A 288,358-nucleotide genomic window follows, 5' to 3' on the forward strand; every position below is an offset into this window, starting at 1 on the left:
TGTGGGTGCTGCCAGGGGGAAAGCAGGTCTGCCAAAGGATGTGCCCAAAGGCATCCCAAGGGATGGGCACTGTGTCGCAGGATCCACCTCCAGGGGCTGGCTGGGAGGGAAAAGGGACAAGAGTTCAACATTGTTTATTTCTAGAGTTCAACCTTGTTTATTTCCACATGGTTTGTTTCAGGAATTTCTGCCGTGTAATCCCTAATGCATCTCTCAGATACCTTTTGCTATTAAATGATGTCAGTCACACATGATCCAAGATCATCTAATTTCTTGTCAATATCAAGCTGCTACAGCTCAAATTACATAAAGGAGTTGACACTTCAGGAATCAGATGATGAAATCAGTGTAATAGGTGAACACTGTTTGCATTCAGGCTGCGTCTCTGAAGGTGTAATTTAAAATCTCATTGATTTTAAATTCTGCAGCCCGTGCCTCCTGCTTTTTGTAGAGCATGCTTTCTTGAATCACAGAAACCCCTCTAAACACAAATTTTACTCAGGAAAGTTTTCCATAACACCTTTGATAATGGGAAGATAGTGCTTACCTGAATGCTGTCAAGCATCCATTCTCTCCAGAACTTTGCAAATCGTTATAAGGTGGAGTTTGGGGAGAGGATGTGGGGGATTTTTTTCCCTTCTTTTCATTTTTTCCCTCAAGGAGAAACTGCTTATGCAGCAACCTAGGTAGTCACCAGTGTTCAGTCTGCTACACTTCCTGAGGCCAGCCATTAATAGGACATTTCACTGCACAACAGATGATTTGAATGCTCTTATTTGAAGGGCAAATAGTCATGATTATCTTTTTGTAAACACAGAGAATATTTTAAAGGAGAATTTTAGTCTGTCTTCTGTGTAGTGCAGAATAAAGGATATACAAAATGTAGGTACAAAATTGTTCTTTTATGTTTTAACACTATTATACTTAGAATTCACGTTGTTTTTCCTTTTCTAATTTTTTCACTGTTTTTGTTCTCTCAGCTAGTATCAGGAGAGGATATATTGCTGCAAGTAAAATAAAAGCTTTTATTTAGGACTTCTCCATGCTCTAAAATTACAGTTCTGTAAGCCCAAGTGACAGTTAGGTAAGGGACTCAAACAACCAGTTAATGAGCAGTTCTTCATTATTCTCACTGCAGGAAGAGTATAAAGTTCATTTGGTTTTCCTTCACAGATGAGGACTTGAAATTCTCTTTTGAATAAGTTTTCATTTTCTGTTAGTCTAAGTTTCTGTAGTTGTGTTTTTAAATTCTTGGTATCACAGTTGACATAGAGGAATGAACATGATTTCATGGTGGCATTTTATAATTCACACAATTTGTATGTGACAAAAAGAAGTGGACAATTGAACAAAATCAAACATCAATCCTGTTTCACATCTTCATTCATGGTCTGGATGATGGGGCAGTTTGTCCTCAGCAAAGAGGCCAGTGACAGCAGACTGGGAGGAGAGGCTGATATTCCAGAGCCATGTTGCCAGGGCTAACATGAGCCAGCAAAGTGTCCTTGTGTCAAAGAAGGACTGACAGCCCTGACAGGACTTGTGAGGGTCCCAGTCGTTGGTTTCTCTGGGTCTGGATTGAAGGCACTTGAGACCGTAGTTCATGTTCACACTCAGATGTTTATTATTTCTTATCAGTAAAACAGTCTCACTACTGTGAGTTCTGCAGCTTTTCATTAGAAGGCACAAAATGGCCAACAATCTCTTGGTACAAGGTCTTTTAAGCCTAAACTATCCAATGAGAACTGACACCTGGATTATTTTCCCTTTTAACCCAATAACTGATCCCACAGAGCTGCAATGGGGACTTTCTGCCCAATTACAAAATGCCACCCAAACCCATGGAGAAGAAGGAAGAAGAAGCATGAAGAAGAAACCCAGGACAACACCCTGTGCCCTCCATCTTGCTTCCATCCACAACACACTAAAAACCCAAAACCTCAATTTCTCACCAAGTGATACACCTACACTACTCTCTATAATCTATTTCACACTTTTGTGGATTCCAGTCTATCTTGAAGTCTGGGAAACTTTCTCCATGAATGAGGGTCAAAGTCAGTGCTCCCCTGGGGGTCAGGGCACCCCAGAGCAGACAGAGAAATATTCCCTGTGCCCTGGGTTTCCACAAGGACTCAGGGCTGCACCCAGAGGGTGATGCCAGCGGGTCAAGGGAGGAGATCCCTCTCCCTTGCTCAAGCACTGGTGAGTCCACATTGAGAAGCACTGGGTCCAGTTCTCCCAAGTGCTAAAGAGGCACAGACATACTGGAAGGAGCCCAAATGACATCCAGAGGTCTCTTCCAACCTCAGCCACCCTGGTCTTCCATGATTAGGCTGCATGTTGTGAACAGTAATGGAGATTTTTGAGATACACACTGCCACTACTCCAATATGCTTCCAAAGTATATAAAAACGAAATCATCTTGCTGTAATCATCTACTGTTCTGGCACTATGGTATAAAAGTTTTTAAGAAATAATAGCAGAGAGGTCTCTTGAAGTCTTCATAGTTATAGAATCATAGCAACATAGAATGTCCTGAGTTGGAAGGGACCCACCAGGATCTCTTCAATAAGTCCAACTCCTGGGCCTGCAAAGACAGCCCTGAGAGTCACACCATGTGCCCTGAGAGCATTGTCCAGATGCTTCTTGGACTCTGGCAGGCTTGGGGCTGTGACCACATCCCTGGGAGCCTGTCCTTTTACTGCTGAAGCCACCTGCCACAGGGAAGGCCCTGGTTCAAAGTCACCTTGTGATCAGCTCTGCAAAGAGCAGAATTCTCACTAATGGATTTGTGCCTTTAAACTCCAGCCCAGCTGCATCCCCTGTGACCATTGCAGTGGAGTGAGAAGCTGTGGATTCTCTTTGCATGCCTTGTCCTCCTGACAGCAGTGATCCTGTGCTGCTCTTTGGCATCTGGAGGCAAAACTGAGCACAGCTCATCCTTGGAGGCTGTAGCACCATTGTTACACTGCGTGTGTTACTGCTGTGATGCTCCTTTCCAGGAAAGTGGAAAGCACAGAGGGAGTGGATCCGCTCCATGAGTCACTTGGCAGGTTCCTGCTGGCCAAGCGAAGCGTGGGGCTTTAGCTAAGAGCTGCCTTTATGGGAAATATGGAATGTGACAGTTGTTTGGGCTGGAAGCTTCTCCAGTGACTCGGGGCCTTGCTCCCCCAGGAGTGTGTGTGAGCTGCTAAACACTCCTGAGGAAGCGAGGCTGGAATGTTTCATGCCTTTTTGGTCAGGTGTTTGTCTGCCGCAGAGCTTGCTAAATCTGCCTTTGGTGCCGTGGGCATCCAGTTGTTCCTCTCTCTTCCTCCTGTCCCTTCTTATTAACATTTTCATAAGGTTTCATTTTTTTTCCCCCTAAGAGAGTTTGCAAGAAATGAGTAAACGCTTATGTTGCCGTTTTTCATCTATTTATTTTGGCTGTTTGTTTTTTGCTCTGCTTTGGAGAGACTGTGGTGCATAAATAGGCTATGACCTGTCATCCCAGAGGGAGGGAATGGTAGACTGTGCATGGAAAGTCTTCTCTAGTTTTCCACTTATAATTTCAGTAATGACATCATAGTAAATGATCAGACTTTTTCCTGGAAGAAAGGTTGGTGTGCTTCCTTTTAATCATGCAAGGTGTGCATGCTCAGGCTTTCACAGTAAACCTGAAACCAATTTGGAACATGTATCTTTAAGTCCTTCAAAGTCTATATCATATCCCATTGAAGCAACTAATTAAGGTTTAATTTCAGTGTAGTTTTCAGATACGAGGCAATCACTGTCTCCTGCCCTGCTGATAAGGGCTGCAGCAACAAAGACTAACACTCCAAGAGCTAATTTAAAGACAGAAAAAGGAGTTGAAAATAAAAGATCTCCTCATTTGAAACTAAACAATTATAAAGCTACAGTGTCTTTCCTGCTGTGACAGCCAATGGTAAAAATAATAAATGAGAGATATTCTTAATCTATAGGCTTCACTGTCATTTAGGGGTGAAATATTTTTTGTGGATTTTATGTGGGGTTTTTGTTACAGGAGTTTTATTTTTCCTGGTTTTGTGTGTGTGTTTTGAGGTGTTATTTTTTTTTTCTTTCCTTAGACTGAGGGAGGGAAGCTAGTAGTAGAGGCAACAGATACAAAAGCAGAAATTTCCCCCACGCTGCACAGCTGGTTATTTTAGCACTCACCTGTGAGCACCCTTCACTGCAGAAGGGATGCCTCTGAGAACCCACACATAAATGTTTCCTCAAGCAGCTCTGCAGCAGAGGCTCAGCTATCAGGTTTCCAGAACCTGCAGTTAAGCAGGATGTCTGGTGTGAGATGATTCCATAACACAGATCACTATCAGTGAGAAGCTCAGCTGAAAATCACTTATTTCACACAAGGCAGGGAATGGAGGCAGGGCTAGAAATGAAGCAAAGCACTGTAGCTAAATTCAGCAAATTCAAATGGGAGCAACTTGCTGACTTGATATGAGATAAATCCAACCCATGGTGTCCATCAAATGCTCGCTGAACCAAAGAAATGTGCTTTCCATCCTCTTATTCCATTAATTTCTAGCAGATTGTAGGTGTTGTTTGTGACAGTAGAGTATAAAACATCTTTAGGCACATATGCGACTTAAATTGTCAATGTGCTTTTAATGTTTGTTTTGGAAGAGGCTTATTCACAGTCTGCTGTGCTCCACACAGTGGATGAAAGGTAGGAGATGAAAACCCTACTATTATTTACAGTATGGCAAAATATTCTCACTCTGCTCTAAGTTAAAAACATTATGGAAAGAAAAAGGATCATGGTGGGGGGGATGAAAGGATGGGGTGGGAGAGTGGATGGAGAATAACAAGAAGAATGAAATAATCCCAAGACAAATTGTATTTATGGAAACTGAACTCTGCCATTTCACTTCTTGCTGGCCCCAACACTCCCAGCAATGCAGTTCGAGGTCCTGTACCTCACTGACACCTTCTTGCTGGTTTTGGAGATCTCGTTCCTAGGAGGGGTGGCTGTGACCAAGCACTGCTGGGGACCTGCCAGGATCTCCAGCCTTGTGCAGAAGCAGATGTCTGGCTATTCCCAGTGGCCACCCTGCTGGGCAGGCTGGGAAGGCCAGTGGATATCAGGCACCAGGTCTCAATATGTTAAATCTGTGCTCTGACTTTTCCCCTTCACTGTGAGGTCTGTGCAGGCTCAGAGACACCCTTGGCTTCATGCAACACACGAGGTTTTAAACCAGAGCCTGGCCTCAGCTGAGGTTGTTTGTGAACCCTTGAAGAAACAGTCCTGGCAAGGTTATCCTGTGGCAGAAGAGATCCCTGCTTGTCTTGTCCTTGGGATGCATCATGTTGTGCATTCTTCAGGAAGACATGATGGCTTCTTCTCTTGGAAGTTAATGTATTATTTCCATCCTCCAAATTCACACATGTTTTTTGATTTTACTGGGTAGGAGGAAGGACTGCAGCTCCAACTGTGGCCAGATAGAATCACAGAATCACAAAATCACAGAATCATAGGTTGGCTTGGGTTGGAAGAGACCTTAAAGATCACCTAGTTTTGACACCTCTGCCATGGACAAGGGACACCTTTCACTAGACCAGATTACTCAGAACTGCATCAATCAGGTCTTGAACACTTCCAGAGATGGGGCATCCACAGATTCTCTGGCCAACCTCTTCCAGTACCTCACACTCTCACAGTAACAAATTTCTTCCTAATATCTAATCCAAACCTACCCTCCTTCAGTTCAAAGCCATTCCGCCTTGTCCTGTCACTGCACACCCTTGTGAAAAGTCCCTCTGCACTTTTCTTGCAATTTTCTTGCGGAAAAGAAAACCACTGTTTCAAACTAAAGCAGGAATGAAATGTAGACAGGATGCTCAGCAACCTTAGTCATATCTTAGCCAGGAATTTTCACCTGTAAGTTTTACATAAAATGTTTATGGGAACTTGCACCTGGGAGCTGGGAAGGAGAGGAGCTTGGGGAATTTTGTCTAAGATTGGAGCAGAATCTTTTCAGGAGGATCCCCAGATTTGGGCTGCCAGGAGAGAATGGGTTTTGTCAGTCTGGCTGCCTCCTGTTCTCCCACAAAAAGGGCACTGGGACCCCCCAGAGCCCACCCAGCTGCCAGCACAGCCCTGCCAGTGCCACACATGGCACACCAAGGGACACACTGCACACATGGCATATGCTGCAAACGTTGTGGTGGGAAACCAAAGGGATCCCTGCTGAAAGCTTTCCACATCTGGAGGTTGGTGGTGGTCACTAAAATGAGGTGGTTTCAAGGAAAAATGGTATCTTATCAACAGCTTGCTTGTCACACTCATGGTCATACAAAAGGCATCAGTCTCAGCCAAAAATATACTCTTCTGAACAGGGAAAAGGCTTATATTTCCTAAGAAAAAAAAGTGAGGTGTCAGGGCAATCAATTCGCACAAATCAGAGCTTTTAATTTCAATTCCAACCAGGGCAATCAATTCACACAAATCAGAGCTTTCAGTTTCCATTCCAACCATACCTTTGTACATGTGTGTGCATTCTAGTTAGCCTGAACTGCAATACAAAGACACTTTAAACCTCAGAAAATAGAGTTCTGGTTACATAATTACAAGAAAACTACATTTTCACAGTTTCAAAAATTCTCTATTGCCATTATGAGCAAATATTTGTATTGAAACCCATAATTTTGGATTGAAGTGAATAGGAATTTGCTGACAGGAAATATTAAATTTGCAGTCAGACATAATGCAAAGCTTAGCTGTAACTCATTGTTCTGGTATTCATATATTAGAGACCAGTATTTGACCTTCCTTTGAATCTTGGCAAATCACACCTTGAGTCAGGTGTTAAAGGAGGGGAGTAAGATAGGCAAAGCACACTCCATGCCTTCCTCTCCAGTTTAAAAGTAAGCTTGCATTTTAGAATAATAAATTTAAACTAGAAGCTAAAGTGTGTATCAAGCCCCATCTGCCCATTAAGATTAATTTAAACCAAACAGATAATTTTTAAAAGTCTAATTTCTCCATTACAAAAAAATCCATGCAACCACTCCATAAATAAATACAAATTTGCCCTGGCTCTGAAAGAGCCCCTCCCTCAGGCTGGCTTCTTGTCACAGCCAAATGCTTAATAGGTTGTGGCTGGAAAATCCCAGGGAAAGCTGGAGATTTTTATGAGATGAGCACTGATTGTGCAGGAGCCTGCAGCTATTGCTGACCTGCCTCTTTCACAGAAAGAGGATTATTACACAAAAGAGTGCTAGAGATACTGCATGAAAAATACATTTTAATTTCCTTCTCAGCAAGAGAAGATGGAGAGAAGGGAAATGGGAACAGGCAGAGGAACTACTTCTGCAAGTGTTCTAGTGGGGGATTCCTCTAATATAATAATATTATGGGTTTTGCTTGGAAAGTTCTTTAGAGGGTCTTTTATGGATGCACACAAACAGGTCCCTGATCCCACAGTCTTTTTTTACTTTCTCCAAACATATAGAGCTGGTCTTTTGCATACATAAACCCACACATACTCCATAAGTATATATTTTTTTTCAGGCTTTTCCCCATTGTTTCCCTTCTGCTACTCCCTCTTCACTTATTAGAGAGATTGAACTAAGGAAATACACTACTTGTCTTGCTAATTACAGTGCACATGGAGGGGTGTCCACCTGGGCTTTGCTCTTAATTGCTGGCTGTCATGGGGGGACTGTTCTGGTGTTTGATGTCGGGGAGCTGCCTGCCCACCTCTCACTGTGGTGGGAGTGCAGTGCCCTGGCCTCAGCACCTTCGGGAAGGGCTCTCTCCTTTGGCTCTGCTGCCCGTCTGCCAGCCCCATTCACCTGCCCTGCAGCTGCTCCTGCTCCCGCTGCCGGGCTCAGGTTCCTCCCAGGTCCCCCTGCATCCTCCCATCCCCTGATGCTTCTTCACCTGTATCCATGACAACCGGGGTGACATCAGCGCCCGGGCTCACCATCCCCGCCAGGACTCCAGAGCAATTAAATGCTGACAGCGCCTTTTTAATTGCAGTTGAAATGTTTCTGGTAACCAAAAAAAAAAAAAAAAAAAAAAAGAGAAAGGGGGTGGGGGTGGATGGGCGAGGAGGTGCAGAAGGAGGTGGAGGAAGATCCTTGTTTCTTGCCAGCTCTCTTTGCAGTGACAACACCGCACTGTCCCCAGCACCGCAGCAGCCTCGGCTGCTGTCAGAAATGTCCTTTCGTCTCCCTGGAGCAGTTGTTGGCATCCTCAGCACCACTGCAGGCAGCTGCAGGTGTTTGGGTGGCCTCTGGTGTCTGAGAGGAGCATAGGGTAACACCCCTGCTGTCCCCATTCGCATTCAATGAGGCAGGGTATTGGAATCATTACCAATATTGCCGGACGGGACGTGCCTGAGCTTGTCTGGCCCTTGCTGCTGAACCAAATAGCAGCAGCTGTGGTGATTTCACCCCACAGACACCTTTTGGTTGGCTGGATGTTGTATCTGGGCGCTTGGGGACAAGTCCAGACATGCAGGAGCTCAGGTTTCCCTCTGGTGGAGAAGCTTTAAGGCGATGGTGAAGGAAAGGAGTCGGTTCTGAAGGAGGGTTTTGATCCAGAGCTTTATTCTGGCCCGCAGGCCTCTGAATGCAGCAACAGCTCCAACAGAACTCCCAACCCATGTGGTTGCTGGCTTTTAACCCCAGGGAGAGGGGAGGAAGGGGTAGGAAGCCACCAACCAGGTACAGGAGGGGAGGTCTCAAGGGACAAAGGACACCTGGATGGCCCAATGACCCTGGGGGGTGGAAGGCATCTTTTGAATCTGCCAATCTCTTGAGCCCTTCTGGAATGCCAGGATTGACAGACTCTGCTGGGCAGGGCTCAGGGAGGGAAAGGAGAGGTGATTGACACACCTGGGGAAGGAATCTTCAGGGAGAAACCAGGGATGTCTGAGCAAACCATGACATCACACCGCTACAGCAGGGAAGGACACAGCTCTCCTCAGGCCAAACTCCACCCTCACCCCTCACAAAGGGGCTGAGCAGGACCCTGGGCATGGAGCACACCCTGCCCCTGCCAGAGTGATGCTGTAGCAGGTAAAAAAGCAGGTAGGTGGGTGTGCTGCTGGAATGTCACCTCTGTCCTCTCGCAGGAGGCTCCATAGACACACAGGACAACCTGAGTTATGCTTATGTGGATGGTGGATCTTCCCCCTTCAGCTCAGGGAGAGCTGCCCAGAGCAGGACAGCCCCCACAGGGACCCTGCAGTGTGGGGCTGGTGACCTGTGTCAGATTTTTGGGGCTGCAGTGCTGATAGAGCTGAGCTGTGCTGCCATTTGAGCACACAAGAGCAGCCCCAACACCTCATCCTCCCCTACATGGGCAGCTTCTCCAAACAGACACATTTCCTAGGCACAGAGCGAGGAGGAAAAATAGCTTCCAGCTAATCAGATTTGTGTAGGAGCAGCCCTCCTGACTGGCCTGCTGGCAATTGGTATTAACAATGTAGGTCAGGTCAGCCTGACAGCCAGAGGCAGCAGCCTCCCAGCAGTGGGGGAGCAATCTCATCCCTCAGCCCTCATCCCCCCCGTCAGAGCCTTCTCCTCAAGCTTCCCCTCTCACACCAAGCCAGAGAGCTTGAGGGTCTCTCTGCATCTTTGGGGCTGCCCTTCGCCCACTGCCTGGGGCCTGGGGAGCAGCTACATCCCTTATCCATTGCTCACTTCTCCACAGCCCTTGGGGAGTGACTCTTTTGCACCAAGTAGGCATTTTTTGCAAAGGGAAGAGGACATAATCTCATCACCTGGCAGCTCTGAGAGCTTTGGACTACACAGAACCCATTTTTGACTCTTTCATCACACCAGACATGTTTTAGCTTTAGTTCTTTGTCAGCGATTCAGGCAACAAACTCATTCCTCATAAAAAACAGGTGCTCATGCTCTGTGATGTTACTCTATATCAAGTAAACTCCAGATTATCCTGGTTCCTACTTTCTCAAGGAGCAGGTCTTCAATATCCTACAGAACCTTCTTCTCCTGGGAAGAGGGCCTGTAGAGCTGCTGGATCCAAGGATGAGGTGAGACTGAATGCAGGGATCAAACCTGTCTTGGTAGCTGGAGAGGAAGGTCTGGACTCATTATCAGGCCTCAGAAGACATAAATCTTACAATTCTCATCTGGGAGGTGAAACCTGCTTGTTGGACAGGGCTGCCCTTGTGCTGTAACAACAAACATCCCATGGGAAAGAAAAGGCAGAGAACCAAACAATAAAAAAGGAAGGAGAAAAGGCAGAAGTTTGAGTGAGAAATAGGAAGACAGACCAAAGAAGAGAAGAAAAAATTATAATGGATAAAATGTGTCCAGTTACACTTGGGAAGAAAGCAAGCATGGGGAACAGTAAACTTTGAAGCTGGTCTTCAGGGCTTCCCTCCTGCAGTGGGAAGTTCTGTGTGAGGACCTGATATCTCTGGTATCACACCTCAGATTATATGGGAGGACCAGACAATTAAATCAGTTGAGTAAGATCAACTGCCCTACTCATCTTTTGAGAAATGTAATGGTTACAGCCACTGCTGCAATGTAATTTCATGGTTTGATATAGTTACTGCCATTTATCTCTATAAAGAGCCTGGTCATCTGTCACTGGTATGTGGCACCGTGGCTTGGAGTTAGATTACTGACAAAGATGTTGAATCATTTATTTTTATAATAATGGACAAATTTTAGCATAAAGAAAAGGAGCTAATTCATATTAGGATCTTGGATGTTAATCCACGTGGATATTTATATTATCACCTTATTTGTGTGAACTCCTTTCCCCTACTAGGAGTGTGGCTGCACTGCCTGGATGACAGTGGCCTTTTAGCTGAGCCATGAACTGATTTAAATTGAGTATTGGACTAGCTCTCCTTTTTGCTCCATAGTCCTATTAATTGGGAAAGGTGTTAGGGGAAGACTACAATCGACAAAATAAATGTTTAAATTCTTAGCTGGTTTGACACTTTCTCTGTAAATGTTATTCCAACACCTTATTTGTGAATTTACAGAAGTAAAATGCAGTAGAACCACCCACGGCTACAGATGTTGTTGGCAGTTTTTGAAGTGTACTGAGGGTGGATCATCAGCTAGACTGGGCAAAAATATACACACCCAGTGAAAAGTCAGAAGAAAACAGAAAAAAGGAGATTTTCTTTTTTAATGGTTTCATATTCTGGGAAAACCCAGCATAGCATCCCCAACCCATGATCCAACACGGCTGCTAGGTGAATGATTAAGGATGGAATGACTGGTTGGAATCTTATTTGGAAAATACCTGTACTTGCTTAGTTTTAGCTGGAGGGAGGAAAGGATGCTACTCTCTTAGTCCTGGAGGGAGGAGAAAAGGGCCAGTGTGGGTTCAGGCTTCTCTGAGATAAGTGGAGACTTATTTTGAAGGGCAGCTGCTTTATCCGTGAGCAAGGAGGTGACTTGAGGAGAGCTGAGGCCTCCATGCTTTTCCTTAGGCTGAGGTGGAAGGGAGGACAGCCAGCTCCCCTGCAGAAAAGCTCCTCTCTGTGAGCTGCTTGCTCAGTATTTTCCCTTCTGTCACCTGAGGAAACTTTCACCTCAGATCCACCCAGGAGAGGCCCTGAGCAGGGCTTCAGCTGCTCAAGGTTGAACCTGCCATGCAGCTTCCAGCTCAGATCCTGACCCCAAATTTTGTGATTTTTTTTTTTTTCTCCAGCTGACTGGGCCTTCAGCACAATCTGAAGGAGCAGCTCTGTCCCTGGGCAACTCACTGCCTGAACCACAGCACCCTTCTTGCAGTGCCAGCTTCCCTAATGCCCCTATTTTCCATCTAGTGCTGAGTTCAGGGTAAAACTGGGTAAAACTGAACTAGGAGAGTGAATGACTCCCACAGGGAACAGGAGCAGCCCCTACTGACAGTGCTGGGTGTCACCTTACCTCCTCCCTGTGGGCATCCACTGTGCCATCCTGCAGGATACATCCACTGCATTCTGAGCAGCTGGATGCTGTGTGCTCAGGCTGCTCTCTGGCACGCTGTCTCATGGCATCCCTTCTGCATTTCAGCCTTTGAAACCCTGCAAATTTTCATCAGCAGAAGGGCTGGCTGAAACTTATGATTTGTTCCAGGCAGGAAACGGCTGGAAGTGTGAGCTCAGAAATCCACCAGAGCCTTCATGTGAATCCTGCAGAGCTATGCCAGGAGTTGATGAAAAATGAATGTCTAAAATTAATTCCCAAATGCAAAAGTGAGCATCTAAATTAACAGACTGACTTTGGGAATCGTTGCCTTCTCAGACCATATGGAGCCAAGACAATTTGTTTATGTGGTTCAAGATGGGTCCAGAAATCCAATTTTTGGTAGCCAAATCCAAAGATCTTATTTTAAAACCTATGTAGGTGTCTTTGTACACTTAGCAATCTATTCAAGAGGATGCTACCTTGAGCTGTTGCAGAGCAGTACTGGGAGTGCTATCAAAGCAGCAGATGTCTTTGCTGTATTTCCACCACAGCACACCAGTCCTTCCTGGCCCAGCAGCAGAAGAAAGCTGGGAGATATTTATATTTCCATATAAAGACAATGGCAGCTGGGCATGTTGAGTTCCCATATGTGTCACCTGCCCCCCATGCCATACTCCAGGCCCAACCTCACCCCTGGAAATCCCAGATGGCCTCAAGCAGCTGATTTAAATCCCACCTTGGATGCTGTGTACTGCTGGCCTGGCTGTTTGACTGACCATAGAGATGGGAGAGGACTTTGTGTTTTCAAAATTTGATTTAGGACCATTTCTGCAGAGGACTCACAGGATGGATGGATGCCCCAGGTGTCTCCTCACAGCACATTTCAGCCCCATCCCCACTCAGCCCCAAGCTGGGGCACCCTGTGGGGCCACAGAGACTCCCTGGACCCTCTGACAAAGTACCAGTCACAGAGGTTGGGTGAGCAGGCAACAAAAATGCTCTGCTTTTTGTTTTTGCATTGTTTCCTTCAGATGGAGGCAGGGATTGAGAGATTAACTAGCCCTAGTAATGGCCATGCCTGTCACATTGGACTGCTGGGAATTAGCTTGTCATTCTGTGCCTGGTTTACAAATGGAGGGAAAATGGTCTGGCCTCCATTCAGCTGTGCCACTTCTCACCCCAGAATTGCCTTTGCAGCTCATGTTTGAGTTGCAAGCATATATTTTCCTCTTTCCTCATTACACTTCCAGCTCTCTCAAATATTAAATAGCAGGTGCTTAGAATAAAACATATTATTCTGACAAACATTTTCATCATGAGCTAAATTGGCACATACTAACTGCTTTAAAATACTTACTGAGTAATTGAATACAGCAGTACAGGTTACTATGCAGATGTCTGTCTCTAATAGTTTACGATTACACACATTTCCCTCCTAAAGGGAGAGACAGTTCCACAAGTAGCAAAAAAAAAAAAAAAAAAAAAAGAGGAAAAAGAACACAGGGCCCTCATGCAACCCCCATAGGATATTCTTGAAAAAACAGATGGTTGTATTTTGCAGAAGCTTTTGAAGAAAACTTTAAAGAACTATGCAAATTTTTGCCATTGCTTTTTTTGGTTTGCATATTTCTCCTCAGTTTCCTTCTCTATCACAAATGATTGCAAATCTGTTTCAACCTATAAATAGCTTTCTTCTTGCAAGCAAAGAGCTTTGTAACAGCAAGATACATGTTCCAGAGATGGGGGGAAGGAGGAAATTATTATCATTACTCTTTATCTTTTAGGAAATTCTAGATTGTCATGCTCAGTTCTTTACATTTGGTTAACACGTCAGATCAAAACCATAATCCCTGCCCCAAGGAATTTACAGGCTCAAAGGGACACCTTCAAGCTGTAAATTACATTCCTGTCTGAAATGGCTTTACCCACTGTTTTGACAGGTAGCACTTTTTACCAGGGGGGAAAAAAGCAGAGGGAAAGCAAAAGTTTCTCCATTTTTGTCCCCTGGATTGCAGCTCCCTGTGCACAGTCTCTGCTGCTGGCCCCTTGCCCTCCCTCTGTTTTGTGCTAAGCACGAAGGTGTCACACCTCCATCCTCCTCAGCTGTGCCCATGGGCTTGTCCTGCCTTGTCAGGGCACCTGAGGCTCTGCCCCAGAGTGCACCCCTGGCAGAGGTGTCCCTGGCTCAGGTTCAGCAGTCCTTGGGGACAAGGAAGAGAGACACTCCGGGGATGCCATTCCTGCAAGGCCCTGCACAGCACAAAACCTGCTTCCAAGCAGCTTTCCTAAAGGCAACACTTCCCATCCCCTTCTCTCCCAGTTAAACTTAGTGGTGATTTATAGAAATAGGTTGAACTCGTGGTTCCAGATCCCTTCCCTAGGTGTGCTGAGTGGAATGTGCTCTGAGTTTCAGCAGCCCCTGGGTGCCCAGTGCTGCCACGTTGAAGGGCTGGTCTGTGCTGGCTGTGTCTGCTCCAGCAGTGTCACAGGGTGGCCTGGGTCTCTCATCATCCTTAATGATTACCTCCAAGTGTATGCTGCTTGTCCTCTAGTCCATCTACTTTCCCAAATTCTTGGGAAAAGGTGACCAAAAGGTGCACATGCCCAAGCCTTTCCTTCTGGGGGGGTGGAAAACACCCCAGGCCCATACACAGAGACAAGAACTTGGAGACCCTGCTGGGGTCTGTGCACTGAGTGTACCAGAACCATCACCCTCTCACAGAGGTGAGATGGACACTTCTAGATGAGCTTCTGAGCTGGACCCAGTGATCCTTGTGGATTCTTCCACAGAATCACAGAACATTCTGTGATTCTGTCATTCTGATCTGTATCCTGGGGACCAGCCATCTCTGCTTGCAGCAAGCCTGGCCACCTAGCACTGGGGTTGGAAGAGCAGCCCCAAACCCTTTGCTCCTCTCCCTTCTGGGTACCAGAACTGCTCTGCTTCATCTTTGGGATAGCTGCCCTTGACCATGAATCCACCTCTTCCAGGACCACTGCAGTTTGTGATCATGTTTTCCTGAAACAAAAACAACCAGCACCATTTTTATGGAATCATGCTGGCAATAAATATCTCTGCTTTTCCTAGGCTTTTGTTTTGTTTTATCTGTTGAATACCTGTTAGATAAAGCAAATCAGACCTATTAAAGCTCTGCTTTATCTTTGTTTATTGGCAAATGCTTTTGAATCCCACATTAGTTTCTAACTGTGTAAACAATTTTGGTTTTGGTTTTCTGTTTAACAAAATAATCAGCCAGTAACAGCACGTACTGGAGTGGTGCTGTTCTGTAATTTAGCAGGGCTAAATAGGATTCAGAAGCTGATGGTGCAGCCTTTTGCAATAGGTGATTTAGTATTTTAATGCTTTTTCTGCTACTTTTTTCTTGTAAGGAATAACAGGAAATGGCAGTGACATATCAGAAACTGCATTTCACTGCAAACTGCTAAAGGGCCACTGGAGTGTGACTAATTGCCAGATATTACTATGCCAGGTCTGTCATGTCAAGATAGAATAAATTAGATGTCCATCATCACAGGATTAGCTCTAGACTCATTAGAAAGTACTGTCTCAGTGCAGTGACACAACAGTGTAGGACACATTTAGCTTGGCTTGTTTGCTCCTCCCATGGGTAAACAACCTGTGCCTGTTTTCCTCCAGAAAGAATAATTATTCTTAGATGAGAAACACGGGCTTTTTGCTAGCCTGGGACAGTATTTGTGGCACAAGTAATTGACATTAACAAATCCTTTCTTTGTCAATACTTTAACCTTATTAAGGTGCCTTCAATATTGATGATGGGCCAGGCTGCTCTATCCCATGCCTTCAAGTATCTTTCAATCTGTATAAATCCTGATGCTGTATATTGAGGATGATCCAGTCAGACCCAAAATGCTGGCAGTATTTGAGATCTCACCTAGCAGCAGCCTCTAAGCTGAGCCTCTGCACTGTGCTGTTAAAACTTGTTCAATCTGCTTCCTACAAGGCTCCTGAAAAGGACCCATCTCCTTCTCACTTCAGAGCTCTCTAATGTGTCAAAAAGCAACAAGTGAGAGCAGTGTTTGCAGTCCACAAAAGAGCCTGTTTGGAAGACCTTTTGCTTATTGGTTGTTTGACAGTCCTTAGGATCAAGTGGCCACTTGTGATGACTTCTCACAGCCATGTGGTCCACACTTTTCTGTAGGTATTTACCAGACTACTAAGTCTAACTCTAGATATGGAATTGGCCTGATATTTGCAGAGCACCCATGAAGATAAGAGAAAAAGAGAAATAAAAAGAGATTGGCAGTCATGAAAACTGGGTACCGTGCTCAGGTGTCTATAGCTGGAGAATAGTATTTGGCAAAACAGAGAGACTATTCTGGCAACAAACACTCATGTGAGATTGCATGCAAAATTCACATCCAGGAGAGGAAAATTCAGGCTGTGGCTTGGACTGAATTTTGGCAAGGCATGTAATTTTCAGAGAGAAACTTCTCCTTACATGAGGATTAAAGAAATCATCATCATCAGAGTACAACTCTTTATGTGTCCTGACCTGGCACATGCTGAGAAAAATGTACAGGGGGAACTAATTGCCATTCCCTGGGGTGTAAATTGGCACAGCTCCAGTGAAGTCCATGATTTTTCACTTGTTGAAGAAAACCCTGTGACAGCTCTCAGTGATGGTGAGCACCCATCCAACTCAGCATAACCAGTAATGCCCATAGGAATGACTATTACCCATGAAAATCTGTGATTTGCCAGTAGATGCTCCCAAAAACCCAGGGCACAAAAAGATAGCCTTCCTTTTTTTTTTTTTAATGTATGAAGGTGGGAATAAAACAGTCAGCCTCATGGCTAAGTTGTTCCAAAATAGCCTGTTACAACTCACTTGAGATTAAACAGTGAAGTATGAAGCTGGTCCTGCCTTGGCAGAACAGGCCTGTAGGACAGTAGGGTTTCCTGACATCTTTCAGAATAGGCCATAAGGAATAACTGCATCTTCATGTACAGGCTTTTATACTTTTTCTAATGTCCACAGAGGCCATCAGTTGGTTTCTGCCCATTGACACCAAGCTAGTTCTAGGAGTGATGTGTAAATCTGTCTAAGAAAAGGACAATAGAAATGGCAGTTAACATTACTGAGGGGAAATTCAAATTGGCTTGGAGCAGAGGTGTCGTAGACATCTTTTTGTGAAAATCCTTTCTTAGGATTTTTTCCCTTCTGAGAAGCTGAGAGGCCTCAGAAACAAAATGTAAACAATGGTTATCTGCTGCTGTGGAATGCAACAGGTGCATCTGGGATTGGTCTCATGTGGATGTTTGGAATTAGTGACTACTCACGGCAGAGCTGTCTCTCTCTCTCTCTGTCCCAGCCACAGACCTTTGTTTTCATTCCTTTCAATTCTTAGCTTAGCTGGCCTTCTGAGATGAGACTTTTCCTTCTATTCTTTTTAGTACAGTTATAATGTAATATATATATAATAAAATAATAAATCAAGCCTTCTGAACATAGAGTCAACATTCTCATCTCTTCCCTCATCCTGAAAACCCCTATGAACACTGTCACACAGAAGAAGCATCCTGACCAGCCAGATGAACTATTATAAGTGCATTTAAAGATATATTGCTGGAGCTACAGCTGTATCAGAAAAGGAAGGAATTTTCTTGTGTCAGAAATTAGAAGGTCTTTCAGAGGGCAAACAGCTTGCCTTAAGCCACTCAAGAAGAAATGCTGGATTCAGAACTGAACTCGCAAATATTTCCTCCAAGTTGATCATTAAGATCTTACAGTCTGTCTTACCAATGGATAAGTCAATAATTAATATTTCTGTTACTGAATATTTAAAGACTAATATATCAGAGGATTAACTAGCATTGTGAAGGAAACATGAACAAGCTAATTCTTACCTTCATAGCCTAATACAAACTTTAAATGAGTCTATACTTTGATTTACATTTCTACCAGTTCCCTCCAGAGCTGATTTACCCCCCTGTCCTCTGCTGACTCTCTGAGTTGTCCCAGCCACCTTCTGAATAAAATTGCAAAAGCTTGACTGGGAAACACCAGGATCTAGTGCTACATCAAGTGTCTGAAATCATCCATTTGGCTTTCACTACTGCTGTGGAAGTCACACATCTGGATGCTCTATGTCATAACTGCTGCACCTTCACAGATGTTTTGGACACAGCTGTTTGGGATACAGCTGTTTTGGTGGCAGAACTGCATCCCCATGGTGGTGGAATTGCCAAATCCTCTCCTCTGCTCCAGCTCACAAATTCTTGTGTCTGTCTCAGCCACTTTTCTGTGCCTGGAAGTCTTCTGGGTCCAGTGCCTTATCAACCTGTGCAACTTCTTGCTGCCTAATTATCTGTTTCAGTATAATCATGAAACCTTTTAACATTTTTTATTCTCTCCAGGGGAAATAGATCTCAATCACTAGAAAATGACCTTCAGCTTCTACTGCAAACAATGAAACAAAAATTTTTCTGAGTAATATCAGTTTCATCTGTACTTTTCCATTGTCATGCCTTGAAGTCTCATTAGTTGCTGGAAATTTCTTGGGGTTTTAAAGAATTTATTTGTGTTTATCCTGATTTCCTTGGCAATGCCTGTACTGTTTATAAATTTAATTTAATTGCCTTTATCAACTCCATCCTTGCCTCCCCCCTCTGCTGCATTCAGAATAATCCCAGCAATTCTTGTCGTAAATAATTTGAAGATCCTTTATTCATTTACTTCGGTCTCTTGAGGTCTCCAGTGGTACAGGCAAACTCAGTGTATTTCATTCTTTGGAAGGATTGTTTCATTTTCCTTCCCATGAGGAGGAATGAAGGGGCTCCTTCCATGCTGGTACAGGAAAGCCTTACAAGGTGAAACTGGGAGCAGTGTTCCCTGCCTGCCACATGGAGAGCAGGGAGAGAGGTTGTCAGAGTGCAGGGGAAGCCACACAGCAAGAAATGCCAGCAGGGAGGGATGGCCTTACCGTGTCCTTGCCTGACTGCTCCCAGATGCAGCTTTCTGAGCAGCTCATCACTTGGGTTTTTCTCTTTTAGTACTAAATGGAGGAGAAATGTGCTCAAAATGATGTAAGACAGGAGCACAGTGCTGCAGTTGGGGGCATTATTTTATATTCCTCTGCTGTAGCTTCTTTGCTATCAGTTTCAACATTTTTCTTTCAGTGCCTCACCCCAGTGATTTTCAGGGAAATTTGCTGTTTCTTTAACTAGTCTGAGTAAAACTGCAGGCTCCCCTGGATTTAAAGACCTGTGTGTCCTGCTTGCATGAGGACAAAGAGCCCTGAGGTTGTTTGCAAGATTGGATGTTCCTTGGGATTGCAGACCATATTATCACTTGAGCCAAATCCATCTCAGTTATTCTCATAGAAGTGACCCTTAAAATTCAATTGTTTTGACTTTCCTCTTAGGTTTTCACTTTTATTTAACTCCCAGGCCTAATAAAATTATAATCATGACTTCCTAGCATTATTCCCCTTTATTCCGTATATCCCCTCCTTTAATAATTTCCTAATTCTCTGCAGTTAAAAAGTCTTCCACATTTATGTTCTTGCTCTTTATGTCTAATTTCTAGCTTTTACCACCACTATATTACACAGAATTGTTGGGTTAATGGCTGTTTCCCTTGGTAAGTAGGAAAATAAATAATTAAAGGTTTAGGTCATGTATTGGAAAAGGGTTATGATTCTAGACAGATCCTGAACTGAAACAAAAAACCTTAAATGTAATTTACTTTTTGATTTGTTAAGGCTTTAGTCTATCCTCCCTTTGAAACACTCAAATAGTGTTTTTAAGATAAGTCCTGGTAAACTCCTCTGTCCTAGACAGGAACATTTCCAAGAAAGCAGCTGAGGAAATTCCTGTGCATTTTTTGAGTTGGACTTGCAAAGAGGGAGATGTGCTGCAAGGACACCTGATTTAACTTCTCTGGCCAACCCTGTGCTACCAGTGCCAGGTAATCTCAAAGCGGCTTAATTGTAGAACTGTCTGAAGGAAAGAAGAAAAGCATCTTCTCCATGATGATGTTATGGCACTGTAGTCTCTCATATCTGAAGAGATTTTAGAATGCTGTTTCTCACAATAGTCAGGTGTGAGTCTGTGTTTGTGGATTTTCCTCTGGAATCCAATTCCACTAACACAGATCCACCTCCCAAATGCACCCACCTTGCTAAGCAAGGTTTACTGGTTCCTTCTGTAGACATTGAAAATACAACCACAGAGTTTCCCACTGACTGACTGATGGACCCAGTGCTGCAGCTCTTTATTCCTACTTTGAAAAATTAGATGGTAGGAAAGACTTCATCAGACATCTTGGATGTGAATAAATTCACTCATTACCCCAGACACTCTGATCTTGAGGTTCTATACACATGAAATTCTAAACTTGCTGCTTCATCTGATTAATTTCTTCTTCTGAATTTCTTCACAGGTAATTCCCAGTAAATACCATACTATATACATATTAGGATTTAAATCACAGCCTGGAAAGCCTGGGGAACTCCACTTTCTCCTGTGGAGGCAGGAGTCTGTGACCAAAGGAAAGAAACACTTGAGATTAAAAATAAAGATTCCAGTTTCACAAAATAATCTGACTGCAGAACATCCACATTTCTGTCAAGTCTTCAGTGCTACTTGTGCTTCTTCCTCCTTGCTTTTTAAATCAAGCTTGTTGAAAGGAGCAAAGGGAGGATATAGTATCTCAAAAATCCTATTTTCTTGAAACAGTTTAAAGTAATTGTGCATTGATTCCTTGGGGAAAAAAGAAATGCTATTTATCAATTGATTTTAAAAGCTAGAAAGCAGTGGTTTCAAATTACTTGCTGGCTAAAGAAGATGGGGATTTAAAATACCAGAATAATAAACAGCCATGGGTTGATCACACAGATGGGAGGTAGGCAGTCAATGTCCCCCAGCAGTGCAGATTATCTGCTGATGCAGCTCCAACTGGGAATAAAACTGCCTCAGCATTAAACCAGGTCTGTGCCTTTGGAGGGATGCTACAAACCCTCTAAAAGAGGTTAGGACAGAAAAACAAGCCATTTCAGGGCATTTGCAAAGAGCAGCTTAGAATTCACATTGCTTTTGATGTTTCTTGTACCTCAGACTTTATCTGGGAAACTTCTTGGATGCCCACACCAGCTGCAATACTGCACACAAGCTCACTGGGTTCGTGCCTGCTAAATTACCTATACCATGGAACTTGGGGAAAACACCAAGCAGAAAACTCACCTCGAGCTAAAATCAACCTGAAAAAGGACTTTTTTAGATTAATTTAGTCCATGTGTCATGGTCCATTGTGTTTTTCATCAGTAGACCCCATGGAGAACGTGTGGGATGTTACCATTATCTGCATGATCCCAACATTTGTTTCCACAACAGGAAAGCCTTCTGAGCACCCTGCTGCTCCTGGATGGTGAAAGGAAACCCCAGAATGCAAAAGCTGCCTCTTTTTCTCTTTGCCCTGGATTGTGACCCCTGGTCATGGTGGAGGAGCATATCCTGGAATGTGCACATCCAGGGGATCAGCCCCTGCCCCAGACAGGGGACACCAAGGGAGAGAGAAGCTTCTCCTGGAATATTTAGCCAAGGGCCTATGTGATTTTTTTTTTTTTCTTTGCTTCAGTTGGTTGAGTATGAGCAGAGGTATCCTCTGATCCCAAAAGCAGTCCCCAAGGACCTGAGAAGAGCTCGTCTGGCACTGTGAGTCCCACAGAGCTCACCAGTCCCGCCAAGCTGGGCAAGCTGGTGTTTCTGTAGTGGGTAATTGCTACACCCAGTGCTGCAATCAAGAAGACAACAGCTTGTTCACCCTCACCTTTTCCCCTAAGAGCAATATTGGTGCTGCTGTTCTTGCTCTGAGCAAACATTTATGAAAACCTTGTTTTGTGACTGATTTGCAGGAGTAGCTCAGTGTGAGGTGATGCTGAGCTCCTGTTTCATCTCCCTGCATCAGTCAATCCTCTCTAAGGTGGTCACAGACAGGTCTGTCAAATGCTTAGCATCACATAAAGATTGTTAAGCAGCACCATTTTCATAGGGCCACTGTGAGATTTTCATATGAAAAGGAAAATAACTCCCTTGTGGCTACAATATTTTGTTACAAATTCTTGGGGGATTGGATGAAAGAGCTATAAAGTTGATAGGAAATAACATCCAAGGGACCTGTGAAGCTGCACGGTAAGAATAATCAGACAACACTGTTTTCCCATGCATTCAAATTGTCCACTCTTGCTTTGGTATGTTTATTTTATGTGTGCCTTTTCTCTTGCTTCAGTTTAGAAGTGACTGAAAGAAACAGCACTGTGCATGAGATTATTGTTTTGTACTCAGAGTGACACTTTATAATTCAAGAGAAATAATTCCTACTTACCAAATAATTGCTGGGTACTAAACATTTTATCATGTAAAATTTGTAATACCATCTCATGTAAAAACTCAGAATGTATTTTCCCTGTATCGATGATGAATTTCAATAAACTATTCTGACTATCATCTTTTAAATGCTGCAGAATTGCTCAGTTCATTATGTGGAAATATCTCTTCTTGGAACAGCACACACAAGAACTAGTTTAAATGTAATTTTACTAAACATTATTGCAACTCTGAAAAGCACACAGACTCTTTGTCTTGCGGAATATCTCAAATTTTGGTCACTGCTATATTAGGAAGATACTGAACTGTTAGAGAGTGGCCAAAGGAAGATAACAAAGATGGAGAAGGGCCTTGAGGGGAAGCTGTGTGAGGAGCAGCTGAGGTCCCTTGGTCTGTTCAGCCTGGAGGAGACTGCGGGGAGACCTCACTGCAGTCACAGCTTCCTTGTGAGTGGAGCAGGAGGGGCAGGCACTGATCTCTGCTCTGTGGGGACAGTGACAGGAGCCAAGGGAATGGCCTGAAGTTGTGTCAGGGGAGGTTTAGGTTGGATGTTAGGAAAAGGTTCTTCCCCAGAGGGTGGCTGGGCATGGAACAGGCTCCCCAGGGCAGGGGTCGCAGCACCAGCCTGGCAGAGCTCAAGAAACATTTGGTGAATATTCTTGGGCACATGGTGTGACTCCTGGGGATGGTTCTGTGCAGGGCCAGGAGTTGGACTGGATGATCCTTGTGGGGCCCTTCCAACTCAGAATGTTCTGTGATCCCGTGGTTCTATGAGCTTCTCACCAAAAATCTGAAAAAGTGAACACTGCTGATACATGAAAAAATTTCTGGTCGTTGCTAAAAACTGTTGAGTTTACAATTAAAGTTGTACATTTCAAGGTAAGAAAAAAAAAATTAAAGATTGAATAATGTAATTACCCAATGCATCCACAGTCAGGAGATGACTTCCCAACAACATCAACATCTCTGGTGCAGAGTGTCTGAAAAAAAACCAGACACTTGGCATGGGATGTATCAGGTGCTTTCCATCCCTTAAAAGCTGCTGCAACTGCAAGTCCTGTCCTCAGCTGGAAACCATTCTTGGCAGAAAAGTCTTCCTTTCAGCTGTGTCTTAATAAATTTAACTAAAAATGACCTTCAACATATTTTTGGCAGAACAGCCAAAAGCTCAGTGTTAGCCTTGAATTGCTTGTTACTGCCTTGATGAAGAATGAGAGCAGAGGATTGCACACAATCCTCATTTTATACTTCCATGTAATCCTTGGATTCTAGGAAAAAAATCACACATAAAACATTATACACAGACCCTACGACAGAGCAGTGGCCTTGGATATATCCTTGTGGGTAGATTCCTCACAGGCATGTGTGTCTGTAAGCTGAGCACTAATCCCACACTTTCCCTACTAGATCAGCTGGGTGGCTGGGAGAAGCACAGATGTGGAATGGGAGCAGGGAAAATCAATAGTGTGATTTGGGCAGGAGAAATCAATGCACCAATGCAGCAAAAAGAGCTGAATATAGTAGTGTGGATGGAGGTAATCAATAAAAATACATGTGCTTTTGTGATGCATGGTGAGCCAACAGGTCCAAATAGGGCATAAGACCAACCTGAACTTTTATTTGAATCCAATACAAATTGGTTATTTGGGAAGATCCAACTGAGCTAGTTTTAGATACACTGGCACAATTTTTCCACCTTCTCTTTTTGCTTTATCCACACGATTCTGATCCCAGGTCCCACCTAGGTCTGTATGCACAAATGACAAAGTGTTCAACAGTCTGAAAGACAAAATGGATTTCTACCATAACCTGATAGATTCAGCTGATAGATTGAATATTGATAGATTGATTGTAGATAGATTGAATGTTGTCTATTCTGATAGATGCTGCTATTTGCTGCCTATGAATCTTCAGATGTGTTTTCTTTCTGTTCTCATACTGAAGTAAAAGTCTTCCCCAGCCCATTTTTCATTTTTCTGACCAGAATTGGATTTCCATCTCTGGGGGTTTTTTGCTTGTTGGGGTTTTTTTGTTCGTTTCTTTGTTTGGGGTTTTGTGGTTTTTTTTGTTTGTTTGTTTGTTTTTGTTGTTGTTGTTGTTTTGTGTGTGTGTGTGATTTTTTTTATTTTGGTTTTTTTTTAATATATTTTTATTTTGTTTTGGTTACAAGTTTGCCTACAACTTGGTAAAAAGGCAACCCCTGTATTACCTGTGAAGGAGAACTGTGTCTTAACCAGGCCATGAGTCAAATCCTATTTTCCTGCCTGCTTTTGATGTTCTATATTTATTTTCTGGGAACATTCTTCCCAGCCTCACCTTCTGGTTTGGGCTCTCTGTAATGCCACAGTTTCTTTGTTTATTTTTCCCTTGGGCACTGCTAAAGGAGGCATAACCTCAAAATTGATTTCTCCATGAAGGAACACTCTCTACTCTTTTATTTTTTTAGCCATATTGCAACATAATTTTTATCCCTTGCACAAAAGTCCTAACTTTTTTCCCACTTCAGTGGAAAATATTTTTTTTCTATTTTGGTAGTGGGTGCAGGATATTTATATTTCAGCCCTGGTGTTTTGGGTTTCTGAAATTATAAGATACCATCCCAATAAACTACATATCTGATCCCAATTCTGCTGCATCCTTGTGTATATTTAGCCCACTGCTGCTACATGGACTGCTGCAGTTTCCACTGCTGAACACTTTGTAGTGCCCAAGCAGTGTTAAAGTTTTACACAACTTTATTTACCCAACTATTACAATGCTAACACTCAAAAGTACAGGATCTGAACTTCCTGTTTTGAAAAGCCACTGGTACCACCCAGCAGCAGGCAGAGCTCCTCCCAAAGTGGTCCTTACAAAAGCAATCAGCATCCTCTGCTGTTGGGAAGGATGAAAGTTTGGCAAGAAAGTCTCACAGATATGTATGTTTAGCAGAAAGATTTTTAAATGTAGAGTCTCATGAAGGAGTAGAGATGGAAGCAGGTTTTGATATAGAAGAAAAGAATTGCTGAGCCAGTCTGACTGGCTAACTAAGGAGGCAAAGGCTGTGTTAGTTAGAAGGGGTTTTTAGAGCAAAGCATAAACCCACCTCAGACAAGAAGATGTTTTTACCAAGCAGAAAGATAGCACAGGCAAACAAGGCAGCAAAGTTGCAACTAGAAAAAAGGTGTCAGAATTTTCCACTGAAAGAAAACTGAAAAACAGCTTCTAGGTTAAACTGTAATGAACTAACTTTTAGTGATTGGAGAACAGTAACATGAATATGGTAATTACAGTAGTTATGATAGGCTATAGATAGAAGTTAAGGTATAGATTGGTTGTACTGCATGAAGATGCTCAGCAAAGAACAGTCTATAATGCATTGGAACCTAAACCAAAGGGTCTCCAGGCCTGCCTGCAGCTGGAGCTGGCAGCTGTAGGCACAGCTCTGTCACCCACCACCCTGGGCTGCTGCAACCTCTTGGATGGAATAAACTGCATTTTGGAGAGCTGCCTGGAGTCCTGCATCTCTCACTTAGGCTCTTACACTCTGCAGCTGCTGGGGAGTTCTCACCAGGCCTGATGTCACTGAGACTCCCTGCTGGACTTTGGCTTTGTCCTGGTTGAGTTTTCCCAGCCCTCATCATCCTCAGGCTCTTCTCCAGGAGCCCAGAAGAGATTGCAGAATTGTCTCCACCAGGCCATGAGAGCTGAGGTTCCCAGAGATGTCTGTAGCTCACAGGAGTCCCCTCAACAGGAGAAAGCTGAGAGCCAGGGTGTCTCAGTCCAGGTGCCTACAGGGGATGTTACACACCTGCTACAGATAGTTATTAAAATCTGACAGATCTGATGTCCAAGGGCATTTTTTCCCCCTGTGGGCATGCTAGAAATGCCAGAAGGGCTTAAATGATTATTTGCAGAGAAAAACAGAAATGTGGTATTGTTTCTGCTATAGCTGGCACTAATAATCACCTCTGGACAGGCTGGTTCAGGAGACCCTCCAAAAACTGGGAACAGACTTGTGCCTGTACTCAGGGACAATCCCAGGACAGAAGGCTTCACAAGAGTTTTTGTTTTTTGCAATGCTGCATATTCTCCCCATCCTCAAATTTATTTTCAAAGCCCTTAAAAATATTAATAGCTTGTCTGATTCAGAAAGTGCTTTGCTGTGCTGATATTTGCATCCCCAGGAAAAGAGTTGCACTCTGCTGCCACTTCCTAATTTAAACATGTGTTTTCTGCACTTTACTGCATTTTCTGACCATGTTCATATATCCCTGAACCACATTTGATGACTTAGCAGGGGCTGGTGCAGGGTGAAGGGCAAGGAAGGGCAAAGGGGACAAGCAGAGAGAGCCATGTGTAGAACATGGCCATAGCAGACAGACCTGCCAAGGGAAATCTTGGCCCAGTTTCAGGAGTGTGAACTCAGGTTTGAACCCATATTTTCTTTCCAGGGCAAAGTGGGGCTGAGAGAGCAAGGTACAACATTTCAGCATGCCTTGCCATGGGGCTGCAATATGTTCAAGCTTGAAGGTTTGGGGGATTGAGAGTGGAGCCCCATCCCTGGCATGGAGGTGCCCACCTAAAGCAGAGCTGCCATAAACTCAGCCCCATGGGCTGCAGCCCAGGCAGAGGAGAAGGACCTTCTTCTTTCCCTCTTTTTCAGAGACCCTCAGAAGGACTGGGAAAATCAAATTGCCTGGCTTTAAACTTTGCAGTCTAACAGATGCTTTTTGAAGCTCCCTAAAGGCCTGTTCACAGCTTCCTCCACCGAGCTCCCATTGTGGCAACATTATAAGTGGCACCACTTTTCTAGCAAGATAAATGCCTTCACTGGGAGAACCAGGGGGGAAAAAAATGTCAATTATAATTAAAAATAACCTCTTCATTTTCAAATGCATGTCACAGGTTAGGGAAGAAAACTCAGCAGTGTTTCTTGCTGATTTGCACTTCTAGATTTCCACACAGAGTCAAAAGCATTTGTGGGTGTTCACAGATTTTGTTACTGTGTGAAGATGTGGATAATAGGGGCAGAAGTATAAATGTGAAAATGCAATGTTGGGATCTTAATACCTTAAAGGACTGTGGGATAAGATCCAGCTCTCATCTTGTCCACACCAGTCCAGCAATTCCCTCCCAAAGTCACTCTGACGACTTCATTGAAATTAAAGATTTGCATTGCTGTAACTGAGGAGAGAATCTTGCCACAACTTTAAATCACAGCTTTGGCATTAGTGCTGGAGGTCCAATTCCAGGGCTGTCAGAAGAGGATTTTAAGGCTCTATTTATTGACTAGGAAAAAAGGTTGCCCTTTCAGGGAACATCAGCCTGACTTTCAATTTTTTCATCTTCCTTGGACGAAGTAAAGGCAACCTAGCAACAGGGAATCTTTAACTTATGGGGAGCTGCTCCAAAGTAATGATAAGATGCAACTACTGGAAATGAGAGTGAGTGGGGAATGGAATGAAGGTTTCTGTTCCTATATTTTCATAAATTAGAGGATTTACTATTAAAATTTTTACTTCTTTCACATGTTTTACACCAAGGACCATTGTTGAGCAAATAATTGCAGCTAAATCAAGAAAGTTCCCAAAGTCCTTCAAATATGCACTTCCTACTGTGTATATTTTGTGAGTCACATTCAAGTAAAGTAAATGGAGCTGAGTAATACTGACTTTGACCCCACATATGAATGTACATTGTCGTGGTTTAATCTTCCCACTGGGTGTTTGTGAAAGTTGCCTGGGGGTTGCTTTATTTTAGCTGGGGTGCTGACAAGGAAGGGAAGTGTAATGAAAGCAAAGCAGCCAACGTTCACAAATGTGATATATGTGCTGAAGTCAGGAGATCTTTTCTCACTCTGGGTTTTAAAGCACTGTATATAATGTACATGTCACCCAGCCTAGATTAAATAATTATCTCAAGGGGTCATGATTTTAAACTCATTTTAAATGGTTTTAAATTTGGACTGTCTGAGGGGCTTTTCTGCTGTTTCTCCTTTTACTTAATGATATTTGCATGGAAGTCTTTCTATTAAGCTTTGCTCAAGCAAAAAAAAAAAAATCAGACTCTGTTCAGAGGATATTTATGTTGAAGTAAATTGTGACCTTGATCGGGGTTTATTGCAGCTTTTGACCTTTGGCTGGTTTTGAAATATTTATTGTTTAGAACACTGCTCTGAATTAATGAATGTTTTCTGGACATTCTCCTTTTCCTTCTTTCTTCTCAGGTAAATTTTGACCTCAAGGCCTTTCTGGGAAGATTTGTATCAAGGAAGAACTGCTCTGTGCAACAGAGATGAATTCTGCAGCATTTAACTTGTTACTGCGGGCAATGGGATGTCCCTGGTTTTGCATTTTAATCACATTTCTGTAAAGATGCATAGATGTGCCAGGGGACTCGTGGAAAAGGCTGAGATCATGTGTTAGAATTCAGTGCCATGAAACACTCCTTAGTCAATACTATTTAGGAAATCAAAACAGAAATCATAGGGCAAACTCTTCCTCCCTCTTTTAACTTCTCTGCCCCACATTCCACCACCATGATTTCTGATCTTGCTCAGTTATTTCTGAGAGGAGGTGTGGAAAACACACAGCCTGGGTTCAGGGGAGTTGTCACCTCCCTTGTCCTTGGGATATGCAGGGCCAGGACTGACCACAGGCACACAGCTCTGCCACCCAGGAGAAAGAGAAGAGGAGGATGGAGAGAGAGTTCATGCATGTGGCTCTCGTTTCTGGAGGCCTGGCTTGCTTCAAACTTGAAGTAGACATTGCAAGTGAAACAAGTCTGAGTCACATCACACCAGCTTCAGTTGACACATCTCCATCAAAAGATGACACATAATTTATTCCCCCTGTCCAAGGAAAACTGTCAGTGATGGGTGAAAAGAAAAAAAAAAAAAAGAGAAGATAAAAAAGTAGAAAGCTTTTGATACACAGGTCAAAGGGAATTAAGATGGAGGCTTTCTCTGTCCATATGGAAGACAAGAAGGTGATCAGGAGGGGTCAGCATGGATTCACTAAAGGTAAATCATGTCTGACCAGCCTGATTGCTCTCTATGATGAAACAACAATCTGGATGGATGAGGGGAGAGCAGGGGATGCTGTCTGCCTCGACTTCACACGGTCTCTCAGAGCCTCTGCATTCACAAACTCAAGAAGCAAGGACAGGGTGAGTGGACACTGAGGTGGACTGAGAAGAGCCTGAATGGCAGATCCCAGAGGTGGCTACTCAGTGGCACAGGGTCCTGTTGGAGGCCTGGCACCAGTGGTGGCCCCCAAGGCTCAATACTTGGGCCAGGACTGTTTTACTTATTCATCAATGACCTGGCTGAGGGCAGAAGCCTCCTCAGTGAGTTCTCTGGTGACACAAGGCTGGGAGGAGGGGCCAGTACCCCAGAGAGCCCTGCAGCCCTTGGGAAGGACCTCAAAAGGATGGAGAGATGGGCAGAGAACCTCCTGAAATCCAGCAAGGGCAAATGCAGGGTCCTGCCCTGGGGAAGAACAACCCCAGGCACCAGGACAGGCTGGGACTGACCTGCTGGGAAGCTGCTCTGGGGGGAAGGACCTGGGGCTCCTGGTGGACAATGAGCTGTCCTCGAGCCAGCACCGTGTCCCTGTGGCCAAGAGGGCCAATGGGATCCTGGGGTGCATTAGGAAGAGCAGTGCCAGCAGGTCAGGGAGGTGATGCTGCCACTCTGCTCAGCCCTGTGAGGATCACCTGGAGTGCTGTGTCCAATGTGGGGCTCGTAGGTACAGGAGAGAGGTGGAGCTCCTGGAGCGGGTCCAGCAGAGAACGGCAAAGATGATGAAGGAACTGGAGCATCTCACTGAGGAAAGGCTGAGGGAGCTGGAGATGTTCAGCCTTGAGAAGAGACCTCATCCTGTCTGTCAGTGTCTGCAGGGAGGGATCAGAGGATGGACCAGGCTCTACTCAGTGGTCCCAGCAATGGGATGAGAGGCAATGGGATGAGAGGCAATGGGATGAGAGGCAATGGGATGAGAGGCTACAGAAGGCCATACACCCTGAGATGTTGCACCAAACCACAATAAACCAACAGATGACAACCAAAAGGAGTCCCTTGCTGGTATTTAACTGTATAATTTCCTAGAAGCACTCTGCAACACAGATGGGCTGGAGGGTGGGCTGACAGTCTCCAGGCTCCTGGGGTGCCCCAGCAGTGCTACTCAACCACCTCTGTGGGCAACAAGACCTGCCAGCAGCACCCACTGGCCCTGGGGCCACCAGAGCCTTGCTGGCTGTGTGTGGGGCATGATGGAGGTGTGGGTTGACAGCCCTGAGCAGCACGTGATGTAGTGCTGCCATCAGGGAGAAGGGACACTGGGTCTTTGAGAAATCTTCATGGTCAGCTGATTTCTGAGGAGGAGAGTGGAAAATGTACCTGGGAAAAGTCCCTCTCATGTTTGAACACTCTCTGGGGAGTGCAGGGGTTGCTGAAGGGGCACTCTGTGTTCTGCTTCACCCATGGAGCACCACCTCGATCCACATCTGAGTACATGAGAAAATGAGGTTTAACTAATCTACCACTTAAAGACATAACTGCTAAAATAATAGCATTTGGATGGAGCAAGGGTTATCTGTTCTGGAATGGCAGATATCCCTCAGTGACTCTGCTGATGAAAGGCACAGCCAGCCAGAGCTTTGAGAGGCTCAGGAGTGCTCACTTGCTCCCTCTCTCAAGCTGTCTGTCAGCTATTTATGGCATTTCCCTTATCTCCCAGCAAAATTAATCCTACCACATACATTACATAACATGCTTTTGCCTCAGACCAGTGAGCTTCCCACCCTCCCCAAAGGACACCTGGTATCTGAGGTGCTTGTCTGAACTGGAGGAAAATATTCTGGAGGTTCTCTGCAGAGAAGCACTGGGGAGAATATCAGTGTGTGGCCCCATCACAGCTCTCTGAGATTTGCATGACTTATTTGTGCTGATTATAAATGAGGAGAGAATATTTTTTGTCAACCCTGTAAACTCAGCCTTTGATCTCAAAATCAAGAGGTGTTCTTTTGCTTCCTACACCACCAAAGGTGTTTTAAAATCTCCTGCCAGAATTGCGCTGACAATTTAGCTTCAGACCATGGGAAGCTCAGCCCTATTCATACTTCATGAATTGAAAAGCAGGTGGTAGCACAATACATGTGCTGGATTTTTTTTCCTTTTCCTGTAATATAGACAGTGGTTTCTTAAGGATGTTGTTTGGGAAGATGCAGAAATAAACCTTCATTCTTTGTGGTGCATCTCCTTTGTGCTGATGTATCAAAGTACAGCTGCTGCAAAACCAGACTCCCAGATGATCCAGAGCTTCCCTTGCACAGGAAGAAGCTGCACATGGGCAGTGAGGATTTCTCAGTGCCACTTATTCCCTACCCAGTGCATCCGGAGTATGATGGGAACAAACTGCTTGATAGAGGATCTTGACAATCAAGAGGGCAGGAGGAGAGCAGAAAGCAAATCAGATTAGCCTAACTTTACATAGTTATGAGGTTCAATTAGATATTAGCATTTTGGGGCATGGGAGGGAGGGTTGGGTCCCTCAGACACTCCTCTCCTTTCTTTCCTCTACATTGGACTGTGGATGATGACCTTGTTTCATTGAGACAGCTGCAGTGTAACCAAACTGCTTGTACCTAAACCCAGCACCCCTCAGAGCATCCAGCTTGTGCAGCTTTCACTATGGGAGAGAGCATAGAAAACTCTTCCTTTGCATTTCCCTCCTGTGCTGTAGGGCTAACACACTCATATAAGTTATAGGTTACTATTTTTTATTGTTTGAGTACCTCTGATGCCTTGTGAAGGCTGAGCTAGAGCAGAGGCTGGACAAAGCTAAAGCAGGGATTTATTAGAGGGCCTCAGTGGATGTACCTTGGGCAACACAAGACCCCAGCCAGGGCTACACCCCCGGTGAACCAAAATGGTCACAAAATGGGCAACTGGTCACAAAGTCTCACACTTTTGTAAGTTCTGGTCTATTTGCATATTGGAGTTAATTGTCCAGTTAAGCTATAGCTTTAGGTTATGAAGTCCCATCCTTCTCGTTTTTTCTCTCTTTAGTCTACTATTGTTTGTGCTCTTGGGCCTGAAATTTGGATCATTTGTCCTTGGTCCCTAGCTAGAGAAGGAATTGTTTTGTCTCCCTACTCTGTGCAGAGAGCTCACCATCCCCCTTTTTAGTGCGTGTAGAACTACACACTAAAGCAGTACAAAATCCAAAAAATATAAAAGCTAAAACCCGAGGCATGACCTTCACACACAGCACCAGCACAGTGAGACTTAACCAGAATAAGAACACCCCACAGTGAGTTAGGGGAGTTGCTGATGTTGCACTTCATACATGTTAAAATTCTAATGATGGCAGGATTTAAATTAATTTCAGACTGTGTTACTATCTTTAATTTTTTCACTGGTCTATGATTTACCTGATGGAAGAGGATACCAGTGCTGCTAAATGCTACCATGTCATGGAAAGGTTTCCTCAAAGAAAACCTGTGCAGCACTTCTAGATCCATCCTTTCTCCTGAGGAAGCTTGTTCTAAGAATAGTTCCCAGAGTTGTCTCCTGCATTATTCCAGAGGAAAGAAAATGCCTGTTTCAGTCAAGAGCCAGTAATGACTTACCTGTTTTGGTCACACTTAGCATGTTTGTTAATGTACAGATGAACAGAAATCTAAATTAGGTGGGCAGATGTGGGTAGTGTTGAAAGGTGCACGTTGAGTCATCAAAGGCTGTGAAGGGATGAATTTTACAAAGAATTGTTAAACTGGCACATGAGTCCTCTTATTACAAGGTGGCATGTGTGAGTTAAAAATAAATGAGCTGATTCTTAATTCAGTTACAGGAGTGCCAGAACTACCCCCTGCTTGAGTCAGAGGTAAATACATTTCAGGGGGGAAGGCATACATTTGGAGAGGACGTGGCAGGCCAACTCAGTCCAGAGCAACCTTCAGTGGTGTCCAGACTGCTGGAGACATTTCTTGTTTCTCTCTGCAGCAGCTAAAAAGCTTTTCAAGCCATTAGAAATTTTCCTATTGAAATATTTCCTCCAGAAAATACCCTTTTCACAAAACCCAGAATTTACACACGAAAATTTCTAATTTCACCACAAAATTCAGATCCTTCACCAAGAATATCAGAAATAGGTACCCTTCTCAGGGACTCCTTATTTCACTATTTTGTTGGAAAACAAAAAGGAATATTAATGAGGATACTCTAGGCATATGACGGAGATCTTGGAAATAAAATTAGCAATAACAAAAGTTGTGTTGTAGCTCTCAGACTGGAATCTTCTTGGAGTCCCTTCTTATTAAATACTTTTTAGTTATTACTTTATGTCCAAAAACACATCCAAAGCATATATTTATTGTAAGCAAATGTTTTGTTTGTTTTTGCAAGACTGGATTCGTTTTTTTCCAAACCTTTCCACTGGCTGCTGCCTTCATCCACTTCTCTGGCTATTGCTAATGGCTTTCTCTCTTTGTCCTCAGTGCCTAATGCCTGGACCTGCTTTCATAATTCTGTCATTAGTCCTCTGCTCCTTCTCTCTTAAAACATCCTTTGCAAAAACCTGGTCTTCCCTCACAAAGGACTGAAACTAAAAATAGGAAGACCAGAGCTGCTCGCTGTGATAATACACTGAGTGTGACTTTCTGACTATATTACTGCAATCACTATCTTTCATTCTCATTAACCCTGCAACATGTGTTCTCTTGTCTTATTTTGTCTAGTTTTAGTCCAGCTCAAGTCTACAAATCTCCACTCAATTTTGTAGCTCTGATGCGAGTAATGCACTGAAGCCAAACAATACTAATTAAAAATATATGTTTTATACCACCAGACTGTTGTCTCCCTGGAGAGAGCATCAGGACTGTTCTCCAGGAAAGCTCTCCACTGATGGCATTGTATAAATACTGATTTTAAGAACTGATTTGAAGGTAACTATCACTTTATTTACTCTTACAGAGAAGAAGTACCTTTAACTATTTTGGCTGGCTCTAGACAAAAAGAGGTCTGAGCAACCAAGCTTGTTATGCATGCTCAGGATCCAGAGCTGCATTTTACAGGTGGCACCTACATTGGCAAGAAGCAAACTTCAAACCCTCAATAGTCACATCCATGATGCTCAGGGTTTCTCAATCCAAATACTTCTCTTCCAGCTAACACCCATTTGTTAGCACTGCTGCCTGGACAGCCACTCTGCTGTCCCTTTGTCTTAGAGACCAGCAAGCAAATAAATCCTCTGTATAGTTTTATTTCTGGAAAAAACAGATTAAGATTACTGCTGTGTTAATCTTAAATACTCCTGTCCCCCAGGGGGCTGACAGCATGGGGACAGGCACAGAAAGCTCTGCTGCAGCACTGCCAAATGGGACAGACTGTGGCTCTGTCCTTGCTCACCCTGTCCCACAGATGTCCCTGAGTTACAAGATCACCCACAATGAGTAGAACAGCCTCTCAGAGGGCTTGGGTGTAGGAATGTGCCCCCCTGATGACAGAGTGACAAAACTATCCTATTCCCTTTAGAAGGAAATAAGCCCCGAAGTTTCTCTCCTCGGTTAGGTGGAAAAGGCATCTCATGGGACCTGGGGGACTTCACCTCAAACTTAAGGATAGCCAATTGGACAAGAGCCAAAAATCCTGCCTGAGCAATTTATCAGAAAAAGAAGAGAACAAAGAAATTAATTGCTTTTGTCAGGTGTTTTTCCAGGAGCAGGAGGGCCTCTTGCACCTGGCTCGGTTTTTCTCTGTAAAGAGTTTTGTTATTTTGCCTTTTATTAAAACCTTTTTGTTTCCAATACTACCACAGAAGCCATCCTGCTGATTTTATGCCTTCTAAGGTAGCTGAGCTACCTTGGGTGTGAAATATATCTCCAAGAGCTTATGAGACCTGGCTCAAGGAGACTCCTATTTCACTTGGGCACCACAAAGTACAACCAGAGGCACTAAGGAGGAAGGCTGGTAGCACACTCAGCAGCCCAAGAAGAGCCAAGGAGGGACACAAGCACAACCACAGTGTCAAAACAAAGCCAAAGCCTCCAGCCAAACCCAGCTCTCTGCACCCAGGCTTCCCCAGCAGTGTTTGAAGGCAGAAGCTTCCTGGGAGAGGGAGAAGAGCAGACAAGGGAAGCTGGTGGGACATGGAATGGAGTGGGACCAGAGGGACAGAACCAAGCCCCAGCTCCCAGTGATGGCTTGAATCAGTCCAGGGAAAATTTCTGGACATGACCATCTCACAACCCTCTGGAGAAAGGGAGGAAAAATGCTGGAGTCTGCACAGCAGCTCCTCTCCTGGCACAGAGAGCTGAGAATAAAACTGGGCTGTCAGGGGAGTCACATGAGGATAGAGACAGCACAGGAAGGGGCAGCAGCCAGCTCCAGGATGTGAATTTACTTCGTGCTCTGGCTGAGCAGCCCCAGTGATGCAAATTGCTGCAGCTCTGATTAATTAGGCTGCTAAACCAGATTTATAGATCCCATATATTGCTATAGGAGCACAAAGCAGCCAGAGACTTTCGACAACATTTCATCCTTATGGCCTGATGCACAGACAATGTTTGCTTGGTTTTAACCACTGTAGCTGTGCCAGGGAGGAAATGTTTCCTACCAACTGGCTCACACAAATAAATCCTGAGTGTGGTGTGGGCATGGCCATCTCAGCATAACAGTTTGTCACAGCTATCTCCCTTATTCATTTCCCAGACTAGTATAAAGCATTTACTGGTGCAGCTGCATTGAAATTAAAAAGGTCAAAGCACTTGAACTGTACTGATGTAATACAGCTTTTGTATACAATCATTGTGTTAAACCAATATAACTTCTTATCCTTAGAAAAAGTTTGAGCCATGGCAATGCACCAGGGTTTTGTGCAGTTTAGCAAGACAAATAAAAAAATAAGGAGCGAGAAGAAAAAGCAGAAAGAGGAAAAAATTAACTCTGCATGAATCTGTTTTCACTAGGTTAGAAAAATCTGTATTTTCCATTTGTGTGATCAAAGCACTTTCTCTTTGGCTGCAGTTTTGAAAACACTTTTACCATCTTTATTCCCTACAAAAAAAGATTGTCTTCAAACAAATATCTCAGAGGGTTTATAGAACTGATTACAGTCTGATTCTGTAAGGAAAGAAAGATAATTGTGTGTGAGCTGATAAATGTTGCAGGGACAACTCTAAACAATCGTGCATGAATTATATCTCCAACAAATGTAATTACCAAACAATTCAGAAAATGTGAAAAAGCTGCTATATTTTTGTAGTTATATCCTTTCCTGGCCTGTGTTTTGGACAGCTCTCAAGCCTCCCTGATTAAATCTGGCCGGAAATCTTCTGGTGGAGCCAAGTCCCAGTGAGAAACGCCGATTCATCAAAATGAAACACTGCAGAGTGTGGGAACCTGTTCTCTTGGGTTCAGCACACAGGGGCTCCAAACCTGCCCTGCTGGGAGAAAACTGCCAGATTTTCTCCTGTCCCACCTGCACCTCCCATGGTACCACACTGGGCAGACTCCTCAGAGGGGCCCACAGACTTCAGACAAGGCTCTCTGCAGGTCCTCCAAGCATAAAAACAATCAGGAAGTATTGTATTTGTGGGGTTCCCAAACGAAGGAAGGAATGATGAATCTGACTCCATGTTCTTAGAAGGCTAACTTTTTATTTTGTGATACTATATTATTGTTGGGAAGAATGAAAGTTGGCCAAGAAAGTCTCACAGATATATATGTTTAGCAGAAAGGTTTTTAAATGTAGAGTCTGATAAAGGAATAGAGATGGAAGCAGGTTTTGATAGAGAAGAAAAGAATTGCTGAGCCAGTCTTACTGGATAACCAAGAAGGCAAAGGGTGTGTTGGTTAGAAGGGGTTTTTATGGCCTAGAACAAAGGATAAACTCACCTCAGACAAGAAGATGTTTTTACCAAGCAAAAAGACAGCACAGGCAAACAAGGCAGCAAAGCTGCAAGTAGGAAAAAGGTCTCAGAATTTTCTATTGCAAGAAAACTGAAAAACAACTTCTAACTTAAACCGTAATGTACTGACTTTTAGTGATTGGAGAATAGTAACATGAATATGGTAATTATAGTAGTTATAGATTGGTTCTACTGCATTAAGATGCTCAGCAAAGAACAGTCTATAATGCATTGGAACCTAAACCAAAGGGTCTCCAGGCCTGCCTGCAGCTGGAGCTGACAGCTGTAGGCACAGGCTCTGTCACCCACCACCCTGGGCTGCTGCAACCTCTTGGATGGAATAAACTGCATTTTGGAGAGTGCCTGGAGTCCTGCATCCCTCATTTAGGCTCTTACATATTAAATTAAAGAATACTATACTAAACTATACTAAAGAATACAGAAAGGATACTTACAGAAGGCTAAAAGGATAATGATAAAAACTTGTCACTCTTCCAGAGCCTTGACACAGCTTGGCCCTGATTGGTCATTAAGTCAAAACAATTCACATGAAACCAATGAAAAAATCACCTGTGGATAAACAATCGCCAAACACATTCCAGAGCAGCAAAACACAGGAGAAGCAATGAGATAATATTGTTTTCCTTTTTCTCTGAGGCTTCTCAGCTTCCCAGGAGAAGAATCCTGGGCAAAGGGATTTTTCCAGAAAATATGATGGTGACGAGGAAGTAAAAGATAAGAGGCAAAAGTCTTTATTCCTGAGGTAGCTGGAAGCAAAGTGGTCAGCTGACTTTCAAGTTTCCCAATATAAGCCCTGTATTCTTAAAGCAGACTGCAAAATCAGCATAGTATGACTCTGAAAGTGCTTGCAAGTGACCCCAGGAAAGATTAACCTTTGCTTACATCAATATGTCAGGAAATGTGTTATAAGCTCTTTAATGCAGGATATTTGATAGTGTTTTGGCCTACATTTCTGTTTGAGCATCCTGCCCTAGTGCTGTGTTAATCCCCAGTCTGTACTGCCACTCCTCCGCTCCGAATGGAGGGACAGCAGAGCGCTGTGTGCAGCCACAGCCATTCTCTGACACTTTTTCCATGTGCACAGTGGCTGTCCTGGAGTGCTGCACATCCCAGACCTCACCAAGAGCAATGTTCTGCCAACCTGCTGGGCCCTGACTCTGGGCTGTGCCTGTCCCATGCCATGCTGCCCTCAGTGGAGGCTACCTGGAGCTCCCAGCTCACCTTCCCAGGGTCAGTTCAGGACACTGCACCGCTGTCATCAGTGACAGAGAAGTGTCCCTTGGCACAGTACCTTGGATCCCTGCAGGAGGAGACAGGCCTTAGGGTCCTGCCAACACGAGCATCAGCCAGGAGGTATTTCCTACCCACTGGCATGCAACAGGCACAGGGAGGAAGGGAAAATCAGGTGAAGGGTTCCACTTAGCACTTTGCAGGGCAGCTGGTACTGCCAGGAATGCTCCTTTCTGCAGCAAGATATTATTTCACTGTCTAAAGTGCCTTGTGTCCTGCTGAGGGTCTCCCACGTGCATCCCTGCAGGCTGCCCTTCCCTCACAGCTGCTGGGGCAGCCTTGGCCTCTTCCCATGCTGCTGTTCTTGGGTGGCTTCTCTCTTGCACCTAAAAACTCCAATAGCAAGAGAACTGCCCCTTCCCTTTTCCTGCCTCACATTTTGTAGCCTTTGACTTTTAAAAGAGAATAAAATGAATTTTAGCTGATTGCATGGAGCTGATAAGTATTACCCAGTAATACTACCTGCACAAGGCTTGGCTGCCCATCAGCCCACAACACTTGTACCTGATTAAAGCACTCTGCAATCAACAGTGAGAACACCAAAAGGGGAGAAAACAATAGAAACTCTGAGCTGTGAAAAACACAAAGTATTACTACATTTTTTCTGGCTGACTAGGAGGAAGACACAGTGGGGACAAAATCATCCTCATTGTTATGTTAATTGGCTGTACTGGAGGGACCAATCTCAGGAAATGCTTGTCTGGACAGCCAGAAATAATTTCCTTTCCAATTTTATACTTTTTCTTTCTATATCTTGTCTTTACCAAAAGAAAACTGAGCCACCACCTGTGGACACCATGGGCAGAGCTCTGTGAACATAGTTCTGTCCCAGATTATCCATGTGGCAACGTTTGTAAGGACTCATTTAGGTTTGTGTGGGTCCAGCAATGAACATGCCAAATCTGCTGTCTGCTCTGAACCTTTGGCTATGTTGGGAAACACAATCTATTTTAATTTTTTTTCAAGACAGTGTGCTGTTTTCTTGAGTCACAGGATGCATACCCAAGTGATCTATCTTTGAGATAAGCAGGTTTAGACAGAAGCATTTTCAGTTCAGTCTCAGCAAAGATGGGATCTACAGGATGAGCTCAGAAAACTCCAAAGGAGAATTGTGCATCAAAACCCAACTTAGCTTCTTAACCATGTAGGCTTGTACTTGTCCCCAGTGTGAGTCTGCAGCTCACTGCTCTATCTTTGAAATCTGTAAACACTTCCACTTGTGGTCTTAAACCTTTGTATAGACTGAAGCTCATTTGGGTGCTGGTCATGTACAACTTCATCAAAAAGAGTTAATGGTTAATTTAATTGAAAGCAGGATACATGACTTCTTTAGGATAGCAGAAACAGGGAAGGGATAATTTTTACTAATTTAGTTCATTTGTTAGGAAGCCGAAACACTGGAACTCACAAGATACCATTAACCTCACAGTAACTAAAATGTCTAACACTAGCTGGCAATCAAAATTTATATGGCTTTAAAGAGATTCACTTTCTTCATGGAGTTGATTTCAGCTGCTGGTTTCAGATTCAGAGCCACTGGAGTTAAGTGAAATTTTACTTTATTAGATCTACAGGCTGGTTCTGAATTTTGTTAGTTTCTGGACTGAAAAAACCTTCCATGTCATGAGTCCTGCCATTAATGAAGACAGAAGCACCAGTTAGGAGGTTGATGATGTTTTGCGCTCCTGCACAGACCATTTAGATTGGGAAAAGCTGGATTTGGAGCTATGGATAGAAGACAAGTGAAACTAAGGGTTCCCCAAAAGAAGAAGGGAGAGAAAAGTGGGACCTGGAATGAAAAAGATCTTTGCTAAATATCCTGGGAGCAGGAGAAGTTCTTGGAGACCAGAGCAGAGTGAAGACAAAAGCAGTGGGATACTCAGGGACCTTGTCTGGTCATTCACTGTGAGCAGGAGCAAAGCATGAATGGACAAGGTTTTGTCCAACCTTTCCAGACTGGGAGAGCCCAGCTGGTGAGGGAAATTGAGATATCATGAAGCTATAGCAGGGAGGGGAGTGACTGAGTGTGTTAAATAATAAGATAAGCTCTTATCTTTCTGATTCTTCAGCAAATCCCAGTACTCAAATCCACTAGGAGTCACTTCTTGCTTTGTCTTGCTCATGAACAAGCAGAAGAGATAGGATTGACCCAATAAGATGCTCATTATAAATGATCCCTTAAGGCTGAAATTCACCCAAATTTGGAGTTTATTGAGGCTGAAATTTGCTCAAATACAGGGAAGAGTACAAACTGTGTATTGCTTCAAAACCACTGAAGTCACAGAGCTGGGGGCAGAACAAGCTCTGCTTCTATCTGGTGTAATGGCCTTGTGTTGATCTGCTGTTTGTTTGTTTTATTTTGGGGTTTTTTTGGTTTGTTTTGAGTCTGGTTTTTTGTTTGCTTGTTTTTGCTTTGTTTTGTTTAGTTTTGGTTTGCTTTTTTTTGTTTTCCTCCAGTTATTTTGCTAAGCACCCTGAATATCCAAGTAGAAACGCATTCAGGAGGCAGAAATGTTTTGGTTTTGTTTGTTTTCCTCTCACTTGCTTGTCACATGGTTCTCCATACCACCATACATCTGCTTGCTAAAAGAGCGAGCTGTGCTCAGATCTTACCAGCAAAACAGCTTTAAACCAGCTCCTTGACCCTGTTGCTGACAACGCTTTCCCAGTATTGCTCTGAGATAACAGCTGCAATTCCAAAGATGCTGCAGTACAATCCCAGTCACACGAGCTGGGGCTTTTTCTTAAGAAGATTGTTTTAAATTGCCTACAATACAATCAGCTCCTTTTCATAAAAAATGACATGCTGGGAATTTGGACTCTGTAGTCCATTGCTTAAACTGTGGCTCTTCCATTTGCCAGAATTTTATGTGGTAATAAAGCCATCTCTGGACCCAGCAGGAATGGAATTTTAAAGTTTAGTGATTTCAGCTGTGAGTTATGGGCAGGAAAAATAAATTACTTACACTTTTACCTACCACAGTGTTTGGAGAAACATTTCTCCACCTGCTTCTGTGCCACTTCCTCTCTTTCTGCAAGCATCATCTGGAGTGGTACCATGACATCTGATGGGAACTCAGGACAAAAAAGGTTAGTAATGCAAAGTTTGCTGCAATCCTGGACATGCTTAGGCCAGTGTTTGTCACCAATTTGTTTTATTGAAGGTGATATTTCAACCTCCTGCTTGGCTGGGCAGGCTGCAGTTCTGGAGAGTTTGGTCTAAGACCCCTTGCCCTATTTCCAGCCCAGGCTGAGGTGGCCTCTGGAGCCACTGGTATTGTGGCTGTTGAGAGTGTGAGTGGTGTTTGTTAGGTGTTATCCAGTGTGGAAAAGGGAAGTTTCACAGGTGTTTACAAAGCCAGAAAGGGGAATGTCAGTGGATGTGCTCCAAGCTATGGCTCTGAAGGAAAGTCATCTTTAGATGATGCGTCACTAGATTGTCCTGACTAGAGAAAGGAGTAACCTATGCTTAGCAAAATTGCCAATAACTCACCTGTAGATAGGCTAACAGCATCTGCTTTCAGCTCTTGTGCACTTCAGCTGAGATATTCACCCAATGGTCTCAGGAGCAACAGGGCTCATCCTGTGGGTATTTAATAACAATTTGAAATACTGAGATATTCAAGATTGATTCAAGCTGACAAACTATTCATAGACTTGAAGGAAAAGAGGACCCTTTACTTTAAATACCCCTAAAAATCTCTTGCTTTAAAATAATTCTGGTTTTGTGAAAATGAAGCAAAATCCCATCAAGAATATGTAGACAGGATTTTAAAATTATTTTGGCTATTGAACCACTGTAGCTCAAGAATGTTTAGCCTGCAGGACTTTGTACACCACAAGTAGTATATAACATTACCCTGTTAACACTAATAAACTCCAAATTGCAGAATATAAACCACTTGACAGCAGTCCTGGAATTATTTTGGCCTCTGTGAAGCAAAGTAACTCTCATAGGTATGAAGCTAAGAAATCCTGTGATGTAGAATTTATGACCTATTTACCTCCAATGCTACTTATAAACAAATAGATCTTTGAAAAACCAGGTTGTAGGATTACAATGTAATTTTAAAAGGATCTTGTATTTTTCTTTATGCTACTGAAGAAGGGAGATGAGGAGGGAAGAATGATGTGGGGCAATCTACCACTTGGTGCTGAGGGAATCAGTTTTTCAGTAAAACCAGCAGGTGAGACAGACACACTTAATTCATGATTTCTTTGCCATTACACCCAACCTGTAAAGGTTCTGGCACCAACAAACCCTCTGTGTCCCTTGGCCAAAAAAGAGCAGCCATAAGGAGCAAATTCTCACTCCTGCTTAATAAAAGGAAAATAACAGCTGAGAGATTTGTAAATGTTTGCTGTAATTCTGCAACAGAATAAAATGTTAAATTCCACACACTACTCGGGCACTCCCATCCCGATCATCATCAGTGAAAATATACCTTCAGTGCAGCAGCTGTAGCTGCTCTAATAAGATATCTACATGGAGAAAATAGGCAATCAAATTTCTGCAAAGTATGAAATTTTCCATTAAATTGTCTCTTCCTTTTATATAACACAGCTGCAACAGTTCTCACTAGTTTTTCTATCTATGCCTCAGCAAACACAACTCTCACTTGCAGGACATTTTCCAAATGAGTCATTTGAGATTCAGAAGATTTCCTCTAAAGGTGTCTAGACCATGACCCCCAAAATTTTATCTTGGAAAAAAAAAATTGATCCTATCCTTAAAATTGATCCATCCATCTACAGACTGAAGTTAGGAAATAGAGAACATTGTAAATGAAGAACACATTCTGATAAATCTAATATTAAAGAGATGCAAAGAACATCTGTGTCATTTGCTTCTAAATGAATCTCTGGTAGTTTAGTCAATGTGTTAATCTTCAAAAGGCCTTTGATGTTGTGGTCTGTTTGGCTTTGTCTGCTGAACTTTATAGTTTTGCTTTAATAAGGCACGGGTTCTGTGTTTTTAATTTGAGTAACAAGTCATTACTGGTAAACTGAATTGCTTGGAATTACTGTAAATTGCAATGTTTGCCTGCTAATTGCTGCAGTGTCTGAAGTCCTGGATGGAAGGTGTTATTCTTCCCCAGTGTTAATGATCTATTGAGTCATGTCCTGTTGCTGGTTCAGGTGGTGAGGATGCTGATGCAAACTATGCCTGCAAGGCCATTTTGGCTTTTATTCAGAATTAGTCTTTGGTGGTTTAAACAACAAACATACATGTCTTAGAGAGATACAGTTGTTGAAGTAATCAAAATGCCAACCCAAGCTTCCCATGGGGCAGTGACCATCATAGAAAATCTCTGCTGTGGAGTCCTTTTTTACCCCTCTTTGCACTGTCAGCCTGAGGAAGTAAATCTTGAGTTAGCTGGGGCACATTAGTGCTATGGTTTAGTTGATAAGGGGTAGTCAGTCAAAGGCTGGACTGGATGATCTTGGAGGTCTTTTCCAACCCTAATGATTCTGTGATTCTGTGAAATCTGAGCAGATCTCTAGATCTCTGTGAAGGCCAGTAAAATACTCCAATACCTTTGAGGTCTACCTAACCCATGCCACAGTGATTTGAAGGATGCACTGGCTGAGTAGGGATCACTCAAAATTAATATACATTCTTGAAGAGTTTTATTTCTTGGAAATTATTTAATTTTTAAGGGTCTTGGAATTTTTTGTCCAACCTGAAATGAAGTGTTTTGCTTTCTCCAGGAGTGGTGAAAACCCTTATGTCATTAGGTTAAGACAAGGAGAATGTACACCAAAAAGAAAAAAAGGAGAAAATTGCATAAAATGATACAAATACTCCTCTGCCAAACTTTGTCTGCCAAGACTGCTCCTCAGCCAAACCTTGTCTCTGATGTCCTCAGGGCAGCTCCTCTTTTCAGAGAAAGCACAGGGAGATTAAGGAAGCTGGCCAAAACCCCCACAGTTTTGGAGATCTGGCAGTGAAACATCCTGGGCCCATCTCAGCATTCCCACTTCCCTCCTTATTATTGCCCCCTTATTCCAACACTTCCTTGTGCCCATACCTGCTTATCCCGTGCTATTGTACAGAGATGTGCTTCACTCTGCACAGATTTTTCCAGAAGAAGGAGCAGCAGCTGCTCTTGGCAGGTGTGAATACTGTTTATCACATCCCCTTCTCTCCCCCCTTGAAGCACACACACAAGCACAGAGTGATACTCTTGCACATTAAATTACTGCTATTGAAATCAGATTCTGTCTTACACGACGCTGACAGTGCTGTGTTTTATTGCTAAATGCTACAAGTAATTCCTCACACTCTCAATGATTTATCCTGTAGCTCATCTACTCTGGGATTTCCTCCATCATGTAATATCACTAGAATTTTGCCTGAGGAACAACTGCCAGGGAGGACCTGCTGTTATACCTTGCTTCCTTCTTCTGGAACATATTAGCATAACATAAGTAAACGCCATGGAGCAGTTTGACATATTGTGTAAGTACTGATTTTATGTTAAACTGATAATAGATGCTTGTTGGGAAGCTGTAAATTTTCAGAAACTGTCTTAGTCTGCTGATACATTTTAAAACAGAAAAATGTAAAAGCAGCTGGTGTGTCTGTATCCACTATAATCCATCCACATTTCTGTATCCTTGCCTCTCATTTAGCATACACAGAAGTTCTGACTGCAGGGAGCAAGTTTTCCATTTATACTGTTGTACTTTAAACATCTTTCCTTTGACAGTGAGTCTGTAGTGGCATAAATGACATCAAACACACATAGAACACCCTTGCCTCCACAGGGTCCTTGTGTTAGAAGTGCCCAGGAACAGCACACATGGCTTGCTGAATCAAGGACATATTCGTGCTCACTGGGACAGAAGCTGCTCCCAAAGGAGTGCACTAATTGCTTGGTTTGTTAACATAAGAATATAATAATGACCAGCCTGGTCAGCCCAGGCCCAACCAGCCCCAAGGCCTGTTTACCAAAGTATCCAGCCAGAGACACACAGGGGAAGGTCATAATAAGCACAGGCTGATATTTAACCCAGCACCTCTCTGGCAGTCAGTGCCTTGGAGAGTACCTGAGCTGCAGGACATGCAGAGACTGACCTGTCTAATGAGCACCCATGGACCTGCCCTAATTTAGCTAATTCCTTCCAGAATCCATTTGCATTTTTGCCTCTGCAGCTTCTCTCAGCAACAAATGCCTTCTTCAGTTATGGACTCTGTGAAAAAATACCTTCTCCATTTTGTTTTAAAATTGCTGCCTGATGCCTCAGCATTGAAGTCCCATTCATTTCTGTGTGATCAGCACCAGAGAATAGTCCTTCCTCATGCCCTTTCTCTAACCCTGTAATAACTTCTTTCTTCAATAAAGCATCCTTCATGCTTTAACATATGCCTTTCCCTTTTCCTCTTTCTGAGGCCAGTCATGTTCTGTTTGGTCTTTCCTCCTGTGCAGGCTGTTCTCTGATCAAACTTTCTCATCCCTCTTTCAACTCTGCTTTTTAAGAGATGAGGAAAGGAGTAGCCCTGTGTGCAGTCTCCAGAATATGTCTGCACCAGACACTTGTACAGATGGTTAAAAGTGTTTTCAGTCTGACTCTCAATTCTTCTCCCTAATAATTCCTAGTAGCCTGCTCGCCCTTTCAACCTCTGCTGAGCACTGAGCTTACAGAAGCAACTCCAAGATTTATTTCTTGACTGGTAACAGCTAATTCAGAGCCAAGAACAGTATATGCATGGCTGAATTTCTTTTTTCCCCTCAGATTCACTATACTGCACATATCAGTGCTGAATTCTGCTCAGTGTATACCAAGACTTTCTGTGGTCATTTACAATCAGATCTACATTTGGTTATATTAAGGTTTTTTTTTGCATTACCAACAAACTTTGCCATCTAGCCCCCTTTTCAAACTTCCTTCTGAGAAAATGGTGACATCCCAGCATAGTTAGTATTTCCCTGCTATGAAAAACTCAATCATTAGTCCTTCCTTATTTCCAATCCTCTAACCAGTTATTAATCCATATGAGGCCAAATACAACTTCAAAATGACAACAGTTCCAAATGACAACTTCATTTCTCTAAGAGCCTTTGCAGATGAAACTTGCTGAAAGATTCCTGGAAGCCCTCATCCACTCTATCAACTGAATCACCTTTATTCATATACTTCCTTGTACCTTCACAGAGTACTCATAGATCTGTAAGTCGTGACTGGCCTGACTCAATCTGTGTTGACTATTCCTCAGCAAAACACATTTTTCCCTATGTCTGGTAAATCTACACTTTATATAAGTTTTTGTGACTTTGCTTGGTAAGAGAAGTCTGAGTTTCCTCAATGCAAAAGCCAGGCATAATGTCCTTTATTTCCAACATGTCTCTTGTAGTCCTGGTTTAAAAAAAAAAAAAAAAAGAGATAATTTTTCTGATATCTATAGCCTAAACTATGTTAATTCTCAGAATAAACTAAAACTCTTAACCTCTTTACATTTCTTTGAAATTATTTAATTTTTTAGTTGATTTGTTCCACATGCTAGTCCACTGTTCTTTCCAGCTAAGACAGGTGTTTTTTGGATGGGTACCCCCTAAAGAACAACAGTCTCAGGTTTCTCCTTTACCTCTTTGTGGAGAACACGGGGACAAAGCAATCAAAGCTCTACCTGTTGCAGGAGAAGCAAAGGATTTGCTTCCCTCCAGAAGCAGCTGCTGCTACTTTGTGCCCTCCTGTAGCAGAAGATGTGGCACCAACTCTGCTGTACCTGTTTGCATTGGGATTCACCTTCCCCAGCACTCATTCAGCTTTCCTGCAATGACTTTATCTTCCCTGTGTGATGCTTTTATAACTTGTTCACCCCTGGATCTCCCCAAGTGTGGTAAATGTCTTACTTCTGATGCCTTTGAAGTTTTTGTTGCTGTGAAGTTTCACACATTTATCAAATTACTTCTCACAACCTTCTCTATTATTTTTTTCTTGGTCTGCCCGAACAGGGCAGTCATTTCACTTGCTAAAGTTTTTCACTTCACTTGCTGAAGTTTTTGCTGTTGGTTATGGAATCATTGCTCTTTTCTCTTTCTGGCTCTGGTCTTGTTTAATTATTTATTATCTCACAGCACCACTACACCCCAAGGCTCAGGGACAGATTCTCCCCCTCACTCTGTGAGGATCCTGGCATCTGACCTGGCAGTGGATTCCTGCTCCTGGGAGCTCATCACCCAGAGTTCAACTTCTTCCATACTTCTCTAGCTCCAGCCTTCAGGCTGTGTGTTTACATTATCCTTCTCACCAAGTGCTGACACATTACAATTAAAGCACATCAGCACTAGTTAAACCAAATACACAATCTTATGGTCATGACAAAGTCAAGATTTGACTTTTAATCTTCCTTTGTAGTAATTTGTAAGGAAATGTCCCTTTGGTGCTGACTCCAGCATTAGAATTGCAGACTGAATGTAGTCAGACAAGTCAGGCTGTTGTTTGTCCCTTTCTCTAAAACAAATAGTTTCTAAAGGATACTTGCTATGTCTATGTATCTTTTAGTGAAAATCCCCAACCGTCTGACAAATATTCAAAATTTGCTGTTATCCTATTGCAGTGACTCTTACTGTTTTGGAACAGTGTGATTCAATATGTGAAACCCAGAGGAAATTGCTTTTTCATGGGGTTTTGATGCTCTGAAATGCAGCTTCACTGAAATTAAGCTAACAGATTAACTAAGTTAACTCAATCAACTGAATGAGCCTCACTCTCCCACAGGACTCAGAAGGAACTCAAACTTTTCTCCAATAAATCTGGCATAGCCCAAGGGAACTTTTACAAGAGGTTTGATTGAATCTTAAAGCAAATGTATTGTTATCTTCAGTTTACCATCAAAGTTGCTTAAAGATACCATCATTGTGGTCTTCTCAGCAACAGCAGCACAACAGGTCTCTGAATTTGCCAGTGAATGGTAATGTTGTAAAAAAATAATTGAATTTTAATTGACTGCAACCCAAAACTGATTTTTATAATATCTGGATTTATAGTGCATATTTGGGTCATCCTGCAGTGAAAGGAACAGATCAGAGTTTCTTCTGATGGAGTGCTAAGGTGCCATCAAAGCCTGGCACTTGGAGGACTGGTAACAGTAACTGATCCAGAGAGTCAGAATATCATCACTCTGAATATTTATTGTGCTTTAAGTGGAAGGAAAATTGAATGAAATTCCATGAAAACAAATCAAATGAAGAAATGCTCAGCAAGGAGTTCCTGTGACATTTTCAGTTATGATTTCTCTTAAGAGAGATTTCCTGGCTGCTTTTCTCCTAGGGTGACCTGGAGTGACAATGAGATTCCACACAGGCTCTACAGCCACACAGAAAAGCAAATTCTTCCAAAGCAGAGTCCAGACCTGCTCCCTTTGGATCTCCTCCGAAGAATGAGGAGCTCTTGGACCAAAGCAGATCCTACAGGGACCTATCCCTCACTCCTGCCTTTTCCAGGGGCTCAGCCTTCCTGGATGGACTCCACATTTAGGACAGTGGGTATTTGGCAAGTCCTTTGCAATCGCTGGGTTCCTGGGTGAGTGGGGAGCAGATCTTTTCTTTAAGCATTTTTGTTGGGCAGGATGTTTTACTCTTTCATCTGTGAATCTGATCTCTGTGGAGAAAGAGGCAAATCTCCATTTTCTCTTTAATTCCATATCTTCCCCAGGAGGTTCTAAGTCGTGGGGATGCATCTCCCTTCCCTCAAACCAGGTTTTCTCATCTGAGCCCTCAAAAAAGAGGAACCATGAGCAGTAACAGGCTGTGATTGTGCCTGTGATTCCTGTCCCTCACAGTCACCAAATATTAACTAACCTCTCCTGCTGAAGTTATGGCATGGTATAATAGAGAAAAAAAAAGTATTTTGGAGATCAGAAAGTAAGTAAGGAACCAAAAACCTAAGACTGTAGCCTCTGTATAAGACCATGAGGCCATGCAAGTGGGCTTTGGGGTTGTATTTTAGGATGTTTTCTAGGTTTGATCACAGTAATGGGAACAGAAACCAGCTCATGGGCTTATTCTCTTCACTAACCAGGGCTCAAAATCAGTCTGGAAGGGGAGAGGGAGCAGGGGTCAGGACCTCCCCCTGGAGTGGTACTCTTTATTTCTTGTAAAAATGGAAGTTGATTGTAGCCAGCAGGGAACAGGAAAACAGCTTCTAAGAAATTGTTCAGTGTAAATACCAGCAAATTCATTATTCATAGTTGTTTAATGAAAGTTTTATGTTAACAAATCTTTTTTTCCCTGGATGGCTCATAAGCTATTTGCAGCCTTTTTCTCTTTTTTTGTTTCTTCAATACATGAGGTCACATTCATTGCAGGTGAAGCTTTCAATAAACAAAAAACAAAGATCAGGAGTGAGACAGTAAATATGACTCCTCTCTGTCTACAAGATGTCTTGTACTCCATCTGATTCAGCTCCATTATTCATTGCCTGAAATTTTTCAGGAGAAGTATGCTTAAAATGTCACTTACAATATGAAGATTTGTTTTAATACAATTTAGTCAGAACATTTATGGTGCTCACAGTGTTCCCATCTGTGCTTATGAAAGTTTTCCTTCCATAAATAGGTGCATTCTGTTCTTTGTCTCCAGTGAGAGTCTCACGACTTTTATTACGTCTGTGTTCTCAGAGGTCATTATGAATAACATCTTGTTGGAGCTGCTGGCAGAGATAAGAGGTTTATGCACAGCATCCTGAGCTAAGGACCAGCCATGGTGATTTTTAACACTTTCAGGATTTTATTCTGTGTTTTAAGTGAGCTGACTCTTTGTCAGAATGACTTCTCCAGGCCTGACATTTCCTCTGCTTAGTGTTGCTATTAGAGCAGAGCACACATCAACCAGGCTCAACAACCCAGGCTTCATCTACTTCCAGATCCTTCTTTTTCCTCACAACATTATTAACAGCCTCTTCATTTAAAAATTGATTTTCAAGACTTTGTGGACATTGAGGGATCCACCTGCAGGCTTGGAATTAACCCAGGCAGAAGTGCTGGGGTCATTAGCACTGCCCTGGGCTGATTGGAGCTGTACACCCATGTGCCAATTAGGGGCTTCTTGCTTTTGAACTCAGTAATAAAATCATTCAGAAGTCATGACATGAGTGAAGAAAATGAGCTGTTTTCTTCAAAAAAAATGTACTCCAACTGCTTTTCCCCTTTCCATCTAAAAAACCCCATATTCCTGTCCATGGCCTGCGTTGTATTTAATATACCTGTGAAGTCCAGCGTAACAAACCACTGAGATTAATAACCTTCAGCTGATAAAGGAACCCTGCTGCTGAAAGGAGGTGCTGTAATCACAGCTGGCCATGGCTCTGCAGCACTCTGCAGGCAGCCAGGAGGTCTGGAGGAACAGATCCAGGCTGAATCCCAGCTGGCAGCTCTGCCACACCAAAGAGAAGACAAGGAGGGATGAGGGACCCAGCAGGGTCTCTCCCGCCCTTCATCTGCTTCAATTTTCCCAATGCCCCACTGGTTATGTCAGATTTACATACTTTTTTATCTAGCTACCTAATTATTTTCATCATCAAAATTATATTCATAAACCCAGCACACAGAGTGGGAAAAAAGGACAGTGACAGTGGGAGCACAAGGGGAGGAAGGGCTGAACCACCACAGAGCTTCTGCCAAAGCCTCAAGTGCCTTCAGCTGCCTGCACAAAGAGACAGGTTCAACCTCCACATACCTGCACTGACACCTCAGACAGAGCAGGATGGCCAAATGAGAGAGGGTCACCCCTTTGGGTCACCCCTTTCTAGAGGGATTCCCCTGCTCTGTTGGGTGCAGGGATGGTCAGGGTTGGGCTGCTGCCACTTTCCTGCTTCTGCCACTTTCCTGTTACTGCCAAGCTTGACAGCTCCATCACTTGCCCCATTTCAGGCTGCTGGACTGCTTTGGCCTCTCTGCAGCCTAAGTCTGATCTATAGATTTTAAATACAAGAAATAACTATTGCAGCAAACAGGGCAGACGTGCTGCTGTTCCCATTCAGAAAATGTCTAAACAGTCAGGAATATCTTTTTGTTCAAGCTTTCTGCAGCTCATGTATTGGATTCCTGCTCCCCTGTGGAACTTCCAGGCTCAGTGAGGTCCCCTAAATAATGTGAAAGTCATAGTAGCTGTTGTGACTGTCTCCAAGAAATAGCTGATTTGATAATGGCCCTCCTGCAGAACAGTTAGATAAAAATTACCTTAGTAAAAGAGAAACTTAAGGCTTGAGCTGAGCCTGTCTGGTCACTCCCTGACCCTGTTGTCTCCTGTCTCTATTGCAACAATCTCCCTGCTTGGGGATGCTGAGACTGGACATGCAAAGCCTGGAGGCAACCTCACAGATGCATTTTGGGGTACTGAAGAAGAGCTTGTCACCACTGAATGGTGACCTCAAAATGAGCACTGTGTCTGTGCCCCTGCCATGGTGCTCAGGCTCCACAAGTTCACTGAGGTGCCAGTACAAACCAGATTTTCAGCAGCTGCATGCAGATATTTTTCTCACTCCACTGATGAGGGCTGCAGTGTAACAGACTCCTTGAAGCTGGGTGATGAACTTCAGCCAGTGAGGCAAAATGCTGGTATTATTCAGGAATTGATTGGTGTCTGCCAATATCCACCACCACTGGCTGGGGTTTGATGGAATAACTGAGAAAACCTGTTGAAAATGTGACAGCCAGTGAGTGTGTTCTTCTTGAGCGCTCAAATTGAGCAGAGCCTGCACAGATGGGGCACGAACCCTGACAGGCACTGGCTGTGTTGCTTTGCTAGGAAGGGTTTTGTTATCCAAAATATGATTTTATAGTCATCAGGAGGCTCTTTGTGCTAAAGACCTGGATTTCTCCAGAGCTCTAAACCTGATTGTCTGCCTCATCAGCACAATGCTTGTGCATGCACTAAATCAACATCTCTTACCAATGGGAACGGGAGGAAATCAATGCTAACTCCCTGCAACCTTAGTTAGTTGGTGCAGGAAAAGGCTCTTCAAAACTTTTGAAAATTAAAGAAACAAATGGGGTTTGGAAGGCAAGAGTGAATTCATGAATCACAGCAAGCTGCCTGAAGCCCAGGACTGAACTGGCTTCCTTCACAGACATTACATTTTGTCTCTACCACATCAGTCTGTCTACAGGGGAAGGACTGCCTTTCTGTGATGATGTTTAATGGTCTTTTGCTTGTGATAAAAGCAATACAAACTTTTTTTACTCTTAATAAGTGGAACCACTCTCTTTTAAAGCAGCTAGGAATTAATAATGGGGTAATAAGTTAGTGGATCTATACTGCAATGTCATCAATTCTGGGTTTATATGAGTGAATTTTTGAAGAAATTATGGTAGAAAAGACTGCTATGGCCATTTAGTAATCCTCTTGCTGAATTTATAACTGGAAATGTTTAAATTCAAAAGTACAGTTGGGCTTGTGGAGGAACTGCAGTTCATCCCTTCATCAGAAGGGCCAGTGCTGTCCTGAGCCAGGGCCAGGTGTAGGTGCAACCCTGGCCTGGCTGCAGCTGTATTCTCAGAATAAATGTAATGTGGGAGAGGTCTCCCTGCCCTGACATGAGCTAAAAAAGGAGCATTCTACCCTCATTCTGATGAAGTCATCTCTGCTGGAGTGCATAATTACCACTGAATTTTTAAACAGCTGTAACACATAATATTAATGCCTGAAGAGGACAGCAAAAGAGCATTTCCAGGGAAACAAACCACCACATTTTCCTGCTCCCTGCCACAATGGGCTGAGATAAAACTAAAGCTGCTCGAGAGCTAACAGGGTTTAGAAACCAGTCAAAACTGAGAAAAACAACATTTATGAATGGAGGGGATCATAGGATGAAGTAAACCAGTAAAGAAAGTTTTAGCCTCTGCTCTTATCTCACATTCCCAGCACATCCCCACCACTTCATCACTCTAAATCTGGTATGTTGAAGGAAGAAGTCAGAGCATAGTAGGTATGCAAGAATTGCCAGGGCTTGGGTAAAAAAACCAAAATATGTGGTAGGAACAATCCTGGGAGTCCAGTTTTGCATACAAACATCAGGGATGTTCAGGTTTAAACACTGAGCCATGTGGTGCTCCAGCAGGGGCACCTCTACTTAGAATAGGAAGAATAGGAAGAACAGGGCACCAGAAAGCAGAGGCAGACCCAGTTCTGCCTCAGAGCTTTATTTATGAAGGCATTTGGGGCCCTCATGCAAAACAGATCCCCTCCTGGCACCTCTGGAACAGTACAGGGTGATCCTGGGCAGAGGAAAAGGTTTGTGTCAAATGCTGGAGCGAGGGACTGGACCAGCTGAGGTGTTGCACTGCCCTGCAGATCCCAGCACCCAAAGTCTCCAAGCCAAGGAGATCCTGCTAGAAATGTTAGTTTTTATCCAGTCCATCCTGCTGAGCCAGAAACCACAAATTCATTCTTTCCTTTGTTCAAGTCTGGCTCAGGATCAATGAAGACCTCAAAACCCCACAGTTCAAGTTCAGTTCACCTCAGTTGACGGAGGAATGCATCAGAGAGGAAGAATTTCAGACTGCTGTTTGGTTCAGGTTTGGTATAAATTTTTGAACAATTTTCTCTGAAATTCATATTGTAATAGCCCTGATGAGAAAAAAAAAAAAAAAAGGGGAGGGGGGGGAAACCCAAACAGAATCTGGACAGTGCAACATAATGGCACACATTGCAGCTGGATGCATCCTGATCCAAGTGTGAGTGATTATACCTGCAGTGGAGAACTTGGAGCAGAGTAGTTTGATAAACTGCACAATAGGACAGTGGATAAGGTGATGGAGATGTTAGCAGCAAGAGATCATAAATCCTCTTTTTGAAATGGGAACTGACTGGCAACTCTCTCTAGTGTATTACAGGTTATTTCAGCTGATTCTCCCTGCAGACATGACAGAACAAAGATCAACTCATATAAATGATTAAAAGTTAGCTGCTGCAAAGTGTGGCACTTCACTACCTGAGACAGGGCTGAATCTCACCCAGGCCATGGTGAAGGTGCTCCCTGCAGCACATGGGGACAGTCACACAAGGATGGCATTTCATGGGGCTACAGATCTTTGTGGAGCTCATTGTTCTGTTTCCAGCAGTGGCTGTGAAAGGCTGGCTAAGGAAAAACACAGGCCAGGCACACAGAGCCCTTTGTCCTGGCGGTCTCCAGCATCAGAACAGAAATATCCATTCTTCAGGAGCTCCAAACCCACAGCCTTGGCACTGCTGGTGTGTGGTTCCAGCCTTCTGAGGGAAGTGTCTGGGATCTGCATGGGAAATCAGAGTCATTGCAAGGCAGGTCATAAGGGCTCAAGCACAGCTGTGTCCAAGTGACATATTCACAAAAATCAGCTCAATCAGCAGAGGTTGCATGCACAGCTTGCTGCATCTCAAATGTGCCCCCAGAACTGTAATTTCAGTAATTTGATGTGGTCTTGGGAGCAGAGATAAAGCTTTCTCCTCTACAGGTACATGCCCAAGTTATGGTATAGATCCAGACTCCTGAATGACATTTCATCTCCTGCACCCTCAGAGGTCTGTCAACATTTCAGGAAGGGAGAATAAACACATCTCAGTTTACTCCACACCTGAGAGATGTGCAGCATCGATCTGGGGACAGCTAATGTGCAAGGAGAACCTGAAACACCTTCTTCCATTTCCTGTATTGATCAGTCTAACCTGTAAAATATTGTATAATGCAAAGCCTGGGAAGTAACAACACTTTCCCCACTTTCCATTTTGAAAAGAAACAGCCATAGTGACCATCTTTTTGAAGAACCATGGAATGGTTTGAGTTGGAAATGACCTTAAAAATCATCTTGTTCCAGTCCCCTGCCTTGGGCAGGGACACATTTCACTAGAGCAGATTGCTCAGGCTTTGTAGGAAGTCTGACAAGGACAGAAGGTGCTGCAAGTGCCCCCACAGGGCATCATTGCCAGCAGGGCTTGGACACTGCAGTGGCTGTTATTAGGCTTGGGCACAAGGAGGGTGTTAAAAGATTTGGTGCTGTCTGGGTCTGTCCTGGTCACACAGAGCACCAAGTCCCTGGAACCTGAAGGTCCATGTGCAAACTGTTCCAAGCATTTTAACCCCCATTTAGGTAAGGGTTTTGGCATCTCAGTTCTGGACTCAGGCAGCTCTGACTCACCTCAGCCTCACTTCAGACACCCTTAAGAGCCCTACCCTGCACTGAACTTGTTCCGTAAAAATTGCAAATGAAGAGAGAAATTGTTCACATTATGCATTTATATAGCAGTTGTAAACAGGCTTCCATTTTGACCACAAAATACGTCCTTAATTAGACAGAAGACAGTTACTTTCCTTTTTTTTTTTCTTTTTTTGGTGTGAAAACAAATTCACTACCTGCAGCAAATTCAAAGCCAGCCACAGAAGGGTAGCCTTTGTTTGAACTGCTCCATGACTGACTTGCCAATTATCTTTTTTCTGTGCTTTCTTGGAAAACATACATTTATTTTCCATACCCCCCCTTTGCACAAAGCAGCTGTGTACTCGAGGTTATGAGTTCTTAGTAATGGCTTTATGAATCATAACTCACATTTTAAGGCTGTGCCCAGCCTGGAAGGCAGGAGATGGGGGGAATCAGCATGGCCTTGTTAACCTGTTGTGACTGAAAGAGATGGGAAGAGTTACTGAGCTCTTACCTTTGACCCAGGGCTGTGCAGGCAGAGGAGCCCTGCCTGCTCCCAGGCTGGGGAGACACACTACAAAGCTGAGCTTTGAGAAGGACTTAACAAAAATAGGAACTCGATGTAGTTGAATGAAATGGAACCTGAGTTTAATTGATGTCCAGAAAGGTCATTTCTGAAAGAGTCTCCTGGGGCTTCCAAGTGTGTCAGATGATTGTAGTCCCAAGTCTCTTCCAAAACTTTGAGAAACTTGGATTATCTGAAGCTGGGAGAGGGAGATTTGCTCAAGTGCCAAGATTCACAGGTTAACAACTCTGGCCTTTTGGGGAGGATGGCATTTCAAAAAAAAAAATTAAGACAGTGATAGTCCTTTTTTTCCCTGCTATACATGGGATGGAGAAGCAAGGAATCCTCGTGCTTTTCAAAGACCCCAGACAGAAGCTTCACCTTTCCCTATAGGCAGTTTTAAATACTGGAGAAGAATCAAACTTGTTGCAAAGGTTTAGAGGAAGAGGAGAAACATGGAAACCCATTCCTAAACATTTGCAGTGCTGGAGACATTAACAACTGAAACATGGTAGATAAATGTGAGCAAAATGCACCAAGCAACATGTGGAGTAGAAAGCATTTACTATTAGCTTTAAGTGCTTGCAGAATGTCTCTTTGTTGTTCTATTTACAAGGAGCACTTTGCATACAGAACATCAATCTCTCGCAGAGCCAGCACATTACTGTGATAGAAATAGTGAATTAACAACAGTACAGATCTGGCAGGGGGGCTGCCAGCAGAGGGACTTTACCTTTGTCACATAAAATGGAAGAGGAAAACCTATTTTATGCTATTATGTCTTTGTCAGCCCACATGACAAGCAGGCAGTCACCCCTGCTGCTCGATGCCTTTGCCAGAGCTGTACAAAGGCAGAGCAGAGGCAGCTACCAGGGGGATTTAATAGCCTGAATGCCTCATTTCAAAGGGGAGCTGCATTCATCTCCCCTGGCTGGCATCCCCACCCCAAACCCTCAGCAAGTGGAAGGGCTGGAGGGCAGGAAAGCTCCAGAGGTCACATTGACACTATTGTGGATCCAGGCAACAGAATCTCTTTGGAAACTTTCAAAGCACTGGGGCATGCTGTACCTTGGGTTACTCTGAAGGAGGATGTTGGAGCAGGTAGAAAATAAAGAAAGGTCATGGATCATGGAATCATAATGCCCTGGGTTTGGAAAGGACCTTAAAGCCCATCCAGTTCCAACCCCCCAGTCACAGGCAGGGACATCTTCCACCAGACCAGGTTGCTCAGAGCCACATCCAACCTGGCCTTGGTAGACAGGCAAGTCAGACTGTTTTTCAATATTTCAAGGGACAAAAAGAAACTGTTCCCACTTTCATTGGAAATGTGGCAGGAGGTGAGGGTAACTCAGCTAAAGCTCAAGTCAGAGAGGCCAGGACACCTCTAGGCTTGCCAGTCTGTGCCTCCAGAACATCTCCATGCTTGCACTGCCATGGAAACTTGCCTCATCTCCAGGCTGCACACAAATATTGACATGTCAGCTTTGGGTGGGCTCCTGGGCTTCCAGATCTGACCCCACACTGCTGTCTCACATGGGCTCATGACACATTGGCACCAGCCAACCTGGATGCCAGATTTGCTTTATTTTTATATCACTTAGGTTATGTATGTAGGTATTTCTGGGGTAATAGTAGGAGAGCAAAGTGTGTGATCTAAATTAATCTCATATTTGGTCTTTCTGAAATTCCCCCTAAGAGATAATTTTGGCCAATAATGAAATTTTCCTTGTGATGCAGCCTTCTTGTTTCACATAGCACAGGGGTTTTTTTCCTAATTATGTTTGAGTATTTTAGATACTTAACTAAGATGTGGGAGGTCTTTTGCAGTTTCAATGTACTTCTGACAGGAGAAATTGTTACACAGCCCGTTAAATGTGATAGATTGTTAAAGTTTGTAGAAAACTGCAGACACAGTACATTGTATCCAAGTTAACAAGATGTTACTAATTTTTCCATTTCTAAGGGTTGCATTACTCCAGTTTATTTTACCAGACGGTGGACAGTTAAAGGAGTCCCACACACAGGTTTGAAATCCTACAACAATACAAGAACAGAACTAAATTTCTACTGTCTCACCAAGATTACAGTTCACAGGTCACAAAGGGTTGCTAAGGAAGCAGAGTTCAAGCTTTGTGAATAAGACAAAATGAGAATTTTCAGCTCTCACTCCTCAGTTGTCTTGCTTGCCTGAAAAGAATTGGAGTTGCTGCTGTAATGAGCCTTAAAAAATAATGAACTGTGCTTGGTTACTTTGAGTACAGAGGCAGCAATTAACTGTGCTTGTTCTTGGTTACTTGGAGTACAAAAAAAAATGAGATGTGCTAATCCAGTACCAGTGCTTCACAAACAGAGCTGGGATGTATTCCATCTGTGATCATAGCCAGGATTCAGTGCTCCAGTGAGCAGCTTTGGCACTTACAGAGAGGATGTAGGTGGGTGTAAGTGGTGGTCTTGTGCATCTGCTGAAAGATGATGGCAAATTCCCCCCTCAGCATGGAGTCCTCAGGCCATGAATATTCCCTTGAGATGGCACCAAAACCAGGGACTGTGTGTGAACAGTACCCTAAACTTGGGATAAAATAATCAGATATTGGAAATTCCAGGGTGGGTTTTATGCAGCTCAGTAATATTAAGACCCTACCTGCCCCACCAGCTCTACATTTGCTTTCTAAACCTCATTAGTACCATTAAATGGTAAGGAATAAACATATACTTTGTCCACTTTGACTATTGAGGCTGGTACACTTTGGACATGGATTATTCAATTTATGTATTATCTGTGTCCAAGTCCAGGGCATACCATTACCACTGCCTAGAGGGCACTCATGAAATTTGTGACTTTTTTGAAGAATGATGTGGGTTTTAAAATAAAATTTTCCTGCTATATCTTCAAGGATATTCTCATCCATAAATTTAAATTTTGATGCTTAAGGCTCTCTGGTCATTGTTAATCAGAAAGATATTAGAATGGAAAACCTAACCTTTACAGTGAGATAATGCACAATTGGAAATGGTTTTGTTTTTCAAAGCATTCAGAAGTTTTTTGTTTATCACAGCATCAAACAAAAAATGTGAAGCTTAAAAGTAACTTCAAAATTCAGAATTGACCTTTAATATTTAGCTCTACATTCCTTTTTTTTTTCCCCCTGCCTTTCTGTAGATGCAAAAATCCTCATAACAGCAAAGATTATAATGGCAAACAAAAAAAAATCTATAAAAGTCACTTTTTTTTTCTCTTTCTGGGAAAAAAAAAATCATTTTGAGGTCAGGACCTCTCCATGATTGAGATAGGGGAAAAAACTATTAATGAGCATTAAGAAAACTGTCCTACTTGACAGCCATAAAGCTGTCTCACAGCTCACTTGGGAAAGCTTTAATCTGAAGATTTCTGACTCATTAGCATGCAGATTATTGATATTATAGCCTTGTTATTGCTCAATGCAGGAGGATACCTGCTCCAGGATCCCTCTCTTGGCCAGACATTAAGTTCTCTTCTGTTCTGTCCATGTTCTTTCTTTGTGCCCGAGTGCCCTCCAGCCCCTCATTAACAGCACATCCTGCACCTGCACAGTTTGTTCTCTGTCTTCTCCCAAGGAGGACATGTGGGTGCAGTGAAGTGTTCTGTGATGGTGGGACTCACTTGACATTTTTTAGAAAAAACCTTATAACCTCAGGTATGGTAGAGGGAAAAAAAAAAGCAGACATTATATCATGATCCACCAAAAAAAACCAAACCAGTCCATGTTCTTTTGAATTGTGTAGAAAATTTCCACAGCTATTATCGCTTCTTTTTTTTTTTTTCCCCTCATCCTTAAAAGAAACAGTCCCAAAGTGTTGGATCACTTTTTGTTTGGTTGGGTTTTTTTAACGCAGCTAAAACTTGTTGGGGGAAGAAACCTGGGCTTCTTACTCTTACTTGCTCACAGTGCTCAGCAAAAACATTTGCAAGATAAAAAGCAGACTTCCTACCCAGAATAATATGGACCAGTGTGAAAAAGAAAGGTCATAGAGCTAATTTTATATTAAAGATGGACAATCTTGGCTCTCTGTGTATAAAAGGCAATGTTTCCCTGGGTTAATGATCTTTCCCTTGTCTCCAGAACTTGGAAACAAAGAGGAGCCAGGGTGTCATTCTGCTCCATTCCCAACTTTCTGTGTCCTTCCTGAGAGGACCACCAAATGCTGGGAGAAAAATGAACCCAGGACCATGGAGCAAGCCAAGGAGCAGCCTCTGAGGTCTGTTCATGTTTCCAGATTGTTCCAGAAATAAAACTTTTCTAGTTTTCTGCAAGTTTTCTCCTTTTTGTTTGGACTCTGCCCCGCAGCAAAGCCCAAATGGTTGTGCTTACAAGGCATGCCTGAGCCTGCTGCTCTGCTGCAGTTTTGGTTTTTAACTTTATCAACTGTTCTGATCCTTTCCCAACTACGTTTTCTAGAGGCCTCATGTTGACTTTTAAGAGAAGCTGTTTTATTGACTTCCACAAAATGCATACCAAAATCTGACAAAATGCCAGTTAAATATTTTCCTTCCACCTACTGGGAATAATATATTTTCAAAGAGTTGGAAATAACAAGTATTTAAACAAGTTGCATTCATTTTTCAGACTATCAGACACTGTTGAGACACAAATGCTCCCTACTTAGAGATATCGTTCCCTTCTTAAATAAGACTGGGTGCCACAGAATATGGGTGTGTCATTAGCTCCAGTATGTTCTCCTGCCATGAAATGGGAGTGAGTGTTTACTGAAAGAAGTAAGAAGTATTTGTATTTTAAATCCCAGGAGGCAAAATATTAAAGGGAAAGAAGATGCAGTTGGTGAAAGCCAAAAGAAAAGATGAACAGGAGAAGATTAACTAAGAGGGAAAGTAGAAAGTCCTCAATCACATGGATTTGTTTTAGCACTCAGTACTAAATAGGAATACTGAAATCTTTATGAAACACCCTTAAAAGATGTTGAAAAGGACTCCTATCATCACTGAAATGTGAAGCCAGATTAATTTCTTCTGCACTCTCAAGAAGATCCTTTCTTCCCTGTCTCCTCAGGTATCTCTTCTTCATGCTCTAGACAACACTGTATTTGAAAATATCACTGTTGCCTGCAGCTGCTGAAAAATGGGATTAAACAGCTCCAACTCTTTCTCCAAAGTAAAACTGCTTGATTTACTTTCAAAGCAAAAGTAATTCAAACTTTGAAGACATTCGATTCATCCTTATAGACACTCTGCAAAAAACTCACATCTCCTTCTTGGGTAAGAGTGAAATGAGTATAAAAATGAAGGAAACTGGCTCAAGGATGGCCACAGTCAGAGCAAACCAGGAGAAGTCCATGAAAGGCAACCTGACAGCTGAAATGGAGGAATGCAGGGGCTGGCCCAGCACTGCCCCACGGGGGCTTCTCCTGGGGTGTTCCATGGCTGTATCTCACTGCCTTCATCAATTCCCTGCACTCATCTCCTTCCACTGCCTAATTAAATTAATTACACAGGCCACACAGAGCAGCCAGGCTGCCCCTACTTGAGGCTGTCTGCAGCAAGCTTGTGTCCTAGGCACATCTAATCCATGGCAAGAAGGCATTTTTTGTTTGCTTTTTAAGATATGGGAGGAATCATCTGGTCAAATGAAAGCATCACTAAGGCATGTGCTGAGGTTTCAACCACCCTTTCTAGTCTTTCTTAGTGGTTTTGATGGGGAGAAATGTCTATGTCTGGCTTGAGAATTGTCTCAGACCAAATCAGATGTCCAAAACTGGTCAGAGGAATTGTTCCTTATAAAAATGCCTGTTTCCCTGCCTGGCTTACTGAGGCAGGCCAGGGTGCCTGACTTCAGCAGACACCTCCACTGCAAAGGCTGACATTTAGTTTGCACCACCATAAGTAACCAAAACCACAAAATACCCACAAAAGGACACAAAAGATATGCAGAGGCTCAATAGAACACTAGGAGCACAATTATAATTTCAAGCACACTTAAGCAGTTGGATTCAGATTTAAAACCAAGGGTTTCTGGTTCTTCCTGAAACTCGGTGAGAAGTTATCAGTACTGACAGAGGGAGCTGGGCCAGCCCATAATGAGTTGTTCCCCCTCCAAAAATCTGCCCTCAGTCATCCACCAAAGGCAGGCTGGCTCAACAAGAAATGATGGAGCACCACTTAAAAGCTTATATTTTCTCCAGTGAACAAACTTGCTAGGATGATCTTTGTCCTTCCCCTCACATCACCCTGACAGATACCCATTTCTGTTGGTACAATTAAAAATTGATTGAAAGGGCCTCATCACTTTCTTCTTTCTTTATAATAGAGTGGAATTATTTACCCAGACAGGTGTTTTGTGATAGAGGTCATATCTCCAATCACTGGCTTTCCATGGCATAAAAATAATTACCATTCATGACATGGTGTGTCACTAGGATCTCTCTCCTGCAGATTCCAAGGGATAAAACAGTTTTGTAGCTTTACACTCAGATCATCTCTGTCACTCTAAGTTATTCTCACTGTGGGTTGTAGTTTTACTGTTGGAAAGAAATGGCACTGTGGGATAATAAGTTGTGATACTCATGCAGTAATTTTCCAACTATTATCTCTCCCCTCCCCTTCAGTTTAAAGGGTTAATAAATTTGGTGCAAACATTGTGCCATAATAAAAGTTGTCATTAAACCCATGGAATGAAATCTCTCCATAAAAGAAATATGAAAACAGGGAAGTAGCTGGTTTGGGGACTGTTTTCCTCCCTTATTTGAATCAAACCCCTAATTTGTGTTAAAAGATTAATGGTTTAATACTTTCTGAATAAAGTATTGTTTCACCTGCTTAGGCAAATCTCAGGATGTAAAGCAAAATTACACCTGCAAATATATTGATGTTTTAGCTGTAACTGACTTGTGTATATATATATATATATATATATATGCACACATATTTGTATATATATGCATATCTATATAGATAGATATATGCATATATATTTTATATATAATATTTGCTATTATTATTATATTTATTAATATTTAATAATATTTAATATTATAATCCATCAGGAACATAAAGCTTAATTTTTTTATAATTTGCAAAATATTAATTTCTCAAAAAATCATGCCAAACTCTTTTACTGGTTATACAGGTTACATTCACCTGACCTTCCAAAGAGCTCAGGGAGTCCAGAGGAGTCATTACCAAATTGCTGAATAACATTAAAGGTCCACTTCAGGTTCTCAGCACCTCAAATATCACAGCCTTGTATACACTGAGCAAACCCACATTTGCAGCAACTTTTTCTATGGATCACTGGATTGGAGTAAAACTGCTGCAAAGTTCATGCCCAGCTGCCTTTTTCTGTATCCATTTTCTCCCACTGAGAATATGGTTTTAGCTTTCCAGACAGGTCAGCTTTTTTCTGATGGTGAACAATACTTATGAAAGTCTCTTATTGTTTCTCTATATTGGTTAAATTGGATGCTAAACTTTATCTCTAAAGAAAAAAAAATTACCAAGGATTAGGCTGAGAGACTTCAGGTTTTTGAAAACCTTGAAGTACTTCTCTTTCCCCGAGTCTGTTTGCCTATTTAAATGAGATTTGCATTAGCTGCAGATAAGAATAACCATTCCAGTCTGCAGGATATCAGCCCTCTGATAGCACAGCTGGCTGTGGCAATGTGGTGGTTTCTTGGGTAACTTGGTTGTAGATCACTCCAGGATTTCTGACTTTTCAGAGAAACCAGTTCTGCAAAACAGGAGGAAGCGTTAAAATTAAATTTTTCTGTCTCACACTGTCTCCTATCCAACACACTTTCATTTCTTGCACAGTGCGTGAGATAGCATGCTACAAAAAGAAAGGATAAGGATATTTATTTTCCTAAAAGAACAGAATAGAGTGCTCTTCACACCAAAAGCAAGAGGACATGGGTTCTGCTTCAGTGCCCTGTTGTATGCAGGACAGAGAAAGTTGTGTGATTTTTTGACTCCCTGTGGTTTGTCACTGTGACCAAGGATCCTCCCCATGCAGGTGCCAGTCTTAGGGCCTTGGCCAAAGCCCTTTTGATTCTTTCAGAAGGTCCCTGCAGACACAGTGACAGCTCCATGAGATCCAAATCCTGACTGAGTCACTGTCTCCCCTTACATCTCCAAGCCATGGGAAGGACATTTCTGGGGTGGTCCTATCTCCACAGATGGGGGCTTCACTCAGTTCCCATTAAATAAAAGATGTAAGGTAGGAAAGACCTAAGCACATCACTGATACAGAATGAAATCACATGATTTGGGTGGGGTACCAGACACCTGGTTATTAGGGGCAGCTATTTCACTTTAGAATTTATTTAAAGGCTGTCATGAAGAGCAAATGCTCATCCAGAAAGTTGAGGAAGTTGTTAAATCTTTGGAAATTCAGCAGCAGAAGTGAAACACACAGAGGTTTGTGGCCAGAGGCTGCTCTGAGACACTCTGGTGCACTGTCATTTACATCAGTGCAGGAGCTGTGCAAGAAGGGGAGCAGAAGGTGAGCCTGAAGAGTTCTGAAGAGCTGACTCTGCTCTTGATATGGAGCTACCTGATCTCCAATGTCAGCACAGTGTGGGGAAGGAAAGTGAGCAGGGAAGGAGAAGAAAGAGCATGAAGGAGTGAATGTGGAAGGAATGCAAATAGATGAAAATCACAGATCACAGAGTGATGGAGGTCAGCTCCCCTTACTCCTACCTCCATTTCCACACCAAGTACAAGGTGTTAAAAGAATGACTGTGTGAACTGAGGGAAAACTCAGGGCTTCACTGAGGCAGAGAATGTGTTTCTGAGGCTGAGCACAGAGCAAAGGTGGAGAGCCTTACTGTGCAGGTCGTGCTGTAATGTGCAGTCAGGGAGTGGAGCACTCACTTTCTGCTTTTCTGCTTTTTGGTGTGTTTTGGAGAACAGCAATGACAACTGTATATTAAAAGTCCTGCACCGCACCTCTCTCTTGAGCAAATTTTCTGTGGATTTTCCCAGAAAGGGACTAATATCTCCTCTCAAGGACAGCTCCCACCAGAATATTCCTAACTCCATGCTGAAACATTACATTAGTCCAAAACCAAGGGGGAATTGTTCACTGTTGAACCCACACCACTGCTCCCTGAATTATTCTGAATTCTCTAAAGAGGTTTCAGAGCCAAATATAAACTGGGCTCAGTTCAGCTTAGGCAGTAAATCCAGGGAGGTCACAGCTTGGGGAAGGGTGACAGCTGGCTCCATGCTGAACCACACGTGCTGCTTGTCTCAGGGATGAATAATTGAGCATCTGCCATGGTGTGACATCCAGGGGAAGGCACACATGGCTTTATCTGGGGACTGGGCTCCTCTCCTGCCTGCCAGGCTCCTCCAAGGCCTGAGGAGGAACTCTGGCCTGCAAACCAAGCAGCAGCCCCTGTGCTGATTACAAACAAGGCTTTTATTTGCCACTTCTCCTGACGTTCCTAGCAGCAAGAACAGAGCTGGAAGTTTCAGTGATCCCTCTTCAGAGCTTAATTGGAGGAGCTGGTGGAGGATGCCAGATAAATGCACTGGATTGATCCTATTCAACAACTTGAAGGCCTCCATAATAACTCACCAGGCTCGAGCAGTGATGCTCTTCTGGAGATGTGGGAGCAGAAAAGGAGCCTCAGTGGCTCTTCTGTTTGTTAGGCAGGCAGCACACTAAGGGAGCTTCCCACACCTTTCAACTTCAGGCTGAATTTTGTGATGCTTTTGTCAGTCTTTTCAAGGTGGAATGAAAGGATTCAGCTATTGCATTTAAAATTCAGATAGGCACATTCATGTAGCCTCGGGCCAGAGGCTGCAAAGAATCTGTAAAGCGGTGAATAGGAGATAGAATCTGTGCTCTCTGGTAAAACAGCTCTGTTTTCTTCTCTCCCTCTTTGTTTTTTATTTTACAAGGCATGAACATTGCCTCACACTGCAACTGCACGCTAGAGAGCAGGGCTGCAGAGCTTTGAAACGTAAATGCTGTTTCTTCCTACCCTCCCTGGAGTTCTCTCATTGCTATTTATTTTCATTAGTAGAAATGAAAACAAATTAAGGCGTGCAACACTCAACAGAGTAGGACTGCAGCAAGCACAACTGCTGGCACCTGGAGCATTTTATAACCCCAGTGGTGTCCCCACATTTGAACAAAGCTCTCAGAAATGTCAGAGACTGGAAATCCTTTTTTTCTCTGGTCATATTGTTGTATAAAGTTCTTGATCTCACATCTCAGTTCCTGTTTTACCCCAAAGCCAATTCCCCTCCCAGCCCTCCCCAGAGACCTGTTTGCTTCAATGATCAGGGTTCAGCTTCTCAGCTGGTTCAGCTGGTTTGCTCCATTTGCTTTAATTCCTTTGGGTTTGGTTACACTCATTGCTGACACACCCAGCTGTATTTGAGTAGTAATTCATATTATGAATTATGATAAGCACTTTGTTTCCCTCCTTTGTGTAACCTTCAAACTTACTGGTGCAACTGTGTGCACATTCCTTAGTCTTGTTTTCCTACCAAGTTCAATTCATTTTCTTGGCCAACCCAGTTTCATTTTTTACCTATTTAAGAGGTTCTGCAAACACAGGTCATACTTTCTTTGGTTGCACAAAAGGCCACAACTCTTCCACATGTCAGCCCAACATTTACTGCTGTTTTCTTCCATTTTTTGCTACAATATTGCTTCTATTCTATTCTGTTGCTTCTATTATTGTGTGTCTTCCTAATTGCCTGGAGAAGAAATTTAAAGCCCAGCAATAGCAAAGCCAAGTGTTCTGATTTCCACTTCCATCCTGAACCATGATGGCCACAGGAAAAATTAATACCTGAGTTACGGAAAACAAAAATTTCACAGAATTTCATTTCACAAAATGAAAGTAAGCATCAAAATATGGGCCTACAAAAATACTGAGGTTATTGGTAAATCACCTTTCTTATTCTTCCTGTCTAATAAGATGGCAAAATGTGTAGATGAATACCTGAGAAAAGGCAATGGAATGTAGGAGGCCAGGACAAAAAGGGTCAATATTTTTTCTCTCAAATTGTTTTACTTCCCACCTCCAAAAAAACACAGCCCATTCTCAAAATTAAAACAAAAAATGTTTTGAAAACTTCCATCAGTCTAGAAAGAAAATTTGGTTTTAAAACTGAGACTACAAATATTGATTATGTTGTATCCTAACATTTCAAAGATTGAAAAACAAAAAGCTATCTATCTTTTGCAAATGCCACTTATTCAAAGTAATGCTTAAAATATTGTTCACTTTGAAAACAAAACAACAAAAAAGACTGAAGCAACTCATTTTTTATTACACTAAAAAGCTCCTCAGCCAAGACTTTGAGCTGGTATAACCTACAGCTTCTCTCAGCTGAAGTGCATTTTCTAGCAAGAAACTCAACCCCGCTGTGAAGCATTTAACACAGTAGTTTGTTTCACTGGGGTAAAACACCTGTGGCAGTTCTGCAGTTTTGCAGGGTGAGGCTGCAACCCCACCATTACCCAGTGGTGGTAAATATTTTGAATATTTTTGAATGTTTTTTGTGTGCTGCTGGGTCCCAGCCCCACGGTAGCTCTGGCTGTGGCTTCCAGGTTGCTTAGGGAATTTAAGGGGTTTGGTTCCCTCTGCAGAGGGGTCCCTTGGCACAGACCAGGCAATTTTGCCTACATTTTGCATCCTGCCTGCACAGGACCACACCTACAGCAGCACAGAAATGTTATCCTAGTGCCTGCACTCCCAGTGTAACTTCCACCTGCCAGTCTCTACTGATGGACCAGGCACTTGTGAGAATCCTTCCTGCCCTGTGCCAAGCTCAGGCACAGACGATTTTCTGGAAGTAGAGGGAATTCTAAAGCATCCTGTGTAGTTCTGCATCTCTCCCCTTGCCATGCTGCCAGTTTTCATCCCTGGTTTTATTCTCTGCAGAACTTCTTCCCAATGCCTTTTCTTGTTAATTGGGATGGCATCATGCCAAGTAAAAGGTTTTGGCTATTACTGGAGCTCCTGAGACAGCTTTTGTAGAAAGTTAATACAATTTCCTGTGCTCCCTGGGAATGCACAGCCCTAAAATTGGATTGACTCTTCATACTCTTAAATTGATGAGGTCAGCATATTCTGTGATTCATTTCCCTGCTTGTAAAACACACCCAGGGTACCAGAGAGATTTACATGCAGTGAAGTTGTGATTATGTGCTGATCTGACTCCTTCTGCTCCCAGACAGAAAGAAATTCCCACTCCTTGACCCATCTCTGTAAAACAGGGAGCAGTTTTGGTGGTCTAACTTCAACAGCTCTTCCTTTACACTTCAGCTTAAATTTTACTTTAAATTTTACTATTTTACTGTTGCGTTCTCCTGGAATTAAAGATTGTGGCTCTGGCAGAGCATTGTAGCTGTCTCCAGGTTAGTAAGGGGACAGACAGATGAACATTCATGGATTCTACATGCAAACTTTGTAATAACAACACAGGATTTAGACACCAAACTATTTCTGTTTCAGACTGGGACATCTACTTACAGAAAAGAGTATGGGATATAACCAAGTCTGCTTGCATCTTCTCAGGTGTCTGTAAGATTTATATTTTGGTGGAGACCATTGCAGGTGAAGAGACCATTTGCAAAAATCTGTGACAAATATGTAATCTGGAGCAACAGGAGAGATGGAATGTATATTGTTTGGGTTCCCCTCTGCCCACACAGTATTTTACCATTTCTTCAATTTTGGAATTCAATTATGCAGAAAGGAAGAGAAAAAAAGGCTACCACCGCAAGCAAAAAGCTTGAATTAATAATTCAGAGATATTTTGTTGATTTAAAACTTTTCAGTCTAACTAGCAGACATTCTATAGACTACTAAAAAAAATAATGAAGCAAACTTATTTTGAAACAGAAAAGTTGGAACATTCCATATTGAAGAATTGATTCAAATTGCCTGATTTCTTCAAAGTTTTCTCATTACTGTTCCAACCAATTTTCTATTTTCTCTGAGCTGACAAATCTCCATGAAGTGTGTTGGTTTTGACAAACCAGTAATTTTTGACAGAACCATTCATCTGTGACATTTCCAGCCCTGTGAGTGTAATCTTGCCCTGAAATGCTGCTTCTGATAAGAAAAGCCAATACTGGTGATCAGTGGCTGGGCTCTCAGATGGCAGATGAGCAGTTTCCAGCAGCACTGCTGCAGCTCCTCCCTCCCCACCTGGTGCTGGGAGGTTCCACTTCCCCCAGGTTCGGCTCTGCCTTCTGCTCTTTGAAGCTGCCTCTGCTCTTCCCAGGATGCTCCTAACAAAGGGGCACACTCCAGTTGCTTCCTTTGGTCTAACTCAACTCTGTTATTTTTATCTGGTCCTGTCTTTACCAGGTTAGCTCTTCCCCCTCTCCCCGTGATCCCTGGACAATTGCTAATGGGCTGTAGCTGGTTTGTGTGTTCACTGCACCATTCCAGCTTTTTGTTTTTCTAGGCCAGTGCTCACAGAAACACACCTTGTCAAACTTCAGAGCTGACCTTCCAACCTCTCAACATTCCAAAGGAGTTCCAGGGATTCCTTAAGTCCCAGATATGATAAAGCATCAGTACTTCAGAAAGTCTTCCTCAAATTGGTAGCCCCTTTGAGGAGGAGATCATTGTAGCTCTGTGTAGGCTCATACCCACCCAAAGTATGTATAGGTGGGTATATATACTTTATACCCAAAGTATAAAAGGCCTTTTAGAGAAGGGGATTATCCAAGAGTTAAAAGTCTATGTTGATTATGAATTGATGGGAAAAATACTTATGACATCACTCACAAAATGGTCTTTTCCATGACCATCTCCAAATTCACATTTTGTCTTAAAAGAGAATTTCATTCATGTTATTCCTCAACAGCTGGATGAAGCCCCACCTTCACCTCACAAAAGCATTTTTCAAACTGTTCTGTGCAAGTGCCTGGGGGCAGATGCATGATCCCATGAAGGGATACAAAATAAAACCCCAAAGTGATGGCTACCACATTTGTTATCGTGGCAGTGTTTTGCATCTTAACAATGAAGGCAGTAGGGTAGAATCTCCTTTCAAATTCTGTGAGTAAATTGCTTTCTTGTAATAACTAGATTTTCCACTCACAGATGGCAGCTACAAGCTGTCAATCATTGTGAAATCCAAGGATAGATGAAGCAGAGAAATTGTATTGTTATTGCCTGCTAGGCTGGAAGTGTGTCCAGGCTGGAGCACAGCTCCTTTGTGCTGTGCTGAGTCCACGGATTTCACAAGTACAATAATTCTGCCAGGCACCTACTGGAAGAAAGAAAAGGCCACATCCAATTTCTTATGGACTTCATCAGAAACACAAACACCATCAGACCCAGATGTATCCAGAGGAAGAAAAAGAGTCTGAGCCCACAACAAAAGCAATGTTCCCTCCTGTGCAAACAGTTCTTTAAGAAGAAGGACCTTCAAAGCAAAACTTTTGTAGAAGGAAGAAAAAGAAAATAAAAATTATTCTTGCTTTGGGAAACTTGTATGGTGTCCAGAACCACAGCTATTGCCTTCCAGAGCACAGAGTCCATCAGCCCTGAGCACCTCCCTCCTCCCAAGGTGACAAATACTGCTGTTGCCACTTGCCTGGACACATCACAGCAGCCACAAGAAGCTTCAGCTGTTTAGAGAAGCTGAACACACAAGGGCTCAGTCCCAGAAAAAACCTGTTTAATGTTTCTTCATCCCCAGATACCTTGGAGTTTCACTGATTCATTTGCTTGTCCTGTGACAGGGGTTATAAATGCCTGCTTTTCCAACCTCCAGAACACGGTGTCTGGCTTATCATAAATTATTCTGTTTCAGAATGTAGATGCAAATAAATATCTATTTGGACCTAATATTTTAACACTTCTAATCAACTCTTTTACACCTAAACAAGAGATTAGGTATTTTTGTCCTTTCTAGAGCCTCCTGGAAAGTGTTGTTTTTCTCCCTGAAGCATTTGGGAGAATTAATCTTTTGTAATTAAGTGAGAAAAATAGGAATAGTCATCCTGAGAGCAGTATATCTGCACGAGTGGAACTAGCAGGAGTTAAAAGCAGTGTAATTTAGGCTGAACTGATTCCACTTAACAACAGCAGACCAGACACGCTATCCTGCTCTGGAAGCATGGGGCAGGGGACAGTGGGAGAGCATTAAAAAAGGACATGAAAACTGCATTGCATTTGGATCTTTATGGAAATGGTGACAAGCCTCACCAGGGTTGTGGTCCTGCTTTGGTAATTTTTTTTTTGAACAATTCTTAATAGCTCTTTCTCCCTCTATCTTTTCAGACAAAATCTGGTAAGCTTAAGAGAAAGAGATGGGTTCTGTTTTTTGAGTAAAACCAAAAGCACTATAAGATAATTCAAAATCAAGGTTTGTAGTCAATTTCATGAAGAAAAAAACTAAACTAAACTAAAAATTATTGATATTTTGAGTTACAGACCTAGGAAAGCAAGGAAAACAGTCCTTATGGCTGACACAGTTACTACTGCTAAAGACCAGATAAGCAAAATTGATTAAAATAGGGGGAATTGATATAATACTCTTCTCTATGTCCTTCACAGCAGTAGAAGTGTGGTAGAAAAATTCTCTTAATTGTGCATTGCTTTAGAAAAGATGATTATTGTTCTCTACAACTCCAGTGGATGGTGAAGCTGGTTAAGGCATTTTTAGTTGAGTATATTTTGTTAAAAATACTTTGGGTTTGGCAACAAGGAGGAAAAATTTCTGATTCTGGTGACTTTAACAGACTGGGAAGAAACAGGACAGAGGTTCAATGGCTCTCAGAGGGCAAAACACAGCACAGATCTTCAAGGTATATCAGAAGGTTCCCTTCTTTTCTCAAATGACACATCTGTGCCATCTTCTTGGCTGGAGGACCATGTCCTGCCTTCAGCAGATAGCCTTTGGTACATATTTTTTCTCTCCTAGAAGATCTCAGATGAGGATTTCATGGCTTACATGACAGTTTTTAATATACAACATTGCTGTTGTGAGTGGTTAAAGCCCAGAACCAGGCTAAATGCTTGGAGACAAATGTGCCTGACTGCTCTGAATGTCACAAAAGTTTCTTGCAGTAGATGACATGTGGTCAGCTGAGAGCATCAAAATGGAAATCATGCTCTACAGAAAACAAGTGAGGCACCTGCTTTGAGAAGATTTCCTGTGAAACATTTTATTTCTTTCCAATTTCCTTATCTACCAGGTCCCTGAGTCTGTCATTAATCTGATGGTGACTTTGAACTACAGCCTGCATAAAAACTTCTGGTAGGCTTTGAATACAAGGGACCATGTGTGGTATTTTCAGGGTCCCCCATTGTGGGGAGGAAAGATGAATTTGACTTCATGTTTTTAGAAAGGCAATTTATTATTTTATGATATTATATTAAAGAATACTATACTAAACTGTACTAAAGAATTGAGAAAGGATACAGACAGAAGGTTTAACAAGATACTAATGAAAAACCAGTGACTCTCTCCAGAGCCTTGACACAGCTGGACCATGATTGGTCATTAAGTCAAAACAATTAACATGAAACCAATCAAACATGCACCTGTTGGATAAACAATGCCCAAACCACATTCCAAGGCAGCAAAACACAGGAGAAGTGAATCAGATAGTTATTGTTTTCATTTTTCTCTGAGGTTTCTCATCTTCCCAGAAGAAATCCTGCGAAGGGATTTTTCAGAAAATATGACAGTGACAACCATGTGTCTCAGTATATCAAACTACCTATTATTTTTTATTATTCTTTTCTCTACAATTTGTCTTTGTGAGACCAAATTCTCTTCCCTCTGACAACTCAGCCCAAGAACCACCAGGCACTGAAAACAGCTTGGAACTGAAGGTTTTCCTCCCCCTTACTGAGACATGAGATGAAACAACAGGTACATCCATCACACTGATAGATAAAGATTTCTTTTATCTTTATTTTCATTAAACACCAATGGAAATTTAAGCTTAGTAATTAGAGCAGACCAAAAACATCACTGCTGGAGCCATTTTCAATGCCAGTGATGATACTTTAAAGATATTTCTGATTTGGGCCAATCCAGTCCTTTGGCTACTAGAGTGACCCAAAAGGGTCACTTTCAGGCTTTGATAGCAAGAGGCTCATGCAGCACTCACCACTAATAAGGACACTAATAGAAGATGACAAAAGTAAATGGGCCCAAGTTTTTGCTTGATTGCTCCATTTCATTATAATTCTCACAGTTTCATGCTGCTCAATGCCTTTCAGAATTAAATACCCAGCCTGCACAGAGGAGCAAGCAGTGCCCTTCCTGCATGACCCATTTTTGGGAGGGTTCTCTGAGCATATTGCAGTTCATGGGAAGGAAATAATGAGCAACAATGCAGACAAGGCACTGAATTCAAAGCAAGCCATGGAAGTCCCCCTCTGCTGTTAGAGCTGTTTTGTCACTTGTTGGACCAGTTCATCTGCAGTTTCACCCTCACCCTCAAAGTTCAGGTGCAGAGCTACAAGCAGGGCAAATGTGCTCTCCACCCTCTTGGGCAACAACCTGACCACACAGAAATAAACACACAAGAAAAGGATTTGTTCCATCACAGGAAAATTATCTCAGGGCACAGCATTCTACCACATACCAGGGTTTATTGAAATTCAGATAAGGCAAAATCTTCCCTTCTTGTATTTGCTGCTCTACGTGGAGAATGAAATCATTCTCTCCAGTGTTACAGATTTTTTTCCAGCCTCACTTGATCCTTATAAACCAGATGACCTTCCTGCAAGCACCAGCCAACCCCATGAATTTGCCTAGACTTCATTCATATTGCACTCTTATACAGGCAACTGTTCTGTCAATTCTTTGTATTCTAAGCTCCAAAAAACTGCTTTTTTTTGGCCTTTTTTTTTTTAGAGGGCTTTCTTCTTTTTTGAAATTACTGCACGCTTTTAGGTAGTTTCCTAGTCAAAATCCTCCATATCATGAGGACATTAGATATAATTCTGACTGCAGCGAAAAGGATGTAATTCAGGAATAAATGAAGTGAATACATAAAGTCACACAAAAGAATTACCTGTATGAGATCAGAAACAGACCCATAGCTGCTGCTAATTAAAGTGACTTTTAATCAAATTGTCTTCTCTTATAGGCAAAGTGCCCAATTGTGCCTTTATTTTCCACAATTGCCTTCTAGGCTTTCCACCAGTTCCTGTGGAAAGCATTAATTAAACACAAGGAAGACAGAGACTGCAAACAAAGGTCGGTTGTGTTGATGATGTTTTGCCAGTTACATTTGAATTCAAGAATCTTTCCCATCAGTAATTCATATTATAAATCAATTTGGCAAGCTATCAGACTTTAAAATCAATTACACTGGATCAAAGGCCGTGTTTGCAGATAATGCATGAAGGGACACTCTTACACAGCAATGACCTTTTAAGCTGGCACAAGCCAGTTCCCACTACTTGGCAAAGTATCCTCCCACAATGCTAAGTCAATTATATTAAACCTATTTCAGTCTGTTATTGAGCATATAACAGGAGAGAACTGCTGAGGGCAAATCTGCCTGTGCTGCCCAGAAAGGGAAACCACAACTGGCCTGACAAAGCTCTCATTTATCCCAAATATGTGCTAAACACTTCCTCTTGAAGGAAGAGCAGCAGAAAAGAATCTGGAAATGGTATTCCACTTTATAGAACACCAGGATTTCCTTCCAGTTCTAATGTCATTAAATTCCAGCTCTGCAGGTAAAAACAATGTCCTACTTTGTGATCACCAGCTGTGAACAGGAGGGGCCATTAGCAGGTGATACTTGGGACAGCAAAACCTCAGCATTGCTAAGAACTATAATCTGTACAGCCATTTGAAGTACCATTAGCTTCATGAGAGATTATCTGATGACTCCTTGTTATTTGCATGGCACCCAGGGATTTACAGAGATTGAGCAGCACCCCTAAGGAGCAGGATCTCCGTGCTGAGTGTGCAGCACAGCAAGCTCTGAGGGGAAAGGGGCAGCCAGGATGTTCAAAACCACAAAACATACAAAATACACCAAGATTGCAAGTCATGGTCTTTGCTCTGCTACCTGCAGACAGCTCAGCAATTCTACGGGGAGATTTTCTGCTGCTCTTGGGAATTTGACATTCTCAGTGCTCAGGGAAAATGGCTGTGGATGGGGGTCAGGGTTATGTCACCACATCTGCAAGTGACCACCCTCACAGCTGGCTGCAAGCACTGAAGGAGATGCCAGGTTAGACCCCCCACATTTCTGAGTGCCCTGCACACATTTCTCTTGCTCGTCTCAGTGTAGGCTGTTGCACCAAGCACACAGAGAAAAACCAAGATTTCATGGGTCAGAGATGGAGCAATAGGACAGTAAAGAAAACTGATAGAGAGAGCAGGAGAGGCTTACTGAAGATACACATGATCAATAAAGGGAGTAAGAAAAGAAAGACTTCACAGCCCAGCCACTAAACCCTGCAGCTTTTTCTCTCAGCACTTTTCATTTACTTCTCAGTTTTTAGACAGAAAACAATGTTTATTTGTGTGGCTGGGATACTCCAAGCAAGAAATATGCCTGTCTGGCAACAGATTCATTGTGCACCCTGAAGACAAGGCAGGTGAATTAATAACTCCACCTTTGTCTCAGGTCATACTTTCAGAGCAACTCTTTTGTGTTTCCACGGAGGGAGGTTAAGGAAATATTTTTTTGCTTGATATCAAGCACTGTTTCTTTGTAAACTGTAGGATAAAATCCTCATAGTGCTGCTAATGCTCACAGTGTTTTGGCTGTGAGAATTACTCTGTTTGGGAGGCACTTCCAAAGGGAAAAGCTGAGACAAGAGTCAATGTTTGGTAGTGTAGCAGGAAGCCTACATCAAAAATAAACAAACAAAACCTCACCAAAAAACCAACAAACAAACCCCAAGGCAAAACCAAACCAACCAAACAAAAATCCCCCAAAAAACCACACCAAAAAACCACCATCAACCCCACCCCCACCAAAAGCCCTGCATCCAATAGCCTTCAATGCCACCAGTAAAAGAGATTTAATGCTCTGGTGCCTCAGAAGTCACCTTGATGGTGATGCCATTCTCAGACTCAGTCTTTTGGTCACCCCTGGGTGTCAGGAGCTCTGTAAAAGTGAATTACTCAGCTGTTGCCTGGTTTCTGAGTAAGCAGTAATGAACTTCAAGCCTGAAACCTCATAGCAGAGCTTTAAATCCATGCAGAACACAGTGTGCTGCTAGAAAGAGTGGGAGAAGAAAATAGGCAAGAGGGGGCAGGAAGAAAAGAAGGGGGAAGGAGGAATTTTTGAGGCTTTGCAGACAATGTATGATGGAAATCAACAAAAGGGATTCTAGAAAAACCTGTGAAATGACAAAGAAAAGGAGCAAAGCCTTTTTATCAGTGACTCAACCAACCAATCTTCATAGGACACAACCAGAGGTGTGTGTGAGACATCCAAAGCTGCATCCAACAATGAACATAATGCTGGAGATGTTGCTTCCAATGGAAAAGATGGGGATATCTGTCATCTCCTCACCACAGGCAAGGCCTTTCCAGCATTAGGATGGATCTGGGTCACCTTGGGGCGGGGACTGTTGCATTTGTTTAGTCATCCAAGGCTTCCTTTGCTTTGTGGTTCCTGGAGCAGAGCTGAGGCATCACTGCAGCTCCCATACCTGTCTCCCAGCCCTAAGTAGAGGAGACATTGTCAGAGGAAAGCAGACATGGCAGGGCATCCCTAGGACCAATTAATCTGAGCTTCTGACAACCTGAATTAGCACATTTTAAGTGAGAATGTGACCAGTCTGGATTTGCAGAGCAGATCAAGCAGCAATTGTCCTGTGTAGTCAAAGTCAATGGAAGTGACAGATTAATAATTATTGCTCTATTCCATGCTTCAGCCATAAAGCAACCCACTAAATCTTGCTAAATTATCTGATTATACAGAATATTGTGTCACAGTTCACCATATGCTTTCTTTTGTATTTTAATGGTGGCACTGTGCCTAGCAGTATTCCCAGGTCTGCTGATTTTGCCCTTTTCCCCTTACTGAATCTCATTGTTCGTATTCCTGTTGTTTGATGCTTCCTGCCTTTTTTTATTGTCTCAAGAAAAACACTTAAGGCTCACAAGCGAATAGCCCACTGCACAGCTCCATTAGGAGCAGCGCCTGACAGAAGAACTAAACATACCACACTGCTTCACATGCTGCAGCCACTTAACTAAAAATTGAACAGGTTGGAAATTTTCTGTAAGAAAAAGCCATTTCGTCCAACCACACACATTTTGTAAACTGTCAAACTATGATAAATACTGTGTATGGAAAGTAAAGAACTAGCTTTCTTAAGTCTTCCAGTTTAAAATATAATTTTGATTTTGACTGTGAAAACAGGGGAGGAAGGTAAGATAAAATGGTATTTATGCAAGTGACAATGCTTTGACAGGCCTGACTACTCATTGCTTGGGGGTTTGGGTGTTTTCCTGGGGTGGGTTTTTTGGTTTGATTTTTGTTGTTGTTTGGTTTTGGTTCAAGGGGGGGGTGGGGTGGGTGGTGTGCTGGTTTAGGGCAAATTCGGGAGAAAACCTCCAAAGGGGGCCCCTCCAGAAAGCAAACCCACACAGCCTCTCTCCCCAGTCTGTTTGGGAAGGATTCCTCAGAGAGAAGTGCAAAGAACCTGTTTATTTAACAGGCACAGCAACCCCCAGCACACAAAATGAACAATACCAGATGACACCACTCTTTCAGCACCCTGAAAAAGATGACAAATTGAGAAAGTCTCTCCTGGGGATGGCCACTCTGTTATCAGTCCCTCTGGTGCTGGGGCAGCTGCTGCCCAGAGTAGGCCCCGCTAGGCCACAAGGGGCAAACCCTCGGTGTTTGCCAGGTCCCAGTCTGGAACAGGCTCGAGTAGGTACAAGAAAGGGAAAGGAAAAACAGTCCAGGAAGAAATTTGGACTGCTTAGCTAAACTAGCTAAAGAGCAGAAGAAAAAAGCGAGAGCAAAGCAGGAGCAAAGCAGAAGCAGGAGCAAAGCAGAAGCAAGAGCAAAGCAAAAGCAAAAGCAGCACCATGTACTGCCCTGTCTGTGTGTCCCGCCAGCCATGGGGGAGCGGCTGATAGCAAAACCAAAACAAAACTTTCACTCTTCAGAGCCAGTGTGGAAGGCACAGAACATGATATCCAGCATAAACAGAACACACAAACGGGGATACAAGCATCACAACGTCACCCTAGGACAGGTGGGAAAGGCTGGAAAGAAATAGAGTATCTGCTCAGCTCTTCTCAAAATGACTTCTTCTGCTGGTGTGGTGTGTCACCCACACTTTGAGACACTTCTTCCTTAGATAAGCACTAGAAAATCCTGACATTCTTGTTCTTGCTTTGTATTATTATAACTGCAGGGACTTGCCCTTTCTGTTTTAACATCTTAACACACAGGTGACAGAGAAAACCATAGATGATTAGTGACTTTGAGGCTAAAGAAAACACAAATGCATTCTCAGGGATCATGTTGCCCACAGTGTGGAATTCAAGGAGGATTCAGCAATATGAAGTCACATTTTTCACCCTTCTAACAGCAAAAGGCCACCTGTAGCTACTTAATGTTAGGTTCACACACTCCAAAGCATCCCATGGCTGATTCCTGTGGAAAGCCTTGCTGGGCTGCATTAATCAGATCAAAGCTGTTGTTAGGATGCTGAGTGACTCCAGTAACACCACACAAGGCATTAGAGAGGATCACTGTGTGCAGCTGCTAAGGTGGCAGGGAGCCACCCCTGTGGGACCCCTCCTGCAGGAAGATCTCCCAGCCCCCACCTGACCTTGGCAGGTGATCATTTAGGTCACACACAGCCTGCATTTTCCTGGCACTAACACCTGACTGGCTCCCTGCCTTCCCAGCACTACCACATTTCTCCACATACTAAGAAAACTCTTTAAACAACACTCAGAGGTAAAGGAGAGGGCAGGTGAGGCAGGCCCTTGACTCAGGGAATAAATGAAGTGCCACCACTCCTAGTCAGTCTTGATCCAATGTTCTTTACACCTTAAAAAATTCAGCAGGCAAATTTACCACCAGAACCTCTGGCAGCAGATCAGACTGGGATTACATCAGCAGCAGAGAAAATTAAGTATGTCTTCATTTTCTGCAAGATAAAAGCATCCATCTGTTTCTGTTCCTTATTAATTTAGCCTGCAAGTAGAATACAGAGCTATACATTAATTAAATGCATATGACTGGCTAATAAATTTGTTACAAACCACTCTCATGATGCCTGTGTCTTCATTAAGCAGAGATTGAGAATGTCTAAAAGGAGGACTTTTTATAATAGATTATGTACAGATGACAACTAAGCCACCTAGAGTTTTCCACAGCACTACAGAAAATGCCAGGTGCATGAGAAATTCTATCACTATTTCAGTTTTCTTTTATTTTTGCTATTGGCTGTCAGGATTTTTAGCTGGTCAGAGTGACCCTGAGAAAAGTTCCAAAGTCTCTTTTCCCAACCCGGCACTTGAGGAAGGAGTCAGGGCTCTTCATTTCTCGGTCTCAAGGTTGTTTATTGTATCTTATCTATAAAAATTTTTCTCCTGCCCTGCCGAGGTCCATCCAGCAGGACAGTTCCAGGCACTCTGCCTGCCCCCAGGGCAGTGTTATGTCTTTATACTAAAAACTACATGTACAATGTTTACAATTACTTTCTAATACCTATCACCTGTGTTAGACAGTGAGCTTCTACTCTAAACCAATCTGAAAGTGCCAACATCACAGCAGAAGATGGAGGCCAAGAAGAAGAAGGAGAAAGGCTGGACACGCCCATTTCCCTCCATCTTGCCCCCTGAGCCCCCATACCAGAAACCCCAAAATCTACTTTTCCACCCCGTGATAACTTCACTATTATTCTACTTCAACTATTGTGGTTTGCTGATCTTCATCTAAGGTTGGTGATTTGCTCCACGGGTCATAATCAAACCCACAGGTGTTTTGGGCTCCATGCTAGGGCTTCTGAGCCCCCTCTCAGGGGTCTTGGCCGTCCTGGACAGCCAGAGGGATGTTCTGGGTTCCCACAATTGACAACCATGAGGTCCCACAGGAGGACAAATGTCCCCCCTCCCCTTATTCTGCAAATGTAACCAGTAGCTTTTTTCTCTCCCTTGTCCCCAAACATGGGGAGATAATGCCAGTCAGGTTTGCGACTTATACCATCCCATGAATCACTGAGCAAAGAAGTGCAGGGATCATGAAATTACCAACACACTCCCAGGCTGCCCTGCCCCTTGGGTGTGCACACCTTGCCAATGGCCACACACCACTGAACCAGGACACAGAGCTAGGCAGGAAAGGGCTTGGAATAAGAGAACAGGGATTTCCTGGGTCAGCCAAGCCAGCACAGCCCCTCCTAGAGCTCACCACACCAGGGATGGGGCAGAACTGGAGGTTGTAGTTTGTGCTGCTGCTCAAGTGCATTGGTGTGCAACCCAGGTGGAAATAATCCTAAAAAGGTCAGCAGAGACTTGAAAAGGGGGGAAAAAACCCCACACTCCTACATTACAGGAGAATCTCTTATTTTACAGAATCTGAATAAGATGCAGTGCTTGCAATAATTTCATAAGAACCTTTCTAACCAGGTTAGGGGGGAAAGTGTCTTTTATGAGCACTTCTTCAAGCCATTATTACCTGTCAGGACCCAGTATTAAATAAATTGCAAGAAGCTTCTGCTGGCATTGCAGACCTTAGTGATAGCTTTGCTTTACTAACAAAATTATTGCAATAGTAATAATAATGAACTGCCACAGACTACTCCAAGTGACAGCATCTAAGCACACACCACCTCACTGCACACACAGGCAAAAGCCAAGGCTAGTGCAGAGGGGAAAGAAGTGTATTTTACAGAATCTTTGGAAATGGATAAAAAAAGGTAATACAGTGCAATTGATACAGCTAAATACATCTTTAATGGTATTAAATGGCTTTAAATCTTCAACAGTTTCCTAAACAGGAAGTCTGATGCTCATCTAGAACTGAAATTGGCCAAGGATGCCAAGTAAAGAAGCAAGAGATCTTCAGATCCATGGGCAGTAAGTGGAAGCACAGGGAAGACACAGGTCCATTGCTGATGGGGCAGGGAAGCATCATAATGCTGGCAAGGCAGAAGTCTCAATACATTTCTTGCCTTTGTCTTTGCTAGAGGTAGGTCTTTTTCCTCTGGAGAAGTCTCAGAGGAGCCCTGCCCCTGTATTTCATTATTTGAAGGGAGCTACAGAGAGAGCTGAAGCTCCCTCTTCAGAAGGAGCCACATGGAGAAGACAAGGGGCAACAGATGCAAGACAAGAAATTTCATCTCAGTGTAAGAAAGAAATTTTTTCAGCATTAGAAATCCAATCACTCACTGGAACAACCTCCCCAGAGATGTGGACAGGGTGTTAAGTAACCTCACCTAGGCTCCCATTCCCATGGAAGGCTGGACCAGATGATCTCTCAAAGTTCCTTCTTACCCTGAGCTGTTCTATGGTTCCATTAGTCTAAAGTATGAGGAAAAAGAAGTGAAGCTTAATTTTAAACAGAGCTACCAACACCAGCAACATTCTACATTTAACCAGCTTGAAAAAACCCAAATATTTTCACCACCATGGCAAAACACCCAACACTGCCCCCTGCAACTTTTCTGAATAATATTCAGAAAATAATATTCACCCTGCCCTTTTCTGAACCTCCTGAGAAAAAAAGCCATTGACACTTTGGGGGCTTACCCTTTAGGAAAAGGGTACTGACCATTTTCCCTGCAGTAAGTAAGCACTCAACAAAGCTGAAGCCACCTCCTTCTTGCTTAGGAAGTTCCTCTCAGGCTTTTAAGTTAGAAATGCCAAATGTTCTCACAAGTGGTAACATGGCAGCAAAGGAGTTAAACAGATGAATGGAACTAATTAAGTAAATTACACATTTTCTTGAGAAAAAAAACAGCCTAACAGGGGTGCTCATCAGAGAGCTAATATTTAGCAAAAGTTACAACTACACTGAAGAGTAATGACTGAATGGTAAAGTAACAGCAAAATAATTAGTCGCATTCTAGCAATTACTTAGGAATTCCCCAAGAGGTAGCATTGATTAAAGTTATTTTACAAGTATATTAGTTGGAAGTCTTTAAAAAAAAGCCATGCTTGGGTTTTGTTGATGATTTGAAGGAGCCAGAAAACTGTGGAAATCACATTTCATTAAGAAATGAAGCAAGAGGCAAAACATACCAAAGAGGTGAGAGGGAGCAAACAAGAGCAAATGAAGTAACAGATTAAGGTAAATAAAATCCTAAATCACATAGGTAATACCAGAATATATAAGTTTTTTCTCCTGAAGAATGAATGAAACTTTACATGGGAAATGGCTTTCTTAAGACCCTGAAGCCACACAGCACAGCTGACAGAATGGGCTTTAATAACACATTCTTCTCTGTCCTCACTTCTGCATCCCAGCCCTCTCTTGGAGGAGAAACCCTCCAGGCTCATTGCCCTGGTACTGTCACCCCAGGGACTCAGGCTCCAAGGACATGCATCTCCTTTTCCAGGGAAAGGAAGGATGGATGGATGGATGGATGGATGGATGGATGGATGGATGGATGGATGGATGGATGGATGGATGGATGGATGGATGGATGGATGGATGCCAGCCCCAGACTATCTTTGAGCTTGCAGATGACAAAACACCAGAAACACATTATCCATTCCACAGGGGGCAAACAGGTGTGCCCCTAAGGGCTCCCACCTGAAAATTTTTTACTTCCTGCCTGCCCTTGATTAGCCCAGGTTAATCTTGCTGGAGCCCATAACGTTACACTAGGGCTGCATTTGGTTTTTCAGACATCTGATATCCATAGCAAACATGCTGTTGTTTTCTCTGCCCTTTGAACAGGAAAATTACTGCACTTCTCCCTGATTCCAAAGCTCAGAGTAGCTGTTCAGCCTCTCTGGTTTGTATTTGGGCTCACCCAGGTGACGGAGAGGTGCAGGACAGCACAAGGCAGGGTTTGCATCTCCTGGGCACCAGAGCCTGCCCTGCCTGCAGGAATCAGTGAGCTCTGCACATAGGGAGCAGCTCTGGTGCCCACCCAGAAGTGGCACAGTACCACCAGCCAAGGGCTGAGTGAGAGACCCAAGCAGGCAAAGAGAAACCAGCAAAAAAACAGTCTGGGACATCCAGTTTTGGGGAGCTGAAGGTGAGGATGGGCAGCATGGCTGGTCCTGTCTGTCCACATTGCTCTTCCCTCATCAGCTCAGGGGCACAACTAAATCTGGTTGAGTTCCTGCAGGTCCAACATGGGATTCCTTCATGGGAGAGCAGGCTCCTGGTCCAGCATCCTGGTGCTCTTCCACCTTGATAAGGTTTTGAAGAGTGGGGGAACAGGGTCATGCAATCACCTGCGATCAACTGCACTGCACGTTGTGGGTGTGTGTTTGGGGTCTCAGACAGCCAGAGGTGTCACTGAGGCTTGAGGACCTCACTGCTGATTATACATACTCCTGATACCCCCTGATTCACTCAGGACATTCTCACACAGCCCAGGTGCACCCCAAGGTGAGTCAGCACAGACAGCCAAGCCACTTGGCCTGAAAAACATTGTCTGAAAGGGACAACACGAACACCACCCGGTGGGATCTGGGACAGCCCTTGCAGAGTCCCACCCACAGCCGCCACCTCCTTCCTCCTCAAATCCTCACCCTCACCTCACTGAAATAGGAGGACAATTGCAGAAAGAATGGCACTGCTAAAGGCTCCTCTAATTGCACAATCCCTCCCTGCCAGCCCCCGTGGGGGAGGTCTGTGCTAAATCCTGTCACGACTTTTCTCTTCCTTGAGATTTAGGATCAGATTTTCCCTTCATTTACATGCAAGTCTAAAGCCATTAACCTCTAGAAAGCAATTCCTTCATTTGCTGGTGCAAAGAAGAATAGAATTAGGTCATATGGACCCAGTCAGTCCTTTATTTTTACATCAATGAAGACTGGCAAGAATATTTTACCGAAAATTTAAGCAGCAGTTCTCTATACCCCTACCGCTCTTATTTAATCAAATCAATGCCATAGGGCCCTGCAGTGGAACCTGCAGTAATGTGTAAGTTTTGTGTGTCACACTCTTTCTGTTTAAATGTCCCTGCTAGGCAGTCTATTGTTTTTTGACTTGAATGATGAGTGCTCTTGACTTTCAAGGCTTATTTGTTGATTTTTTCCCCTTCTTTTTTAAAAGAACTTCAGTTACAGAGCAACATTAGCATCCACGTACTGCAGTTTACAGCCATGAACTGTCCCCTGACATTCTGCCTGTGTTTGCTGGTTGTCTGGATTCAGTTCTTGAGATGGTAATTACATTTTGAGAGCTCAAATGCTGAGTGCCATACTGCACATTTCTACACAAAGGCACTGGTAAGAGTCATGCACCCACTACCCCATTTCATTACCCTCCCCCTTGGCATACATTAAATTATCCAGCCTTAGTAACATTTGTTTCACCTAAATGTCCAGTTCTGCTTATCTTTAAAGGAATAAAAAACATTTGTGCGCCTCTGCTCAGAGCCCCTGCTCTTTACTTTCAGTGGAAACACTCACTGACAGGAAATTCAGGTTACTTGGTGGTTTTGCTCCATGTTCCTTTGCTGCAGAGCACAAAATGCTTCACTTTCAGAGCTACCCTCTCTCAGTTCAGCCCTTAGCTGCCATTCCACATGATGTCTTTAGAGAGCAACAAATGCAGGCAAAATTTAAAACATTACAAGGTTGTTCATGAAAGACACAAAGATAGTACCCAAATCTTCACATCTCCTCATGCTTCAGTGAGTGAATAAGTTCCTCTTGCCTTGTATACCTTAGTTTCCCCACAGACAACAGTGAAAGTTCATAAGTGATGTGTGTATCCAGGAAAACTCTTCTCCCACTAATCCTTCCACCAGCCGAAGATCACCTGGCTCCAGTATGTGGTTTTTATTATTCCCACGTAGTCATTCTGCTACATAGAAAAGCAAGGAAATCCTTGACCATCCAGGTTTGTCACATTCACCAGTTTGGGTGATAAAACAATTTCTTCATCCAGCCATCAAATAACTTGATCTTTGGGCAAGAATTTGAGCACCAAACATGCAGATACCCAAAACAAGAGGTCACTGCACACCCAGCCCAGCACACCCAGGTGGCCTGGAAGGACTGTACCCCGTGGAAAGCTTGGTCCATGCTAGACCAGTTTGAGGAGAACTGTTACCCATGGGATGGGACATTGGAGAAGTTCATGGAGAGCTGTCTCCTGTGGGAGGGATCCCACACTGGAGCAGGGGAAGGACTCCTCTCCCTGAGAAGTGGCAGGAGCAATGAGTGATGAACTGACCATAACCCCATCCCCATCTCCCTCTGCCATTGGGGGAGGAGGGAGAGCTGGGGAGGAGGGAGGGGAAGGTGTTTTTAAGATATATTTGACTTCTCATTATCTTGCTCTGATTATTTTGGTAATAAACTCAATTAATCTGTTTTGCCTGCAACAGTGTTTAGTAAGTGATCTCTCCTTATCCCAACTCATGAACCTTTCATTACATTTTCTCTCCCCAGCCCAGCAGAGTGGCTTTGGTGAGTGCCTGGCACTCAGCCAGGGTCAACCCACCCCAAACTGCCCATGTAGGCAAGTCAGGACACACACCCTGCAAAACAAGTAAAGAAAGGCCTGATGGATTCAGCTCACTGAGTCCAGCTGGAAGGGCTCATTCCCATTTAACTGTAATTTATTCAGCTACCTCAACAACTACATTAAGAACAAGAATTTGAAACCAAATGATTCTTTCACCCTTCCCACCTCCCCTTTTTAAATTTTCTTTCTTTTTTCCCCCTCTCTCTTTTCAACACTTGGCTTTTTTTCTTGTCTGGTTGGAGCTAACGAGACCCACCTGACCCAGCAGCTCGTGTGAGTCAGCAGAATGACTTCCCATATCCCAACAAGGTTCAAGTGCCACAAATCTGCTATAAGGGTAGGAATACTTCATCTCCCAGGTGCTCTGGGGATTAATTAGCATTTTGAAATCATGTTTTGGGATCCTCATGTGCATAGTGCTAGAGAAGTGGCTATTATTATTCTTGCAAACCATAATCCTGGATTAGTTAAAGCAACTAGTCAAGCAATCAACAGAATTTGTCAATGATGAGGTAAGGAGTTACAGCCAGTGACATTTCTAGGACAGAAAGAATGAATTTTCTAAACAATCAGTATGTGCTGCATAGAGTGAATAATTTGTAATGAATAATGTATGCAGTTAATTTAGCCTCTTTGCCAGCTTGCAGAAAGTCCATGCACAGAAAGATAATTTCCCGACCTTATTTCAGGAATTGAAAAAAGGAATAAAGTGCAGTTTATTCTATGGATGTGTACTCAGCTCATCTCCATTTCTGCCTGAGATGCACTGACATAGTACAGGGATAGAGGCAGGTACAGGAAAGACTCCTCCTTCCCATCTGGGATGGAAGATAGGAGGGTGATTTGGCCATAGAATCTCCCATCCCTAATGTATGCTCAGCTTGTCACACTCAAATCACGGCAAAATCTTTGCCCAGCAGGGCTTATGTGTTGTGTACACCCATGTGCCCAGGTCATAACTCCTAAATGAAGCCATGTGTGAAAAACAGAGTCACTGTCCTATGGATATTTCAGAAAAAAATATTTAAATAATTTCTTGGCTGACCATATGGCTGTCTGGTTATTTCACAAATTCTGTCCTGGTCATCACCCAGGATTGCAGAGGACAGCACAGACATCCTGTACACCCCATCAGCTGCAGGGTGGGAATTGTGGTGGCTTCTCCTCCTGCTAATCCTGAATGTCACTTGCTCATGATGATCTGGTCAGAGCTGAGTAAAGCTTGTGTTTCAGAGCAGGTAGTTAAAACAAGTGCCCCCATGTGGAAAAAAAATAGGAGAAGGGGAGATGTGAGATCTCCTTATCAATGATTTCTTTTTTTCCTACAGATTTCAAACCATCAAACCTGGGAATTTCTCAGCTCTGGCTCACCAGTACCCAGGTGTGAAGGCTCCCACATGAGCTGGATCTCTCTCTCACACAGCTCACACTGCTCCCTGCATTACCTGAAGTTTCCAAACTTTGGGGGAATGTGGGACTGGACCAGCAGGCTCCCAGCCCCAGGTCAGGCACCACTTCCCACCTCTGCCTCCTCCCCAGGGATTGCTCCCCACTGCTGCTGCACCAGGGAGTGTCAGAGCACCCTGTGGCTACAGCAAAGGTAGAACTGGTGAAAACAAATACTGGTTTCTCCTCTGTAGGTGGCATGGATTCATGTCCCTGCACTAAAATATACAGATTATGAATATGGGACAGTAAAGTAGCTGTTTTGTTGGCTCTCATTGACTGTGCAGGCTCAGCTTTCATGGCCCAGGGTGTTTTTGGGGGGGTGTCCCCATCTGCTCTTTTGTGCTGGACTCTGATTTCTTTCCAATACCCTTCAATGCTGTCATATTTGCAAAATATTTATTTGGAGGAAAACTGAAGAGGATGCCTGAGTAAACACCACAAGGCCAGATCGTGATGATTTCACAGGAGAAAATGAAAGTCTTTGCTTTAGAATAAGAAGAAATGAGCAAGGAGGGGAGAAAAAAAAAGAGGGGGATTAAAAATATTGTCCACAAAAAGGCAGATTTTGGAGGTGAGCAGGGAAAGAAGATCAGAAGAAAACTAAAGGTGTATATTTGTGAACCAAATTAATGTATGAATGTGTAACAGTTGCCAGTCTGCCATGGAGATGAATGTTCATCTTTCTCTAAAGCTACAGCCAGCTCATCCCTTCATCCTGCAGGGCCCTGCACTGAACACTGATGCACAAGAAATCCACTGTGTGTGTGGGCTCTCCCTGACAAGGACAAATGTAACTCTGTGAACAACAGTCAGCACATGGGAAAGGAACTATTGAAGCCTAATTTTAAGCAGGGCCATCCCTGCTCCCTCCACACAGCTGGCACAGCTGCACAGAAGGATTTTAGCCAGCTCCTCTGTGCCTTGTGGAGATCCTTGGAGTTCAAAACCAGCACAGAGACAGCATGGTGCAGACTAGAGGGAAAGCTGTGGTTTATGTGCAAAGGGAACAAGTTTCAGGGTAGAGGAGAATAATATCAATGCTCACACCTGCTGCAGTTTCCTAAGAGTGTTCATAATACTGCATCCCTAAAATTCATGTCTATCTCCTTTCAACAAACTCCAGCTCTCTGACACTACAAATAGAAGCCAAATTAGCAGTCTGGGCTCCATGGAAATGTTTTTGAGAAGTTTTCAGGTGGGAGGCATTTTTATTGCTCTATAGTGTGATGTCGATAGGAATTTTCCTTTTCCTCCTTCTGGTTTCCCCCCCCCCCTCTTTGTCTGGCATTCCAGTAATTTCATTACTTTCCTTTTAGTAAACTTTTCCAGGTGGCAATGTATCAGCCAAAAGGCAAAAAATTAGCTGTCATCCACAAAAGTACAGGGTCAGAGTTTTTCCTCTTCTGAGTGACTCTGCAGTGTCACTGTGCAGACTTTTCCTGGGTAAGCATGTAGAAATGCATAATTAATTTGAGTTAATTCTGGAAATCGAGGACAGAGCTACAGGCACTGGAGATGCAGGATGCAGCTGCATTTGGAGTCTCCACTCTGAGGTCTCTGCTTGCAGAAACTGTACTGGGGTGGGAACCAGCAGGAGAGGGAATGGTGATTTTTAAATTATTCTCTGTATCAGCTTGATGGCATAAATTAGAAGAGCCTTAGGGTTGTTAAACTCACATTTCTGTGGAAAAGCCCATTGTTCACAGATGATGGTTCAAGAAAATGTATATAAAATGGCCATTACAACTTTAAGCAGTAAATTATACCTGCAGTGGACAAAATTTGTCAGCATTAAACTCCTCAGTCTCTCAGCTTCCTTTTCTTGGAAACTGCCATGAGCTTGAGAGGGAAGGGCTGGGCTGGGGGTCAGCAGGACAGAGAAGTGCAGCTGGGTCCTGCTTTTTGGCAGGAATCTTACTGGGCATCCCCCAAGGCCACAAGCAGGCTGCACATGAGCATATTCCCCATTTTTTGTGGCTGTTGCTCCCCTCCCACGAGCAGGATTCCTTCCTGCAGTCACTGGGGCATGGGGGGATTCCCATGGCATCAGGGTGCATCACACCCCCCTCTTCTTGGGAGATGCTCAGGTACAACTCACAGCTGTAACCTGATCCCCCAACATCTGGACCATGTAGCTTTTCATACTCACTGCACCATGGTTGTTCTCAAAAAAAGAGAGGGGCAGAAAATAGAAAAGAGCCCATCCCAGCCTTTTTCAAGGTTAGTTGAAAGGAACAACATCCAACTCAGGTAACCCAGTTTCTGGAGAGGCTGCAGTCCTTATTTCTGCATGTTTTCAGAAATACTGTACAAATACCTTCCTGACTAATTGCAAGAAATCCTGCACTGTCCTCAAATGCCATCTCTCATCTCCACTCAGGGACTGCCAAAGTGCCTTCGTTTTCTTTATTTCTGCATTTCAATTTTTCCAGGTGCACCTCACTGGATAATTGGGGAAGTGTTTTTATTTCTTGTTAGCAGTCAGTGGCTCTGAGTGTGCTCAGGTTAAATCTTCCCTTAGTATATCTGCAAGTCCAGAAAGTTCTGTGCTGGTATCAAGAACTTGCCTTACACTTTTGTTTGTGAGGAAAATATCTGTAGCCAGAGGTTTTATTTAGAAATCAAAAATTCAGAGCTACACGCTGTCCAGTTGCACTGGTAATTAATTGCTCATTAATATCAGCACACATTTACTCATTAAAATCATTGCATAAATCATTGATGTGAGGACCTTCAGGGTCTCAGCTTGTCCCTGGTTCTGATGCTATTTGAGAGAGGTGATCAGCCAAGGTCCACAGCACTGTCCAGGCTCCTTAGTAGGAAGAAATCCTACAAGCAATGTAGGAGCTGCTGCCACAAATTATCACCATTTGTGCTATTTTCAGAATTGACAAAGGGTGGGTCATCTTATTCTTAGCCTTCCAGTCTACTTTCTTATAAGAAAAAACTGCCACTGTTTGTGCTGTGAGTGATGATTGTCCTCCTCATGGCTTCCCATGTAATGGTGAGCACTTTGTCATCTATAATAATAATAATGGCACTGAGAGGAAAAAAAGTCACAGATTATTCCAACATGTGCTACAGCTTCTAAACACACCAGAATACATTTTCTCAGCCCTTATACATCTTCCACCATGGTCCAGCAAGCCCTGCAATACCTAAGACTAACCACCCATCTGTTTGCAGCATTCACTGGCTTTACACTGACCAAACACCATGGATCAGCTGGACTGACTCAGAAGACCTTCAGAATAAAACCACAGAAAAGTTGGGTTCATAGTAAACTCCCTGTCACCCAACACTCTGTCTCTTATGTCACCCAAAAGTTTGCTTTCTTTACCTCTGAGGTTATAATGGCAGAGGACAGTGCTGCACCCATCTTCAGCTCTGCAACCTCAGAGGCATTTTCTGTGCCCAGAGCTTCTCTTGGAGTCTCTGGCCTCAGTCCACCATTATTCCTCAGATTTTCATGGCTTCATTTTATCCAAATTCTGTAACACCCTGGAAGATGTCAGGAGAGCTCTTCCACTGTGCATTAATTAGTGGGGTGACAGTGCAGTATTAATTAGCAGAGGGTACTTACACATACAGCCTCTATACTCTGGAGGCCTAGTGTGAATTACAGAGACATCCCTGCAGCAGAGTTTATATTTTCCTGTTGAATGGAAGTGTCTTTTCCTCAGAAGCAGGCTGTTTCTCAGCTGAGCACAGAGGCACACTCTGTGAGTTACAAGCTGTTAGGAATTCAGAGAGGTACCGAGCCCTGCCTCACAGTTTTTCTTCACAGAGCATTTTTAACTGCTTCTTTTCAATCAAAACTGTCAAAATGATGTTGTAGAGCCCACAGCCCATGCAAAGTGAGTGTGTGGGGCTTCTTTACTATAGTGTCATTGAGCAGAAAGATCAATTTCTGTTTTGGCAGCCAGCTCAGCTCAGTGAAGCCAGGGGAAAAGTGTCATTGCTTTCAGCATGGATTGGATCAGGTGAGAGCTCTCTACATCTCATTATGCACTTCATTTCAGCAACAGGCCTAGACAGGCTTTTTATGGCTCTTTCACTTACTTTACACCACCAGCTGGAGGTCAGGACACCAAAAAACTCCATTTTGATTTTTTGATGAATTGTCTGGCTATTCCCAGAATACTGATCACAACGTCAGGGCAATGTCTCTTACAGAGCTATGGGGGGCTTCACTGCAAGGAATCCTCTATTCTGTGTTGTACCCTTTGCCACTGAGGTTTTCAGCTGGCTTGGGACAGAACCATGCTTTCATCTCAAATTAATGTCTGAAAATTTCCATGAGCCTGGATCCTTGTCCTAAATCAAAATGTTAAGAATTGTTTTCCCCATTATGTTTCTTCTCACTCTTCTCCCTATCTACAGTGAACAGTGTAAATCACAGGGCTTGAGAGAGGCAGAAGGCACGAGACAGAGAGGTGGCAGCTTTCAATAAGGTTAAGATGTTTAAAGACAAACTAAAAAGGTCAGAATTGTTCCTCTCTGGGAGAAAACAAGGAGAATATGCAACTGAGGTAAATAAAATCACATTGTACAGGTCAGAAAAGAGATTTGATTGCTACCAAGGGACCAAAAGCCAGCAGACTGTTCTTCCCAAAGAATATATTATATAATGTATATTTAGCTTGTGGAACTCATTGCCACAACAGCACTTCCAGACACAGTAGATAGACTTTAATAGCAAACAGGAGATGTATCTTTACTCCTTTTTGGTTTGGAGGTGAAGGGAAGAAGCAGATGAAGAAAAAGCCACTCTGTGTCGGTGACTTCATCCTCTGTCCTGAACTGAAAAGGAGGAGCTGACTGTGTTTCTACCTTGAAGCTAAGATTTGGTACCCCAAAATACAGAGATAAACAGATTCAGGGAGGATTTCAAACTACAATTTTCAAGCCTGAAGATCTCCTTTTGGCCGTGTTCATAGAGGGAAGCATAAAGAGAGACTCAGAGCAGGACAGTCTGACAATAATGTTTTAACAAATACACACCCAGCAAGGCAAAATGGAGCTGACAATAACTGCACTTGGGGGAAAACTGAGCCCTTGCATGCACAGATGAAATAATTGTGAGTGCAGTTTCCCTGGATCAGAGCTCACAGCAACAGAGAGCTCCAGGCTGGCAGTGAGTGGTAACATCTTTGTGTTTGCAGCTGTGGGATTAATTTTCAGAGGAGATCTCCTGACCTTAAGATGGGCATGGCATTTGACCCAAGAAGTCTCCTAAAATCCACAGTGCTAACTTTTATTCAAGATGCTCTCCACCCCAGCTCATGGCTGGGGATTTTGGATTCTTCAAAGGATTCCTGTAATCAGTGAGTGACAGGGGCACTGTTCCTTCATGACCTTAGGTCCCCATTGACTGTGAAAGATAACTTTAACATCCCACTGTACCAAAATTATGTTCATCCTTAATTTTTTCCAGAGAGCAATTGTCAGCTTCTATGGACTCTTGAGTAGCACAACCACTTTCACCCCTGGCAATTAATTCAAAAGTATCAAGAGTTTTTTAGGAGCTGTTAAGGACTATTATCTCTTTTTTCCACCAAGGAAAGGCCTCCAGAGAGAATTCAATGATACTTCCTACTTTTTGACAGTAATTGTGATTTCCACATTAAGAAAAATGAATTGTTGCCACTATGAGTAGCCCAAGATTGTAAATCAACACAAAAGCAGAGAAGAGGCTGGGGTGATATGGACATTTCAGCCTGAAGGGTTTCTGAAGGACTGTCTTCAAAGTGAAAAATGATGTCTGGAGTTACAGGAGGCTGAACTGCTGAGGATGGGCAGCAAAAACCACATCAGTGTCTGATGGTTTCTCAGTCCCACTCCACATCCAGCACCTTCATCTCCCTCCTGCCAGTCACACGAGGTCCCCAAGATTGGACTCAGGGAGTCCCCGGGCAGTGGGGAGCACACAGCCCAAGCTGCACTCTGGAATTTCCCTGTCAGACAGAGCAAATCCACACATTTGACTCAGTGTCAGCATGGATGGCCAAGCCAGAATGGTGTCAGTGCTGGTTTTTCAGAGCTCACAGGTCACAGACACCCCTGTCCAACACCTCTGCCTCCTGCACTCGCCTCCACAGGTGGCACAGAGCCCTCTGTAGGGACTCTGGTGGGACACTGTGCAGAATTAGCCAGTGACAGGTATGCTCTCCTGTGATTGTCTTTCCCCCTCATAATGGAGAAAGGAAAAGATTGCACCTCTGGATAATAATTGTCATCATTTTCCCATTCTTTCACACGCAAAGCAAATGAATATTATTGCAGAGTTCTGCCCTGAAACTTTATCAGTTCCTCCTTTGGATGTAATTGGCAGGAAAAAAAAGAGAAAGAGTTTATTGAAGGACAAGGGAAAGACAGGCAATTGCAAATAAAATCCACTCTATGCTCTTGAAAAATCCCAGAGGAGAAAGAAAACCAGGCTCTAAATACCTTAGCCCATAAATTACCACATGCCAGTCCCATCCATGTGACTACTAAGAGAAATGTTAAAATACTAAAGTCTTTTAAAAGTCTTTAGCTATGTCACCATCCTCCCAATCATGTCTGCTCAAAGCACAGCTCAGAGGAACTGCAGATCATCAGAAAAAACAAAACAAACCACAATTCCCAGTCCCTTACCACAGGTGGCTGGGTAGGCACAATTCCTTAGCTTTTATTTGCATATGCATGTTTAAATCTTTCTCAAAATACTGGACCCATAAAATAAACTTTTAAAATATTATTTGCAGCCAAACTTTATGTTTGCATTACAGATCCTCTGATAAAGAACAATGCAAGTTTGTGTGCTCACTGTATTTTAAAAAGGCACATAATATATATAAATCCAATATATTAATCCCTGTAATTATCAGCTGCCTCTTCTTCAGCATTTGAAATAGAGAAATCAGTTTGATGAATGTAATACAACAAGAGTCATAAGAATTTATGCCAAGAATGATCTTTCTGTTTTTTCATATTCAAAAACATTGTTTTTCTTTTGGTCAAAACTAGATATATATCAAGGTTTTGTATTAATAAATTGTAAAGGTGCATTACACCTACCATAAAATATCTGTTAGTTTGAAGTAAACATGGGAACATCTAGAAAATTAGGCATTGAATCACCAGTAATTCAACTGGCCAAAGATTTTCAGTGAAATATTTCCTGACACGGAACGTCAAGAAATTAAATTATAAAACCTTTTGAGAAAAACTTTTGGCTTAAATGGTTCAGGTTTGAAATGGAAAAAAACCTTACAGGTCATAGTGACTTTGCCTTAAAATGTAATTGAAGTAGGTGGAAAAAAATCAAATTGGTGAGACTTGGAACAAAATTGTCAGTTGGTCTTAACTTCTTACTGTTTCTTCTTTCAGATGGTAAGTTACAACCTGTTTTGACTTTTCCATTTTTTCCATTATGATTCACCATAAGAATTCTCTGTTGTTCCAGAGATAAACAAACATCTAGGTACCTAGGCAGCCTATAAAGTTTTGTGACTATTGGACATAAACAGATTTTGAAGAGATGTTGAAAAGCAGACTGAAGAACCTGATGAAGCACAGAAGGTTATTGATGAAGAGATAATGAAATCCTGGTCCCAAAAAATTGATTTTAAATGGGAATTTAATGGCACCGGATAGAGTACACCCAAAAGCTAACTTTAGCCTAAGGAGATAGATTAGTCTTCCTGTATTTCCTCTTCATCTGGTTGGGAAAAGCAAAACCCTACATTCAATCATTCTCTATGAGAGCTTAGCTGGAGCCTTCCTCTGTCCATTAACTCGAACAAGTCTGGGGAGGCTGCCCTCCCTCAGCACACCCCTGAGCCCTGGCACCCCTCACCCACGGGGCCACTTGCAAAGGAGCTTGTGCCTGCTGAGGGCAGGGCAGGCCTTCACTCACAGCTAGAAATAAAGATCCCTCATGAATTAAACCTGGGATTCCTGCAGATATCAGTTCTTTCACACCCAGCCTGCCAGCGTGCTGTCCCTATCTTTTTGGTTGAGCAGAGAAAGATGACTGTCTCTGGGAAAATATGTTGTATTTTATATGTATGCGCTTGTGGCCCCAGATATGCCTTCTGCACAGATGGATGACCTTGCACTATGAGCAGAGAGGACTGATGGCTGCAGCTGCTGTAGGAGTTCACTCTTGGTGACAGGAGCACAGCAGGAGCTCGGAGGAGCTGCTGCTCTGGCTCCTCACATCTCTTTAATCATTTGATTAGGGCAGGTTTATTCAGATCTGCCTGCATGCCATGTGTCTCACTTACCCAAAAGAGGAGGGATGTTGATGCCTGGGGATAAAATCCTTTGTGCTCCGCAGAAAACTTCTCCATGCTCCAATCTGAGCATGATTTCCTTCAACCTAAGTGGAGGGGAGTTGTTAAGCTCTCGTGAGCTCCAGTTTCTCTGAGCTGAGCTTTGAGAAGATATGACAGGGAGGATGGTGGCATGGCTAAAGACTTCACCTTTTAAAATATCTCTTAGTGTCCACATGGATGGGACTGGCATGTGGTAATTTATGAGCTAAGGTATCTAGAGCATGGTTTTCTTTCTCCTCTGGGATTTTTCAAGAGCATAGAGTAGATTTCATTTGCAATTGCCTGTCTTTCCCTTGTCCTTCAATAAACTCCTTCTCTCCTTTTTTTTTTTTTTTTGTTTTTGCCAATGGCATCTGAAGAAGGAATTGATAAAGTTTCACATCAGAACTCGTGTCAAAAATTAATACATAACTTGTCTGTCAGGGAGTGCAGGCAGGAAGACAAGAGTTAAGTGTTTTTAAATCACATTATGTCAAGCACAGTTGCTGTCACAGTTCAGCTGCAAAGAGACACAGACTTACCTGCACTTGAACCCTCTCCTGCCCTCAGTGAGCTCTAGGACATTATCACCTGTCCTAATGAGATGCCCTGCAACCTTCAAACCTTTATGGCATTTTCCAAGCCATTTCCATGCTCCTTGAGAAAGCCCAGTCCACTTGCAAAGTTTGGAATTAAAGCATGAGCATAACACCAAAATTATGTATACAGAAATGTTTTGTATTGCTCCTTGGAATCTTCAATTTTCAAACCAAATTGAACAAGACAATCTTTCCTAAAGTGGGGTTTCCATCTGAAGAATAGGGTAACACAATTTCCCCTTCAGCAAATGTATAACCCAAGACAACAAAGCATCAGGAAGAAAGACCTGTGGCAGGGCTGATTCTGTGTGAATGAAATTTCTCTGCTAGTCCTGGATAAACAGGGAAATGACACCAAGATTTCAGACAAAGTCCATGATGAGCCCCAACAAAACCCATATGGAAGCCAAGCTCAGCTTTTGGCCATACTCTTTCCAGGTGGTTTAAATTCATGTACATAAGCACAGTGAGTCACACATTGAAAAAAGGCTAACTTTGGCCTTTTTTCTTCTTAAATGAATTTTAGTGAGGCAGAGCTGGTCCATGGTGCTGCAGGAGAGGTGCAAAGGTGCAAGCTCAGTGTGTGAGTCAGTGGGCATCAGCCCTGACTTTAACAGACCTGGACCACCTCAGATGGGAGGCAGCCAGACCAAATGGAGGAGCACCTGGGGAGGCACTGCAAGGCTCAGAAAATCTCAGGGCTCATTCCCTGGTGTCCCCAGGCTCCCCAGCAGGGCTGGATGCCATGGGCAGTGAGCTGGGCTCCCAAGGGGACATTGGCCTTGTTCCCATGGGGGAGGTGGCCAAGCCACTCTAGCAACACCAGAGGAAGATGTCTCAGAGATAAGATGGAAATCCTTGGCCAGCACTGGCCATTCCTATCCCTGAAAGGCAGTTCCCAATCTGTTCCTTGAAATTCAGATGTTAATATCCTAAAACACATGAATGCTGGCTATTGTAAGTCTGAGGACCATCCTTACCAGGCAGAAATCCTGAGTGCTCGACCCTCCCAGTGCCTTGCAGCACAGACTTCCATGGTTTAATTATCTCCTGTGTGAAAGGACTTTTATTTGATCAGTCTGGAAATTGCTGCATTTCAATTTACTTGCATTTTCTCAGCCACTGCTGTTACACTAGATGACATTTATTATGTCTTTATCATACTCTCCTTCATTGGTTTCCTTTCTAAGGTGAACAGACCCAGCACAGCCTTTTTCATGAGAAACATTTTCCTAAATAGTGCCCCAAATAATTTTCTTTGCCTCTCTATGAATGTCTTCTAGTTTTCTTTAAGATAGAGCAGCTATTACTGTACATACATTTGAGGTAAGGCTTTGTATTATTTTTCTTACTATTCTCTTTCTACTCCTCATCCATTATGTAACATTTTCTTTGTTTATCTGGGCTTCAATGGCATACTGAGCATGTGGGATACAAGTTCCAATCTCTAACCAACTATCCTGATTTAAAAACCTGTAAATTGTGTAGAAAGTTGAATTTTTTTTTTTTAATTTAAAAAAAAAAAGCATCTGTGTTATCACAGTATTACAATGCTCCCTTGTGATACCAATAATTGGACCAAATCTTTTAGCAATTCCCAAGTGAACTTTGCCATTCTGGGTAATTTTTTTCCATAGCCCATCACTATGGGCTGAGGTGTGTAAAACCTTTCCAGGTGGGGAACAGGGAAGAGATATGGGAGAAAGGAAGGCTAATTATTGCAAGAGATGCCTTATAAAGAGGTGATGGTTTCCAATCATAGCTAAATTCAGGCATTGTTGGTGTGGCCAGGCACATCTGCAGGCACTCAGGTCAGTAAGCAGAGCTGGCCCATTGAACAGCCACAACACAAATTAAAATAAATTCCCACAAGATATGTAAAAGGCTGAAAATTTACTGTATTTATTGTCCTTGTCCTGTCAGTTGATCCCATGGTGCTGTGTTTGCCCCAGCTCTGTTTTACTCCCTATGAGAGCCAAGGGACAAATTTCAGTGCAGAATTAAGATCTGCTCATGAAAGCCAGAAACTGAATTTACTATCTTGCCCATGGCCAGAGAAATTGAGTCTGGAGCCCACACCTTTGTATTCTGGGCACTGTCCCCTCCCAGGTGGCACTGATGTATTTATATGAAGACAGGAATGAAACAAAGGTGTGATCTGAACTAAAAGGAAAAATATAAGTTGGATATTTTTGTACAAGTCCAAACAGAATCCATCAGGGAGGAGCAGAAGAGCCTTTCCTAGGAAAGCATCTCCTCTAGTATTGGTTTGACTCTCAGCTAGCTGATCTATGAGAACAAAGCTACTTATGGCTCAGTCAGAAGTGAGGTTGGAATCCACATCTCCTACCAACTTCTTGTATAAGCTGAGTACTAACAGTGTCACTGTGTTCCTCAAGCTTTTGTGCTTTTGCTTTAAATTCCCTCCATTCCTGGGACAACAATCACCAACAACGGTGCTGTAAGTGACACATTCCTTCAAGCCAGGAGAAAGGCAGCAATGCAGGAAGAATTGAGGTGAATATCACCCCTGTGGCCAGCTCAGAGCAGGGACCCTGGCTCTGCAGGAGGGTCAGCCCCAGAGGGGTGGTGGCAGTGGGGAAAGGAGCAGGCACAGCTCCTGATGTCACTCCTGACATCATCTCCTGCCTGGGCAGCTCAAGCCACAGCAGACAGGAAAGGGGATGTTGGTCTGTCAGATGTCTTGCTGGCAGGATTCCCTCCTTCCCACCAACCCTCTCATATTCTTCCCTCAGACAGCTTGTATCTGCAAATAGGAATCTCTTGGCAGCTGACAATGAGCTGGGCTGGAGCTTTGTGATGATGACAAGATAGAGAGAGGTGAGACAGGAAGATCCACACATCCCAAGAGCTGTAAAAGGGTGCTCTGCACTCACTCACAGACACAGGACACTGACCAGAAAAGGAGGCTCTGCTGGGGAGGGAGACTCAAAGCTCAGCAAGTCACTTGGGAGTGAGGGTAGATGTACAATTTCCACCAAAGAGATTAACTTGAACCTTATTTTCCATCCTCCTTATTTTCCATCCTCACTGAAGGGTGAAGGGGAATCCATTGTATCCTCTTTGGATACCCAAACATCCCAGTGCTGAGCCAGGTGCAATCCTTGCCTGGCTGTGCCGGCTCTGAAGGAGAGCCAGTCCTGGAAAACTGATCTCTCTCCCTCCCTGCTGCTAATGCTGGGGTTCAGCCAGGAGCCTGAGGGAAGGAGTGGAGGGGAGTTTTGAGGTATTTTTGCTCCTGCACCCCTTCAGACTATTTTTGCCATGTCCAGGTTGTCTCTCAGGGACAAACTGGAACTGGCACCTGCCACCAGCAGGTATCAATGTACATGCACTGCCTTTGGAAGGCAGGCTGCAGGACACCAGAGGCTGTGGTCACTTTTGGCTTTCCCTTTGTCCTAGGTTACAATATTAGGATCTATTCTATTCCTTTTCTCAAGAGCTACTGAAAGCAGGAGGGGCATTGTTTTTTCCTTATCTCCTGTTAATGGGCCCATCAATGTCTTGCCCATGACTCAGAGATAACTCAGGAGCCATTTCTGTTTAATGGACTCACCCCATGACTCACAGAATGATATCAGCCCATTGTGAGATGCTCCACCCAGGGGGGAGGAGCTAAGCATCCCCACCAGGATATAATCTGGGATTTGGGATAGAACAGTCTTTCCACTGCATTCCCAGAGGAATGGCTGTCTTTTCCACTGGATCTTTTTTTTCCACTGGATCTTCAGAGGAAGACTGCACCCTTTCTACAGGATCCCTGCTCCAACAGAACCACGTCTGCCACTCCAGGAGCACTGCAGCCACCAATCCAACTGACTAGCAGAGTGTCAGGTTGTATTCTGACTTTGTTAGTGGTTTTTCTTTGGTATTATTGCATGTTTTTGGTTTCCTTTTCCCTTTTCCTAATAAATTGTATTTCTGCCTTGGAGTTTCTCCCTGGTTTTGCTTTCAAACCAGAACACCTTTGCAGGCCCTGGCTGAGTTCAGACACCACAAGCCCCACCTGCTCTTGCAGCATGAGATACCATGAAAAGTGTCCTCGCTTTTCTGGTGCAGCCCCAGGGTTTCAGTCTGTGCCTCACTAAGGAATCCTCTGAGATGTTATTTTGTCCCAGAGCTTAGGAACAATATTACAAAATACATAATAGTCCTGTGCATGTTGCACTGGGAAGGTGGCATTTCCTACTCTTCCTCACTAAAGCTGCAGCCTTTCTGAGGAGCTTGATGTGCAGAGGAAAGAGATTGGGATGCAGGGATCACAGGCTTGACATCTGAATATTTGTGTCATGTAACCTGAGGAGGACCACGTCCTCTGTGGAATCTCCCCCCACCCCCTTCTCCATCTCATCATTCCCCAAAGTAGGGTCCTTTCAGGAGGGATGCCAGAGCATTTTATCTACCATGAATCAGTTCAGTGACATCTTCATGAGGGCATTTGAAAAGGGGTGAAAGACACCAGGACACCCTTTCTCTATGTTTGGTATGAAGTTCTGGACCTACCTGTGCTGTGGAAAAAGTGCACCCTTGTGGGATCCCCTGAATGCAGCTCAGAATTTTGTTCTCCATACTTGCACTGCTTCACTGCTCAGGTGTATCAGCCAAAGCATCTCAAAGGCAGCTGTGGGGTTCTGCCTGCAGGGAAACTTTGTGTGCAACCCTAAATCCACCCTGGAGGCCCCTTCTGCACAGCACTGTGGATCTGCCAGTGTTACAGGGCCAGGTGAATCTGACACCCAGGGATCCCCATTTCCAGGGGCATAAACTTACACTAAAAGCTGAAGAAAAATTTCAGAGCCTGGAACAGTAGTTTGATTTTCCACCCCATTCCTGCTCACTGTCTGAGCAGAATTCAGGATCCTCCCATAACCTCTTTGTACTTCCCTGCTGTGCAAGGTTTTTACTTCACTTGCTGGAGCAGGGCTCACAATGTTGTTGCAGCCTGTTTGGGAGGGTATCCACAAAGCTGCATCCTTCTGGCTGCCAGATGCTCATCTGCACAACCCTCAACCTCAAAATACTTTCCTGCTGCCTTCTTTGGCTCACAAGTAGTTCTCTGTTATGATCCATGACTGAATCACAGAATCATTTAGGTTGGAAAAGACCCTTAAGACTTGAATGCAAAAAAGAGGGGCACTATTTTTTGTTTAAATAGTCTGAAATGGAGTTTGGTTTCTTCCCAGCCCTTCCCAGCCTTTGTCATTTACCTTATCCCACCCCCACATTTTATTAGCCAAGTTGAACTACTTATACTCAGCCATAAAGTGCCACCTCTCTGATGGTTTTCAGTGCAGAATTGTCCCTGGGAGCACGTCCTGTTCACCTTTCATGTTGTAAAACAATTGTGTGCAATGCTGTGAGGCCACAAAGAGCCATGATGGATAAGTGGTTGTTAATCCAAGTTTTCCCAGCTAATTTAGCTCCTTCAGCAACGTGAAGAAAAATGCTTTGAAGGGATGTACTCCAAACAACCACTGTCCCCTGTTGGCTTTCTTCAGTGCTGGAGAGACATTTATTACCCTTTCCTAGAACAAAATATGGTGTTAAATATAAAAGCCATGGTTCAAATGGTCATAAAATGTATTGGGACATACTATGGATTTAATTGATTTCAAAGCTTAGATTTAGGAAAAATTTATAGTCGGGGACTTTATTTTTCCAAAAGCTTGGCTTAGTTATTTAATATTGATTTTAGGATTATGATAAAATACATTTCTATTGATTTCTGTGAGGAAAAATTCATCACTGCAAGAATGTCTGGTTCTATCTGCTGGGTGGATGAAGATGTGCACAGATCTTCCTGGCTCAGGTCTTTGCACACTGCAGTTGAGTTGGGAGGGTGAAGCAGAATCACAAGCTTCATGTCTCAAGACAAAGCAAAATAATCCATAAAAAAAAAGCAGAGACCATTCTGGGGTGCTGTGAATCTTGTAAATAAAATGTGGTTGATTGGTCTCCCTTGTAGGAAAACAGAGCTATAATATTTGCATATCTTTACTTCAGTCAACTTGCAAATCTGTTTAGCAATTCTACCTTAAAATATATTCTGTTACAAAGTTAAAAATAGTTTTATAAAAGAGGTGTCACTTAATTACATTCCTCTGGGCTAGACTGTAACACTTTGAATTCTTACTTAATATAAATGGGACAGTGAGCTTCTTCATTTCCATTTTTGATAATACATTTCTCAGAATGTCAATCTGATCTTGATTCATAGTAGGTAACACCCAATTATGGCAATAATTCTGATTTAATCAACAGACTGGCAAATGCCACTCAACATAAGTAAAAAAAAAAAAAAAGAAAAATTGTTTCTGGACAAAAATGCATGTAAAGTGAGTTAAACAGGGAATAAAATTCAGCAGTGGCAGGCCAAGCTAAGTTAGGAAGATATTCTGACTTTCAAAGCAAAATATATTGATGCAAGGTCAAGATGACTTTAAAAAGCTGAAATATTCAAAGGATGGAAATTCCCAGATTATGCATTCTAGCAGCTTCATCCCTTCTCTGGACTGTATTAAATGGGCATGCAGGAAAAGATAAACTATTAGGTCTTGAGCATATTGTGATAGTACATTCTACCTAGTAGGATGTTTTTCATCCATTCATTCCTTAAGGAAAACATTCTGCTAAAATTTGCTATAAACCAAGCCAGACTAGCTGATTTATGCGAGTCTAGAGCTGCTTTTCTTCACCAAGGGACAAAATAAGTAGAAACTCCCATGTTTCTACCTCTAGATGTCTTTACAGAAGCCCAGAGTGGTCGCTGCTCACATTAAATTCACCTGTTGCCTTTGAGGACTGCAGCCACAGCATTATTTTCTACTGTATTTGTAAGCTGGGAAATAAAATCAAGGTATCACCTTGTGACATGCTGGCTTGGGTATATGTTTACCACAGCGCTTTTCTGCATGTCATATATTAGCCTTGCTCACATAAAACACCATTCCCTGTGGTGGGGGACTTAATGAAACTGTTTCATTAACTTCTGAAGTCTGAGTTGGAGTTTTGGGGATTTTTTTCCCCTGCCTCACAGGCCATATGTGGCTGTTTGACAGCAAGAGTGTTTGTGCAGTACCAGAGCACTGATCATTAGCACTGGCAGGTCCTCCAAAGGATTTTGTTTAAAATTACCTCCTGTGCAGTGCTTTGAAGCAAATATCACCATTACTTATATTGATTCCAAATGTCATAGAAATCTAGTCTATGACTCTTTCAGATCTGAAGGTTAAACTTTATGCCAATGTCTAGAAATCTTGATGGCAGCAGCAGGAGCGTGAGCAGAATGAGTTAAGGCCATCAGGGACTCCTGAGCAGATCATCCAGGAGGGGAGGCTCCAAGGGCACTCAGCACTTGGACAAGAAAAGGATTATAGAAGCTGTATTCTGCCATAGCATTCTCTCACCTAAAAGGCTTATTGGTAATCAAAAAGCCACAGAACTGAGGAAAGCTCTCACGGTTTCTACCAGAGAAGCCTCATGCCAAGCCTGTTGTTGCTGCTGTTCAGGAAGGAGCCCCACCAACCTTCACAAGCTCTGGCTGACACTGCAGATGACTTAAGGACTCAACAACATTTAACTGCTGGGGGAAAACATCACTCTGTTAAAGCCTGTCTGTCCTTGCAAACCCAGAAAATATCTACCAATTTACAAGTAGCTAATATCAGCATATCCTCCAAAATCCAATTAGTGGCTGTAACCTTGAGTTTTATCCTTGTCCAAAAATACATCTTGTTCCTTTTCACAGTGGGTTTGCACTCTATCCCCTCCCCACCACGCATGCTTCAGTGGCTGACTTTTCCCATCCATGCCAAATTGAAGGCTCTTTTCTGTGAGGTAATTTTGTCTGAATTGCCTGTGCACCCACCCATCCCATCCCAATTTTAGTCCATGGCATCTTGTTTTCAAATTAGTTGCTATCTTAAACAGCTTACTGCCTTCAATCTGTTCATTTCAGGATTTCGTTTACCTCCCTGACAATCTCCCATTTTACCTCATTTCTTCCTCAGGCTGCAGAGGCCAGCACAGGCTAATCCCTCCTCATAACCCAAAGTCCAAACCTCCAGAGTATTTAAGATTTTCCTCCATAACACCTTTTCAATTCCAAACCTCTAATCAATTTTACTAGTGCCCAGAAATAGCGCGTAATATTTATATTTTTCAAATTTCAGTACAGAAAAATAACCTTTACTTATTTATGGTGTATAATACCCCTTTCATGGAAGTTTGGGGTGCTTCCTCCACAGCTGTGGCTCTGTGATTCCTGTAAAAGCATAAAAGGGACCATTTTGTCACTTGTTGTTTCAGTAGACCTTCTTCTTGCCATTGCATTGGGAAAAAAAAATCCAATTCTCTGACTACTCCTTCCCCCAATCTCTTCTTCCTCATGTTTTTCACTTTTTTATGTACAAGTGTCTCCAGCTCCTTCCAGGATACCAATCCCTGCTTTGTCCTTTACAAGCCCCAGAGACAATAAGTGCTGATTGCAAGTGAGATATCTACATGAAATCAGTCATGTGGTCTACCCTTTAGTCCTTTTCTCTTCTTAGGTGAAAAATCAAAGTCCTCTCACATATAATTCACAATGAATGAAATTCACTGCTGAGCAGGCCTACCCAAAGGCTGTGCAATGCAGAATTGCCTTTAAAGCACAGTTTTGAAGGTTTCTGAGAGCTTAGGGAAGTGAAATGTCACCGTGCCAGCCCTTCTGCTCAGGGATGAAATTTCACTCTTTGTGAATTTCAAAGTTTGATTTTTATTCATGTGCTGATTGTTCGAAAGAGCTTGGAACGTGGGTCATACCTATGCATTCCAAGGGTTTGTTGCCTTATCTGTAGCAAAAATATGCAGAGACACCATTATGCAGGGCTTGTTCCCTCAAAGGACTCAATTATTGATTTACTCATACATGATTAGCAGAGATAGTGGTTTAAGTTGTAAATGCTGCACTTTTCTGCTGGAGCAGTAGACACAGGTCACTCTCTTATTCCCCCTTCCTGATGGGATGAATCCCAACTCTACTGAGACTTTTAAAGCTGAATCCTTGTAGAAAGACATGCATTGCAGAAAGGTAAAGATTCTTGACATTATTCTCATGCCTAAAGTTTTTCAAGCAATTCACTTCTGAGGAATTCTGAGAAATGACTTAAAAGGGGCATTGACTGAAACCCAGAGCTCTGACTCACATAAATGTGTGTGGATGGATTTTCACCAGCTTTTAGCTCAACCACATATTTTACATGAACAAATAGAAGATCCTCTGCACAGATGTAGTTGCAGGGATGTTAATGCTTTCCACATTGTTCTTCCCATCCACTCCATGAATGTTTTATTGTTAAGATTACAGCTGCACAAACCTTTCAGGAATCCTAGCCAAGCTCCCAGATTTCTCTTTCAGACAAATAAATTAATGTTTTAGGAACAGGACTGAAAGAAAAAGATCCCAACAGTGTAAGGCAGGGCTGGGACTGAGCACAAAGGACAGCAGTGACAGCAGACAGCCCTGAAGCTCTCACAGGCCCCAGGGGGAAGGAGGGAGGTCAAGGGAGATGAGCAGCCCAAGGATTTCCTTATTCTCTCCATGTGAATGTGTGGAGAATAGGCATTGTTCCTCAGGATCACACAGCTGGATAAAATCTAAATGGGAACAACTTTAGAGCTCTCCTGCTCCCAACTCCCTTATCAGTGTTTGCTAACACCTCACATCCATAAGGCTGAGCTGTAAGGAGCACTGCACAGTTTACATCATTATTATCTGTTCAGACAGCTTTCATAAATCAAGATGGACTTTAAAATTGCCCACATCTATTTAAAATTTTGCAAGGCCTTCCACAGAGAGCAGCAGTAAATATTTTTTCTCCAGCATACCTAAAGAAGGATTTTTACATTGGGCTCTGTGTGTGGGGTTTTCCCTCAGCCTTTTTCCCTCTTCTTCAGGTCAAGATCTGCTCTGAGACTGCAATTTTTCAAGGAGCTGTCCTTTTTTGTTGGTTTATTGGCATGGAGCAGGTCTGCCCCTGCCTTGGAGACCCAGCTGTCCCTGCAGGATTTGTGGCTGATCCCCCTGGCACATGCTGGGCTCTGGATTCCACCTCCCCTGAGGCTTTAAGGTAGAGTTCTCAACCCTGCTCATGCAGTGAATGCTTGGCCACATTTTTTGGGTTGGACAAATGCTGGAGTCTGAGATAATCTTTGCTTTTGTGGCTCCACACTTCCTAGCCCTGATGTGAATGACTCACTCATACAGTGAGTTCTTCAAACAGATTTTATTTGACTTTCTGGCACCAGCAAATATGCATTTATGGGCTGAGGTGCTCCTTTGGCTTTAGTAAATGCTGTGAAGCAAAGTTGTCCCTCCTCTAAGCCTTTGACAGAGGAGTTGGGAGCTCCTCCACCCACTGCTCCCCCAGCCAGGTAGATGCTGTGTCCTGGAGTTAACTCAGCCTCTGGTTATTGCCTTCAGTGCCTGCTCCCTTTGCCACTGGCTGTCTTAAACCTTGCTGCAGCAGGAGAGTACCAAGCAATACAATGGAAATAGTTTATAATAGTTTATTATAGTTTATAAACTATAATATTATATATTATACATTATATATGATATATCATATATATCATATTATATAAAATATATTATATATTATATATATAATATATTATATATTATATATTATATATTATATATTATATATTATATATTATATATTATATATTATATATTATATATTATATATTTTATATTATACATTTTATATTATATATCTTATATAATATATATCAATATATAATATATAATAGTTATATATAATATATATTATTTTGTATATATTATATGCAATTTAATATATAATATATATAATTTATATATATAATTTATATCTATATAATTTATATATTTATATATAATTTATAAAAGTTATATATATAATATAATTATATATATATAATATATTAATATATTATATATAATATATAATAGTTTATATATTATAAACTGTAATCCCCTCATCCTTAGTATCAAACTCACTGTCTCCTCAAGGAAAAAATTGCAATATACCAGTATTGCAATGGAACATTTGGTATGGCAAATACCAGACTCCAGCACATTTGAACCCTGCAACAATATAGATTATTAATGCCTGGGAAAATCAGTCTGGAAATTTGTTTCCAACCAAAATCTCACACTCCTTTGATCAAAGCTGCTCTGCAGGTCCCATCAGTTATTGCCAACCAGCAGATCCTGGGCCATACTGGGGGTTCATTTCCTGGCATGCATCAGGTCCTTGTCAGTAGCTGCAGGTAAAACTTTTGAGTAAATTCACTCATATAAAGCTAGAACTTGATCAAAACTTCTTTTAAAACCAACAAAGATTGATTTTAGACCTCAGTTGGTGTTGGGTCAATTTATCACTATTCATAGCATTCACTTTATAGCAATATTGTATTTTTAAAAGCAGCTGGTGTGTTTTTCCTAGGTTAAATATGTTTTGTTTTTGCAACATTGCAACATTTTGGAGGTTTTGAAACATACTGCTTTTAGACACTGTTGGGAATGGCCAGAAGAATACTGAAAATATTTGTTTGTTTGCTGTATTGATTTCAGCAATAAACAAGTCAGTAAAAGCTGATGAAGGAATTCATATATGTTATGTATGAGTGATAGACACTTCCAACATTTTTCTTTCTAACTCACACCTCAATAACATTACAGAAAATGTATTGTGTCAGTTTCATTAGTCTTTGCCTTCTCCTTCCAGAAATATGATGGAGGTATTGATTTTACCAAATTAAAATATAATCCAGATCTTCGGCTCTATGAATTTATCTATATATTTTTTTAGAGTGCACTGGTTTTCTAACTACCATCAATTTTGTCCCCTGACATGCACTTCAAACACAAGTATATAAAAATGATCTATTGGTTTCTCATCTAAGTGGTTGTTTAGAGACATGTTATTGTCTCTGGAGTCTGTAGTTTGGCTAACTCTGATTAGGCAGGCTGGGCCTCAGCTCCATAAGTCTGATGCCTGCTGCTAAAAGGGAGTTGTTCATTTTCTGGCAGTAAATAATGAAATGAAACAAATACAATCTGTAATAGAATCAAATGTGAGCGCAATGAGTGCACAATTCAATTTGGATTTAATCTAGCTGCTTAATCCTGTTAAGGGGTGCCCTCATGAGAAAGATGCTTTAGCAGCCCAGAGCAGGACTCAGAATGTGAGAGGAGGATGTTAAAAATGAGTTTGTGGTGCAGGAGGGATGAGGGGGGCCAATAAGGGGTGAGAGGGGTCAATCAGCTTTTGCACCACAGACCCAAGTCTGATGGACAGAGGGGAGGTTGCTGAAGTGAGCTCATGGAGAACATGGAAAATGTAGCCATTCTCAGTGTGGGAGAATGCTTTATGTTTCCTCTCAGTTCTGAAGGTTATCTGAGAGATCCAAGGTGCCAGGAGAGGTACTGCACCTATCTGGATACAATTCACATTTTTTTGTGCTGCTGCTGTTCTGAAAGTGTCTCACAAGAAGCCAGACTCATCATTACATGAAGCAAAAGGAAGCTTCACCTGTGGTAGAAACAAGAAGAGAAAAACACTAGAAATGAATTGTCACTATACAGAAGTAGAAGCAGTCATTAATTTTTGTGGAGCCATTGGTTCCGTCTGGGAATAATTAAGTCGTGCAAGAGGCAGCAAGACACCTATGCAGTTATATAACAAATTCTATTTTTCAAGATACAGTCCTTAAACTTAAGTCACATTTTTCCTGCAGGAAATACACTTTTTTTTTTTTTACAGGCACAGAACATCTTCCACCGGAATTCACTGCGGGGAACAGGTGGTGTCTTATCACTCCAGGAAGACAAGGACACACTGTGCCCATAAAACAGACTATGGAGCTAGCTTGGAGGAAATTATCTGGGTTATTAGCATCAGGATGTGGAAAAACACACATCTCCACTTCAGAGGCTGGCACTGCAGAAAAAACTAGGTCACTAAAATCAGCCTCTTGCTGTATCATTCCTCAGTTATCCCACAAAGCCACTGTTCTTTCCTGTCTCTCCTCAGATTAACTCCTCATACAAGAGACATCAGCCAAGAAATATTTGCCACCAAGTTCTGGAAATGCAGGTTTCTCTGTGCTCTTCAACACTTGATGTATTCCCCACTTCCCCTGTTTTGAAATGACCTCTCCTGAATCATCCAGCTAACCACATTCTTGAAAGTTTTACTAAACTTTATTTGCAGTAAAAACACTGGCAGAACAGTCCTTGTCCAGTTTATTTGTATCCAATTTGCTGGGACAGTGGTTTCCATCACTTAATATTTCTTTTACTGAACTCTAAAACATTCTCCAGACATGTCCAAGCTCCTCCATAGTGTCCATAAATCCATCAGCTATGTGCTGTGTTTTACTTCTTTTCTGTATTCTTCTTAAAAGAAGTCTTTATGTGTACAGTTTCTATGGATCAAACATTGAAACAACTGAACTCTACTGGTTTCCAAACCTGGTTTCCTTGATGGGACAGTGCTCAAATGGTGTGCTTGTAAGGTGAAGTTGTGAGGTAAAAGTTCATTCCCTGCTCCTTAGTGTCCAAAATGGGGCAAGTTGTCTCCTCTCCATGTGAGTATTCATGAGCAGAGCTGTGACAGCGTTCACAGGGGTTTTTGGATGAGGGAAGAGACAAGGATCTGACTCCATGTTTCAGAAGGCTTGATTTATTATTTTATGATATATATTACATTAAAACTATACTAAAAGAATAGAGGAAAGGATTTCATCAGAAGGCTAGCTAAGAATAGAATAAGAAAGAATGATAACAAATGTTTGTGGCTCAGGCTCTCTGTCCGAGCCATCTGGGCTGTGATTGGCCATTAATTAGAAACATCCAACATGAGACCAATCACAGATGCACCTGTTGCATTCCAGAGCAGCAGATAATCATTGTTTACATTTTGTTCCTGAGGCCTCTCATCTTCTCAGGAGGAAAAATCCTAAGGAAAGGATTTTTCATAAAAGATGTCTGTGACACAGAGCATTGGTTAGAGCGTAGGTTTGGCCCAGGAGCAGACTGAGGACCTCTGTACCTGTGCACACACCCTCTGAGCTGTTCCAGCTGGCTTGTGCTTGGTGTCCTAAGTGTTCCAAACACAATTCTTGAGCGTGGTGCAACAGCAATCATGATAAAACTGCCCAGTGGGCCTGTTGTTTTGAGCAGATTTCCTGGCCATGCATAGTATTGGGTTCCTGCCTTGGATGCTGTCACTGGGCACTTCCAAAGGTCCTTGACTTCTTAGACACTCAAATTGGATGCCTGTGAGGATACTTTTCCACTTCTACAGCATGTCAGGCAAACTCTCCACCTAAGGCCATCTCTGCATTTGCACCACCCTTAGTTTTCCCCCAGAATAAAAAACCTTTATTTTGATTTCAGTGGGTGATGGTGACATATATGTAGAGTGGAAGATGACAAAACTGGTCCTGGAATCAGGGGTGAGTTACCAGCAAAGTCACACAGTTACAACAGTTTTTTTCTCAGTTATGCATGGAGCAATCTGAAGGGGAAGCCATTGAGGGAGCATTAACACCATATCTCAATCTGCCACTTCTGCAAATCCATTTTTCAGAGCAAATTCACTTGTGAATGCATCTTCCTTTTAAACCCAGTGTTGGTGAGGAGGTGTAGATGGAAGGAACTGCACCCTTCAGCCTGGAGAGGTCATGGTAGAGCTGCATCTTGGGACCTTGTGGACTCGGTGACCTGATCCTCAACCAAGTTAAGAGCTCAAAAGAATTACAGCTTGACATTATCAGGGCATTGAGGCATTCAGATGGCACCATAAATATACATATTGCTCCAGAGACTACAGATAGACATATTCTCTGCCCTAAAGACCTCAGAATCTGAATAATGAAGTAAAATTGCAACCAGCACTTAATCTATTGAATATCTCTCATTGCACAGCAGACCCTCAGCTACTTTAATAATAAGGTTGTTTCACCTAATCTCATGCGTTGAATATTTAGTGCTGAATTAAAGAATTGTAGGTATTGAGTGGTTAATACCATTTCCTATCCATATCACATACATACTGAAATAATTTCTACATGGACTGCTGGATTAAGAAACATATTTACTGTCAGACACCCAAGTACAGCTTTCATGTTTGTTATTGTGAATGAAGTACAAATATTAGAAAATATACTCAAACCATTGGTGATCTAACCAAAGGAAGATGTTTGTGGTTTTAATGATGCCAGAAAACAGGGAACAGCTTCTTCCTGACTCTTCTGTCTTGCTGTCCAGGGGAACAAAACACAGCTCAACTCTTCTAAGCAGCAGGTCAGAGATTCTGTCCCAGGCCCTGGTGTCATTAACCTACAGAGAACAGCAAACCCCTACAAAGAGTATTTTCCTCTGGGGTGCAAAAGTCAGTTCAGATACCAGCTCAGATATTGCCTTTAGGAAAGAAAATGATGCTGTTTCTGAATGATTCCAGATTGCTGGAATTACAAATTGTATTCCTGTGTGCATCCATTAAAAGTGCAATTATATCTTTTAAAGAAGGAAATGGTTAGAGTGGAAATGACAGTGTTGTACTTAGCCTACCTTAAAGAAAGAATATCAGACCTTAAAAGAGTGTCCTTAATTGTTGCCATTAATGTAACAATAAACAAAAGCTATTGTCCCAGTCTGGACTTGTCATAGAATGCAGCAAACAAATCTGCTGGTGACTTTTATCTGTTGAGTGGAATGTCTTCATAAAACAAGATACTGAGTAATGCCAGTTTCCTCAATAGTCCTTGACAGTCTAGTGGGAAAATTTCCATATCCTAGTGTTCCTAAAAGATATCCTGCAGGACTCGTCTTTTTTTGCTGTTTTGTCAAACACTTTTTTCTGAAGATATGCTAATCTGTGATTGTAGTGTGTGATAAATTTGCTGCTTCTCAGGGGCCCAAACAGTAGAAAAGCTTAATGGTAAATTAAAGAAAAAAAAATTAAGCTGAAACTGATGTCAAACTTCTAAATACAAGGCTGGGGGAAAGAGGTAAAGTAACAGGAGAAATGGACAAGAAATGTGATGCCTGTAATTAAAACTGGAAGTCCTTTTTGCTGATTGGTATTCTGCCTGGGGAACCTAGCTAGATTTCAGAGATCAAGGATGGTTGAAATTTTGCAGGAATACTCTTTCCCTTTTCTCTGAGGTTTTTTTGGATGCATCTCTATGGCACTTTTCCATCTGTTATGGCACCAAAGAGTTATTCTTCCCTAGCCAGCCATGTGGTATAAGAACTATGTTAATGCCCTTCTGCATGGTAGCCAGCTTTTTGTGGTACCCATATCTAAGATACTCATTTAAATAGACCTTATTCATTCCTATGCAGCCTATTAACCTTGATTGTAGCCCATTTGAAAGTGGTCCTTATTAAATATTGTACAATATTATATATTGTATAGGTTATACTTGCTTTCTTTTGGGTTCATGGCTGCTGGCAAGCACAGGGTCTCTCTGGGGACCACATAAGGCACAAATTAACAAAGTGAGTACTTAGAGCTGCTTCTGGTGATCCATATCTCCACTGGGATGTGGGAGAAGGCAGGACACCAAGGTATCAGTTTCTTGCTCAAGCTCTCCAGTCACACCAGACCATCCTGCATTTGGCAGGCACTTGTCTGTTTCTAATTTTAAAATGTCAGAACTTATTCTTCATTCAGACAGAAGCAGAAATATAGGTCAAGACTTCCTTTTGTTTCCAAAAAGAGAATTCTGCCTTTCTGAGCAGCCCTATTCCTGACTTAGGCTTGAATTCACCTCACTTCACTTGATGACATTTCTCTGAGTCTACTGATTCATGCAGGAGATCTGGGGACACACTGAGCTGAAGGGAGACACCTCTGTCAGATGCACAAAGTCCACAAGGAGAGGGGAATCCAAGCTTCTCTGTTTGGAGCTGCCCAGAACAAGCACTGAGCAATCCAGGTTCCTACACAGCCAGGATCCAGCTCCTCCTGGGGCCCTGGGGCAGAAGCACAGAAACATCAGTGATGGACCTGTTGCCTCCACCTCACCTCTGCATCTTCTCCCATGGAGCACACACAGATTCCTAAAGTGGCCTTTATGATACCATCTCCAGCTGGCATGACCAAAACAACCAGTCTGTCTATGTGGAAGTGGAGGTAGAGAAGGAAGAAAGCAGAACAAATGCTTATCCTTGGGATTAAGACATTAGAGTGTGTAAGGGAGCATCTGTGGGCAGCTTCACTGCTCCATCTCCCTTCAAATTGAAAGGTAGGGAAGCTTGGTACACGTGTCACAGAACTGGCCAAATATTTGCAGTCCCACCCCGAAAAAAGCACGAGAGTACAGCTTTCTGCCAATGCTGGAAGCTTGCCAAGCTCTGTGGTATTTAAGCAGTCATGACTTTGTCTTCATCTGCACAGATTAAATATGGATGTGTGTATTAATTATGTAAATGTGAAACTGCAGATCTCAATCAAGCAGAGCCAAGGATACACTATCCTTTGCAAGTGCTGATTGATGCCATACACACAAGCAAAACAGAGACCATTCAGCTCATTGCTATGTATATTCTGGAGAGGGGAGGGAAGGAAGAAGGGAAATTTGGAAGTAAACAGTGTTTTGTAATGAGTGGAACCATAAATGCAATAGCTTTCTGCAACACCTAATAGTCTCTACTCAGCAAAGCAGAATGCTTACTTAGCAGAAGACAGCTTTAGAAGATGGTGAAAACACATATTTAAAGTGAAATTAACTATATCAGCTTTAGTAAAGACATTCGAGGTTTTGAGTTAAGGTTTGAGGCTGGGCTTTGGTGTAACATGTTGGAAGCACCTGATTTTTCTGTAACTTCACATAAATAATGAACAAGTATATGGGAATCAGTATTATGTCAGTGGAAACTTTATGTTGTGGGACAGAGGATGGATAAACTCCCCAGGTTTGGCTTTGTGATGGGTACCATCAGAGATTCTGACCTGTTTGTCTGTGTGCTTTTTTCTAAGCAAAAGGGTATGATGTAGGCTTTCAAGGAAGGTGAGTTGGATTGTGCATGTGAAATTTCCATATTCCTGTCAATGCATACAAAAAATGGTGAGTTGTTAGAGAAACCTCACCCTGCAGCCAAAAACTTGTACCCATTTCCACCCAGAAGAGCTAAACAGCACTTCCATATTTCCTGGATATCCTTCTCTCCCCTGACCTAATTGCAGCCTTCAGTACCTGAAGGGAACCAACCAGAAAGTTGGAGAAAGTCTGTTTACAAAGGCATGGAGTGATAGTGTTACATTCATATTTGCTGAAAAATCCCTTTGCCCAGGATTTTTCTCTTGGGAAGCTGAGAAACCTCAGAGAAAAAGGAAAAAAGGAAAACAAATTCTTATCTCATTTGCTTCTCTTGTGTTGTGCTCACAAGTGGAACGTGTTTGGAGATTATTTAATTGGATTTCTGTGAATTATTTTGACCCATTGGCCAATCAGGGTCAAGCTATGTCGAGACTCTGGAAAGAGTCAGGAGTTTTCATTATTATCCTTTTAGCCTTCTCTAAGTATCCTTTCTGTATTCTTTAGTATAGCATTCTTAAATACAATATAGTATCTTAAAATAATAAATTAGCCTTCTGAGAACATGGAGTCAGATTCATCATTCCTTCCTGCCACAAGGGTCCCTGCAAATACAATATGATAGGAAAGCAGGAATGGTTTTAAACTGACAGAAGGTTTAGATTAAATATTAAGAAAAAGTTTTTCCTGTGAGAGTGGTGAGGCACTGGCACAGATTGCCCAGAGAAGTTGTGGATTCCCCAACCCTGGAAGAGTGCAAGGCCAGGTTGGATGGGGTTTTCTGGTGGTATGAATGCCAGGGGGATTTTTGGGTGAGATAATTGTAATGCATATTCTGAATGGATGAGTTGGGCAGGAGAGTCACCTGCCCGTTTGGGTTCAGCATCCAGCCCTCTCTCTGTTGCTCTTGTGCTGCTCCTTCCCATCCAATGGATCCAGGTCTGGAATCTGGGGCTGCTCTGCCCCTACTGATGGCGGTGGGAGCTGGCAGAAGATGCCCTGGCACCCTACACGAGGCTGCACAGCTGCAGTGAGAGGTGTCAGGAATCCCTGGAATATCTAACTAGACTGCTAGCACATAAAAGCCTCTCTGATAACCACAGATCTTGGACATGCAGAAGGCTGCCTTTCTACACACATTCCCTTTTCATGTCCATCTTCGCCGGCTTTGAGCTGCCTCTTTACACCCCTTCCCTTTTTCACTTCTATCTTAGCTGACTTTGCTTCCCAGAGCTGAAAATCTATGGATAGACACAAGCCATTCCAGGAAACAGGCTTTCCTATTGAACTGGCTTGGGGATTGAAAGCCAGCACACACATTTAAAGGTCTTCTCTCCTGAGAACCTGTAACCTTTCTAAGTTTCAACTTTCAAAAACTTTTCCAGGCCATATGTGAGAGTAGAGCAGGAGGGAGACAGCACTGCCTAGAGAAAGAGACAAGGCAGAGGGCTGGCTCCAGATTGTTTTCCTGTCCCTTCCAACCCAAACCATTCCTTGATTCTATGATCCTTAAGACTCCCTTTCAGTACACTGTCCATTAATCTGAAAAACTCTACACTGTGAAACTTGGTATTCCTGTTCTTGAAAAGAACTTTCTGTTGATTTAAATCTATCCTATGTCTTACTTACTGAGGTCTCACTTTCTTAGCTACCCAAACCTGCCCTCTACACCAGCAGTTCTAACTTTCCTGTGATTTGGTGTCACTGTCAGAGCCTGCACTGGCAGCTCCCAAACAAACATACATTTGTTTCTAGAAGGAAAATTTGGGTGTTCAAGTCTTGAGCTGCATGTTTCAATTACCTTTTCCAGGTGTTATATTTCTGCCTTCATTCTGGTAGGTTCTGTATTTGTGCACTCCCCAGTTCATTCCCTTTCATGTCACCCATTCACTCACATTTTTATAAAATTAAATGGACTTAAATTAAATAAAATTGACTGGTCTTTCATTTGGCTGAAATGGAAATTAAATCCTGAGAAGCAGATAAAGCAAAGTGGCATAGAGACTACATCAATTACTATTTAACACCTAAAGCTTTAGTGTCTCCATTTAGAAGTGTTTCTAAATTCTTTTTAAAATAATCTAAATTGGACAATGAAGTTTAAATCATAGCCTTTATGGATTTGTTAGACATAAACAGCAAATTACATATAAATATATATCCACACACTTTTTAAATTCACCTCCTGCTCACATGGAACACAAGCATTAGCCTAACTTTTACTCCTGAAGTCTGTAAAACTTTATTCAAAGGTCAATTTAAAAAATCATTAGGAAGCCTGATCAAGTGACAACCTTGTAACAATTTGGACAGTATATCTCTTTGACCTCTGCCCACGCTTCTTGAAACGCCGTGTCAGGTTTGAGATGCAAATGTCAGTGGAACGGAGTGACAGTGATGAAGAAGTGTGTGACAGGACTCCTCACCTGTGCCTGCATTGCAGATGAGGGGCTCAGCACTCAGCTTTCCTCAGGAAGGGACAGGCTGGTCTAGTGAGTTAACCACAAGCACAGGTTTGAGCCTCAGGTCCTTTATAAAGTGCCATAACTGGCTCTCTAATCACAGTTCAGTGTGTGTGAATAAATTCAATTCTCTGGACTAAATGGGCACCTCTGCCATGTGTTTTACACAATTAAATTCTTTCCTCTCAATCCCTTTTTTTCCAGTGTAGATGTGATATTGTCTGGAAAGGACAGGGAAAACATGGCAGCAAAAACAATTGGATTGGATGTAACCTTTAATTATTTTCTGACAACAGACTCCACCAAGAGGGTTTTGTTTGTTAAAATTTAAAATTTAAAATTAATTTTCTGCTGCCAGCCTGCAGAGTCCATGTTAGATCAGTATTCACCTACCCTGCCCCCTTATTTTGTTATTTGCTCTCTGGTTGGAATCTGTGACCTAATCCCAAATGGACAGAATCTCATTAATAAAAATCAAAGAAAAACCCCAGCAATCTGTCAGATTAGAGAGACTGGGGAGCTTTTTCTCAGAGCTGACAAAGAAACCAGAACACAAGCAGAAAAAGTGAAACTCTCCTCTTCCTGTTTTTATTATTCCAGGTCAAACTGTCTCATGGGAAAAATGCTGGGGAGAAGCTGTGTATCCTGCTAGCTCAGGTCTCCTTCTGAGGAAATGAAACATTTCAGAACTCTGTGCTTTCAGTGCACAAAACAGCTGAAGATTTTTGTCCTTTCAAATCCTTGCAGAAGCTGGAATGACCTTGAGATCTTTTCTCTGTGTACTTATACATATTACATGTCGTGTGTAATAAATACAGTTTGAAGCTGTTGTATTTAATATTATGGCATCAAGGAGTCAGGGTTGGGTTGGGAGAAAACTCACCCTGCCCCTCACATGCAGCTGAAATCCACACCACAAAAAGCTGAAAACGTTTACCTGGGAATCCTGGAGCATAAATGAGACATTTGTGGTTTTGTCACCATGGAGATGAAATTGCTGCTTTACTTTCACTCAGCCATCTATATAATAAGTGTGGGAAAGGTCACAGAGACAGAGAAAAAGAGAGGGAAAAACCTACAAGGAGTGTGAGGAGTGCTAAATGATCTGAGAAACAATAATGTGGATCAAAAATATTTTCTTTTCCTACAATAAACAGTAAAAAGAGGTAAATGGAGAGCCCCACTCCTTTTGTCCCCATTTTTTTTTCTTAGAGAACTTTAAGCAATTAAAAATTTTCTGCTACCAGGCCATAGATGAGAATGGCAATAGAAAGTATAAGATATAAAAAAGCTACAATATTTTTAATAGATAGATGAACAGGTGAACAAATTATAGACGTAAAGGGCAAATCTTGACAAGTCCTGGCAAAGTCTCATAGGAAAGTGAGTGTTAAATCAAGGTTACCACTGCATGTGGTTACTCAGTTTGACCAGGTATGTTTACAACTTCACACTTTCACTTGCACTTATATTTCTTATGTGCATCCTGGGAAGCTTAAAAGTTCCTCTCCACTGCATTTTTAAAAATCTTTATAGAGAATTAAATTAAATTGTGTTGGAGAGAATCAAGGAGTTAATCAAAGATAAAATCCAATCAAGATTTTGCTTTAAAAGTGTATCAGGAATTCCCCAGTTACACTTGTTATTTATTTTTTTTTATCAGTACCTTTTTTATTGCCAAACATATTCCACAATACAGCCACACAACAAGTGTTCTTGAACAATGTGATTGCATTTCTTCATTTGTAATAACAGAAATGAAAATAGTAAAATGGAAATAGCAGGAGCATCACCTCTAAGTAAAAAAATATCTTCCCTCTATTGTGCTCAAAATCCCATTTATTTAATTTGCTTCAGGTCATATATTGAAAATGAAAAATTGGCAGAAATCTTTGCAAATTTGAAACTCAACCCAAAATCTGTTAAATACAATTGCTGCTGTTTACCTTAACTTGTTGATTGCAGAAAATTTAGTTTTCAGAACATGATAAAGCCTTAATCACCTGTCTGTGGCTGTTTTCTGCTATTTTCACATAGATGAGGTGCTTTTATCCCTACCAGGGACAAGGATTCCCCAACCTGACAAGCAAACATTTCCAGTTTTTACAACAGATAATTATGTACTAGAGCTCTCCACACAAAGTTAGCAGATTTTAACCTTATGCTCAAGGATTTGCCATGGTACACCTAGATGATTATTAGGTTTATTTTTTGGATCATCTTGAGGCTTATTGTTTGGATTATCTTGATAGTTTGAAGCCTTATTAGTGCTCTTCAAAATTAACACAGCCAGTACAGGACAGGCAGATGTGTTTGTTTATACAGGAACATGTGAACTTCAAGTGAAGTTGCTTCAGAAAAATCTGTCAGATGCTAACAAGTTTTACCAAAACTGAGAACTTCAAGCCTTCATATCAGGGCTTTGCATTGTCTCCCCTTTTCTGACTTTAACAGGTTTTGTGGGGCTGGATTTTCTTGCTCTGCCATTTCCTAACTCTGTGGAACTCTCAGCTTACAACCTGAAATCCTGTGTGGGACAGCTTAGCTCAGTGGGGCTAAAAAATTCACATCTCTGCTCAAATGAAATGTGCTTGAAGTTCAGGCATACTATTAAAGGCAGAGCAACTTCAGCCACAATCTCATTTCTGAGAGTGTGCAGACACAGAAGCTGCCTCAGACAGTTCTAATGTATATTAGGTGACTGAAACCTCCCCATCTGCCTGTGTGCATGCTGATTAGATTAATTGGAGCATCTGCAATTGGTTTGTTAGAAAGCAGAGGTATTACCTGCCTTCTCTCTCTGTTATTTTTTAATACAGTATGAGAGCAGTTTTGTTAGGAAGCTCCACATAAACTGAGGTCTGCTATGATTGTGTCTCCTGACCTCTCCTCATACCCTCTTGGGCCCTAAATCATTGTCCTTCACAATGAGGCTTTTCTGTCTGATGTTAAGGTATGCTCTGTACAAAGGTGAGAGAGGTCACCCCAATTAATATCAAATTTTAGCTTTTAATACCCTTAATGACTACTGTCTTGGACTCAGTTGTGTTTAAAATTTCCTGTCTCCTGAGCAGTGACAGATCTAAAACTTTTTAGTAGAGCAGCACCTGGAGAGAAGGGTTTGCAGTCACTGTGTGTGTGAATAAAGTCATGACAGCTTAAGATGAGAGTTTTGCACTAAACAAGAACAATATAGGTGATTAGTGTTAACAAAACTAAAATGGGAGCAATATTTGATTGGGAAAGTGTGGGGAAGAACTCTTTGATGTGTGTGCAGTTAATTAAACCTGTGCCAAATCTCTTGTCCTGCACTCACCAGGTGCAGATGTGGTCTGCATTCAATCTGTGTTTCTCCAGAGAGAATTGTCAGTCTGGGGTTTTCCAGCCCCATGTGGGTTCATACAAGCTCAATCTGGTTAAAAGCATTCATTTCTGGATTCTGCACCATTTCAAATTCTTCTGTGACACATAGAGACAAACAATTCAATCACTGGAAGAATATTAAACTGTGTATCAAACTACCTAAGATCTGAAATAAATAATTGCAAATCAATCCCTTTTTCTACTTTAGCTAGACAATATATCCATTAAAAAGCTGACAGCACGTTCAATGTTGAGGGGAAATAATGTTAATGATATTTGAATGCTGCCAAGTATTGATGTGGGAAAGGCTTACTAAGCATATTCCATGATCATTTCTGAATTATTCAAATAAGATTTCTTGTTTGCTTGTCTAGGAGATGTGATCTTGCTGCAGCCTGCTGTAGAGAGCCATGGCACAGTGTGCCTGACAGGCAATTTACACCCCTCCTTTCTGCCACTGTTGCTGTGTCTTGCACAGAGCAGATCAGTGCATGGCAGGAGGAAATGCTCATTTCTGAGGCAGGGTTCTTCCTGTGTGAGTTTATACTACAACAAGCAGAAGCCCTGGGGTAAAACTCACCACAAATTCTGTCACAGTGGAGAAGAAACCCTCCAAAAGCTGCAGGATGAGCTCTGCCCTTGCTCTTTGAGGAGCAGCCCTGCACAGAGTGGGACCAGCTGTTCACAAGTTCCCAAGAGGCTGAGGTGCCAGATCTCAATCTACTGCTTCTGAAGAAGGAATTAAATTTTTTCTGCTAAATTTCTTCCTCCAACACCCAGAAAGGAGTGTGGAGAACAGAATAAATGCCCCTCTCTCAGACACAACTTGGAGTCCATGTAAGATGAGGAGTCAGGAGCACTGGACCCAGAAACCAACCAAACTTACAAAACCAGAAAAGCGCATCCCTTTGGCTTTTAATTGACTCCCCAATGTCTCAATGATGAGAAAATTGTGTGGCTTTTCTTTAAAAACTAAAGAGAAAGAAGGAAAGGGGGGAAAAAAATTAAGCCCAAAGCTATACACCATCAGAGAAGAAAATGTACCCCGGGTATTGACACTAAGGAGGAAAATCACCATATTTACACCGTCCAGTTCTATTTCCTTTGCAATATATACATTTTCATGATTATTATGATGATCATTGCTGTCATTATTATTCTTTCCCAGGAAACTCTTTCAGCTACTGATATTCTGTGCCAGATTGAATATGCTTTTCATTGTTTTAGTGTGGGATATTTAGTAATTATAACATCTATGTTCAGTGTTACCTACACCCTCTGGAATAGATTTCTTGTTCTTCTGTAGAGTCAGACCTTCCTGCAGTGTGTTTCTACCTTTCCACTAAATAAGAGCATCAGCCCTAGCATTGCCTCTTCTGGCTAATTTCCACAGAAATCCTAGGATAGGAAACAGTATGTGCTCTCTCTCCCTCTGTAAAAGATAGTTTGTGCTTTTTCCTCCTTAGTGTCTGTTAAGGTTTTATTGACAAAATGGAATCTCATTATGCTTTTTCTCAGTGAGTTTCCTATTGACTGGAAGGTCTGAAATATTTTTCTGTTTTTCTTTCCTTCTTTCCTCTTCCTTTATTTCTCTCTTTCTCTCTCTCTCTCCCCTTTCATTCATAATCTAATAGATAAAACTTTCTTACAACTGAAACAAAAAATACAGACTTTCATTTAGAAGTACAAGAAAGCTAGACTTTTGAGGGATATTTCAGTGTCAGCAACAAATTCTTTGCATCTAGGATGAAGATAATTCAGGGATGGGAGGAAGGAAGAGAAAGAAAAATATATGGAATGGAGGGAAGACATTTACACAGCACAATTCAGTGGCATGCTCTGGGATTTTGAAGGATCTTGGGACCTACTTTCTAACATTGATGTATCTTTTTTGTTTTGGAGGGAGGTAATAATTGCACCAAAGAGTTTAGCAAAGCTGATGAGAACTGGTCTGCTTGCATGTTCAGGCAGACAACTACATCCTAAAAGTTTTGCCCAGTTCTAGTTTTGGTTTTGCAGCACAGAATTTGAGTCTTCTTTATGTACATCCCACTACAAAAGCTGAGAATGATATATTGTTATTTCCACATCATAAAATGTAAAATAACACACTGATGTAATAATGCCAATCCAATTTACTGACATTTTTAAAGGAGTTTGCATGGAATTTATTGATACACAGTGATTCCAAAGGATTTGTAGATCCTCTACAAAAACTCACAGTTCCTGCTTACTTGGCTCAGTCATTTTTCTTGGGTCATGCAGTATGCAAGACTGTGAGCTTGATTTATTTATTATATTGAAATAATTTTTCCTATTTTCCTCTCTGCTGGACAGCTGAATTCCTAGGAAAGGCACAGCAGAGGCACATCAGTTATTTTCTCAGCTGCCAGATAAATACATCTTCTCTTTAATGTGAAAATTCCAGAAGATGTATTATGTATACAAATATGTTACAAGCTGTGTCTTGACACACGAAGAATAAGATCTGTCTGTTTGCCTGAGGTTCCCCCAGCCAAAGTTGTTTACTTCCACCCAGCTCTGTCTGGCTCTTGCAGGGAGAGAATCTCTAATCTCCATCCAAAAGTTGTTCTGGATGTCCTCATTCCCTGGCAGAGGAGGTCTCTGCTCCCTGCTCTGAACAGCACAGAACAACAAAGCTCATGCTCCCTGTGGAATCCAGCTGTATGAATTTATGAGTCCTGTATGAGGCCACGTAACGAGAAATGTTTATTTACATATTGGAATATGATCCCAATATTACCTGGATGGAACGTGCTTGGGCTCGTCTGGCCTTGCTGCTGGACCAAAGGCAGCAGCTGTGGTGGTTTTCACCTCAGAGACACCTTTGGCTGGCTGCATGTTGCAGCTGGGTGCTTGGAACAGGTCCAGGCATGCAGGAACTCAGTTTTACCTCTGGTGGAAAGGCTTTAGGTGATGGTGAAGGAAAAAGGAGACGGATCCTGCTGGAGGGTTGATCCAGAGCTTTATTCTAGGCACACAGACATCTGAATGTTGTAACAGCTCCAACAGAACCCCGAACCACATGGTTCTGTGTCTTTTAAGCCAGGGGAGAGGGGGAGGGAAGGGGTGGGTGTGCCACCAACCAGGTAGGAGGGGGGAAGGCTCAGGGGACAAGTGACACTTGGATAACCCAATGGCCCCAGAGCCGAGAAACATCTTTTGAACATCGCCAGTCACATGACGCCCTTTCTGGAATGCCAAGACTGATGGACAGCTCTCAGCAAGAGGGGAAGGGAGAAGGTATTGGCACACCTGGGAAAGGAACTGGGATAACCGAAGCAGGATCTCCCCCTAGTTTTGTTTAAAATGAAGAGGACTGGGTTTGTGGTGCAGAGTGCTTGCCAAACCATGGTTGGTAAATTGGTTCCTCCTCTACAGGAGGGTCAGTGTTTTCCACTGAGGCTTCCATGTCATTCATTGGAGCACTAAGGGCTTCCAAATGGTAAACTTCAGGAGGGGGAGATGAGCTTGAAATTAACTTGAGAACCATGCATTTGATAAGTCCGAAAACAATGCTAACAACTACAATAACAATAACTAATATAAACAGTACTAAAAACACAGTTTTCAGAATAGTCCCCAGCCTTTGAACAGTCCACTCAGCCAGTTGTCAGTTTCTCTCTTGATGTCTGAGGTCTTTGCCAAGGTAGTCCATACGTGCTTTGGGCTGAGGGACTATCCAGGAGATCGCGGGTGGGATGATCGCGAGTAGGACGAGGAGCGGGCTTGGTCTCATGGCATCTCGAGACTACACACGAACAGTGGGATCTAAACTGCTACAAGGAACTTAAGACAAACATATATTACAAACTATTCCAGAAAGGAGGCTTAAATGGAATTTCCTCCAGAGAACGCATGCGGAGTTTCCTTCTCCAGGCAGCATTGGCAACCAGGGGCGCTTCTGTCGATTTCTCTGAGACCTTGGGAACATAGGGCCTTACCCATTTGGAAGGAACCCACTTTAACCCAGAGGGGGTGGACACACAGGTGTATCCACGTCCCCACGTAACCAATTTGTAAGGTTCCACCGTCTTCCAAGTCGCAGGGTCCTTTACTAAAACCGGAGGCTTTTCTTCCATCAACATATGACTGCTCCCCCCAAACTGGTGTAGGATGGGTGGATTCAGGATGTCAAAGGAACAGTTCAGAAAATTGATTGTGAACAGCACCCTAATGTATTGCACTTTGTTTAATAGTTGGACGAGAGTAACAAAAGAACAGTCACTGGAATAACTGAGGCACTTGCTGCTCAACTCAAATCACCAGTACAGAAACTGCTGGAGAGCTTCTCTGACAGAGAGCAACGCAACTCCTGATGGCCTTAACATCCCATAGAGAGCCCAGGAAAGGGATTGAATGAGGATGAAACACAGCAGTTAAATGTAAACCTAAATAAAATCTGCTATGATAAACCAGCCATCAGAACCTGTGTTTTCTTCATACAAATGAATGTGAGTGACACTTCTACCTTGTCTGTCTGAAACTTGAAAAATACAATCTTCCCAAGTTTAAGCATCTTGCAAGTCAAACAAACTGAGAAATTTACATTCAACCTAAAAAACACCAATGAATACCAAGAATATTTTGTTAACAGTCAAGTCAATATCCTGCCAAGAAGCCACCATAGACACAAAAAATAAGGACTGGTTTGACCTAAAATCTATCCCAGCTACCTATTATATACCTTTCCTATTTCCCAGGATAAAGGAAAACAACAATAATTAATTTGACTAATAAGAGAGAAATAGGAGAAAAAATGGAAGCAATTAGTCAGGAAACTGTTTTGAAATTTTAAGAATGTAGAACTTGGATCATTGAGTCTGGAGTATAGGAGCTTCCGGGGAGCCCTTATTGCTCCCCAGACTATCTGAAAGGAGATTGTAGCCAGGTGGGGGTCGGTCTCTTTCCCAAAGAACCAAGCAGCAGGACAAGAGGAAATGGCCTCAAGTTGTGCCAGGGAAGGTTTAATTTGGACAGTGGGAAACAATTTCTTCACCAAAATGGTTGTCAGGGATTGGAACAGGTTGTCCACGGAAGTGGTGGGATCACCATCCCTGAAGATATTTAAGTGCCACTTAAATGTGGCACTTGGGGACGTGGTTTCATGGTGAACATGGCAGTGTTGGGTTAATGGTTGGACTGGCTGATCCTAAAGGTCTTTTGCTATAATTCTATAAAATACAGTCATGTCTTCTTGAATACAGGATTATAGTTTTGGTTGATAAAGATGACTGTGTTGATATGATAGGATTGGGTTTCTTCAAGGCATTTGACTTAGCAAGAGATTACATTTTGGTTAAGAAATTCATATTATATGGAATTAACAGAAGACATGTAAGATGGCTTAAGAATTAGTCATGTCACATCTCAAAATGTAGTTGCTAAGGATGAGGTATCAGCAAGTGAGATTGTTTCCTGCACTGTCCTAGGAAAACAATTTTTTATCTAATGCTGCTTAATATTGTCATCAGCAACTTAGCTGATTTATTTTTATTTTTATTTTTTCAGACCATGAACACACCACTGCATCACCCCACTCCCAGAGCAAGCTAAAGCTGACTGGAATTAGGACTGATTTCCTCAGTTAATCTTCCTTTGTCCCCTGGGAAGGAGTCCACAGATTGACAGGTTTAAGACCTTTGACTGGGACAACACTAAATCTTTCCTTGTAACATTTGTGAGCAGAGCCAGAATGGTGTAATATTTAATAATGAAAGCAGACTATTGGCACAGTCTGCTCCAATTTCTTTGGTTAAATACAGGAAGCACCAGAGAATATTGAATGTTAATGCATTCACATGCAAGGAACAGCAACTGAGAACCAGAAATGATTTCTTCAGAGAGATGGCTGTCCTGGAAAAGATTCATAGGTTCATTAGCAGTGCTCTGTTGTAAGAGCTGACCTGGTATTTGATTTCATAAAGGGGTTTAGAGAGCAGCAGAAGGAGCAGAAGGAGGGAGAATTCTTGTTTGACAAGACTAAATGAATTTCTGAATGGAATGGCTGACACTCCTGAATGCAGAAAACACTGCAATGTGTCTGGCTGAGGCATTGTGCTATTGTGCTCAGGATCATTCTTACTACCACATTTTAGAAGAACAAAAAGTTTGAGTTAAAGCTGCTTTCTCATATTCTTTGTGGTTCATATTGTTAAATAAGCCAACATCTGCTCACTGCGCTGGCACCCAGCCACAGCTGTTCCTAGGATGATTTGCAAGTGGCAATCCCAGTTGTAGGATAACTTCTTTATAGCAAGTCTCAAAGACTGGGAAAATGGCAGCACCTTCTACAGAGGGAGTGATTTATGCAGAATCTGCTTCCTATCACAAAGAATTTGCAAAGACCTCACTGAGGGAAAAAGGATGAGTAAACTCAACACCAGGGCTCAGGTAATGGCAGGATCCTCCAGCAGAAACCCTAAAGCACAGTTACAGTTTCTCTCATCACCCAGGCTGCACTTTCGAGACCTTTTTGCTGCAGGTTTTCAGGTTGCTCTTGAAAGCTCCTCAGATGTCCCTTCTGGAGCCTGCTATAGTCCTTTCTCTCCCTTCATGCATCCTAGATCAGTCCTGGGTCACCTGCTGCTCCCTCCCCAAACTGTGCAAGAAAGTGAAAGCTGGCACAGTGCAGTGAAGAAAATTTACTAAAATATATTCTAACATACAGCTCAGGGAAACCTGGGCACCCTGATCATTGGGCTGTGGCTCCGTGAAAGAGCCAGCGATGTCCTTCCTACCCCAAGGAACCCTTTCATCCATCTCAACCAAAGCATGATAGCCAAAATTCTTTGATCTGGTTACTCAAATTTAAAGCACTTCCTTTGATCTCTGAGAATCTCTCTCCACCTCTGCTCACCCAAGTAATTTCTGGGGAAAATTTGTTCAGAAAATTTGTTCAGAAACTGGTATTATGCTCGTGTCATACAAAAGGCACAGACTACTTACCCAGGCTGCTGGGCTGCTCACTGCTCACTGATTTCCCCCACTGTGTGTATTTCTGTTTGGGAAATAGATCTTGTGCACTATAATTCCCTTTTAACAATCCTTTGTATATTAATGAGGTGAGAGTTAATCTATCATTTGCAAATGGCCTGCTGCGAATCAATAAAGTTTTCATAGGAAATAACAATCCAGCTGGGATATTATTAGAGAAAAATTCAGAGGCATTTTCAGGCAGAATAGTATGATAAAGCTGCTTCTATTGTTGCGGTCCTAGTGATAGGGAGCTGGGAGGAAATGTCCCAGCAACCATGTCCCAAACAGAAGGATTCCTGTAGGGTTATCACTAAAGAGTTGTGTAGTCCTACAAGTTCACTTGGCTTTTATCTCAGGTATTAAAGAAGTTTTGAAAAGATATTGATGCCTCAGGATTTAGCTTTTATATTTTTTGGATTCTGTACTGCTTTGGTGTGTAGTTCTGAGCTTCATGTTAAGGGATAGTAAGCTCTCTTCACAGAGTAGGGAGACAAAACAATTCCTTCTCTAGCTGGGGACCAAGGACAAATGATCCAAATCTCAGGCCCAAGAGCACAAACAACAGTGGACTGAAGAGAGAAAAACAAGAAGGATGGGACTGCATGGGCTAAAGCTGTAATTGGACAATTAACTCCAATATGCAAAAGGACCAGAACTTCTAAAAGTGTGAGACCCCATGACTGGTTGTCCATTTTGTGACCATTTTGGGTCCATCTTGGGTGTAGCCCTGGCTGTGCTTTTGTACTGCCCAAGGTGGATCCACTGAGGCCTTTTAACAAATCCCTACTTTATTCTTTAACTCCATCTAACCTCTGGTCTAGGTCAGCCTTCACAGGGCATCAGTATTTATCTGGAAAATCAAAACACCATTTAATCTTCTGCCTCCCTTTAATTTTCCTGGCATTTTTTCCTCAAAACAGTCCCATTTTAATGGCAACTTGGCCTCCAAAGGTAGGATCCCTCTCCAGTTTCACTCAGTGCTGCAGCTGATTTAAAGGTGCAATTCAACAGAGGAGGGAGCACCACATGGACAAGCTGTAACTACAACAGGCATCTCCAAATGCTTGATCCACATGAGAAATTCTGAGCTCACCACATTTGGCTTTAATTTCCTGTCATTTCCTCTCATGCCTCAACTATTAATACTGAATTGGAATTAGCTGGCTACCTCTTGTAGTGAATATTAGAGACAAAAGACTGGTCTGGAGGAGGCTGCTGGCCTTTTCTCTTGTGGCAAGGTAAGCCAGCACTAAAGAAAGGCTGAGAGGGTAAGAGAACCAGGCAGGGTTGGAACAACATCACAAAGACACAGAGGCCTGAGTTACAATTCAGCCAAATAAACAGTGGTTTCACCCAGGTTTGAAGGCAATGTTGAGAGTTCATACTGTGGAACTGAAACCATCTGTTCCCTTTAACAAGGGTACATTCAAGAATTGAGGAGCTGGAGTCAGAGAGTGACACGCATTTTAAAAAGGAAAGTACTGCTTGAAAATTACCAGAATTGAAAATAGTCCTACTCAAGACTATGTGCCAAACGAGGCACATGTAAATTATGTCTCCTCTACTGATGCTGATCTGAATTCTGAATTCAGACTTGCTTCTACATGCAGTAATTAAAGTTGAACTACTTGGAAGCCTCATAGTGTGTACAAATAGGCAGGTCTAGACTAACCTTTTCCCTATACTCTGACCAGCAGAGCAAATTAAAAATCTAAAAGTTGGAAATGACAGGCTTCAAGATGCCTGTGAGAGCTTCCTCTATCCCTAGGAGAGCAAGGATATTAGGATATACTCTCTAATTACAGGGACATTCATTATTTTCCTCTAGCGCCCTTGCCTTATTCAGTATCCGAGATCAACGTTGATCATTTAACAAGCAGCAATTCAGTATTTTACTCTTTTGTCATTCTATGCCTATTGACAGACTATAAAACATAAACATTCCAGCTCTGTCTGGAATTTAAAAATCTTAATTTTCTAATGAGGATTTCTACTGTGCTCCAGATTACATTGTAATGCTCCAAAAACTTCCCTCACACTATGCCCCATTTATAAACCAGGAACTGAGGCAAAAATGGTTGAAAGCAAAAACTCTGCCTTTGGCTGCCCTGTTAGCTATGTCTAAAAGGTGGGGTGTGCATGTTCCACACTGAAGCCTGTCACAGGGCTTCATCCTGACTAGGAGGATCAGGCTCCTCTCCCCCTGGAGATCAAAGAAGATCCCCCCAGATTTCTTCCCTGAGAAAACCTCTTGCCTGAGGAGATACATCAAAGTCCTGCTCTGAGAGAGACCCAGGGCACTGCCAGGATGCACAGCACACCTGGAGCACAGTGTTAACCATGATGGTGTGGGGTTTTTACTTTTTGAATGACTGGATTTAAAACCAGCTCCAGATGTCCCAGGAAGTTTACACCAGTTTGTGTTGGAGCTGTGAGTCCCAACCTGTCCTGCAAAACAGACACCAGGACACCGGCTTGGCAGACAGCTGGGAAAACAGGAGCTTACTATTGGTGGTAATCTGTAAAAAACCAAACAAACAAAACCAAAAAACCACTAACAAAAAAAACCAACCAAACAAACCAAAAAAAAAAACAAACAAACAAAAAAAACTTCACAAAGGTATTTCGGCAACCAATATGCAGTGAAACACTGAGCGTGACTTCCAAAATCCCCTTGGCAATCACTGTAAGCAGCAATCTCCTCTTTGGGACCCACAAGTGCTCAGAAATCAGGTCCCAGGTGGTTTGCCAACATTATACACAAATTCTGAAGCAGAAGAAAAATCTTGTTCTTTGAAAAGGCCTTGACCTATCCTAGCAATAACAGACCCATACAAGATGAGATGTGACATGACTAATTCTTAAGCCATCTAATATGTGTTCTGTTAATTCCATGTAGTACGAACTTTTTAACCAAAATATCATGTGTTGCTAAGTCAAATGCCTTGAATAAATTTAAATTAGGCCTGAATGGTCCTTGGTTCTTTCCCAGTTCACTCCCTTGCCTCCAGGCTCTCCTTCCTCAGGGAAGGATCAATTATTCCTGAATTATCTCTGGTAGCTATTTTTGTGACTGTTTATTAACACACAATGATTGTAAAGCTGAGTCATTACAAAGAACAATGAAGTTAAATAAAGGTTTAAGAGCAGAAGTGAGAAATATTTTAGGCCCAGTCTTCCAAACAGCTTGACTGTGAAATGCCTGAAGTTTTTTTCTTTCAATCTAATGAATACCTGGAGTGTAATCTATGCACTATTCTTTCCTTTTAATTTGGTTCAGTAACCCATGCTGTTACACTGGACTTTGAGGCTGATTCCCAATGGCTGAAAATTATATAATGTTTCATCCTCATCATCCTCTCCACAGATGAGCCTTAAAGGTTGCACAGCGTTTAAGAAAAAGACTTCAGATACAGCACAAATCCCATGACTGGAAATTACCTCTGTTTAGTTTAAAGTTGCTAGAGCATGAAGTTTATTTTCACAACTGAAAAAACAAGCAAAGGGCCTTTAAGGGAAAATCTGAATATCTGTAGAGTAGGGACTGATTAGGTTGGGAGGAAAAGAGCCAGGTGAGTCCCTCTTTTAGCAATGTCCAATGTGGTGTGTGATGAGGGTCAGAAAATGGGACATTAATAAGACTGCTGAAGAGCCTTTTTTCCCCAGCACCCCATGCAAGGGACCTGCCTCTATCTGTGCTGCAGCCTCCCATCAGTTGGGCTTGCAGTGGCTTGGCTGACTGAATTCAGAGATGCACACAGGGCACCGACTTACAGGGCAGTTGCATAAAGCTGGGGATAATAAACTGCTAGTGCAGAAGTGCCAAAAAGTGGCTAAATGTTAGGATGCAAAGACAAGCACTGAAGAGTTCAGTGATACAGTAAAGAAAGTCATCTATACCTATATATATGTATATGGATGGACACACATACACACACCTATAGGTATTGATTCTGTCTTACTGTCTGCAGAAGATAAATAGTGAACAATATTTCTTCCTGCATTTTCATTCTACAAAGTGCCTTTTCTGTTTCTATAGCAACTTCTGCTGTTTGTAACTTGTGGTTCATGCTAAAAATAACCTTATTTAAAAGGGAGAAGATTCTAAAAAGTTAGAATAATTGGAAAAGATGGCAAATTTAAAATGAAATAAAGTCATAGACTATGCTTAATAAGTAGCCTCTTCACCATAAGAAGCACTGAATGTGACATCCATTATGTGACTTATAAAATAGAAATGGGGCTTTTATTAGTGTGTCTCAGGTTCTTTGTTACAACCTGAGTTACTGCCTTTTGAATGACTATGTAATGTTCTCCATCAGAAATTCAGCCACTTGGTAATGACTAGCAAAGAGTTCCACCTCTAGACATACTTGTCTTTCTGGCATGGCACCTACAGACTGCAGCACAATAAATGTCATTAACATGCTCCATTCTCACCTGCAGGGGCTGCAGGAGGTGTCCCACATCACATGAAACCACATTTTGAGTAGAGGAGCTTTAGCAACAAGCAGCAAGACAAACTCTGATGGATACTACTCATTTTATCTTCCTTTAAATGAAGAGAAAGTTTTTTTATGGGTCATCCTTCACCTCCAGGTGATAAAGGTCTAAAGCAGCTCCTCCCCTTGCCATTAAAACTTTATGAATAAACATGGATTTTGAAGGGTGAATAGCTTTCTTCTTCATGCTGTGTTGCTGTAGTTTGGGCAGTATATAATGTTTTATAATATTTTGTATTCACAGAGAGTACCACATTCAACACAAAAACCACAGCCATGAACTTTATGGCTGCAGGATTGCAGGAGGAATGTCCTTACACAGGGCTCATGGCCTTCACTGATTTCTCTGCTCTCTTCTCTTCTCCCCAGCAGTGGCCCCACCTCTGTGAAACAGAAATGACCTAGTGTGGGACATGGACAGAGCAGCTCCGTCCTCACCTCGTCACCTCGGGTCTGTGCCTGAGGACTTCCCTCGGAAAGGAAGAGGAGGAAGGAATTGCAAGAAAAATGGGCAAACAAGGAGGTCAAGTTTGTTAATAAGCAACTTCCTTCTTTTGTGCCATAGCCAATAAAAAACAGGGAATGAAAGAGTGAGGCACTGATCACCCTTGTTTTAAAATACACTGAAGGAAATCTGAAAGACCTGAATTTTTTTTTTTTTTTTCTAGCTGAACTGACTACTTGTGAGGACAGAGACTGCACTATATTTGTTCTGAACAGACTACATTGTCAGCAGCCAATAAATTAAACTGTAATAAATGGAGTCATTCTGCTGCCATGCAGCCATGAAGAGACTTTCCTGCTGGGACAGTTGCACACTGGTGTAAGCTTCTCCTTGAACCTACTTTGTTATCCACATCTTTCCCCAGGCTGATGATTTTCAATTATTTCCTTGTTGATATCTGTATTTTGCCAGGGGAGGTGCAGAAGACTTCTGTGCTCCTCTCCATTCCTCGTTACAGTTTGCTGATCACTTTTCTTTGCCCTCCCCTCTGCTGCCCCTTTGCCTTTTTAAAGTTGGATCTTTTTAAGTTATTCATAGCAGATTTTAGCATGAACAGATTTTTCCTGCAAGGGCATGTAGTTTTGACAAATTATATGCAGTAGTAGGGATAGTTATCAAAATATTACAATTTTAAGGCTTTTGGCACCCAGGAACAGTTTCCCTGCCTGTCCACTGGATTTTCCAAGTAAACTTAAGTCATGTGAGTTAACTGTGGCAAACTACAGATGAACTGTCCCACTTGTCTTACTCTTCACTTTCTACAGTTTTCAGATCTCTCCATCTTTGTTGCTGTTCTTTACACCACCAGTCTTACAAGAGGGACTGGGAGCTAAATGGTCTCATCAGACCAAGCTCTCATCAGCTCTAGACAGAGCAGAGTAGGTACCACACTGCAAATTTACTTTTCTGACTCCAAGGCCTTCTCCTCCTTCTGCATTTCATTTTTTTCAGTCTGCAATGCCAGAAGCAGCTGGCTCATATTAGTTTAAATTATCCAAAGAATTATTATCCAACGAAATAAAATCCCAAGAGGTACCCAAAAAATCAAGGTACAACATTTTTCTTTCACCAGCTTTTGACCAATCTTTGTGCCAGATGTTCTACAACTGATGCCAGCATGCCAGCATGTCACTTGTATCTTAAATTCTTGACTTTAGTCACTTGTATCTTAAATTCTTAACTGAGACACGAGGGCTGACAGCATTTTGTTTGCTCACAGACACTCTGATCTGGTCACACACAATGTAAATGGATACAGTTCCTAAAAAGCTGATGTTCCCTGCATAAATTGATCAATTAGCCACCACATACAAGAGTCTCTGGCTCCTTCTGATGCTGGAAGATTACTGAAAAATTCAAATTTTAATTGAGATGTGCATGCCAATCCCTTGGTGATGCATGGAGAAGAAAGACAGATAATTTTTACTGTCTACTTGCTCGCAATGCCACCAGACCTTTCACAGTGACAAATATTTTTAATAAAATGTATTCATATTAAAGACACCTACTCTTTCAGGAAGGTGCTGTGCTGCCTTTAAAACACTAATATTTTAATGTCTACAAAGGAAGTAAGTATTTAATTCAGAATATGACCAGCATTAATAGTAATGCAGTCATTTTTCTACTTAGGGGCATTTTTGGTGTGCTGTACAGAGCATGCTGTACTTTTCTAGAGATGCCACTAATTATTCAGAAAGGTTCCTCTACCACAACAAATTCAGTGCAGCTGCTGAGTTCTGAGGCTTTGGCAGAAATATGTGGTGATTTTTTGCTGTGTCTATCTCTACTGATTTCTGACCCACTTATATTCAAAGTTACCTTATAAAAAATGAGGAAGAGTGATTCCTCACATCCTCTACCCTAGGAAAAGCAAAGGTTCTTAGAACTTCCTCCTTGACAGAAAGCAGGAGGAATTCTCCCTGAATCTACGGAAAGACCTGAGGAGGTCCCAGGATGTGCCCAGTCCAGCCTCTGGAGGAGCCAAGGAAGGCTCTCCTCTCCAAGACCTCAGCCCTGGCTTACAGTGAGCCCAGCACAAGCTGAGAAAGTCTTCAGGAGCTGATGCACCATGGGAAGTCAGGCAGTGTTCAGATAGGATCTTGTTGTTATAGAACATGAAATAAAACAACGTGGACTCTGGAATCTCCAAGGTAAAAAGAAGGGCAGTTTAATTTCTGACTCTAACTTTTATAGATTTTTAAAAGTGACAGTGGATTGGAGGATGACAGTGCCACTTTTCTAATGATACTGGACAAACTAAGAGTCCATTAAAGTTCTCCTCTCCTAGAAAAGAATGTAAAACAATAATTATTTAGAGAAAAGCACATGAGAAAGTTCATTACAAAAATGTAAACATCAGAAGGCTTAGAAGAACTTAGGGTGACAGGATCTCAGGGAACAGCAGCAATGTTTTAACTTCTGAGAGTTCTCAGAGGACACAAGCCACAATCACCTGCAGGTGAGACCCCAGACAGGCTTGTGAGGAACTTCCACTGACTCCAGAAGGGTTCATCTTGGAGGCTTTCTCCATGGATAGGCAACTACAGCATCTAGAAATACTTGCTTGGAAAGTCAAGAGTTACTTTTTGTCTCTCCAGGACAAATGCAACCTTCAAGAAAGCTGTCTGAGTGCTGTGTGAAACCTCTGCCTGTTCCTGCCCCAGGTGACATTCAGATTTCTGAATCTGCACAAGCTCAGGTTATTCAGCCATGATGGAAAAGCTCAAGGTTTTATTAGGGATGCTAGATGCACACAAGCCAGATGTCAGTGCAAACCTGAGCTGGTTATATGCTGCTATGCAGGTGCTTATGCCTTGGTGCTTCCAGGGAGCACTTGTTAGTAAAAAGCAGCTGGTTCCAGGCAGAAAAAGGAGATTGTACTCAGCCACCTTCTCTGCTGCAACTTTCCCATGAGAAGTTCTACCAATACCAATAAGAAATAAGAAAGAAAATATTCATGATGGGAACAACTCTCTTTTCTTGATTGCCAGTAACATGCACATATTCTTTAGTGGAGTATTTGTTGGGGAAGATTCAACTCCCTCCTTTCCCTTTTCTTCAGCAAATCTTCACTCTCTTCAGTCTGTGGCAAAGAACTGCTTTTAAAGTGCAGGTTGTAACCCACCTAAGTTTAGCCCTAATCAAGTCCACATCTGGAAGATATTAGGATGCTCTGCAATTTTTGAAGCGTGGGTGTTAGGACTCACTTGTTATTTTTAAAAGTGATGTGCGTGCTGTGTTCTAGACCACTCTCAGTGCGTTGTATTTATATGTGTATTTTAATTTGTGTTCCATTATGTTGCCTTTTTCTTCTGGGAATAGTTTTCTGCTGGCCTGTGATCTGTTCCATAATTCAAGTGGAAAGTTTCTGAAAATGTAAGAGGCTTTAATGCAAGACAAAAAGTGGTTGTAATTTTAAAAAATAAAAAGCATCTGTACCTTTTAGTGGAGTGCAGTGATTTATAAGCTTCTTAGGGGATGAGGAAGCCTGGATATTTTAAGAGGTGGGATAGGTCTTAGAAACTGCCCTTTGGTCTTCTAATACACTCATGAGCATGTATCTAGGGGATTTGAAGGTCCTAGGTCACATTTACTTGCAGGTGAAAAATATCTGAGGGCAACTTCTGACAGATCATTTTGCCAAGGAGTCCACATGCATCTGGCCCCTGGATTGCCTGCCCTGAAATGGCTGCTTCCTGAGCCAGTGGGGTCCACCAGCCCTCATTCCTCCCCCAGGTCCCTGTGCTCCTATGGATACAGGAGATACACAACCCAAATGAGACCTGATGTGTACTCTGGAGAAATCCCTGATCTGGATGATTGAGGGGCCAAGACTTTAGGGAGCTCACAAAGCACATCTACTCCACAGCCTATGGGTGGTCTTAGGCCCTTTCAGCTTCACTAAAAGTTAGAGCACATAATAGGAGCCTAAACAAACCTGATTTCCACCTTACTTTAGTTTAAAGGAAAATAATGCAAAGAGGGAGATACAACTGAGAGTACAGTGGGAACCGGGCAAGAACACAGGGTGAGGCCAGTGTGAGCACTCAGAGGTTACCTCCAGGTGGACAGGAGTGTCCTCTTCTTTGAATCTGGGCCATGCAAACCCCTCACTACTGAATAGATTTATAAAGAAAAGTTACTTAAACCAGAAGCTTGCCTGGCACCATTTCTAACCAGATCAGTTATTATTACCATGGCTGAGGGCTGTGAGTTGGAATCTTTGAAAAATCAGAAAACAGCTGGGAAAAGAGCTTCAGAAATCATGTCTTCCCAGGATGAGTGAGAGTGCTGTGTTTTTAAATTGTTGAATACAGGGTGACCTTAAAAGGAGAGACCATTTCCATTCTTCCCGAGGCAAGAATCACTGTTGGTTTCCTTTGAGCACAGTCCCTTTGCACAGAGCGTGCAAAGCAGCTCAAAGTGTCTCTGCATGACCTCAGTCAGCCTCCAAACAGATTCAGCAGGATGTGAAAGAAGCAGCAGCCACTGGGTGTGTCTTACATATGAGAAATTCATGAGGCTGGATTGGCTTGCAGCTGCCTTTGAGCCCACTGTAAGGAATTACCATGTCTTGTCTGGCAGGCCCCTCATGGGGAGGGAATTAACTCCCTTTCCAAAGCACAACCAAATTCTCTCTACATCCCGTGGCAAAACTCCTTTTGAATGGTGGATGCTAACCCCCTCCAGGCCAGGCTGAGAGGGAAGAGGGAGCCCTCTCCAGCTGGAACTGCAGCCTGGTAGAACTGAAAGTGCAGGTTGGTGAGATATTTTCATTATAAGAAACTAAGTATTTCCAGATTTTCTTTTTTTCTTTTAAGATGAGCAACCTACAGAGCCTTCCTTTCCTTAAAGCCTCTCCTCTCAAACAAATCCCTTCGTTATCCAACATGCACACAAGCGATGGAACACTCAGACCATGATAAGTTGGAAACTCATCTCTACAATTCAAACACCAGCACTTCTAATCCTCTAAAATGCAGAGTGTTGTGAATTCAGCTTCTTCTATTTCACATTTTGCATTTGTATCTGGTAGCTTTTTTTCTTTTTTTTTTAATTCACGCTCTGCCTCTGTTGGCCTCAATTTCTCATTATTGATGCACTGTACACTTTTTTTTCCTGTCCAGCTGCACAGCCTTGCTTACATGTAACACAGGGTCTGAGGCAGAAAGTAAAATAAAGGCTGTGTGTCCTCCTTGAAGGTAGGATGTCCTTAGTTCTGGCATGAGGACATGGTTAGTGAAGAGCTGAGCTTTGCTGCATGTCATTAGTCCATGCAAGTCAGCCAATTTTCTCTATTATCCTACAAGAATATAATTTCTTTCTGGATTGTTTTGAATACTTCCTCTCATATGGATGGTTTTAATGGATCATTTCTCCAGGAACAGTGCACAATACTGCCGGGCACTTGACATTTATATCAAGGCTGTAGAGCAAAATTCTATTGTACTTTATAAATAGCTGTGACTATGCTATTAGAAACTGAGGGCCAGATAACATCAACTGCCAGAGCATTTTGTCCCATGGTGGAACAACAGGGTGTGATCCCTGGGAGCAAAAGTGACATCTGTAGTGTTTCTAAAATCTGAGATGTGTCAATTTCCATCATAACACCATATCTGGTTTGTTGGGCTGTAAACAACCATCCAGAAGTATCAACCACGAAAATCCCTTCCCCTCAAAGTTCCAACAAAGATCAAGAGCCAATAGCTTTGGGGCCTAGGCCATTCAATTTTCCTAAGAATTTTTCCAGCTTGCCCTTTCTGTGTTTAACAGCTTATAAATTGGATTTGGTATGATTGTCCTGGATACCAGATTCTCTTCTATTTAGGTTCTTATCTTGCCATCCTTATCTCCTAGAAGAGCCTAAAGCAATACAATTAATAGTCTATTCCCGAAACCACTGATCTAAACATTCGATTATTTTAGAAAGACAAAGATAAAAATGTTTTTGAATGTGTAGTCCTGTCCTTGAAAGAGTGAAAACACAATACTAGAAAACAGAGGCATTCCATTTTCAAGAGGGTTTTACTATTCATGTGTTGTCTGAAATGCCTCCTCTTACCAATGGCAAGAATGATATATTCAATATATGTGGAAGACACAATATGTGTGCTCTTTAAAGTAAATCTTCACCAAATGCTAATAAAGTTAATCACAGCAAAGGCTAATCACAGTTAACAGCAAATAGTGTGGGGAAAACAAACTGCCAGGCAGTAAACTCCTCACATAGCAGAGCCCTCTTGAAGAGCTGATGCAAACATCCCTAGACTCCTAATTTATCTGACTTCTCCTATTTTATTCACTTTCATGCTTCTTATAAATATCTGTCACATATCTGCTTAGCTGCATTAAACCACTGTGGAAGGAAGGCTTTGAAACAGAGAATTTAAAATGTTGAACAGGCCAGTGATCACAGGACTACGTAATTAGCCAAAACAAGTAATTCTCTTCTATGGCATTATCTATAAAATAACTCCCCAATGGCATTAAAAAAAACCAACCCAGAACACCAGCAAATGAAAACAAGGCTTGAAAATCTCCATAATCTGTCAGTTTTCATTTCTCTGTGCTCTCTTGTTCAGAACAGGCATCAGAAATGAAATCTTGCCAGAGAGGTTTCCTTTGAGTGTAGGACTTGCAAACAATGACTATAGAAATGTCTTTAAACATGCAAGTATCTGGCTGCATATGAAAGTCTCCACATTCCTCAGTGTGGGACATCAGAGGTCACACAAGATTTTGAGTCCTTAGATCATGCTTATTACCATTGTGGTTGGACTTGACATCTTTTAAGGTCTTTTCCAACCTAAATTATTCTGTGCCACCACTGCTTTGAACTCAGATGTGACATGGAAATTCATATTATCTCAGGCAGTGTCTCTCCCCACACTCACATTAATTACTCTGTCCTTATTTCCAGCTACCCATCAAATTTCAGGTGAATAGGGCTGTCTCACAGGCTCGGTGCAGGAATCTCCTGGTAGACTTGCTGGTTATTGTTGAGCATTGGTCATTTGCCACTATTCTGTGGTATAAATCCTCTGATCTTCTGCACAGGCCCTGTTTCCTCATGTCCATACTGCAGAGAGCCAGCCCAGATGGCTCAGCTGCTCTTTTCACTCTGTGTCTCTGAGGGCAGTGAGCTTTACTGGTCTAGGCAGTGAACTATAATTTGGAGAAGGGACATAATTTCAAGATTTCTGATTTCTCTTTAGTTTTCAGAAAAGATATGTTAGGCTTAAGTCAGATGTTTAACAGTCCTTGCCTGGGGGGCTTGAATGCTCCTAATCTACCTCTGTAAGAACAGATTTCAGCAAAGCCACAGTATTTATCATCTGCCATCTCTGAATGCAACACAGAATCTTCATTTTCCCCTGGATCACCAACCAGGACAAGTGAACATTTGCCTTCCTGTCTGATGCTTGGAGCCTCTGCTCCCATCCTCAGCCTAGTCCCTTTTTTAGCTCAGGCAATCTCTCATCCTGACAACAAAATCACTGAGGAGCAAGGCTACTTAAGCCACAGGGGTGGCTCAGTGAACATGTTGGTTAAGGTGGCACTGTAGAGTGACAGTTTCTCTGGGGTTGATGTCACAGGCATTAAATAAAGATGGTAACTTTGAAGTTTTAATCTTCTTCCCATCTCAAAGCAGAGAACAGAGTCCCTCCCAGCCCAGATGGAGAGGAAAGCACAGATACCTCCTCCTATCTTGTTTTCTTGAGGAGGAATTTCTCATGGAGAGAGATTCAACAAAGGGACTGGAGCTTCAGATGCAGCTTTCAAGTGAAAATTCAGCTGCAGCTTTTAAGTGAAAACTAATGGGCTTTTCTTTTATTTGAGAGAGGCTTCTTTTGTCTTCCCAAAGTCTTTAAAAATATATTTTTCAAGGAGCTTTTTTAATCTAATATTGTCCTGGTTTAATGGCATCTTGAAGCTGATATGATGCAGAGGAAGAAAAGGAGACCACTGACATTGCATATCAAAATATACCATGTCCCATCATTGTGCTGAACTCCAAATACCCACAGAAACAACAGGAAATGATGTTTGACAGATGTGGTGACCTCTGCCACATTTTTTACCTCAGCAATCCCTCCAGCTGGCCAGAGCTGTTACTGTGTAGTGCTGGCACATTATTCAGTTCCATTGAGCAATGTGTCTTTAGGACCAATGCTATTACTGAATTTATAACTGTGAGTCTTCAAAGATCAGGAATTCTCTCACCCAAGACAGAGATTTTGAAGTAACCAGAGTAGAGGTTGAAGGCTATTCAGACACACATTAAAATGTTGAGATAATGTCTCCTACCTTTCCCTTCCAAAGCATTTTACAAATACCAAGCAACGAACCCCAACACATAGCTTTATAAAGAATAGTAAAATTTCACACAAGAGAAGGGAATTCATCCTGGCCACAGGAAAAAAAAAAAAAAAAGTCATTGTCAGAATTAGAGCCTACAAGCAGCAGTTCTAGCCTCTGAACCTGAGAGCAGCCCATTAGATTTTGCTTAATTGCCAGGCTAAATTGGGCACTAATGACTTCCCCAACTCCCATTTGCTTACTGCAGCAGGATAAAAATCAGAATGTAAGAGGCAAGAAAATGCCTGTGCTGGGACTCAAAAAGTCTGAAAAAGAACTTATTTTCAGAAGCAGTTTTTCTTCTTAGATATGATGGAGACAGCTGCCCTTGGAAAAAGACAGAGAGCTGGATAAGGAATACCTTTTTTTTAATGAGGAGAGCACAACCTATATCTACATATATCAGGTCTTATGTCAGGCCTCCCACAGTAAGAGAGGAGAAAGAGAACAGAAGAACACAATTTAGTAAATTTCCCCAAAATCTTCCTCTTGAGGAATGTGAATGGAGCTACTAAAGGGTTTTCTACACCTCTCTGCTCTGTTGCTGTCAGAGGGAGGTCCCAGCCACACCAGCCTCCTCAAAAGCATCCATCAGGGTATTCCTGGGGGCACAGAGAGATAGTGCCATGAGCCAGAGGCAGAACACTGCTCCAGCACTCCCTGCCCTGCAGCTGCAGAAGGCACACAGGGCTGTGACCCCATGGGAGGCTGGGGCTGGGAGCATCTACCTTCCCTCAAAGGCAAAGGAGAATCCAGTCAGATTTCTTCTGAACAGAGATGATATCCAGGCCTCCTGCTGACTCTCCTAAAGCCTAATTAAACTGGAAGTGCTTGGCAGGCCTTTGCAGGAATTGTGCTGCTGGGACTGTTCAGTCATCTCGGAGCTTCTAATAAGGGCACTTGACATATAGTACCTGCAGAATTCTTTCTGGCATTTCCCTGGATCCCTTTCCTTCCTCCCTGCCTGCATGCCAGCACCACCATTGCATGCAGCATGTATTCTGATTTTGCATGCAGCATGTATTCTGGTTTTCTGCTGCACCTGAGCATGAAGGAGGCAGATCTGCTCCCCTACATCTGCTGCTTTGCAGCCCTGCCATGGGCAGGTTCAGCCTGCTAAGTTAAGGAGCAGGGCTTAGATCCTCTGTGCACACAGATGAGCCAGAAAACATAATGTGAGCTGAAACAAAATATATCAGCTCATTGTGCCAGGCAAGAGTTGCTGCAGCAGATTTTTAGGGTGACTGTTTGTATTCATGTGCAGGCTCCCAAAGCAGTGCTGAAGTGACAGCCTGTTTTCTTTAAGAGCTGCTGCTACAGAATGTTCCAATACAGTGATACAAGGAAATTGCTGCAACTCCCTGCATGTTTGATTTCTTGAACTATCAGTAGAAATGCTCCATCTGTGTCTTCCCATCTGTACTGCACGTTTTGGCAAGACAACATGCCAAAACTTCTTTCCTCTATCTCCCTCCTCCCCCTTGGGCCCTATCCCTCCTCCCCCTCTAGCTCTCCTCTTTCTTCAGAAACAGAATGGAGAAAATCAAGTCCAATGCAGGTTCAAGTTTGCATCTTCTCTCTCTTATTTTACTTCTGATTATCCTGGAGGCAGAGGATAAACCTCATCATCTTCCCACTCTGCCCTGCAAGGGCTACAAGCATACAAAATCCAAAAGGGTCTGGCACTCAGTTAAACCTGGGATGGAGACTGGATGACTTCCAAAGAGAAAGATTATGTTGTGTTTTAGCTGCAGGGATTCCCAGGGAAATAAGCCAAAGTCACTGTAGGAGGAGACATGGGGCGTGAGGCCAGAGGGAGAGGAGCTGGGATGGAGCTGAGCCCAGGGAGCAGCCAATGCCCTGCAGGGTCAGCTCCCACTGCCAGGGGACAGACAGGGTCAGCACTGCTGCCCTGTGCCTGCCCCAGCACTGCTGCTCTCCCCAGGCACCCCCTGCTCTCCCAGAAGCAGCAGCAGCCTGAATTTGCATGTCTGTGCCACAGGCAGAGAAAACCCGTGGTTTGGCTGGATGCTCCCAAAATCTGCTGCTGGGGGCAGCTGTTTACTTTGTCTGAGTTGCTGGCTGTCCAAATGAATTGCCCTAATCTGAATATTTAAGGATTTCCCATGTGTTTTATTCTCATACACTCTTCTGACTACTGCATTCTAGTAGGTGTATCTGCTTATCTTAAAGCTATCACTTATTTTATCACAAGAGGGATTTTTTTTGTCTGGATTATTTTGGCCTGACAGGAAGAAGAGAGAATTAGACTGAGTTTTCTAAAAATTTCTGAATGCTTTAGAAAAATACTCGAAACATGCTGTGTTTGTATTTTTCATTTTTTACACTACTCAGCCACCTGGCAGAGAGCACTAAAAAAAAGGGAAAAAAAGAGAAAAAGTGTGTTTTCCTGCCACAGACATCAAACAAATAATGAACAATCAAAGCAAAGTGATTACAAGAAACCCAGAGGAAGAAAACAATTCAGTACAGCAGCTCAGATGAACTGTCACAAGCAAAGAGAACAGTCACAGACACAGCATTAAACCCACAAAAATGGCCCAGTGGCACACACCAGGTAATCCTGAAGGGACTCTGACCTGCAAGAGCCTTTAGAGCCCCCTCCTCTCCTAGACTGACATCCAAGAAATCTCTTGAGAATATTGGTGTTTGTGAATGGAAGTAGCTGTAATGGAAACTCTGATGTGCCTGCAGTTAGCATGTGCTAAATGACTGCATCAGACCCACTATGGAAATGTGAGCAAGACTTGGTGCCTGACACAAGGTAGCTCCAAACAGCAAAATGAGCAGGAGGCACAAATTCTCTTCCCTGGGATTCCTGAGGCACGAATTTCTCATTCCTACTTCTCCTTTCCCTCCCTCCCTCTTCCTCTGCCAGCATGAAAAATTCACACACAGAGAATCTCACAGTGTCCTGATCTGACCCTGCCACTAGAAGCAATATGGGACAGCATTTAGCTATGAAAAAGCCTATAAAGCAGTGTGAAAACAACTGCAGCAGGCTTTTTGTGAAGAATTGACAGAATTTCCTCTCAGAAGGGCAAATAACTGTGTTTAACACAACTCTGGCAGCAGCTCCTCTGGTGGTGCACCTTGGTCCATCTCCTCACAGGGCACCTGGATCCCAGTTCAGGGGTGGGAACAGCCACCACCACCTCGTGCTGGATGGATATTGCTCCCACAAGGAGATTATTGGGTTTTTCTCCACCACTTGGTTGCCCCAGGGGTTATTCCTCAGCAGCAGCCTGTGGAGCATAAGGTGTTGTTTGCATGCATGAGTAAGTAACAAGCCACTAGTCAGTCTTGTTACACCAGTGCTTTACAGCCTGCTGCTGCCATAAATAAGTTCCCCTCTCCCAGTTGCTCCCTGGCATGTTCACACCCTGTTAAAGATACTGGTGTCCAACAGGATTGCTTGGCTCAGCTTAAGATCTCTGAACCCAGCAATATTTTTGAGGCTGGCACATCAGACTGTTCATCATCCTAAATCAGGAAAATATTATAAATGATGGTGTTTGCTTAGGGCTTGGCTGTGCTTGTCCTCAGTGTACTGTTTTGGACATGATCCTCTTGTAGATGCCTGGCACATGTTCCTACCATTTCACAACTGCATTTTCATCACACAAACTCCCCCTTGCATGAAGCACTCACTGGGCTTTTAAGGCAGTGCCCTTTGCTTCTAATGGTTATTGATTCCCTGAATGCCATGGAATATGGATTCAATTAGCTGGTCATAGCACTGTAGTTCAGGGCTACTCAGCAGTTCCAGTGTCTAAGCTTCTGTTTTCAAGCTTTATATAATATAATCATAAAAATTCAGTCTGCATTAAAGTTCTCATTCAAGGCCTTTTTGCAGGTGATTAGTTCATAACATGCACTAATTACTTTTATTATTTTATAGCTACCACTTAATGCAAACATACAGTAAGTTTCCAAGGCAGGGTTTTTAAAGATGGGCACTTCCACTCCCGGCAGTGCTAGGCTGCCATACTCAGAAAAGTTTATTTTTCTGATTGGATGAAAAATTGCTCACAAAGACTTCTACAGGCACTGCAGACTGCCTTGCCAAAGCACTAAACTTCTCCATTGCATAGAACAGAAATAATCTGATAGCCTCCAAAATCAATACTCCTTAATCAATGCTCCTTTAATATAGATCATGGCTCATCCCAATACTTTCTGATCAAGCTACTTACTGCTACATCTTTTCTCCAGTAACATCAACATCTTCAGTTTTCCTCTTTATTTCCCAACAGCAGCTGGACTAGTGCCCTAGCAAAATCGTTAGGCTGTTCTTACCTATATCCTTAGCTTAGCTTCAAGGATAGGAACATCTCCCCATCTGAGGAGAGAACTCCTCTCTCCACATCCCCAGGTGTGACTGCACTGCACCTGTGATCTCACTGATCCCTGCAGTGCCCCTGCAACCTGTCCCCAGCTCTGTGTTCCTGCCCCCTTTGCCCCAGCAGCACTTGCAGCCTGGTCTAGAGAAGAATCAGGCCACTAATGGCCACTGAACTGCACTGGCTAAAGCAGTGGTCTCCTCCATGGCAATAAAACACAAAAATCCAGCTTGTTGAGCAGACTCTCACATTTGCAAGGCAACTTGAAACCCAGTAGTATCTTTCCAGCAAAAGCAAGGACTTCCTAGATGGAAGTTCTTCCTGAATTAAGGCTCGGCAGAAACAGCATGATTGGTGATGTTGGTGCTCAATATCTTGTTTGGAATTCACTGGGATCTGTGATTCAAAAACCTTTGGCTCAGAGAAGCAGAACAGTGCCAAGCAGTATTGCAGCACTGTGAGAGCCAGTCAGCCCTTGCTTTCTTGCTCCAGCTAGCTGGGAACTCAGCAGAGCCACTGCTCCTGGTCATGGCAGGATAATCTCCTGCAGGAGATGCTGCTACACTGATCCTGCTGCTGTGGTCCCAGGTCAGAGCAGCCAGGATCCCCCCACATCCTGCTGTGGTGGACATTTGTCCATGTGAGAGGCAGCTGCTCTTGGCTCCCAGCTCCTTTGGAGCTCAGTGGCAACCTGGTGAGTCTGAAACTGCAATCCCTGCCTTTTCCTTTCCATCTTTACAGGATTTAATATTCACTGTTATTGATTCAGACTTACTATCTTCTAGAAGTTGCCTAATCCTCTTAATTGGAGGGGTTTCAGCTCTAAACCTTTCTCATCCTCCCCCACCTTGCCATGACTACACCGGAGCAATGCTTCCACCCATTTTCCTGTCTTTTAGAGGCATCCCCTCACCCTGTTCCTCCTCCTGCTCTCTGACAGGCAGCTGCAGCACCCTCAGTGTTTCAGTGCTTGGTATTCTCAGTGCACACCATTGAGCTGCCTGGTGTGGAAGGTGCAAGTTTAACATTCAGGACAGTTCAGCCTGAGACCATTTCCCATCCCTCAGTCTGTTCTGCCTGGGTGAATCCTCTCACCACACCCTGGCAGCAGCCAGGCTGAGATGTGGGGGTGAGGTGTGGACATCATTCCCTCTGTCCATACTAGGCCCTGTTTGGCTTCCACTGGAGGAAATCCCACTGCATGGGCAGGTAAATTCCAGCTGGTCCTGTGAGCCTGGGGAGAGGCAGATATCACTTCATAGAATGAGCCTTTAAAGACAGCTGTAGCCTGAATACCTGCTTTTAATATATTTAAATTCTTTTAACTTTTCCCTGTCTGTAATATAATATTGCTTTTCTAGTTGCTGTATGTCTCTTACTACAATTATTCTAAAACAGCTAAAATAGCACAACTTCTTATAATATATTTGCTATAAGCATGGCCTATTAAAATGTATTTACATCTCAAAAATTTAAACCTGAAGCAGACTTGATATTATCTAAATAATTTGTTTAGGCCGACGTAAAATAATCTCCTTCTTTTCCAGGGGAGATATAATATTTACAGAATCTTATCTTCACAAACAGAACTTGTATTTTAAGCTTGCAAATTGCAATTTGCATGTTAAGAGGAGTCAAGCTGAAAAGGAATTAGGAGCATGTGAACAGCAAAGGAAGAAAAAAATTGCTGAAATATATCACCATTAGTATGATAATATATGGCAATCTTATGACAGGTAAATGTATAAGGACTTATTTGCCAATGCAGAACACTCTCTATGGAACATTGATTTAAATATAGCTGTGTCTCCCTCTCTTCAGTGTGTCATAATGTAGTAGTAGTAGTAGTAGCATGTCCTCTGATATCCTCTGCTTTCACAGCTGATACAGGGACCCAGCCAAAAAGATGAGAGAAAAAGGGTGGGAAGTAGAGTAGCAGGCTGCAGTCATTGCCTTGATGCATGCAGTAGTGTGGAACCAGTGCATTTCTGGAACTGGTGAGAATTGTTATTAACAGCAGGCTAGCAATGCACATCCCCCTGGTCACTCAGCTATGGATTAAGGTGACATCCATTGCAGCAGCACAAATTGGCTGGTGTCATTAAGGCTGAGATGCCATTTCTGTGCCATGAATGGTGGCCTTTCTGCTTCTCTTGTTGTGTGTCTGTACAGGCAATAGCACAGTGACAACTCTGCATTCAGATTGTCACAGTGTGAGCAGCACTAATGGCTGCCAAGGACCCCTAATGCTGTGTCAATTAAACCATATGCATTTTAGATGTGCTGAAGTCTGAAGCCACATAATAGGTGGCAATCACCCAGAAGAGATTTTAATAGCATATTACTTAAATCAATCCATGTCAGCTGTCCTCAGCCCACTGCAGGGTGAAGGTCTTTTATGCTTTTTTGTCTTCCTGGCTGGATGTGCACTGTGCTTGGTTACTGCAGGTTGGCAAGAATAGGATGACTTCCTTCTCCAGGGCTTCCCCAAGTGTTCTTTCCCAATTGAAATGGAGCCTTGCTCCCTCCTAACTACGCTGTGACCTTCACTGGTAGCTATTACTGTCAACAATTTTTAAAAGGTGTCCAGGTAAATATAAAGTGGTTTTTAATGCTGCCATAGCTGCAATAAATTTCCTGTAGGTTGTATAGCTTTCTAATATATTGGAAGTTGTGTCCTTTTAAGTAATCTCCCACTGGTCCACCTCTTCTGCTTACCCCAGCTCTGTGGGATCAGGTCAGAGTTTCCATCCTAAAAGCTTGTCTTTGCTTCCACATGGCAGGACAGATGGGCTGCACTCTTCTGTCCAAGATCTCCGAGCCAGAACAGGTTCCTGGAAGTAGCTTAAGGCTTTTGTCTACAGTGACACCTAAAGATTTGTCTGAGGCTTTGCCTGTGAGTGCCACAGAAAACATTTGTGCTGTCGCTGTGGCCGGACCCAGAATGGCAGTGCCACAGTCAGGAGGCTTCCTTGGCCTCATTGTCCTGGTTTAGGGCAAATCTGGGAGAAAACCTCCAAAGGGGGCCCCTCCAGAAAGCAAACCCACATGGCCCCTCCCCGCAACTGGTTTGGGAAGAATTCCTTGGAGAGAAGTGGAAAGAACCTGTTTATTTAACAGGCACAGCACCCCCCAGCACACAAAATGAACAATACCAGATGACACCACTCTTGCAGCACCCTGAAAAAGATGACAAATTCAGAAAGTCCCTCTTGGGGCTGGTCGCTCTGTTATCAGTCCCTCTGGTGCTGGGGCAGCTGCTGCCCAGAGTAGGCCCCGCTAGGCCACAAGGGGCAAACTCTCGGTGTTTGCCAGGCCCCAGTCTGGAGCAGGTTCGAGTAGGTCCAAAAAAAGGAAAGGAGAAACAGTCCAGGAAGAAATTTGGAGTGTTTAGCTAAACTAGCTAATGAGCAGAAGCAAGAGCAAGCAGAAGCAAAGCAGAAGCAAGAACGAGAGCAAAGCAAAAAGCAAAAGCAGCACCATGTACTGCCCTGTCTGTGTGTCCCGCCATCCATGGGGGAGCGGCTGATAAGAAACCAAAACAAAACTTTCACTCTTCAGAGCCAGTCTTGAAGGCACAGAACATGATATCCAGCAAAAACAGAACACATGAATGGGGATACAACATCACAACGTCACCCTAGGACACTCACCCCGGGCCCATCCCTGCCAGAGGGACTCTGGTGCTGGTCTCAGGCTCCACTACCCTTCTCTCAGTGGATTTTGTTAAAGTTGTGTGAAGCAGGCCTGTGAAACCATTAATGTTTCACCCCTTTCAGAGGGGGGCCATGTGCACAGCTCCAGCATCCTCCAGGCCTCAAGGGCACATGGCTCAGGGCAGAAGCTTCTCTGGTAGCAAAAGAGGCTCTGAGGGCCTTTTTGGTTCATTTTTTTCCTTCAGCATTTTATTGAGATGATAACAGTGAGGCATCAGACTTTTCTGAATGCTCAGAAAGAGCTCCTTTCTGGGATTTCTGTCTAGCCAGCCTGTCCCTCCTGGGCTCTGTGTTACAGAGAGGGTGAGAAGAGGCAGCAGCAGCTGCCACATGGAGCTGATGGTGTTTTATGGGGTCAGTGGTTTCCAGCTCCTGCAAAAGAACCTAAAGCAACTGAATGTGGGCTCCTCCTCAGGCAGGACAAAGGCAGCAGCTCCATAAGTGCCTTTGCCATGCCAGGATCACTGCTCTTCTCACAATTCCCAAAGAGCACGTCTGTCTCATACTGCCAATATTGATCAACCCACAGCAGGGAGAGAGCTGTGTTTTGGCACATAAGGATGCAGGCCAAGCTTGATTTTTCCTTCATGGCTTGATTTTTCCTTCATGAGTTAACTTTCTGTGGTGTTTTTTCTCTCCATGTCAGGCAGTATGTGCTGCACAGTTAACTTGAGAAACTCCAGGGGAGCTTTGTTTTTGATATTGGTCAGGATGAGCCCAGGCTGAACCCACAAAACTCTGGAAAGGGGCTGAAGGTAAAGCCTGCTTACAGTCAGAGTTCATAAAGCCATAGAAAGACACAACTTCCATTTTTAATCAAGTGCTTGTGCTGCAGTGCATTGCATCCAAAACACTGAGGGCTGGAAAATACATGGGAATCTCAAGTGCAGTCCAACCTCTGGGCTGCTCAATATTTTCAGCATGTTGTAAAATTGCTTCAGGGTGAAGAGTAACTGCTAGAGCCATAAAAATGCACATTTGGTCGAGTCAAAAATGGATAGTACAAGTTTTGGACTTGTTAGATTTGAAAGTATGGGTCCGGTTCTCATTGCCCCTGGCATTGCATCTCTCCAAGACTGGGAATTCTAAACATTGTTCCTGATTTTTGGGATTAAAGAGAATAAGGAAGAGTACCAGATGAAGGTGAGTCATTGATCACTGCCATTCCTTTCATCTAACTCATGGGAATATTTTCTTAAACTTCACTCATCCTAACTTTTTTTTCCTACCTTTATTTTTGTTTTCTGCTTCTCTGATGTTTCCATGCTATGTTTTGCTCCGTTTTTAGCTGTTTACTACCTTCCACGTTCCCTTTCAAAAGATTTCCCAGCATTCTTCAAATTTTCTGTTGAGAAGTTTCATCTGGCAAATCCCACCTTCCATTTTGCTTCCCCAGAGACACATCTAAATGCTAGATGGGCTCAGTTCTTCTGCAGAAAATGAGAGTTGAGGCACAGAGGGATGTGAAAGGCATCAGCACATGGCTCAGCTCCCCATTTTGAACACAGAGTCATCTCAGGAGTGGGATGGTGAGGGAGAGGCACTGCTGTGTGGTGTCCTCACCTTCCTCTGGTCCAGCAGTGTCTGGGGGAAGACAACCCACTCAGCTGATGTACTCAGCCTCCTGCTGGCACCCCAAGCAAGGGCTGGCACCGAGAGAAGCAGGATTTTCCTTCAGTAAGATGCCACCTAGATACTGTAGCATGGCAACAGAGTGCCTGGTAGCTGTGCTTGAGATGAAGCACAAACCATTTCTCTGTGTTGCTGTCTCCAAGGAGTAGTTCAATATAAGTCAGTCCTGTAACATCAGTTTGACACTAGCCTATGTCTTTGCCACATTAATTCAATTTATTACCCAGTTTGATCCACACTTTGCATTCTATTTAGGATGCCAGGGGACCAGTTCATCCCTAATGACTGAAGAAGCATTTGTGTTTTATAAGCTATTTGGGACACACTATAAGGAACTAAAAGTGTCTGGTTTATTTTCATTGTTAAATTTACCATGTACCCAATTCAGATGCTGTTGAAATTGACAGCAAATTTGCCAGAGACCACTCCAGCTAAAATGCTTTCTGGAATTTAAGGACCCCTGTTAAAAACATTACAGATGTTCTCCCCCAAAAAAGACCTACTGGTCATAAATAATACATGACAAATGTTGTCAGGGGTGGGGAGGATATTACAAAATGATATTTTGTTTTTCTGTCTTTTATCTCTAGCTAAACTTTGATCTCTATAAAGTGTTTCTACCATCATTTGTAAGACTTTCCTTAGTCTTTACTTGGTAGCACATTAAAATTCAGCTGACTAATTTCACTGGTTTTCTTTGATCTTTTTCCTTCAATGTGAATTGCTCTAGCCGAAGAGTTTGCATTTGCCTGAATAAAATTCATCTTCCTTTTTCTGCACATTCAGACAAGCAGGAGTTTCCCTGTGCTGTATTTTCCCTATCTATCCTTGCTTATTCCAGTATATTGCTCCCTTTCTTTGCCTATGCTCTTCTTTCCAAGCGATCCTTTGCTTTCTCAAATATTCCACTTCTACAAGTGATGGTCTCTGGAGCACTTCCAAATCCCTCACCCCAGCTGCCCCTCTGGATTACAGAGCCATTCAGTGTTGTGGTGTTGTGAGGGTCCCCAGGACGAGGTGAGAGATGAGAATTTGACTCCAAGTTCTCAGAAGGCTGATTTATTATATTGTGATATTATAGTAAAAGAAATTATATACTAAAACTATACTAAAGAAAGAGAAAGGAGGCATCAGAGAGCTAGAAAGGAATGAATAATAAAAACCTGTGACTGACCAGAGAGTCCAACACAGCTGGACTGGGATTGGTCATTAAGTAAAAACAATTCACATGCTGGGTAAACGATTCTCCAAATCACATTCCAGAGGAGCAAAACATGGAGAAGCTGAGGCTTCTCATCTTGCCTGGAGAAGAAATCCTGACGAAGGGATGTAAAATATCACAGTGACAATACAGGACAGTTTCCCCATTGAGTTAGCTATCAGTACACTGCCCACCTGTGCTGCTGAAGCCCATACTCCTTTTTAAAATGATGCAGTTGTTTGGGAATGAGTATCATGGAGTTTGGAGCGTGGGATAGAGGATCAGTACTGTCTGTAAGGGCACAATGGTAAAAGAAGTTTAGTAAAAAAAACCAAGAAAAATTACATCAGGTCATTGGCTTCATAATTCTTAGTCTGTGTTGTTGCAGTGCTTGTGATCATGGAGGTGCCTGGACCATACACTTTCCCAGCCCCACCCCAGCAGAAATGGAGCAGCCATGGCTGGAGGTGCAGCAGAGGCATTGCAGCAGTGCAGCCCAGCACACCCAGGCTGGGCACCAAGGCAGCAGCAGAGTTCCCAGTGAAATAAACATGGGCAGGAGACCTTTCTCTTTTTTAATGCCTTTGTTAAAAGCAATCAGCTCTCAGAAGAGAATTGACAGGTTCACACTCATGCCGCTGCTGCTCCCAGGAGTGGCTCGGAGAAGGAAGAGGGCAGCTTTGTCCACTGTCTGAAGGCAGAACTAAGAGCTCCACCCACCAGAAAACCCCTTTGCTTTTTGGGTCAATATTTGTGATCCTCTTCCAGCCAACGTTAGTTTAGGGTGGGGGACAAAAAAAATGTCTTAGTGGCTACTAGGTTCTGTTCCTCACACCTAGACATTGCTTTGATTCATGAGTTTTCTGTTGGCTCATTGTTTTATGGGTTTTTGGCTAGGTTTGGTGAGAGGTCTCTCCCGTTGCATGCTGGCTCCAATGTCGTTTGCATGCCAATTCGATGTCCCCTCCCCTTCACTGTCTGGGTGCCATCCTTCAGGAAGCAGCAGGGTGCCACTCCACAAAAGGGGAATTCTTAACCATCAACAACAGGAAGTTAACGAAAAGGACAGGTGATTACAGCAACAAACAGTTACAACTCCACCCTGGCAGCAACCAGCCCAACCTGTGAACTCTGAAACCTTTTAAAAAAATGGGCAGCTTTTTCTACTCATAACACCAGCACCTCCAGAGCCACCAGCACGGGGCTGAGCAGAGACAGACGCGCTCCCCGTGCTGCCCTCCCACTCACTGCTCACTCGCTCCTCAAGGGAGCAAAGAAAACATCTTATCCTTGTCCCTTATAAATAGAGCCCAATGCTGTCAAAGCCCCAACCTATGAGCACCATGTGCATATGCTTGTGTACACACACTCAGGCTCCACCTGCTTCTCTCTGCACGAGATCTGTGTTAACCCTCTGCAGAATGAAAAGGCATTTTAAGAACTGTTCAGAGATGTAAAAAGGATTGGTTAGAGTGCTGTTTACTCGTTGCACAATTGTGAAATCAAACTTCATGTTATGGGTCAGGTTTCTTTTCACATTTGAGAGTATTCCCTGTCCTCAGGGCAGTGCAGAACCTGAACACAGTGATTTATCGAGGTGGGTCCTCACCATATGGTAGTTTCACCTGCCACACATGGCAGATGATGCTTGATGCTTAGATAGAATTATTTTTAAGAGTTGGCCATTATACTTTTACAGACAAACAGTTGTTCACATTACATTCTACTAATGGGGTGATTTGACATAAATCAGTGCAAATTAAAAGAGGAATGAATCTGCAGGGCTCTGTGCTGGCAAGGTGATATGCTGGAGAAGAAAAAATAGCAGACTTTCCTTGTGAGAAAAACTTGACACCTTGGGACAAATCTATTAAGTGATATTCTGCTACCCAAATTATTTTCATTCAATCCAGTTTTGCCCATTTTCATCAAACCCTTGATAACATATGGAGCTTGAGCTGTAGAAAGGTCACCCAGTTAACCCAGCTGGTTTATTGTGACACATGTATCCAAGCTGTCTGGGCAGACAAGAAGGTCTCTTCTCTAACTCTGCCCACCCAGCCTTGGTCTAAAGCGCCTTTTGGGGTGCAAAGGGAATTGTGTATTGTTCACTTGATGTGCCAGTTCACCATTTCTGCCTACCTCTGAGCCAGGCAGCTGCCCATGGCACCAGCCAGGGCTACCTTATGCTGACCCTGAAAGGTGTGATGCTTCTGCCCTGCAATGCTGTGGGCTGGCTTCACCTGCCTTGACAGTTTTTCTGTTTAACTCTACACATTATGACCTCCTTTGATCCTCTTTCTTTCCTTTTCCAGCCCAGGGCATCTCTGACCGTACTGGATTCTAATCCAAGTGAGAAGGGTTTTCTCTCTCAAAGTATTGTCCAGAGAGACAACTTTCAGACAAATGCTGTGTGTGAGAGCACAGCAGCTCTCACCTACAGGGTTATTCTGAGCTCAGCAAATCAAGGCTGTCTCTGCTGAGAAGCAGGAAGAAAGTCTCCACTGGCAGAGGAGGGGTGAAGCACTCACTTGTCAGATCACATCATCTCATGAATGCATCATGCAAGGCAGCCCCTCTCAAAGAGCAGTTTGACTCTCTCTGCTTCACCACCATCCTGATGATCAGTTGGTAATTCTGCATTTCAGTACCTACATCCTTTCCCTATCCAAGCTCTGGGTCCTTTAGGCCAGGTGTACCTGACTGTTGGCTGGTGTCATTGCATGATTTACCACGTAGCTGACAGCCATTGAACTTTTCTGCTTTGTACTGTGTCCTTTCTCTTGGTACAATTTGCGATGAAACTGCAGCTCTATTGTTTTTTCCACTAGCAGGCAGACACAACAATCCAGATCACAGACTGCTCTAGGACAAATGAGGGGAGAAATGATAATTATTTTTGCCTTAACTCTCTGCATGCATCGTGGGAACCACAAGTAGAAAACATCAGTCTTCTGCTTCAAATTTACCTTATCATTTCCATATATCTCCTCCTGATTCTCATATGCATCCCTCTTTCAGCTTTGTTTCTGGATAAGAGAGCTCTGAAGATTAGCACTTTTTCACAGCTCTGTAAGTATTGACAGCTGTTTTCTCCTATTGAATGCCAAGGATGTGTGCATCCAAAATCTTATTACCCTGAAGCTTCCCATTCACTTTCATAACACTGGCCACATAAATCCACTGAGAACAACCAGAAAAGTGGAAGCTTGCTGGCCTCAAATTTCCTGAGTTGCTCCCAGGGCATAGAAAGCACTCTCCTTGATATTTACAGGATGTCATTAATATCTAGGGATGAAATTAAAAATAAACCAAAAAAAAAAAAAGCCCAAGGGGTTCCAGCCTTCTTTGGGTGCATCCACCTGCTCTGGCTTGGGCTCCTCCACAGGTTGCAGGCAGATCTCTGCTCCACCATTGTCGCCACATTTCTCTTCCCAGAGAAAAGCAAGGCTCAATTCTTCCCAAGAATATTTCTGGGTTCACATTCTCTGAACCCCAGAGAAAGAAAGCACAATTCTTATCTCATTTGCTGTGCCTGTGTTTGTGCCAAAGTAGAATGCAATATGGAGATTGTTCACCCAACAAAACACCATCACTTTGAGCCTTGCTTTTCTCTGGGAAGAGAAATGTGGCGACAATGGTGGAGCAGAGATCTGCCTGCAACCTGTGGAGGAGCCCAAGCCAGAGCAGGTGGATGTACCCAAAGAAGGCTGCAACCCCTTGGGCTTTTTTTTTTTTTTATTTTTGTATTTCATCCTTAGATATTAATGGCATCCTGTAAATATCAAGGAGAGTGCTTTCTATGCCCTGGGAGCAACTCAGGAAATTTGAGGCCAGCAAGCTTCCACTTTTCTGGTTGTTCTCAGTGGATTTTTGTTTCCTTGGCCAAGTGTGTGTGTGTGTGTCAGGACTGTTGGGGGACAGTCACGAGATTCTGAGCAGAGTGAGCAGAGTTGAGTGCTTGGCAGATTCAGTTTAGATGTCAAGTAATATAATGTAACATAATATAGAATAATATAGTATAATAAAGTAATTATTTAGCCTTCTGAGAAGATGGAGTCAGATGCATCATTCTCTCTCCCCTTCGTCGGGGTGAAAATATCCACTATACACCATGAGCTTCCATGGGCTGTAGTCTCAGGTTTGGCACCTCCTCCCCACTCCTGTTTCCCTGACCTTGGTGTCTGCAGGGCTGCTGCTCTCCCATCTCCTCACTCCTCTCTCTGGCTGCCATTGCACAGCAGATTTTCCTCTTCTGAAACACATTATCCCAGAGGTGCTCCCACTATCACCGATGGGTTCAGCCATGGCCAGCAGTGGATCAGTTTTGTAGCCAGCTGGGATTGGCTCGGTGGGACATGAGGGAACCTTCTGGCAGCTTCTCATAGAAGGCATCTCTCTAGCCCCCCTCACTACCAAAACTTTGCCATGGAACCCCAATACAATTAGCTATTTACATAAATGTTGCCACGATGTGTGGAGGAATAAGAAGCACTGAGGACCAGGAGCTCACCAACATTCACAGATAAAGAAAAGAGAGAAAAATTTTTGGGCTGCAGCCTCATAAAATTATTCACAAATCAGAAGATAGCAGCATTTCCAGTGAGTAAATTACTTCATCTATAGCCTGAATAACCTTTTGGGCATACTTTTTCTTTCTATTGGTTTTAAAGGACTGTTAAAGCTTATGTAGGTGCCTAATGGTAGATGGGATACAGATATATGACAAATTGATAAAAAGGGTAAAAATAAGATTAATGTAGGAGACATGAACAAGGGTATTCACGTGTAAGACAAAGGCAACATCCTCAGCAATTCCTCCTTGCAAAAAAAGTCACTCCATAAACAGCAGATACAACTGAGCCCACTTTCAGGCGCATCATTCTACTCCATTGCCCCCAGCTCCACTCAGAGTTTTTATATTATTTCCTATTATGGTACCCTCTCAGCAGGCCATGTTACATTTTTCACCTAAGTTTGCCAAGGGCCAGAGGCAGCCAGCCTTGGCACACGCAGTCACAGTGCTGCATCCATCAGCAAATGCTGCCTGGCTGAGCATTCCACTCTCACTGCTGGGCACAGCCCACTGCCAGATCACCCCTGGAGTCACCCGGTTTCCTTCCTGGGCAGTGCTTTCACAGGAAATCAGACCTGGGTCCAAAGAAGGTATCATGAAGCTGAGGATGGAGGATGGATGACAGTAGAAGTGTATTTTTTCCTGTGTCTGCCAATTTTAATTTTGTCCAAATTAGGTTCTGTTTTGCTTTTTTCCTTTTTTTCTTTTCTTGAGAAGCAGAAGAAGATTGCTTCATGCAAGGCAGTATCAAAGCTGCTCCCTTTGAAGGGCTTTTGTACTTCTGCTCTATCACAAAAGTATTTAGAAACTTTTCCTCCACCTGCTTCATGTAATGTTATGAATTTTAGCAGGATGGATAAACAGGTTGCTTTGCAAAAGCTACAAATAAAGAGACCCTGTATGTTCCATTAACTCAAGAGGCAACACCAAGTAAGACCCATGGAGCATCTGACTCAAAAATTTCAGGGTTAATCACCAGAGTCACAAGTTAATTTCTACCTTAACATCTGTGTCAGGCATTAATCCTGTGTCAGAGAGGCATCCAAGTGCCATCCTGATAATACTGTGTAAGCAGTTCAGAGTGAAACTTTATTGTTTCCCACATAGACGAGGCTTTGAACATTTTGATTCTTCCAATCTGTTTGAATTCATGGCAAAAATGGCCTCTAGCCAGGCCAGTGGCTCTTAAAGGTCAGGCAGGTGAGGTGCAAGGGGAGCAGAGGGGTGCAGGAGTAAAGGACACTCAGACATATGAAAAGGGTGTTATTGGGTTTACTACATGGTCTGACTGCTTTGGATCCCACAACTCAGCAGCTCAGCTCTGTTCTTGAGGAAAGGCTGTTCTCATGAAAAATACAAAACTTTAATAAGCACAGCCTTCAGTTCCTGAGGATATCCAGACTGTTTTAAAATCCTGGAGCTGACTTGCCATGAAGGATTTAGTACTTGTGGAGGCTCCAAGATTGTGCAGAAAGGAAGTTTCCTCCTCTGCTGTGCCATGAATCCTGCCTTTCTAGAGAATGAGTGTCATTTTTTCCCACAAAGGCATCTGCAATTGATTTGCAAGTGATCACTTAGCAGAATGGAGGCCTGGTCTACAACACAAGTAAAGGATTATAAATAGCAGGCTTCCAAACTCTTCCAAACCATGCACTTATAATCCAATCTTCTAAAAATTTGGACCAGATCTTAAACTGAAACACTCCACACTGTCTCTAACCAGTCCTTTAAATGCACATTTAAGAAGAAAAGAAAGATAATCCCGTGATTAATCCCAAGAAATGGGTTCAAGGGGGAATCTCAGGCCAGTGGCAGAGCTGGAGATTGGCTTACTGAGCCAGTTAATATGGCTTAACTTGTCAGTATCTCCATTCTCCAAAAGAGCAAACAATAGTTCACATCTCCTTGGTACTGTCCTAAAGTTTTCAGGTTTTCGAAGGGCTTTAGGACTGCCAGATACAGATTGTGTATTGCACATTATGGTGGTTTTCTCAAAGTTTAAATAACTTCTTTGGTGAACACACACCTGCAGAAATGCCACCTGTCAAAGACAGAGAAAAATGGTTATTCCAGGAATGTGAGAACACAAATGTGAGAGCAAATGTTCCTCAAAGTAAAATATTAGACCTATACAGAATCAAAACTTTTGTTTTCTGTGGATGAATACCCAGCAGTTCTGTTCTCATTTGAAAATAGCAAACTTCTAATTTTCTACTTATTTAGCTTGAATTTTTTTCACTGTTACTAGACAAAGACAGTGGAGCTTACATTTTCAAAAGTCTTCAAGGAAAATGGCTTTGGGCAACTCCCAGTAACATCAGGGAGAATTGCAAAGCTAAAACCTGAACACTGGAAAGTCCTGAAATTCTAGCTTAGTTATAGGCCATAAAAATAAGGACTCTAATGAAAATCTTTTGAAATGCAGTAGCATGAGCGTAGAACTAAAAATATGAGCTCTAGAGAAACTACAGAGAGCCAGTGTCTATCATTTTGTAGGAAAACTGTTTTCATAGTTAAACCTGTTTGTGCATGCTGGATGATAAATGCCTCCTGCTTTCAAGGAGTCCTTAAAAAGGAAAAAAAAGACTTTTGAAGATATGCCTACCAACTCTGTTGCCATGGCAGCTGCAAGCATCAGTGGTAACCCAGAATTTCTAGGTTATAATGTGCATGAAAGCCCATTAACAAGTTCCATATTAGTGATAGGTAAGGTCATCTGGTGGCTCAGTGTCACAGCTTGGAACTCAATCAGAGAAGATCTAGATCCAAGCAAGGTCTGCTTGTGATACACCCTGTTCCCACACGTTAATGACACACAATGTGGAAGATGATTATACCTTCCAGACAAAAATTTTACCTGAAGTTTGCAGGCTGCCTGTGCTGCTGCAGTCTGCACTTGAAAGGTGGAAAATGGAAGCATGGAGAAATCAGAAAGCTGGGCACAGAGAACTTGGGATAACATGCAAGGAATCAAGAATAAATACTGTTCTTATGCTGTTTCTCAGCCGGGTGAATGTTGTTTTCATTACTCAAGCGTCAGCTTTTCTAAAAAAAGTCACTGCCAGATTCTTGTTTCCTTTCACTTCAAATCTGGGACATGCCCATCTTTTTTAAGGCCTCTTTGGAATCAGAGGAGACAAGGACAAAGCAGAGAAGGGCAAAAGTTGGGATTTTTCCTACTGCTTAGTCTCAGATTCAGCGCTGTGAGGGAATTTCCTTCCAGCCATTGGTGTCTTGTGCCCCATGTCATTGCAGGAAAAGGAACAGTGGCTCTCTGCTTGCTAATGCTTGTCTCTTACCAAAGCCCTGAGGAGCACCTGCAGCATCTCCAGGGGCAGCAGTGCTCCTGGAGAAGAGCCACCATCCTGCCCCAGGACACTCAGAGCACTCCAGTCCCCTGTTACCTTGTCTTTGCTTCACCCTTTCCTGTTTGGAAAATCGAGATGATGTTTCCTTTTCCCCCTTGCTGTCCTTGCTCCATCAGCTGCCTCAAGCAGGAACTGCCTGCAGTGGTAGTGATGGATCTGCTATATAAATAATTGCAGGAAGCTGCTTCATCCCAGTTCCAGGAGTTTGGACCTTCTCCCTTGCACACCTGAATAAGAGAGAGAAGGAAATTAACTCCAGATCTGACTCTGGAGTATGTGCAACTTCCTATTCTGTTTAGATGGCTTTGCTTTTCTATTTTCTCCAGGTCCATTGCTTCAATACATTTTTCAGACAGACCCAAAGAAGTAATTTATTGTTATGTCACATCATGCTTAAAGTAAATGAAAGGATTAATATGCCTCATTTATTTGAAGCATCTGGAAATAAATGTTCAGTTTGTTTGAGTGAGGAAAGAGAATTCCTACTTATTGTCAACTTTACATAAATCTCAATCATCTTGAAATGTATACCACTGAAATATTTTGAAACTTTCAGTGTATCTAAATACAATTTTCTCCTCTTATGATGGAGAGTTCCATAAATGGACTGATCATCATATTGACTAGACTAGAGAAAGATGTTTATGTCATGTATTTCATATTCCATTATTTTATTTCAGAATTTTGTGAGCGAAAATCAGTTTCTATTGCAAAAAAATTGATCTAATTCAGATTTAATCTAGTCAGTTTTGCTTGTCATGACTCTTTCTATAAGGGACACTAAATAAATGCCATTTGTCTTTATTCAAGAATTCTCTAAGTGATATTAAGGTCTGATTCATTACAATAATTATAAGGCAACACTCATGTATTTTCTGAAGCCATGGTGGCAAACTCCCACTACCATTAATACTGGATCTTTGCATTTCTGAACTTTCCAGATTAAAAATTGTGTCAGATCAGACTTGAGTATACAGTTAAATCTCTGCCACATTAACTATAGTACAAAGAGCTGATGCATGTATGCTCCTTTTATACTAGCTGTGAGAATATAGATTATATCTAGTTTGTTGTAAAAACTGACACTGGAATATTAACCCATAAAAGCCATGAGGAAATGTGAACCAGAAGAGAGAGTTTTATCTGGACAATTGTATTTGGTATTTGTATTTGTATTGGTACTGTATGCCTGCATCACTTTTTATTTTGCATCAGAAGCCCTAGAGCTGGAGTTATTGAATTGTCCAACCTCAGCCCAAATAAGTTCTTAAATTAACTCACAGGCTTGATAGTATATCTCTTTCCCACCATAATCTTGCTTAGGATAGCAAGCAGACCTATTATAAAAACACCCCATATATGCAGAAATGTGAAGGCATGCCAGCACTTCTTGGAAATGGATCCAAGATTCCATTTTGGTTAAGATGAGAGGGAAAAATGTCAATCATCTGGTATTGCCTTAAGGCAGCATTTAAGAATAAAAAAAGAGAAAAGATGCTGTGTGATTGCTGAAATGCATGGGCGGGCAATGGTGATTTCAGTTCCTCAAATAGCTGCACTGTAGAACAGGGCAGGATAAAGATAGAGTGCTCTGAGATCCCCTGGTAAAAGGCATTATCAGTGGGATGAGTATTTTAATTGCTTTCATACTGTTGATTTCAAACTTGAAACCACCAAAGATGCATCACTCTTGATATGACAGAGAGTTCCTGTAAAGGAGAAGAAAAATGAAAAAAATACTCTTCACATTGGCTGTCATTTTCAATTCTTTTCTTTTAGCACTCTTCCTTCCTGCTGCCATTCTCTTCCTTGCCCTTATTTCCACTGTGTAAACTAAAAAACCCCTAAGTTAAAACTTTGTGGAGAATGAATGGAACAGGTTCAAGGCAAAATAAATACCCAGCTGGGCTTGTTTTCCTCCTACCACTAAATAATACAGCATGCAAACCATTCAAACAGTTCAAAAAACTTCTTTGCCTAATTATTATTTTCATGTTAAGTTCACTGAGGTGAAGAATAAAAAATTTCAACAGTCTGCAATGCCCTTCTGGAGAACAATAACTGGTAAATTTTATGCAGGAGACAGACTTGAAGTGCTCTTTCCAAGGAGAAAGGATAGATATTGCTGGAAGAGTTTTTGAATGTTTTCATTGGGTAGCTTTTCTATTTTACCAGTGAAGGCTGGGAACACCTGGACCTAGAGAATCCAGGGATGTTTAGCAAACTGAACACCTTCTCCTCCCCCATCCCTCACCCAGATTAGGTAAACCAAGCAAATTTTAATTCTGTGGCAGAGAATGCATTAAACACAAACACACCCCCTCAGATGCTGCTTGCTAAAAATCATTTATACCAGGATTAAACTTTAAATATCTCCTGTGAAGACCCTGCTTGATCATCCAGCTGTACTGTGTTCAGCTGCCTGGATTTCCTTCCCTTTAGAGCATTCCTTTTGTTACTTAACCTGCATTTTCCAGGAGCAGTTTAAACCCATTGTGTCACGCTCTGCCTTTGATACCTAATGAGAAAAATGGGTTTCCAGTATGCAAGGAAGACAAGCCTGGTGTTGAGCTAAGCCTAAGGGCTGCCCCTGAGAGTACAGGCACAGATATTATCTTTCCTGTGAAGACATTACTGTTCCATAGCTCCAGGAAACATGCAGTAAAATGTTCAATTAAAGTGGATTACATGGTCTTAGCTGGTCAGCTATAATACCTAAGCTTGAAAATGTATTAGGAGATCCAGGAAAGAACAGTGCCTCTTTGCTAACCTCAGAATTCTGCCCTTTATGTTGCAGATGCATTTTGCTTTCATGTTCCTTTGCAAATTTTCCTAGAAGCAATCCAGTTTTACAGAATGGCTGCTTTTACTACAAGCATTACTTCCTGCACAAAATCTGGTCTGAATACCTTTGCATTGCAACAACTTAAACTGAGAAGGGGGGTCATTTACTTCTGTAGTCTTCCACATTACTTTGTTGCAATTAATAATTTTTTCTTCTGTACATCCAGTTCTTTCACTGCTCTCCAGTACAGCCCCTGCAAATATCCAGGCCTCAAAACCCTTCAAGAATGAGTTATCCAGGTACCTCACTTTCCTCTGTTCTGATCCAAGATTGGTTGAGCTCTGACATGACATGACATGAGATGTAAGGTAACTGAGCACTCCTGTGGCACATGCCTTTATTTCCTGCTGTAGCTACATGGAGTTTGTAAGGGCTGCAAAAGTCATGCCTTGTTATATGGTAGGGATTGCTTTCCACTGGCTCCTGTAGCAACTGTTACTGGAGGGAAAGAACATGATGAATGTTAGAGTGGAAGAAATAAAGCTCTGTTAGAGCAAGTCCCTGAGAGCCCCTCTATTTATTCAAGTTCAGTGTTTTAGGAAGTCATTACAATGAGCCATCCCAAAAACCAGCTCAGCAGAAAAATGTATTTAACTGAAAGCCATTGTGTTCAGCTCTCAGGGCAGACACAGCACGCTGTGTTAATTCAAGAATTAGAGTTCTTTGTTTAATCCCCTTATTTCCTCCTTTCAGCCTGGCATTGTTCTTTCTCTCACTACCAGACACTCCCAGGGAGAGGCAGGTCCATTGCATTCACCCCAAGGCCAGCAGAAACCTGCCAGCACATCCCAGACTTATCCTTCCACTGCTTCAAGCTTTCTAAATGCAACAAGTGACTGACTGAAGCCCTTGTCCCTAGAGGAACTGCCTGGAAAAACAACTCCTTGCTTTACTTTATCACCATCTGGGAAGACCTCCCTGATTCACAAGCTGACATGGAAGTTCAATTGAATTTTTAGCCACTCTCCCTCTTAATCATTTTTAGCCCAAACCCCCTGAGGAATAAGTGTCCTCACACTTAAAGTAAATCTATCAGCCAGGGTTGCTGTGTCTCAGTGTGGAGTGATATACAGAGCTGTCTCCACTTCCTCCTCCTCCTTCTGACTTGAATCTCAGCTGGATACAGGAAGGCTTGAGGCCCTTTAAAATCCCCTCAGTCTCAGAGGTGCACCCTTTATATGGAACGGGCAGCTGCTCCTGTATGAAAAATTAAACACTTTAAGGTATCTTTTAAGTGGTATAAAAGGTGGAAAAAGCACCACAGATGATAAGTAACCCAAGGCTTCTCAACACAAACACAAGCTGTGGCAATGTCCATTTTTTCCAAATAGATGTATCGGTGGAATTTCACCCAATTGGCAGGAGGAATGATGAGGAGGACTCCATGATATCAGAAGGCTAATTAATTACTTTATTTTACTATATTATACTATATTATAATTATATAATTATAATATATTATAATTATATATATATTGTAATTACTAGATATTATTATATATTGTATATAGTAACTATTATATATAGTATATAGTTATTATAATAATGTATTGTAATTACTATATATTTTACTATATTATTCTATACTATATTACACTACATCTAAACCAAAACTGAACAAGAACTCAACTGCACAAAATCTCCTGACTGTCTCCTGACTGACAGTCAGGACACAGCTTGCAGAGATTGGTCAAGAAAACAAAACATTCACACCAAAATCCAATCATCAAATTCTTTCAGGTAAGCAATCTTCCAACACATTCCACATGTTCACAAAACAACAGAAGCAGTAAATGAGATAAGAATTGTTTTCCCTCTGTGCTTCTCCAGGAAAAAACCTGAGAGAGAGAATTGTCTCTCTCTGCTCAGAGAAAGTGAATCCCACATAGATGTGACCACTTTCCATTACAAACCTGCAGCTTAAGGTTGGAGGATGCAGCTTAATAGACCAGGAAATGATATGTAACTGATTATGGCTTCACTTAATGTAACTGTGGTTACACAGGGCTCTTTGCTCTTTAAGTCAGTGCCAGAGACACAAGTTTACCAAATAAACTTGTGTAATTATATGTCTGTGTGTATGTGTGTTCAAGTATGTGAAGGAAGGCAAAGGGATTCGTCTCATGGCAGACAAATGGTAGGTGTCATGCTCTTTTTTAAGTATTTTTTTCCTATGGGTAACATTTCTCATGTGTTTTAGAATTATTTTACCAAAACTTAATTTAGAATAATTCAAGAAAATGTCTTGCATTTACAGTATTTCTTACACTCCAGTACATTTCACTCCTACTCTGCCAGACTGATCTTTCTGCATATGCAAAAGTAGCAAATAAATGAACTGTGTAGCAGTCAATAGTTGATATTTTCTATTCCAAATGGCAGGAGAATATGTTGGTTCCCAGGAATTATGGGTTAGCTCCTTAAAATGTATGAATTGTAAAGATGAATGGCATGATCCATAAAATCAGAAAATTATATCATACTTGGGAAAGAAACAGTAACTGCTGCAAAGGATTTCTGTTTTTTTTCTTCTGTAACCGTGAGCTTGTCAGAGCTGTAACTGTTTGCAGTGATGTAACTATGGGGGTGAAGTCACACAGCCAGCAAAACTGTGGTAAAGATAAGGCTGAGCACTGTTTTCAATGCTGGGACTCATAATAAGTTTATGGAAAAAAAGGTATGCCCCTCAGATTTGTGGAAGTGGGAAGGAATTATACTTCCTTCATCACATTGCTAATAAAGTATGTCTGAGAGATCCTGCAGAGCTCCAGGAAGATTTATCAGACTCATGATTTCCAAAGTCACTATTTCTGTTAGAGAACAATGCAGTGTTGTCATTCCTGACCTTAATACAACAGGAGAATTGCACAACCACAAGCCACAGTGCCAGGGTCAGTTCCCATGGGAGACGAGCCAGATTTTCCAAGGGAAAGGGCAGCTGGAGCTCAGGGTGCACGTATCCAGAACAGACTTCATTTGCATAAACTGTGCTGGCATTTAGTTCAGGAAGGAGTTCTTTATAACACTACAGTGAGATGTTATTGTAGCTTTAGTTAAATGCTGCATTTTCTTTAGCATGAGTTATCACAACATCAAGCCATTACCATTAGTTGATGGCAACCAAGCACTATGGCACTACAAGCTATTGTAACATTTCCTGGAAACACACATGATATTTCCAGAAGGCATCCTAAACTACTTTTTTTAACTGCTTTGCATTCCAGGAAAGAAACACCACAGGCAATAAACACTTATAAACATTTTTAATAGCTAACATTTCAGACTTAGGAGGAGAAAAAAGAAAAATAAAGAAGTAGTCTCAGTAGTTTTCTCTTAAGCTGAGATTTGCTGGAGTGCATAGTGTCTCAGAGTTCTCTAAGAATATTTAGAACTTTTCTCTTTGCAAGAAATGTAGCTGAAAGGGGGAAGACAGGGAGGTGTGGAAGAGACTTTCACTGGGCAGTTTGCAGTTCCTGCATCTTTGTGAATTGCTTACTTACAAAAGAGCCATTGTAGTTGTATAAACCCAGAGTGATTGGAAGCTGTTACCCAGCATGGGATATTTGCCATGTGCTGTCTTAAGACCCACAGCCAGGAGAGAGGCTGAGCAACAGGTGAACAAAGTGACTTCCAAGAGCAGAGTGAACAGGTGACACAGCAGATCTCTCAGAGTTTCATTGGAGAGGTCCTCTAGACCTCAGACCATCTTCCTGGCCTGCTCCAACAGATCAATGTCTCTCTTGTAGCAGTCAATAGTTGATATTTTCTATTCCAAATGGAAGGAGAATATGTTGGTTCCCAGGAATTATGGGCCAGCTCCTTAAAATGTGTGAATTGTAAAGATGGATGGCCTGGGGACCCCAGAGCTGGATGCAGCACTGCAGATGGGGTCTGATGAGGGCAGAGCTGAGGGACAGAATCCCCTCCCTTCCCCTGATGCCTACGGTGCTGTTTGGACATATTTGGATTCTGGGCTGTGAATGCACATTGCTGCCTCATGTGTCCAACTTCTCATCCATGAGAACCCCCAAATCCTTCATCTCAGGGCTGCTCTCAATGGCTTCTTCTCCCAGTCTGTGCTCATGTCTGGGAGGCCTTGAGGGACTCCAGTGAGCTTAAGGCAGCCTCGGGTTACATGTACTATTAAAGTGCTGCTTACTGAAAGCATCAACATTATTATTGTGAACCATCTGGCTCAGGCTTCCTGGGCAGGTTGCTGAGAAAAGGAGACTTAGCCCTGAGAAATATTTCTGCATACCAGGGACTCCTGAGGAAAGGATCAAGAGAAATCAGCAGTGGTTGATTCCCCTGCTGCAGTTATTGCTTTCTGAAGCTGTGGGGGAATAGATGTGTCTGTTCTGAGGATGGTAAATCCTAACAGCCATGAAGACTGGTGAAAAAATGAAAATAAGAGAGAAAATAATTCAGGGGGTTGTGAGCTAACTGGCAAACCAGCAACCTGCACCCATAAAATGTTAGCTTTTCAAAAGGATGGTTGCTGCACAGTCGCTGTGACACGTGAGGGTAATACAGCCTTATCTGGAGTGGCAGAAGAATTCCAATTCCTGCTAATGACCAGCAAGTGCAGCTGGCATTGAAACAACAAAAGATATCCCTGGAATGTTGGCAGGCTGACCTGAAGCAGCTGGAACCTCCAGGTTCAAAAAGACTGTGCTGTCCTCAGCACTGGGTTTGAAAGAGATGGTGTCACACGAGTGGCACAGAGGGGCCAATGCAGCCACATCCCAAAGAGGAAATATGATGTGATGGCAGTCTTTGATCCCCACCAGCCAGCAAATGACTGCAAAAAGATCCAACACCAATAGAAAGGGTTAAAGACAGGATTCAGCAACCTGGGTCAACCTTTGAGATGGTTTACAAAACCAGTGTTTAGAGAAGATACTGGGAAAGGAGTCTATGTGGTCACAAAAATTCAATAAAGACTCTGCTTCCTCTCAAAATGGAGTGATTTCATCAGTCTGTGAGCTGGTTTTCTGGAGCTCTGTGCCAAATCTCTGATGCAACCCTGATCAAGCTCCTTTCCTTCCACAGGGATCTCCTTCCCCTACCACATTTTGTCCATCTTCCCTGCACAGCTTGCAAAGTCTTTGGGCCAGGATTGTCTGTTGCTACATGACCAGTGATGTCCTTGTCAAAACTGTTTTCCAGGCACCAGCCTCCCACAGATAATGGAGCACAGAACTGCACAGTGACAAAGCTGCTCTCTGTGCAAAGAGCTTATGCTAAGCTCTGTAATTAAGACATATGGGGCCTTATCCACAGCTTAGAGAAGTCAGTGGAAACACTGTCTCGTAGGCTGGATGACAAGATGGTGATGAAGCAGATTTTATTTTAAGGAATCTTTTTTTTTTTTCTATTTGAGGATATTCTGAGGCTTTAAGAAGAACTGTGCTACTAAAATGCATGAAAACGAAGAGGTAAAACTAATAAAGTTTAAAAAATATATCAAGTTATAAATGGGCTTAAACTGAGATACAAAAAAAATTCACTAACAGAACAAATGAGATTTGTGTTAGTGGGTCACTTCTTTAAGGGTTTTTTATGGCTTTTTAAAGGGTAAGTTTTACTCAAAATATAAATAAATCCTTTTCTTTGCATGTGGACATTAATTATTGTATGGAAGAGAAGGTAACAATGGAAGTAAGAAAAAGAGAACCTGACCCCAGATAATTTAATTTTAAGGGAATTATTAGACATTATTATAATATTGAATAGGCCATAAGGTAAGCATTTTTCAACAGTAAAGAAAAATGCCAGTATGCCTGTGGAGAGAGTACCTGGTTGGACCTCTACATGCTGATATTTAGTAATTTCCTTATGTGACAGTTTGCCTGTAAAGAGGAAAATATTGATTCCTCTTTAGCTTTGCAAATCAGTGCCCTTAAGTGCTCTGGCCAGAAACTCATAACACAGCAATACAAAAATTAAGTTCGAGGAATGAGTCTGGCCCTAAAAGTTCACGAGGCAGAGGGAAGCATTTTTCTTGCTCACAAAAAGACATTTAGGCTCCCAGTTTCCTGTCTTGCAAGGTATATTGTAGAGGCTCTGAAAATAAAACATACAGTAAGCATGGTCTGCTGTAACCCAAACAATTACAGTCATCACAACAATAAATTTTTAAACAGTAGGTAATATATAATAAATAAAAGATGAACAGGAAAGCACTCACAGCTACTCCCCTAATGCATCTGGAAAGTAATTAACTTTTTTTCCTCCGTTAAGAATGTAATGTATTATACCCTGGCAAAGGAGGAGCCTGACCATGCATCCCTGATGAGGATTTATCTGAGGCTGGACTCAGAGGCAGCAGACCTGCCATCCATCCTGCCAGAGGATCTCACAGCCATCTCCCTGTCCCTGCTCCAGCACTGCCCTTCCCCTCCCGGCAGCAGGTGCTGGATCAGGGGTGGCAGAGGTGCAGGGGGACACTGGGATGGGTCCCAGGATGTCCCTGCCCAGTCAGGGACACACCAGGACCCTGCTTTGAGAATGTGGCTCAAGGCAATGCTCACAATCACCTGCCAAGGACTAATGAGAAAATATTCACTGCAGGAAAGGAATTACAGACACCCTTGGAGGCCATCAGGCCTCTCCTAGGGTTCCTCGTGTGTGGCAAAGCATAAATCTTCTTATTGCAGGGTCTGGCAGGGCTGCCCAGGCACTGGAACATGGGACTGGCATCACCTCAGGGCCTTCCTTGGCTCTGTGTGGTGGCTTCACCCCACCAAGCCCCAGGCAGCCTCACCCACTGAGTCCCTCACCAGCAGGACCAGGGAGGGAATCAGAAAAGTGAAAGACAGAGAACTCATGGATTGGGATAAAGACAGTTTAATAGGGAAAGCAAAAGCCATGCACACAAGCAAAGCAAAACAAGGAATTCATTCACTGCTTCTCATGGCTGGGCAGGTGTTCAGCCATCTCCAGGAGAGCAGGGCCCCATCCCCACTTATCAGTGACTTGGGGAGACAAACAACATCACTCCAAATGTTCCTCCCCTTCTCCCCCAATTTTATACTCTGATCCATGATGTCCTAGGATTTGGAATATCCCTTTGGTCAGTTTGGGTCACCTGTCCTGGCTGTGTCTCCTCCCAGCCTCCCATGCACACCAGGCTCCTCACCCGTGTGGCAGCAGGAAAAGCAGGAAAGGTCTTGGATCTGTGTAAGCCCTGTTCTGCTCAACAACAACAAAAATATCTCTGTATTATCATCACTGTGTTCAACATAAATCCAAAACACTGTCCCCTAACAGATACAGTGAAGAAAATTATCTGCAGCCCAGCCAAAACCAGCACACTCTGACATTTCCAACCATCCTGAGGGTGCGGCCAGGCTGGCAGCTCCCTGGGAATGGCAGTATTGTATTTGCAGGGACCGCCGTGGCAGGGAGAAATGATGCATCTGACTCCATGTTCTCAGAAGGCTAATTTATTACTTTTTATGATACTATATTATATTAAAGAATACTATACTATATTAAAGAATACAGACAGGATACTTACTAAATGCTAAAAAGATAATAATGAAAACTCGTGACTCTTTCCAGAGTCTCGACACAGCTTAGCCCTGATTGGCCAGAGAATGAAAACAACTCACACCAGAATCCAATGAAGCAATCACCTGTGGGTAAACAATCTCCAAACACATTCCACAAGTGAGCACAACACAGGAGAAGCCAATGAGATAATAATTGTTTTCCTTTTCTCTGAGGCTTCTCAGCTTCCCAGAAGAAAAATCCTGGGCAAAGGGATTTTTTCAGAGAATGTGAATGCTACATGGGATTACTGGGGTCTCGGGATCTTTTCGGTTGCTGTGACCCCAAAAATGCTAAAAGTCTCTTTTCCCAGCCCGAGCACTTGACGAATGAGTTGGAGCTCTTCAGTTCTCAGTCTCAAGGTTGTTTATTGTATCTTATCTATAAAAATTTTCTCCTGTCCAGCCGAGGTCCAGTCCAGCAGGACAGTTCCAGGCACTCTGCCTGCCCCTAGGGCAGTGTTATGTCTCTATACTAAAAACTACATGTACAATGTTTACAATTACTTTCCAATACCTATCTCCTATGTTAGACAGTGAGCTTCTACTCTAAACCAATCCAAAAGTGCCAACATCACAGCAGAAGATGAAGGCCAAGATGGAGAAAGGCAGGACACACCCAGATCCCTCCATCTTGCCCCTCTGAATCCCCATTCTAAAAAACCCCAAAGTCTACTTTTCCACCCCATGATAACTTCACTATTATTCTACCTAAACTATTGTGATTTGCTGATCTTCATCTAAGGTTGGTGATTTGCTCCACGGGTCATAATCAAACCCACAGGTGTTTTGGACTCTGTGCCAGGGCTTCCGATCCCCCTGGCAGGGGTCCTGGCCATCCTGGACAGCCAGAGGGATGTCCTGGGTTCCCACACTGAGGGACCTCTATGACAGGGACAGCAGATCTATGCCCCACTCAGCCAGGAACAGCCAGGGACATTGGGCACCTCCCTGGGTGAGGGCAGGACCAAGGCCAGGCTGGGATGTGAGCTCCTGGGTGGGCAGGGCTCAGCTGGGCAGGGCTTGGGGAGCTGGAGGCCAGCCCTGCTGCAGCATCAGTGGGTGCTGACCTGGGCTCCAGGGCCAAGGGCAGGTGCAAAAGCCCTGGGGGGCTACCAAAGGACAGTCAGGGCTGCCATAAACTTTGTCCAGGTCATCAGAGCCGGGGCTGCCTCAGCTGTTGGCCCCACTGAGCAATGGAGTGTGAGCCTGGCCGAGGTCTTTGTGAGAAGAAGTTGTGAAGCACTGAGCCACTGTGTGTTTTCCCTGGTGGTAATGGCAAGAACTCCTCAAGTGTGTTGCCAGAGCCAAGTTCAATGGAAAGTCCCACAGCTGGTTTAAAAGGAGGGAGGTTGCCAATGTGGGTAATGCATCAACTTTGGCATTTAAAACAAATAGCACGAAATTGATGTGCTCTGAGGTGTATTGCAAAATCAATTACTGCTGGAAACTTTTAGAGAATGGAGATGTTGCTGAGGGGGAACTTTTGGAACAGTCAGAAACCTAAACTCATTTGTATTTTTCTTAGATGATCTCATTGACTGCTCCTTTTTAAAGATTAATGATGCTTTTAATCCATTGTCAAAGATACTGGTGGTAAAGGTGGGTGATTGGAATTAATTCAGATTAAAAATGCTTCACACTAAATGCAAATTAAAGCACAGGCTGAGAAAGACTCGAGGTAATATTTTTAGTAGACAGTTTTTCAAAGGTAGCTACAAAGGAACAGATGATCTGATGAGTGGTTTTCCATGTGTGATTTGTGTGGTGAAGACATAGGGAATTGCTCCATGGCTCCCCACTTCCTGGTCTAACTCAGCTAAGCATGCCATTTAATTTATACTTAGAGAAATCAAGTTGCAACCAAACACTTGAGGGCTGATTAATTCCTGAAACATCTGTTGGAGGCAGGCTATTATTAGACATGAACTTTTGACACAATCTGCAGACATAATCATACACAGAGATTAACCTCTCCTCAATAAGCACAGTCCTGCGCTGCATCCGGAGCAAGACACCGTGACCCAGATTCCCAGCTGTGGCTGAGCAGCAGCACAGCCCAGCCCCAAAAGGCAAAAAAAGGCCTGACCTCAGCTCTCTGTGTGCTGGTCCAGTCCCATGGCAGAAGTTGGAGCAACCTGTGCCAGCTGCCAATGGAGACCGAGGTCTCCAGGGGACAAAAATGCCACAGCCGTGACCCCTCCATTCAGTCATGCAACAAAAGTAGTCAGCAGGAAAAAAATGAGTTTAGGAGGGCTAAATCAGCTCTGAGCTCCTGGGATATGTCCCCTTTAATGGCTACAGCAGCACCACACTCTCACCACATCTGCCTTACATAGGGGAAACTACAGATTCTGTTAATAATTCAGATGGACCAAAGATGTTTTGCTGCATAGACGTGACCTTAGCCAGATATGATGTCGGAGAATTCCTGCACCTATACATGAACTGCACCTGTTCTGACTCTGATGGGTTTTTTCTGTCCTAACTCTAATTCTAATGTCTTCTAAGATTCCCAGCACCACATGTGGCCTTGCCCCCCTGAACACTCCTTTTCCAGCCCCAGTGTTCCTGGAGCTGTTGGCTGTGTGGTGCTCTGAACTCAGCCCTTAATCCTAAAGAACCCTAATGAACCCTCATGGGAACTTGGGACAGAGGCTGAGACCCTCATCACCACTGGGAAGGTCCATGGCTTGTTTTGCTGTGAAACCTTATCCACACAAGTTGACTGCCTTACCTTCAAACTCCGTGTGATTCACTTTGAATGCTCCACATGATTTCATCTGTGTATAAAACTGAGGGACAACTGTCTGAGGCTTTCTCTGCATATCCATCCTACACATAAGCAAGTCTTCTAAAAAACTCCGATAACATCATGAAATTAACCCTGAAAAGGTAAACAATCCTCAGATACATCCTCCCACTTCTCTGTACACGTTTTAAGGAATGGTCTGTGCTCAGCCAGCTGCATAATTCAGCTAAATGGGGAATGGCTAATTCAGCCCCACAAAGCCAGGGTTGTCCTAGGACTCCTTTGCTCATGGATGTGCCTCTGTCCCAGACTCCTCTGCCTGAGTGTTTCAGGCATATCACACTCAGCATGACTGACAGTGGAAAGCCTAACTAGGCCACTTAATATAAGGGTTGAGGCACAAGGACATTTCCAATGTCTGATTTCTCAAATTACCCAGTACCCATTTATGCTGCTTACTATTGCATTTAAAAATCAATCCCCAGTCATGCCTAAGTGACACAGAGGAAGTCTGTGGTCATGGAGTCTCCAGTGTCTTTCCCACAAATCCTGCCTCCTGCTTCCTCCCTCCCCTTCTGCCTCTCAGACCCTCCATTGTGTGAAACTGCTGTTGTGTCTCTGATTTTCCTCCTTCTGAGCAGGGCAGTTGCAGTGCTCTAGGAAATGAAAAGCAGATGAAGTTCATAGCATGTTGCATCGAGATGTTTGGCCCTTTAACAAAATAACCCCTCTACAAATACCTTTTGTTTGACTCTATTTTTTCCCTTTAACATTCTTTGCTGATTTACACTGTATCCACCATAGTGGTTGGAACTGGATATTAAATAATTAGCATGCAGTGGCTATCTTCTCTTCCCTATTGTCACAATATCCCCTGGCACTAGTGAGAGCACCAGCAATGAGGCTTGACATTCTAAAAGCCTTTTTATTTCCCAATGAAAAATGGTATTTAGGCTATAATTAAATTTAAACATACTCTCAGTGGACTCCAGAGTCCACATGCGCTTTCCTCTACATAGGTCCACTCCCATTGACTAAAATCTGCATTGGATCACAGATTCATTGATTTGCAGCCTTAGTCTGGGCCTCCTGAGCCTTTTATTTCCTTTATTAGGAGGTAGCATATTTTCAATAAGATTCTTTACTCCAGCTCTTGCAGATACTTTGCCATTTGAAGCTACTCACAGCAATAATAGTATGATCATTTTCTGAAGAAATGTCAATTATTATCTCTGTCTTCAAAGCTCTTGAAACATTCAGCTCCATTCTAGTTCTTAGGCAACCTGGTATAACGAAAATTGTTTCCTGATTTCCAAGAACATTTTCTTAGCTGCATATTTTCTAATCAATTCTCTAGAGGATTAGGAGGAATTTAAATTTTTCAGTGGCCTCAGAGCACTATTAGCAGTTCCCTTCCCTGTTGCACCAGATGATTCCCTCCTGAGATGTCTACCAAAATTCAGAAGTGATGCACAAGGCTGTGGTAAATTCTGTTTGATCTGTTTGTACTCATACATATTTCTCAAAGGCCAGGCTCCCATCCAAATACTCTCAGACTGTCCTGGAGGTATTTAACTGCAGTGTACAAACCTGTGAAGAATGAGAACAGGTCTTGCAGAATAGTGAAATACAGAAATAAAAAAAAAGAAGCTGGATGTCAGTGGGTTAAGAAAATAAGACTTTTTGAGTTCTAATTTCACTTCTCATGGCCATATCAAAAGTGACCTTGATTATCTCACCTTCTGTTTCTCTGAGTTGCAATTAAGACCATAAGGGAGGTTCTCAGGCCAAACCAGAAGTCCATCCATCCCTGAATCCCATGTCTGGTGTCAAGCTGGAACAGCAGCTTGAGAACAAAATACCAGAGCAGAGCAAATGTGAATCAGGGACTTTTCAGGCCTGAAGTGGATTAGCATCTTGATGTTTAGCAACCAGGGATGGAGTTTTCATCTGTGAGCTTGTCTAATTGCTTTGTTAATTTATACTCTTGGCTTGCTCAACACCCTGTGGCAGTAAGCACTGCTGTTTAATTATGCACTGGGTGGAAAACTCTGCTTCTTCTTTCTTTTCAAACCTTAGTTTGATGGTTTAATTTGAAAGCCATTCCTTTTGGGGTACAAGGAATAATTTCTCTTTTCAGCATCACCTATATTTTTTGAAATCACTATGCATCTCATCTTTTTTCTTTATGGACAATAACTAGTGTATTTAGTTTCTCATTGTACAGAAACTATCCCATAACAGCAGTACTTTTATTTTTTAGTTACTTTTTAGTACCAGAGAAGACAAGACTGGATGGAACTGTAAAATTTAGATGCATCACTGCTTTACTTGCTGACTTACAGATATGCTTTGCTTTCCTTTCATGTTTGGGGTTTTTTCCCTTTTTTCTTTCTTTTCTTTTTCTTTATTAAAAATTTGTGGCACTCTGTAGAACTGCCCTGGAAGAGCGAGCCATATTCACAGAGCAGCTTACACTGATCTGAATATCTAATCCTTGAATAACAGTGTTTCATGTGGGATTTGTCACTCCTTATGTATAGGTGGGGTTATTTTTCTCCATGTGTATCAGGTTTTCAGCTGATGGAAAGATAATTTCATCTGCTGGTTTATTGCCCATCACTCAGCCATCCTCCTGCAAGTCTTCATAGTCAATTTTAGTTTTTATTACTCCTCAGCAAAGGCTCCTCTTTTCCTCTTTGTTCTTCCTTCCAGATTGTTTACTAATACACTGGAGAGCACAAGCTCCAGCGCAGATCTCAGTGGTCGCCTCTTGCAGTATTTTCTCTGCTGTGATAACAGAGCTTTTATACTCAGATTTATTTCCTGTCTTTTAATCAGATATCAGTCCATGAGATGAACTTGACCCTTCTACCTCACTACTTAATATCTGCACGTATTTTTGGGGAGGGAGCTTTCAAGTGTGCTTTATCAAAAGGTTCATCACAGAGGCATTGTCTTCATTTCTTTTAACACTTGCCTGCATCACAATGAGTTTATCATAAGGAAACTGCTTAAGACACAAGAAACCCAAAATTTGTCAGTGTTCACACAGATGTTTGGTATCTCCAGAAGTGTTGACTTATAGAGAATGTGGTGCCTCTGAGATGTGTTATCCTTGTTTCATGCTGCATATGTTTGGATGTGAATGCCTATAGGAATCTGTGTCTGGCACTCAGATTGTTTCCCATGCCAAACTATTTTTTGTTTTTAAATATTGGATGATTTCAACCAAATTTAACATAGATATAAAAGTCTGGGAAAAAAAAAAAAAAAAAAACAACAAAAACCAAACTCCTTCCAGAACTGTGAAGAAAGGAGGGCTGCTAAAGAGTCAGATTCTCATAGGGCTGCCATGGGAGTGAGTATGTTTAAAACCAGCACATGTTAGAGCACATTGTTACACATCAGACAGTGAGAGAAATGGAGGGAGAAGAATTGAAGGAGCAGATGGTATGAAACCTTCAGCTGTAGAGATAAACTTCAGTCAGATCTTATGACAAATTAGATACCAGGGGACACAACCATCAGTCACAAGAGGCTTTGAAACAAGGTTTTGGTCACTCACAGACCATCTTATCTGATGGTGTCCTTGGTGTAGACAGCTCAGCTCCATATCCTACCAGCAGAGAAAGATGGCAGTCTGTACTCCTGATTTAGCAATTTAGAAGACATCTATCAATTAAAAAAAGAAAAGTGAGAGTGGGAGAAGAAGTGCCAGGGAAAATGTGTCAGGTTTTTTACATTTTGCTGTGTGAAAGAGACTGATGTATGAAAATAACACTGCCTGCAAAACCAAGCCAGCATTACAGGAAGGTGAATAATAAGAATAAGAGAACCAAGAAAAACTGAACAGTTCAGTGCTTCAGCAGATCAACAGCTGTTTTATTTGAGGAAGGCTGAGCCACATAAACTGTACTACTTCACTAAGTTATTGATGAAATTGTGTTGATGTCTATAAACAAACTAGCCATAATTAAAATTTGTAGTGTCTTCACTCTGCTGTATTCCATTACCTGGTGCACCTATGGAGCTCTTGCAGCTTAAAGAAGAAGCTACAGTGCACCACTGGTCTTTTATAACTCATGTTTAGAAATCACTACAAAACCATAAACTGATATTATATTGCAAATTCCATATTTATGTACACAAATAATTAGGCTTGCTTTAATAAACATCTATCAGTCACATCCAATGGAAGCTGAAAGGAACTTGGCAAAGCTAATACTTGAAATTTCATTTCCATGAAAAAAATGCAGATTCTGGGATGCTGAAATGTTTGCTCATTCATCTCAGTTTCAGTAAAATATTGCACTCCAAAACAAGGTCCATTTTAGTATTTTAAAACAAAACATTTTACTTTTCATGTTATAAGTAACTTCTTATTTGGAAAGAAATGCAAATTTTATTGGCTTTTTGTAACAGGTTTTGACTGCAAAATTGCTGGTTTCATTTTCACCCCCAAAAAATTGTATTTGCTAAAAATATCATCAGCTGGAGATGATGTTTTACACTTGCCAAGGAATTGGAAAAAAGTAATTTGCATACCTCTAGAATTCAGAGCTCTTCAAAACCATGTCATTTTTGAAGTTCTCTGTTTGAATTCAGAAATTTTCCCTCAGACTTCTCTAGCTAAAATAAGATGTAGTGTCATTAAAATGCTCAGAATTTCCCACACACCTGTGCAGCCCAGAGGGATCCTCCTGAGAGAATTTTTAACTTATGACTAGAAATAGAAGCAGTGCACGGCGAGGGCGTTTTCCTTATCAGCGAACGCTCCATTCATGTGGCAGCACAAAGGACTGAACGTGCTTCTGAGCGCAGACAAACAGCAACGCTGCTCTTGTGTGCTTGTTGCATTCTGTCTTCATAACTTCCCAAAACATTTTCTGCACAGGCTGTGAAGGAGCTCATCCCACAACAGAAGAGTTCTCGGAAGGAATTGGTCTTTGTCAGATTTTCCGCCGTCCAGTTTTGCCCTCGTGTGACACCTCCTGCTGCAGATACAACTCCCAGGCTCCCTGCCATTCATTCCCAGCTTTGTGCACTGGCACACCGTGCCAACAGACTGTTTTGTGTTTTCTTCTGCTTAGTGTGGAAGATGTGCTTTTTTCTCTATTTATCATCCTGCTCATTCTTTTTCTGCTGAATTTTCAGTTCTCCTGCCTCAATTCCTCTTGGGCTGGTATTTTTGCTGCTGACGAAGGAGGGGTGCACACATATTTTTTCATTGCTGGCTCTCAACAGCTCTAGAGAAGGCTCAGGCAAGCTGCCACCTTCTCCTTCTGGCACTCATTGTCCCCACAGCCAGTGACTTACACATGGGCATCTGGCTTTTCACATTGTGAGCAAGATCTCCTCACCAGAGTGGGAAGGAAGATCCTCAGTGCACCCTCACCGTGTGCTCTGCCCTTTTCAGGGTCTTTGGATGACCACAAATGGAATTTTGAAAAGGTCTGGATGAATAATGCATTTTTGGTTCAGTTCCCAATTTGAGACACTGTGGGTGGAGAATGAGAAAGAAAATTTTAGATAAATGTGGAAATGTTTTATTTGATGCGTAAGGAAGTGCTGAGTTGTGATTAGTGTTTAGAGCACCTTTAAATAATCAGGACAATTCTTTAAGAAAAAAAAAATTACATCCCGAAATAAAAGAATATCAAAATACTGTGTTTTAAACGCCAGATAAACCATATTTCTATCTTTAATAGCATCCTCCTCTTTTTTCTTACAGAAACCATTCATCATATTTATCTAAGCATTCACAGACAGCTTGTCCACCCAAAAAAGGGCTTTCATTTTTGATTAATTTCCTTTTTACCTGCTTAAAAGCAGATATCTCACTGTGAGTCAACATCGACATATTTAAATCACTAAGGCACTTTAAAAATCTCACTCTTCACCAGCAGAATTCACAAGGCTCCAGCCACATTTGCCTGTGGTACAGCAGCAAACACACTGAGGGTTTGCAATCAGCAAAGAGAGCTGTGCTGATGACATTGATTGTGTCTGGGCAATTGCAGCTATGATTTTCAGTGTACCCAATACACAATGCCCAATTAGGAATTCATGCCCCTTTTTCTTGTTTAATTTATCACTCCCTAGGTCATGGTGTTCCTAAAATGTTCACCTATTATTTTATTCAGAAGAAGTTGATTAAGGAAGTTGGTAGTAGAACATGACCAGCAGAGTCCCTCCTTTTTTCCATCCTCTGCCTGCTACAGATACTGAATGTCTTCATAAAGCTCCAGATGCTCTGTCCTCCTCACTGTTATTTCTCTGTGTTTTGAAAGTGAAAAGAAAGGATTCTCAAGCACCCCTGTGCCTCTAAAAATGGCAGAAGGAAAAGCTGGATACAAGGAATTAAACAAATTGCCACATATCTAAGCCAAACTGGGAGGACCAGCTTTGTGTGGTGGTCATTTATGGGTTGCTGGCTACAGAGAGCTCCTAAGAGCCTTCCTGCCAATACCCAGTGTGAATAAAACATCAGGTTTATGCTGACTCTGAAAAGAAAAGACCAAAGTCTCTCTCCTGTAACATCTTAGATACATTTAGCAGCTTCATGCATAAAGTGACTGAACTCTTCTGGTTCACAGCACACTTTTCTATCTCCCACTCTTACAGACTGGTAGGATTCAGCCTTGACACCCTGCCAGGCGCAATATGAAGAATTCTATAATTATCAATCTAGTGATGGCATTTAAAAGCAAATGCATTATCATGCACAGAAATCATTTCATGTCCCCTACAGCGTGTTCCACAACAAGGGCTGTTGCTTTGACTATAACTCTGGCTTTATTACATTTAAAGCTCTTCCATCAACAGACTTCCCCAGAAAAAATAAAAATTCTTTTATTCAGAAAATAGCATGTAGTCTGGAGTGGCTGTCAATGTACCTAAAGGTCATATAATGTCAGAGTCATTATTTTCAAATCATCCACACTCATGAGCCATACTTTGCAAGGCCAGCCATCTAAACAGTAATAAACACAGTGTGCGTGGTGCAGCATGAAAATTTGTGTGTTATCATTTAAGAAATATGGAATAGAAGCAAAAGATTCCTCCCAACTCCTCCCCTCACAGTTGTGCAACCACTGTATTCAGCAGACCATTACATTAAATGTAATTAACAGCCTGAGCCCCTCTTAACCAACACCTTTTTCTCCCTGGCCCATTTGGTAATCCAAGGCCATGCATTTACAAGCCAGATTATCCATTGCAGAGCTGCCAGCTCTGACACACCCTGATATTTTACCCTGTCATGGATCAAAAGATTAAAAGCAACTTAAAAAAGCACAAGTTATGATACTAAATCCAGTAACTGTAGCCTGTCTGCTTCAGCTCAGATTTGGAAACTAAGTAAAGATTAATGTTTTGAATGCTATCTGAATTAATGTTCTGTCAACCAGCTGCAGAGACAGGGGTTGCTGTTTTCCCATTTGTTTGGTTGGTTTTAGTTTCCTTAATCCAGATAGTTTTCAATCACTGTGTGCAGCCTCAGGAAGTCTGTGCTCCATCTGCAGTCCTGGGCATTGTTAGAAATGTTATTTCCAGCCACATTCCAGGTGGGAGCCACAGGTCATTGGTTCAACAGGTTAACCTGGCTGACACAGATCTCACTAACTCTCAGAATGATTACATTTATTTGCTGACCTGGTTCTCCTACAGATTAAGACATACTCCTACCTTCACCTTTCCTACCCTCCCATTTCCTCTACCTTAAAAAAATAAATTGGTTAACAGATGTAGGCAACTGGAAGGTTTCACATTTCACTTCTCTGCCTTTTCTTTTGACAAAAGCAGCAAAGGAGGAAAGGGGCTGAGATGAAAACAATAACCATTCTCTGTTTACCTCAGCCAGCTGTAGCATCCATTACCCCACTCTGGGTCAATGCCTGGCACTAGATTTCATACAGCCTATATAACACCAGACAAGGCTGAAACAGAAGACACACAGAATTTAAATGTGTGTATCCAGAGCTAACCATGTTTATCCAGGCTGAGCTGCATGCAATGCCCTGCATGAGCTGCAGTCAACAGAAAGCAATTTCTCCTCATATTACTGTGAATTATTTGCTACAACATTTTGAACTGACATCGAGATTTTCACCCCTCTCTTCAGTTTTATTGCAATGAAAAGAAGAGAAGTAAATGAATAACAGGAGAGGGGAAATAAATTCCACAGAAATGCACTGGCTGATAAAATAAGTGTCTTTGAAACAGTGCTGTATGCAGGAATAATTGTATCATTTGTTAGAGTGCCATGCTGGTGTACTTAGGACCATTTCTGTCTATGGCAGAGATGCTGGAAACAAAGCTCCAGCTTAAGAGCATCCACAGAGCTGTGGGATTTTGTTTTCAGGATGTCAGTGAAGATACAGCCAAGTGGCTATCCCTGAAGATAGGGAGTTTGAGAGTTCCCAACAAACTGTGGAGGAGCTTAGAGATAAAATATTGGGGACACAGACCAGAGGGGAAAGTCTTCCTCATTTACCAAGTGGCTGAGGACATCCTGTCTTTGGCAGAGAGGACAGAGCAGACACTCTGCATCTGGTTTTCTGCCCCAAACACAGAAGCAGGCAGGGCTCAGAACAGGTCCCTGTGTGTCTCTTCCACCAAAGCATTAGCAGGGAGAGTGAGCTTAGTCCTGCAAATAAAAGTCAACCATTACTGACTGCCTCAGCATCAGAGGTAACTCAGGAAGAAGTGCATGTAAACCTTCCTGTTCAGGAAAAGGCTCTGCTCCTCAAATTATATCTGGCTCCAGTTCTGGATCGCAGATGTGAATCTTCCTCCTTGGGTCCACATCTCAGGAACTTCCAGACCTGTCACTGAATTATCTGTTATTTTAAGTAATGCCAAATGCAATTCAGAGGCTGAGGACTATCCTGGAGGTGTGATGTTTGGACCAACTAATCCATCTCTTCCAAAACTTGTATTTGCTTCCAATCCAAAATCCAGTATTTTCCTCAATGAAAGATTGAGTTGGTTGTAAAGACCTTTTCCACAGCCTCTGATTCTTGCCATCAATGCCACTGCTGAATCTAACATGAGTGGTGGTTGAGTTTCACCTTCATTTCTAGGGAAGGTAGGATTTAGATCCACTGCTGTCACTCAGAGGTTTCACTGTGCAGCAAAAGTAGTTAAGGGAAACAGCTCTTCTGAATGATATTGCACAAGATCCTGCCTCAGCAAATTATCAAATTAACAGAGTATCCATGCATTTTTGACAGGATAAAAACCTATTTGGACAAGCCAGGGAAAAGCTTGGCTGAGTGATTACCACAGGCAACCCCGTGGGACAGGGGAACAGCCAGACACACAGAGCTGAAGAGGAATGAGCTGACAGTCAGGAATGAGAGGCCAGGGAGAGGCTGAATTGCTGAGCTTTGTGCCCATGCAGCCAGAGATGGGCACTTGACAAGCTGATAGGGCCACACTGGCCAAGAGCAATTCTGATGGAAGCAGGGAGCAAGTTCTGGGACCCCCCCTTTCCTCAGCTGTTTTGCTTGCCTACACACCCTGAAATACAGGCAGTGACTGAAGGCATCGGTGCCACAAAGTTTTCCCATTGATAGCCAGACTACTCCCAAAGAGAATATTAATGGCCAGGTTGGAAGCAAAACATGATGGGACAGCCCCTCACATCTGCAGCTCTCCCTCCTTTGGAAACAGCAGAAGCAAAAGCCTGATCCTCTGTGGCTCTCCCCTGAACTCTGTTCCTTTTCCCAGAGGGAGTAGCTTCACCTCTAAGTGACAAAACTCTACACCCAGTGTGGGCCAGGCACTTTTTCCAAGGTGGAGTCAGGAAATCTGAGTTGGAGCCATCCTGTTTCATAGTGGCTGTGACTGGCTGCAGTGATCCTACTACTGGAAAAATAAACACACACACATTGGTCTTCTAGCCAAACACTTCTTCTCTTGAGAAAAATTCTTTAATGAAGCATTTTCTCAATGGAAATGGGAGAAAGCAAGAGAAGCCACTCAGGGAATAAAAGACTTGTGTGAGACATGGATATAGATGGTGCAACCAAGGGATTTGGGGGCAGGGGTGGGTAAGTGGGGAGATAAGCAGGAAACTCTGTTTCTCTCTGTGTGTGAAAGGACAAATCCAGCCTTCTAGCCAAATGGGTTTCATCCTTCAGGATAAGAAAAGGCTGAGGCTCTGCTGCACTGCTCTGTGTGCTGCTCACCTGCACCTCTGCAGCTCAGCCCCATGCACTGGTGTAGTGAAGAGGGAGTGGTGGGACCAGGAGCAACACGTGCCAGGGTGAGATAAAGGGCAGTCATAGCCCAAAAATCCATTCTGGTGACTGGGCTGCCCCTGGCACCAGCCCGAGGCATTTTTGACCAGAATCATCCACATGCAAAGACTGAAAGTGGGGCCCTCTCAGCTACCCCTGCTCCCCAGTGCCAGACTCACTTCTGGATGCTCCAGTATTCACTGGTTTACCCTTGAGTGTGGAGCAATGAACAGAACTACTGGAGAGTCTGGATCCTACAGATGCAGGCATGTCCAATCTGTCTCTTTGCTCTGGCTGCCAAACAGCAGAGGAAGGAATGAGCCTCTGTCATCTCACAGAGGCCATGGAAACCCTAAACAATTCCTTCACTGCACTCCTGTGAGCAGACATGTGAGCTGCCTCTGGCAACTCAGATAAGTTGAAAATGCAGTGAAAATGAAAGAGAGAACTGTCAAGCTTATAATTAATGTGCAGTTAAAAATCATGCCTTGTTGATTCTGTCCTGTTTAGAGGAACAGGGCTGGGAAGAGGCTCTGGACCAGCTTTTTCTCTCACTCTGTGAATTTCCATGGGTGTTGTGGTGGACATTATGCCAGTAGTCTTTTAGCCAGTTTTAACTGAGACAGAATAGTGCTTTTTTTTTGGTGTTTTTTTTTCATCCTGAGACTGCAGACTCTCTTACTTTGTTAGGTGTCTCCTACCTGAATGAAAGCAACCTCTTTCTTTCCTAACAGAGACAGACACAGGATGAAAAAGGCACTCACTATCATTTGCCTGCTGGTTTTAGCAGCTTTGCTGGCATTCTTTTGTCCAGGACTTTCTTATGTTTTCCTAAGAGAGAAAAAAAAGATTATCTGGTACTTTCACCTCATTCAATGTGAGGTGCAGGAAGTCTCAAGGAGGAAACAGAGTAATTCCAGGTCTTAGACAAGCCAAACACATAAATCTGGACTGGCATCAGAAGGCAACTGCTCTCCTTCCCCACCCTTTCCAGCAAATTGTTCCTGTTCTCAAAAATCCAGAAGGAAAGTTCACAGAACTGTCTTCACAGACAATAAACCAAAGTTAATGACCTGATGTAAAGCCACTGGAGTAAGAATATTTTCATATGGTTAGAAGACAGAGGCAGAGTAGGCAGAAATACAGCCTTGTGGATGCCATAAGACTTCCTATGTTACACAGTATCTGAATGCTTCTTCCAGCCTTTAAAAGCAATACTGCTTAAATTTGTAGGCTGTAGAACAAAGAAGTTTAATGAATTAATGCAGAGGTGCTCTGGAGCAGAACCACCCCAATGAGCAACACAACAGCCTCACTATGCCATTGAAACTAAAAGCACACCTGAACTGACCTGTGGTCAGCAGGGTGTGTGCTCACCTCCTGGGGCTCTGCACATGCAGTGAAAGGAGCCCACACTCCTTTTTTATCAGGGAACACTGGGAGCCACTTCCCTCCTGAAAGAAACGTGGCTGCAGACCTCCAGAGACGTTCCTGGTGCATCAAAAAGAATTAACATCCTGCCTCCACTTCCACAAAGAGAGGGGTCCTGTTTGTGCCAAGTGGCCATGTGCACTGATACAGAAATAATGTCTTGGCAGTCAGCAGGAGGGAAGGGAAGCCAAATTACATCATTCACTCTCCTTTCAGTGGGGATGAAAGACTCTATTTACTACTTTGGCAGCAGCCAGCACCACAGCTGCCGCTGGTCACATGTAAGGGCAGCAGAGGGAAGGCAACAAAAAAATAATTGAATCCTCAGAGCCTATGGATCCTCTCCATAAAATACCCCACACTTGGTGCAACAGGGGCTCTCCTAGGGCTCAGGAAGCCTCTGTTCTGGTCCCACTGCTCTCACAGGCTTCTGCTGCATGACCTTGACCTGTCACTTCACCTTCTTCTTTCCTCCTGCTCTTGATCCTGCTTATTTGGCTCCCAAGATTTTGAGGGCAGGGATTGATATATTATGTAAACCCTGTGCTTAGCTCAGCACTCTGCCAGCCTCGCCTGGGTCCTATAGGCACTCCTGCTCACAATGAAATCAGCTCTAATTCTAATACAAATACATTGAAAGGGCCAGAGAGGGACAGATTTTCTCACTGATACATGTGTGACATGGATGTGATCAGATGGGAAGTTCTGCCACTCCAGAGCACCTTCAGCTCTGCAAATGCCTGATGGAATATGTGTACAGTGGTAAGAAGTATATGGTGTGGCCAGCACGAGCAGCAGAAGCAGTTAAGTAGTTTAAGTATTTTTTAAGCTGAAACTCAGGAAGAGGAGCTGAACTCATATGAGAAAGCAAGAATAAATGCCTCTGTGAATGATTGTCAGATTTGTCTTTATAGGAAGAGCCATACTGCATAAAAATTACACCTACAGGGCATAAACAAAAAAAGAACAAGTGTTAAATTGCATGGCCTAATAAGTTTTAAGATTTGTGCAATTTTCATCACAAGAAATCTCAAACCTACCTGTCTGAACACATCTTCTTGTATGCTTCAAGCAACTGATGATTATAAAACACAGAAGAGGATGACCCCATCTTAATTTAAAATGCATACTCAAGTGACACAACTCAATTCTGACTGCTCAAGCAAACCCCTGCAGAATAGTAATGTGATAAATGAAGACTAAAAAAACCCTTGAAAAACTAAAGCCCTTCTCTCAGGACAGAATGTAGGGCCAGTCTGTGGCACCGCATTAAAAAAAAATTAATATAATTCAACAAAACCTGCTAAAAACTGAAGGAGCTGGTGCCTCAGAGAATTTCTGTACTTTTAAAACAAACCATAATTGTCCTACTGAGAGAAGCTGAGGAGACCCTCATCTGCAGAGCAGATCCACATCTTCATTAAGAGAATCAGTGTATTTTGTAACTAAATGAGATTCTGTCTCGCTGGCAGGCATATTCTGCTCACAGAACAAAGAAACCACACACACAAATATTCCAAAGGGAGATGTCCTTAAAAAAAAGTCATTGTAGCACCATCAGACTGCAGAGTATGCCAGAAACTATGACTTTGTGGAAGAAAAAAAATAGACTGACGAGAATTAGGAAGCAAGCTAGATGTGTGTGACAAAAATGTCTTGAGCATTTTATTTCTCAATTAATTCCTGTGAGTTTCTGCTTGTTATCAAGCAATTTCTGTGTTGTTTTCTGTTCCAGATTACAAGGCAAGATGTTTTCTATTACCATCTGTATGGCAGTTGTCTTTTGTCAAGTGGGCAGTTTGCCTTATCTCTCTCTCTGAGTGACCACATTCACACCTCCCTCAGGAGGGGACATTGCTGATAACAGCTATTGAATGTCACTGCATGGCTGATAAGAACTGTAACATCCCATTGGGAGATGTGAGCCCAGAGGGAGGAGCCAAGCATTGCTACCCAGATATAATCCAGAGGTTCTGAAACACCAGCACGGCTTCTCCACGGGATTCCCCAGAGGAACAGCAGCTGCCTCTTCCCCTGGATCTTCAGAGGAAGAACACATCCTTCTCTACAGGATCCCTGCTGCAGCAGAACCACCCCTGACACTGTAGGAGGGCTGCAGCCACAATTCCAATGGCACTGCTGCCACCAACACCCCACAGGGTGTCAGGCTGTGTTCTGACTCTGTCAGTGTTGTTCTAGTGCACTGCATTGTTTATTTTATCTTTTTATTTCCTTCCCTATTAAAGAACTGTTATTTTCTGCTCCCATATTTTTTGCCTGAGAGCCCCTTAATTTAAAATTTATAGCAATTCTGAGGGGTGGGGAGGGTTTACATTCTCCATTTCAGGGGAGGCTCCTGCCTTCCTTGGCAGACTCCTGTCTTTCCAAACCAAGACATTTTCTTTCCCCTAGCATTCAAAAATCACTACTGCCCACCAGCCTCAGGGAGCTGGGTGTAGGAACAGGGCAGCACCCTCGGACTTGTTGGTGTTGGTTTTTTAGAGCATCTCCCCAGCACTCAGAGCCCTGGAGGACAAAGCCTGAAAGGTTTTCTCTCACAAGGAACAGGATCCCTGCTCATCTCCTGTCCTGTCCTCAGCTCCATGCCTGCCTGGGCACATTAGGCCTGAGATGAGGAACTGCCTGAAAGGCAAATGGGAAAAATCACAGCACTAAACTGCTGGGAAATCCAAACTTCTCCATGCATGGGAGCCAGCAAGGCTGCTGAGCTGTGAGGAAATATTCAGACACTGATCCATGCTCTGTGTTCCTGCTCGGAGTCTGGCTAGGAGAGGAAAGGGATAATAAGATCCCAGGTCTGGTGAGTAATGATAACAGAAGGCAAGAAAAGGGAAAAGGAAAAAAACACCAGTGAACTAAGGGTGCAGATGGTGGTCTGAGATCTGGGTTATTTCTGTCTGCCATGTTTTACTTCTCTCCTTTAAGATACACAAAAACAAGACAAAAATGGGACCTGGAGGTAAAACCCAAAATTCAATTTTTATGAGGGACTTCATATTTTTCCCTTATACATCGCAAATTGGTTTTCAATTATCAATAGAAGAGCAGGAAATTAGTAGGTGCAAAGATTTCCAATAATAAACACTTCCAATATAAAAATTTAAAGATAATCAAAATTTATGCAAGATGTCAAGTGTGAGCTAGGTGTTCTCATTCCAGGAATTTTTTCCCACCTATCAAAGACCCAGGTTCACTCAAAAGAAACAAGTCTGGGTGAAATGTTGTACTTGGATAGATCTGCAGTTAAAGGAGATGAATCATGAGGTCACTGCCAGCCTGTAGAGTCACATCTTGGGCTGACACCATTACTTCATCTCAGCTTGAAAACAACAGCCCCAACCCAACCTTGCTCCAGATTCTTCTCAAATTTCTCAATTCTGAAAAAAAGCATCTGCAGCATTTATGGAGAGATTAGCTCTGATTTTCATGGCAGCAGAAAAAACAGTCCAGAATAAGAGACATTTCTTAGAAAATCCCTTATTGATGTCTGTCTTTTACATCAAAAGAGCCATGTCATGCTGCTAATCTCAATTGTGTTTGATAGAAAAAGATCAACTGCCTCCAGGCAATATAGACCCAAATCAGTTAGGGATTTAACTCTAATTCTAGACAGCAAGTTGCTTGCAGTTTGTTTTGGCTGGCTCTGGAATGGCTCTTTGCACATGAAATCATTATTAAACTCTGCTCAGAAGTCAGCTGCTAACTTGTGCAGTCTGTAGCACTCTGGTATTATGTAATGCCAGCATAGATCTACACTAGTAAATGGAATAAATCATCCTGAACAAGTTTCCTGGAATATAGAGACACATGGAAAATATTAGGGGTCCAATGTACAAGTGATGGATAAGTATGTCATCCAAACAAAACCTGCTTACCTTATCAAGCCCAAAACATTCTTTTCCACTTATACTTCTGTTTCATGAACCAGGTTAAAAATCTTGTCTAGACTCCGGCTAGCATCAAGCCCCACCAATACCATTTCCTTCAGAATCCCAATTTGTTTTCTGGATGTATACACACATTTTTTTTAAGCCATGTAGTCCTTGTGCACAATTAATGCCTGTCCTGACTAGTGAAAGTTTACCATGATGCAGGTTCCTTCAGAAGATACTTGAATATTTTCTGCATGCTGAAGTTGCTGTAATCATGTCAAGTGCTGAGCAAAAGGAGTTTAAAGAGAAGATTTATTTTCTCTATTTCTACAATCAGTTATTTCAGGGCTTTAATATATTTTTTCCAAAATTTTGCTGCATGGCATTCATAGAAGGCCAGAAAGACAACTCAGATGTGGAAACATCTTCAAACAACCTGGAGAAAAGATAATTAATTGTGTTGACACTATCAGATTACTGTGGTAAATCAATGACATTTTTAAAGCAATCTGTAGGCTTTCTATAAGAATGAAATAAATTTATCTGCACTTTCTGGTCCTATTTCTCCTTCACCCAGAGAAGCAGGAGCCCCAGCTCACCCTCCTCCACCCCATTCCTGCACACATGAAAGTTCACCAGGAAATGGGAAGGATCAACCCTGACAACTTTTCCAGAGATTTCCTCAGATGCCTCCACAGAGCAGGAAGGTCTGTCCCTATACAATGATGTTTTTCTAATAACAATCCTCCTCTTCTCTGCAGATGCCCTACCCAAATTAAAACCATGTTGGAACCCATGGAGGCTAGAAAATTCATTAATGGATTTGAGTGAAATTGCTGTTTTATGGAATGTAATTTCACATATGGGTAGCCACACTATCTGTGGAGTTCATGGTTGAAACAATTCAAAGCACTTCTCACCCTAACACAAAAGATAAGCTCGTTTTATGAGTTTCTCAGCTTCCTCTAGCCCATAATAAGCACAAATATATAATGTGAACAACAATCTTGTAAGTCAGATCGTGAAGAGGAGCTGAATGCTGATTTATTGCTGTAAAAACACAGCCCTGTTCAGGGTGATATGCAGTGCCCTGCTGTTTCAGAAATACAATCTGAGGCATCAACAGGCCTGCAGTTGACTTGCCAGATACCTTCTGCTATAGGGTGCCTATTTTGAATATTTAATACACACACTTTTACTTTAGGGAGAGGTTTTCCATCTCCAATTTTTGTGGAGCATGACTGGCAAGTAAGAAGTTGTCTTCTCTCCAGAGAAAATAATGTAAGTATGCTCCACTGCAAACCCCACAATGATTACAGGAGTAATTTGCAGACCTCAAATTTGAGGCACATTTTAGAGTCATATTAAAAAGAATTTATTTTAGCTTGCTTTGGTTTATCAAAAGTCTTAAGTTTCTCACTTCAAATCAGTGTCTGGTATCTAATACCTAAGGTTTAATCTTCCATTCAAACCAGCTCTTCAGCAAAAAATATTTCTTACCTGATTCACTTTATCCCTTTTACATTGCATTTAGAAGATCCTATCACAAGCCATAGGCATGTTTAATATTATTGAAATGGCACTGCTAATATCCATATCAATTATATTTTGAGATTTATGTTTAGTGTAGATATTAATGCAGTCTGGCTTTTCCATTTTTACTTCTGCAAGTATAATTTATAGAGACATAAATAGTTATATTAAAGCTATCAAGTATAAACATCACTACTTTACAGCACTGTGTAATTTAAGAGTTACATGCATCTCAATTCAGTTACAGTCCTTTCTGAATGCTCGAATCTTAACTGCAGACTGCAGCTCACCAGGAATCCTGAGTTTGGAAGCAGCAGGCTGTCAAGTAATGCAGTATTAACATCTTGATATAAGCTTTTCAGGAGGACTGGGGAGACGGCACATGACTGGGACATGAAAAAAATACATGGTTTCCTTTTGTCTTTTTTTTTTCTTTTTCCACTAAAAATTCACTGTTTACACACTGTAACCCTCTTCCCCATCTCGCAGTCATTTCAGATTATTTATGGGTTTGGTGTTTTGGTGATTCCAGAGTTGTATAGGAAAGGGGCTGGAGGAGCTGCAGTAAGTCAGCCCCCAGGTTCTGTCTGACACCCACCAGTGATGGGAATGCCACCCTCCACAGGTGACATTGCTTTGCTTTGTTGTTCAGTGTGTCAGAAGTATCTTATGGCATGAAACCAGGAGTAACTGGTGAGCACTGGTATGTGGTTTGGCAAAAAAGCAACATATGTGACAAGGTCTGGCCAAAAATCCTCTTTTACTTTAAACAGATATATTTTTAATTTTTTTTACCATAATAAAAATACCTTCCTCAAGGTAAAAACTTGCAAAGCAGGAATGCCTGTTGGCCGGTTAAAATAAAACTGGCAGTGAAGGTGGGATTGTCTGATGGTTCAGTCACTAATAAAAGCTTTTTTACTTTTAGTTTACTGTGTACACAGGCAATGTAAACTAGAAGGGCTTCTCCTAGAAGTGTATTTCCCTCTCCTTTGGCTATGGAGGGCACATCAGTGACTTGCCCTAAATGCTGAAGTTACATGAAGCAGCATGAGATGAAGTCCAGTCTCATTTTTGCAAAGGAACTGATGATGATATCCCTGATTTGTCATTGCCACAATGAGCCCACATTTAGGTTTTTGAACACCCACAGGTGCACAGGGCTGCCTTCAATGTTAACCTCAAAATAAAATTTCAATTCTAAGCACAAAATAAAAATTCCTTCTTATTTTCACAGCTGTTCGAGCAAACAAGGGGTACCACTGAAATACCACTGGCATATTTTGGACTGAAGGCACCAGGGAGAAAGTACCTTAAGATGAAGCAAACTGAGAGAGAAGCCATGAAAGTCATGTTGAAGGCAAAAGTTTTGTGCTGCCTTGGATCAGTGAATTTCCTGATAGAGACAGATGCTTGTACTTACCAAGAGGAGCTACCTCTAGACAAAAAGCTAAAGACCACATTTGGCACTGTCACACACTCATCATCCTTTTAGTACCTCAAAGTGTAAATCTGATCATGCTCTGTAACAGTCCCAATGAACTTTTGAGCTTACAGCCCTTTTATCTTGTATAACGTTTTTTCCTGTTTCTGTTTGGCAATCTGATTTTATTAGGATTTGTCAGTGTAGCCAAGTGTGCATCTGAATAGCCTGAGAAATTTAACAGTGCAAGTAATGGAGAATCATGTCCTGTTGCATTTGGAGGCATCTGCCCTTAAATAGAGAGTTTTTTCTGCCACGTGCAATAACTTCTCTCTTTCTATCAAAAAACTGACATTTCCACCTTTGTATGGAAAAGAGTGACTAAACACTGCATTTCTCTGAGTCTACACAGGAACTATGCTAACTATTGCTACAAAACAACATTTGTGCTACTTGTCTATTTAAACATGTCATGACAGAGTGAGAAAGAAACATTTTTCACAAATTAAAATGAGATCAGTGCTCCCAGTGCTGTGGAAGCATCAGCATGTAGTCAAGAATTTTCCACATCAGTCGAACTGGAGCTGAAGACGCTTTGAACAAACCACATGGACCCCAGCCTGACACCCTTGTGCCCCAGGTGAAATCCCACCTAACCCTTTCAGTGCCAGTCTGTTGGTGCTTCTCAGCTTTAGAAAGCCTGCAGGGGATGGAGGTATGGCCAAAGAGCAGAGACACCTGAAGGATCCCTATTCAAATAGGTACTGTTGACAACACAGATGAAGGAATGTATCTGTGGGTGAGCAGTGGTTCCATAAATTTAGCTTTGGAAATATTTGTGGGATCAGCTGCATTTTTTCACCTCATATATGATTAATGTTCCCTGGTTGGTGGGGAATACACCAATATTTTAGGACTTTCTGCTAAGATTTTAAAATGCAGCTGACAACACACTAACCTGGCTAACTTTGACCTCCTTTGAATTTTAGATTTCAGTAGCAGTCATCTAATTTTAGCCAGTCTGACCAAGTTAAAATAAATGTGGCACAGACCATGAAGGCAGCTATTCATTTATGACCAAGAGGCAGCTATTTTCAGTATAGATGCTTATTGTGGAAAAGGCAATGATCAAAAGAAAATTGGGAAAAAGGATGCAGAGAGTTGCAGTCCCTGCTGTCAGGAAATTTATTAATTTCAAAGCATCTTTGGTGGTACATGGAGAGGTGAATTATTAAAAAGTAAATAAAGATTCTCTTTAGGTTATATTCTCTGTATAAAACACTTGGGGTTCTGCCTGCGGCTGTGCAGGTAACACAGCCATTATTCTCCAGCCCTTGTTCTCACCCCCTCACACACCTGATGGCTGGAAAGGCAGATTCTGCTTTCCTTTGAAGCAGCTGGAAATGAGAATAACAACACCTTTATGCTGCTTAGCCCTCCTTGCTGGCAGGTCTCAACCTTTTTGCAGAAGCCATCAGCATAATTACCTGGATTTTACCAGTGTGGAGAGCAGGGCCAGGGAACAGCAAGTTGTGTCTAAAGATGCGCAGTGAGCTGGTAGGAAAAGCAGGAGGAACTCCAAGTCATCCCCTGCAGGTGGTGAGGACCATGTGCATCCTCCCAGAAAGGATTTATTTCTTTGCCAGGGTGCTCCAAGCCTCCAAAATCTCCCCTGCCCGTCAGCCTGGGGCCTTCTCCAGAGATTCAGGCTTCTTTTCTCCCGCATGTTGTGTGCCTTGTTTGTTCTCCAGCTTTACTCCCTGGCCACAGTTCCTTCCTGCCTGTTTAGCATTCACCCCACTGAGGTGTCTATCAGCAGAAGCCATGCTTGCTGTCACCCCCATTCCAGTAAATTAATCAAGCCAGGCTCTTCTAGTACCCCTTCATATATTATGCTCTTCATTTTTCTGACCATCTTAATAGCCCTTGTCAATCATGCATTCCACTTTAAAGCAACCGCTTCTGATCCCAGATGACCAAATTATGCTGCACCTGCCAGTGTGGATGTGTACACCCCTCACTCTGCAGGAAATAACTCACCTAATCCATCTTGGGTTTCCAGGGTCTTTGAGTTTTCCTGTCATGTTGACAGCCTCTGTGCAAGGTTACGTGTCTTTATCTTGTCTTTGCTCTGCCATCCCAGCAGAAGGGCCTTTAATAGCAAGCATCTAATGGCTGCAGGTATTCCTATAACTCTTATGTCCATATATGATTTTGCACTCTGTACTGTAAAAGTAATCCAGTTTAAAATGCCTCCAGTTTAAATGGCTCTCAAATTCTGCCTGTGAAATATTTGAGTGCCCCATCTGTAGCTGGGATGTGCCATCAGCAAGTCAGATGACTACACTCCCACTTGTTGTGCAAAATAAACCATGTCTCTTCCAAGGTAGTCCTTGAAGAAATCAATTTCTTCCAGCTCAAGACATGTCCCTATTTCTTTGCTCTCAGAGGGAAAACAGTGATTTTATCCACCCTTAAGGAGTCAGGGCTGTGTGTAATCTCATGTGTGTGAGAGAGGGGGGAAATGAGGCAGAATCAGGAATATCTGTTTTCACACTGAAATCTACTTGGAAATAATGGATAAACATTCACAATAGAAAATAGACAATAGAAAAATCTGAAGATAGCTGTCAGGGCAAGTCAGGGCAAGGTAGAAAATTGATGCAGCTTCCAGAAAGGCTAAAGGCAGCAGTGCATGGCAGGGCTGTCATTACCAGAGGACATTAGTGCTCCAAACACAAAGCAAGAGATGGAATGACAAGTGGGAAGGTAGGAAATAAACAATCAATTTAGAAAAGGCCCTTTTTTTATTTTCCCCAGAGAACTGCATCACAAGGAGAAAAACATCTTTAAAGGAAGAAAAATATGGTCAAACATTTGAGGTCTCAGAAAAGGGAGGATATTTTATGTACATGCTTATCATCAACTTTACTCACTACCTTCTGCATGGAGGCCCTGGAAGAGCAAAGGAGACTCTGTTTCAAATTAAAGTGTCCTGAAATAAGGTTTTAGAGCAAGAGGATGAAGTGGTAGCAAAAAATTTTTGAAGAGTTATCATGGGTACTAGTGACCAATTTTATTTCTGGACTGCAAACATTAGAAACTATAGTAAGTAAGGAAAAAAAATATGTGTAAGAAATGCACAAAAGACAGCATGGCTTTTGCAAAGGGCAGTCATATATCACACAGCCTCACATATCACACAGCTCTCAGAAGAGGTGAGGAGCAAAAAGACATTAGAGCTAATAGAGTCTTTTTGTATTGCCCAAAAAATGGCAATGAGTCATTGCCATTGCCATGAGTCAACAGCCCTTACAAAAACTAAATATTCACAGCATAAATGACAATGATCAATTAGTAGATGCTTAAAAATAGAAAAATTTAAAAAGGAAAAGAAAAGGCAAGAATAATTAGATTCTTCACAGTATAATACTGTCACTTATGGTGCTACTAATGGATTGGACCCGGGCCCAGGGCTCCTCAACATATTCATAAACATTGCAGGAAGCAGAGAAGAAGGGCACTGATAATATTGGCTGCTACAAAATTATTTGTAAGAGGCTAATCTAAAGCTGAATGTGAAGTATTTCAGAAGATCATGAGTGTTGGTATTTAATTCCATATCAGTAACTGCAGTGTGGCGAGGGGTGATGCAGAAACAGGCAGTGCTGACGTACATCTGCATGCACATGTGTGCAGAGATGTGCAGCCATTACATACAGCCACTTAGGTGGTAATTTACCTCCTGTCATTTAAGAAGAGTACTTGGAGTCCTTCAGGATTCACTGAACACTTTGAATACCTGACACATCAATGCTCAGGAGCTCGGAAACAAAGAATATTAAGAATGATTAGGAAAGGCAAAGAGAAGAAAAATCAAATAACATTATGCTACTGTATCTTATTGCTCTACATTATGTGCTTATTATTCATTTCACCCCATCTCAAAGGGATGTACTGGAGCTAAGACAGAGATGGGAAGACCAAATTTACTCCTCAGTTTTGTTACATGGAGAGTGGATAGACAAGGTGATAGATAATACATAATAATAGACTAGATAATAGAGGACAGAGATGGAATATGGCTGAGGTAGATATGAAGAATGGGAAGTGATTTATTCACTGTTTCTCACAATACAACAGCGGGTAGACTGATAATGAAATTATCAACCATCAGCTCCAGAGCAGAGAGAAAAAAAGACCTTTTCACACAAGGCCAGGGAATTAATTCTCTCAGGATCCTGTGGAAGCTACAGAATAAATTTGCTGCCAAGAGTCAGTGGGAGTCACTGAATGCAGGGCTACTCACACCTCTGGCCTAGAAACACCCAATCCATGTCCAAAAAGTCCTCAACAAGCAGTTCCCAAAGTTCACAGTTTATGCTGTAAGAAAAATCCCTGTGTATCTGTTCTTTCTCTGAAATTCTCTTTCTAACCAGCATTAATGCCAGGTTCTAGAGGCCACCAGAAACCTCCCAGGGACACGCATGTATTTGCAGTTTTAGTGCACTTTAATGAAATTAATTCATACAAAATCTTGAAATGTCTCCAGTGTGTTTCCATAACTCACATTTTTCTGTTGTAGAAATAAAGAAAGAGAAAAGAAGAAGCATAACTTCCCTGTTTCTGTCCTTGGGTTGAGCTCTTTTCCTTACAAAGCAGCAGTTGCTGACAATCCTAATTTTGCCACAGGTACCCCCCAGTTTATTTGCAGAAGTAATCACTTCATTCTGCCTGCAAATGCAGGAGTGTGCCCTTTTTCCTCCATTTATTGAAACAAATAAATGAACAAACCACACAATTAAGTAAGGTCAGAACTATTCTGTAAAAAATCACATCCTCAGATGAAATAAATTACTGTAACTTTATTGGCTTCAGAGGAGCTGTGGCAATTTACAGCAGCTGAATATTGCTTCAGCACTATGATTCAAGTTATCAAGAATGTGAAATGCTGCAATATTGATTCAGAAAAGTCTATTTGAATTTATTTTTCTAAATTAATTTGCTCCCAGATTCATTAAACATTGTAGGGAAATAGTTCTAGAATGCACATAAAGTGCAAAAATGTAAACTGGAGTCCAAACTCACCGATGCATTTTGGCAGTCCTGGGCATTTTTAGCCTCCTTTATGAGACCCTCATGGCATAGGATGGTATCAATTGCCTCTTTGATACATATCATCCATATGGAATTTTTTAATGAAGGCCCAAATATTGCTGCTGTTATTTTTCTGTAATGGTGGTGTTCCAGTAGCAGTCACAGAGAGTGTGCCCCAACAGACCTGTGGACATGCCCTGCCTTGAGAACTCCCAATTTACAGACAATACAGGGAGGGTCCATGGAAATTCTCCCTTCAGACTAAGCTTGGCCAGTGACCCTTTCCCATTTCTATTATTTAATGGCTTAACTTCCTTCAGGTACCCCAGTAAAAGTGGCTCCTGAGAAGGCTCATGAAGGAGAAAATTACATTGTGATTCAGTTTTTCTCAGACAATCCACCCATAAAGTCAAGGTTGAGGACAGAATAAGGGGCTGTCTTGAGATTGCCATAAATGTGTCATTTACTCATTGTAGCCCCTTTTCTCCAGTAATTGTGAAGTCTGGAAGCAATGCAGGCACCAGGATTTGCTCCTTTCTCTCTTAAATCTCTTCACAGCAGCAGCACCTGATTTATGTGCACCACAGACAGCCTGGCATAAAGGAGGCACCCAGAAAGTCACATCCAGCAAGACAGAAGGGGCAGGACACAATGTGGTGACACTGGGGTTTATAAGACATTCTATTTTAAAGAATGTTAATGATAAAGGAGGTAGCTTTATGCTACCAACAGTGGTTTGGGGCTCCTGTGGGCAGGGAGGAGCACAAGGATAACTTGGAGCAAGGAGAGGCACAGCCAAGGAGATCTGTGTTCCTCAAAGACTGAGGAAAGGAAGGCTTAGAGATGAGAGTTTGGGGTGGAATTCAAAGGTGGGATGCCTAAAATGCCATAAAATAAATTACTCTGAATGGAAATGGGAAATCTTTCATGTGGCTGTAAGTACCAAGAAGGCACGGCCCAGGATGAGGGAGGAGGATCTCATCATTTTGGATGTGACACAATTTCTCTCTCCCAGTGCTCCATTTATGAAGTGCTAGTCATATTTCATTTCTAATGCTTGTCTTGGTTTTAAGTACCCAGCTGTAAATTTACTTGGTGATAGCCTTTAGACATGTGCATATGCATGCATGGATGCAGGTTTTTATAAGATAGTCCAATTTTTAGCTGAGCCTCTAAAAAATACTGTAAACCAGGCTTCAGTTTCTCAATAAAGCATGATTGTAAAATTGTAGGCCTGAAAGACATGAAAATTATAAGACTGTCAACAGCAAAAAGGAAAAATAGATTACAAAAATAGAAAATAGAGAATGTCTTTGAGATAAATATAATTAATAGTGTTGACTTCTCTTTACCTACACGTACTTTTGACTCCCTTAGGGTCCTCAAGGGTATTTATATTAAAAATTTTTGAGAATCTGGGTCTTGCCCATAAGGAGTCTGCATGTTTTATTATTATGTGTGTCCTTGCTAGCCTTTTTTTTTATTTATGGTATTTGCAAGTGGCACCATAAGCAAGCGAGAGAGGGGGACAGTTTTTCTCCACTCTCCATCTATTTATCTTGTGTGTTTGGCAACATTTGGAACCAGACCAAAAGGAATTTAAGTCAATACTCAGTTTTGTTTGTTCCCTTTATAGCCCATTTCGCCTCTTGGTTTGCGTGGGTATTTCCAACAGCAACAGAGAAGGGAAAATATTTCAAAGCAAAGCAAAATGTGGTTATATAACAGCAAACAAAGGCAGGAGGCTTCGAGGGGAAAATGTGACTCCTGAAAATAATTTTAAGAACTTATCTTTACACAGACTGCTACACACAGTAATATAATTACAGAAGTACAAACCCCCCCCACACATACCAATGTACAGAGGAAATGGAGTTATATCAGTGCTTATATGGGCATAGCTTGCTTTATTACAGACAGAGGAAAAAGATGTGATGGTACTAAACCTGTGCACCATACCTCCATATTATTATCATTATTATTATTATTATTATTATTATTATTATTATTATTATTATTATTATTATTATTACTGATTATAGTAATGATAATGATATAGCAATAGAAATTACAACAATTAATCTCAGACATTTGCACCCCTCATACACACATTCAAACTGGAACAAACAGCACATGTAGAGCAAGGCTATCTTCGCCCCCATAACTCCCTTATTTTAAGGTTCTTTCTCCTCTGAGCTCTTAAATTGTCATAAGGCTGCAGGGTGGTCAGCCCAGCCACAGGAGAGAGATTTGGTTCTGCTGATAAGCTGTTTTTTAGTGGTTTAACTCCAATGTGTGTGCTTGGCTTCTTTGTGGCAGCTGCTGGAGGTGAGCGCTGCAGAGCTCCAGCAGCTGTCAACACAACCCACACAGCAGTGTAATAGTCAGGGGGAAATTGCTGAAATTAAATAGAATATGTTGAGTTAAAAGCACTTTTCCAATTCAGCTTTTGGAGGTGTGTATCTTCCTAATGGCTTGTTGTAGCTATGGGAACAAGGGCTTTCCCCTCTCCCCCAGGTTTTGCCTCTGCCTCTGCTCAGTGCAGAGCTGCTCCTCGTTGTTCTTTGAGCTGGTGGAGACAGCAGCATAAATACTTTTATTGCAACACGTGTAGCCACCTACAGAGAGTGAAAAGGCTGATTTTCCTCTTTGTGGCAGGCACAGTGTTAGATAATACAGTTAACTGACTGTAATTGATAATTTGCTCCACTCAGGTTTATTGCCTTATTTGCTCTTTCTTTCTCTCCCTTCTTTTAAGTATGGAGGATCTTAAACCTATCAGAGGTTTTGATGTCTCTTGAAAAAAAACCAGCAAGGTTGGAAAGCATTTGGCAGTGCAATTAATAATGTTAAATCAGTAAGAATTCAAATAATTTAACTTGTTCCTTTAGCAGCTGATACCAGGAATACAAATTAGAAGGTGAAACTAAAATTGAGCTATTGAAACTGGAAATCATCAACACAAAAGATCCTGAGTTCCAGACTGAGGAGAACAGAGACTGCTTTTAATATGGCAAGAAATAAAAAAGAGGGGGCCAGAACATGAGTTTAATGAACACATTTTCTTTCCTTTGGAGGACTGGAGGCTCTGCAGAGTGTGACTAAGGATGGTTGCAGGGGCACCGTGGGCACTCTCACCCTTCTTGCTTTGGCCATGATCAGCACCCAGAGAGGAAGAGCACAGTAACTGCTGTGTCATGGAGCACTCTCCTCCACATCCACCTCCCACTGGAGAGGGGGAAAAATTCACACCCAATACCACTGAGTGCTGCTGAGGAGGGGTTGTGCTGCCATTTATGGGGAGGTTGTAGCTGAAAGGAGACACTGCAGCCTTTATCTCCAGCCCAGGCACATCTCCTCCTACATCTGAGAGAGAAAGGATGCCACAGGAGTGGATTTTTTTCTTCCTCCAATTTCTTTGATTTAAACAATGTCATAGCTGAAGGAGAGCAAAACAGCTGATTCCTCTGGGTGCTGCAGTCATGCACAGCTGCATTTTATGTGCAGCATCTCCCAGCCAGAGTCACTGTGCTCAAAGCTTTAGGGCTCTGTTTCCCTGCTCTTGTCTCCTGGCAGAGATGCACACGACGAGATTTGCCTGCTCACACTCTGTACCTTCCTACTTGAAAAGCAATTCTTTTCTACTAGCATTTTTTGTCTCAATTTTTCCTTCTATCTTCCATCTAATTTTACTTTGAATACTTTTTCACAAGGAAGCTGAATCAGATCAAATGAGCCTTGCATTTTGTTTTGAAGTTGATGAGTTCATTGTCATCCTGAGGCCTTCCTGGGGCTGCTAAACTTGGGGTATGGGCAGAAAAACTTCTTGCTTCACATCCCTGCAGCTTCATCATGAGCCTTGCACTTCTTGCCAGCTCGTCAGTGACTGAGCTGTTGAAAGCAGCCTGTGGAGGAGCAGTGGGGGAGGCAGTGGAGATGGGGGTTTAGTGGCCAGTGCCATGAGAGCCAGTGGGATTATGTGTCCTGAAGAAATCCAATTCACAGACTGCGCTGGGTTACTGCAGAATCTCACTAACAGATCTTATGTGTCATTGGCAGTTTAGCTTCTATTTAATAATTCCTGAAATAATGGTGGGAGGACAAAGAAATAACTAAGAGTGAAGTGTTTATTGCCCTCCACGTGAGCTGCCAGGTGAGCAGTAGCAAGACATATAAGCAAAAGTTTTAAGGCTGAATTTACTAAACTGTCTTATGAATAAACTGCCAGAGCATCTCTTTTGACCTCCCTGGTTGTCAGAAACTTCCTGAAAGCTTTAAGAAGCTCTTGTGGATGAACTTGCTCTGAATCATAGAATAATTTAGGAGTTAGGCCTCTTTGTCCAGCCCACTTTCTTCCATGCATCCCACCTGTTTTTCCACGAGGCCACACGACCAACATCACTCACACCAGGTGGCTCAGGGCCTTCCTTCAAGGCTCTGAAGTCAAACACCATAAAGCCACAGAGCATTTATGAGCAGCCTAAGTCCTGGATCCAGCCCACAGGAAAAGGATTTAAGATGCTTCTCCAGCTTTAAAGTGTTGCATGTCCTGGGAAGCTCGGGAGCAGGGGAGGTGTAACCTAGGAGATTCTGCAAAACTGGAGACCATATGAATCCCTCAGTGCCCAAAAATCTCTCATCCAAGGCAGCAGCGAAGAACTCAGGAGAGGTCTGCACCCCACGCTTTTCCCTGCAGATTACACAGTTTCCATAAATACCTCAGCATAGGAAGGCTGTGCTTCAGACTCTCACACATCAGAGGGAATTTCAGAACCAGGCTAAGCAGGTGTGAAGCTACTGATAACTTCCACCTGCGCCCTAATCTCCACTTGTCTCTCTGCTGTAACCATATCACAGCAAAGTCCTCCTGGGGACACGTGTCGTCATGCTGCTCCAAAGGTGCTCTGTGAAGGAGAAAATGTCTGTTTCATTGTCTGCCTGTGCATGACAGTCCGTGGAGGAGCTTCTCTATATCATGTTTTAAAAGAGGAAATCAGTGGAGGAGCCCCCTTTCTCAGTTTAATTTGGTTTTTAATTCTTCACAAAGTTCCTGCTAAGGAATACTAAATGCCACAATGGAGAGGAAATCGCTCCAGTGTGTCACACAAAGTCAAACCTTTTTGTCTGACCTGAGAGATAATTCCTCTAAACAATATCACTATAGTCAAAAGGAATGATAATTAATTCATACAGAGAGAATATAATTAGCATTCTTAGAAAAGAACTGGCTGCTGATGTACTTACTGCCTTATGAAAAGATTTTTCTTTGGAGTGATAGAAATAAACTAAGAGGCCTGAAAATCCATTTTTATTAGTCTCAAGTGCAGGACGATCACATTTACCAAAAGGCAGCCTTTCAGAAGTTTAACATATGAAAAAGCTGTCAAAATAAAATCAAATAAATCAAATAAAAATACAGAGTTGACTGCTACAGAAGTTGTGTCCTTCTGTGTTGATAGCTGAAGAACAAGCAATCCTCTCCATCTTCATGTCCATCTCTGCAGTCCAACTCAAATTGATTCTTAGACTGATATATAGACATGATATCACAAAATCTGGGAGGCTCTGCAGGGACACTCTTATTTGTATCAACTGCAATGTCATCAGCTGGGCCTGTGCTATTTTTTCTCCAGCAATCACACTGCTTGCTTAGCAGAGGGAGCCCTACCCATAGTCCTGGTGGACACTTATTTCTGCCTTGAAATGTTTAAGGAATTTTTTGGGGGAAGATGAGATGGCAAAGAACAAACTGGGAATACTTCTAGTAGGGAAGGGCAGTAATTCACAAACCACCTCACTCTAATTTTGAAAGTCAACAGCAATAATAAATGACAAAGCTTAAAGAATATGAAATAAGGAAATTTTCTTACCATACATTTCCATCAACCCATGAAGACAGCAGAATGGTACAACTTTCTTGACCCAAAATATACATATGTGAGTTGTCAAATTTCTCCAAAGGCTTTGGCCAAAATCATTGAGTTTGATTTTTTTTTCATGAAAAATATTGAAATACTTGTTTAATATTGATCCAGCATTTTGCAATGATGTTTCATTTTGAAATTTACCCTCAAATAACACTCAAAAGGGTGAAAAAAGGTAGGGCAAAGAAATGAAACCAATTTTTCTGATTAAAAAGCAAATATCTCGTTGGATCTGGAATATAATAAACATTTTTTTTGCTGTAGCACAAAAACTGTAGGTAAATTAGAACTCTACTTCCTTCCCCAGTGACGTTCATAAAAAGTCAATTATTTTTACAGATTTATTTGTGACGTAATATATTAATCAGGCCTCAAAAATTCAAATGACCTATTTGTTCCATAATTTCTACACTGTAAAACCTGCTTGCTAGCACTGGTTTTGATGAGTGAATGATGCAGTTCTGTAGGAATGTAGCTGGGATTCTGTTGTCCACATGTTGTGAATAAAAGCTTAATCCTCTCGTATTACTTCTCTATACAAACTGGCTGGGAAGGAGTAAAAAAGTTGCCTGTGTCTATTTGATGAGCTGGAAAAAAAACCCAAAAAATAACTACTGGCATGCTTGCAATATCATTTTAACTTTAATTTGTCTTTTCTTGTACCAATCCAGAGTAGAAGGGATATGAAGAGGTATCAAACATGATAAAGAGCATCCCTGAAGTGTCCAAGGCCAGGCTGGGTGGGGCTCTGAGCAACCTGGTCTAGTGGGAGATGTCCCTGGCAGGAAGATGGAACCGGATGATCTTTGAGATCCCTTCCCACCCAAACCATTCTATAATTCTATGGAAATCTTTCCTCATCTAGGACCTCAAAGAACTGACTTAGCCATAAATATATTATATATATATATTTCTTTTTAAATTGTAATTCTTCTAGTTCAATGCACTTATTGATTTATGGTTTTGTCAAGGTGCACTCCAACAGTGTTGGGTTCTCCACTCTGCCCTGTTGCTCAGGGGAGAAGTAATTTTGGTTTAATATATATCTAAGCAAGTTTAATATTTGGGCTTTGGAGTGTGTCTCCCTTTTCATTCTTCATCCTAGAGACAGCTCAAAGGTTTTAGACCCTAAGTGTGCAGCACATAAAACCAAAATAAAACATGAGTATAGAGTGCAAGAAATTCCCTCTGGGGGCCAGGTCAGGTGAGATGGAAAGTTTCTCTAAGCAGACATTTCTAACTGTTTGCACAAACTTTCAGATTTCCAGATTTTCAACTATCATTTAATATCATCATTAATTTAATCTTCCCCATGCTTTTCTTTAAAGGTGGTCTTTTACTCATAACTTAATCCCAGGAACTCCATCCCTAACCATTTGCCCAAAAGTGATGAGAAAGTATAGCTACATATTTTATTTGAAAAAAGTGACACCCAAAGTGATAAAAGGAGATTAAAATTCTTCACCAAATCAACTATTTTGTGAATAGTAAAAACTGTGCACATACCAAACAGCAGAAAAGGGGTTTTGTAACAGAGTAACAGTTTGTAATTGGTTTTGCTGGGAAAAAGCAGCTGAATCAATAAGCACTAAGGTTGCAGACTGTTTTTTGCTGATTGATCTCACAGTCTCAGCAACTTCTATACAACACAGTTACTACTGCTGGCCATTAAAAAAGTCACACGTGTTCTGAAGAGCTACTAAACAACTAAAACGATACTATTCTTTTTAAAGGTCTCCTAACTCTGCCGTTTCAAATCAATTTTAGTTGTTTGAGGTTGTTGCCTTTGAGAGGAAACATTGAGGATGTGATAATGCAGCTCAGCTCGGTGCTCTTCTATCTGGGAAAATGTTTTAGAAGTCTCTGGACTCAGACAGACTCCCACACAAGGTTTTACATATTTAATACAATGTCCTGTCTCCACCAGGACTTAACAAGAAGCTGCATTTCTAATTCTCTCCTGTGGGTCTGTGTTTTCATTATGTGTGTTATAAAGGTGCATAAATTGCCATGGAAATCTAAAATATCATCTATTTGCACTTCATTCATAATGGATAGGGAGTATCTTTATGCTACAGTCAGGCATCAGATCTCTCACCAGGTGTTGCTTTCACCTTGGTAAAGGTGACCTTGGACTGTTTAATGTCTGACCAGGTAGACACGTGTAGCACTATGCCTGAGGGGCGTGAGCATTTCCAGGGCATCTGTAGAAATCAGGGATCATTTGTGGAAAGCATGAAAACCTGACATCTTCATTAAGTATCAAGTGAATGAATTGCAACAAATCCTCAAGGGGGCATTTGAGTCTGGAGGAAGCTGAGGGAGAAGAGTGTGGGAGAAGAGACTTTCTCCAACTCAGAATCCTTTTAGGGAAAAGTCATTCTTTAGACAGATCTTGGCAGAGAATCAGTTCCCATCTGACAGATGTGGAAGCTCCCAGAAAGCTTTTCAGTTGCAGGTCATTGATAGAGGCTATCTCAAGCAAGGAAAAACAGTCCAGATATGTATTAAAAATAGGATTTCTCATTTAACATTTCCTCTACAGCAGCCCCTCATACACCTTGCTTATTCTCTTAAGCTGGCTATACTGAATTATTTGCTCTTTATCATAAGGTCTAAGTAGCATAATGGATAACTATGGAGTGAGAGGGGAAGGGAAGGGAAGGGAAGAGAAGAGAAGAGAAGAGAAGAGAAGAGAAGAGAAGAGAAGAGAAGAGAAGAGAAGAGAAGAGAAGAGAAGAGAAGAGAAGAGAAGAGAAGAGAAGAGAAGAGAAGAGAAGAGAAGAGAAGAGAAGAGAAGAGAAGAGAAGAGAAGAGAAGAGAAGAGAAGAGAAGAGAGAAGAAGAGCCAACTAAGTTGTTGGTGCCCAAAACCTCAATTTAAAACTGGTGCTAACACACACAGGAGCACTCAGCTGAAGAAGCTGGAAGCCTTTATGGGATCTCCCCAGGCCTTTCTTCTCTCTTTAACAGATTTTGACAATGTGAGACCCAGTCTGACTGGTGATCACCAAGCCCCCTCATCTACCTCATTTTGGGAGCTCACTGAGCATTTGGCATTTCCCTTCAGCTGCCAAGCCCAGCACTGGCCAGGTGAGCTGAGCTCCAGTTCCTCTGCACTGCTGGAGATCTGATAAAGAGAGCTGACTGTCTGAGCCCTGAGTGTCCTTTAGACATTCACACCACCCAGCTGTGACTCCCACAACACATCAGTGGGGCAGGAAAGTGAGCAGGCAGGTTCCTGAGCTCACTCTTAGCTGTAGACAAAGACACCTCTGAGCAGGAGAAATGGAGATGCAATCCAGTGCATGTATTCAGTTAGCAAACTGAAGAGACACTCACCAGTATTGAATGGATTATCCAGACATTTCCTTGGATAGTAACACAGGTTTGGAAACCAAGCATGGTTAACCATATGGATTAACAAAGAGAGTGCCTGTTTCACTTCAGATTCTTTCTGTAAATTCTTTAACATGGCCTAAGTAATCATAAAGTTACATAATCTCCCTGAAACTTCAGACAAGGCAGGATTAAGTCCTTGTGAGGGGAAGAAAAGAACAGAAAAAACAGTCCCTGTTTTTTCTGATTGCACTTTAGGACATATTTGTCTCCATGGTATTTTTTGGGAGGTTTTATCGCCATTTGAGGCTCTTGCACAGAAGTGAAATCTGAGGGGTGCTTGTTCCAGAGGCTTCAAGAGCCATTTTCTGAGAGCAGCCTTCCATGAGAGGCACGCAGCACTCACAATTGTCAGGCAGATGGGGCTCAGCTCAAAGGCTTCCAGAGGCTCCCAAACCTGCTGGGCCCCTCGAGGCTAAAAGGAGGCATTTGAGAGACACAAGGAGGCATTTCCATATTTTCTGTTGTTCTGTGTTATGTTCTCCACTGTGCAGCCATTTAGACAAGTTGCTTCCCTTAAAGGGTCCTTCCACCCCTCCTGCTGATGGCACATTTAAAGCCATGATCTCTCTGCAATGGGAAGTAAGAGAAGGGTGGGTGAAGATAATTAGATCTTCAGAGTGTTCTTTCTAAAGCTGAACAAAATCAGAATTTCTTCTTAATTGTTTTCAGCTATTTTTAAATCAACATAGAGCTCACTGAAAACATTTCTGATTAGGAGAAAACAAAAATCTGAGGTATATAAACACTCCAGAAAAAATATTAAGAGTTTCATTTTTAGAATGGGGTGGTGGCATTTATGTTCAAATAACTTACAAAACAAGATGCATTTTACTGTATTAGTTTCTAAAGAGAAAAATTATCACATTTCTCCATAGCGTTGATTAATATTTAGTTCTTTAGAGTGCTCTTAATTCAAGAAACCAATTAAAATGAGTTTTTCTTCTGCCTGGTCATACTTGAATTTAATCTGATTTTAGCAGTACTGATAGAAGAAATTTCTTTTGATAATTCCTGGTGTTTCAAACTTGTTCAAAACCACAGGAGCATAGAATGCCTTGGGTTGGAAGAGGCCTTCAGGATCATGTAGTTCCAACCCCCTGCCATGGGCAGGGACAATTTCCACTAGACCAAGTTGCTCAGAGCCACATCCAACCTGGCCTTGAACACTTCCAGGGATGCTCTTTACCAGCAGAAACTCAACAAGAGTGACAGAAATCAGATGCAAAGAGATGGGCCAGGAAGAAATAGCAATGAAACTCTAATAAACAGTGCAGCCCCAATGCTGTTCTGTCTTACAGGCACCCACAGCCAAGGAGAATTTCAACCACATCTGAAATTGCTGGGAACTTCTCCCAGAGGAAGTGGGCAATACAGAAACAAGCTGTCAGGAGGACAACAAAACCTGGCACAGCAGTGTAGCTGGGATGTAAATTTGACTTTATGACTCCAAATGAGGGCTGGCTGCTTGGAGGCAGGACTGTAAAAGTCATAACAACTGCACTAAGCTTAACACAACAGCATGAATCCAGCATGAGTTAGAGAAAAGGAAAAGCCATGGTTAGTGTGACCAGAAATACCAGTGGGTGAAGTCCTCTCTCTGCAAAGAGATTTATTCTTGCTTTGAAAAGAGATTCAAACCCCAAGCAGAAGGCAGCTGAGCATGGGTAAAGGGTCAGAAGGGTGCTCCAGTTCTCCACTGAAGTTACGTAAGCTGAGCATGAAGGAAGATCACAAGGGGAAGGGCCAGAGCCAGATTTACATTTTGGCAAGAGGGAGGAGGAGACAGATCAAAGGACAGGGATAGGGACCATCAATATGGCAGGAGAGTAGAGGAGCCACTGTTTTTTAAAAAAAGAATGAAGAGGGGAGCATCAGGCCACAACACTTAGTACCAAGGTGGGGAATGGGAAGGAAGATAAAGACTTCTGCAGAGGAAACTTCAGGCAAAGGGATATGAGTCCCTAAGGAGAAAAGTCAAGCAAATCACTTGGACATTTAGGTTGAGTCTACAATTTTCAGATGTGACATGGACTGCAGCCACAGCTCTCTTCACAGAAAGCAGCATTCTCAACTTCAACAGGATTTTTGCTGGGAAAGGCAGTGAGAAAGCTCAGAGAAGAAGAAAAACAATTCTTATCTCTACTTGCTGCATCTGTTGTTTGGCACACGTGGAATGTGTTATGGAGATTGTTTACCCAATGGGATTTGTTAATTGGACACTGGTGATGGTGTTTTGGATTGATTGACCAATTAGGTCAAAGCTGTGTCATGACTGCCTGTAAAGGGTCACAGGTTTTTCTTTAGTATAGTTTGGTATTAGTATAGTATAATATAGTATAGCTTAATAAAGCATTTGTTCAGCCTTCTGAAATCATGGAGTCAGTGCACATTATTCCCCAGCTGGGGGTTGCCTTGCAACAATAATGGACAGCAAAGGACACACAAGAAGAAGCAAGGGGGCAAGAGCAGTGTCAGTCAGAGGGAGGATGCAGTGACAGGCAGAAGAGGAAGAGGAGACATCAGAGGATGGGTTGGAAGGAGGCCAAAGGTGGGAGAAATGGGCAAAACCAGGCACACACTAAAAAGGTGATGCGAACCATGGGTTATCTGGTGGAAAAAGGGAAGAGATTGGAAGGTTAAAGGAACAGAAAGATCTCATGAGAAACTCTCCAGGTGTTTGAATTGTAAGGACGTGAAGGGGATGCAAATGGAGGCACTGGAGGGACACAAGGGAGAGGAAGGAGGAGGGAAAAGGATTCCATGAAACAAAGCAGGGAGCAGTGAAAGCTGGGGTTAGAAAACATTGCAAACACACAAAGCTGATGATTCCCAGTGCCTACAAATGACATCTTCTCTTTGTTTCAGGGGAGGTGAAGGGGATAAGACTGTTTTGACTTAGATCTCCCTTGTTTTGCCTGCAGCTGCTGTTTTCCTGCAGCACTTATTCCAGAGAGGCGAAAATATCCTTAAGAATGGAGAAGGCCATTGTCTACGTTACACAGATGGTTCTGCTCCTCCACCAGGCAGTTTGTAAACAGCAGCTTCCTGGCTAAAATGAAACTATTATTTTGTTCATGGCAGAAGTATTAACACCAAATGCCTTTTCCTATTTTTCATTCAAGGCAATGGGAAAAAGAAAAGTTCAGAAGTATTCATATGAATATTTAAAAGTAGGGAAAATAAACAGTCTAGATATGCTGCAATTCCATCTCATTCCCACTGGCAAAATGATGTCAATACATCTCTCCAAAGAGCTGTTACACTGGCATTTATTGGTCCTCATCAGCTGCTGATTGGAGGGGGAAGGAGGTAATGTTCAAGAAACCAGCATACTGGAGGGATCCCATTTTGTGCTTTGAGATTTGGACTTGTTCTCAGCATTACCCAGCTCCACCGACTCATTTCTCCTTGCTCACGGAGGTTCAGGGCTGAATCAGATCCGTCTGTGCCTTCCCCTCCCCGTTCTCCCATTACTGGAGGTGAGAAATGTGAGCAGACAGTGATTAGAGGGGTTCCAATTCCCTGCATCAGCGGTTCCTCAGGAGGCCCGGGACTTTATTTGCTCTTTTCTGTGAGCCATTTACACCACATTTAACCACTTTCTGACAGAAACAATACCATTGCTTTGTTCTTACCCTCAAGTGCAAGTGTACTTGGGAATGTGAAGACAATGTTCAGGTTTTAAAAGTATCCATACTATTCAAAAGTATCCATACATACCAGTGTTTTAGTTTGGGGCTGAGCAATTGTGGGTTTGGGGGGGGGGGGGTATTTTGGTTTGGATTTTGTTTTCTTTGTTTGTGAGTTTTTTGGGATGTTGGGTTTTTTGTTTGTTTGTTTGGGTGGGCGGTTTTTGGTTGGTTGGTTGGTTGGGGATTTGTTTAGTTGGTTTTTGGTTTTATTTTTGGGGTTTTTGTTGGGTTTTTTTTTTTTTTTGGAAGGCCAAAAGTCACTGCTCAGCTCTCCCCACTGCTATCTTCTTTCTTGTTCCTTCCTGCTCTGACAGCTGACAAATGATCCCTCTTGTACAGCTTCACTGGAACCCCTCCTATCTTCCTATCTCTTTCCCGTATCCTGCAGCACATCAGATGGGATAAAGATAAGGAAAGCTTTCCGGTTTTAGTGCAGAAAATGAGTGGATGGCCAGGTACAACAGACACAGCTCACAGTCACCTGTGTTAGGAAAATTAATCCACAAACACCAGAGGTTTATATCCAAAAAGGAGACAGAGGAGTCCTTTTACTTTATTGGAATAAAAGGAGAGGCCATGGGGCATTCCCCTGGGATCCCTTAAATTTTTGGAGGACATTTAACATTTCTTCTACATAAAAAGCCTCCCTTTTTATCCCAATTTCCCAGCCACTTTCCCCTTCTCCCTTTCCCCATTGGCTGAGGTACTTGAGAGGTACAGACTGCCCAGAATGCCTGATACCAGAGATTCCCCTCTAATGTATAACCCTCCCTTTTAATTTTTAATTCTTATGGAATTTAGGGGTTTTTCTTCACATTGTTTCTTTCATCTCTCAATGTCTAATTTCGTGTCAGCAAACCTAAAGCTTATTTGTAAAAGCAGACATCTTTTTCCATTCATCAATCAGTGGAATCCTTCCCATTGTTTCTTTTATCTCCCAGTGCTGCTTTTATCTACCAGCAGACCCACAGCTTGTTTGTAAAGACAAATCCACTATTGCTCTCACCTGCATTAATACACAGTAGCCTGAACATGTGAATTATGTCTAGTTTGTCCTCTTAGTGGGCAGCAAGCTGCAGAGCTCAGCTATGGAAAACCTGAGAAGAGCTGGATGCAGGAAAGAGCTGGATTATTCTCTGGATGCCGGGAAGAGCTGGAACAGCCCAGCCCTGCGGCACCTGTGATGCAAGCCCGGGGAGTACCGGGGCTGGCAGGGAGAGCTTTGGTGACGGGGGAGAACCCATCCCTCCCGAAAGGAATTCCTCCGGGAGAGGTGGTGGTGCAAAACCTGCCCGGCTTCCCGGGAAAAGCCTTCCCCAGCTGCCCTGGGGAATGGCTCTGCTGCAGAACAGGACCTGTCCCCACCGCCTTGGCAGTGGGTGTAGAACAGGCCCGGCAATTTGAAAGGCAAAGAGCAACCTCCCAACTGAGGTGACTAAAGAGGGACCAATAACAGATAAGGTGCTTTGCAAGTCAAAACGAGTTTAACTGGTGTGGTGTTTGTGAGGTCCCCAGGACGAGGTGAGAGATAAGAATCTGACTCCGTGTTCTCAGAAGGCTTATATTATATTACATTATGTTTATTACATTGTATTATATGATTTATATTATATTATATTATATTATATTATATTATATTATATTATATTATATTATATTATATTATGCTATACTAAAACTATACTAAAGAAAGAGAAGGATACAGACAGAAGGCTTAACAAGAATGATAATGAAAACTCGTGACTGACTCCTCAGAGTCTGACATAGCTGATGGTGATTGGTCATTAAGTTAAAACAATTCACATGAAAACAATCAAAATTCTACTGTTGGTAAACAACCTCCAGACCACATTACAAAGCAGCAAAACACGGGAGAAGTGAATCAGATAATTATTGTTTACATTTTTCTCTGAGGCTTCTCAACTTCCCAGGAGAAGAAATCCTGGTGAAGGGATTTTTCAGAAAACATCACAGTGACAAACTGGCTTTGGTCAATGTGATGGGAGACTGGGCAAATGCAGGGGAGTTATGCTTTGCAATAGTTTAATAGGATGTAGGCAAGACACATTTCAAAGGGCCACATGAAATGAGAAAATGAAAGAAAATGAAAAGGTTTTAGTGAAATATTTCACTTTGACCAGAAATCACTTGCCAAGTGTTTTGCCAATAATGAATAGGTTTGTATTAACTGAAAGCTGTGGTTTGTTTGAAATAAAAATTGCTGAATCCAGCTGTGACGTGCTTTGTGCTACTAAATATTTTTAAATCAGTAGATATAGCAAGTCTCAGCTCATATGTAACCAACAAAAAAACCTGATTTGCTTGGCACTGCTGAAAGGCAGTTATGAAAGAAGTTATGGGGAGAAAACCACCTCCTAATGATAGAAGGTTCTCTCAGAATATTCTGTTTCTTGATGTTATCTCTTCTTTAACCTATTCAATATTACCACATAAGTTCCCTCTCTGATTTCAACAATGCTGTCAGCAAATATTCCAGAGTTAAAAGTAGAAACCCTGAAAAATTTATTCATAACCCTAGCCTCATTTTTTATTTGCAAAGTACCGGTGAATTCATTTAGTATTCACAAATGTGGTTATTGCCAAGAATTTTTCAATTAATCCTTCAGTGTGCATAGCAAGTATTCACAGGATTTAAATTCTGAGCTTTTGTTATGTCATTTTCTTCATTTGGGTAAGTCTGACTTCTTAACCCATGCAGCACTTCCCCTTGCACAAGAATTTGACATCATTTCTTTGTGTGAACTAGTGAACAAAGATTCACAGATATGAAATTATCAGCTAACAGCTGATCACCACCAAATTAGGCACTCCTGTAAACAGCACTTCTGACAGATTTGGCTGTAGCAGCTCTTACCAGCTTCAGTGAGATTTTTGTAGCACAGATGATGGTGATCTGGCTCTTTTATGTCTTGTCTTCAACATGTTAATAGTGCAGAGATTTTTTAAAGGTATTTCAGCATATCTAGTTACAGGATTACCTCCAAGTAAGACATGAAAAGACTAAATTTATCATGTGTCTAATCCCTTTATCAGGAACAGTAGTGATAGGATGAGGAATAATGGGTTCAAGCTGAGAGAGGAGAAATTTAGGTTAGGTATTAGGAAAAAAAAATTTATTGTGATGGAGGTGAGGCACTGGCACAGGCTGCCCACAGAAATTGTGGATACCCCATCCCTGGAAAAAAAAAAAAAAAGCAACAGGAAACAAAAACTCCTTTGCCACAACTTTCCTCAGGCCATTGAAAGCATTTTAATTTTTCCAGGCTTTTTTTTACCCTCTTTTCCTTTCTGTGCGATTTTATATTGCCATTCATTCTTTGATGTCTCCCCCCTTTTACATAAATTATTTGCCCTGACACCAATATACCATGGAGTAAATGAATCACTGCAGCAGTCATTATGAAAATATAAATCACTGGTTATCTGTTTCTGCATGTGTAGGCAGACAATATATTCAGTAATAAACCATGTGCTGAAATGGAGAGATTTATCTGCTGTGTAATCTTTGGGAAAATGCTTGCACCTAATATGGATCTGTGGAACTGTGACCTCACCCACTATGAGGTGGGTGTGGAGGAGCAGGATTGGTTTCTGTTCTCATAAAAGTTTAAAAAATGTAGCCAAAAATGCATCCAGGCCAGAGTGAAAAACAAAAAAAAAATATACCACAGAAGATTAATAGGAAATGCCAAGTCAACAGAAAGATAAAGCCAAAACCCACAGAATGTGGAAGAAATCCCTTAGTAACAAACAGCATCCCATACATCCCAATACCCAAGAAGAACCAGGGGCAATAAGCAGGAATAGTAAAAAAAAAAAAAGTATTATGTCTTGAATTGCCCCTCTGACTACATTTCCAGCAATGAAGATAATCCCCAGAGTCAGTAAAAGAACAGATGTGAACAATAATAACTCCCAAAAGATAGTCTATTAAAAAATTCCTCCAGGACTTTTTACCACATTATCTCCCAAAGAAAGCCAGCAGTTGGGGAAATCCTACAACCTATTTGTCAAAGTGAATCATCAGCTGGGTTTGATGTTGAAAGTGGAGGAGGTAAGGTTCCCAAACCTTTCCTCACCTACCCAGCCATACAGAGGAGTACAGCTTCTACAAACAACAAAAATGACAAGCCCAGAGGCAGCAGATATTGGCCACATCAACAGTGCAAAGGTAAAATGGGCACGGTCTGAACCCACCTGGCTGCAGCTGCAGCCCCTCCCTCCTTTCACTGCACTGCCCATCTCAAGTGTTCTGCGCACCAAGGGAGGTGCTTGCTTTAACCACTGCATGGAAACCCTTCCCTCATTTTCAGTGTCTCATTTCTAACCCATCACAGAGCAGTGCTAGGAAGGTGCTCAGCCCTTGGCGAGCTCAGGCAGAAAGTGAAGATATGGATCTCTGAGATGTCATCCCAGTGCCACTGGAATGTGCCCGTGCAAGTGGCACCAAAATCAGCTGGGGACCTCTGTGTGTGCCTGTGAGAAAGGCTTTGCTGCTCCATTCCTCCATTCTTGGAGCAGTAGCTGGAAGGATGAGAACAGCTGGTGGTGGCACCTGACGCTGACAAGGTGGAAACATCCAGGGAGTTTGGGAATATCCTTAATTTTTTTGCAGTGGCTGGACACAAATGAACAGGTAAATAAGTATGTGATGAGTGACATCACCCAACCCCCATGAAAACCAGATTTTATTTAACTGTAGAAAATGCCCAGTTGGAGGAGTTTTCTGAATCAAAAGGTGGCATGACCGCAGTCATGCATATATGTCACTGTCATATTTTCTGGAAAATTCCCTTAGCCAGGATTTCTTCTCCTGGGAAGCTGAGAGGCCTCAGAGAAAAATGAAAACAATAATTATCTGATTGCTTCTCCTGTGTTTTGCTGCTTTGGAATGTGGTTGGAGATTGTTTATTCAATATGTGAATTGTTTTGACTTAATGACCAATCACTGCATCAGGACTCTGGAGAGAGTCACGGGTTTTTCAGTAGTATCTTGTTAAGCCTCCTGTAAGTATCCTTTCTCTATTCTTTAGTATAGTTTTAGTATAGCATTTTATCATATCATATCATATAATAATAAATTAGGCTTCTAGGAACATGGAGATTCATCATTTCCTTCTGGCCACAAGGGACCCCAAAAATACCACACATATGCTCATCAGGTAAAAAGAAAGTTCTGGAATATTTAATTCTTTTATAATTACCTTTGCTAGGGAATGTATTTTTAGAAATAGATTCTTTTGTCTTTCACATTTAAAGCTGCTGAAATCGAATACAAAAGGCATCTTTGAATGGTAGGAGAATAGACAGTTTTAAACTTCCACCTCCTCTGTAATACTTTGATTTCTGGCAAGATTAAATTGTGTGAATAAAGTGGGGGAAACCATAGCACCGCATATTTTCTATGTTCTAAAACACAGGAACAAAGAAGAGGGGTTTTTTGAGAAGAAATTTCTGGAACATCTGAGGAGGAAAATAGTTTTGTCTTTGAAGTACCTGATCCTATTTAAGCATCAGATCTACATCTTCTTTGTCTTTTGATTTTCCAAACTGAGGGATAAAATGGAACTGAGAATTTTCTATCTCCTGCAGCATGTTTGAGATAACAGAAATCACAGCTTCAAAAAAGAAGACAAATGATGGCAGAATTGATCCATGTCAGTTTCTTAAGTCTTTCTGGATTATCAGGAGGTGAAACCCTGACACCTCGTGTGGGTCCTCTGGCAGCAGTTATCACTCTCTGAGGCTTCTCCACAGCTGCCATTTACCAGTTGCCTCTCTGTTTGGGGAAATCAAAATTTTTGTGAAGTGTGGTGGCACAGAGGAAGCTTTGGCAGAGGTCAGTGAGGTGCTTAGGGTCATTAATATATAAAATGCCTCAATAATATTTATTTCAAGAGGAGGTTGCAGTTGGCTTATAGTTCCTAAGTCCTTCAAAGTATAAACAACAAAAGGACAATACAAAGAAGTACTCTGATATCACATTACAGCCCTAGGGGCTTTCTGACCCTTCTCCAGAGAAAAGGAGAAATGATGCAAAATCTTTCCTTTAAAGAGTTTGTGTTGTGCTGAGATTCCATACAGCAAATAACAAGGCACACATAATAATCATTTATGGCTATGGCTCTGAAAACCAGCCCCATTTCTCTTCCAGGTAACATTATGCCCATCCTTCAATTCTAGCTTTTGCTTGTGTAATTTTATCACACAAACAGGTGGGATCCCAAGCATCACTGAAGTTTCACTGAACAGGGTTTTGGTCTATGGGAAGTTTCTCCACTACATCTAATCATGAATGCTCTTTATCAGGAAGGCATTTGCCGTTTATAGTGAGAAGATATGCTAAATTATACCTGTTAGAAAACACTGAAACGTGTTTTATCCTGATTGATTGCTTAATCAAAGGTATTCTGTAAAAAAAAGACAGATCTCTAAAGGTTCCAAGAAGAAACACTTGAGCGAATACTGGTGGATGATTTATATTAGTTAGCCCATAACAACAAGCATTTCTGCTACTCCTGTTTGCAGTTTCACACCCAATTTATATTGCAGTCAGGTAATGTGACTTGCCATCTGCCCACACAGGACAGACAAACATTTGTTTTCAAGCAGCTGTGCTGGTGGTAAGGTTACCACCCCAGCTCCTGTCCCATTTTTTGCTACCTGTTAGCAAAAACCAGACTGCTTTTCTGATTGCTCCCTAAGCAATTGAGTTAAAATGACCTCTGTGAACAAACACCTGCTGCTGGATTTCTTTGAGCTGGCCCTTCCCATTTGGACTGAGCTGGGGAGTGTTCTCATGAGCTCCTGGGCTGACAGAGCAGCAGCCTCCAGAAACTGAGGGCAGGCTGAGGGGAGCATCCCTGTGCAGCAGGGTTCAACATGGAATTGTGTCTGTCCACAGCCAAAGTGGAAAAAATTGTTGATCACAGAAAGGTGATCATGCCAAACCATGACATTGTGCTACATAAGAGCAATTGTTTCTTTCTCATTTCAGAATGCTGTTACTGTGTAAATGTGTATTTCCAGATATTATTGAAATTTGTTATTACAAGATTGGTGGCACTTCTGTTTTTTTTTAATTTTCCTTTCTCTTTGAGGAAAAAAAAAACCACCAAGGCTTTATCTTGTGACAAAGATTTATCAAGTGACAAACTAAAGTAGTTATTTTAAATGTCAACCTAAAAGTGGAGGAAATCTCTTAAGTTCTACCTGTGACTACACAGAGGAGGGCTTAAGTCCTGCAGAACACATTTGTTATTTGCATTTTAAATCAAAAGTCTGGACTTTTGCTGTCATTTTATTCCACAAAGTGACAAGGGAGGGCTGTACTTTTTTTGTATGTAGATTTTTTTAAAGTCAGTTCTTTTCGAAATGGACATTCAGAGAAAGGTACTAAAGGTGTCCTTGCCTCCATTAAAGGAACCTGGCTTAATTCATGAGTCTTCAACTAGTATTGCCCAGCCCTAAGACCTTGCTGCATTTTGAAATGGCATTAGACTGGCTGGTAGTTAGCTGTAAGATCAGGAGATTCATGACATCCTGAAAGAATTCACAATGGTTTTTTTACCAAAGACAATGGGTCTTGGTGTTTGATCCTTTTACAGGTGATAAATATTCATTTTGGTCAGAGGATCTCCAGCCTCAATTGCAGCTCCAGCACCAACCTGGAGAAGTTCTGCCTTATTGTGCTGCCCCAGCCTTTGCTTTCTGCCCCCAGCACCTCCCAGATGCATTTCCCATGTGGTACAAGGGTCTGACCTCAAACACTGTGCATGGCTTGCAGATATCTGCTAGACTGGTCCCACTACTCTGAAAATTCATTTTGGTCATCTTTCTTCCATAATAATAAAGAATCTGTACTTTCTCAATCCTTCAGGGTATTTTTTTACACCAGACATCAACTATTGCACAGTTGTACATATGCAAGCTACTTGTCAAAATAGGGGCATCTTTACTGCTGTGTGGGGGAGAAAGGATGTCAGGCAACTCTGTCTGAGCCTTGGATCTTTGGTAGATGCAATGTCCAGAGAGTGGGGGCACAATGAAGCCACTGGTATTAGCTGGAATAAAATCTCTGAGTGGAAAAGATGTTATCAAAATTATACCTATGATAGCATGTCAAATATATTAGTCCAGCCTTTAATATTTCATTAATTAACTTTAAATATTTGAGCAATTATTCTCCCTCATTGCCATAAAGTTTTCTATTCTGCACAGAAGCAATAGTGTCTGTCTAGAATGAAACAGCTCTGCTCTGAAGCATTTTGATAAAATCTGAAGAGCTGCTGTCCTCTGTCCTTACTAGACAGTAGAGCAGCTCATGGAATTTGTGATCCATTTTACACCTGTATTCATACAAGTATTCAGATCTATTAATTTCTAATTCCCAACTAGAGAAAGAATTATTCCAAAGCCTTTCTCTCAGCCCTTATTTTTAAAGGGAGTTTGAAATTATGGAAATGGAACTTCTCCTCATGGGAGAGGAAGCCTAACATCCTTGCCTGTTGTTCTTCTAAACCTGATATAATTAAGTCCCAGGAAAGCTCCATCTCACCAGCAGAGAATTTGATTTTAATGAATAATGCTTTCTCTTTAAAGAGTGATGTGTGTCTGCAAAAGAGGTCTTGGCTTTATAAAATGTGGCCTTGGAGAGCAGAACCCATTTGAACCACAAGCTCACCACAGCCTTTGGCTGGATGACGCTTTGGTACAGCAAGGGCGACCTGTGGAAACATGTTCCCTTTGTACCTCTCCAGCTCTTTTCCCCTTTTCTGCAATAAATACTGTGGCAGACAGACACCACAGTGCTCAGAGCCAGCAGAGCTCATGGAGCAGTTACACAAGCTGCTCGAGGCAGAGCCAGCAGCCTGCCACAACCATGACCTTAAATAGCTTTTCTTTCCATGCCAGTTCAAGCCATGGTTTGACTGCACAGCAGATCTGGATTCAGGGCTGCTAACACAGGAGCAGAAATGCTGTGGCCACATAACACCAAGCATTGATCCCATATAAATTCACTCTGCCAGCTCAAATCTGCTGAAACAATATCAAGAGGTTATGTTCATACAGGCAGGCTTCATTCCCTACTGTGTATTTACCCCACTCTGTGCTCCTGAACATCATCAGCCCTGCCAGAGCCAGCAGGAAACCAGCACAGACTCCTCCTCTCCTCTCCTCTCCTCTCCTCTCCTCTCCTCTCCTCTCCTCTCCTCTCCTCTCCTCTCCTCTCCTCTCCTCTCCTCTCCTCTCCTCTCCTCTCCTCTCCTCTCCTCTCCTCTCCTCTCCTCTCCTCTCCTCTCCTCTCCTCTCCTCTCCTCTCCTCTCCTCTCCTCTCCTCTCCTCTCCTCTCCTCTCCTCTCCTCTCCTCTCCTCTCCTCTCCTCTCCTCTCCTCTCCTCTCCTCTCCTCTCCTCTCCTCTCCTCTCCTCTCCTCTCCTCTCCTCTTCCCCATTTTGTTGCTTTTCTCCCTGTACTTATTAATTTAACACAAGCCCCTCTTTCCCCATTAGATGGTCTAGGACTGCTGTCTCTCTGGCCACCTCTCACACTGCCTGAAGGGAATCCACAAGAAAAAAGTGAAGCCAAACACTTCTGATCATTTCCACTTGGATTAAAACACAAACAGAGGATCACTGGAATGGTAACTGGAATGGTAACTGGAGGACATTTACAAATATTTAAAGATTTATCACTTACATAAGGTTTTTGACTGCTACACAGAAATAACAGTAACCACGAGCACATAGTTCAGTGCTTTCATTTTAGAGATGAAATTGTCTTATATCCAGAATAACATTAGCATAAATTCCTGAAGGAATAAAACCACTAACACTAATCAAAGGAATAAAAAGGCCAAACCCCAAACAAATCATAAGACATGCATAGTTCTTCAGATGCAACTCTTTGTACAATAAAAAAGCCCCTTGAGCACTAACATGGACACATAACTCTGCACCTAAAGGCTTCGTGTTCCTGATGAATCATTTAATCAGAGAGAAAATACAGATCTGAACAGGGTTCAGCAGATCTCCTTGTCTTCTTTAGGGGTCCTGCAGTTCTCCTCCTCCTTGGTGGCATTGATATTTTCCTCTCTGCCAGCTGCCACTGCCCTTTCTGGCTCACTCCCCATTAGAGGAAACATGTCTCAAACATGATTGAGAACAAAAGTTTCTCTGTGCATGTTGGAATAAGAACTGCAGTAGTGGTTTGGGAAGGCACAGACATGTCCCTTCTCATCACATTGATAAGTATTCCACTCCTAAGCCCAGCTTTATAATGCTGATTTTCATCCTTGATTTCAGAAGAAAAAGCAGAGCAAATTCAGTCACAGCACTCAGGAAACATTCACCACATCAAAATACTAAAAACCTCTTTTGATGACAGACTTGTGTCCAGTTGCATCAACAGCTCTCCTTACAGACCATTCCCCTGAATAAATATTAACTTTTCTGCTCAAGCATCAACCAGTTATTCACACAAGCCTCATTTCTAACCTAATGACACAGGCAAGAAATAGATAACACACAAACCAAGTATTTTCAAATCTACACTGGCAAACATTTTGTGTCCTTTATGAGATGATTTGCTGTGGTGTGTTGCATTACTGTAGCACCATTACTTGTTATATTACTACGTTTGGAACAGGCTGTCAGCAGCAGATGGACTATTACTGATATGCAAGTAGGTGAGATACAGTGGCTGCACAAATTAAATCATTGTTTGCAGATCTCTGTGCTGCTTCTCCTCAGTAGAGGGACATAACAAAGTGGTAGGAATTCCTCAATGTTAAATCACTGCTGATTTTTTATAACACAATATAAAAAGTAATGCAAACAAAAATTACTGGTGAATCAAGGTTGTGAAAGCCATTTCTATGCATCGTTAGTGCATGTATTTACAATAAGATAAAAGATGCACAGGGATTTACCCATGAGACTCCCATAGGGGAGGCATATGTGGAATAAATCTGTGCACATCTTACTGCAAATTTACCTAAGTTTTTAAGTGTTTGAGTAACTATATGGCTTAAATTTACATGTAGAGTTTTAATGGCTAGATTTGGAGGATTTTAATGCTTTAAATTAGACAGGAATGTATTCTTTGTCTCAAACGTGTGGCCTAAATAGCATCTCCCAGTGCAGCTGGCTTATTAACGAAATGACACAAAACAAAGCCAATTATGGCCTTTTTCTTGCCTAACATCACTTGCAATGGGTCATATCCAGTCTGTAATGAGGAGGAGGTGGGATCAGGCAGTGGACAAAGAGCATCCTCACAGATGGTGAGCGAGGCAGCAGCACATGAAAAGGCTGTGCTTCCTGTGTTTGCTAAGATGGGGATCCATTCAGAATGCACAAGCAGCCCCTGCAGAATTCTGTCACCTACAGGGAAGGGAAGGTGGCTCAGTGATCCAGCTCAGGATTAGTTATTGGTGTTTACAAATTGTCATCGTGGGTGCTGACACACAAACACACACATGTGTGTGCGCGCACACGCTGGGGAAGGATGCTGCTCATAGAGGTGTCAGTAAGTTCCTGCTGTCTCTTCCTCCCTGCTGTGTCTTCATCCTTCTCTTTGTGTCTCCAAGACTAATTCTTGAATAAGTTTGGCAGCTTAGCTTGGTTTGCCATCTTCCCATCTCTCTGCAGTGCTTGCGAATCCCAAGGTGCACACAGAGAAAACTGGGTGGAGGTTACCAGTGGATCATGGATTGCAGGGATGGACACCTCTGCAGCAGCACACACACAGACACAGCTTTGAAGCCAGAGCATCCCTGGCCATGTTAGAAAGCTGTGGAGGTGGCTCATCCTCAATAATGCCTGCACTCCTGGTCTGGGTGTGAGCACTGCCTTGTGCTGATGCAGGTGTGGCTGGGAGAAGACCATCTCCCTCTCTTTTATCTCAGTCAAGAAACAGCCCAGCCATGAAATGAAGCCCTGCATGCCTGATTGCCCAGGAGAAGGATGCAGCCCTAGGAGGCCAGCACAGCCAGCAGCAGTGGCCTTGAATCCTGGCTGGATTCAATCTGGGGTGGAGAACCCATGAAAGTGCAGAGGCACATGTGGAGCAATGACTCACAAGTGATTTGCTTTGTCTCCTCTAACGGGCAGAGATGATCTGTAGGTCCTCTGCCTCCCACTCTGGTCTCTAACTGAGTCAGAAAGCTGACTGTATCAGCCTCCTGCAAGCTGCATCACGGGGGAGTGATGACAGCCATCTTCATGATAGCTGAATTCTTCTCAGAGCCATGGTAACAACGCTCCTAATTAAGGGACACAAAAAATGAGCAGTCTCTCCCTCCCACTCTTTCTTATGCATACACACACACACAGAGAAAGCCCAGAAATGGATGATGCAGCACTTCTCCTGACCTGAAGGATACACCAGCTCCAGGGAGGGAGAATGTACCTGTGGGCAGCCTCACTTGTGATTCTCCCTGCCTCAGAGTCTGTGGGGTTTCCTAGAGCCACATGGCAGCAGGAGTGCATTTCCACAGGAGACATCAGACCAAGTTTTGGCAGCAAGGGTGCACCAAACTCTAAAATTCAGCATCCTTGCCCTTAAAATTTCCCACTGTTTTACCTGTGAGGTGCTCAAGTGTGCCAGGGAAGTGACTATAGGTGTCATCACTGAAGGGGCTGAGTTTTTTTCTTTAACTTGCAGATGAGGAGAATCACCTCTTTCCCAATGCAAGTGAGCCAGGCTCAGATTTTTTCTTATGCCTCCCAAACAGAAACTTTAGGCTAATCAGATCCTGCAGAGGATTTTACAGTGTTTTCTCTCTCCTTCCCAGTTAACATCTTTTAGTGTTGTTTCTACCATGATGCAGAGCTGGGCTCTGCCCCTGCTGAAGAATGTTGCACTAGATGACACCACACCCAAACTTCCTCCAGTGCAGACTCCATGAACCAAGACCTTCTCAGGTGCTGAAACTCCTGTATCTTCACACAGAAATTCAATGAAGACCTCACAAACCTTCTTCACTTCAGTCCCACGTAATCATCACACAAATATAAACCTCAAACTTTACAGACTGAACTCGGGTTATGCCTTTACTTTAGACTTTTCCCACACAGCAAATTCCCCTTTCCCATTTTAAGCATCCTCATATGTACCTTGTCCCTTCCTAGCGTGAATAATTAATTTCACCAGCAGGCTTCTGCCTGTTTATGCCATACATCCCATTTGAAGTTAATTAACTGTACCAAAGGTTTCGAGCTAAAAATAAAACATCCCCAAAGATGCTCTCTATGCCCTTAAAAACACTATTTGTGCTGGCATGCACAAATTCTCCCTTTTCTATCAAGAGTAGCCACCGGGCTCATTTTCTCTCTCACAGTTCTCACCTTCCCCCAGATTTGCATCCCTGAAGGAGCCCAGGGCTGTTTAACACACCGTGGCTCCCCTCAGCCAGGACCTTGCTGCAGCACTGAACGCCCACTCAACTCCTCAAGTTCTTCTTCCAATGAAGCCCTGTAAGAAAGTGGTTTCCTGGGAGCGAATGTAACTTAATGCTGTAGAGTCAGTTTTGCAGTAAAAACAATCACTGATAATACTTGAGGGTTTTTTTTTTCCCCTATTAAAAAACAAAGGCACCAAAACTGTTATTTAGAGCTGCTGCTAAAATAAAACTGTCCTCCTAAGTTCTCACATTTAAAAAGAATCCTGTATGTTAATTTTCTGTGAAGGTGCAGTGTGTTCTTACTATTATTAAAGAAAATATTATAAATAATTTATGCTACCATTCAAAACCTAAAGTATCCAGCATTTCAACATTGACTATTGTGATACATGGAGATCCTAAGATGTGCTCAATCCTAAATGTTAGGGAAAGAAATCCCCAGCTTACCCAGATAATACACTGAAACTATCTTGGGGGTGAAAGATAAATAATTTCAGATTGTTGCTTTGGCCATGTGAATTTTGGTAGGATTTTTCAAAATGTCAGTGATGTCTGCTGTATGAAAGGCCAATCTCCATCAGACCAGAAGTCCATTTAGTTCTGTCTCCAACAGCTGCTTTTCCCAAGGGAAGTGGAAGAGCAGGACAAGGACATGTGATACTCTCCTCTCATATTCTTCCAGTCTCCCACTGTTTTCAAGTACAGACAGTTGCTGTGCTGGAAGTGGTTTCTGTTAAATTAGTTACACACAGTGAATTTATTTCATATGTATTTGTCCAGTCTTGCCTTGAACCAGTGTAAGCCTTTGAAATATCTTGTCGAGTTATCCCCAACAAATAAGAAGGCTTTCTAATTTTTTCTTTTTCTTTTTTTTCTCCTTTTTTGTTCTGTTTATGTGCTCAACTGTTTTAAGGAAATTTGACATCTAATAAGAGAAGTGCACAGTCAGGGCTTCAAGGACTCCATGTACTGTGAGAACTGGAAACACCAGAGAAACAGGGAACAAACCTTTTACATCAAGGCATAAGCCAGCTTCTGACCAGTGAAGTTTAGAAGGAAACTGGACTTGCACTTTATTCCATAACCCAGTACTGACCTGCTTCTTGCAGATTTATTTGAGGTATTTGGTGCTGGTCACCATCAGAGGCAGGTATCCAGATTGCATAGACCTTAAACAGGAAAGGTTTTGTGTTCCCATTTAAACAGTTTGTTTTATTTATTAATTAAGTGAAGAAATATGTGGATTTCACAAATGGTTGGTTTCCTTCCAAAACTAAACTGCTGCCATTCAGACAAGGAAGTGCTTTATCCACTGACTTAAAGTATGTGACTTCTTTATTAATCTCTGGCAGGGAAGTGCACATCTCTTCCCATGCTTACTCCTTTTTCTTTATGTTTTCAAACTTTCTCCAACCCTGCTGGCTAGTTTGTAAGAAGAGAAGCCCTGATAAAGAATTTTTAAACACTAATAATCTCTTTGCCTCTCTGGCTGCTTTGTGTCCCTCCTCACCCTCTTTTTTTGCTTCTTTGGAACCAGTCCTGGCTCCAATCACTGCCTGACAATACTGGGACTAATTTAAACTTGCCACTGGAAACACTTGGACGATTTGGGATGGAAAGCTGGGATAAAAGCCTGTACCCTGCCTCTCCTCAGTGCTCTGACAACCATCTGGCTGATTCTGTGCGGAGCAACCCAGGCACAGGGGTTTGGGGAGCAGCTTATCACTGGGAATGCCTGTGGATGCAGGTTCCCACAGAGGGGCCTCAGGGGGAAAATGTTTTGAGGTGCCACAGCTCAAACAGAGACCAACAGAAGGTGCAGAAGCTCCTCAGCCACTGGATGTCTCGAGGTGGGCATTAAAAGAGTAGAAGGCATCAAAAATGAAGACGTTTTAACAAATCTCTCCTTAATTATCTCTCAGTCGGCAGTACTAAAACTCATCTGCTCCTCCAGGTTGCTGTAAAGGTTAAATAGCCTCATTATTAAAGTGCTTTAGAAAGGTAATTAATCAGCATTTTTATTTTTAGAGCCAAAGTTAACCATTTAAAAGAGATATCTCACTTTCTTGGCACTTGCCTACCATTTACTCTTGGAGAATATCCATTTTTCAGGACTCCTGCTTTTTTTACCTACATCAGAAATTCTCAGTTAATGCATGCCATAATGTAATAATTACATTTTTGAGTCATTTAACACACTACATATCTGCCAAACTCTCTCCCAGGCTTACTCCTAAATGCAATTGAAATCAGATTGAAGCAGTGACCACACTAAAGAACTTTTGTTCGGGGCAATTTCTCTTTCCTTTTTACAAGAGGGATTAAGCAATGGCCAGAGAGGCTGCTGAGCTAACAAAAAAAAAAAAATTAAAAAATCACAATTTCTGTTCTTGTGGGGCATTCCAATATTTTGGGGTTTTCTAATCCAATCAAAGGACATGTTAAGTAACATAACTTCTGTGGGATAAAAAATGCTTCTAAATTAGACCCTAATTTCAGAGAGTGCAGCTGAATTATTCAGTTTTGGGGAAATATCAGGTGGTGTAATACTAGGAGGGAGCCAAGGGTCTCAGGGAAGTTGTAGACACCCATAAGGAAACCTGGGAACATGAATTACACCTCCTTTGAGGCACCTGGACTTCAGTGCCAAGCACAAAATGAAATGGTTCCCTTTCTTTAAAAGAAAAGTGAAATACATTGATTTGGTATGAACAGCGATGCAATATTTCACTTTGATGGCGTAAAGAAAAAGTAAATGTTTTGGTCTAAGTAGAAAATTCCCTTTGGATACTTTCACATTTTTGTAAGACCTTTTTTTTTCTTCTTTTTGACAGCAAAAGGACAAACATTTAATGGAAAATCCCCATGAATAAATCTAACAAAAAGTTTTAGTGACTGGTAGAACAGAATAACACAGGAGGCTCTCCCTGCAGCAGTCAAGAATTTTAGCTCTTAACCCTTAATTTTATTCTCTACAGTGTTTTTAGCTGAAAGTTATTGTTTAGGAAAAACTCTGTTTTCATTGGCGTCCGTTATTTTTCAGCTGAGCGCTAAACAGGAAAGTTGGGCAGAATCTCTGTCATACAGGAAACAGAAAAGCTATTTGAAGCTACTTGAAGACTTTAAGTTGCCTTTCTTCTTAAAAAGAGCCCTGGGTTTGACCAATACACATCCTGTGGAGCTCACTCAGCCACAGGAGGATTTTGGCTATAGCAAAAAATATTGATTTTCATAAGTAATTAAAAACTAATTGAAGACTATAAGATCCTTCTGACTTTTTATGGATATTTTAGGGATGATTCAAATCCTATCAAGTAGGAATCCCAAGATTTCTTTTTCCAAGCACTTCAAACCTGGGATGATAAGAGTTTCCACGAGGTCTTGTGGGAGCTGTGCAATCAGGACTTTGATCTCATTCAGTTCTGTGGTCTGGGTTCTTGGGCCAGGCTGGGTTTCCATCAGTGTACCAGATCCCAACTTTTTGGAGATGAGGCAAAGTGAGTTGATAACTAATGATTCTGGAATGAAATGATGGGAGATAAACTGTCAGCAGAGCTCTGAGGGTATGATGAGCACTCTATAATTCCCAAAGTCACTACAACAATCCATTCTCTGGTTTTGGGCAGAAATTACCATTTTGAAACATGAATTTCCAAGCATACTTGTCTCTTAATTCTTCACAATTCATGAATGCTTTTTGCAAGAAGATCAGCTGGTTATATATATGTTTAAAAAAATCTATTTACCATTGGAAAGTTTTAAAAAAGAAAGATGTTCAGCCAGCCCTGCTCTTGATATGACAATAATTTCATTGTGCTTAAAGTAAACAGTCTTCAGACTGGTGCCTTCACTGTGCCAACCTGAGCTTTTCCCCATAAATAGGCAACATTCAAGAGTGAAAATGATGGAACAAGTGATGACATCCTTTCTTGGAGGAGCAGAGTGTGGGTGTTTATTAGCAGTCTGTGTGTGAATCCAGCAATGATGTTCTCTGTGTTTGCTATTAACAAAACTCACATGGGAGCTGCTCAGGCTGCTCGAGCTCCCAGCATGAGCAATTCCCACATCAAGCTGTGATGGAGGCAAAGGTCCACGTGGGTCAGGAGCTGGCAGTGAGGGCATTTCTCTCTGGGAGAAGACACAGAGGGATTGCTTGGCAGGGATGTGGGATATCAGAGCAGGGAAAAGGCAGCAGAGCATGAATTAAGAGCACAAAAGAGACTCACACTCAAAATCTCAGACTTGCCAGATCTGTGCAGTAACCAGTCACTCACATACTCTCATTTGTTTTCTTCAGAGGTGACTGAGAACAGAAGCAGAGGTGAAGGTCAGCACTTAAGGTATAAACAATCTCTGCCCTCCAGGTCTCAGAGGGTAAGAGGCCAGACACATCAGTTGTGTGCAGAGAGGCTGCTCCATTAGGAGCCACAAAGATGCAGTGATTTACGCTACTTCATCTCCTGAACGCTTATTTCTTGTTGGATAATATGAAAAGTCTTCCTCACAGGCTGAGAGAGGGGGAAGAACACCTTGTTCACAGGGCAGCAAGGGCAGCCCAGTTAACTTTCATTTAGGCTTGGTCAGAAGTGCTGTTAAATGTCTTTCCAAGCAGCCAGATGGAATGTGGTCTCAACACTACTTCTGTCTTCTAGGCTGGCTAAAACCAGTGATGTTTGACACAGCAAAAGGAGAAATATTCAGGCAGATCTGAAATCTCTCCAGTTAAATTCTGCTGCAAAGGTCAGATCTCTCTACAACTGCCTTTCTAGGTCCAGTCACACCATAGCTCCCTCATATTGTTTATGTTAATTTTTCAGCTTTCACTTTCCCAATCCAAACTGGAACAACATAACTGTAACATAACATGACTGTAACCACATCAGGTGACAGTCTCTAAACCTCTATTCCCAACAGTCTCTAAATCTCTATTCCCAAGTGCATCAGCTTAACAACTGCTCATGACACTCACACCCCCTTTTTAGGTTTCCTCAAGTTTTTCTCCTGTTGAAGTATTGCAAGGCAGTGTTCAGATACAAACCCTGCCCAACAGGGACTGGGAGAAGGGGAGATTTAGCACAACTCTGCCTGCAAGACACAAATATGACTAAAATACACCTCAGCTATCTCAATCTAGTGTCCTACCACTGGTCTCTGTTTAAAATGGTTCCTAATAGGAAACCATCCCACTGCTTGACACATTTTGACAGAGCAGAGTTTTGAGAGTTTGGGAGGGTTAGGTAGGGTGGGGTTTTGGGAGGCTTGGGTCCAGGCCAGATGGGCAGGCTGACCTCATTGTTGCTCACATTTGTGTCCAGACCAGTGGGCTCAAGCACTCTTTTACTCTTTTTGGGTTTGTTTAATAATGGAAAGTATTTCAGAAAATTATATTACATCCTGTAAGAGGAGCAAGCAGAGCTGAGACCCAGGCTGTCACCATCCTTTTCCAGGCACCCCTCCTTGGTGGATCCCTTGGGAGGAGGGTGGCAGCAATGCCAGCATTTGCCTCCATCTCCAGCCTCCAGCTCTGCCATCGTGCCAGGCCACAGCAGATGTGGCACGTGTGTTTTATTCACTGCCTTCTTTGGCACACTACACGTTCTCTAAGGATTTTACTCATCTGGACAAGTAGCAAACGTCTCCACTTCTTGTCTCCACTCTCTGGCTGATCAAAATGTCTTTTTAAGCTGAGGAGGAGCTGCTGCCTTCTGGAAACACCAGCCACATGCCAGACCATCCCCAGACCACGCACTCATTCCTCCTCACTACCAACCTTTCTCAAGTGTTTTGGAGAAGAAGAATGTCTTACAACCCTCTCCTCTGTCCTCTTTCCCACCTGATAACTGGGCTACCTCAGGGCAGAAGATCCATAAGATGCTCAAGTGGGAAGCAACTGATACATCTGCCCTGCATTTAGCTGGCAGAATGCAAGAGCAGGTGTTCATCACAGCTCTTGTAATCTCATGATTCCCTCCCCAACAACCTGCCCACAGCCTGCAGACAATCTCTGAACACCCCTCCCTAATACTTATATAATGATCCTGCAGCACACTGAATTTTACCAAGTCCCCAGAATGTAATTTTCTGGATAAAAACTCAGTCTTTAAAAAAAAAAAAAAAAACCCAAAACCAAACCAAACTTAGGTATTTACTGCCAAAATCTAATTATCTTGTTTTCATGAGATTTTCACCACTGCTGACAACTGAACTGGGCTGATTATCACACCTGGAGGCAGAGTCAACACCAGACTCAGCCAACCATATCACCTTGAAGCATTTTCTTTCTCTTTTGGATATTTTCCTTATAACATTAAAACCCCACTTCCAACATCAACATCCCTGTCCCCCAGAGCCTCCTTTTCCAGCTGGAGAGCTGATGTTTCCTGAAGCACAGCACTGTGCACACTCCAGCTTGCTCGTTACAATTTACAGTTTCCTCTTCCGCTGCCCTGGGCCACTGCACAATATAAACAATAGCTGTGTCTTGAAAACCATCCAAAACAAATGGGTCTTGCTGCCTGAGCTGCTCTCAGATCTGTAAAGAGAGCTTACTGTGTGCACAGTTGGTTTAATCCTGTGAATAGTCTGGAAAGTATGATATAATGCTCATTTCTTACCAATCAGTCCTTTGCTGGAGTCTTGCTAAAGAAAATTTACTCCCAGATTACTCTCTGTAGCCTACAGAATAGCAGAGCTGTATTCCTAGAACTTGTTGAGGGTTTTTTTATTTTTTTTTCCCACAGCAAAATTAACCATCTATAACAAGGAAAGATGTAAAAAAGAAAAAAAAATGGAAAAGCAAATTATCCCACTCCATCATTATGAGTTGGCAATGCAGTTGTAATAAGCAGCTAGAGCTGGAGTCAATATTTGCCAATACTCTGAACATTCAGAGGCATGGTGTGCACCTGGGATTTTCACTAATATTTCCTGGATAGTCAGATTTTCTTTTTGCCTCCAGCACAGTTTCCTGCTGTCTGAGTAAACTCCTCAGAGATGCTGTTTCTGCAGTCTCCTGTGTTTTATAATTCAATGGCAGTTTATCACTCCTTTGAGTAATCCACAGTGGAATATACTGCAATCCTCCAGCTACGGGGTTGTCAGGTGTGGGATCTTCACCTCAGAGCAGCTGGGTTTGCTGACCTTGTCCTGACAGAACCTCAGGTCAGAGTGGAGGGATCTCAGCAAGAGATTAATGCCCCCACAAAAGGGCAAACTGTAATTCAAAGGAGTTGACCTAAGAGGATAATCTGAAAAAAACAAGTCAACTCAGGTTAAAGACTTACATTTTTTCCTCAAATCACTCCAGGTCGTATACAGTCAACAAGATTTAATTTGAGGTTGTCACCTGGGGTTTTCTCCTTCTCATCTGTTTTTTCTAGATGAGATTCCTTTGTACAGGAAGCAGACTACATATGAAACCCTAAAGGCAAGGCTCTTTAATGTGTACTATCACATTTTTCTGTATTTCCATCACTCCAGTCTATCAGGTTGTCTTGCTCTTCTATAAAATATCTTTATCTATGCATCAACAAAGTCTCCTAATTTCCTAAACAAATATCCATTTGGTGGTACAAAGGTAACCTATACAAGACATTGAACTTTGCTTCCCAAAAGAGTTCTGATTTCCCCCAGTCCAAAAATATCCAATAATTTATTTGATCAGATAAAGGAAATATCCACTGGGACTACTACATAGCATCAAAATGCAAGGAATATGGGATTAATTATTCTGGCTATTTTAACTGAGAAAGTTGAGTACCCATCACAAGAGCAGCCTTTGAACTATGCAGTAACAATCCCAGTCAATCTGGATGATTCTTCTTCAATTACAAGGCTGTTATATGCCTTGCAATCTGCCTTGTAAATGCTGTTATCTGCCTTATTCCCTTGCAAGTGTTGCACATAACCATCAGCACAAATAATAACTTCTTATGTGGTACCATTTAAAGAAGAACAAAAAAAAAGACAAATTACATCCACTTTTTAGTTGTCTAAAATTTCAATTATTTGATCAAAGCAAAAATTGAGGCAAGTCAGATGTGAACTATTTTCAGTGAAAGTAAATTGAACTTTATCATTTCATCTTCATGTATGTAAGTATTGGCCAAGGAGGCCAATGACACCTGGCCTGTGTCACCAGTAGTGTGGCCAGCAGGACCAGGGCAGTGATTGTCCCCTGCACAGAGCACTGGTGAGGCCACACCTCCAATCCTGTGTCCCGTTCTGGGCCCCTCAATTCAGGAGGGACATTGAGGGGCTGGAGTGTGTCCAGAGAAGGGAACAGAGCTGGGGAAGGGTCTGGAACACATGTCTGATGGGGAGCAGCAGAAGGAAGTGGAGGTGTTTAGCCTGGAGAAAAGGAGGCTTGGGGGTGACCTCTTTGCTCTCTCCAGCCCCGTAACAGGAGGCTGTAGCCAGGTGGGGACTGGTCTCTTCTCCCAGATAGGACACGAGGAAATGGCCTCAGGTTGTGCCAGGGGAAGTTTAGATTGGATATTTGAAAAATTTCTTCACCCAAAGGGTTGTCAAGCACTGAAGCAGCTTTCCTAGGGAAGTGGTGGAGTCACCATACCTGGAGGTATTTAAAAGATTTGCAGATGTGGCACTTAGGGACATAATTTGGAGGTGGAATTGGCTGTGCTGGGTTACCTGTTGGACTAGATTACTTTAAAGGTCCTTTCTAACCTGAATGATTCTATGATTCTATTCCTGTAAAATCTGTTCTCTAATATTTTATGCCATTGGGTTCAGACCAATGGGCCTGTAGTTCCTAAGTCACTTTTTCCCCTTCTGGCAGTGTAGACATTTTGGTAGTACATTTACTATTTGATGCTCATATAGCATAAGCTCTCAACTTGCCAGTTCCCTTTGAAAAGTTCTTCAGTTTCCATGTCTAAGATGAATGATAGTCTATTGACCATCATTTGGCCCATGTTCATCAACCTCCATGAGTTTTGATTTCACTTGGAGAAGAGCAAGTTTCATTTCCTTACACTCATTCCACCAACAGGCATCTGTGCCCAGACTTACTGAAATGGAAGTAATTTTCTTTCTGAAAGATGATGTATTCATTTAGGTGTAGGACCATAACATCCTCCTGGGAAAATGGCCCCATTTGCTACTCCCTTAATTGGTTTTGATATTCCCAGATGCTGTTTGCAGATACTTTTGTGATCATTGAGATATAGTTTCCTTTGGAGATTACTACCTTCCTCTATTCCTGCAGGATTTTCTTTTTCTACAGACCTTTCTTTAGTGATTATCCAACCATGGGCTTCCAAGAACTACTTTTTTTTTGCCCTTACTTTGCATATAAGTCACATTTTTTTTTTTCATTTCTGTAAACAGGAGAATACAGTGGAGATGTTTCTAAAGAGTTACTGCAAGGAATGGTCCTAGGACTCAGGGTTTTGTGTAGTTTTTTTCAGTCTAGAATGAAAGAATACCTTGATCTTCAAAACCTGCAGCTACAGGGGAAAGTGAGATCATAGTAAAAAAGGAAGAGGAAATAACCTGATAGAATTACTGTAGTCCTTAGATGTATAAGCAGAAGAAATGTAGGGATTTTATATTAAATTTATATTTGGCACTGGTGAAATTGCTACTGAATCTAGTTGTGTTAGACAATGTAATGAAAGTAGACGAATGTAGGAAAATCTGATAATTTACAGGAGTTATACAGAACTGTGAGTTTTTCCTTTCTTGTGACTGATTCAGGGTAGAGCCAAGCTCCAGGACATGGAGCTTCAGTATTTGAGAGGAATGCAGAGCCACAGCTCTGAGATTTTGGCAAACTGTGCCTGCTGGTGACACCAGCCTGTGACAGAGGATGGGTGGGGCATGGAGTAACACTTTGTCTTTCTTCTTTTTACTTTGTCCAGTTTTCTCAAGTCTTTATGCATGTTTGCTTCTGTCCTTGTCTGCAAAGCAAGAATCCTGTTTGGAATTCTGTTCAGCCCATCTGTTTGAGTTCCTGTCTCCTGTGTGCCCACTTCCCTCTCTGCAGTGGTCTTCCTTTCCAGAGGAGAATCATTTCTGCATGGAGGGATAATTCACCATCCTGAACTCTTTACAAGCTTTAGAAGTTCAGCTTTTTACCCTTTAAAAGAAAAGAAAAAAAAAAGGCAACAAAAAAAAAGTAAAAACAGTGTCAGCTGCTAGTAACAAGCTTTTAGAAGGCAGAGGTCCTCCAAGGATTCTGTGTGCACCAGGAGTTTTAGTGTTCGGAGATGTAACGAGGCATCTCCATTGATCATCACATAACCCATTAAATCATTTATTGTTGAAGTCTCTCTACAAAATCCCTTTTAAAAAACAGAGAATATTTTGTATTATTTATTACAAAATCCTCATCTGCCAGCAGCAAGGCTTGCTTCATACAGAACTTCAATAATGGTAAACTAACTGATTTACTGCAAAGTAACTGATTTACTGGAATACCTCTTACATTTTTAATAGGCCTGTCTGTGTGCCTGCTGTTATTTGCACCCTGCAAAAGTGGCAAATGAAATACAGGACAGATGTTCTGAAAGTTGAAAAAGAGCTCTGTAGTTTTAATGAACAGTTACCTGTCTGGGACATCTGATGGGAAAAAAAAAAAAAAGCATTTCGAGGTGGCTTCTGAAGAATAGGATTTAAATATGTTAGAGAGTATTTTAGACCTCAGTGATATCATGGCCCTTTTGAAAGGCAGGTCCCTGACTGGGGATAAACATTGAATTATCAAGACTCAGAGATTAATTTTCTTCTTCCAAAGATCAATTCTGAGAATCCATTTTGGACAATAAATCTTGGGTTTGTGCTCTAATGCACCAACAAGAGTAGTCAATTTTCTCTTCATAAAGTGGACACTTATTCCAGTGGGCTGGAATAAGAACATACTTACTCTGTTAACAGCAGAGAACTGCTGACCATCTTCGTTTACAGAATCACGGAATAAATTAAGCTGGAAAAGACCTCTGAGATCATTGAGTCCAACCTAATTTAAAGTAACCACTAAACAGCAGAAGTTTGAATTTAAATAGGTCTATAGAAGAAAGTAGAGTGTCAACACTGTATGATACAAAGGTGCAGCAGGTCAAATTCAACCTAAGTGCCTCTTCTCTGACCCTCCTAGCTCAGTACAAATCTGGCTTGATGCACTGAAATTGATGGGATCAGCTGCAGACTGGTTGCAGGGATGACTGTTTATTCATGGCTCACACAATCTGCACAGAGAAATGGAAGCAGTTAATGCTACCTGGCTCCTTGAAATTCAGAGCATTAAAATTCCAAATGTGGCAGATTTCGAATGTGTCCAGCAAGAAAAAACAACAGATTGTTTCTACTGAGAGCTGGAAGTAGAGAGCAATACATGAAGGACAGGCACCTCCCAGCCTGATGGCAGTATTTAAAGGTCACACAATTGATTTGGGTGGGGTTTTCCCCTCTCTTAATCCCCTGCAAAGCTTACAGACAATGCTGCTTTAGGTACCTAAGAGTTTTGGACATAAAGCACCGTGAAAACAGTATCTACTTAAACTGTTTTGTCTCAGCTGCATTTAGACCCTCTTTCTAACTCTATTCAGCTCCACGCATGACACATGGATTTCAATTCAAGCAGCTTAATCTCATTTTAGAAAGTAAGTCCAGGCGAGCATGGCAGAGAGCTGCCAAAAGTGAGGATACTTCTCTTTGCATTTTGATATAAGCCTGTTCTGGTGACATGCAGTTCCACATGAAGATTTTGCTTCACGAGGATATGCTGTGAATACCATGCTGCTGATGCAAAGAAGGTTTCTTGAAGCAGGTTTCAAGCTACCCCATAATCTACATGAGGAATTACATCCCATTCTTGCAGCTGCCCAGGCTGTTAAACTAATGAGTACGGAAGGAAATGGAGGGGAAGACACGAGGGCACTGATTTATCACTATCTGACTTAGAATTAAAGGCTTTAATGACATTGAATAGGATCCCTTCCTGCAAGAGGCAAGACCAGAGGTTTAGACAAGAGGGAAGGCAGATGTGGTTATAGACAGACAGGGAGAAGTTCTTTGGGATGAGAATGGTGAAGCAGTCGAACAGGCTGCCCAAAAAGGTGGTAAATGCCCCATCCCTGGAAACTCTAGGCCAGGTTGGACAGGGCTCTGAGTAACCTGATTTACTAGAAGAGGCCCATGCTCATTGCAAGGGGGCTGGACTTTATGGCCTCTAAAGGTGCCTCCCAACCCAACCATTCCATGAATTCATGGCTATATGAAAGCAAAAGGAAAAAGGCAGTAATATACCAATACCAATCAGTCTGCACCCACAGATGAGCCACCTCAGCTTTTTATCTAACTCACAAAATGAAAGCAAAATCCTTTTTCCCTACAAGTACTCTGCAGGAGTACCATAATCACATACAAAAATGGGAATCAGGACTCCATGCTTCCCACTAGTCTTCAAAGGAAATCAACTTAATGTGGCTAACAAGTCACACTTTGATATGAATGAATTGCAGCCAAATGCAAACTTGGCAGTTCAATTATAAAATATGTCAAGGCCTTCCAGGAGTGATTAGCCCTGTAGCATTGAATAAGGTTACCAGAGGTGTGACTGACTAATTGGCAACGCAGCATTAATTTTTAAATGACAAACAGCATCTTACTGATGTGGGTTGCTAAAAGGACAAAGTATAGCACTTGGTAACTGGTGGCACATGTATCTAAAGGGCTCTTCTCTATCTTGAGAAACAAACAGCATTCAAATGGTTGCATAGCTGCCTGGCAAAAATCACAACATACAAAGTTATTAGGGCTACAGCCTCCTTTTCATCCCTAGATGAAGGACTGCTGGCTGGCAACATGGTTGATAAAGTTAAGACACTTTAAATTAGCAAAACATATATACATTGATTTTTATGGAAAATAGTATTTCCAGATGCTGTAGAGACATTTTATTGGTCCTGACCCAAAGGAAGCTGAGTCAGGGAGTTTGGTGACTGACCTGGCTGCTGTGGAAATGTGGCAACTGTTTCCAAACATAATTTTTTTCCAAAAAGAAGGTGACCAGAAGTACTCTGCAAGGATTTCCAAAGAGAAAATCACAATTGACCAACTTGATAGCCTTGAATAGCTCAGTGGATGCAGGGAGAATATTGGGTATTGGGTATCTTGAGTTGGGTAAGGCTTTCAACATTGACTCCTGTAACATCCCCTTTTCCAAATTGATTATGTGTCGTCTAGGGAAGTGGACAAAGAGGTGGACTTAAAACTGGCCCCACTGCCAGGCTCAGAGAGTTACAATCAGCAGCATGAGTTCAGCTGGAGTTGAGTCACTAGTGGTGTGCCCCACAGATCTACAGTAGGCCAACATTGTTTATCATCTGCATTAATAATCCAGACAATGGGAGTGTTCCCTCAGCAAGCTGGCAAACACATCAACAGGTGGTGAACAACTCTATTTTGCTTGACTTGCTTGTTTTTTTCTTAATTTTGTTTCTCTTTTCATTGTGTCCCTTTTCATTACAAATACTATTAGTGATATTATATTTTACTGTATTTCAGTTATGGACCTGTTTGTATCTCAAGCCAAAGCTTTTGTCTTTTTCCAGTTCCTCTCCCCGCCCCACTGTGGGAGATGCTCATGCCACAGAAAGTACTTGCTGTTGTAGTAAGCCCAAGAACAGAAAAGTATTTGTATTTTGCAATGATAAAACATGTTTTGATATGTGTTATTCATCAGTGTGCATTTATTTCTGTGTGAGAGTGGTGGTAAATTAATTTCTCCATTCAGCTGGACAGACACACATCAATTAATTCATGTTCCTGTAGCATCACAGGAATTATTCTCATATTTTATACTTTTAAAGAATAGAAATATGAAGTATGATTACTCATTAGCTCATTTAAAGTACTTGTTTTATATAGCCATAACTGCAAATAGTCATTCTTTTCAAAATAAATTTCAGAAAATGAAACCCTTTAATACTTTGAAATAAGTACACTGTAAAGTAGAACTAAGCTTGCAGTAACTGCTGGAATAAAGTTGTTTGCAAAATCTTATTTGCCTGGTTGCTGTTAATGGGCATGCAGCAGATGGATTAGGTTTATTTATTATAAGTAGTACATATTAATTTTTCTGGTCTGTTTTCTGGATTGCCTTCTTTTAAGAATATAGTGCTCCAGTTGTGTGATGTACACACAACTAGTGTTTGTAGTTAAAAATTGGAGTAAATACATAATGTCAAAGCTGGTTTCATAACAAAATTGCAGAGTAGAGTTAAGTCTATTTATATGACACATGGACCAGACACATTAGGATATGTTTAATTTTTCTTAAGCATTTTCTAAATTCTTAACTTATGAATAAGGATATTTCTTATGGGAAAGCTCACAGCATTAATTTCATCCTTCACTATTAAGGTATTGAATTGTATTTATAAATTAAAGTCTTGTTGGTATAATTTGTTACCACAGGATAGATATATAGACAAAGAAATAGATATATAGATATACATATAGATGATATAGATATAGATGATAGATGTAGATATAAAATGATATAAATATAGATAGATATAGATGTAAAGCAGTTTTTACAAACTACTTTATAGGTTTGGCTCCTAATTCTCTGAAGACAAAGAAGTTTCTAAACATCTTTTGAAAGTGGAACTTAGATATTAAACACTTTTCTAAGTTACAGCCAAGCTCAGAACAGGATTTGGTCAAAAGATGAAGATTGTTTGTATTCAAACCAAAGACTGACTTGAATACGTTCAAACATTTTTTTCCTGTTTCTCAGCATACTTTGTTGCAGGATCTGGCATTTCTAATGTAAATTATTTTGATTACCATATGCCAGAATGAGCAAACACGTGTACAGTGGAACCTGCAATATGACTTCAGGGTGTAAAGGTGTGATCCCAAGCTCCCAAGTCACTTCAGCAGGACTTTATGCATTATGGAGAATTTATGATATTATTACATATGCTGAGACTTGTGAGTATTGCATAAAACAAAACAAAACAAAACAAATTAAATATTAATAAGAACCCCATTTACTACAGTGTCAAAGACGTAGGAGAAATAAAAATTGAAATACCTGGAAAAAATACATTAAAACTCTGTGACTGAAAAGAACAAAATAAAACATAGCAAAGCAAAAAAGGAAATAAATAATGGATGAATTAGTGGTTCCTCTTGCATTGTTAAAACAACAGAGGATCAAATGACATTAAAAGAGAACCAAACATAAAAGCTTCTTTTTAGAAGAAGTGTCAACATTCTCAGAATACATCTTTAATTCAGAAAAAATAAAAAACATTAAAAAGAATTGGTTTGGAAGTCTGCTTTTTTAATTTTGGGTTGACTTTTCATCAGATTAATAAGCTTGTGGACTTAAAAAAAATATCCTGTTCACCTAGGGGTTGGAATAGGTGTGTAAACACTGTATAAACAGAAAGTTAAGAAAATATATAGAAAATCTATTTAAAAAATAGTACTATATAAAATCTATTCATCCTGCACACAGTCCCATGGTAATGTTAACATTTTTCAGTATGTCTGGTGATTTCCAGAGTGACATCTGCTCAGACAGTGACCGATGTCCCTCGTCCCTCTTCTTTCCCCTTATTTTATTCTTGTAGCGGAGTCAAGGGGTGTGTTACTGCCTTTATTAAGGTCTCTGGGAGTTTTGCCATCTCCTCAGGCCTCACTTTGATAAGAAAATATTGAGCTCATGCTGCTGAAACCCAAACCATAAGCAATTTCCAATGTGATCTTTTCCACACAGTCATTTCTCTACCTGGGCACAAGAACAAATGCAGGAACATATAATCCAGTCTCTGTTCTCACTGGTGAATACTTGTGTGACAAATCCTATTAAAAATGATTGATATACCTAAACCAGCACTTTTTCTCATCACCATTATTTCTGGGACAGGGAGGCTTATTGGTCAGACTGACAATTGGAGTGAACATTAGACTTTATTGTCCTTCTGGAAATGAGCAAGGTCTGGGAAGGTGCAGCACTTCAGCCTTTTCTCCTGCCAGCCTGCCAGATGCAGCCACCTTCTGCTATGCTCTGGAATGATTTGCTGCTGCTACTTAGCACATCAGAGCTGAGGCTTTTCTGCTACTCTGGTTCCTCTTTGCTTCTGAGGGAAGGAGCCAGCTACATAAGTGTGTCTGAGATTGTATTTGCTGTTTGGATACACCATCAGTCCATTAGCTGTGTCTCCAGAAGGGATGGCTTGGAAGAACCCCTGTAGCATGTCTCCCAGCCCTCTGCAAATATCTGCAGACATGAGAGTGTCAGAAGTGACCTTACATTTATATTTAGACAAATTATGCTGTGATTGACAAAGTTATTTTTCACTTTACATTTGGCTCTTCCCAACCTCCAAGAATGCCCTTGCACATGAAAATTGACCAAGATTCTTTGGTTTTCAGCTGGCTCAGGTGGAGCTGTCAGGAAGATTATGGTCACAGGCAGTCTGTGGTTTAGAGAGTAGGGATTAGGACCCAGAACATGAAGAGGAATCTGATAATAGGAGCCTCTGTAGAATTAGGGCTGGGGTGCATTGATCCCCAGTCCCTTTCCTTCCTGGGGAGGCAAAACTGCTGGATGGTGAATATTTGAAACCTGAGGGTGTAACAGAAGCTAAGGTTACTTAGAAGCAAGGGATTGCTTCTTATTTGTCATGAGATCAAGTGGATGGATATGGCTAGATCCCTATCAAATACAAATTATTTAATTTAAAAAAGAGAAATTAATTAACTCCTTGCAACCACAGCTGCTGTGATATCAGGCTGGAAGACCTTTGGTTGTTTTCATTCTCTCAGGTTTGAGTTCTGCATCTAAACAGAAAGGTAGAAGGACATACCAAATCAGATCCATGTAAACAGACATATTTGAAGGGACAAAGGGGTTCCTATGACAGGCAGTGATGAGTATAAAACCCTCTGTGTCACCAACAGGCAGACCTGTACATCCTTACAAAGCATCAATATCTGCATTTTCATGGGGTGTAGGTTAACATTCAGGTTTCCTCCATGAACTTGGGAGCTTCTTGCTGGCTGATCTCAACTGAGCTGCTGAAACCCTTCAGAAAAGCAACACAGGCAGGGGACAGTGAAACAGCAGAAATAAGTGTATTATCCAGCAGGATTGGAGAGCAGTGGTCTGCTACGAAGGTAGACAAAAAAATACTCTTTCTTTCATGGGAGAGAGCACACTCACTTTTAAACATCTCAACTCCTTGAGTGGGTTGCACAGAACACTAAAAGAAGTAGTTTTGTGACAAATAAACTTAATCTGTTGAACTGTTACATGGAGGAGTTTATAATTACTAATATCAAATACAAAGCATATTTAATAACAAAAAGAACAAAGTTATCTCTTTGCAAGCTAACTAGAAGATGTGTTTTGTAATCAGTTTTCATACGTCATTGTGAAGGCAAAAACTGGAGAAAAATATTTCAGCTTACAAAACAGGCAATGGCCATTACTGGCTCACTGAAAGACAATGATGGACAGAGTTCTGTGCCCTGAGGTGGGCCTTTATTTAGGCTTTCCCTTCACAGCTGCCCAGGGGATCCTCTCCTCTGCTTTGTCAGGAGTCTGCTCAATCCAAAACCTCAAAGCATCTCTTTATCAGGAGCAGCTGGCAGAGCTCATGAGAGGCTGCCAGGGCTTGCCAGGAGTCCATGATTCCTCTATCTTTCCCTGTCTAGAGCAACTGCCCCCTGACATTCCTTAGAGGATTTCTGTGGGGAGACCCCCACTACCCCAGAAGCGGCTACCTGAGGATCTAGAAGGTCTCAAAGCACACCCAGAAGCTGCTGTGTCTGTTGCCTGTCTCATTTCACACCATTCAACTCAAGTTTTTTGCTTCAAACACCCTTTTAAGTCTTGGAGTTCCCCATTTCTGATCATGGGGCAGGGATCTGGCATTCAATGGAGAGTCATTGGAATTAAACATGGAGCTTGCAGAAGTGAAGCAGAAGGACATGGGAGTCCACATGGAGTAATCTGCAATCCCAACAGCAGGGACAGGCAAAGGAAGAAGCATCACCTCTGCTTTACAGATCTCCAGCTGCAACATGGAATAACTGGAATAACTGACCTGAAGGCTTAGATAGGATAGGAAAAGGGTAGGACTGGAAAGGAGCAGAAACCCAGTAAAGAACAGCTCAAAAACATTTGTGTTAGTCAGTCTGAAATTTATTTCATTGATCTCATGTATTTTTTCTTTTTTTATATTCAGACAAGATTACTAAGACAAGACAAGATTAGCATATAACCTTCACATATATATTTACACAACATATCCTATGTGCATAGAAGCATATTAAAAGCTACTATTGGACTTCAGAAATACTCTCCACACACCTCTCAATTTTCATCATGCAATTTCAGCCTTTGTAATCCTTTCACCCTTGTCTCATCTCTGCTTTCAGAAATCAAAATTAGGTGCCTAGGTAGATGAGAAGAGAACAGTGGATCTTGTCTATCTAGACTTCAATCAGGCTTTTGACACTGCTCAGCCAGAGAGACAAAGGCTCAGGAGGGATCTCAATGATGTGCACAGATCCCTGAAGAGGACAGGGCCAGGCGTTTCTCAGTGGTGCTCAGCTACAGGAACAGAGACACTGGCCACAAACTGAAACACAGGAGGTTCTCTGAATATCAGGAAATATCTTTTCACTGTGGACATGACTTGGAACTGGCATAGGTTGCCCAAGGAGGTGGTGGAGTCTCCATCCTTTGAGGTAACTAAAAAAATACCTGGACGTAGTTCTGCACAACATGCTTAAAGTGCCTTTCTTAAACAGGGGGGCTGGACCCAAAGGCCCCTTCTAACAATGATCATTCTGTGATAAATTTTGTGAGCCTAAATTTTGATTGAGAATTTTTTACAACTCACTTTTTTCAATAGGAGATTTCCCTTTCACAGGTTTTCAAAAACAAAAAAGTAAAACGTGGACTTTGGGAGCTTTTCCAGTTTGCCATACTTCTAAACAATAATTCCTACTAATTTCCTTTAATAAGGTAATTGAAAAATAAATGATCCATAATTTTCAGATTACCAGTCCTTGAAAATTTTCAAGATATCAGTTTTCTTTCTCTATGCTGCACAAGGAAAAAATAAATATCTCAAAACTTCCTCTGGGATAAAACAAATAATTTCCTTCCCCCTCCCTATCATTGAGTCCCCAGGTGAAATACTGGCACCAACAGAATCAACAGATTACCACTCACAATTGCCTTCAGGCAAGGCAATATCCTTTTGGATTTTATTATGCTCTCCATTTTAAGTATAAAGGATTTGTTTTTACACTGATAGAATCTTTCAAAGCAGTGAGCTTTCTGAAGTTCAGTCTCTCTGAAGTTACCAACATTTTTAATTAATGACATGAAGGCACTCAAATCTCTTTTGTATAATACAGTGAATTTAAATTAGTTAAAACAACAAAGAAATCTCTAATCTTTCTAATAAATTTTAATTCTCTGATTTTTAAGAATTATTAGAAGACAGTCTGCTATGTATGATAAAAACTGTGAGGTTTTTTATCCACCAAGCCTGTCAGGTGGGGCACAATTTCACCTGTTTTCATTGCCAGTGTGAAGAGGTCTACTGGATGTTACTTCACATATTTTGAATAGGGATGGCAAGTAAAATCCAGTGTACTCTTGAAAGGATACCATTCAGTCTCCATACTGAATTTTCTGATGCAGGGACATTCAAATTAGATTTTTCAAGCCAATTTAGCTTTATTTGACATGTAAAATATAATATAGATGTGCAAAATAGCACAGTGTTAGTTATCTTGTCACAAGGATTGACAAGATCACAAAGCATATTAGCTAAGTGGTGTTTATCTCCCCACCTTTACTCATTGGGAAAGGATTGGTAGGGTGGAAACCTCACCTAATGTTGGGTTCAGAGACCATGAATCAAGAAAAAAGATTTGCCTAATGTGGCCTCTGGCTTAGTGAATAGAGAGAGTAAAAGAGTAACAGATAGATGCAATACACCCCCTGTCCTTACATCAAACACACTGAATTTAGACAGACTGACTGTTTAAAAAAGGGCTTGTAGTGCAAAACAAATATTCAAAGTTAGCACTAGATGTGTATAAAGAGGACCTGCAAGGTGACTGGAGAGAATTTTTCAAGGGAAGAAGTTGGAAAGGTGTTGTCAGTAATTTGAACAATAAAGAAGTGCCTGACTATTTTTAAAGCCTTATAGTTTCAGGTGGTCCATATGGTCTTCAGCCCCAAAACACTACTGCCTATTTTGAAATGAAGGCCTGTACCCATCCCTCCAGCTGAAATATAAATTGGATGCTGGGTATGCAGTCCAGCTCTTCTGTTTATGTACAGAAAACAAAATATCTTACAGAAATAACCATGTGAGAGGTAGGAAATGGAAACCACCTGTCACAGGTGCAGAGCAACCCCCTGCACCTCTGTAGGCACTCTTCAGAGCTGGACTGAGGAGGAGGAGGACATTCAAGAGTCTCTGGTATTCAAAACTGGACAGTGAGAAGAAATACAGCCCTGTCAGCCTGAATTTGGTGCCAGGGAAGGTCATGGAGCAGCTTGAGAGCCATCATGTGGCTCACACAGGACAGCCAGGGCATCAGGCCCAGCCAGGATGGGTTTGTGAAAGACAGGTCCTGCCTGACCAACCTATCTCCTCAATGACAAGTAACCCACTTTGTAGTTCAGGAGACAAGGAGCATCATCCTCCAACACTCTCTTGCTCAAACAGGATTTATTAAAACAGATAAACAATTTTACTAACATATTTACAGAGAGTTCCACACTTCCTGGCAGGGGGAACATCACAACTGGGACTATTTGCAGGGACTGCACAGGAAGCAGGGATCTGAACTCTTGTTTTTCTCCTCAGCTGGGAGCAGAGGTAGCAGAGCACATTTCCTGGTCGCTGCTCTCCACGGCCACAGGGGTGTCTCGCCAGAAGGTCCTCCACAGTGCCCATCTCTGCTGGAAAAAATGCAGAATGAGAGGTCTCAGGGGCAGGAGCAGCAGGGGGTCACTCATGTCCTTGCAGGTGTTCAGGTATTTGTAGGCACTGCCAGCTCTCATGGCTGGATGCAGCCCTCAGAAAGTTGCTCTTGGGAAGGGCTTGGCAAGTGCACTAGAGGTCCCTACCTTATCTGGGGGCTTCTCTGGCGTGTCAGGATTATCCTCACGGTCCTCCTCCTTCTCCTCTATCTGCTCCTGGGCACTGGTGGAGGTTTCCCACTGGCTGCCATCATCCCAGTCAGAACTGCTCTGCCTGGGCAGCCAGTAGATCCCAAAGAGCAGGAGGAGGATTTCAGCACCGACCCAGAACCACCACTCCTGGCAAGCCAGGACGAGCATTCTTCCCGGGGTGAGTCCACGCTGCTTCTCCATCACCAGCAGCTGGGCCATCTCCACAATGCGCTCCTTCTCATGCTGCCTCAGGAGCTCTTCCGTGACCTTCACTGATGAATTATCCATCCACACTGCATACTGGAGGATGCCCAGCAGCACCAGGATTTTGGTGATCTTTCCAGCTCTGGCCTGGAGGAGGAGGGAGAAAGCAGCTCAGCAGGGTTGGGTGATGGGGAGATGGTGGCTGGGGCAGCTGGGGTAGGAAATGTAGAGCCCAGGGATGGGGGCAGGCATCCCCACTTGCCTCAGGAGTGGAACCTGCCCTGCCCAAGACATTCCCCACAGCCCCTGCACCCTCTCCCCACTCTTAGGAGTTCCTCTGGATGCTTCTTGTCTGTCCCTCATCCTTCCCCCAGCTTGCCCCGCTCACTGCTGCCTCAAGCCACATTGCAGCGGTGACACTGCCACACAGGGCATCTGGGGACCTGTCTCCTCTCATGTCAAAGACATTGGAGCCCCACAGCAACACCCTGCCCAGCCAGGCTGGGCTCTGGAAAGAAACAAGATGGAATTCAGATGGAAGCAGAGTTTATGACCTTTGGGAGAAGGGTCAGCCTTTTGGGAGCACTGCACAGCTGTCATGGGGTTGTGCAGGGAGAAAATCAGAAGGGCCAAAGACCAAACAGAACTTAATCTGGTTATATATTAACTGCCATATAAGAGAATAAAAAAATCTTCTATAAATTCATTAGCAACAAAAGGAGGGCTGAGGAGAATCTCCATCCTTTGCTGGATGGGAGTGAAATATAGTGAAATAGAATGAGGAATAGAGTGAGATATTTAATGCCTTCTTTGCCTCAGTCTTTAGGTAAGGCCAGTTGTTCTCCATGTACCCAGGCCCCTGAACTGGAAAACAGAGATGAGGAGCAGGCAGGAAACAACACCTGGGCAGAGGCATTGTTAAACTCAGCCCATGCTAAAGGATCACTGCCCTGCTGTTCACAGGCTAACCAGGAGTTATATAACCAGGAGTGGAATAACCAGGAGTTACTCCCAGCTGCCCAGTCACTTGAGTGATTTACAATCTTTCTCACCAGCCAAGTCATCCCCTGGTTGCGCTGTTCCTCATGTTGTGTCACAACCTCTTCCCTGGTCTGCACCGCCTGGGCATCCACCCTCAGCCCGTACTGGAGGAGGGCCAGCACCAGCAGGATTTTGGTGATCTTCCCAGCCATGGCCTGCAGGAGGAGGAGGGAGAGAAGGGGCTCAGTGGGGTTGGGTAGCAGGGAGAGGGTGGCTGGGGCAGCGGGGCCAGGAAGCGCAGGGCCCAGGGACAGGGCGCTCACCCCAGAGGTGGCCCTGTCCCTGCCCAGGGATAGGGCACTGGCCCCAGAGGTGGCCCTGTCCCTGCCCAAGGTGCTCTCCACAGCCCTGTCCCCTGTCCCCAGCCCTGGGCGCTCCCCAGGTGCTGGTGCTCCTGGCCTGGCCCTCGCCCAGCCCAGCCTTGGCCCTGCCTGCCGCCCTCACCGCTGCCTGGAGCCGCACTGCAGCGCCGGCCCTGCAGCCTGCGGGGTCTGGGGACGCGTCCCCCTGATGTCACAGACACCAGGGCTCCATGGCCACACCCTGCACCCCCAGCTGGGCCCCGCATGGAACCCAGGTGGAACTCTCCCGGAACTCACATGGAACTCTCATGAAACCAGAGTGTTTAGGACCTTTGGAAGAAGGAGCAGGAGGCCTACACAGCTTTCAAGGGGTTATGCAAGGAGAAAATAAGAAAGGCCAAAGCCTGACTGGAAGTTAATTTACCCAGTGCTGTAAAAGACAATAAAAAATGTTTCCATAAGTACATCAGCAATGAAAGGAGGGCTCAGGACAATCTCCAGCCCTTACTGGATTGCAGGAGGGTAACAAAGTGACAAAGAAAGGAAGAGGGCTGAGGTACTTAATGTAAGGCCTGTTTGACTGACATGGCCTCCTCCCATGACAAGATGACCCACTTAGTACATGAGGAAGAGGCTGTGGCTCATTTCCCAGGAGTTTAGTAAAGCCTTTGATGCTATTTCCCACAGCATTTTCCTGGAGAAAGTGGCTGCTCATGGTTTGGATGTGGCACTCTTTGGGTACAGCACTGGCTGTGGGGCTGGGCCCAGAGATGGGGAATGGAATTACATCCAGCTGGCATCCAGTCACGGGTGGGATTCCCCAGATCTTAGTAATGACCTGTTCTGTTTGATATCTGTATCAAACAATCTGGAAAAGGGGGTCAGGGATAGATCTGTCAGTTTGCAGATGACACCAAGCTGGCAGGAATGTTGGTCTGCTTCAGGAAGGTTCTGCAGGGGGATCTGGACAGGCTGGATTGATGGGTTGAGGCCAAAGGTATGAGATTAGTAAGACCAAGTACCAGGTCCTACACTTGGATCACAGCAACTTTAGGTAAAGCACCAACTTTAGTCTTGGAGCAGAGTGGCTGGAAAGCTGTCTGGTGGAAAAGGACCTGGGGGTGGTGGTTGACAGGAGCTGAACAAGAGCCAGGCATGCCCAGGTGTCCAAAAGCCAATGGTATCCTAGCTTATATCAGGAATCGTGGGGCCAACAGGACTTGGGAAGTACATCAAGACCCCTTGCAGTCACTTTGTTCAAAGCAGGAGACACTCTGTAAAGGCTTGAGTTATCTGCAGACTGCTCAGCTATACTGAAAGACATAGTGGTGGGACTACTCAGTTTGTTCTGCATGCTTATACTTTTGTGTCTCTGTTCAGCTGTTCCTAAATATTCATATTGTAAGTGTAGAACAGATCAAGGACTGCTGATCACTTTAAAAGATCGTCTTATCTCAATGAGATCACCCTGCCCTTTGCATTAAGCCATAGCAGCCACATAAGTCAGTGAACTGTGGTAATCACATATCCTCTGAACACAGAGACATAGCTGTCTCCCAGGATTTTCCTGGGAAACTGTGAGAAGGTGTGAGAAAGTTCAGAGAAGAGAATGAGAAACTATTCTTATCTCCATTTGCTGCACCTGTTGTTGTCCACATGTGCAATGTGTTATGGAGATTGTTTACCAAAGGGTGGTTCCTTAATTGGACACTGGATGGCGTTTGGATGGATTGACCAATTAGGTTAAAGCTGTATCAGACAGTCTGGAAGAGTTACAAATTTCTTAATAGTTTAGTATAATATAGTATAGCTTAATGAAGCAATTGATCAGCCTTCTGCAATCATGGAGTCAATGCTAATTATTCCCCACTCAGGGGACCGTTGCCACGACAGTGAACTATTGTAATAACATAAGTCATTTTAAGTTTAGATCTTAAAAATTCTAAGGAAGTCAGCCTATTAAATTCCATGGGAAACTGAAAACCTGAAGTGAACTAAGAGAGAAGAGGGACCAGCTCCTGGACAGGCTGTATAACCATGGGCATTGCTAACCCTGACATTATAGAGTCTTGCTTCAGGAGCTGCAAGAGTCATTCCCAGATGGTCTTTCATATATATTTAGGTATAGCATGACAATGAAACAAATACAGTGGGTGTCACAATGCCTTCCAGGATCTGCAGGCAGCCTGTGCAGAAATTTTGACACAGCTCTGTCACTTCAGAGTTAAACATTCTTCCTTTAATGACACTCCTACTGCAATTTGTATCAGGCAAAAGTCACAAATATCAACATTTACAGGTTTGCTATGTGGCTACTAAATTCTGGAAAGAAAATCTGGTTCAGCGTCTGCTTAGACCACATGGGAGCCCTGGACATTTCAAAGAGGAAAAGCAGTCCTTCCCTGAATCTGCAGTTGAAGATGAGCAACAACTGCAGGACATCATCAGATAAAAGCAAACAGGAACTGTAGTGATAGGACAAGGAGTAATGGGTTTAAACTGGGAGAGGATAAATTTACATCATATATGGAAAAACTTTACTGTGAGGGTTGTGAAGCACTGGCACAGGTTTCCCAGAGAAGCTGTGGATGCCCCATCACTGGAAGTGTTCATGGCCAGGCTGGTTGGGGCTCTGAGTAACCTGGTCTAGTGTAAGGTGTCCCTGCCACTGGCATGGGGCTGGAGGTAGATGGTCTTTAAGGTCCCTTCCAACCCAAACCATTCAGTAATTGTATGAAAACAAAGAGATGGACAGTGTCCAATGGCTGTCACACCTTTATCTAGGAAGCAGATCAGTAGCAGATCAGCCCCCACTTTTGACCTATAATTCTCATCCTTATCTCCAGGGTCAAACCAAAATATTTACAATTCTGTGGCACATTATGCTGAAAAATGAGCTGTTGCCAAAAGGGATATCCATTTTGAAACAACCCAAATGGAATTGCAGGATGCCTATTAAAAATAGTTCAATTACTTTTTGTCAATCCAACAGCCATGATCAACCCATGCTAGATATTAGATCTCTAACCAAGGTGCAAAAGCTTCATTTAAATTTATAACTGCAACAACCAAAGACATTAGTTGACATGAGCAAGGTCAAAGTGCTTCCCATAGCAGAACACTGAGTATTCCTTTGGAACCATGGAAACTGAAAGAGGAGTGGGAATGTTCTACAAAACAAACCTAGCAAGCCCACTGGGGGCTACTCTCCTGCCCTGACACTAAGTTGCAATTAAAGGATGAGATTTCTGCAGGGTTTTTTTTTACCAACACCATGTGCAAGTAACACAGAAAATTGTATTTCCCTAGCGTATGAAGTGTATCTTGTCACCAAAATGGGGTTGGTACAAAGTCGTCAGAGTACTCTATTGTCAGATCAACTGTCAAAAGCCATCCAGGAATAAATAATTCTCTTTTTTTATATACTTAAAACACATGGTTTGTGAGCAGGGAAAGCCAACAAACTATCATATTCTACACACCTACATATCAGATGACTGGGATTTTTCAACAAAACTCTACTTTTACTACTTGGCAATTTATTAACTTGAGTTTTAGAACCTGCTGCCTGTATGAACTATGTTCCTGCAATGTTAGCCACCTTTTTAAATACTTTGTTTTCTTAAAAACTCATTTTCTCAAAACTGCTGCAAACCAAAACAAGATGTGAAGGGGGAGGAAGAGAGAAGCTTTCCAGGCATTAGATAATTTTTGCCTTATCTCATTAGTACTTCAGAGAGATTTTGTAGCTCCTTTTGGATCTCATTCTTGTCTTTCTCAAGGATCTCACCACGGTGTAGAACATGGCTCTGAGATGCTGAGAAGTCACACACTGTTGTAGCAGCAAATTATTTCCAACCTCATTTTTGAGCTTGTGTAGCCATGCATGCTGCCTGTGTGTCTGCTTCCTCTGTCCCCATTTAATTTTAGATCCCTTGTTTTTTAGTCACCATGACAGAACTGGATAGATCTCACTGATACAAAGATCCCAAAAGTTTTTAAAAATAGGTGGGCCAAGAGGGGAGACAGAATTAACTCAACTTTTATTGGGGATCAGAGAATCCACTGTGAGCTCAGGTCTGAGTCTTACTTACTTACAAGCACATAAGTCTTGCGTTTACAAAGAGCAGCAGATTTTAGGGGCATTACAGTCACCTTTTCTTTTCTGGTAAAAATATGCTGCAATTTCACAGATAAAAAATCATAGAACTACAGAGTCATTCAGGATGGAAATTAAGTTTAAGGTCACCAAGTCCAACCATTATCCCAGCACTGCCAAGTCCACCATTGTGTCCCTAAGCTCCACATCTATACATATTTTAAGTAGCTCCAGGGAAGCTGGCTCCATCACTTCTCTGGGCAGCCTGTCACAACATCTATAACAACCTTTCTGGTGAAAAAATATCTCCTAACATCCAATATAAACCTCCCCTGGTGCAACTTCAGGCCATTTTCTCTTGTCCTATCACTTATTACCTGGGAGAAGAGAGTGACCCCCACCTGGCTATGACCTCCTTTCAGGTGGCTGTGAAGAGCAACAAGGTCACCCCTGAGCCTCCTTTTCTCCAGGCTAAACACCCCTGGCTCCCTCAGCTGCTGCTCACCAGACTTGTGCTCAGACCCTTCCCCAGCTCCACTGCCCTTCTCTGGGCACACTGCAGCCCCTCAATGTCCTTCTTGTAGTGAGGGGCCCAGAACTGGACACAGGACTTGAGGTGTGACCTCACCAGTGCCCAGTACAGGGAGACAGTCACTGCCATGGCCCTGCTGGCCACACCATTGCAGATATAGGCCAGGTGCCATTGGCCTTCTTGGCCATCTGGGCATGTCTGGCTCATGTTATTCAGCCTCAGCCCACCGATCCAGCCTATCCAGATCCTCCTGCAGAACCTTCCTGCCCTGAGAAGATCAGCAGTCCTGTGAAACTTGGTGTCATCTGAAAACTGACTGAGGGTGCACTTGATCTCCTTTTCCAGATTGTTGATAAATCTATTAAACAGAATTGACCCCAATACTGAGGCCTGGGCACCTCCACTGGTAACTGACTGGCCACCAGCTGGATTTCACTTCCTACACCACCACTCACCCAGTTTTTACCCAGCAAACTGTACTCCCATCCAAGCTAAAATATATTTATATCCTCTACACACACACACACACACCACCTCCTATATAATAACCTCAAGAAGGATGCAAGTGTCCATGTATATATGTACTTCTGTTGCAGAGTATAAAATAACTACATGGTCTTCAAAAAGTCAAGATGAACCAAAGCAGAATTCCCAGAGCTGATTTCATTACAGTAAAAAGGTAACGGAAAGAGATGAAGATATCTATATTTGCAGAAGGGTTACTTTATTTCTAAAATTACATTGATTTCTACTACAATTTTTTTTTTTTAATTTTACTGACATTTACAAGTTTTTCCTGATCACCTTGAACTGAATTTCATCTTCACTCACAGAACTAGCAGCAACAACTACAGATATATATATATAATCATGGACCAGGCACTCAGATGGTGTAAATCAGGGTAGATCTAGTGACTAGGCCAGGCCTGAGAGACTTTATGGATGCTGTTTTCCTGTGCTTTCTTGGTATTAGCACATATTTTCCTGCCTATATTTATATTTTGTGGAATCACTGCTCTACTGAGTTTTGTTTGCTGCTTTGTTCTTATTGGGGGCTTTTTTGACAGTCAGCTAAATTGTATTGTGTTATTTACTAAACACCAATTACCTTCTGACTTCTCTTGTTAGGCAAAAAAAAGGAGCTACTATCTTGGAAGCCATCTCAGTGAAAGCTGTCTGGGAAAGATCTGTAGGACATAATGGCCTAGAAAAGGCAGAGTCCCCTACACATCATGCACAGCACTGTCCTGCTGGTATGGCTGTGCCATCTACAGAGGCCCTAAAGAGCAGGAAACCTCAAGGCTGCCACTGCAGTGTCATCACCACCCGATTTTCTCCTCACCAGAAGGCCTGAAGGCTTACTTTTATTCTCACTTTTGAATGTTTCACACCAGCTGCAGATGATTAATCCTTAAATATGGATATTAAGATCCACCTTCTGTTTCTTAAATAGCTTTATGAACTCACACAATTATTCAAGCATAACTGTTTCAGAGCTTAGTTTTGCACCAGCCTGAGTGAAATCTCCATCTTCAGACTATAATTACTTCCTGTAAACTGTGGAATTCAAGTAAAATTCAATCTGGCCCTTCATATTTTCAGGCCAGTTTCTGATCTGTTTGTGGGGGTTTATTGTATCCTTTGTTTCTAATGTCTGTCCCACCAGAGTATGGCTTTCTGTGACAGCCTAAAAATTATCATCTCCCTGCTGCAATGAAATTCCTCTCCAGTATCCCCAGAGGGTCTCAGGAACCTTCTTGAAGAAGACTGTAGGTGCAAAATAAAACCTTTTAAAGTGGGAAGCAGCACTTAATATACACATAATAAGAAGTGTTCAATTGACTCTATCAAGTGTTATTTGCTGAGCCTTGTCCTTTAACTAGTCAATATTTGTAAGGTGTAAGCCTGGCCTTCTCAAACTTTATCTGAAGGCTTTCCAAACCATTTAAGGTTCACGAGTTTTAAGTCTATGATAAATTTTGTTCATAGGTTTTCTGGAATTTTCTGGAATGTTTTATAGTACACGCTGACATCAGAGAAGGCAAAATATTCCTCTGCTAGCACCAAGTGGGCAGGCTCTGAATCTAAAGGTGCTAATAAATGCATAAGCCATTTAACCACACAGGACGTGGTATCTTGATAAAGGTCACCTTTCATGATGAAGACATTTTTGTGACTTTCCAGGATCTCATTTTCACAAATTCAACCATCAAAAGGGAAAAATTAGGTTGAAATTATGATTTTCATACAGTTCACTGAAGCTGTTTTTCTGGTTTTGTTAGATTGCAAGTCCCATGCACTGCACAGAACACAGCTGCATAATGTACATTCTGTATATTATTGCACACACTAACATTATATATAATGCAATAATGAATACGTGCCATAAACAGTTCTATGATTCTGTTTGTCACTGTAATATGAATTTATTGTACACTTAAAATAATACTAGTTATTTGTGGCTTTTACACATCTAGAAGTGGGAAGAAGGTACCATACGGTGATAAATTGCTGATAATGAATAACATAGAGATAAACAACTAGAGAATTCCTTAAAATATTCTTGGAGATTTAAGTACTGTAAGGTAGGAAAGGAGCATGCACCAAAAATAATGACAGATTTGAGGCAGTGGAAAACAAATCATTCCTCATCTAAGGGTGTGAAAACCTGTGGAAACCTAAAGAAGCTCTACAAATTACACTGGCAATATCCCTGGGAGAAAATACTAAGGACAAGAAAAAAATTTTGCAGAGGATGTGTAAAAACATGTTTTATTCAAACAACAGCTACTGACAGAAAAAATGGTCAAGCTTTTGTATACACAAACCATACTTCAAGAGCAGCCTAATGAGTAGTATCACAGGAAGCATTACAAGTTCTTGAAGAAATGCTTAACTATGAAGGAAGAAAGGAATATCACAAGTTCAGCCATTCGTGGCAGTGTAGCTGAAGTTGGATGTCTGAACGGTGTAAACAAGCCCCTTACATTTTTTCACTGATTGCAGAAATTTCACATCATGCAGCTGTGACTCCCTTCCAGAAAATGTCTCCTAATTAGCTCGTGTATATTTTTAAACTGCATGTTATATGGGCAATGAAACAGAGGAAAGGCAAATTAACAATGAATAAATCTCTTTCACCCGTCACTTACCATAACAGTTACTGTGTTCTCTCTCACAGACACACATACTCCTTCCTCTCACTCACATGGCTCTCCTGAGAAAGAGAAATTAAGAACCTCTTCATAACTCTTCTTAATTTTGTTTGCAGCCAAATTTGAATCGAATGCACAAAATCCAGTCACATTTCAAAACTGAAGTCACCTGCCCCATCTCTGTCCCAGCTACCTGTGTGTTACTATTGAATATCCAGCAGACTACACAGAAATCCTGGAAAGGGAAGGCAATTTTGAAGCACTGTGTTATGTACCAGGAGCATTCCCTATTCAAAAAATAACCAAGAAAATTGCCTTATTGCTTCAAAGGACTTGCAGAAGCAGAACTCCTTAAGCTCATGTAAATCACCTTGGTGTTTCCATAGCAAGGTATTTCCCTGTAGTTCCTCCATTTGTCAGAGAGTACTTCTAAGTGATATTAAGGAACATTAAAACTAATCAAGAATGTCCTTATTCTAGAATGTCCATAAAAATAAATAAATAGAAAGCATCCAGCTCAAGCATCAGCTCTGCTTTCTCAAGGGCATTCATTCACATGGGATTCCCCATCTTCAGATCCTTCTTGCAGCTCCTTTTCCCAGCCCTCTCCCCACCTTTGGAACAGGAGGAAACTTTCTCACTCAGAAAAGCCTTATCTCACAGCCATTTGAAACCAGCAGATGCAGGCACCAGCTCCTGGTCTAGGAGAGCAGAGCCTTTCTTCCCTGTGCCCTGCATTACCCTGAAAAATTCTCACAGGGCGGACAAGCAGCCTTTCCTTTGGACAGGATATTCAGGAAGTTTGAGGAGTGGTTTTTTTTCCCATCTGGGGACTTACACAAATCTGCTTGAAGGCTGAAATCCAACCCTCCCCTGTAGGCGCCCTTTCATGACAGTTTTCCTCCATCTGGGAGGGCAGGAAGAGGCATTTTCTTTGCAGCTGCTCCTCATGAATCAGCTGGCAGCCACTGTGGCCATATTCCTCCTCCAGGACTTTTAGGACATGGCATCCACAGCACTGCAAATTCCTAATCACTCAGAGAAATCTGAAGCTTTCTTCCAGACAACAGCCTGTGCCCTGGCAACAAGATGCTGGATTTCTGCACTTTTGCTGCATATTTACTGTAGGTCACTGCTTGTAATTTCCTATTCCCAGTGCTCAGGCTTTGGTCCTCTACAATGTCTTGCTTTTCTCACACTTCACTGGCCTTCTGTGTTTTACATTAGGCAATCAGCAGGATGACAAATATGACAGCAGTCTCCAGTTCAGCCTCCTGAGTGTTCTCAGCCAATATGCCAAAAATATAATGGCTTTTTTTAATAATGTTATCTGGATGGTGGCTATAGGCATCTGTTGAGCTTGCCATATGCTCCACATTTCCATATAGGAAGATGATGATGCTAATACAATAATTATTTCAATAGCACTTGTTCATGGTTTAAAAGGAGTGTTTGATGTGCACATTCGTAAGTCCAGACCTGGAGCTATTACACCCAATTAAAGCATCCTGCCCTTGGGCACACAGAACAGTTAGCACACAGGAGCAGCATATTTATTTGTGTTTTCAGTCCGCTCATAAAATTGAATCACTGTTTGTCTCCAGCTTAACCCCCTTACAATTGAGTGGCTGGAGCAAAACTACAGATGAATCTAATAGACTCAATCTCTTCATTGAAGAGATTGTACATATCCCAGCTAAATTTGATAGTGCAATTTTCTGTCTCTGGCAGTATCATGCACTGCTGAACATGTCAGGGAAATCAGAGCACTGGTAGCCTTGTACCTGCCCCATGAAACTGCAGACAAAAACACTGGGCCTACCTGAGGTCTCAGGGGCAAGAGCATCTCTTTGGCCCATGCTGTCATTGTGACTAGAACAACAAAGCTGAACCCAGGACTCTCAAGCAATGCCATGGTGAAAGCTGGATCCACAATGTAGAAGAAATACAACATTAACTTTTCAAGTAGCATTAGCTGTTTCCTTGTATCATTTTAAATCTACAATTCATAAAACTCTAATAGGTAGCCTTGAGTACATCTTTGCCTGCCAGCCCTGCTCCAGGAACTCTTTCCATGTTGACCTTGGCCTTCCTCTGTCTTTGTGGACCTGCCTGACATTCACTGGATCTGACCTGTGGATTGACCTCCTGGTTTGACCTCGACCCTGCCCTATCACCATGGCCTTGCATGGTGATCAGGAAACTTGGTTGAATCCGAATCTCATGACCTCCTCTGCTCCCTTTGCAGGTGGTGATGAGATGGGCCCTGGATGGTGAGACCCTGAGGAGACCCCTGGTTCTCTGCTTCCTGGGAGCCGCTGGCCCTTGCTGTACATGAACATCATCCCTTTCTGAAGCAGAGCACCAGTATTTCCTTGGCTAGTAAATAAAAAGCAGAATTGCTTTTGCAGTTGAATGAAGCCACACAGAACCCTAAAGTAAGGAGAGTGAAAAAAAAACCACAAACTGGAACTTAAAAGGGGAATGCTGCCAAGCAAGAACTCATCTGCAAGCTTCCCAGAGCACTGACTTCCAGAGTAGATGACTTCACCTCATTAGCAAAAGTATCCAAGTCAAGCTACTTTAGAGTCAATCATCAAAGCCAGAAAATATTTCTCATTTGGTATTTGCACTCTTTCACGAATCTTCCTGGCTCTGAAATAGGGCAGCACTTAAAGGAACAAGGCAGGAATACAGGAGAATGGAGCCCCTTGTTGTGTGCCTTAATTCCATTAGGCAGAACGATGAAATCTGTAGCTGAACTGCAGCAGGATTTGAGCTGCATAAAGAGTTGGTTTGTTTTGATTTCCCCATGTTACCACTGTGTAATCCCCTGTACTCTCTAGAATGATTTGAAGTCTGTTGTTTTCTCTTCAGCATTTGGGGCCAAGAGCTACATTAATGAAAAATGTAGCTCATATTTTCAGCCATGGAAGGTCACTGCCGCCTGATGCTTCCTGTGATTTCTTTGAAATAAAATGGTTAAGGTTTCATTTCAGCTGCCTCTAGTGTACACAACAGGGGGAAAGTTAAATTTTAAGAGAACACTCAATTTTCACACCTTAAAAAGGAAATTCTGGGAACTAGTAACGGGTTGGCCTTTTAAACTAGAAAAGCTTTGCAGGATTATCAATCAGACAGATTGTAATAGAGCATAGGCAGATCTGTAGGGATATTTAGCTATTGACTGGTTAGTTGCTACATTCACATGAGTAACTAGAGCTCTGTTTGCTGCTAATAATATGAAAGGTTGCATGGAAAAATACACTAACTTTGAGTTGTTAAGTAATTTGGAGATTCACTGTCTGGTCAATGCATTGATTTGGATGTAAATTGCTCATAGTTTGGTGTCCTAATTAGGTTGCAGTGTTTAGAACAAAAATATCAGTATGTTCACTAAAAATTGTAAGTTAAGTTACTGTGCATTGTGTTCATTTTTATCTTTTTTTATTACATTGCATTTTAAATTGCTCAATACTTGAGGTTATGAAGTGGGCATTTTTGCATATTTTTTGTCCTTTATATTAAGGCATGGCTCATTTTTATAATGCTGAACTTCCAAAGGTACTGCAGTGTCACAATGGCTTCAAAAGCTTTTATGAGTTCTCAACACCTCTGAAAATCTGTTCATCCTGAATGTCTGCACCTACATTTTAATCAGCTATTTAGGCCTTTATGGTCAGTGTACACAGCACCTTATCCCTCTCCCAGGGGAACCACTTAGAGGGGTCTCCTGACTCCCTATCTCTGAGGCAAAGAGGATTACAATGAGATTGCCCACCCTCACTTTCTCCTCCTAATATTTCAGTGTTTTGCAGAAAAGGAAAAAGACCTTGAATGCCAAGTTTTCCAGCAGGCCCTGCTGCCAGAGAGGATGCATTTTTTTTTCTCTGAGATAGGATAAATTCTCCTTTCCAGTTCCTCACTTGTGCTTCCAGGCATGCAGTAACCATCTGCCAGAGTGCAGCCCTACAGCAGCAAATGTGTACAATGCAAACTGGAAATGCAGCAAAGCCTCCCAGAGATGGCAATAAAAGGCCTTGTCCCTAGTGAGTCTGTCAAAGTAGCCAGAGTAATTTGTCCCCTTGAATTCTCATGTATAAATAGGTATAAACCCCATTCTCAAGATCTCAATAACACACAAGCATTTGGATATCCCCAAAGCAGGCCATCCTTTGGTTCTCCAGGCAGGGTGCATTTCTCAACTGTTGATGTTAAGGTATTCCTTAAGAGCTGAAAACATTTTATGAACATGTCTTTACCAACCTCTTTTTGTAGCTATTGACATGGATCTCTACTCCTCTTGCTTCAACTAATTTTAATCAGAGGATTATGTACTGTTGTTCTAAAATGCTCATACAATACTAGATGATGAAACATCAAGATAGAGGAAGAAAAACAGAGAGATCTCAGAGCTTACATACAGATAATTCTGCAACAGGTTCACTAGGCACAGTTTTGGTTAGATACAGCAAAATCTGATCTCTAAGATGACCACTCTGGAGAGGGCTTAGACTGTTTGAGATGTTTTAATGGTTTTGCCAATACATAGGTTCAATGGTATAATTGAAATACCAAAAGAATGCCAGTTAAGCCACAGCTGGTTTATAAGTGCTTTGATGGGATTCTGTATTAGGATCAACTTTCTGAAAATAATTCCAGCTGAAACTCTAGAGACTATAGACACTCACCTGGCTGACATTTCCCTCAACAGCAGAGTTCTGACTGGGCTGCAGGGACACAGCACACCCAGAACCTGAGCACACCCCTGTGAATCTGCTGGGGAAGATTGGTTTGAAAGACTTGTTTCATTCAGATTGACCTAGAAAATTAGCTTAGCTGTTTGCCAGCTAAGCATCCTTTTGACCTCCCTACTATCTGTTAGCTCTGTGCAAGGCATGTCTGCACTGGCATTGACTCAAGGAGGGAGAAGGCAGACATTCATTAAAAAATAACTTAGACTCACTTTAAATTCAACTCCTACTTCCAGAGTGAAGTCCTGAGTTGGAAATACAGAATCAGCACTTGTGACACAAAATCAAGGAGATTCATCTTCCATGAGGAGTAGAGATGATGCTGTATTTTCACTTCTTCCCTGTGTCTATCAATCTCAAATTGTCTGAGGCTCCCCAGTCCAGGAACTGATCAGGCTCAGAAGTGGCTCATTTTTCTGTAGACCCATAGCTACATACGGAGCAGCACTCTCAATTTCACATGAGGGGTTTTTGAAGCAGCATTTAAAGAAATTCATGAGTCACCAGGTGACACCCTTTGAACAATGAGAGCTTTATTCACCAGTAATGTGAAAATGTGGCCAAAGCTCATAAAATACACTCCACAGAAATCATCTGAAAAGGCAATAAAACACCTCTGCTATACATTCGTTTTCTTGACTGTCTTTGTACATGCTTCTAAACAAAGGAGTCTTTTCTCATGCAGTTTACACTGTTTTGGTCTCTATGTCTGATTAGCCCCTTAACTGATGGACTTTGAGATTTTTGGGTTTGGTTCAGTCTTTTACAGAGAGGTATGCTGACATGATGTCTGATATGGGCCTGGACTCCCAACTCCCACCATACTTCATGCTGTATTGAAGCCAAGGTTTTGTTTCAAGTCCATCTCTATTAAGAGCTTGTTAAAATTTGCAAGCACAGTGCATTTTTTAGTTGTTAGTCCTGTTTGGTTTTGTATGATGCTTCCCTCCCCTCAGACTCCCAAATATGGTTTGCTGTTACATCTGCTAAAAAATTCAGCCAATGCATCATTCTTTCCCAAGTCATGGAGACCAAAAGTGGGAGTTGTGCTGCAACCACCAAAAGGGTAGTGGGGCACTGTTATAATACATGTTTTCATTGTGGCAACAAGGAGAAACCATGGTTTAGTGATTTCACAATCTTGCAGTGATGTCAGACAGATTACCATGCAAACTATCCCACAAAACCCTGAAAGAAACTTGAATTCAGACTCAGTTCAAATTTCAACTAGATGAGCCAGATGGAAAAAGCAAAGATTAAAAAGAGAGGCTGGGAGTCAGGAGAGGGAAAGGGAGCAGAGGGACAGGATGCCAGCATATTTCCTCCTAAATTGTGTCAGTTTGACTTCTGGCAGACAAAAGTCGAGCTTGTTATTGCATTTTCTAATATTCCAAGCTCTGGGACATGTATCTTTGTTATTTCTCTGCATTTGTCATCACACTATCAGCAGAGTTGCCCCAATAGCCTGTGTCTGGAGGCCAGCTGGCCCTGCTCCTGAGAGGAGACCCATCCCTCATGTCTCCAGGCACTCCCAAACCACTGCAATCTTTCTTAACTTTGGAGAGTTTTTTCCCCCATCAGGGTCATACATATATCTCATTTGTGGGTTGAGTAAACATCCTCTTTAGGATGAAGAGGCTCAGAATAGAAGGATAAAGGACAAGGCTCTGGCACCTCTAAAGTCTGTGGGAATGATGCCACTGACTTCAGTGGGGCCAAAATTTTAGCCAGAGCTCTCCTCCAAAATCAGCACTTGTGTCACATCTTTAACATGGGCATTATGGAGAAAAATCAAAAGGAGGGACCTGCTCTTCCCTCAACAGTGGTCCCTTCTTGAACAAATGGCAGGAGGGAAATTCCTGCTTATCCAAGGTTGTTGTCCAGGAAGGCCCCTGACCCTAGAGCTGACTGAATCACAGCTCAGGCCTGGTGGGGCCTCCAGGAGCTGTTTCAGGAGCTCTGCAGCCCTCCCCATCCCTGGCAGCCTCCAGCCAGCACCTTGCACCCCTTGCACCAGCCCTGCCCCTCTTCTTGCAGGGCAAAACTGACCCCATGGCTCTGGCTCTCAGGGATCACAGCAGCAGGAACATCCATAGGTCCCAGGAACCAGTGCAGCTGAGCACAATCTTCCTCATGGCCCTCACCATGAAGACACAGCAGAGGTTTTCATCCTGGATGTAACCACTGACTGTCACAAACCTCCCAAAGGGCTTTAAACTATGAAGCACCTGTACAGGGGGGCAGAATGAAACTCTCAAAACCCAGAGACTTTAGACTCTAGGAGATGTTTGATTTGGCTTCAAAACTACTAGCCCATCATCAGCTTTACTCAGCAAGCTTTTGAAAGTTCCCACAAAGCAAAGCCATGAGCCAGAGAACCAAACCAAGCAAGTGCATTAACTTAGGAGCAGCAGCAAGTGCCATTAGAGAACATGTACATTGTGTTAAACAACAAGCCACTGAATCCACAAATAGCTTTTATGCTATTTGCTGTATCCCATGCACACAAAGACGTGTCTGCTTATTTGTTGCCTGGCTTAGATTCTGCTTGGTTTTGTTTTTATAAAGGATTAAAAACAAATTCTCACTTAAGCTCACTGAAAAAATAGGGTCAGTATCTTCATTAATCACTATTGACAGCCCACTCCACCTTTGATCACAGCCACAAGACTCAGAAGATTCAGTACAACACACCTGCCAATGACACTGCATTTCACATTTGGAATCTGGTGTAAAGAAAAATGTACCCCGAATTTAAAGTTGCTCTCAAGACTCACAACATAATGCATGTGCTATTTTAAAGTTCATGAACTATTGAAAACAGATATTTTAATTTGTCAAATTAATTGCTAAACTACTTTATGATCAGTATGGCTTCAAATTTCACTAAGATTATAGAGGCCTTCTCTTCACTTCTCTTTTCAGTGCCTTTGCAGTTTGAGTTAACTCCTTTCCAAGAACCAGCTGCCCAACTCCCACTCCTCTGCAGTCTCCTGATCACCATATAATACCTGGCTCTAGGATTAGCCAGATAATCAGAACATTATTCCCATTAATCTTATGGTAAAGGGCTATCTCCTGCAGAGCACTCAATTTGACTTGATGTGTCTTTGGCAAACATTTTTTGTGAACAGGCAGGAAGAAGAAAGGGAAAAGAGAACAATTTCCACTGTCTCCTCTAACACTGGTGAGGGCACCAGGTGAAACTTGCAGATAGCAGGTTCTTACAGGAAACCAGAGCTGGTAGCTCACAGAATTAGGCTTTTTTTATGGCACATTGAGAGTGGCTAAAACTTACATAAGCTTTACAAAAAGGTATTAGATATATTCACCGGGGAAAAAAATCCATGAAGAAATGTCAAACAAGATGTTCTTCTCACAGAGTGCACTGGTACCATGAGTATGCTGATTCTAAGGAAAAGAAGAAAAGAAGCCAATGTTAATAGCAAGTTATCCTTCCCATGAATCTTAGTAGGTATTAGAGAAAAAATAACTAGAATGTATTCCTGATTTAACAGTATTTCATGCAGGTCTGGGCAAAAGGTAAAAAAAAGAATGGACTCTACATGATTAGGTATATTTGCTTTAAGAATAATTTAAGAGGTTCAGGCTCACCTTAGTTTCTTGCATTTTTATAACTGAACACTTTAATTGCCCTTTTATTATATTTGTTCAATAATTTTAACATTCACCTTTAATTATATTTTTTATTGCATGGGACTGGGATCAAATTTAGATGAACTGCTTTAAGGGAAGGATTATAAATTCTGGCATATGGCTGGAACATTAAACTGAACACTGTTCCTTTAATATAGAAAAAATTCTGCCTGGATAACCTATAAAATGCCAAAAGAGCCCTTTCTCAAGACAGTCTGTGAGTGCTTATAGGAGCCAGCAAGGAGGACAGTGGGAGCTAATCAACACATCACCAAGCATTTTGACCACTTTATTTTAACTGCCCAGGTTTGCCATGTTTTTTCCCTGCTCCTCTTAGGGGAAAGCAAAACCCAAGATGAATTCCAATCTTTTTAATGAGATGGATGGTAAATCTTCTTCAAATACAATTTTGCTTTTGTGACATGTTGATAAACACGTGCTGCCTGTATCCAGTGAAGCTGCCCTATCAGAGTGAGATGTCAGACAGGAAAAGCTTTGCAGCACGCTGGATGTAAACAACAACAATTTCACAGCACTAAGAGCTCTTAAAAGTTTCATGATTAGTTAGAACTCTTATTAATTAAACATGAGCCATATTATTACAGCTCTTGTACCAATTAAGCACTGAATTGGTGCCCTGCTATACAGAGTGACAATGCTGTTGTCCTTTGGATCTTACATCAATGCTTTGACTTATTAGTTTGGGTGTTTAATCCAGATTTTCAAACATGGAATAAATAAAAACTGAAGGCTTCCATTATGTAGCCATAGCAGTGGCCATATTTAGTAATTCAATCGCTTCTCATGGGCTTGTACTAATGATATCAATTCCATTTTACTTAAATGCCTTTGAAACATTTTGATTCAGAAGGGGTAAAAAAAAAAACCACAACAAATCAGAACTTTATATTCACCTCAGTAATGCATTAAGCTCTCAATTGGACCAGCATTTTAACTGCCCTCTTTGAAATCAGCAACTTTTCATTTTCAACTTTACCCCAGATTCTTCTGCAAGGCATTTATGTTTCCTTCTCCCTGGGAGAGGTAGTGGGTTGGACATAAGGTATTTGATCACTGATACAATAATAACTTTATTTTCAGTTTAATACATAAACTGGAGGGGAAAAAATGAAAAATGCAGTTATTATTGTGTGGACTCATATGATTAAAATTCCATGAGTAGCTCCTGGCTTCTAGGTAGGAGTAGCTTCCATAAACCCGATCTGGTATTTTCTGCCTGAAGTTATGACAATTCTTCTATATAGGTAGAAAATAATTTCTTTTCCAGTGAATTGCTCCCACAACTGAGCCACCTGCTTTTTCTGTGTGAGATGGGAGAGGCGTGGCAGGCAGTGCAAGGGATGCTCATGAAAGCTGTAGTGGTATGAAGAATCCATGACAGTCACACACCAACAAGATTTTCTGAGTGACTCTGAGAGCAGGGAAGAGTCAAAATTAAACAATTTAGGTTGGTATGTTGTGTGCTCCTAACCCAGCACAGCATACTGCATGGTGACAGTCAAGGACAATAAAGGGAAATAAATAAAAACTAAAATAGCCAAAGCCAGTCCATGGGGTGTGTGTCACAACCACTTATGCTTCATCTGGTGGTGTATGGAAAGAGGTTTCATGGGCAATCTGTGCTTTCTGTCCCCCAAAATATTTTCCCTTTGCTCCACAGGGAACAGAAATGTGCAAAGCCTGTTCCCCTTGTGCCATTCCACCTAGAGGTCTTCTGCTTGGAAAGAGCAGAGGAGACATCTTGCAGTGCTACCGAGGATGGCACACAACATATGTCCAGAGCAGAAGCACTGGAGTTTTCCCTTCCCCCACCCCAGCCTTCATGGTTTCTCTGCACAAGGCAGAGAGAAAAGGAGGCAATTTTGCTTCCACAGAGGCCAGAGAACAGCAAGAACATCCCTCTGCTTCTGCAAGCAGAATACAGTCCTGTTTGGCCCCTTTTCCCACTGTTTGCTTCACAGTTGCTAGAATCTGTGTTTTCAGCACAATAAGAACTTTCACTTATCAGATGAATAATTTTAAGGGTTGTGCAAGGAATAACTGAAGTGTCTGTTTTCACAGTTTCCACAGGAGTACCAGGTGCTATCACTTGACAAGGGGTTCACAAGAGACATAAGGACTGATTCTTTCTAATCTTTTTTTTTTTTTTTTTCTGCTACAAATCCAAGACTAAAGACAGGAAACTGGTCACACAATCTAAAGAAGTAGCCACTGATATAAAGTTCTATTTCCTTCCCACTCCCCTGCTCCTATGAAAGGTGCAGCTCAACCAGAGCATAGACACGGCTTTTCTCTTAAGCTGAGATGGAAATTCACCTCAGGAAATACTCATAAATACCAAATTACCTACTGCCAACAACTGTGCTGGACTATATTTTACCTGCCACATCTACACCTCTGGTCAAGTAAGAAGAACCTTTCCCATGGAATACTCATACCAAGCCTGTCACAGCTACTGACCAAGTCCTCAGAAAAAGTTCCAAGTCTTGGCTATATTACATAGTATTAAAATTATTATCTCTTTAGGAGGCACAGCAACTCCCATCTTTGTACTGGCATTTGTAATGGCCCTGGATAACCTTCTGCCATCCAATTACCTTTGTCCAGGAGAGGTGACATGTCCCAGATAAGTTGAAGATTCCCTTCTTGACAGTCAGGACATTTTAAACAATAGAAGGACACAGAGGGAGCAGCAGCAGCAAGGGTCACATATTTCCTCAGACTGCAACAAACACCAGGCCTGAGCACTAGGCAGGAATCAAGATTTTCAGAGGTTCAACAGGTGGGCTAGTCCAGTGCTTCTTCACCGCTTCAAACCTGGGAATCCTCTTCTGAAAATAATTAGCAGACCTTTTTGCACAGGGCTGATCAATTTATAACCAGTAGATCCACTGAAACTTTGAATATTTATTGATTACTCTTCCGTGATGTGTTCATTTGGCATGTGCGTGGAAAAGCCCACATATATCTTCCATTGTCCAGTTTGCAGCCATTCCCACAGGGCACAGGTGGAGAAGCTCTGGTCCAATGCAGCTGAACTGGAAAAGGGACTCAGCTGTACCTGTGTGATCCTTGATAGCTGCACCAAAAAACCTGCTGGGAGTAACTGTGAGCTGCCAGACTAGAAGGACTCAGGGCGCCTCTATTGAGGAGATGAAAAGATTTAATTGTATTTTTTGGGAAGGGATCCCATTGTCCAATAAGATACTAGAGGTACAAAACAAGGAGATGTTAATTTAAAGAAATGAAAGGAGGAAGACGGTTCCTAGCCACAGAGATATAAAAAAAGACAATTTCACGTCTGGATGATTGACTCCAATTTACAACAGTCTTGTAACAATAATCATTTCAATAATGTGGCTTGCCAAGGGTTTTAGGGCAGCTAACTGAATTATAGCAAATCTTTACAATTACAACGTTTGTAATGAACGCAGTTAGTGAAGCGTCAGCGGCCTTCCCTTATCATTTAGCAGTGAGTGATAGCTCATGGGAGGAGGCCACCCTTCAGCAAAGAGCAGTGGAGCAGCACACAAACCAGCCAAGCCTCAGCTTGACAGCTTCAAGGAGACAGGGCTGCAGGGGCACACGGGATGTGCAGAGGCTCCCTGTGCCACTCTTCATCATTCCTGCTAAGGACTGTCTGGAAACTGAAAGAGGAAATTCAGATCACATATTAGGAGGAAATTCTTTACTGTGAGGGTGGTGAGGCACTGGTACAAGCTGCCCACAGAAGCTGTGGGTGCTCCATCCCTGGAGGTGTTTAAGAACACAGGTAGGGATCCTGGGGAGTACCCAGATTGTGTCCTTTGGATGTGACAATTTCTCCCCTTTATAGAAGTCAGCATCCCCCAGCAAGTTCAGTGGTTTTAAAACCTCAATTACATTTTATGATTATAAGAGGAAAAACTAAAATCAACAAGAAATACATTTTGTCCATGACAAAAGCCATCACAAGACACTTACATGGCTCTTCTTCCTGACCTCCACCACCATAACAAGCTGGAGAGTCAATGTCCCAGTCATGAGGCCAAGTTTACTCTGTGATAGAGCCCAGCATGTGTGGATGGATGACTTTGGCCAGCTCTCCTCACTCAGGCTGCTCACCAAGGCTTTTCTGAGCACACAGGCAAGCTCTAATGTGGAAATCATTAAACCAAGTATGTAAATGTGCATGTACATTGCAGATACCCACGCTGGAGCTTGTTAGTGACATTCCTTCACAGTCTATAGAGACAGGAACAGCTTTGCCTTGTTCAGAGGTGACTTCTAAAAACTTGAGAGGTCTTGTCACCAAGAACTGCCTGTGCCTCCAGGTTGCTTTATAGTGAGGGTGGCTGAGGCTGAGGCCAATGACAACAGTGTGACACAGACAAATGATGTGACACCCAACCCAGCAAACAAAATATGTTCCTTGTCTGGCACACAAATGCCTGCTCACTGTACCCTGTGGTTCATGCCTGGCACCTTCCACCTGCCCTGGCTGCCTCTCCCAAGTGTGGGCATGTGCTTGGCTACAAATGGACCACATGGATTTACTGCAGTAATAAATTATACTCTGGGCTTCTGTCTGGTTAATGTTGACTTCTGCAAGCAACCAGTGGGAGCACAGGCTGGTGGAGCCTCAGATTCACACTGCAAAGGTCAACCATCTTTTGGTTTGACACAACATTCCACCACAGCCAGTAAATGCACACACACTCTCAGCTGTTTTCCTTCATTGGCCTAATGTGTGATGTGTGACTGTGTCTGAGACTTCTGAAAATGACTGTTGTCCTTACATGAATAAATAAGCAATAAACAAAGCAAGTAGCACCTTCAGTGCATTTTCAGGAGCTCTCTGTAGCTCCTCACCTGGTCATTAACAGCACAAGTTATCTCCTTCTGCAGTCGATGGGATTTTGCAACCTAGCAGTGAAAAATCATCTTTTTCATCACCAGCTATGATAGTCAATGGTTCAAAAATTCCCAGTATGCCGAGATCACCATTTCTCCTGTCAATAAATAGCCTTTTCCTTTGTGTTTCTTTAACTCCTGACTGCCTCTGACAGCTGCCTCTGATTCTGATACCCAGCATTACCTGAGAAAGCAGACAACATTTTCTGCTGGGTTTCTGCAGCACCTGACAAGGCAATGTTGATAATAATAAGGATTCATATCTTTCCAAAGCTGGTTCAGTGAGTTCATAGAGATATCAGTGTCTTCCTGTAAGGAGCAAGGCTGAAAGATTTGAGTGCTCCCATCTCCCAGCTTCAGGAGTTGCTTTGTCACTTTGCAGTATTGATCATTATAAGCCTGGGATATTTATTGTGCTGCTCTGGTTTCTTTAGAAGGCCAATTAGAGTTATAACTAATTCAGTCAGAAAAACCAATAGCCCACCTTAAAACTTTACTTTTCTGCCCTCATGACCTGACTCTGATGGCTCTTGGCAGACAACACTCCTCACACTCAGTCTGCAGACAAAGCTTGGTTTTCTTAATGTCAACACAGCAAGCCAAGGTAGCTCTGCATTGTGCAGATGTACAGCACCCAAGAGGGAGAGAACAAAGAGCTCCCTCACATTCCTCTGTGTTATACCACCATGGAAAGAAACAAAAATACGTCCCAAATAAAAATTAGGAGGTCTTTTGTGTCTGAATTATTCAAATGGGAGTTTGCTTTTAAGCCTCAAGCTTGAGGTAGTTTTCTGCCACAGCATGGCCCACATTCAGAATATTGAATATATAACTACACATACAGCTGGGTGTATGACTGTGCTGAACAAAGGGGAGAGCTGGCAAAGCCCTGCCACTGAACCTCCTGCCCCAATTAACCTCGCTCCTGCATGGTGCTATAATTGACTTCTGCTCTTTATTAAATACAGAAGCACTTAGTCCATTGCTCCTGAGCTTAGCAAGCTGCCAGCTGAGCCTTTTCTTTACCCCCTCAGAGGAACAATGAGGCAGCATGAGAGCTGCAGCTCAGCCCACGCCCTCCTCTCCCCTATGGGGTGCCCACGTTTGGAAGAGAATGGCAGAGCCTATGTGGGGTGTGCTCTCAGAAGCAGAACCAGCACTCCCAGCTGCCCTGTCCTAGTCACAAACACATTTTGTTCTACTAAATTGTTGTGGAGAATACATCAGTTGCCAGCAGAGAAGCCATGTGTTTCTCCATTAGGAAAAATCAAAACCCGGGTTCAATTCCTGAAAGAGAAATATTATTCTTCCCTCCCTCCCTCTGTTAAAAAGAGCAGCACACTTCCAACCATTTCTGCTGAGAGAAATTCCTATTCCAATGGGCAGAACCTTCACCAGGCTTTGCTTGCTGGCAAATCCTCTGCAAGCTGAAGAAAACAAAATTTTATTTATTTCCAGAAGTCAATGCATGCACACAGAGCTCACAAACACCTTTGCCACTGGGTGGGGGTACCTGTTGTGAAGAAGAGGATGAACCATCATCATCCAGATGAACCACTAAGGGCACTCACTGCAGGCCAGAGAGCAGAAGGCAGGCCCTGAAATTGCTTGATCTTTTGTTGTCCCTGTCAGAACAAGAGTTTTATCTTCTCCAGGGAAAATGGGAGGAAATTCTAGCATCTTCCCTAGCCTGGCCTTGTACAGAAGCAGAGGTTAGCCCAATCCTACTCCTAAAATACCAAGTTAGGACAGCAGAAAGGTGCAGTCTCTGATCTCCCTTTAGAAAACACAAGCTGACAACAACTCAGCTGCACAGAGGTTAACAGGAGCCAATGCCAGAGAGTCCAGAGGTAGGAAACAGTCAAGGAAGGGGTTAATTCCTCCAGTGCCCTGGGCACTGTTGGATTAGAAACTCAGAGCTGAGGATTTTTTGTTGAACTGAGTTTTTTTCAACTTTAGCCTTGATTTTGTGACTGAGCTGTGATTTCCTCTCTGGGAAAAAGAGACAAGGCTGTCCTGTCTTCTGGCTCTGTTTTCCAGCTCTTCTGGCCATTCTACATGAATGTTTAGTCACAGCAAATGCAACAGGTTGCATTTCTAAGATGAATATTCTTGGAGATCTGAAAAGAAAGCCAGTTTTTTCCAACTAGGTGTTGTCACAGTACAGCCCATCAATCCTGTAATAGAGTTTAGTTCTTCACCAGCCCTCCTATGTGTCAAAATCACCTGAAATATTTTGGAAAAGGATCACCTTCCTTTGTTCCTTGGATGGATTTTTCCTTTTTACTACAAAGATATTGTTAATTGACAGAGTATGAAAGGAATTCAATGGCAATAAAAAAACAAAGCAAGTTTCATTTTTAAAGTGATGCCAAATATTACAAGCTTTGCCCCTTTTTTCTCCCTTGGTGAAAACTGCTTCAGAGAGAAAACTTCCCACAGGTCTGGTTAAGTAACTGTGGTAGCTCCACAAAATTCATTTTAAGTCTTTCACTTCCCCACACTGACAATGTGACTTATTTGCTCACTGTGTTCAGAGGAAAGGTCTAAACGTGCCCAAAGTGCATGCAAAAGGATCTTCAGAAGTTCTGCACATGCCAGAAGGGTCTTTTTACTCAGCAGGCTGCATTTTGGATTCCAGGAGTATTTTAATGAAAGAATTTCTGTTCAGATCTCCTAAACATAAAAAGAGCATTCCAGGGTGAAATACAATTAAACACCTCAAGCATCACTTTTCTAACATTATAGTTTTTCAAGGCATATTTTTCTAAATCTCATACTGAAACAAGTTGAAGAAAATATAAAAGTATTATTTATTCCTTTGTCAAAGAGAAACTCCTGATCTTCAAAGCATGAAAAGATTCTTCTACATTTCATCTACTAACTTGCATATTTTTCACATTTTGAAAACTTTTATAGCACTTGATCATTTTCTTTTTTTTGTAAGAGAAGCATTCAAGGAAAAAGTTCCCAATAATGATGTTCAAAATCTGCTCCTACCCATTCTGTCAACATACTGTTTTCAAAATTTGCTTATGACCAATAATAATGGGAATAGAGAAAATAGACAGTAACTCTTGACAGGTCCTTCTTTTGTTTCTAGTGCAATAGGAGACACTAAAGGATTTGACTTTATCCCATACTCCATTAAAAAAAAAAAGATTGCAAAATAAGTCTATAAGTCTATGTTTTTCCACGAGACCTCCTAAGAAATAATTTTCAAAGCCTTATGGAACATTTTGGCCATTTTTGCATTAATTCAGGTGACCAATAAGAAGTCTGTCTTTCCCAACTGTTTATCATGTGCTGTTTGTGGCTCTTCTGCACCTCCTGTGTGATCTTCTGGCTCAGCCTAATCCCAAATTAGGCAGCCAGATGTCCCACAGCCAATGTAAAATATTGATACATGTCCCAGAGACTGACAGGCAGCTGTATGGCCATGAGTGATGGCTCTGGAGCTGAGGGAGCTTTTGTATTCAGCACCCACAGCTCCTGCTCTGGGGTGGTTGTTCAGACTTCCAGCACAGATGCCAATTATGACAGACAGCCAAACACTTGACCTCTGCAGCTCTAAATTTTGTAGCTGATCACAGAGCAGTCGAATGGTGATGACTTTTAGTCACATCAACCTGGCCTGAATTTAAGGCCTTAAGGCAGGTTTGAGAACAGAAAGACCATTTTCCATTACCAGAGCCATTAGGCTTGTTGGAAAATATATTGACATTAGAAGGCAGGCTAAAAGCAGCATTTTATCTTTGAGTTTTTATTAGTAACTCAGAATTTCCTATCCAGAGCTTATGTTATAAATGTTTAGTCTTACAGTTCAGGTCTAAGTCTGACAGCTTAGATCTAGGAGTGGGATCATAAATATTCTTTAAATTAATTTCCTGTAAGACATAAATGCTGCACAATTAATTTTTGTGCAATAAATAAAAAAAAAAATTAAAAAGCAAGAAATTGTGAAATCAACATTAACAACTGCCAGATGGATTCATCCCATATAAATGTCTAAGCCTCAGAAAGAGGAGGCATGGACTGATACCTACTCCTTGAGTAAAATAGCTTTACATTTATCCAAAGAGGTGTCTCTAGCCCAAAGGTTAATACCAGAGGCAAAAGAGAACAGTTTAAAGGCAATGGGCACTGCTGCAAAATGTCCAGTTGGGCAGACAAAAGAAGCAGAAGCTAAAAACAGAAATGTGTCGAGATGAGTCTTGGGGACATCATTTATCCTGTTCACAACAATCTGCAGGAGTGAAAAGTTCATTACTGTTCCCTTGTTACAAAATGCAAAACAAAGTTTACGGGTTAAACACAGCAGTTTTAAAGCTGCATTTCTTAAAAATGCCCATGAAGTTATTTGTTCTGTATGTTTTAAGTGAGACACCTCAAGTGATCACTTTAAGTGATGCTGTTTTGTGGGTACAACAAACCTGAAATTCTGTCCTACATCCAGCCCTAGATCTGCAGTGCCTTTGATAAACAGGCACCTGCCACAGGCTGGGGTCATAAAATCCTAAATACACAAAGCGAGCAGAGCTTTAGAGAAGCTCAGTCCTTAAGTAAATTTTTGCACCTAAATTTTTATCCCCAGAAACAAGGGTTCCTATTTTAAATATTTTCCATAACATGGAAATTTATGTGATAACAGAAGTAAAGGCTAAACTGTCCATGAAATAACCCTTCACTGTCACTGCAGTGGTAGCATGATGTTAATAATGGGAGGGAATCTTGTCACTCTACAAAGCTCAGCAAGGCTGGCAGGAGAGCACAGTCATGTTGAATGCCAGAAACCAGGGGCTAACACTGAAAGACAGAAGAAATTGACACTCCCAAGAGCATATATTGAATTTCAGACATGTCTTTATGGGAAGTGTTTGTATAACTGTGAGGAGCTTAGGCTTTTTCAATGTAAAAGACTATAGTAACAGACATTAACTTAGAGAGCACAGATTCCTGAGAATTAAAATTTCTTTTCCTCTCAGATGCAGAAACATTTGCTGAATAATAAGCAGGAAAGAGAAACTCATGGTATCTTTAATGAAAACCATGTAATACATAAAGATATATGAAAAATCAAAGTAAGAGTTTTTATTTGGCAAAGTAATGTACCCACTCTGCTGCCCAAGAGCATAAAGGCTGTGGCTGTGTCCCAGAATTCAGCTCCCCTATGGCAGCAACAGAAATAACTTCATTGTGTAGTTCTGCAAAGTCTGGGGGTGATTTCTCTTGTTGTTTTTTCCTGAAGAAGAAAAAATAAAAATAAAAAAATATATTAATAAGAGTATCTCACAGAAACAAGAACCCATTTAGGAGCTCTGCTAAGAATGCCAGCTCTTCCCCTGAGGTGTGGAAAACTGTGGCAATGGTAGACAGGAGAAATTATATAAAGGTGACACTGTTAAAGTAGATTGCTCTTTAATTGTCTGCCCTGGGCAAATAATATCATCTTTTTCCATTCTTCATTCTGCTTCTCCCCCACATCCCTGACACTAATGTAAAGTTTCGTGTTCTGACTATTAATAAACTGGTAATGTTATAAAAATCTTACATCTAGTTGAATAATACTGACTTAACAGCCCAACCACTGATCAAATTTATTTCTGTGTAAAGGAAGAATGTCTGCTTTGATATCAGTGGCACTGTATTAGCTTAAACTTGAAGATCAGAGTCACTCTTAAGATTCCTGTCTAGGATAAAGCTTTTTTCCTCTCCTGTTCATTTCTCTGCAGGCTGAAGCCAGTTTAATTTTCAAGAACCATATTGCTTCAAGAGCAGACTGCAGGAAAATTCCCACCAGTTTGATTGAAAGGTGAATTTTAAGCTGATGCAATCAAGGAACAGGAAAATATAAGATGTTTTGAAACTTCTTTCCAAGGAGGTATTTCAGCTGGGTTAAGAGCTGCTCACACTGATTTAGCCTGAGAGGAGAAAAGAGCTTGCACACCTGTTACAAGGTTTGTCCTCAGCCTGAGGTCACAGCCCAGCAGCTGAGGCACAGGAATTAACTCAGCACAGACACTCAGTCCTTGGAGCACAAAGGGGCAGCAGCTCCACAAACAATCCAGCCCAAATGTGAGCACCTGTCTGATCTTAGCTGAATTCAATTCCTTCCTCACTCGACCTAACCCCAAATAATCCATTATACCTGTGAAATACAAATACCTACACAAGCTTTGGGCTTGTTGACCAGATCAAATTCAAGTTGATTCAAGTTGCATCAATACAATTTACTTAAGTTTCCTGACTTGTACCTCACCCTATATCCTAAGCTTGGGTATTTTGCCCATGATCTCAATGCCTCTTGTTAACCAAGATAAATGTTCTGTGCCTCACTGTGAGGCTCCCAGAAATCCTTATCCCTGATCCTGGACCTGCTATGCAATTCTCTTGGATCTCATGGCTGTGATGTCTGTGGCTGGGAGAAGAGCAGCTTGAAGGATCAGCCTCCAAAGCCCTGATTATGGTGGATACAGAGACCCAGACTCCCATCAACAGCACCACAGTCCCATGCTGACCAGTGCTTCTCCTGGCCTCAGAAGGAAGACCTCTAAGAAAATATTCTTCATATTTTCAGTGTGTGCCTACAACTCATTCCCTGCAGTTAAACTTTTCCTTTTCTGTATGCCTAAAATCAAAGCTTCACTTGCTTGCTGGGATCCAGCACACAGGAATGTCTTGTTAGTCCTCCTTTGAATATCCCTCCAGTTGGATCTCTGACATTTTTTATTCAAACTCTTCTTTTTTCAGACTGCAACACCTTGACACCAATATTGTTTTGCATCCTCACTCTAGCCTCTGATTTTCTCATCACAGCAACTTTATTTTCTGTGCAGCTCTCTCTAGGAACAGCTGCTGCTCTTCCCCAGGATATTCCTTCCTCCCTCAGTCTGGCTCTTGGGAGGCTGCAGGTGTTCTCCAGCCTCACAGTTTCTGTCTGTGCTGATGGATGACCCAAAACTTCCTGGGTATTCCTGCATTCAGGTGTGCCCAGGGAAGGGTTTCTGCAGCCCACACCAGCCACAGGAGCACCTAAGAAAGGCTATTTCCATAACAGGGTTTCAAGGAAGCTTTCTTTTTTAAATTCCAGGGATCTCAACCTCTGCAGCAATGCTGCTGCTACAGTACCCCAGGTCTGAGTCTACTTGGTCTTTACCACACATCCTGCCTTGTTCCATATTTGAGGAGAAGCCTGTGTAAAGCCCACCCCATGCCCCACCAAATCACAGGGGGTGCTGGTCTCCAGGGCATGGGCTGGTCCTGTGCCTCCCAAAGGGGACATCCCCCATCTCCTCAGCACCCCAGCCTTACATCTCACTGCTGGACTTCATGGCAGCAGGCAGGAATTTGGGATCAGCATTCCTCACAAGTGGAAGGGTTTGCCAGTCAGCCTGAAACTCTTTTGAAAACTAGATCAGTGTTCCGCAAAGAAAGAATAAGCTTAATAAAACAGTCTTGGAACAAATTTATAGAAATGAAAAGGAAGCACTCTCTCTGAGCTAACTGCATGCTGGCTGGGCTCCAGCTGCTGCTCTCTTTATTTCATCCAGCTGAAATGCTGTTGGGGCCTGTGTCAGCTCCAAGAGCCACAGTCAGAGCCTGGAAAGCCTGAGCAGTCCATGCTGAACTTAAACACCTTCATTACCTTCCAGCTCCTTAGGCAAGGCCCAGAACAGGGGTGCTGCCCTGGGGATGCTCCCATTCCCACAGATCCCTTCTCTCTTTGCAGGTTGTACAGATGCAGACATCAGGCAGAGCGTTACCTGCAGCTGATAATGCATCTCTTGATCAAAGATTGAGTTTTTTACCACACAAACTGTGGGATTGTTGCCTTTAGGAATGTGGGTATTCCCTGGCATAGGGCAGACACATCCTGGAGTCTCATTTGTGTGGCCACTGCACTCCAACCTTTCCTGACCATAAACACAGGGAATAACAACCGGGTTAGCAAAGCTCCCTGCAAGTTCTCTCTGTGGATGAGATGCTATCTGCACCCCTGCAGGTGACATTTCATCCTAAACCCACAATGATGAAACATCTCTCCTGCCAAAAAAGGGTGTGCTTACCCTCACTCTCCCCAGCAGCACTTCTCCACCTCTTTCCCTGCAGCCAGCGCTGCTCTGGCCCTGTGGGCAGCCAGCTCAGGCCAAGCTGCTCTGCAGTCTGGGCTTTGCTTGCTGAAGTTCCTGAGCCAGCACACTGAAGGGTTGAACTCACAGCAGTGTCTGTGCTGAGGAAGCAGCTGGAGCCAGAGGTCTCTGTGGACAAGGGGAAGGGGAGTGAGAGCACTGATTTCAGGAGCAGCCTGTGGTCAGGTCAGCTTAACCACCCACTTCATGGCCAGTCCTTACAGCTGAAAGCTGCATTTTGTACAAACACATGGAATCACTGCCATGTGCTGTACAAAGGATGGGGTTAGAGACAGGTGAGAGTGGGGACTAACAGGAGGAGAGGGGAGGGCAAGTTCCTGATTTGGCTGAGCAGTTCTGATGCCAGGCTTCACACCTTCATTGCTGAGTCCAAGGACTTGTGCCATGCCAGCACTAAACCTTCAGCAATGCAAACCTTTAGCATGTGCATAGGTTGGACATTTATTCATTTCCCACACTGAATGTTGAGTTGTGCAATTCTGCAGCTTCTTTGAGGCTCATCTTTCCATCACACCATGGTGCCACATCATCACTCAACACCTCCCAAAGTTGCAGCCTCCACAGCCCTGCTCCACACACAGTCAGAAGCAATACTCAAAAGTATTTCAGTCTACAGGTCTGTAAGCTCACACACGGCACTGTCACAATAGGTTATGAAACCACTCCCATGCCTGGCTTTGGTAGTTTCATGTTTGGTTTTGGTGAAAACAGTGAGGGCTTTCTTGAGCAGCTGTTCTGTCATCTCTGTTATGGGGGTATTGGCAAATGTCACTTGAAGTTTCAGACAGCTGAAACTCAGATTCATACTTGGGGACTTCCATTTTTAAGTGCTCGCTGCTCAACTGTTTCAACAATTTAGATAAGCTGGAAAAACGCATCAAAGGCAAACACAGCCTTCTGGTAATGAATTTGTTTCAAGCTACTTGATGAAATATGGAGAGCAGCAGCTAAATCCAGCAATGACTGATGCCAAAAGCTGCCATCAGTGGAGAAGACCTGTGCTCAGCACAGTGTGTCAAGTTTAGAAGTCAGCCTGAAAGGTGCTGGGGAGACAGCGAGTAAAATGTTGGTATTCTACTTTAAGAGCCATGATTAGAGTGGAAGATGTTGCCTTAATAAAATATGTTTTGTCCCTACTCTTAGTAAATCAGGGCAAAATCTACAGTCTATACAGGAGAGGAAGACTAGAACTCAGCTTGCAAGCAGACTGAATTATTTCTCACTACAGATTTGAGGTTATTGGCAGACAGCCCATGTTGCCATTTACTCCTCATAGCAAGCATGTTTTAAAAAATATTTTCCATATAGACAGACACACTGTAGCCACTGAGACTCCAGAGAGCTGCCATGGAGGCCCTCCTGCCCTTTGGAGGCTCCGGTTTGATTTCCAGGTAATACAAATCAGAACTGAAATTGCAATTATGTCTGCAGCAGAAAACTGCTGGTTCCTTCTCCTCATGGCAAATAACCAAGAGAAGGGCAAAACGCTCCCAAGGAATAAGGAGATGCACACTGTTTTCTTTCCTCCCATGAGGTACAAACAGTGCCTCTTACAGTGCTGAAATTTGCCTTGAATAGATGTTACTGTGTCTTTATCAGAATAACATCTTCATTTGTAACTGGGGAAATGTTAGGCAGAAAAATTGATAATTGTAATGTTTGCTTATACTTGATTATTATTTTTGTTCTTGTTGTCCTTCTCCCTTCTATATTTTAGAGAAGAATATCCCCATATTTAAATGCCTCTTTGGTTTCTATTAAAATAACCAATGAAGCATTTCCTCTCTCCCACCCCCCAAAAAAATTTACTCATTGAGATATCTGTTTATCATTCTCCTCAGGGGGAAGGAACACTCTGTGGCCTATGCAGATGTATCACCTGTGAGGGTTTCTCAGCAATGCATTATGGCTCTGTGTTAGTCCCTCTTTAGAGAGACCCTTAGGCTACTGCTTTTTTTGTATCCTCAAAATAGAATTGCACCCACTTCTGGGTTACTAATTGATGCAAATTATACTGGCATAGCTGGTGAATTTCCTGCTTGAAATTAGCAACCATTTCAATGGAAAAATGGTTAAAAAAGAAAAGAACTAAGTAAATAAAAAATGCTGTTTGTTGTGTTGTTGGCTAGGCTGAATCTGCTAATGTTTTAAAAGTATTTTTAAAGTTATTTTCTTTTAATCAGCTCAGCTAAAATTCAGAGGCCACTGTTTTAACATTAGTGTGTGATCTGGTTGGGTTTGTTTGAAACTGTTGCTGGACAAGAATTTGCACAGTAACAAAAACTGTGGGTACATCAGTGCTCAGGATGGATGGAAAGAAGAAAAGGAGGGGAATAGAGGAGGGGAACAGAGGAGGCATGATGCAAGAGAGGAGACAGGGAAGGAGAAATGGTGTTTTATTACAGACAGCCAACATATCTGCATTCAACACTAGGATCAGTCAGAACTTCCTTCTCTTCTTGCACTTTTTCATGTAACTAGCAGAATGCTTTTCAGGAGCTAAAAACTCAGAGAGAAGATCCAGAAAAGCGTGTCTGTTTTAATAACTCTTTTCTTCTGACTCCCTAAATATCCTCCTTTCTGTTGGCCAAACATTTCTAGCAAAAGCCTCCCTTTCCCACTCTTCCTCACACTAGCCCCATTATTCCCAAAGCCATCTCAGCAAAGCAATGTTTTCAGTTTTTGTAAAATACATGACTGGAGAGCATTGACCTTTCCTAGACCTCTTCACAACACAGGCATGAACGGTCAGCTCTGAGCAGTGACCAAAATTCACTGCACAAAAGGGAGGTGCTGAGGAAACCTGCAACCAAAGCATTTATAATTATGAATAATTCGTCATCCAGTCTTTTGTAGGAAGAATGTGCAGTCAGGGCAGGTTCAGCCCAGAGCAAGAAGCTGCACCACTGGCAGGGATGGATGGCTTTGGGTAGTAGACCTGTTTCCTGACAGCTCCAGGACTGATGGTGAGCGTGGCCTCAGGGAAGGCAGCAGGGATTGCTGTCCCAGGGAGCCTGCAGGAGCACTGGAGAGGGATGTGCCATGATGAGGAACACCGCTGGTGTTCTTACCCCAACCCACAGTCTAGAGAATCACAGAATCATTTAGGCTGGAAAAATCCTCTAAGATCATCAAGTCCAACCCTTGACCCAGCATTGCCAAGCCCACCACTAAACCATGTCCCTAAGCACCACATCTTCACTTTTATTTAAATACCTCCAGGGATGGTGCCTCAGCCACTTCCCTGGGCAGCCTGTTAGAAGCTGGCAAGTGCTCAAGTGTTGCCTAAAATAGATGAAATGTGTAAATGTCTCCTTCAAAAAAAGTGCCTACGGTGCTCATGGGATGGGCACTTCTCTTGGAAAACTCTTGTCACTCTTTCCTCACTCAGAACACTTTCCCTTTGAAGTTCACACATTGCATGCCAGCACGGGAGTGTCTTCTAATCTAATGTTAGTAGGAGAAAAAAAGAAAAAAAAATAGATCTTAAATCTCATGATGCAATTTTGATTCCCCTGGGAAAACAGGCAATCTTGTATCTCTTGTATCTGTAAACTTCCTCTTCACCACACTCATGTTGTGCCCTTTACTCTCTTAGTTCTTTAATCTCAGCAATAGACTTGTGACTAATACAACATTTCAAGAGCTTTGGAGCAGGGATCACAGCAATTTCCTGAAGCTAGGATGAGATTACAACATTCAAAGATGTGATACGTTAATAAAAACAAATTAATCTGCTACGATACAAGGAATATCTTGAAGCATATTTATTAATTCCACTGGGATTATATGAACTGCTCAGGTCCTTAGGAATTTCCTGTACTGTGCTGTAATTTATGCCAGAGAGACTAGACCTGTACCAGCCTGCTTATCTGTCTATGAACAGGTCAAGGATTAAATGTTATCAGTGCATTAACAGACTTGCCTGGAGAGAACAAGGGTAAATGCATCATCAACAAAGGCAACCTTGCTAAATTTGAAAAGTGTTGAGTTTCTAAAATCTGTTGCAGAGTATATCAAGTACACTGGCTCTCAGCATCGTGTGCCTCTGAAGAGGGAAAATGTGGCTCTACAGTGGCTTCCCAAGGGGAATTCTCTGTGGGATGGGAGTACAGGGCACCTGCAGTGAACCTGCTCAGCTGGGGGGTCCATGGGCAGCTGGGCTGGAGCATCCCCCTGCATGGGAGGGTGTGAGAGGGAGCCTGGCAGGCACAGCAGAGAGGCCAGGCTGGTGTGCAGTGTCAGAGTCTGTTTATCTCTGGGCTGTTCCAGGGTTTGGAGGCAAGAAATCAAACAGGACTGCTCCACGGAGGTCCTGCAAGGGGATTTCCACAAGAGTTGTGTGGATATAAAGATCTCCACGGCTTAAAAAATTATTTACATTGTCTTAAGTCTTCCCTGCTCTGTTGTCTGATCCCCCAAGATGCTGTTTGGCCTTTTGTGACTGAACTTCCAATCCCCTTGTTTGGATTCCAGATCCCAGGGGCATGGCTGTAATCAGCATTTCCTTAGGCTGCTGCCCTTCTTACCCCCTGTTTATCTGTGACAATAATGTGTGCCTGGTCTACATACTCTGCATTTTGTGCTTTTATAACTACACTGTAAATTGATTGATTCCTGCCACCAGCTAAACCTGGGGTGCTGGGGATGGCTAATATTCAAGCATGCTGATGAGCCACATGGCTTTGTATTCATCGACTCAAATACTCATTCCTTGCTCACCAAGAGCAAAAAAGCTTTATTCACACAGAAAAAAGGTTTGTTTAACCTGAATAGTGTCACTTAATGCTGACACCAGAAAGTCAGAAACCTGCACATCAGCAGGTTTCTTTTATAATCTCTTGAGGTTGTACTTCAGCTGTTCTCTGCCCAGCTTGAATGTCTATTTGCCTCATCACAAATGATTGCCCATTTATTGTCAAGGCTAAAATTACCTACTCTAAATCCCTGCTAACTACTTCACTTACAAAAAAATGATTAAGAAAAAGATCTAGGCGGGGTTTTTTTGTTCCTCCAAGATTTTCCAGGGCTAATGTCCTCAACCCCTAATTGAGGCTAAGGGAAATTAGATCACAAAAACCTATATTAAAGTAACACTAAGAATCTGAATTGAAGTTGCAATAGTGATGAATTTCAAAGATGGAGCTGAAATCCCCACTGAGCAGCCTCTCCTTACTGCATCCTTAAGCACTCACACTGCCTGCAGATTGGAGACCCATGGCTCTGTCCATACTGGGAAACCAAACTGGGCCATGGGCTGGGCTCAAACTCCACCTGTGAGTATCCACAGAGTTTACACCTTAAATTAAATTCATGATTCTGCCACAGAGCATCTGTGCATGGTCCAGGAGCAGCACTGAGCACTAGCTGCCCTTGTTGGGGTAAATGGGAGAGGACTCCCCCCTCCCTGGTAGAAGAAAACACATCAGTGTGGGAGCAGGCAGTGAGAAAGAGCTTGCTCCTGTCTGTTTTCTTCCTCAAAGCAGTCATATCTATTTAGTAATTTTATAATGATAAGAATGATAGGCCCATTAGGTAACAGTTAGCACCTTTCATTTTGAATTTTGTATCTGAAATTCCTTTCATTTTTCTCCCTCCTGTCCCTTCTGCTTTGCATTGAGCTGCATCCTTCCACTCCTCTCGGCCTGTCAAGAAACTTAACTGAGTCTGACTGTGCTTGGATCAAGCACAGCTCCTCAAGGGACCTGTGCAACCCAAATAAAATTAATGTAGGGATTAAGATGAGTAGGGGAGGATGTGATTAACACAATCAATTAACCCAAGTTCTCCTGTGTGGAATGAGACCTACCGCATCCATGGTAAATTCTCATTAAGTTACTAATTTTGTCATGGATGAACATAGAGATAACCCATCTCAGCCCCTTTTTGTAGCAGATGTTCAGGAGACACCAGTGCAAATGTGCTCAGCCACGCTGGGCCTGGTGCTCCTGTGCTTGGCCAAGTGCTCTGGCAGATAAGGGAGCTGATTTGCCCTGTGACAGGACCTGCAGCTGAGCTCAGGTACTCACAATCCCAGACCTGGAGAAGTCTGTCTGTGCACATTGAGCATCCTGCATGTTTGTGAGGGAGAAAAGGCAGGATGGGGAGCAAGAAACATTCCATTTTCTATTTTAAATACACATCAGCCCCAGCATGGGGAGCTGCTTCAACAAACACTGAATGGAGCACCCAGAGCTGGATGGAGCTCTGCCTCCAGGGGCTGCAGGGACAGTAAATATTGTTTTCTTCAACTTTCACATCTTCTAGAGAGGACTAAAAAAAAACACTTGGATAAGCCATTCTCAGACCTTCTCTGGCACAGGGAAATGGGGGCAGAGGAATTTAGGAATGACAAGAGGCAGCCCCAGACACCTTCCTGGCTGCTCTCAGTCCTTGGCCCCTTGCACTTCCCCATTGTTCCATCTTGTTTTTTCCAGTCTGTTCCCTCAAACCCTGGCTGTGCTGTCACCCCTGCTCTCAGCACCAGTTCTGCTCCTCTCTTCCCAGTCCTGGCTGTCCTTTTGTCCTCATCCAGCCACTGCTGCCCTGAGGAGCTGGCAGCCCCATTTCAGCTGCTCCTGTGCTGCCTGTAGTGCCCAGCAGTGTGAGTGTGAGTGTGAGTGTGAGTGTGAGTGCACATTGCCCACACCGTGCAGTGCAGCAGCCTGCACCAGATCAAATAATTCCAAAATAGACAAAGCTGGTTCCTCCCCCTCTGATGAAACGTAGAGAATTTTATTTCTCTCCTCACCTACTCTTTCCAAGGGACACAGAGGTGCTGCTCTAGGGCTTTTATAGTCATATCACAGTTAGCACCTTAAATAAGTAACATTTACTGTGATTTCAAGTTCCTGAGGAGCTCCTCACATCCACCACCCAGCAGACCCCAAATGAGCAAGGAGCTGCTTGCCTGAGCAAGGGTTGCTCCAGGGGTTTTCCTGAGGAACCAGGAGGTGCTGCATGACCAAAATGTGGGGTTTCAGTCCTGATTAACTTCACAAAGGGCCATTTCTGAGCCATGACAGTCCCAGCCCAGCCAGCTGCTTTCCATCCCACAGCATTTCAGCTATGCCAAATATGTGATAACACTTAAAATTAATGCCAGTTCCAGAGTTATTCACAGGGTTAGGCATATTTATTTTTGTAAATTGAGATCATATTAAAACCTGACTGCTTTAGGAAATATTTTGAGCACACGTGGTAAAAGAGACAGTCTCTCCAGAAGGACTGAAGGGAGGTTAAAAGCCAGTTAGATATTCCTTCATAGAACATGTAGGTGCATCAAAGGGGGACAAGGCTGTTTTTCTGCTCTTTTTGTTTGTATAAAAACTCTTTGGCACCTTTACTGTATGTGTTTGTTTGTTTGGCAATTGCCTGCCATATGGTTTTTCTCTTTTCTTCCAACTGCAGCTCTATGTTTCCTAAGAAACAGAAATCAGAATGACAGGTAAAATAACTGAACTTTTGTCAAAAATAGATGCACCTCCAGTCTTTTAAGAACATGTGGATATAGCATGTTCTTAAAGATAATAGCATGCATACATTTTGTTTTGGAGAGGGTCTGGAGAGAGACAAATTCATTTCCACCCCTCTAAAGCATGATAAAATCCTGTTTCTGTACCCAGGATACAGGTTCCCTTCTTTCTTTCATTTCCTTTCCTTCCAAAATGTCAGTCTTTTAGGTGTGTCCAAAACACCAACCTTCTAATCTGCTCAAAAAAAAGGAGAGTTAAAAGCTTTTGTCAAAATCCCACTTCCTTCCATTTTTGTGTTTGTTTTGATTTGTTCCATTTCCCTCAAAATAAGCCAACTTTGCTGTTCCAGACAGTCCTCCTTATGAAAACAGCTTAAAATATTTTCCTCAATGAAACCTGGACACCTGCCTTATTTCAATGGTCTCTCAGTGCTTCCAGTGAAGCAGATGCTGTTGAGTCAGACCTGCAGAAATTGCACTCTTCCTAATCATTTCTGCTATCTAGAGTCTGCCTTGAAAAAATAACACTCTCCATCTGCATACTACCTTGTTCTCTTAGAGGGTTGGAAGAGACCACTGAAAAGGAAACAGTGCTCAACATCTGGAGGCTGCTGAGCCTGCTCTGCCCAGCCTCCTCCCCAGGCTGGAGTCAGCTGCGCATCCTGCTGACTCAGACCTGCCACGTTTTCAGAGGAAAATACAACTGAAAAAGGGCTAAAGTAAGAGCTCATATATAATTAAAATTTGCCAGCTATGCCTAAACGAGTTCAAAATACCTTTTCCAGAAATCACTATTCCTATAAAATGAGATTTTTTTTTTCTTTTCAGATCAAAGAATAGTTTTAATAAACGAGGACATCTGTGGGAGCATTTCTTACTAAAGACAGTGATTCAGTTGCTTCAGTTTCTAACCTGATCCCTCTGACTTATGGGAAGAATTTCCTGGGCTGGAAGCTGCCCACCCCTCATGGGGCTTCTCTGCTGTGCAGGACCCCAGGTCAGATCCCATTATTACCACCCAGCAGCACTCAGGGGCTGACCCAGGGTTGTGATCACCTGAAAATGCAGCAGATGAAGTCAGTGCCTGCTTTTGTCCCTGTCTGTTGAATTATTGATATCAAAGGTCATGCAGCTTCAGAAAACACCAAAACGTGGCATCCTTGCTCCTTCAGAGCTGTCTCAGACAATTCCCCTCATTTTGCTCCATCACAGTGGAGGTTCTCCCCCCAGCCACGGAGCTCCTGGAGCTGCTGGGGGAAGCACACAGAGGCAGTTTTGCCCCACAGCAGCTGCAATACCTGTGCTGCAACCACCAAAGCCCAGGCTTCAAGCTGGGATATTTTTGGGGAGTCTGCTGGCTGCTATGCAAAGTGACCAAGATGTCTCTGGTGCAATAATTTCAGCCAGCTGTTTTCCCAGACATGTTTTGTAAAATCACTGAAATTTCTATTGACCTCCAGCAACACAAATAATTTTCTTCTGTTTTATCATATTTACCTTGTGCTGGATGGCATGAGCAACATGCAAATGATTAGAGAGGGAGTTGTAAGGACTTAAGGAATGCAGTTTCCTGGCTCAAAACACTGTCAAGGCCACAGAAAGGACTTGCCATAAGACAAGCCACCACAGCAAGAACTTGAGATAAGCACAGAAGAAAGGAATTTGCAACAGGAGGGCACTAATTCCAGGCCTGGTGAAGCAAATCTGGGTAACCTCCCAGTTATTGCACCTGGACAAAAATTCTCTGTGGCAAACTGTGGGAAAGAAAACAACTGCTTACACTCATGGCACCCCAAGTTATGACACCCATGCCCTGTGGATATCCAGAATTTGGACTGTATAAAGATGATAGCTGAAAAGAAAAACTCTAGGACCCCCACCACCAAAAACCAGGCTGAAGAAGGACCAGTGGAACACCACAAGATCCATGGGATGGTGATAAATTTCTGCTTAATCTGTCTCTCTCTCACTCTCTTTGACCCCTTTCCTATTTCTTTCTCTCTCTCTACCTCACATTTACTGTTAAATAAAATCTCCACCATTGACTTCAGCCTCTGCTCTCATCTGCACCTTGATTTGGACAGAGGCACCTTTTAATAACTGGATCACAGCAGGAATCTCTGTCCTATTGGCATCACTTCAACAGAATCAGAACAAAATCTCAAGGTAAGCATTTGCTCTGGTGTCTAAAAAGCCAAATTAGGAATACAGCCTCAGAGGAATAAAATAAATGATTCTGTTTTTTTCAAGTGTGACAATTTATTTTTTTTATAATTGTTCCTACTCTTTATTACTGACCCAAAACTCAGGGCAGATTAAAATATCAAGAGACAGGTCCATATGGCAAACATCCCTGGTTATGCTAGGCATTAAATGGATGGATAAGCAGAGGGGAAAAAGAAGCACTGCAGAGTCTAACACTGAAAAGGACATTGAGCCTATTCTCATGTTTGAGAGGAGGGAGGAACATGATGAGAAGGGTGAATTGGGACTCATAAAATCATAGGATGGCCTGGGTTGGAAGGGACATCTACTTCCAACTTCCCTGCCATGGCCAGGGACACCTCCCACTGGAATGGGGGGAAGGAGCTGAGCTGGGACCTTCTCTTCTACTTTGTGTTTTTTAATGAGGAAGTAGGGGGATGTGGGAAAGGAGCTGTGCAGAGACAGGGCAGCTGAATCCCATGTGCGTCCCAAAACATAGAGCTGGAAAAGCAAGTCTGCAGTTCCAGAAAGCAAACTAATCTATTTCCAGGACACAGAAGTCTGTGAGTCAGGCTCTTGGGAGCTGAGTGGGGCTCCAGCCTCAGCTCCTTGAAGGCTGAAACCCCCAGATCCTCCATCCAGCGCTTCTGTGCCCACCCTGTGTTGCGTGGGAACACCTCAGCAGAGGAGGCTCCACCTGGCACAGCTGCAGCACATCTGGGCATCAGGCTCCTCAAAGCATGTTTAGCTTTGTTCACCTACAGCAAAAGCCCTGAAGGATTTTAAATGGTCAAGCTGCATTTTTTCACACGTTTGAATCATGCTCTATGTCTCCATGCCTTATGTTAATGATGAGGTGGCTGGCCAGCAGCACAACCCTGCCCAGGCAAACTCTTCAAAGCCATGATCGTGTTTGCCTGCAGTTTGGCTTGCAGAGGTAAAATAATGTAACAATAAATCCTCCTCCCTGTCACTGAGGAGCTTCAGTTTTCCAGAATTAAATAACTTGTTGGATTGTGGCAGTGCACAATTTACCCTTTCAGCATGTGAGTCACAATCCACTTTAATTGCTTCAGTAATTCAGTCCCCAAGCCTCGTTTACAGTGGGCATGCAGGCCTTGGCATCCAGCCCATGATTTGCATCTGAATCTCCCACATGTGTGCAGTGCTCCCCTACATAAAACTTTATATATTCCTACACTCGTTCCATGAGTTATATATTATTTACATCACCTATATTGCAAACATACCAGAAGAGCACTGAAGTTTTCTCTGGAGTTCAGCAGCCTTTTCATGTTCCCCATGCCTGACAGTACATTAAACATTCCTGCTTCCTCTTGTACCTCTGCTTTACTGACTCCACAGCCTCTTTTATGCAGGGCAGCGCTCCCCCTCTGTGCAGGTGAAAGTTTGTTTACTCACGTAATGCAGCTGAAAAGGCAGCTGTAATGGCAGTGAGAAACAACAGAAGGAACCAGGCATGGCAATATTTCTTCCTTTGAACATTTGAAAAGGTTTGGCTAGAAGCGAAGGAGAATTAAAAACCAAAAATTTTATGGGATCACCAACAAGGAAACAAGCTGGGATTGCTCCTGCAGTGGTGGTAACTGGTAGGAGCAGTGGGGAAAGGCAGCATGGAGAAAGATGAGGGAGGTAGCCCTGCAGAGTTCCCATGTGCATGGCTGCCCTGCAAACTACCCCTCCTCAACAGCCTCGAGTTCTGGGAAATTGTTTATGTGGCTTTTGGAGCCTTTGTTCTCAAATGGATCCTTTGCTGCTTCAGATATTGATCAGCTTACAAGATTCTGTGGGCAAACACAAGAGGAAAAATATTGTTTGGGAGACAAATGGAATATTGCAGAAAGTAACATTTCTAGAGCACACATTAGAACCAGATGTTCCACTCTAAAGTATTTGTGGCCAGGGACTATGCCGAGAAACTAGATGCTATAAAGAGAAAAACCCAGAATTACAGCACACTGGATACAAGAAAAAGTTACACCAAGAGCAAAAATATTGCAGAAGGATATATTAGGTGTCTTGCATTCTGACGAGTCTAATTACAGGTTACTATCCAAGCCAGAAAAGGGTTAGATCCAGCTCCCACCTCTTCCACAGATGTACTGCTGGATTTTGACCAAACCACGTAGGCTTCACTTCAGTGTTGACTGAGGACTTGAGGGCTTTGCTGCACTGAGGGGTTTTATTTTCCCCTCTCTCTGTGCCTTACTCATAAGAACTGGATGCAGCCCAGGGCTGGTGGGGAAGCGCTGGCATGGCAGGGTCTGCATGGCCCTTTCTGTGGGGCACCACGCAGAGGGTGAGGAGGAGGAAGGTGGCTGTCAGTCCCTCAGGACCTTTCCAGACTCATTCACAAAGGGATTGTTGACCCATGAAGAGCCAGCAGACTCTTCCTGGGTCAACAATCCCTTTGTGAATGGGGAATGGGCTCTTTCTCTGCCGTTGGGAAGAGCTGTGAGGGACAAACACACTGATACATCTAGGCCTCCCACTTGAGACAGTGATGGAAGATGCGGAAAAAATAAAAATAAATATGTCAGTCGTACATTTTAAAAGCATAACAGATGAACACAGTTGTCACACCAGAGAGCAAAGCCTCACCTGGCTCCATGCCCCAAGTGTGGGCAGAAAGAGACAGCCAGGGGAAGCACACAGGAAGCAGTGCAGGCACTGAGTGACCTCCCCGCTCTCACAGCTTCTGGTGACATAGGAACTCCTGGGGTTTCATCCTGGACACAGTTTTGAGCAGAAACTGATGGCCCCATCCTCTGCCAAATTGCCCCACCAGCTTTTGAGCCCATTTGTTATTTTGGTCTCCATAATATCCCATGGCCATGACTTGCACAACTTCAGCACATGCTGGGTGGTGAAGTGTTCCCTTTTTAAAAGCCCAGCTGATTTCATCAGCCCTTATATTGTCAGGAATGATAATTAGTCTCTTTCCTCAACTACCCATTACCACTCATGACGTTATCAGGCTCCATCTCTTCCCCAAGCTGAAAATACCCAGTATATTCTGCTTTTCCTCACACAAAACTCCATTCACTGAGCCTGCTTCTTCCTTTTTCTGGGGCACTTTCAGCTCTCCATTCCAAGCTGTGGTGATGAGTTCACTGCATAATATTCAGGATAAAGACACATCATGAATTTATGTGGTAGAATAACTAATTTTTTCTGTTTGTTCTCTATTCTTTCCCTAAAAATTCCTAACAATCTTTTTGACCACCGCTGAGCAATGAACTGATTTTCACAGGGACTTGTCAGTAATGACTCCAAAATCTCTTTCCTGAACATCAGAAGCTAATTTAGAAACTGTCATTCTGTGTCATCCTGGAGTAGTTTTTTCTCCCCATATGCATCACTTTGCATCTATTGGCATTGAATTTCTTCTATCATTTTATTGCCCAATCACTAAGCATTGTGAGATCCTTCTCTGAAGGTGAAAATCAGAAAATTGATATGGGAATTTGGCCAATTGCATGTGAAATGTATTTGTAATTTCACGGGAAGCACAGTCAATATGTGAAGAACGCAACTCAGAGAAAAATATACCTCTTGCTGCCAAAAAGCCTGGGAAGTTCATTTCATGGAGGATCTGACTTTTAGAGAAAATAAATTCTTTTCTTCATTTGTGTGTGACTGAAGGATTACAGCTTTCCAGTCTAAACTTCAGTTCTGAGATACCTACAATGCAGGGAACATGGAATTTGCCAGCTCAGGGAGCAACTAAGTCAGCCTATGGAATTCAGAAAGTATTGACATCCCAGCCAGGATAGCCACAACCTGACAAGGTCTGTCAGGTCTGACAAGGCTGTGGGTTGGTGTCCTGACAGCCTGGTGCAGGTGCACCTCTTGCTTTGCTGTTTGCATCCCCTGGAAGTACACTTTGAAAATTATTTTCATTAATAGCTTTCTCTAATGATTTTTGAGCTGCCTCTATAGGCCATCTACACCTACAAGCAGTTATTTGTGTCACCAAAGGGCACTTCCCCCTTGGAGAAGAGCAAGAATGTTCTCTCTGCACAGTGAGAGAGATGAAAAGAACTTGTTTTCACTGGAACAAGCGAGTTTAAGTGTGCACAAGGTAAACCAGACCCAGCACTTGTGTGTGGGTGCCTACATAAATTATGAGCTAGCTCTGGTTGTAGATTTACACAAATAAATCCTGCC

Source organism: Molothrus ater, chromosome 2, assembly GCF_012460135.2.
Source record: "Molothrus ater isolate BHLD 08-10-18 breed brown headed cowbird chromosome 2, BPBGC_Mater_1.1, whole genome shotgun sequence".
Classification (NCBI taxonomy): Eukaryota; Metazoa; Chordata; class Aves; order Passeriformes; family Icteridae; genus Molothrus; species Molothrus ater.